This window comes from Haliotis rubra, unplaced genomic scaffold (genome assembly GCF_003918875.1).
Source record: "Haliotis rubra isolate DU_JTF1 unplaced genomic scaffold, ASM391887v1 Scf77, whole genome shotgun sequence".
In the NCBI taxonomy this organism is placed as follows: Eukaryota; Metazoa; Mollusca; class Gastropoda; order Lepetellida; family Haliotidae; genus Haliotis; species Haliotis rubra.
In genome coordinates, this window is record NW_025767490.1 from 2,223,754 (window position 1) to 2,512,111 (window position 288,358).

Consider the following 288,358-nt stretch of genomic DNA (forward strand, 5'->3'; position numbering starts at 1 on the left):
CAGAACCTTGGTCCAGGGAGAAGAGGCGGCATCACAGCGGTGCGCTACATCGACCAAGCTCTCAGACCTCACGTCATACCACATTTCGCACGTCACCGGAACAACATTTTCCAGCATGATAACGCCCGGGCCCATACTGCCAGAGCTACACGGGACTTCCTACAGCAGAACGGTGTCAACATTATGCAGTGGCCAGGCCTTAGTCCTGATTAAACCCAATTGAACATCTTTGGGATGAAATTCAGAGGAGAATGAATAATGTCATACCAAGGGCGAACACAGCAGATTTATTTCGACAGGCCTTCCTCAGAGTGTGGTTCCAGGTGCCAATGGCCTTCATCAATTGATTGGTGCACTCCATGCAAAGACGCTGTGCTGCAGTTATTGCCGCTCGTGGTGGTCACACTTGATACTGAAGTCAAGAGTCTGAAAGGACTGCAAACGTTCACGTAATGTTTTGAAATTCTTGAGTTATACATTGATGTGTCAAGATATTGTACACAAAAATGTTTTTGATCTGCATATTATGTCCATTTCCGTAATGATTTGATTACAGTGCCTATCTAATTTTGAATTCGTACTGACGTTTTTTTACTGCTGAGTATACTTCTAATCCAATGTTTAGACTAACTTTAAACACTCACTATATTTATATAAACAAGTGATTTCTGCAGGTGTATAAGAATAAATATATAAAATATGAGTCCAGATATTTCTTCTTGTCAAATCTCCTTTATATCTGCACATATAAAGGAGATTTGACAAGAAGAAATATCTGGACTCAAATTATGGGGTAACCAACTGCAAACCTTATTCAGATGAATTGCACGAGGATCATGCATCAAGTTGCTGAAAAGCATGTGCAAATATCGTGCATGTGCGTTCTGGTGTAAATTTCTGTTACGAATTCGCCAATTTTCACTGATTTTTATCATTTATTGAACTTATGACAATAATCTTTTCAACGTTACGAATTTGTTTTAAATCAGTTCATGTGTAAACAGTACCATTAAACAGAATGGGATATTTTGCAAAATGTAGTTTAGAACACCTGCCTGAAGTAAGTGGCTATATTTACTAGTGAGTCTAAACTTTTGATGGGAAGTATATATGGCCAGTGCGTTAACTGAGAGAGAGATCTGCCAACACAATTGATCAGTGATATAAGCGTATGGCTTGACTCTAATACCTAAAACATGTCCATTCATCTTTTGTACTGAATTTCTAAGCTACATAAAACTTTGTACAAAGACAGATACTATGAAGGAAGCACTTCCTCTATATTCAGAAAGTATTTGAGAAAAGCAGAATTAATGTCATCTTGATTCTCAAAACCTTAAAGAATTTACATGAATTTATTTTTTTCATCTCAAAACCGGATCAAGTTTAGTTCTTTTGATATTTCAACATTGCACACCAGTATCCCACATGGCAAACTTCATTTCTTGATCCATGTGGCATTTGTAAGTAAACGTGGTGAACAAAGATACACCTATATATCTATCTTCGAGGTTTCAGGAAAATTTGTCAAAATGAAAGTAAACTAATACTAAGTAAAATACTGAGAAACACAATGTGACATGCCGGACTTCCTCACTGATAACAACTTTGTAAAATGTGGGGTAAAACGTTTTGACAGGAAGTAGGCAAAGACGCCACTTGGGCTCCCCTCCTTGCGGATCTGTTTCTTTGTGTATATGAATCAAAATGGTGCCAGAAAGCAAACAAACCAACAACAAAAAAACGAGGTAATTCGGCCAAAAGTTTAATTTAAGCCTCAGATATATTGATGATCATTAACCATCAAATAGCCAATTGCCTTCCACTGATTTACACACCTGAATTTGAAAGTAAGGAGACAAGTGAGACAGCCTCGGCTGTATTGATCTGAATTGCAAAAGGGATGATTTCAACATTCCAACTTTCCTTTCATGTCGAGCAACAGCTCCAGCCTTTGGTGTTTGTATTTTCCAACTTTTGAGGAACAATCAAGCATGTTCTTTTTACCAAGACTTCAAAGAGCATCATATGACCAACGTTACACCATTCAAGGTCTCAGTAGAGCCTTCAAAAGTTTAATGGTAGACATGGGAAGGACATCAGTGATAAAACTGATTTCTGGTGCAAATCCATACTTTGACTTGTACAATACGTTTGCGATTTCTTTCAGGCGAACAGTTTACAAGCTTATGACGGCTGCCCTCGCGAACACCTGATATCATCACTATTTTATAGTGATTCACAACCACATGCTCTGTCATCATATCGCATGGCGACATTCACTGCATTGTCTAATCCACACTCGATTGTTTGCAAACAACATCTTTCAGCTGTAATACTGCTGAATCAAATGCGCACATGATATAGTCAGAATTGTACAATCGAGCAGAGATTTCTTATGGATGGTGAAAGGGTTTTATCACTTTTAATTAAATCTCTGCTCTCCATGGCGTATTTATGTGAATTCATTAATGTACATTATGAAATTTGTTTCCGTGAAACACACGCATTTTACAAAACTATCCCGTCATTTTTGTACATATAATTGTGCAAACGTTCATTCATTCACACCCTTGTTTTTCGCTGTATTTGGCAATGTTTCATTTCACTCAAACTCCACGAATATTGAATCAGTTGCTTCACTGCATCTTCTAACATGTCATTTTAAGTGCCTTTTAAGCACACAAATAGTTGCATTTACCCTAGGGTATAAATGACCTAACCACGTTTAAGTTTATATATGACTATCAAATCATAGGGTGTTCCCATACTTTTTGTTTGGAATATATATGCCGACTCAATCCCTTGAGGTTCCATTAAGTGATGGCAAATTCCAAGACTCAGAAATGGCGAGATTAACAAATTGTACTCACACGACCCATTGTACAACGAAAGGTATTATCTATCTGATGTGTTGTTCTGTTGATATTCATAGTTGGCAGCAAACTATCTCGCCGATGTAAGGTCACATTGCCCTCATGGGTTTAACAATGGGAGTTTTAGTACGTTGATGAGTCTTTTCAGCAGGAAATCAAGTGTAATATGACCCTCATGTGGTGGAGCATTGCAATAACAATAATTTCAATCTTTGTAAATACCATTGTGACATTAACATTCAAAGGACTTTAAATATTTCTTCGGGCACAGGTATATCCATTTTCAGACACTAAAGGGACAATAAAAAGCCATATAACTATCTAATATCCTGTGTGGCATATAGGATACGATGGGTGGTCATTAGCACTCAGACAAATAAGTTCGTAAATCCATTAAGGTTATCAAGTCAATTTGATACTAATAACGAAAAGGTGGATGAGTTTAATGGAGCAGTAAAACCGTTGATAAAGGAAAATAAGCGATTTCTTCTGTGTTTTATACAGGTGCGAGGTAAGGTTTCAGTCACGCTGCAGTATTTCAACCAAAACGTAACTAATACATGGTATACATTTATAAGAGTATCAACATCTGTCAAATATATCACGGTTATGTTTTTAAGTCTTGTAATAGGACATTAATGTTATAGAGGATGCTATTATATATGATACATAGGCTACAGATCGCTTGCACCCAAAGCTAGGCTCTGATGCAAGGGACAATTGGGACTTCCTGCTTCAGGATTTACATCAACCCTATAGTTTTTGGCAATTGATGGCAAATTAATCGAAATATCTAGAGAATAAATATTCCAGAATTAAAAACTCTTCAGTGATTAAGTGCACACATGGTCTTGTGTACGCTTTAAAAATACCAAACTAATTAAAAAAAGGAGAGATAAAATGTTTGAGAGAACAAAGGGTAAAATTGAGTAAAATGTTCAGGCAGTTGAAATGCCTGCTGTAGGACAAAGGTATATGGTGAAGTTAAACCAGCTCCACACATTCTGGGACATTCCGGGCCATATTCTGACCCAAATGAGCAAGTTGTGTAAGTAATATTCTGGTTGTAGTGATGTTATTTAAGTTTTTAACATTTGCCACTTTATAAAACCATGTCATTTTCTGGTTCGTGTATTTTTTTTCATGGGTTTCAGGAAACTGTTCAACGTAGAACACCTGCATTAATTTCTGCTTTACCTTCCTATTGAGGGAGGTCTAGCAACCTAGTGGTAACTGAAACATATTCGATCCTCCCCATGTAGAAAGGTCTAAAAGTGTCGTCCTTTGTGGTATGGCTGAAATATGTCGCAAAGTGGTGAAAAAACGCACATACTTGGAGTGACAAATAATCAGTTGCGAGAATTCTCCTTTCATTATGTTATAATGATATGAAGTCAACACTAAAAGAAGAACCCATTGTATGACTAGTGTACTTATGTGCTAGCGATAAGCTAACCAGCGACAATCACATGCAAAGGCAAGTCAAGTGGGTTTTTCTTTTGAAACTGCTGAGGTTTGTCACGCTAATAAAGGATCGTTACTGAAATATTTCTGATTGATACACATGATAGTTGCATAAGACGAGTATATGGATGACAATATCTTTTTATTGTATAACACGACGTTTCTGGGCTACTCCTTGCCCCTTCTTCAGGTGATCTTCGTCAGCTGAAGAATGATCTTCATCACCTGAAGAAGGGGCAAGAAGTAGCCCAGATGCGTCGTGTTATACAATAAAGAAGAAGTTGTCATCCATATACTCGTCTTATATATTCATCAACTTCTAAATGCCTCTCAAGAATCTCATGATAAGTGCAGTTACCTTTGCCATAAAATCCAAAGCACTTGGTGAACTGAAAGTGATGATAAATGTCTGTAACATTAATGTCTGGCATTTAGATCAATACATGCCATGTTCAACAATTGTGAGGCACGCTGGCCACGTTTGCTGATGCTTTATAAATGTATGTATATATGCTACGTATGACTTTGTAAAAAAAATCAAACTGATGAGTAATATTTCTAACACATACAATGCAACTGTACATAAGAATGCATTAAATGTTTATATAGTATGACCATAAATTATTGAGAATTTTAGGAATACGTTTAATTGGATTTCTAGTATAAACAACCTTGACCAGCTATCAAGTGCTTGGTTTCATTCAAGAGAGACAACTCCGTTAATCTTTTTTCATTAGTTTGTGAAGAGTTATCCCCTTTGTTTACTTGCTAGCAGACGACATTTTCAGTGATCCTCAGTATGTGTATAACAGATTTACAATAACTAGTATGGCAATATGCAATGAATATATCAATGATTGTAATCTGTTGTAATCATCTGTCCAGCAAACTGGAATGAGGTGAAGAGTAAATCTATTATCTCCCACTAATGATAACTAAAGTGCACGTGCGGTTATTGGCAATGAATAAGCCCCACCCATGCACGACTCAGTTGAACACCAACCACACTGCATATACCAATACGTATTTTAGTGATGCGTTACAGCTGTTTCATAAATACTGATACTATACTACTGTCAAGCAACGATACAAGAATCTGTATCGAAACGTCGCATCTATCGAATAAAGAAGATGTTTATCCATAAAGTTTGTCTGTATTTTACTCTCCAACTTCTAAACAATGCCACTCAAAAAGTTAGTAAGATGAACTGTCATTGCACACAACAACACGTGCACGAATTCTGCACGAGAAGTTGGAAATAGAAGATACACATATGGTACACTACAATCTGTTTTAAGCATCAGTGGATGTGTTATTTATTTGAACTGAGCATCAGTTTTAAATGGGACACACCTATGGGGGCTGGTTAAATATGTGCAAAGAAACATATAATGTAGTTTTATAAGAACACAAAGGGGTTCATCATTTTGACAATAACATCTCTGGGATATGGACATACAGGTTCTACAAAACCGTACAATATTACACACATTGCAGCTCGATTCCATTGCAAGAATGTTATTACATAGATTGATGTCAATTTGATTTATTTGCAAAATGCACAATATCAATCCTTTGCTATCTGAAAGCAAAGCTGAATATTGGAGAACTCTCAGACATGATCTAAGTTACCATGATCAAAGAACTTCAAACGAGAGAGTCAACAGATCGACAAGGGATTAGTTAGTAAAGTGAAACGGGATTTGGCTTTCACGATTTTCTTTGTCCAATCGGGATGAATGACAAGGAAATTAAAAGAACATGCACATGATTATTATACGTTTTTTTGAAAACTTTTTACGCGTCATTCTGAAACAATACCAAAGGACATGAGACACCCTATAGATGTCACACGTGACATATCAACATGAAAAGCAACACAATTAAAACACAACCATTTCCATCTGGGGATTTCCCAATGGGAGGAATGTCTACCTGGCTCGTTGTTTTTCCTAAATGAGAAATAATTTCAAAAATATAAAAAGGTCTTTGAGCATTGTTAACAGTCATGAAAGAAGAATGAAAAACGATTGGGAAACTAACAACTTCTGCAAAAGACATCTAGTCTTTATATAGATTATTTCATAGGTGTTCTTGTGTGAGGGTCCACTGAGTCCACTGAGTCAATACTCTTTTGATGCATGCACCGCAGACATGACGAGTGAGTGAGTGAGTGAGGTTCAACGCCAATAAAACAAGAGACGAGCAACACATATGGGCAATAGAACCTTGGACATACACTAGACGCCAAAAGAAACGTTACCCTCCTACCTTTATGAATTACTGAAAAACTATCAAAGATATTTTAGAAGGTTTTAGTTTACAAGAAAGCTTAACAACACAGCTTTATGCAAATCACGAAAAGAAATTCTCAAATGCATTCATATTTGGGTGAAATGCATCTTTTTCAGAAGAGTTAAATTGTCCTATATTCGTCCATGCCGAAATAAACCAATAATAGTGATTTTGATGTCCAAAAGAAAGGTTGAAATAAAATTCTGCTTTGGGACAATGATAAACCATTTAAAGTCACCATTTTTCAACTATTAAAACAAGAAACAACTGTTGTAGAGTGTGTAAAATTGTAAAATAATCATTGCTATGATTTCAGTCTTTTAAAACATTTTCTGCTGATTTGCATTAGTGAAAACAAGTAAAACGTGTCTTTGATATTGTGAAAAAATGTTTAGGAACATCTACAATTATCTTTGTTAACATTTTTGCTTGCAAAGTAACATTTTTCCATTTCCATTTTACACATAGCAATATCAATCGCCAAAACGCAGCAATATTCAAACAGTATTTGCATCCATTTCACATGCAGAATGATTCTATAGGGTATAAAGAGAGCCTAGAAGACATGATCTGATACACAAGTACGAGAAATATGCCACGATTAACAGCTGAAGGGAGAGAAAGAGCCATTGGGATGGTGCAGATGGGGTCGACATACAATGCTGTTGCCAACGCCCACGGATGCCACCGTATCACGGTTATAAGACTTATTCAGGGCTTCAGACAGACTGGGATCACCGTAGACAGACCAAGAAGTGGACGTCCACGCATCACAACGCCAGCTGAAGATAGGTACCTCCGTCATTAAGGAAGGAGGGTAACGTTTCTTTTGGCGTTTAGTGTATACGAAACGTTAACGTGAGATAGTTTGGTTTGGTTTGGTTAGTGTTTGCGCCGCACTCAGCAATATTCCAGCTATATGGTGGCTGTCTGTAAATAATCGAGTCTGGACCAGACAACCCACTGATCAGCAGCATGAGTATCGATCTATACAATTGGGATACGATGACATTGTCAACCAAGTCAGCGAGCCTGACCACTCGATCCCGTTAGTCGCCTCTTACGACAAGCATGGGTTGCTGAAGATCAATTCTAACCCGGATCTTCGCGGGTTCGTAAGATGGTTACCTCGATTATCTGCCGAAACGATTCCACTGGGCGTAAATAGGGCAAAAGAGGTAAAAATCATATGGATGGATCACAGATAAAATCAGTGAATATATAGAATTACAATAAAAATGGCGATACATTCTATAAGAAGGAAAGAAAGAGGTTTCTGTCATTTGACATGACAAAATCAATGAAGAATAAGATTTGCAAATGTAAACTTTATTCAAATAAGTAATGTTATTCCTTGCCAGTTGAAGGAATTGATTCAGAGATGTAGGACCAAGAAATGTAAAGCGTCTTTTTCTCTACAGTTTCTCATCTCAATGTTGTGTCAAAATTGTAACTGACCGTTTGCAAGAAATGCTTCAGTACAAAACAAGTTTTGCAAAGAATACACAATCACTTAAACTGTACACATGAATACGACTGGTAAAATGTCGTGGGAATACACAATATGTATTCAGAATATGGTGTTTTATCTTTATACTGTCATCAGCTATGGCTCTCCATCCTTTGTAAGGTCGTCTATTGTTTAACGACGTGTCCAGTAACATTCCCACTAAATGGCGGTGGTTTGTAACTAATCTTGTCTGGAATAGACAACCCAGTGATCAACAGCATGAGTAACGACGTAGTATACGATGCAGCTGTCCAACTGTATATGCGTGCGTCGATGCAGACAATCGTGTGGCATGCAATTTGAAATAAAAATAAACCAACTTAGCATTCAATCATTTATTGGCAATTGCAAGAAGCCGGCGAAATGTTGATTAACAAATCCGAATTGGAAAGATAAACTATAACAAATGTTACATATCCATCTACTAAAAGCTGCAAACGAATATTTACAGTAACATAAACAGTACTTGTCTGTGTTGTATTTACCACAATGTAATGACTGACATACTCTTCTGATAGTAACACGTTTGTTGATAAGCTCAGCAATATGCTTGGTACATTACGACGGTCTGTAAATAATCGAGTCTCTCCAGACAATGCAGTGGTTGCCATCATAAGCATCAATCCTAGCATAGATGACACGACATGCATGAGTACAGTCAGACAGCCTTGTCGCCTTTAACGACAAGCAGTGCTGATGAAGACCAATTCCAACCCGGATCTTCACGGATGACAGCTTGTGATGACATAATTTTTTTCTGTAACATGTAACCCTGTCTTTCAGGCGATGAATGAACTAATGGAACAAAACATGATGAAAATGTCAGACATAAGAATGTTTAGAAATAAACAAGTGTTTCAAATTAGAGGGATAATATTGAAACCTGGGAGATCATTTGAAAACATATCAGATATTTGCTGGACATGTCATTCAGCCGGACTAGTTAGGTGTCAAGATGAAATATGCGGTGGATGTTAAATTGGCATTGAATAAAATATGAAAGAGACAATGTGAGGTCTACAAAATATACAACTCCAATTTAACTGAGCGACATCATCGAGGTGAATCCTGGAGGTAGACAGAACGTAACATACATTTATTATACTAAAAAACTGGGAGAGGAGTTAAAATCTATTGTTACACTAACAACAACCTTAATATTTGTAGGTCGAGACCTTTTTGTCCAAAGTCTGGAGTGAGTGAGTTAATATTTAACGTCACATCGGCAAAATCTCAGCCATATCGTGAAGAAACCAAAGTCTGGAGGTGAAATACATAGGTACTGATGGTATATAGCCCTTACGGAAGTAAACCAAAATAATTTCTGAGTGATGTATTGTGCGCATCATATACTGTAACCAAATAATCTAGTCATCACCAACTGTCGTTTAGAATTTATTTGCTGTTTAACCATCACCTTAGTTGTGATCCCTCCACACGTGGACAGATGTTCGCACACCCAGTGGGATATTTGGTGCTCTTCAAAGCATCAGCAGGGATTATAGTGAAGAGCGTATGAATGTACATTGGTTATGCTGACGTCAACAGTATCCCAGAAGTCCTGAACGCATGACCGACCATGCACGCCAAAAAAATGGCAGTCAATGGCAGCTGATTCACAGAACTTGATCACATGAATCACACTATTTCATCATCGTGAACAAGTCTTCATTTCATTTTTTTCTGTCACAGAAATGATAATAATTAAAACATAATTATGCAAAAACCTGAAAGTACATTGAAATAAGAGAATATAGTTCACAATTTGGTTCAGATGAATATGTCGTTTAGAAAATCACGTAACGAAACGGTTTCGTTCATGGCAAGCATAAGTTACTCAAGGCAAAATCCGACCCGAAAACACCACGGGGTCCGACAACGCAAAAACCAATATGTTTTTGGTAGAATCATAGAAAAACACATTTGTATACGTCACAATCACGAGAACCGTTGCGCATCTGATAACAAATCAGTGTGCTTAGTAGCGAATAGTAAGTTCTGTTATCCGTAAACCAGACTTTAGGAATTATTGATGTGGGATGTACATCCTCCTGCTTTTGTGATTAATATACGGTTTGGATTCCAACTATTTTGGAGAACTTAGAGTAGTATGTTACATTGTAGTTGCCACTTTAAATATTACTGAAATACGTCGTGTTTGTTGGACAGCAAGAAACGTCGGGTACATGTGCATGTGTTCTTGAGTTTCGAGGTCACAGTTGCAGTAGTTTATAACATGATAATGAGACATATAAATTACATGAGTTAGACAGCATGAAAGAAGAATGTTAAAATTAGGCACAATTTCAACGAATGTTTGTGCCACTGAATTTGTTTGTTTTGATAATCACGTATATATGTGCCCTCAATCTCATCCACCAATTTCTTGCGCTTGGCTTCAAGTCGTAGTTTCGTCAATTCGGCATCCAGAACTTCACATTCGCTCTGTAAAGCGGTCGTATCGATAACAGGGGACCTACTAGCGTACGCGTTCCTCAACCCGTACGTTTAGTTTTCACCCCTTCGCTATCATCCGCCATGTTCAGTAACATGACAACTTTCTGTCGTTTTCATAAAACCTTGTGTGCGACAGCGGTCGCCATGCTAGCAGTAAGCGCGGTGTTACGTAACGCCCTCTAACACCAAGGAAGATAACTCTTCACATCACCGTCAAACACCTAAGTCCTGGGTTGGTCAACAGGAGGCAACTCTTTACGTACTGTTAAAATCAGTTTTACTCTAACTAAAACTATACTATATGTGATGACAAATTGGTCTGAACGTATTCATTCAATGCATGTACAAATGTTGATGTTGTTGTTCTTTTTACACTATAATTTTTTCTATGCAGTACACTGTCTCAATATTTTCATTGGCTTCATACACCTGTTTAACTTAACAATAACAAATTCAGAAAAAACCCACAAAATCAGAATATATGTAATACCGATGACGGTCAAGGGGTATTTTGAATAACTGAGATACAAACTAATCTAAAGAAAATCGACCGTGAAGGGTAGGTACCATAACTGTCAACCAAACGTCCATCCTTGGAGAATAAGGAACGTTTACGTTATAGACGGACGTCGACAGACGTGTTTTAAACATACCATGTGTTATGAAATATGCATGTTTAGTCTTTAAAGGTGTGAACCTCCTTTGCATGGAATGAATGCTACGAATGTGAAGAAGCTAACAATTAAAAGAATGTTAGTTATAAGAATATATCATTTAGGTAGTAAACATTGTGAGATTACATTTGACGGGTGATATCGAACATGTAACAGCGTAGATTTATTTGTTAAACAAGTGGAGTATTTACAAGCTGTGAGTAGCACAGATATTTACAGTGAATAGAAATCCTACTATACAATAACAAGGAGCCTAACCGCGGCTCATTATACAATCATCCTAACATATGAGGCAAAATGTATTTTTTTCAATCAGAATTCTTTTGGATTTCGTTCTTTCCCCATCATGCAATATTACAAATACAAATATGCTCTAAACAAGCATTCTGATGAAATAATTTACATTTGACTGTGGCAACCTTTCACTGTGGCAAGACCTTCAGATAACTGTCAAATCATGTCGGCGATATCACAGAAATTCTGCTGCATGAGCAGAAAATGTAGCAAGAAACCGATGCTTTTTTGCAACTTTTTTTTCCAAAATAACATCAAAGTGAATTATAACGAAATATGAATATGATTGTTTTTGTTCTGTCATTATCATAAATCAATTGAACCAAAAATTAGAATGTTTGTCTAATCGATTATATCACTTTGAATCGGTATGTGTAAAGTTTAACAAGATACACCCATTAATCAACATATAGCAATCAGTGTGGACAATGTACATCTTTCTATCTAGAATTGCAATATCTAGATGATATGTACTAAAACAGGACTGTAAGCTTAGATACCTTGATGCTCCATAGCTCAATCCCGATAGAATATACTGGTCAAATGACTATTTGTATAATAGACACTGTTTGTTTGTTTATCTGTTTGTTCGTTAGTTGCAGTTAATTATCAACAAATCACTGAAGGGTTTTTTGTTTGTGTGGATGGTCACATATGCCCGTTTTGATATGTACTATTACGCCACTGCGATCATGAGAATATTGAAAGTATGCTTGATTTCGATACTAAAATTGCGCAGTTTTAGAATGTGTGAGAAACAGATGGCTGTACAAATTTATGTCAGGTAAAACATCGTAAGATATGTCGTATCTATCTGTAGTAATCTCTGCTGCTTACGGGTACCCACGCGGTCTCATTTCTGTAACACATTCCCATTTCACTGCCTCCGTATCTACGAGACATATATTATATTCTCTACCTGAGAATGTAATTAGACTGCTCACTGACCAGGTGTCGTGACGTTTGGTCTCAAAGATGTGAAAATGTGATCAGCTTCAGTGCAACATTATTCCATTTGATCAGGTAGTAAACTCCACATCCGAAATTGAGAAACATAAAAGGAAACTGCCTCTTCAACATACTACTTGGGCTGATTGCACTACTGATTGACCAAATGGAGCTATCTTTCAATTATATTCTTTTTAAAATATGTAGTTTTTAAAATACTAACATTGTCGATTAAAAAACCCATTAACAATTCTTCATTTCAGAGAAAATGTTCAAACTAAGCGTTCCGATAATATTAAGTCAGCAATTTCGTGACACCGATATGTCATGGCCTACACAACTCATGGCAAATATCATGACACATATTCTCTTGGATGAAGTACACTTGATCACGATATGTATTAGAAATATAAAAAAAATACCGCAACCTTATTTCCTTCGGACTAAATCGATTGATACATTAGTTCTGAAAGGTCTGTATGCAGCAATGGATTCTGTAATAGGAATTTCTTCACAGTTAAAAAACTTCAAAGTTGTAAGGAATATGTAAAAAGACGCTCATTACAAAAGCATGACATTTCGATATGTGGACGGATTGATCCGTCATTTTCCAACATATCGAATGGCGTCTCTTAAAGGATGTTATTTTTCCCAAATGTTCTTGCGTTAGGCAGAATAATGATATATAGTCTTATATACTGAACAAAAAAAGTTAGGGATCTTATATTTTTAATTATAAAAGGAATATTCCCCAAACAATTAATGATCCCTAACATGTTTTGCTCAGTATATAATGTCGGATACATTGTATGATGAGTGTATACACGTAAAATGAACACTAGTACTGTTAATCCCAGCTTAACTATTAACAGTTTGGAATGAAAGTTTGTCTATCCCTACTTCTACTAATAATTTCTATTTACACGGTCTATTTACATATAGATATATACACTTGTTGATACGTATATATGGCACAATTAAAAAGCACATGAATAATCTTTAAAAATTCGAACAATTCAATAAAAGCATGAACGTACACGCTGTAAAAGAATTGCCAGGTCAGATTTTGTGTAAAATACGGCTCTTGTCATAGTTGAACTCTCACAAATACTCTTTCAATAAATTTTGCATTCTCGATAACCCAGTGCATTTTATTCTCCATTCTATTATATACCCTAGGCCCTTCGCCACCATAACAGATTCAAATTAAACGAAAATATATGTACGCCAATGTACTGGAGTAAGCGAAGGACATGCTAAGCTTGATCTATAGAGACGTCACTTTCGAACAGAGTGGGCGGTGGGGTAGCCTAATGGTTAAAGCGTTCGCTCGTCACGCCGAAGACCCGAGTTCGATTCCCCACATGGGTACAATGTCTGAAACCCATTTTCGTATTCCCCGCTGCGATATTGCTGGAATATTCTAAAAACGCAGTAAAACCATACTCACTCACTCACTCACTCCGAACCGTAGCTGTGGTCACGAGTTGCTCTAGGATGGTATCGTAAAGTCAATAGACATATAATGCACTGGGCTACAGGGGATATACATCTCAACAACTTGTCGCATTCATACAGCTCAATGAGATGTATAAAGAACTTTGACGACATTTAAAAATATACAACAGTAAATCTCTTGAAATTTAACATCGTACTGAATCTCATACAGGAAATTCCGACAACAAACTGTTCTTACAGTCACATGCAAGGGAACCGAAGACAATGAATGATCCCTACCCTTTGCAACGAACAGATGTTCCTCTTTAAAATGCTCACTCAGCACAATTGACTGATATCTATATCTGTCGATTACAGCATTACCTCGTTAATGTTCATTTTGACATGTGATCTTTTGTTGGACCATAATTTTCCAGTGAGGAGTCACAACATGTTTTCTGCTTCCTCCTCCATTCCACGCGAACTCTCGCTGTATCTCGTCCCTCGGCAGCCATTTTGTTTTCCGTTATTACACGTGCTCATTTGAAGGCTCTGGTTGTAGTTGCTGGTTGAGCGTGCCGGAGAGCCAACAAATGAGGTTTTCGTGTATCTCGTAACGATACTTCGACTCTCCTGGTAGTTGCTCAGCTTTTTACGAATGGCTGCTTGCACCTGCATGGAAAACAGACATTTTACTGACCAGTTTATCCTTGTTTCTCTGAGCGAATGAACGATGGTTTACGAAGCATTCAGCAAAATTCCAGCTACAGCAATGCGGTGCGCAGATGGTCGAGTCCAGGACCCCTTTCCACTAAACGTTCGTAGCACTCCGACATTCGTAAGCTTACACTATAGATGATATACTATAGAGTTACGACATGGCGTAAATGTACGAACGCTTTGTGGATCAGGACTCTGGTCATATTAATTATACAAAACACACAAGTCATACTGGGTGTTATAAATCACATAACAGTGGTTTCAGAGAAGCAAGGATGCCAGGGCCTATTTTGACCAGGAATCGTGATGATGGTTCCTCTTAACATAACTGAACTTTCTTGCGAATAAAAGTTCCATAAAACCTTCTCGAGCGTGTGGGTCGCACCACAATAGTAACAGTCTCTTTGGGCTTTCTTCCACCATTAACATACACAGCAAGCTACGACATTAAATCAAACTCACTTTCTCATAATATGTCACCATACGTCATAGTAGTTTATTGTAATACAACCTGAGCGATAATATATATTTTGTCGTCTCGTGAAAGTGCCCCAAAGAAAAAATTACTTTGCTACACATGCAAACAATTATTAAGTAAACAGTCAAACAGAAATATGATACCATCATATCATCGTCAATAAGCAATCATTCTCTGTATTGTTTTAGACACCATCAAACGTGTCCGTTTCCTGTTTCCTTTTGCCTGGAAGTTTTTATTGTTTATACCTGTGAGCGAACACAGCCGAAATGAGAACCAAGAATAGCTTCCAACAATGGCTTCCAAGAGCAACCCGTACACCCACGTCAATAACGTTTCACCCACTGAATTCGATGCTCCACAAGCCCAGAATAGCAAGAGCGATGACATATACATTGATATAATGTTACTAAGATCAATTCTAATGTACATCATTCAAAGTCGGTCTTGGTGATTAAAGCTATCACTCGTTACGCCGAGAATCTGAGTTCGATTCTCCACAAGTCTACAGTGTTTGAAAACCCATTCCCGGTATCTCCTGCTGGGATATTGCTTGAATATTGCTAAAAGAGGCGTACAAGCATGCTCATTCACTTGCCTACTATACCATTCCGTCTTGTTTGTCCATGACTTAATGATAAAAGAACAAACCTAATTTACTATGTCATTATTTCTTAATCACATGATAACGTTTCGCTAAACCACGATTCATCGTCCACTACCGGAACAAGTTAATCTCTCATATATCCCAAAGCAAAATATCTAAGACAGAAACAATATGAAAAACATCTCAGCATTCAGTTCCTCATATCATTGTTAACGCATTGCCGCTTCTTGTCCTTAGACATGTGATTTGCTTGCTCGTCTAGCACAGAAGTGCAAATGACTTTGAAAGCGTTTCCTATCAAACTGGGCAAGCCTGTCTTTCAAAGAGACGATAGCCAGACAGTTAGACTGAAATGCCTAATAAAAAGCAAATCAACTCCTACTGTACATGCTTCGATGCGTTAGTGTTGACATCTTTAAAGCAAGCAAAATGATTGAAGATATCTACCGTGCAATGGGAACATCGTAGATTAAAGAGCCAGGCTAATTTATACTCAAGTCACTTTCTTCTAATCTCTGCTCAACAGTCTGTCTCTCTTTCTGGTGAGCAATTTATTTGTAGGCGATGACGCTATAAAAAGATACGTTTACATGTTTCAAAAGAACCAATCGAAAGATCTAAACCGATCTCGTTGCAAGCATTCCGTCGCTTTTTGTAGCCAAAGGATCTTTGGTGGAGGTGGCGGATTACAGACATTATCTGTAGCAATGATGTAAAGAACTGCGTTGAAACTCGCGACGTAAACTATATTTGTACCCCATTTCTGCATAATTTGAGAGTAGATTTCATGTAAATAGTGCGGTGAAAATTGCCACGAAAAGAATCGTCATGTGGAAATATCATGCATTTAAGACGCTCGTCGCGAAAGACGCCATGTTTTGAAAAGACATTATTTGGATTTGGATGAAATTGAAAATATAAATCATATTTGAAAAGGATTGATATCTGATAAGGTTTTTGTGGAATATATTTGGGGTTTACATCAGCAAGGATAAATGTTGAGCTCACGAGTCTGCCCTTTTTCTCAAATGGCAATTCATATTTTCGCCATTATGGTGACGTTACCCAGTGAAGACATAATAGTTACACAGTGAAGATATAATAGTTACCCAGTAAAGACATAATAGTTACCCAGTGAAGACATAATAGTTACCCAGTAAAGACAGTTATACAGTAAAGACAAAAGTCACCCAGTAAAGACATAATAGTTACCCAGTAAAGACACAAAAGTTACCTTGTAAAGATATAATAGTTACCTAGTAAAGACATAATAGTTACCCAGTAAAGACATAATAGTTACCTAGTAAAGACATAATAGTAACCTAGTAAAGCGATAATAGTTACCAGTGAAGACATAATAGTTACCCAGTGAAGATATAATAGTTACCTAGTGAAGACATAATAGTTACCAAGTAAAGACATAATGGTTACCTAGTAAATACATAATAGTTACCCAGTAAAGACATAATAGTTACCCAGTGGGGATATAATAGTTACCCAGTGAAGACATAATAGTTACCAAGTAAAGACATAATAGTTACCCAGTGGGGATATAATAGTTACCCAGTGAAGACATAATAGTTACCAAGTAAAGACATAATGGTTACCTAGTAAATACATAATAGTTACCCAGTAAAGACATAATAGTTACCCAGTGGGGATATAATAGTTACCCAGTGAAGACATAATAGTTACCAAGTAAAGACATAATAGTTACCCAGTGGGGATATAATAGTTACCTAGTAAAGACATAATAGTTACCAAGTAAAGACATAATGGTTACCTAGTAAATACATAATAGTTACCCAGTAAAGACATAATAGTTACCCAGTGGGGATATAATAGTTACCCAGTGAAGACATAATAGTTACAAGTAAAGACATAATAGTTACACAGTAAATGATAAATGTTGAGCTCCCTTTTTCTCAAATGTCAATTCATATTTTCACCATTGTGGTGACGTTACCCAGTAAAGACATAACAGTTACATAGTAAAGACATAATAGTTGTCAAGTGAAGACATAATAGTTACCCAGTAACAACATAATAGTTACCTAGTAAAGACATCATAGTTTATCCACCAGTTAGCTAGTAAAGACATTATAGTTACCAAGTAAAGGCAGTAAGACATAATAGACCCACAAATAGTTACCATTAAAGACAGTTATCCAGCTAGTAAAGACATAATAGTTACCCAGTAAAGACAGTTATTCAGTGAAGACATAACAGTTAGCTAGTAAAGATATTAAGTAAAGTAGTAAAAGACATAATAGTTACCCCAAAGACAGAAAAGTTACTTACAGTTATATAGTAAAGACATAATAGTTAATCCCTGTGAAGACATAATAGTTACCTAGTAATAAAGTTGCCCAGTGAAGACATAATAGTTACCCAGCCAAGTTACCCAGTAAAGACAGTCATCCAATAAAGACACACCCAAATAGTTACAGTTACCCCAGTGAAGACACAATAATTACCCAGTGAAGACATAATAGTTACCCAGTGAAGACATAATAGTTACCCAGTAAAGACATAATAGTTACCCAGTAAAGACAGTTATCCAGTGAAGACATACTAGTTACCGTGTGAAGACATAATAGTTACCTAGTTAAGACATAATAGTTACCCAGTGAAGACATAATAGTTACCTAGTGAAGACAGTTATCCAGCGAAGACATAATAGTTAGCTAGTAAAGACATAATAGTTACCCAGTAAAGACAGTTATTCAGTGAAGACATAACAGTTAGCTAGTAAAGACATAATAGTTACCTAGGAGAGACATAATAGTTACCTAGTAAAGACATCATAGTTACCCAGTAAAGACATAATAGTTACCTAGTAAAGACATCATAGTTACCCGGTAAAGACATAATAGTTACCTAGTGAAGACAGTTATCCAGCGAAGACATAACAGTTAGCTAGTAAAGACATTATAGTTACCAAGTAAAGACAGTTATTCAGTGAAGACATAACAGTTAGCTAGTAAAGACATAATAGTCACCCAGTAAAGACATAATAGTTACCCAGTAAAGACATAATATTTACACATTAAAGACAGTTATCCAGCTAGTAAAGACATGATAGTTACCCAGTAAAGACAGTTATTCAGTGAAGACATAACAGTTAGCTAGTAAAGATATAATAGTTACCTAGTAAAGACATAATAGTTACCCAGTAAAGACATAATATTACACAGTAAAGACATAATAGTTACCCAGTAAAGACATAATAGTTACCTAGTAAAGACATAATGTTACCTAGTAAAGATATAATAGTAACCCAGTAAAGACATAATAGTTACCCTGTAAAGACAGAAAAGTTACTTAGTAAGGACATAACAGTTACCTAGTAAAGACATAATAGTTGCCAAGTGAAGACATAATAGTTACACAGTAAAGACATTTATCCAGTGAAGACACAAAAGTTACCCATTGAAGACATAATAGTTACCCAGTAAAAACATAATAGTTACCCAGTGAAGACATAATAGTTACCCAGTGAAGATATAATAGTTACCAAGTAAATATATAATAGTTACCTAGTAAAGACATAATAGTTACCCAGTGAAGACATAATAATTACCTAGTAAAGACATAATAGTTACCCAGTGAAGACATAATAGTTACCTAGTAAAGACATAATAGTTACCCAGTAAAGACAGTTATTCAGTGAAGACATAACAGTTAGCTAGTAAAGACATAATAGTTACCCAGTAAAGACATAATAGTTACCTAGTAAAGACATCATAGTTACCTAGTAAAGAGATAATAGTTACCCAGTAAAGACATAATAGTTACCCAGCAAAGACAGTTATTCAGTGAAGACATAATAGTTAGCTAGTAAAGACATAACAGTTAGCTAGTAAAGACATAATAGTTACCCAGTAAAGACATTACCCTAGTAAAGACATAATAGTTACTTAGTAAAGACATAATAGTTACCCAGTAAAGACATAATAGTTACCCAGTAAAGACATAATAGTTACCTAGTAAAGACATATTAGTTACCTAGTATGACATAATAGTTACCTAGTAAAGAGATAATAATTACCTAGTAAAGACATAATAGTTACCCAGTAAAGACATAATAGTTACCCAGTAAAGACATAATAGTTACCTAGTAAAGACATAATAGTTACCTAGTAAAGACATAATAGTTACCTAGTAAAGACATAATAGTTACCTAGTAAAGAGATAATAGTTACCTAGTAAAGACATAATAGTTACCCAGTAAAGACATAATAGTTACCTAGTAAAGACATAATGTTACCTAGTAAAGAGATAATAGTAACCCAGTAAAGACATAACAGTTACCTAGTAAAGACATAATAGTTGCCAAGTGAAGACATAATAGTTACTCAGTAAAGACAGTTATCCAGTGAAGACACAAAAGTTACCCATTGAAGACATAATAGTTACCCAGTAAAAACATAATAGTTACCCAGTGAAGACATAATAGTTACCCAGTAAAGACATAATAGTTAGTCAGTAAGATAGGACAGTCGTGGTCTAAGGTACACGTGTCTAGTGTTATTTAAAACCACATAACCATTTCCCCAATCGAAATACATATGTACTAAAAGCAGTGAACATTCCATGATATACTCCTTCAAACAAGTATGGGAACACCCAATATTTCCAGAATATCTTCCTAGTTTAAAAACAGCTCGGAAACTTTATATAATTGGAAATAGTACGATAGTTAATGATTTCATTTTCATTAACAGTTACAACCAAATCATCAAACAATATCCGTACAGCGATTTGCAAGTGAAGAGGGTCCTTTTAAAAGTCACAGGTCATAACACTCTGTTAATAATGAGTGTGCCCACCATGGTTTCGGATGCATTCGTCACAGAGAGATCTCATGGATCTGACAAGTGTCCGTAGTGTTGCCTGTGGTATTGGCTGCCATTCATGTTGAAGAAATGCAACCATCTGTTGGCGGTTAGCAGGAGGAGGGTGGTTTTCACGAACACGTCGGCCCAAAATGTCCCAGACATGTTCAATTGGGGCGAGATCAGGCGAATAAGCCGGCCATTGCATTCTCTGAACACCTCTTTGGTTTGAGAAAGTCAATAACACGTGCGCGATGAGGCCTGGCATTATCATCTTGAAGCACACTACCAGGTCCAATGGCGTTAAGAGCCGGAATCACAAGGGGTCCAACAATCTCGTCCCTGTATCGAATACCATTCAAATTGCCTTCAATGTGATAAAGGGGAGTCCTGTGGTGCAAGCTGAAGCCACCCCAAACCATCACCGACCCTCCGCCGAACCTGTCATGCTTCCAGACATTGGCATCCCGGAAGCGTTCACCGCGCCTTCTGAACACACGAACATCTTGGAACATTAAACTGAAGCGGGGTTCGTCAGTGAACAACACTCGACCCCATTCTTGGCGATTCCAACGCAAATGGGCACGACACCATGCACGCCGGGCTTGTCTGTGACGTTGAAGAAGAATTGGTCTAACAGCAGGACGTCTACTGTGGATACCAGCGACACGAAGACGGTTCCGAATGGTTTGTGTGCTGACGTTCACATGTGTTGCCTGTCGAAGACGTCGTCGTAGAGCATTGGCGGTGATGAACCTCTCACGCAGCAAAACGACATAGCGATCATCAGCCCTTGGATCTTGGTCTACCTCGGCGTGGTCGATCCTGGACTCTTCCAGTTGCCTGAAATCGTTCCCATAGACGATGAATTACAGATGGGGACCTCTGCAGGCGTCTTCCAATTTCTCTGAAGCTAACTCCATCTTGACGCCACCCAATAGCTCTTCCACGATCTTCTGTACTCAGAGGTCGACGCACCATACCGAATCAAAAAGGGAACACAGACCAAATTTCTGCAACGTCAGCTTTATACCCATGGGTGCAGTCTTATCCCCAAGTTCCCGAATGCACATGCATGCATGTTTTGCCATTGCAGAGACACTCCGTTGACAGTTCACCTGTTTGCATTTGAGCACATTCTCATTTGTTTTGGGCCACATTGACCGACGCCAAACACAACCAATATCCGATCATAAAGGGTTTTACCTGCATGTGTGGATACCTTACATCTGCATTGTTAAAATGACACCACTAGACAATGTATCAGTGTTATATTTATTAGTATTTGTTATATATAATCTGAGGTCTACCAAATATAGGGCGTTCCCATACTTGTTTGAAGGAGTATATGTCAACATTGGTAGAATATATTCATAACTGAGATCGTTATGGGCTACACTTTCGATTGAATTTTATATAGCATATAATAATCATCCCCGACTGGATGTGTCAGGCCATGAATTTCAAAGTATATTTACATCTACCTCAGTTTTAAAGCATAAAATATTTGTTGAGTTCACACTCTGACTAAACATGTGACACTCGCCAGGAAGAAATATAAGGAATGGGTGTCAATCCTGACGAGGAGCCACACAGGTAACAGAAGTGGATCCCCATGGTCCATAGTGTGGTGACCTTACCTTTGTTGCTGAAGATCTGTAGCCGCCTATTACATTGTATGTTGCCAATTAGTAGATTTATATCAGTCTGTGATATATTGGTAATTATTACACTGTCCTTTAATGGCGTTTCTGTATAAAAAAGTAGAACTATAGAACTTGATAAAGCCACGGTCCAGCAGAAATACTGCCGGTGTGACTACAAATCTTAACTCACTCACTCACTCACTCACCCACCCACACGTCTCATTTTCACATACGTCTGTACATCATAGTGGTAAATGTTTCCTAAAATTGGCTGCACTCACTCATATCACAATCCGTGTAAATGTTATACATACCTCGCCATTTAAAAAGCAATAGAACACCGCCACAAACAGACCCTGAAATCAACAAGATATTAACACTCATTCCAGTTCTAGCCGATGATTCATACACCGAACATATCGTATTCCAAATTGCCATCGCTGTAAAGAAACATATCATCACAGTCTATATTTAAAAATGCTGAAATGTTAAACGATCCCCAACCTACACACTAAATGACATAACATAGTATGTCAAGTGCGGTTATTTACGTCGACTGCATTGATGTTGGAACAAATAAACAAACAAAGAAAAAAAGACAAATCCAGAAATGTACAGTCTTGAAATGATTTTCAACAGAACATTTCGCAGTTTGCTTAGTTTTGAATGGTACTGCTTGCCGTATGACATCTGACTCTAAATGTGCTAGTGATGTTAGATGTTGGGTGCCACAGTAACATTAACCTCCATAATTAGATTGCAGTCAAGCCGCGCTAAATGTACGTCACACGGTCCTCGGGGCTGCTTTAATTTATAATTATTTATTTTATTTTATCTACTTATCTATTCATTTATGATTTTGAAGGGGGTCGGTATCGGAATCAACCACTCCCAGTAACCGATACAGCACATCAATATTCTCACTATAATAACGGCGTGTAAATGTATATGTCAACCCAGAAATAATGAAAATGAAATTCTCAGATGAAATTTCATAGCAGAATCTCGATGCCAATAAAACAAACGTAATATCGTCAAATTCAGAATCCAATAAGGGACATAACTCTGCATGACGTATACGCCTTATACCTGGCCCCATGCGTTCGTTTCATTCACAAAGTCCGCCATATTTTTATATGTAGCATGATCGTGGTATTGTTGTTTGTAAATATTCAAAAACAATGAATTTCCGATTTACATTACGTGGTATAACTGTACCAGTGTTTTCGATATGTTGCCTTGGTAACAAAGCTTTGTTGATACTGACAAAAGGCGTAGGCTTGTCTTGATATCGATTTCTTTTATAATGTAGCCTTCTCTAATATTTGAAAAACTTGTAAATATACACACTACCAGCCTATATATACAAAACAGTTGTAATACACTGTACAGGCCACTGTCAATTAAGGAAAGCATATTCCAAACCAAATTCTATAATAACGACTGTGGAACATAAGGACTATGTGTATTTTAGGTGTGAGAAATGAGATGATAAAAGGCTGTAGTTAGATCAGGCCATGCTGCTTACTTCAGTTAATAAAATCAATACCTTCAGTTAAAGAAATTCCGTACTTCTATTATCGTTACGATGCAGATGATGGCGATGATATGATGGACATTAACGTTATGTGTGCATCTGCTGTTCCATTCACAATGCCTATTATCATCATCATGATTATTAACAACGTTATTTGTGTATTTGCTGTTCCTCTGACAATGCTTATCATCATCATCATAATTATTAACAACGTTATTTGTACATTTGCTGTTCGTCAGACAATGCTTATCATCATTATTATAATTATTAACAACGTTATTTGAACATTTAGTGTTCGTCAGACAATGCCGGTTTCATAGAATCACATCAGCATGTGTAACATCTAGAGTGCACAATGTACAAATGTGTCTCTAATACACACATGAGCTTAAATGACAAAACTGAAAACCTCACAAGAAATGTTATAATCTAAATACCAGCTATTGCCATTACAATTAATTGCTGTAATACTCCGAAGAGCACAGTCAGACAGATAAATACATTCAGTTCCTCTATAACACTGACCACTCTGAAGATGGGGATGGCGATAGGGCGGATCAGGCACCTGAGTACACATTTCTCCTGATAATCACGTCTCGGAGAGGTATTATCTCTAGTTCAGTGGACAACGAAACCATTCATCAGACTAGGGACACTATAAAGATTGGGATAAGAAGGCAGGAGAATTCAGAATTAGAAGCAATTGGGTATTTAGGCTAACAATTAACAATTATGGATTGTGTTGGTGGCGGAATTGATATATAAATCAGGTGGTTAGTGGGCATCATTAGTTGTCGAGAATGATCACAGGGCTCTTGGTTTGTGGATGTTGTGTGTGGTATTCATGAACATGGATGCACTGCTCTATTTCATGACGGTCTGCTTACTGATTAATTGACTGTATTTGTTTCTTAGACTGACTGACTGACTGAGTTTGGTTTTACGCCGCTTTTAGCAATATTCCAGAAACATCACGGCGGGGGACGCCAGAAATGGGCTTCACACATTGTACCCATGTGGGGATTCAAACCCGGGTCTTCGGCGTGACGAGCCAACGCTTTAACCATTAGGCTACCCCACCGCCCTGTTTCTTAGAGGTTATGGTAGTCTTGTGGCTAAAGTTTTCACTGACGATCCCGGAAAACTGGGTTCGATTCTAAAGTCAAATTTTCTGAGGTCATTTGGGGTATTATGTATTGCTAGTACGTTTTATACATTGTTCAATTCGTTCAAACAGTTATAAGATACCATCACTACACTTAATAGGATCTACATTAGCACCGACAGAGAATATATACAGTAACCCATAAAGAAAGTTTGATGATCGGATACGTACAATGTGTGACCTGGCAGTCTGTTATATTTTGGAATATTGTTTTGAAGCGAGGTAAAACCTTTCATTGACCCCTGCAGACCACTGAGTTCAAGTGAGCGAATAAGGTTTTACGCCGCTTTTAGAAATAACCCAGCAACATCACGGGCTTCACACGTTGTACTCACGTAAGAAATTCATCCAGGGCTTTCGCCGTGACGAGCGAACAATTTAACTACTCGGCTATCCCAAAATCCCTCATAACAGATGGCAGGTGGTTGTGATGATGGCGTTCCATCCGTTCAGAATACAATTAATTATTGTAAGTACGTAGTGGAAGCAGCGGAGGATGAGTGGACTTTGTGTGCTGATGATTAGGTGCCTGGCTCTGAGAGTGTGTGTTAAGAAAAGTACTAGAATAGGCACTTTACTGAGAAAGTGTAATCCCAAATATAACATATGTTCCATTGGACCACTTGCTAAATGGCATTGCGTATCCATGGCATTGTGTATTCAAAGTACGTAGTTGTATTGCGAGACTGAGATAGAACATGACCTGATAATGAATACATGACACGTTTAATGGACAACAAGTCAACTTCTTTTATATTCTTTACACGACGTTTCATGACACCCAAACGTGTCATGTATTCATGTTCGTCCAACGTCTAAATGTCTTTCAAAAACTTCAAGACCTGATAAGTAAAGCTGTGTTTTGAGAGCTCTTATCAAAGACTGTGATATCAATTCGCTTGAATCTAACACCTCCCAACAAGAGGTGAATTTCCCATCACGTGGATGACAATGGACTAGGGAGGAAGCTGTCAGTCAGTCAGTCACGATTAACCATTATAATGTCGGTAAAGAAGTAGATTAATACCCCCGAGGGAGAATGCCATGATGACATTGTGTCTCACTGGTCAGCCATTAAGTAGTTTAATGGACACAGTGACAATTGTCATCTTGGGAACAGGCGAAGGCTACTGGCGAACATTAAAGTGTAAGGAGTACCCATTGTGTTCTGCACATAGATGTGTTTCCGAACACGTATACTGAATCAAGTTAATGTCCCTGAATGTGAACGTTATGTACCTACCCTTTTCGCGAACACTAGGCTTCATCTAAGGCTGACAGTGATCCATTGAGAGAATAATAACCGCAATGTTTGCCTTTTACGCTCAATGTAATCTGTCTCGGCAGATAATCGCGGCTTGTTTTCAGGGGTTGATGTTATATGTTTACATATTGGTTTGGTAATGCCAGCAAGTTTGAAAAAAGGAGAATTTTGAGTGTGTGTTCAAAAACGCTAGTAAAGGTACGGAAAATCGATTAAGTGTTCGTTTGTCAGCAGCACTGGTAAATGAGTTAATCTTTCACTCTGTATTTTATATCTTACACATAATTGTAAAGATACCAAATTAAATAATGTTATGTCGCTCTTGAGACATATAATACCATTACTGCCTGGTAAGAAGTTACCTAAAGTGAGTGCAAACTGCTGTTTTCCCATTAGTTCAAGGCATGTCAGTGACTTACATATTGTCAAACGGAACTGCGGATATTAAGTTTCTAGTAGCTAGAAACAATTTTAGTTACGTAATAAGATGCAAGAAACCTTTGTCTTAAGATCGTAAGTTGTAAGGTACCCTTGTCTGTAGGTCGTAAGTTGTAAGAGACCCTTGTCTGTAGGTCGTAAGTTGTAAGAGACCCTTGCCTGTAGGTCGTAAGTTGTAAGAGACCCTTAGCTTTGGGTCGTAAGTTGTAAGAGACCTTTGTCTGTAGGTTTGTAAGTTGTAAGAGACCCTTGCCTGTAGGTCTTAAGTTGTAAGAGACCCTTGTCTCTGTAGGTCGTAAGTTGTAAGGTACCCTTGTCTGTAGGTCGTAAGTTGTAAGAGACCCTTGTCTGTAGGTCGTAAGTTGTAAGAGGACTTCTTCTGTAGGTCATAAGTTGTAAGAGACCCTTGTCTGTAGGTCGTAAGTTGTAAGAGACCTTTGTCTTAAGATCGTCTTGTTGTCTGTAGGTCTTAAGTTGTAAGAGACCTTTGTCTTAAGATCGTAAGTTGTAAGAGACCCTTGTCTGTAGGTCGTAAGTTGTAAGAGACCTTTGTCTGTAGGTCGTAAGTTGTGTGAGACCTTTGTTTGTAGGTCGTCAGCTGTAACCCTTGTCTGTAGGTCGTAAGTTGTAAGAGACCCTTGTCTGTAGGTCGTAAGTTGTAAGAGACCTTTGTCTTAAGATCGCAAGTTGTAAGAGACCTTTGTCTGTAGGTCGTAAGTTGTAAGAGACCTTTGTCTGTAGGTCGTAAGTTGTAAGAGACCCTTGTCTGTAGGTCGTAAGTTGTAAGAGACCCTTTTCTGTAGGTCGTAAATTGTAAGAGACCTTTGTTTTAAGATCGTAAGTTGTAAGAGACCCTTGTCTGTAGGTCGTAAGTTGTAAGAGACCTTTGTCTGTTGGTCATTAGTTGCGAGGAACCTTTGTCTGTTGGTTGTTAGTTGTGAGAAAGCTTTGTAGGCCATTAGTTGCAAGGAACCTTTGTCTTTAGGTCATTATTTGCAAGGACCCTTTGTCTGTAGGTCGCTGGTTGCTAGGAACTTTTGACTGCAGGTCATTATTTGCAAGGAATCTTTGTCTGTAGGTCGCTGGTTGCTATGAACCTTTGTCTGCAGGTCGCTGGTTGCGAGGAATCTCTGTCTGTAGGTCGCTGGTTGCTATGAACCTTTGTCTGCAGGTTGCTGATTGCTATGAACCTTTGTCTGCAGGTCGCTGGTTGATAGGAACCTTTGTCTGCAGGTCGCTAGTTGCAAGGAGGCATTGTCAGTAGTTCATTAGTTATGATGAGGCATTTCATTAGTTGCGAAGAAACCTCTTATAGAGGTCTGAAGTTGCGAGGTACCAGTGTATGTCAGTCAATATTGCTATCAGGCATTGTCAGTAGGTCATTAGTTGCGTGAGATCTCGTCCAGTGGTCGTGAGATGTAAGGAACCGTTGTCATTACAGCGAGGATCGTTGACTATCGGTCAGTAGTTGCAAAGATCCATTAGCTGAGAGGAACCAATATTTGAACGCCATTAGCTGGAAGAACTTTTGTCTGTATATCATTATTTGCGAGACAAAATTTTCTTTAGACCCTTAGTTCCGAGGCAAGAGTGTATATTAGATCATTAGTTGTGAGGAAACAATGTGTGTAGGTCATTAATTTCGAGAGATCGTGTCTGGTGCATAAGTGTTCATGTTTGTTGCTACGTTTCCTGTACAAAGTCATTGATTGGTCGATATACATTTCTATTCCAGACACGTTCGACGTAATACGGAGATTTTCTAAATTAGCGATCACGTGGCCATCTTAGTTATTTTGGGAAAAGGGTATCTGATTGGAATGCAAAACACATTGGCAAAAGCTCAGGTTTTTTCCTCGAGCAAAGATTTGGAATATCAAAAACGAATTTGCATTTTCCAGTCGAGTGTTTGAGAGACCTGGCAGTGTTTTATAGAGAAAGGTTTTACCTGGAATGACTGAAGAAATGCGTTGGCGTACTGAAACACGTTCTGTACCACGGGGTCGTTGCTGGGTGGAATCAAGAAAAGCACGTAGGTGACCCCCAGCAAAGGAAAGAGAATGATGGTTGCCTTCACAGCCTTTCTGAAGAAACGATACACATAAAACTGTTTGGATTTCACAGTACAGTTTTATATTTCAATTTTACATTGTAAAACTAGGAAGAGAAACTTGATATGAGACTAACATCGCAGCTTGCAGTACGTTGGGATAAAGAATTAAATATACTATTCAAAAGAAGATAAGGATAAATCGATTCGCTCACATTAATACCATTAACTAGTAATATAAGGATATGGTGTTCTTTAACTTTTTTTTAATTGTATAAGATAAAAAACGATGAGATAAGATGATACTTTATTATCCCGAGGGAAATGTGCGAAGCATTGTGCTCTCTAAGTCATCATCTGTTACTAACTGAGTAGAGTTATACACCGATTTAACACATTAATAAATATTATTGCGGATAATATCAAAAAAAGGGCTTCACATACAAGCCTGAGTCGAACCAAGACTTTTTAGCATAATCGTCATCCGTGAATATTTATACACGTGCGCTCGCTCAGGCACACACATACACATATAGAAATAAACGAGCATATTTGCAGACACATGAATATGTACACATGGAAAAAAGTATCGCAACACCTACGATTTAAACCCTCATATAGACAGTTATATTGATAGTAACAGTTTGACCCTTTCACTTAATTTCGGCATGTACTTGCTACAGAACGGTGTGACGAAGTCGCCTAAAATCGGTCGCTTCTGTTGTTATCCCCAGAGCGCTAAGCGATACAGCTGGTTTGTTGTCAGCTCGCCGTCACTGGAATTTGACGTCATATGGAAGGGTCCTCTGGTCGGAAGAAAGCCGATTTCGTTTGCTCATGATTGATGATCAAGTTCATATTTAGCGCCGCAGAAACAATGCGTATACACAACGGAATATCTTGGAGCAAGTACCGAATAGCAGGGGTTCACTGGTGGTTTAGGGGTGCCTCTCACGTGACTGTAAACCTGACCTTGTGGCGATTACACAAAATCGGAATGGACAGCGGTGCATCACTGACATCCTATACAGGGTTGCTGTACCACAATTCGATAACCATCCTCTGAGCTCAAGGCCATTCTTCATGCAAGACAATGTTAGCTAACTCCGTCCACATGCCGTTGGGGATTTTCTTACGTCAAGAGGCGGACTTCCAGGAGTCCATTTCTCCATGCCAGAGGGCATGTGTGGGTCATTATGGGTCGTAGAATACGTCAGAGCTATCCACCAGTACAAAATCTTGATATGTTGGAGCAAGCCCTCCATCAAGAATAGAACGCAATACGTCAACGTCAAATGCAACGTCTGGTGCAGTCAATGAAGAAGATTATCATTGATGTTACTGCAGTTGGCGGAGGTTACATCAGATATTGACATCGCGCTCGTTATTGATGCATGTGTCATTTCTTGAGGATTGTATGCCAGAATCTTGATCATGTCAGCACTTCTAACGTCATACGATGATAGCTATTAGCACTTGTCAATTTTCCGCCATATTTGCTGTTTTTAACTACAGCTGTTCGTTCTTTTTGTGTTGAGATTTGTCATGTAACTATTCCTTGAGGGTCAATATATCCAGATAGAAAGTTAAATTGAGATTTCGACAAGTTCATTTTCTATGGTTAATGATATTGATGCTAATAAATATGGCGTGTTTCGATACATTTGTCCATGTTTACCAGATACAAATAAACAAACACATTCACACAAACACAATGTCACCATGCTCACGAACTGGCTATGTAAATGTGCGAAGTATGCGTGTACCTGTATTGGCGTGTCTCCAAATTGTGGGAGGCCTTGAGTTTGGTGATGAGGACCCAGATAATGGCAGACAGGAAGAGAATGTTACTCTGTAAAAGACACACAAACAGATAAATCAACAGAAGTCCACATGTCAGTATGTTCAATTTGTAAAATTAATCAGAATATTTTTGTATTTTAATTGGCAATGTTTTCGAATGCCAGTGTTGAACGGCGGCAAATGAAATCCCAAGGATTGATCTATCTTCCTGAAGACGCTAATGAACATATCAATGTACCAGGTGCATGGTGCATACGAAACTGAAGATGCTGGAATTATCTAATATAGAGTTGCGTTCCTCAACAGTGACCGGATCCTATGCACGCGGGTTCGAATCCCAATCATACAAATGATCCCTCCGTCAACAACATTTCAGCAAATTATTAAATGTCTTCGGTTTCCAATGTCACTACGACTTTCTCCAGAGAAGCTGTCTTAATGTGCAATACATGTATCTAATTGGGAAAAAAAGACAAAATCCTTTCCACATCCAAAAGAAATCTCTGCTAAAAGCTGAGTCGACTGTACAATTCTAGCTATTCCATGAGTATGTATTAGACGCCACATTCAGCAGTATTACAGCTGTATGACGCGGTATGTAAACATTCTAGCCTGGACCAGACAATCCAATGATTGACACCATAAGCTACATCTATTTAACGACAATCCCAAATGACAGCAGTTTAATAACCTAAATCCTCCAAACGTGTCTAAATACATATAGAAAATCATCACCAGAGATTAAGAAGTGTCGATTATCTAGTATTTATTGTCTCAGTTTGCTGATGATACGTCAATGACACTTGATGGATCTGAACAATGTTTATACGCCGTCTTAAAAACCCTGCAACTTTTCGCACGCTTTTCTGGTGTAAAGGTTAATGTAGAAAAAACAAGACTAACTTGGACAGGATCCAAGAAACGATCTCGTATCAAACTATGTAAGGCGTGGAACTTTGACTGGTCTCAGACCGATTTCAAACTGTTAGGAATAGACTTCGATACTTATATGGACAACATGAGCCAATTAAATCATGAAGAAAAGTTCCTACAAATAAAACACCTAATGAACATCAGGTTAGCAAGAAATCTAACACCTTATGGAAAAATCAGTTTTAAAATCTCTCCTCCTGCCCAAGTTAAACCATCTGTTTTCTGCCCTTCCCCGACCACCTGAAACTGTTATAGACAATTTCCAAAATATGCGAAACAAGCCAGATAAATGTACATGTAAAAGATATACTGTTGTTCTAAATCCGGAATATGGGGGACTTAAAGTTTCGAGGACTTAAAATGTTATATCTTCGCAAAACTTGAAATGTTTAGAGAGATTACAAAGTACCTCATCAAATTATTATTAATGCATAGATTACACAGCCAGAATGTATTGTGGATATCAGATAATACATATATCGAAATTAGAATGATTCCTGCCATTTCAAACCCATTTTGGATAGAAGTCTTTAAAGATTGGTCTAATATTGTTAGTAGATACAAAGGACATGAAAAAACTGAATGCGCCCTTCTCTCTCAAAGTATTTGGAATAATGATAACATAAAAGCTGAAAATAAGACTATTTCTTACAAAATCTGGGACAAACAAGGTATAATATTCACAAACGACTTATTGAATGAAAACGGGAGATATTATTCTAAGGAAGAATTTTGTGCCTTATACACCCTAGAAACACACTTTCTTAAATATGATGGCGTTAAACGAGCAGTTTTATGTTATGCAAATTCAACATTCATTACTTTATCCGGACGTAAATTATGTAATCGTGTGTATCCGTTTATAATGAAATGTACAAACACTCTCCTGGGATATCAGGAAGTATATGATATGTTAGTTGATTCACGCTTTGTTCAACTCCCCTGCTATATACGTAGGAACACGTCACTGGTTCACACTGTTCGGACTTGAAATGTTTCAACTCGATCGCAAATAAATGAACTACAAGCACCGAGTTAAGATGGTTGCAGTACAGAACCATTCACGGAATATTGCCAGTCAGACATTTCCTCTACAAAATCAACTATGTGTACCTTTTGCAACGACCATGACGAAACAATTTATCATATCTTCTGGGAGTGTGACATGGTGGACAGCATATGGTGTGAAATGAAAATATGGCTCAGAACTGTAGACGTAGAATTGAGTCTTACTAACTCCCAGGTAATGTTTGGGATTAAAGGAAAGCATAACTATACATTAAATGCGATAATTATTTTAGTCAAGAATATCATATACAACTGCAGTAAGAAAGGTTTCATTCCAAATGTTTCATACATCAAGAGACAAATCATACAATATTATAATACCACAAAATATGTACACATTAATCTTGACCAGGAACCCAACTTCCTAAAACTATGGTCAAGTTTACACATGCTATTCAGAACCGTTGAGTAAGTAAATTATCTCGTTGTACATGTAACGATGTTATTGACTCTGTACAATTATACTGAAGTATTATGAACCTTACACGTATGTATTGAACTGTATACTTTTACACATGTCAACCTGTGTACCTGGAAAAATATGCAATTTTTTTTTTAAATCTCGATTATCCAACGAAACAGATTCCACTGAGCTAAAAGGTTAAATCGTTTAATTGACCAATATACATAATTATCAAAACCTGTGTTGTATCTACTCTTTCGTCAGTTCTCTGAACAACTCGTATTCATGATACTGACAGTACAAGCACGTCATGAACTTACCACCAGGACCCAGAATATAGGGACGTGAAGTATGTAGTCATAATGTGTCTCTGATGGCAGCCAACACCTGGATAACAAAACAACAATCCTAATGGAGTCATTGCCATTCAAACATGTGAATATAGTGGTCTCGACAACGTGGCAACCAGAGTTACGTCCCTTAGTTTCCATATTAATTCGAAAACGGGAGGTTGATGATGATATTTATGGAGAAGCTTGTACAATTTGAATACCCCCATCAAATTTATGTACAGAGCTAGTGCCCCACCCACCCTACCCGGCATGCCACCCTACAAAAGCAATGACCCCTTCCCATATTTTTAAGCTTTTTTTTATATCCTCAGGTAATATTGCCACAAAACGGCTTAAAACTAAACTCACTCACTCACTCACTCATTTAATGATTAGACACCGAAACTGCGATGGTTTTCGTACAGGTAATAGAAGTATGGACACTTTAAGTATCCTTCAAAATCAAAGTAACCAGATTCTGATTTATCCTGAAACAAACGTACACATGTGAAGATGTTTAAGCCCAATTTGTTTCTTTGACCTACATAGCATCGTCATCCTATCTGAATGACAATGTCGCACATTTCACTTTAATGACAAACACTAATGCTGAATTTCGACATATCTTCTCTCAAATTTTCATCTTTCGTAAATGGCACTGTTAGGTCGAAACAGGTAGCGGAATTGAACCTCGAGTCCGTGCAATTCACTGCCACGAGTTCCATGAATAATATGAATGCACATGTCAGCATAGATCAAATTCTGATAGCGGCATTGATCAGCTTGCAGGCATATTTAGTTTATTTCAAAATGAAAATATCAACTGCATGGTGATTTTAAAGATATAAACGTGAATAGTCTTTTTGACCAAAACCAATAATTGGGTTCGTGACTGAGGGCTCTGGGGTCATCTTCATGATAATGAATCTTGGCAGCGTTCATTTCGCTGCTTTCAGACATTTTCTCTAATTTACACATCGTTATGTGTGGAGCAATGATATGCGTGCAATTGCTTGGAGCAGTCATATTGCTCCCAGCGTATTCTGAAATTCGATAAAGGCTTATACAATTCCTGTCTGAAATGAAACTTTGTTTTCTTCAAGAGTTTGAAAAGTAAAAGGATTGTCCTTGAATCTAAAATTGTTTACGTGCATAACCAGGTACGCATTTTTAAGTTTGGCTAACAGGCCGTGCTTTAAACTGTAAATAATCTTGTAACAGCCCATGTTCTAAACTGTGAATTATGCTGTAATACGTAAATGTGTATGTACAAATTGCTGTTAAAGGTGACTTTGTGATTGTGTTGTACATGTGTATATATGATCTAAGTGTCGTCGTTGCATCACTGGCATACTGCTGCGACGTTACTCACAACGTCAAGTTCTAAAATTGTTCTTTTCTGAAGCCAGTTGAGTAAGAGTATGACGATCACAACCGGAAGTTGCTTCAAACTTTTGGGCGATTCTGGATGTTATCTTATTGTGGGCAGAATCATGTTTACCGTAAACTCCACCTCAAAGACTCCATTAAGTCAGTCAGTGAGTTATGTTAAAGCCTACTTTGATCATGAATAGAGTGTCATTTAGAAAGCTGTCAAATGTAACACATGTTATATTTGGGATTACACTTTCTCTGTGAAGTACAGATTCTAGCACTTTAGTTGGGTTTAGTCTCATACGGGATTCCAACCCACACCCACAGAGTCAGGCATCTAATCGCCAGCACAGAAAGTGAGCCATCTAACCCACTCAACCACTCCACTTGTGTGAAGCCCATTCACGGTGTTCCCTGCCGTGATATTGCTGGAGTATTGCTGAAAGCGGCGTAAAACCATACTCACTCACTCCCAAGCCACGAAACATAATCGAAACGACCCGGGATTCGAACCCACAGTCAAGGTACGCAAGGGATGTAACTCTGCTATGTTTCGTGCTGGAGTACATGCACGTCTGGGTCCAGTTTCACAAAGCTGTCGTAGCGCTACGACTGTCGTAACCTGTACTATGGTATAGGAAGTACGACAGTTGTAGCGCTACGATAGCTTTGTGAAGGGGGACCCTGTTCTTTGAGCGGGGGCTTGGAGCTTACGAGATTTGTTACGATCGATGTTCTGTCACGGCCACAAGACCGATATAAAATGTATTTTAGTACCGTTATTCTTGGAACATGAAATAATGAATAAAAAATGAAGTGAGGAAGATGAAATCCAACTGAAGAGACACGAGATGTGGGACGACAAGATTACTACGCAGTTTACATGAAATTGTGATCATTTGTGATTTATTTGTGTCATTCCCGAACCAGCAGATTGGCGAATAGCACCCCTTTCGTTTGTAATGACTGGGCTCCGTCTCGGCGCTAGCGGTCATGGAAAAGTAAGTATGGTCAATTTACGACCGGCCCACGCAATTTTCATGCATGCATTTTGTTAACAAGCAATGTGACAGACCTGTAATATACCGCACGATTCAATCTTTAACATGTCACGAAACAGTGAATGGATAACATGTACATAAAAAAACCCGGGATTCTCGGGCGGAAGTACATGCGAGAAGACCGATTGGTTTGTCGTTTTAGTAGAACGTAAATAGCGTGGCGATTGCAATGGTGTATCGACCTATTAGAACCATATTTGAATGATGTGTTATTGTATTTGCTGAAATCACATCACTATCGCATCAGTTAGTTGTGTCAATATATAGGGATACTGAGAAAACGGACCCCAGCGAAAACGGACCCCCCAAAAATCGAGTAAACGGCCACCGCCCACGAGAAAACGGACCCTAAGCCTAGAGAAAACGGCCTCTTTGAAGAAATGTGAGAGACGGTGTTATCATTGTTATATTATTATAATATTGACTGAGAGATGAATAAAAGTAAAATAAACTACATGTAACTTTCTGTTATACATAATGGCCGTTTTTTCTAGGCTTATGTGCCGTTTTCTCTAGCAGCGGTGGCCGTTTTCTCGATTTTTTGGGCCTTTTTCGCTGGGGTCCGTTTTCACTAAAACCCAATATATATCTTACTACATACCTGATTACCCATAAACATTTTGCAATGTAAAGCATTTTACTGGATTTGACAAACAACCATTTTATTTGGTTGAAAACAACTACAGAAACACTGCAAACTGAAGGTCCATACAACGACATGATAATTTCAATATCTCCATCGTAAAATAATGTCTTGAGTGCTTGAGTGAGTGAGTGAGCTTTAGTTTGACACTCAGCAATATTCCAGCTATATGGCGGCGGTCTGTAAATAATCGGATCTGGACCTGACAATCCAGGGATCAACAGCATGAACATCGATCTACATAATTGGGATACGATGACATGTGTCAACCCAGTCAGCGAGCCTGACCAACCGATCCCGTTAGCCGCCTCTTACGGCAAGCATGGATTGCTGAAGTCCAATTATAACCCGGATCTTCGCGGGTCAATCGAGTACAGAAGACTTTTCGACCTTGCCATGGAGTTAGCGTGCTCTCATCTACAGATGTTGATTTATTTAATGCCAAAAGTGAGTGAGTTTGGTTTTACGCCGCTTTTAGCAATATTCCAGCAACAGCACAGCTGGGGACACCAGAAATGAGCTTCATACATTGTACCCATGTGAGGAATGGAACCCGGGCTTTCGGCGTGACGAGCGAACGCTTTAACCACAAGACTACACCACCTTCACCCAAAAGACGTAGAGGTATTATATATCATACAATACATGTCACCCCTCAGGGAAACAAACACCGGATTAATTCTAATACCCTGGTTTGAACTAAGAATAACAGTTGTGCATCACTCGAATTAAAACACATATTCTAGACTGAAACATAAGCAGAGTTATTTTGTAAAAAACATGTTTACCAAACATTGCATTTATGTGTTCAACAGTTCAATGTATGTTGGACGATATTCATTTTCGCAAAGGTAAATCGGTCAAAGTTTAATCCGTGAAGAATGCCACCAATCTCAAACTTTATTACGTCAATAAATGATAATCGTACTGTGAAGTCCGTTTTATATATTAAGTCAATGCAATTTAATCTTGGACTGAGTTATTCTCTCACAAATTACGAGTTTTCCAAGATTGGTTGTTACCACGTCGCATGGAGGGAATTAAATGTTTTGAAGTAAAATTTAGTCCAAAATACACTCATTTCTGTATGTATTTGGGTATGTGAACCTCAAACCAACGCTGAGATCAATCAGCAAGTAGGTGATCAGGAAAGCAATATCTCTTCTCATTCATTCTTTGATCTCGCAAGGGCGAAATCACCTGTCGGAGCAAGTATTGGATTATAAACAGGAATAGTCCCAAGTCCTATTACGAGTCCATGATGATAATTTATCATGGTAATTATGGTAATATATTGTTTGTAGGAATCCAACGAACTTCAAATTGAGACGGCTCGCTTTCTCGACCAACGGCAGGCAAATCACACTATTACATAGCAAGGAACTGACTACATGCACGTGTGTGCTGTTTTACGCTACCTTTAGCAATATTTAAGCTAAAACATCCAGGCAGGAGTAACAGAAACGGGCTTCACGCATTCTACCCGGAATCAAACCCGGACCTTGGCGTGCCCAGCGAACGCTGTAACCATTAGGCCACCCTGCCTCCCCTTTACACGTACAGGAAGCGGGTCGTTTATTCTCTGCAGTCGGTTTGAAACGGATCAGCCACAAATGTCTGACTGATCATCGTTATTGCTGCTTCATAGCGGGCGCGTAATCGAGTAGCTGGTACATTTGAAACCACACAATGTGATATTTATAATAATTGTAATTGTATACTATCATACCCGGCAGCTCCCTGCTTCGATTCAATGTATATAATATCGTTCAATCATATTACTTTTGTTTAAACGTATCTCATAGCTAATTCAGAGTTGAATTACACACAGACCACATATAGTGAAAAATGGAAACCCTAAATCTCATGTTTACAATATGAAAGATTTTTTTAGTTTCTTTTGGCTGGTTTACTGACCAACATAAAAAATATGAAAATGAAATTTAGTCTGTTGAGTAATTAATACCCTGATGAGTATCACGTTCATGAATCAGAAATTCTTTCCCTTCTTAAATGAGACACACGGTACACACTCAATGACACGTTATTGAACGCAAAAAATCTGTTTATAGCTTCACAGGTAGTCCAAAGCAAATCCAATCAGGAGAGGATAGGCAAGATGGACCTGGATCCATATGAACTCTACTATTTTTGCCTAAGGTGTGTAGATTCCCAGTGATTTGTATCGTTTTGTTCATTAATCTGGGTTGGTGCCTATGCGGGGCGGGGGCGAGGCGGGGCAGGGCAGGGCAGGGCAGGGCAGGGCAGGGCAGGGCAGGGCAGGGCAGGGCAGGGCAGGGCAGGGCAGGGCAGGGCAGGGCAGGGCAGGGCAGGTATAGGTAAAGAGGGTTTTAGAGTGGCATGAACTGTTGTTCAGGATGGCTGGAGGCTTTGACTGGGTGAGGGATCCTCCCATGCTTTTCCAACATTGGCAAACAAGGTATGTATGATTATTTGACTTAGTCAAGCATTAAGGCAACTTTCAAGGTGACAATCTGACAACGTTTCTGGTAGCCATCTGACAACGTTAAATGTGGTCTGCACTTACTGGAAGTCATCTAGCGTCGATCTGACCACGGCCCATACAATCGTGTATATGAAAGGTATCCCTGAAAACCAGAAAACAGTTGTAAACATCAAGGTAAGCAGTTGTGAATTATTTGTATTTACAGTTAAGCATTCACTATCTGCAAAAGAAACTCCTACAAATCTGCTGTGTTGTCAGCTCCATAAGCCCCCCCAATACATTCCCAAGTCTCTCACTCACTCACTCACTCACGCACTCATTGTCCCGGTGATGTCTCCAGCTGTCGGGACACAGTGGCCTATTAGCTTCACACAGTTGTGTCCCTTATCCAACAGTCCGGTCAATACCCTCTCAAAAGATCTCACAAAAGGTATTTATGGTTGATACATTAATCTGGCTAGACATGACAACCATATATTGCCCCTAAGCAGAGTTTGGCCCAAATCGATCATTCGTCCCTCCCTAATCTGTAGGATCTTGTATCATTATTGCCCCGTCTCAATAGATACAACATTCAAACACTGCTGTGGCAAACTTCTTCCATCGAGTTGTCTGAGGGTCGATACAACCGCATGGAGATGACTAAATTCAAAATGCAGAGGGAACAACTTTTACTTCGAGACATCCGAAATGTGGACACATCAGAGTTAACATAATGTTTTCAAGGTCGAAGTCGCCGGATGATGCGAACATAGGGAACGCGAAAATGTCCCCTACAGTATTCCGTACTTCATCGATATTCTGCCATACATTCCCAAGTCGGCCTCACAAAACCACTTAATCCTGTAATCAACAGTTATATCTGTGACATACCCCAACCGACTATCATGTAGTGCCACAGCTTGATCTTGTCTGCAGAGTAAGCCCACACGATGATGGTAAACAGGTATAACCCTTCCACAAACATCCAGAAGAAATTGGTTCCGTGGAAGTAGTTGTACAGGGTCACAATGATCTTGCATATCCACTGGAAAGACACAATATAATATCGTCATGAATACATATTTAGGTGTGGCGACAGTAAAACCTTGTAATGCGAACAGAAGCTTTATGGTGTCGTCCGGATAAATATGCTTCCGGGCTGAGATGTGTTCGGAATAATGTTCCTTTCTCCACATAAACATGTGGAGTTTTCAGAATAGTTAAAATGACTTATGAAAACATATCCTCAAAAGTAGTAGAAAAGAAACAGGGGAGGTAGATCTGAATATACCTGTTGAATCACATGTCCGCAATATGGAAAGTTACCTCTCGTTTCATTCACCCGCTACGTCAGAAGTGTGTTTTCAGAATACATGTTACGAAAACTCTAACAAGAACGACGGCAGATAAGATAAATAATCTTCAACAGTTTAATGGTAAAATTAGGCATATAATATTTCTTTTCAATTTCTGCTTATTCTTGTTCCTTCACTCTGTTGAACCGGAAGCTGGCAGGGGTAATGGAGGCGAAGAACGATTTGATGTGGCACGAGTGGCGCTTAAAATGTTGAATAAAATATATTTTACGTGAGTGATTATTAAATGTGAGGTTGGAAGTCTGAGAGCACAGCCCTGTGAGAAAATGCGTATCTGCGTTTTGTGGGGACGATATTTTGTTCTGATATTAAAAATATTTTTTGAACCGAAGCGAGGGAAGTATGTTGCCAACATTTGTTTGCTTCGCTCGCATGTTTGTGCCACAGTTTGCCTGTGTTCGAACTCATGATCATAGAATACTGTCACACCTACACGAAGGGAGTTTACACCACAGCTTGACCACCACTGGCTCCACGAACCCACAAAATACCCTTGCATAGATGACCATGAGCCCCGAACCTTGAACCCTTTATTTGCATGGACGAACAAACGCGTGTTCCAATGGTCCATGCCTATCATCCCCGTCCAGGAGGAAGTCTTTGAATTTGTAACCCTGCTACACAAGTGGCCGGCAAATTCTCCTACCTCCTGAACCTCAGATTGATCATCCGATTTTGGCACCCAACTGAACGCTGTGTGTGTGAGTCAGGGCTCTGCACCGCATACCTAACGGGAGGTTGATGGTCATGTACTTAACCATACAGTAGACTTATCATTCTTGTAATGTTTGACAAGTAGACAATACTCCACTTCTCTTGTTCACTAACTGAAATGGAACACCATTTATCCTTGAAGCGTATTTCAACTACTATGCAAGAGCGTACATTGAAATCTAAACACTGTATTCCTGTTCCTTCCTAACGCATATCCTGTAGTGACAGAATCCTTATAATTACCCGTCGAATTTACCCAGATTACATTTTTGGTTTGTCGGCCTCTAACCGTGTTGGTGGGTCTCAATTTGACAACGTCTAAGACTTTAATCACTTCAGAATTTCACCTTTGCTGATTCGTTGTTTCACTTAAGTTCAAGTCGTTTATCACTTGCTCAACCACACACTTAATACAACAACGAAGATGCTTCTCTAATACAACCCCAGAGACCGCTCCTTGAAGAAAGTTCCAAATACGTGTTATAAGCTCCACAAGCGTGAGGGGCCAGATATGCAAAATGATCACCTTGACTAATGGAACCTTACGATCATGCTCACAAGTATACAGAATGACGGTTTAGAGTGATTAGTAATATCTGTAACAACAGTGTGATATCATATTTTTCTCCGCCACGGTTTCATACGCCTGAAAGCCTTACTTAAAAAAAGGCAAATTTCATTTATTACTTTATATACTCATGCCAATAATGGTTGTCACCCCCTTCAATTTGTTTTATTGGAGAGGGTGTGGGCAGGGGGTGACAACCATGCATGAGTATATATAAAGTATTCCCGATGTGTTTGGGGTGTGTGTGGGGTTGGGGTGGGGAGGGGAAATGACAACCATTATTGGCATGAGTATATATGTCATCCTCCAACGTCACCTACCCCACCTTACAAAACCGATGTTTGTCGAGACGAAAGACCTTCAACGATGATTGTCAGAATCATATAAAATAGAACCCGTGAAGGTCCGGGTTAGAATGAACCTTCAGTAACCCATGCTTGTCGTAAGAGACGACTAACAGGATCGGGTGGTCAGGCCCGCTGACTTGGATGACACATGTCATCAGTTCCCACTTACGCAGATGGATGTTCATGCTGTTGATCACTGGATTGTCTGGACCAGACTCGATTATTTACAGACCGCCGCCATATAGATGGACTATTGCTGAGTGCGGCGTAAAACTAAACTCACTCACTCATCATATAAAATAGCAAAAGATATTCATCCAAAATAGCTCGAGGATGACATTTTTATCAACCATTCTATTTATCATCTTTTCAGTTTGGTAACAGCAGAAACACATGCCATGGGTATGAAGGGAACAACTAAGCAGCTATAATCAATTGCAAATGGAATGACATCGCGTAATTGTGACGTCAAGCAACAGTGACGTAACAATGTGACGTCAAGCAACAGTGGCGTAACAAACGTGTGGAAAACAATGTAATGCATTTTCATCCAAGCGATATCTCCCGTGGAAGCAGATGCTGAATCATTAATGATATTAATCGTATAACCGTTTCCAGATTCACATCCGCGGAGGACGTGTTCACGCATCTTCAGGGCCTCGCACCTATTGTTCAAGATAATAACACTATCAGCTATATCTGGGATTACCTCGTATTTCGACCTCCATAATTGCAGCAAGGTGTTGTGCATTAACACCCACATGACGTTTTGCAAGATGAATGTGACGATGAGGTGACAGTGAATCTTGTTTCGTAAACATCGTAAACTCCTGCAACGAGATGTTAATGCATATAAGCATATGTACAATATGTTATAATTTTATCAAAATTCATATACAAATTGCTTTGAAAATCATGTCGGTTATATCACGGTTAGGATAAGAACGCCAGATCTGATTTACCATGTTTACGTTTGTTTGATGTTTGCAGCCGAAATCAGTCATATTCCAACTATACTGGACAAAATAAGTTAGGGATACTGGTATTTTTATGATTTATATTTTATCAGTGTGTCAATGAATAAATAGATCATTGTTCATAATTTCAAAATTTACATATATCCCTAACTATTTGTGTCCAGTATATATAACGGCGACCTGTAAATAATCGAGTCAGTCCAGTGATCAACAGCGTGAGCACCGATCTACGCAAGGAACAAACATCAAACGTTATATAAAGTCAATGACGGATCAGGACACAGCTATTTGTAAAATGGCGTAAGTACGGACGAGGGCTGATTTCATTGATCGGTCTGTAAATAATCCAGTCTGGACCAGACAGCCCAGTGATTGACATCATGAGCATCGATTTAGGCAAATTTAGCGTTTCCAGCTCGTTAGACACCTGGGCCACAGGTGGCCTTCAAACTCATTTTAGAGGTCTATATCACACTCAGACTGATGACCAACAGACTGCTAGCCTATTTTTCGGTTCACAGGAATATAAACTCAAAACAGATATCGTATGCTTATCCAATCACTGGATTATATTTAAAACCACATATGTTCAATCAGCTGCTGTGCTGATACATGTTACATATTAAGCTTTGTTACTACTAATGATATTATGTCTCTATTTTATTATGCTTCGTCACAATACCATATGCACACATACATCTGAAAGAGACAGGTAGATGATGGTCCACGTATAGGTATGACCTATAGGCCCATGGTCCGACAATATATTGTCAGTCTACCTGTCTACTTGTCTGTCCGTCTGACTGACGGATTAAACTCAAGCTTCGAGATTACCAGCGTCAAGATTTATGTAAATTGAATGGTTCACTGGCAAGAAATGAACACTACAATTCGATTCGGACGACTTACCTGAAGTACAGAAATATTACAAGAGCTACTACCAAGGCCACTGTTGTTACGGTGAATCCGACGTTGTAGATGACCCTGACTCCGAGTTTGTCCGGTGTAAAGCCCTGGAAAGATAACGGCAATTCATTGTCGACATGTACTTTATCTGGCAGAGGTACTGACGTGATGCACTAGACAATAGACAAACACCGATTCATGCAAATCGTGGGACAGGCGGCAGCAACATGTGGGACGTGACACGCTTACCCTTATCGCCAACACCTGGTGTCTTAACTGATTTTTGTGAATCATTTACACAATTTTCACCCTGGTTTAGTATTTACACCCACTGGAATCTATATTGGCAGATAATCAGATAATCGGGTGGTTCTTAATTGGGTGTTTTGTTTTATATCGCTGTTCGACAATCTAATACTCCAGAGGGTGGAACGCCAGACATGGGTTTCAATGTACCTATATGAAGAACCCGGTACTTCCGCGTTACCGGACCAAGGCCAAATGGTATCAGGATTCTGTATCTGTGTGCCAGGAATTCAACAATCTCGAATCTCATGCCTTTAAAATACATGTATACCTTAACGGGATCGGATAGTTAAAATAACGGGATCGGTGGGATTAAAGCCTTAAAAGTATATTGACCCACATGGGGATTAAAGCCTTCACGGATGGCTAGTATATTGACAAACTCCCTAACGTGGGATTAAAGCCTTCATAACGGACCACAACTGTATGAATAGTAATGTACCGCTGTCGGGCCACACAAACCAGTGACTGATAGCGTGAAGCTCTGTAGAGCTAAAACCCGGATATTAAAGATAGTGATTAGATGCTAACCGCTAGTTTAAATTCAGTATGTGTGCATTAAACTACCTCTGTGGTCAGGTGTACAAACATTATCCCCGAAAAGGGGAAGGTTCGATCCGCGACTCGTCATACAAAGAGAGGTTAAAAGTTAGTACTTGTTGTACCCCTGTCTGGTGACCCGTGAAGATCCGAGTTAGAATTGATATTTTGTAGCCCATGCTTGTCGTAAGAGGAGGTGACTAACGGGATCGGATGGTCCGGCACACTGAATTGGTTGACACATGTCAGCGTATCCCAATTAGGTAGATCGATGCTCGTGACGTTGATCACTGGATTGTCTGGACCGGATTCGATTATTTACAGACCGCCGCCATATAGATGGATTTGTGCCAACCAACCAACCAACCAACCAACCAGCCAACCAACCAACCAACCAACTAACCAGCCAACCAACCAACCAACCAACCAACCAACCAACCCCTGTCTGGCGCGCAAGCGTATGTGTTCCCTATAACACTGAATAGTTTCAGTGGTTTTCACTGACTCTCATTAATTTTTATCTCAATATAACGAATATCCGACTTGCAATAATATGAAATTTGTTTCTATCTTAATGTTGTAGTTTAACGCCGCACTCATGAATATTTCAGCTACATGATAGCAGATAGTAAAGAATCGATATATGCTGTGAGCAACAGTTGACACTGGCGGGGCACGATGGCATGCAGTCAACCAGCTGGTCGAGGTCTTTGAATGGCTTTTAGAAGTGATACACATTAGGGGAAAGTTTTTATGGATGTCAACTTCTTTATTATGAGGAACACAACGTTTCGGAGTTTATCCTCACTCCTTCATCAGGTGAATTAATTTAACTGTTAAGTGTTGGCTTCCACTCAGGCTCGATCAGGTGAGGAAGAGAGTTTATATGGATGCCAACTTCTTTATTATGAGGAATGCAACGTGAAGGAATTTCACTGTTAAGTGCTGATTTATATTCAGCGCAAAGTAACTGTTAAGTGTTGTCTTCCACTCAGGCTCGATCAGGTGAGGAAGAGAGTTTATATGGATGCCAACTTCTTTATTATGAGGAATGCAACGTGAAGGAATTTCTCTGTTAAGTGCTCATTTATATTCAGCGCTAAGTAGCTGTTAAGTGTTGGCGTCCTTTCAGCGCTAATTAACTGTTAAGTGGTGGCTAACGTTTGTCCTTTGCCAATCATATATCAACGCCAGTTAACTGTTGGCTTCCATTGTTCAGCCTGCATCTTTGTTTTCTTATTAGTTTGGTTGTTCTTTTAAATGTACATATATATGCTCTCATACCATCCATTCACGTGAGTAGGCATATACTCCAAAACGTTGTGTTCCTCATAATAAAGAAGTTGACATACAAAAAACTCTTCCTCACCATAACTCTTCCTCGCCTGATCCAGCCTGATTAATTGAATATAGACCCCCCAACGACCAGCTTTGGTCACATGGGACAAATTGAAACAGCAATCAGCACGCATTATGAATTGATTGCTCCAATACAAACCCAGTAATATACCTTACTTAAACATTTCAATGACTATATATTTTTAGTTCCGACAAGGCGAGACAATGACGATGTCATTGATTAAAAGAGAAATGTCATGAGTGAATGAGTAAGTAAAGACTTAACGCTACTTAAACAGCATTTGAGGTATACCACTGGCGGTACTTAAACAGTATTTGAGGTATACCACTGACGCTACTTAAACAGTATTTGAGGTATACCACTGACGCTACAGTATTCCCCAGGTATACCAAACAGTATTTGAGGTATACCACTGACGCTACTTAAACAGTATTTGAGGTATACCACTGACGCTACTTTAAACAGTATTTGAGGTATACCACTGACGCTACTTAAACAGTATTTGAGGTATATCACTGACGCTACTTAAACAGTATTTGAGGTATACCACTGACACTACTTAACAGTATTCTAGGTATACCAGTGACTGTACTTAAACAGTATTTGAGGTATTTCAGTGACGCTACTTTAAACAGTATTTGAGGTATACCACTGACGCTACTTAAACAGTATTTGAGGTATACCACTGACGCTACTTAAACAGTATTTGAGGTATACCACTGACGCTACTTTAAACAGTATTTGAGGTATACCACTGACGCTACTTAAACAGTATTTGAGGTATACCACTGACGCTACTTAAACAGTATTTGAGGTATACCACTGACGCTACTTAAACAGTATTTGAGGTATACCACTGACGCTACTTAAACAGTATTTGAGGTATACCACTGACGCTACTTAAACAGTATTTGAGGTATACCACTGACGCTACTTAAACAGTATTTGAGGTATACCACTGACGCTACTTTATTTGAATACAGTATTTGAGGTATACCACTGACGCTACTTTAACAGTATTTGAGGTATACCACTGACGCTACTTAAACAGTATTTGAGGTATACGCTACTTAACAGTATTTGCTACTAACGCTACTTTAACAGTATTTGAGGTATACCACTAACGCTACTTTAACAGTATTTGAGGTATACTACTAACGCTACTTTAACAGTATTTGAGGTATACCACTGACGCTACTTTAACAGTATTTGAGGTATACCACTGACGCTACTTAAACAGTATTTGAGGTATACTACTAACGCTACTTTAAACAGTATTTGAGGTATACCACTGACGGTACTTAAACAGTATTTGAGATATACCAGAACGTATCTATTGAGCGAAAGTCCATTGTTATTCTGGACATTGGCGTTAGAGTGGTCGCATGGTGATGATAAACCACGGATCAGAATTAGGTAATCAGGGTAAATATGGGATTCGAACCCAACTGGGGCTAACTTTCCACAGTGACCGCCTACAGTTATTCAGACAACCTTGGCGTGCCCACGGTTTTCAATGGAAGCTCATCTATCTTAGGACTCGGAATGTGTGACATTTAACAAAATCGTTGGAAAACCTTCTTGCGAGGGCGTTTCTGAGAAACATTATAAAGTTTTTAAATCATTGACATTAGCAGTTAATTTGATAATACAGTTTTCAATAGTTTAAACTGTTCCAACGGCAACATTAGTGAAACTATTTGAAAAGTTAATGAGAGTCGATTTTCAAATCTCTTCTGTTAACAGACATTAGTATACATCTTTGATGAAGAAACCACATGATAACGTTAATGGTAGTGTTAGAATCGACACTCGGCGGACAGGATTTGAAACTGACGTATCCTACTCACTCCTAAAGTTTAACGGAGTGTCATAACGTATGTGAAGGCGTGAGGCCTTGTATTTTGAGCAATATTGTGTAGAATAGGTTTTGGATAAAAACTGTTAACACAGTAAAGTTGGGCTTTTGTGCTATGTAAATGGATCATTTATATGTCAGAGCGTGGGCTATGTACTTTGAGAAATATGACGATGAGAATAACAACACACTAAAAAAATGTTTTATATCAAAGGAACACACTTTGAAAGTATGATTTAAGTTTGCAACTGTTATCAACACACTAAAGTATCTTTATGCTTTTGTGCTAATCAAGGAACTTTTATATGTAGGGAGTGAGCTTTGTAGTTTGTAGTTTGAGCAACATGGCGACGAGAATATTTTTAAATATTAAAATCTGATATCTACGCACTAACGTTATGCATTTGTGGGCGTGAGCTTTATAGTTTGAAATAGATATACAAGAACAGGTAAGGCTTTCGTATCTATTTCTGAGTTTCTTATCTCCCACCCGCCCTGAATTTTCTTTCCGACTTGAAATAATATCTAGTTTTCTTATATCTGTAGGTGAGGTAGCCTAGTGGTTATTGCGTTCGCCCGCTACGTAGAAGACCCGGGTACGATTCCCCACATGGGCACAGTGTGTGAAGGCCATTTCTGGTGTCCTTCCACCGTGATATTGTTTAGAAATTGCTAAAAGCGGCGTACACTAAACTCCAATTCTGCAACTTTCCTGACAAATATTTTTATTCTGTTTATATTTATGCATGTATCGTTCAGACCTCCGAGCTGTTGTAAATTGAGATTGGAGATGATAAACACATACCAAATACCATGTTATAACACAAGATATTATGGATGTCAACTTCTTTATCATTCGCCTGACGAAGGGGCAAGGAATAGCTCAGAAACGTTGTGTATACAATAAAGAAGAAGTTGACATCCATAATATTTTGTCTTACACATGAATACCAACTTCTATATGCATATATAGAACCTCAAATGCCATTGTCTTATAGTAGTGACACCAGTATCTGAACACAACACTATGCTTTAAATTTGTATTTTTTTGTTGTTGCTTGATGCTGCAGTATCACGATGGTTTGTAAATAGTGGCGTCTGGACCAGACAATCCAGTGATGGAAAGCCATCCATGTAGTCAAATGCGGTAGGATGACATGCATAAAACCAAGACATCGAACAAGACAAACCGATTCCGTTAGCCGCCTCTCAGGACGAGCATGAGTTTCTGAAGTTCAAATCTAATTGCGTATTTACAGTTCATGGGCAAATGTGGTTTACAGAATGAATGCAACATACCGCCCACAAATTGTGATAAAATCTTCAGCCCCTGCTATAGTGTATTGTTAAACTGTGGACACTTTGATTTAACGATATTGTGCATCAAAACTTCACGTCCTGTTGTTAAAGTTGGGTAATAGACAGTAACTCGTCAAGCCGGAGGCATGGAGCTGATTTCTCGAAACAAACTTAAGTGTTTACTCATTTTCAAAATGAGTTTGATAATTTGAAACCGCTGAATATCTAACTCAGCTGCATTTCTAAAATCAAAACCCCAAACAACTCAAGTAACCTACCTACTAAACTCAAATTGTCTCCTATGTTTGAGTTAAATATCGATTTCAGTTAATTTTGGAAAATGCATTTTTATGCGTTTTCTTTAATTTGAGTAAAACTTTAACTTAAGTTTGTTTCAAGAAATCGGGGCCTGGGTTCGTGCTTCATGCTGCCAGTCACTGGTGTACAGGTATATGGCATTAATATCTAACGTTCAGTACCTTCTACCTTCAGCGTAAACAGGTCATTTAGTGAAACACACATGGCATGTGGTCAATGTTGAGAGCATTCATCCCAGGCTTACCTAAGGGAGTTTGTCATTAAGTTGTCCACATAGCCGGTGTTGTCCACATTCACTTGCCATTTTGATCACCCAATGTCCATTAAGTCTGCCTTAGTATAAACAGGGATTGTTGTATTCCCCTGGCATGATAAACAATTCTATTGAGAATGAATCCGCAGGGTGATTGTGGTGTTTCAAGCGTTCGCTCGAGATAATTCAAATCAAAGGCCTGGGTTCGATTCCCGGCGTAATATGCGAACTCCGTCATAGCCCCATACTGTACAGTTTTGTATTGGTGGAATTTTGCTAAAAGTGATTTAAACCTCCCCTCACTCTAACTTGCATCTGTCGATCTCTTCATGCGAACCCCATCATTCTTGGCTTGATATATACTTCTGTCTGATTAGGCTCTTTGAAAATAATGCCCCTCTACTAAACTCCAGCTTGAGGGAGAGCGGACAGGAGGGTATACTTACATCAACATGGTGGTGGTCTTCGTATACAGTCAAACAGTCGTTGTAATTTGATTTGTTCGCCCAAACTCCACCGACGTCACACAGCCGTGAGGCGTTTTCTGAAATAGAAGGTTTTGTAAAAGATTAATGAAGTACACTTGTAAAGTTCAACACAGGCAATAAAAAGTGTAATTGTTTTTGGTCCGATCTGGTAAAAATATCTTTGAGGCGACTTCTTTGCGGACACCTCTTTTCATTTTCTGACGAGACATAGCTGACTGTACCGCATGATTCTACAGACTGAGAAATGAATGTATATTGTGTCTCATGTTGTGGCTGAAGCCATGTGCTTGTTATTTTACGCCGCAGTCAGTAATATTCCAGAAGTGTGTCGTCCGTCAGTAATTGATCTAGTCATGACCTGTCTAGTCGAGTAGTTATTTCTTTTGTGAGCAATCAGCTCGGGCGCTCAGTGTCGGATGACATACCACCATGAAAGTCACTTAGCTTGTCCATCAAAGTCCCTGCTTCCTAAGACAGAAGACACGTAGGTAACCAGGAGTAATTCTACATTGTAATCCAGACTGCGGTGGAGGAGCGGGGTGTGTCAGTATGGTGTATTGGTAGTGTGAGAAGGGGGAGATGGGGTAGGGGTAGAATTGGGGAGAACGAAACGTACTTTCAGATATTGATTGAAGTTGGCATATGCATTCTCTGTTGCACATGGGGCCGGTGGGTAGCCTCGTAGTTAGAGCGTTCGATCTTCACGTCAAAACTCCTTGGTTCGATTCCTCATATGGGTACAAGTTTTCAATAACCCCAAGCGTCATACACCATAATATTGCTGGAATTTGCGGAGGAAAACTCGATTTCATATGAGAGCTCTAATGCATATGAGATGTGAATGGTTCGTTTGATGTGCTTAGTGTATGGTGTGTCTTAAGCACTGGGTTGTTTGAAGTGTGATTGTGATATGTCCCACCGGTGGGTAGGATATGCTTATCTTTCGGGAACACCCGGTGTCCTCACTATTGTGTTTGAGAAGTATATTTATGCTTTTGACATAGTGAGAATGGAACCTGATCCGCACGATCGTGGAACGGTTCCGAAGCCTTTATGTTGCTGTTGTTGTTGTTGCAATTCGTGTGCCCCTTCACTAGGTTGAAATGTGCCCCTTTCACTCTTAAGGGTTGAAATATTATGGTTACAACTTATGGTGATATCTGATAATGCTGCACGACGAATTGGGTTTGACTTTTTGCTCTTTTCTAGAGGATAACAACTTGTCGTCAGAAAAAAATATTCATTATTTTTCATTTTTGTTTTACAACTTATGGACTTTCTCTTAAGGGTTACAACTTGTGGTGAAATGGTGAAATCAATATTGGATAGTGTTGACTAAAATCTAAACAACAACAATTCGTTTTTTACTGCTATGTGACACCCCCTCCCCTAAAACAATAAAAAGATATAAATAAATAAGTAAATAAATATGTACATGAATGAATGATTGAATGAATGAATGAATAAATCTCTCATTTATTGTGTGAATTATCCTTGTGATATTATTCATATAGTCACCCATTACATCATCTCGTCACCTCTGGCCATTTTGCCGCTGTGGGCCCATCAAGATCAATATCTGCATAATTGTTATTTACTTTCAGTTGTCAGCAAATCTAAAGAATAACAACCATTCCTGTCTCTGAATTTAATTCCCTTTATAAATCAAGATAAGGTTAGAGGGATGTTATGATTAAAAACGAAAATGGACAGAAAGTCTCGTGTGGCCTTCAAACAGTGTTTCATATAATATCAGATTCACTGAAGCTTTGTCCCGTCTGATGATAAGGTCCTGTTCACACATCTTCGTGTAAAATTAATACGTGATGCATCGGCATTTATCATAACTATTCCCAGGTGCTGGAAACTGGGACCGGCGCCAGTATGAAGAACTACAGCTGCCATTTATTCCTGTTTTAAGATTCAGTGATGGGGAAATCTGTATTAGCATTATTACACCATGAAGTTGTGAGAAATAAAAACATTTTGTATTTCTTTTCAAGACACGTGTAGTACTGATCTTGTGTTGTGTGGAGACAGTGATATTGTAGTAGTGGCCGTTCAGGAGAGACATACGTGGTAGTAGAAGTGATCTAGTAGTGTTGTGAGGAGACAGTAATGATTGTAGTAGTGGTCGTGTGTTGTGAGGAGAGTGACATACGTGAAGTGGTGGTCGTGTGTTGTGAGGAGAGTGACATACGTGAAGTGGTGGTCGTGTGTTGTGAGGAGAGTGACATACGTGAAGTGGTGGTCGTGTGTTGTGAGGAGAGTGACATACGTGAAGTGGTGGTCGTGTGTTGTGAAGAGAGTGACATACGTGAAGTGGTGGTCGTGTGTGTGAGGAGAGTGACATACGAAGTGGTGGTCGTGTGTTGTGAAAAGAGTGACATATGTGAAGTGGTGGTCGTGTGTTGTGAAGAGAGTGACATACGTGAAGTGGTGGTCGTGTGTTGTGAGGAGAGTGACATACGTGAAGTGGTGGTCGTATGTAGTGAGGAGACAGTAATATGTGTAGTGGTGTTCGTATTTTGTGAGGAGACAGCGAGACGTGGAGAAGTAATCGTATGTAGCGAGAAGACTGAGATATTGTAGTTGTGATCGTATGTAATGAAGAGACAGTGAGTGAGTGAGTGAGTTTAGTTTTACGCCGCTTTTAGCAATATTCCAGCAATATCACGGCGGGTCACCAGAAATGGGCTTTACACATTGTACCCTTGTGGGGATTCGAACCCGGGTTTTCGGCGTGACGAGCCAACGCTTTAACCACTAGGCTACCCCACCGCCCGAAGAGACAGTGAAATATGTGTAGTAGTGATCGCATGTGGTGAGGAAACAGTGAGACGTTGAGAAGTGATCGTATGTAGTGAGAAGACAGTGGCAGTGGAAAATATTTGCTTTTGCCCTTAAGGGACCGTTCATAATTTATAACTAGGGGGTGATGATGATTTTAAGTGGGTGGGGGTTACCCACTTTGTTCTGGGGAGGTAGGGGGCCATCAATGTTGTACACATGAACTAGGGGTTGTTGTCATTGATATTGTACATGAGATGCAGGGGATGGTGTGGGTAGGGTTGGCTTTTACTTGGTACGTATATATTTGTTTGTTTTTTTGTTTGTTTGTTTGTTTGTTTGTTTTTTTTCTTTTTGTTTTTTTTTTTTTTTTTGGGGTCGGGGAGGGTAACATTGCTTCTCCATAAAATTCATCATCCAACCCCCCAGCCATAAATTACGAACGGTCCCTTATGGACCCTGTTTTCATCGGTACGATTTTCACCTGCTGAAGACATTACGGTATTTGACAGTAGTACCAAACCCGTGTTAGAACTGTTCCCTAACAGCCTACATGTATCTTGTTAGTAAGGTGCGACGTCGATTTCTATATTGGACTCATTTAGCTGACTGTTTCATACTGTACCCACACGGCGTTGATTGTTTCAGCAATCAATGTTTTTGTCTGATCCAATATTTTCTATACTGGATTATTGCGTTTCATAAAAAAAATTGCTGAGTGAGGAATTACATAACAGCAAAGGATTCAAACCCCGATCTTACCCCGACCAACAATCTTTAAGGTATATTCAGCAAATTCTAAGAAGGTAAACGTTCGCTCTTTACCATTACACCGCCGCCATATAGCTGGGATATTGCTGAGTGCGGCGTAAAACTAAACTCATTCACTCACTCTTTACCATTACAACATGGTAGGATATCATACATATACACAGTGTATCAAGGATAGACCTCGATGAGATTTAACATATTCAGGGGCGGTGGGGTAGTCTAGTGGTTAAAGCATTGGCCCGTCACGCCGAAGACCCGGGTTCGAATCCACACATGGGTACAATGAGTGAAGCCCATTTCTGGTGTCCCCCGCCGTGATATTGCTGGAATATTGCTAAAAGCGGCGTTAAACCAAAACTCAGTCAGTCAGTCAGTTTAACATATTCACAATCAAGTCTCAGGATACAGCCATGGGCAAACATCCTACCTATGATAGATGTTATAGACAACAATTAAATGTGTGTAAATTAGAAAACTGACTCTGATTGACGATCGATATCCCTCAAGAGATTTCAGTAGCAACAATAAAATTCATATGACAGGTTCTACATGTGACTCATGTCTGATAATGATGATTAAATCCTGTATTCTTCTTCGGGCATTCAGTAAGGTTCATTGATGTTTGATTAGTACGTAGTTATAAATAATGAAAACTCGAGGCAGCCACATATATATGAAATAAATGTTACACTCTACTTTACATGAACTGATTAGATTCTTAATTAAAGAAGTAGCATAGAATTCGTGATTTTGCTATCATGACACACCCGCCAAAGAAATGCTAAACTGTATTTGTCGGTGCTCAGCTGTGTTTAACCAAACTTGTCACCGTGTTTCTTTCATACTTCAGGACAACAAAATGATTGATTTCTGACATGATCGTATACTTTGTCATGACCCCTGTGTCATTTAAGGTTAGATAGCATGCTGTGGTACACAGGTTATACATATGCATTCTGTGGCACAACATGATATTTGTCACTTGTATCAATAACACAATAAGCACAATTCACATTACATCGCTTTGCTGTTGAGCAAAATATAAACTTCTGAAGCCACAGAGGTTCCGCGCGAATGACCTCTCAAGCAATCTCGGCAAGTAATGTGAACTGGTTATGAGTAGGGGATGGTACTAATAGTCTTTTCCATGCTAATATCTTTCCCGTAGGAATACAGAAATACAAACACACCAACAGACTTTGGCAACTTACACCAAGGCAATTACCCCAAATACACAAGGTCTCGTAGAACCCAGATTTTCTCCATTCTCAAGAGATCTCAAGCATCATTCTGTAATCAATACACCAAATGTCGATGATTAGAGAGCACCATGTCCTTCTAGGAGTTTAAACACTGAAGACTATGATATTCGACCAAGCGGGACATGATTGTCAGATGGTTGGCAAGAATCACTGGAGGTAGTGATGTTGACATCATGGGAAATGAACAGTTCGGTTCAGAACCGCGGAACGGGAGAGAGGAAGACTGGCTGAGAGAGGGGGAGGCGGGAAGAGCGAGGGATAGCCTCATTGATCTTTTCTCGGACACATCTGTGAGATGAAAACCTAATCATCCGTTTTTTAATTCTCCAAGGCTGCAGACATCTTGAAACTATCTTCTCCCTTGACCTTTCACACATACAATACGGTATGTGAAAGGTTGATTGGTTTGGTCTAGAGGGGTCAGACACGGTCAACTTGTAGGCTGACTAACACACGTCGGTAAAGTATATACGTTCAAATAGGGCAACATACATCACACTGAACCAGGTCGTGAGGTCGAGGATCGGTGGTTCAAACCCAAGATTGGCTCAGGTAGGAAACCTTGTCATCACTAGACTTGTCGAAAGTGTTGAAGGTTGAATACCTGCATCACATAAGCCTTTCCTCCGACATGAAGCTGAAAATCTGAATTAAGTATGTTTCAAAGAATCACTCACCTGACACTTTTCTGTAGTTGCGGATTGATTGGTTTTGGAAGAGGTGTTTCGGACTCGTTTAATTTTGGTGTGATGTTTATACGTTTTTGAAACATACAATACAGTAAATAATCCGGATCTAGGTATGGAGGATGACAACTAGCAACACATTCTTGTCTACATAGTGACATAACTCCGTCACTATTATTCCTTAATCTGAATTTCAGTTGGAACTGTTCTAACGTTGGTTCACTTTTTACTGTATGAGTGAATGAGTGAGTGAGTGAGTAAGTGAATGAGTGAAGTGAGAGGAGTGAGTGAGTGAGTGAAGTGAAGTGAGAGGAGTGAATGGAGTGAGTAGAGTGAGTGAGGAGTGAGTGAGTGAAGTGAGTGAGTGAAGAGAGAGGAGTCAGTGAGTAAGTGAGTGAGTAGAGTGAGTGAGTGAGTGAATGAGTAAAGTGAGAGGATTCAGTGAGTGATTGAATGAGGAGTGAGTGAGTGAAGTGAGAGGAGTAAGTGAGTAAGTAGAATGGGTGAATGAATGAGTGAAGTGAGAGGAGTAAGTGAGTGAGTAGAGTAAGTGAGTGAGTGAATGAGTAAAGTGAGAGGAGTCAGTCAGTGAGTAGAGTGAGTGAGTGAATGAGTGGAGTGAGAGGAGTCAGTGAGTAAAGTGAGTGAGTGAGTGAATGAGTGAAGTGAGAGGAGTGAGTGAGTAGAGTGAGTGAGTGAGTGAATGAGTAAAGTGAGAGGAGTCAGTGAGTGAGTAGAGTGAGTGAGTGAATGATTCAAGTGAGAGGAGTGAGTTAGTAGAGTGAGTGAGTGAATGAATAAAGTGAGAGGGGTCAGTGAGTGAGTAGAGTGAGTGAGTGAATGAATAAAGTGAGAGGAGTAAGTGAGTGAGTAGAGTGAGTGAGTGAGTGAATGAGTGAAGTGAGGAGGAGTCAGTGAGTAAAGTGAGTGAGTGAGTGAATGAGTGAAGTGAGAGGAGTAAGTGGAGTGAGTAGAGTGAGTAGAGTGAGTGGAGTGTGTGAGTGTGTGAGTGAGTGGACAGACACAGACATACACATACATACATACATACATACATACATACATACATACATACATACATACATACATACATACATACATACATACATACATACATACATACATACATACATACATACATACATACATACATACATACATATTTAACTGCATGTATTTACCCCTGATTGACTATTTATCGTGAAGCCACATCGATTCACCAAATTCTGCGAAAATGTATTGCAATGTGTCAAAATTCTGATAGAAACTGTCAGAGGAGTAGGATTTCTTCATTTCTATTACACAAAACGTCTCACTATTTATAGTTATATTGCAAACATTATTTATTGCGCGAGGTTTTAAAAAGATAAATAGGGAAATCTCCCCGTTTGTCAATATTTGTCTCACCGAAAACTTCATGTGCATCGACTCACTGATTCCGTTAATGGAGTCCACAGAAAACTAATTAGTATTGAATTTTATGTGGTAAGCAGTATTAGGGGCCCGTGTCAAAAGGCGATCCAGCGCTATCATCATGAACTAAACTGTTTGGCAAAGAAAGTATAGTCTTGAAATTGGATTTGACCAAAAAATTACAAAGGTTATCAAAACGCACCCTGGCTGAAACCAGTCGCCGAAACACAGCAGATCCAGATCCCGGTCCAGACACAGCTATGATACCCCTAGCACATAAATAATAAATAATAATAAGAGCATTTGTAATGCGTTGAATTCCGCACCGCGGAGGTACACGCTCAAAGAGCTACAATTTGATTATTATTACCCCGGATAACCGAATTTGCCATTGAGGCGTTAGAAGGTTATAGTCACATGACTTATCCCACCGGGTACCCATGTTCTGCTGTTGAACAGAGGCAGGTTTGAACAAACTCACTTGCCTTAGGTGAAACCACATGTATCACATTTGCTTTGTTGTGGGGCAGTACTGAAGTGTTAGAAACTCTCAGGAGTCAACCTATCACACACGGTCACCCATCCAAGGACTCTCTGAGCCCAACGTTGCTTAACTTCAACTGATTTCTGACATATACATTTTGAGTTTGTCTCATTTCAGACACCATGGAACACAGATGTATACTTTCATTTGTCCAGCAGTGTACGCGCTCAAGTGATAAAACAGTCGTAGCGCTATTATCTCCACGTGAACGATCGCCATACACGAGACTACCTGCTCTGTGGAGTTTCTCCACACCACAAATACTGCAGCTATAAATGGCATTGAATTACATTAATATATTAATTTGCATTTGAGCAATTTCAGGGATCCACGTTTGACTGGCGTTAAAGAAACCCCTTCAATCACCGTCCTCTCGTTTTGTGGCAGATTACCTGGTCTTGTTCTGTGGCGGAATGAAATTCAATGGCATAGATGTGCAGTAATCTTACCGACCTCTTTCCTTATTAAGTTAAGATACTTTCATCAAATCATGAGGCGATATCTTCCGCTGGGCACGGGTAATGGATTACCTTGTTGTTATATTGCTGAAGGTTTTAATTCGATTTAGTTTTTGCAGCTTTACGGATATTGGGATTTGGGTTGTTTCGACAATCAGCAGAGATGAGATTTCTTCACAGTTTTATTGCTCGGATTCATTCCAGATATCGACAAGCTACATCTTTTATTGTTGCAAAAACGATAGTGAATTAATCTCGTTTTCCCACACTCGGGAGAGTTCCATTCATAAATAGTCTCCCGGTCAAAAGTAACCAATAAGATCAATACCTCTCTTCTATTAAATCTCTAAAATAATATGATGTTTTTTATGACGAAGACTTTCCATGAGCAGATATAATTTGTATCCAATGCGCCACAATGATATTCCACTATAACGGGCTTAACTGTCGAAATGGTTTCTAGGGTAACGTTACCAAGCATGTCATTAGGTGAGTGTTGGGTCTCGCTCTCCTTTCAACATTAGGTCAGTCCAATGTGACGCAAGCGTAGAGATTGAGCACTTTGGTAAGTAAGCAAGCACTGATGTGGTGCTGGAAAACCACGGAGATTATTGGCTCGAACCACCGTTAGTAGTTCCTGGTACAGATAAGGGGCATAATTCTTACACCACAACCATCGACACCTGTCATAAAAGACATTCAGTGAATTAATAGACAGATATGATCGTTTGACATCACACTTCATTGAATACATGTATATAGTCAGTCATGTCAGTTGGAGACATCATACTTCGCAGAATTCGTAGTCAGACATAACACTTTGCTGAATAGCAGTTAAGACATGTAAATCTTAGATCTCATACTGAGTATAAAGCCAGACATGTCAATCATACATATTGCACTTTACTTAATTTATGGTCAAACATTATCAATCTGACTGACTGACTGAGTTTGGTTTTACGCCGCTTTTAGCAATATTCCAGCAACATCACGGCGGGGGACACCAGAAATGGGCTTCACACATTGTACCCATGTGGGTATTCGAACCCGGGTCTTCGGCGTGACGAGCCAACGCTTTAACCATTAGGCTACCCCACCGCCCCTTATCAATCTGAGATCTCATACGTCACTATATATAGTCTGACATATCAATATGATATGTCATCATATTTCACTTGATATGCAGACCCCCCCCTCCCCTTTACTGAAAATACACGTGAGCATGTAAATCTCCCACTCCACTTCGTATATAGTCGGACAAGTCAATCTGTTACTTCATATTTCACTTAATATACAGACCCCCACCCCCTTTACTGAATATAAATGTACACGCAGACTCAACACTGACATGCAGTTAGACATGCCAAGAACACTTGAAACGAAACCTAACGCTGCAAATCTATATCATTCAGACATCTCTCAGCCGAAGCCTCGACAGTGTATATTTTCAGCAATGACCAATCACAGAATCCCGTTATATTAAAGACAAATTCAAAGACGCCAGCTTGACTGCAGCAAGTCAACACACTTGACTACCAGTTGTGACAGTCATGTCTATTAAGATAGAATCCATTTGCTTCCTTGTCGAGCCGTGCGTTACAAGTCCTTTGAAGACCAATCATCTTCCATACAATTACGGCCAAGTCAGACATTTAACAGTGTTAGCTATTTCGGTCTTGTCACTCTTTGTGATACCAATCAACTTCTGTTTTTTTGTGCAAGACAAAATTTATTATAACATGTTTTTGGTACTGTTTCCGACAGAAAATCGATTTAGATGAGAAATTATGGAACTAGTTCCAATAGGCAGGTTGTTTGGTAAACATGCAAATAAACAATCTCTTCAAGGAATATTTGCTGTGCATACAAAGTGTATTTTGCAACGCTGGTTGGATTCAGAATAATATTTAGAAATAATTAGATACATATTAAGTAAATGTGCTGCCTGACTTTATTTTAGGTTCATTGTGAGGATGATGTCGCTACAGCAGTTGCGTGCAACAAAGATATAAAATCCAGACCTCAGTGCTACACATAGAGAGTCCCTACACAGAGAGAGTCCCACAGTCGAGATCTGAATCTTACACACACAGACACAATTGAGATCCGAGTCATAAACACAGACACAAGGTTTCGATCTGAGTCTTACAGAGACACAATCTAGATCCGAGTCTTACATGCAAAAAAGTCTAAATCCAAGTCTTACATCCAAAAACACACTCTAAATCCGAGTCTTAGACACATAGACAAGGGTTAGATCTGAGTCTTTGACACAGATACTAATCATAACAATGGATTGTATTTTGGTGGTCTTAACCCGTTATCTGCAGCACGTATCTGGGAGAGGGTAATCTTATCATGTGGCCTCTATGGATGTAACGTATGGGGTAAACTTCCTCTTAAAGAATATGAAATGCTTGAAGTTGTACAACGACAATTTTGCAAGAAGGTTCAGGGACTACACAAGCGCACTCACAGTATTGTTGTATTGGATTGTATCGGGATCATGCCACTACAGTATTACCTAGATAAAAGAGCACTCTACCTATTAGGAAAGTAATGTAATGCAAAGTATAACTGTGTTTTTAAAGTAATGTTTCTAGTTCGCCGGGGTCAATGTATGTGTACAGATAGTTCTACATGCAACGTATGTAGTAGAAAATCCCCGATATATAATATGCTGCAACTTGTACATAAGTATAACCTAAACGATATACTAGCTAACTATGTCAATAATGGTCAATTTATCAATAAGAAATACTGGTCCAATGCCGTAAATGATACTATTAAATCTAATCGAGACAATCTATTTTATGTTCATCTTAATTCAAGACTTAGTCTGTCAAGATATATCAATATAAGATCCAGTAATCTCTGGATGCTAGCCGCAGAGAAGAACGACCAGTTAACTGATATTGCAAGACTGTATCCTATGGATCAGCTGAAATTGTTTCAAGAGAATGTTTTTGTAAAACTGTCGCCAAATGATATTGTAAAGCACGTGTTTATGTCATGTACGATTAATATGAATGACAGAAATGAACCTTTTAACTCCATATGTGATATTCTGGATGTAGAAACTTTTGTTAAGATCTGGGATCAAGATGATGATGTTATTCTTGCATTTTTACTTGGTGGATGTCCAGTAGCGTGTATCATGGAACTAGAAAGAGATGTATGGGCAAAACTAATAATTAATGTAAGCCATTTTATAAGGAAATGGCGATACTTGCTAAAACACTTGTATGTATATGAACATTTGTGACTATATCACTAATCCATGTTAATCACTTGACGTAAAATATATCATCACTGCATATTGTCATCTTCATTCAGTTGGAGGAAATAAAGAATATCTATCTATCTATCAAGGTTGAGATCTGAGTCTTTGACACAGATACAAGGTTGAGATCTGAATTCTGAGTCTTTGACACAGATACAAGGTTGAGATCTGAGTCTTTGACACAGATACACGGTTGAGATCTGAATTCTGAGTCTTTGACACAGATACAAGGTTGAGATCTGAGTCTTTGACACAGATACAAGGTTGAGATCTGAATTCTGAGTCTTTGACACAGATACAAGGTTGAGATCTGAATTCTGAGTCTTTGACACAGATACAAGGTTGAGATCTGAGTCTTTGACACAGATACAAGGTTGAGATCTGAGTCTTTGACACAGATACAAGTTTGAGTTCTGAGTGTTTTACACCGAAACACAGTGTAGATCTGAATCCTTCTCACAGGCACAAGGTATTAGATTATTACCATCCGAGGTATCGGTGCTGCATGGAGTACATTTATCCAGCATTATATATTGTAATAACTATTACCTATTAGCTCTTTGTCAGCCTGCTGCTCAGCCAAGTCACCAGCGTTGTTTTCAGGCGTGCGAGAACCTGTATTCTTACACAGGAATTTGGCAGATCTGCAACCGCTGAAGGCGACCTTTCCAGACAACGTTGTCAGAACGCCGTGATAACGCTATTGAAAGCAGCGTTAAACCCAGGCAACTCACTCACTAATAATTAATATCGACCCTCAAGCGACCTCTTTGTCCATGTGTCAAGACATCAACGTGAGCAAGTTAAAAAGTGTCTAGTCCACAAAAAACATGTCTGGCAGCGAAACGTATATCTATGTTGACACAACATAATAACTGACTGTAACGCCAAGACTTGTTAGACTCAAGAATTGATTGTACACATCACGGGTTAGAAAATTCATCATCCTGTTCCGGACAGAGCCAAGTGTCAATACACTTGACCCTTCCTGTTTGAAGAAGGTTGCCAAAGTCAGGGTATTCTGTATGGAAATGGACAGCTCTGTTGATTGTGTCGTGCCTTGGGCACTGGGCAATTGCACCTACCTTCTTATCTAGCTACATCAAAAGGAGAAAGACAGTTGCCCATCAAGACAAACGGGCTGAACATTCTCCACCAGGGCAGAACGTGTAGACAGTGTAGCCCTTATTGAGGATTATCATCACTTTGGTCAGTAGATCTAATGATGATAAAGTAACAAAAAGGGGATACATGTGTGATTTGACATTCCACATAATTGATTGGAAGTGATAAAAGCTGAGGTATTAATATGATCAAAGTTTCTAGAAACGATAGTCATCTTAACATGAAGATAAAAAATACGAAGATTGTGTCTGTTATTTTCGAACTCGGACTGGATACATTATTCAGTATTTTTCTTTGTTTTCCAAAAATATCTCTATCCGGTGGGCATTTGTTCAACCTTGTATGACGTGATATTATATGCATGTGGTGTCTTGTCTTGTCATTATTTCGTTTAATATAAAAAACGTTTCGTGTGATATTCATCATCATCATCATCATCATCATCATCATCATCATCATCATCATCATCAATCAATCTCTGGTGATTCCATCACTTTCACCATATATACGTATATATACATCATATCATCGCTTGACACACTGACATTAGCATATGTGTAGCATAACATATAACGTTTAAGTAGTTACTTAAGTACGTTGTCCTACTGCTCAAATATATCTTAGACTTTTTTTCTATTCTGTTGACATGTATGAGGTATTGCTTGATGGCAGAAGTCAGGCAATCTAGTCAGTCAATGATAAAGTCGGGTTCGTAAAATAGACACAGCTCTTAACACGAGTTTCGTTTTCATTTAGGCCGAAACAATTCGGGAACTTTCATATCAGCAAAGTCACATCGATGCTACATTCTCGATAAGAGAGCAAAAAGTTCAGAGCAGCATACAAATGATTCTTATATCTCGTAAAGGAATCTAAACGGGATGTTCCGAATGGAGATAATTACGTCTGTACTATCATATATCTCTTTTATACACCGAGCGCATCGCAACTACACCAAAATGGAACTACCATGAAAGGAATATTTGTCTTCTGTGTACGTTTTCAGTTGTTGTTAAGATCTGAAAGTCGGTGGTGAAGATATGTGGAGCAGAATCGATTTAGAAAGCTGACATTCTGATTGGGTCCGATACGCTACGCATCCGTCAGAGGTCGATCAGGGTTCACCGGACGGAATGTTTGTCAAATCGTTACGCAGGGAGGTGTCATATCAGAGTGAAAGAGTTCATTAAAGTTATATTTATATCCATTTGTATTTTTGGTGAGGAGTCGAGTGTTTTGCATTCTTTTCCTGGGATATATAGAAATCTGTGATCAAGTTCACCATAACACATACCTGTGTGGCTTTAACAACAGCTGTGCGTGACTGACTGAATTGGGTTTAATGCCCTTTGAACAGTAGTTCCGATAAATCAGTGAATCAGTTTAACATGAGCGACAACCCCGCTATAGCTCAGGGGCGGTGGGGTAGCCAAGTGGGTAATGCGTTGGCTCGTCACGCCGAAGACCCGGGTTCGAATCCCAACATGGGTACAATGTGTGAAGCCCATTTCTGGTGTCCCCCGCCGTGATATTGCTGGAATATTGCTAAAAGCGGCGTAAAACCATACTCACTCACTCACTCTGGTGTCCCCCGCCGTGATGTTGCTGGAATAATGCTAAAAACGGGGCGTAAAACCAAAACTCAGTCAGTCAGTCAGTTTACTCGTCACGCCGAAGACCCGGGCACAATGTGTGAAGCCCATTTCTGGTGTTCCCTGCGGTGATATTGCTGGAATATTGCTACAGGCGGCGTAAAACTAAACTCACTCACACCCAATGTGGCTCAGGTGATTTACGTTTACCATAACTGTGAAATCGACTAACCAGACATCATAATCAGAGCAAATGTGACATTAGGTAAAACGAACAGTGATTCCTGGTACAGTTAAGGGACGCAACTCTGCATCCTAAATTCCCAGCTCTGCGGCCTATAAACGGTCATTTACACAGGTTCTATACCTCGAAAAAGGACGTGTTAGTGACAATTAGATGAGTTGTCCGTGTACCGAATTATAAGAGTGTGAGTGAGTAATTTTACGAGGTTTTTAGCAATATACCAGCAATATCACGTCGGGGGAAACCAGAAACGGGCTTCACACATTGTACCCATGTTGGGAATGGAACCGGGGTGTTCGGTGTGAGGACCGAAGGCTTTAACGACTAGGATATCTCATCGCCTACCTAATTATGAAGGTCTAAGATAGGGGCGCACGTGTACAAATTGACGTCAGACTTGAGAATGTTTTCCCCGAAGGTGACGTCAAAGCAGCGACATGCTTTGAAATTGAACTCTTGAAGCGGCATATCTCCAACAAGAACAGTGTAATTGGTTTTCCAGTTATTATTGCAAATATGTGAATAAGAAATAACCAATTCAAATTTACATTTTGAAAATATACGGGGAATTATGTACATGTTTTCCAATGGGCATTTACAAGTCACCATGGAATATAGTTCTGAATAACGTCTGAACAAAAACACTGACATATGTCAATATTTTTACAAAATAATAACACACGTCAGCGTTTTTGTTCAAGCGTTATTAAAAACTATATTCCCCGAAGAATGATAAATGCATATTAAAAATCAACTAGATGCTTCCTCACTTGAGATAATCAATATTTTTATGCTTTAACAGGTAGCTGACAGAAGGAGCGGGTTGTACAAATGATTATGTTGATTTAAGTTCCATCATTCAGGTCTGGTTTATGTTCAACAACAGATAGTTATCATGATACCGTGGTTAATATCGATTTATGTTTCTAAACAAGATCTAAAAACGTAGTAGTGTATACGAAAGAGGACGACATTGGGTTGTCGTGTCCAAGAAGTGCTGGAGCGCTGGGGTAGCATTGTGGTCAAAGCGTTCGCCAAAGACCCGGGTTCGATTCCCAACATGGGTACAATGTGTGAAGCCCATATCTGGTGTCCCCCGCCGTGATATTGCTGGAATATTGCTAAAAGCGGCGCAAAACTTAACTCACTTACTCGCTACCACGGCGAAGAAAAGAACTATGACTAACACCACTGTTGTCAGTTCCGTCTACACCACCAGTACTACTACTACTACTACTACTACTACTACTACTACTACTACTACTACTACTACTACTACTACTACTACTACTACTACTACTACTACTACTACTACTACTACTACTACTACTACTACTACTGCTACTACTACTACTACTATACTACTACTACTACCACCCACTACTACTACTACTACTACTACTACTACTACTACTACCACCACTACTACTGCTACTACTACTACTACTACTACTACTACTACTACTACTACTACTACTACTACTACTACTACTACTACCACTACTACTGCTACTACTACTACTACTACTACTACTACTGCTGCTACTACTACTACCACTACTACTACTACTACTACTACTACTACTACTACTACTACTACTACTACTGCTACTACTACTACACCACTGCTACTACCACCAGCACTACTACTACTACTATACTACTACTACTACTAATACTACCACTACTACTACTACTACTACTACTACTACTACCACTACTACTACTATACTACTACCACTACTACTACTACTACTACCACTACTGCTACTGCTACTACTACTACTACTACTATACTACTACTACTACTACTACCACTGCTACTACTACCACCAAGACCACAACTACGACTGCCTCAACTACTACCACTTCCACAAACACCTCTCCGCCACTATCATAGCTAACTCCACTCAGTCACACACACACACACACACACACACACACACACACACACACACACACACACACACACACACTGCGCCAACCACCTACACACACCCATTACCAAGCACTCTAATGACTCACAACAAAAACATCCACAGCACATGTATAGCGATTCCCTTACCGCAGCATAAATGTATACTAAATTGTTTTGCTCTCACATTCCTGAATAATGTAGGAGGATTCAGTATGCAGTGTCATTTAACCTCCTTGTATTACAGTATAAATAGTATACTAGTGATACAGTATGTAAAAGTCATGTATGAGGTTCACCGTTTCACAATAATGGTATGTGAGCCATTCTCCCAAACAACTCGGGAACCAAGGCATGGTTGCCCTTGTTGACAGAACAGTATGCAAGCTGAGTTGCAAAACAATAGAATTAACCCAGTTACAAAAATATCTGTGACAATGAAGGCCACCTAAATAAGATATGCATGCACTAGATACCCTTTCAGATAATATTAGAAATTGTTGTTCATTCCAAAGGGGCAGGTCACACATATGTTCACCTTGACCATCAGCTATTCAAATCTGGCCAGAATAAAAAATACCCTCATCAAGGACGGCATCATCTACGCCCCGTTAACGTTGATAACGTTACTGAGATATATTTAGATCGAGTTCATTACTAAACTGTGACAAGCGTGATTCAAGAGTAACCAAAGAGCATAGCTATAGACCTGTCCATGAAATGTAAACCTTTGTTCGTTCATCTTAAATGCCATTTCTATTTCCAAAGAACATTTTGTGATAATTACACAGTGAATGGATCCATATTTGAAATGTAGTTTAGCATATATGACATATTCTTGTTGACTATTCAGACTGCCATTATTCTTTATAACGTCAATGACATTTACGTAATCTGAAAACAACGGATATGAAGGAAATATCTGATGACTAATATGTGTTGATGTTCACACAGGGGCGACTAAGATCTGTATCAGTATCCTGGCACATAAATATGACGCGAGAATAATCAAATGATTTTCGAGTAGCGTTAAGGCGTGCACCATTCTCGTCAGAGGTTAGCTGTCCATTTCTCCACATTAAGGAATAGCAGGATCAAAAGAACCCTCGGTGACACAAGTGAGTGAGTCAGTTTAGTTCTACGCCGCGTTTAGCAATATTCCAGCAATGTCACGACGGGGGAAACCAGAAACACATATTGACCATGTGGGGAATCGAACACGGATCTTCGGCGTGCCGAGAGAACGCTTTAACCACGGGGCTACCCCACCGCACCTCGGTGACACAAACAATAAAGACAAGTTTAGTTAAGAACACAATCAACCTGTTCATAAGATATATCTGCAAATTACACTTTTGTTACTTTTGCTATTGGTTATAATGTTATTGGTATTGGCGTTTGAGATGGTCGGACCGATTTGAGTTCCCTGGTTATAAGGCCATAAATCTTCCTTGATAAATTGTGGCACTATGACAATGGTTGAATGTACTTGAAGAATTAAACGTTCTCCATTCGTGAACATACAATATCACTCAAAGGTTGCGGGTGTATCCACTCTTAGGGATAGCACACCGTGTGACGGAAAAACATGCATACACCACTGAGGTGTTTCCAGTCGTACATGTTGAATAACCCTGAGTCACATATACTTGTCACTCTCCTACCCAGAGTTCCATGCGGCAAGCCAGCATAGTACCTCTGCCACAGGCCAGAAAAATGTGACGACTCGTCACATCTTGCAATGTCCATTCAATATAATGTACAGATTTCTTTTACTCTTTTATTTTGACGAGTCTACACATCTAACTAAACATCCTTAATAGAATGGTTTAGTTTCACTGAGAAAATATCCAAAAACATGTAACACTATTTCGATTTGCGTAGCGATCCTTTGTTTACATAGGTTGTACGGCTCCACGTGCTGTCATCGAAGCCGACGGAGAGCAAACGATGCAGCCAGTTTGATATCTAAATATGTACTGTCATAGACCTTACTGTCGCAGTTGTGGAAGAATATATATGTAACAATGTAAAACATTATGAAGAGGGCGCCGAAAAGCTTTCGTGAGTCAAGTCTCTTCTTATTAATGAATATTCGCGTTTGATTACAAACAAGAGAAAAGTCCAGTCACGTGATATGCAAATTAGCCTGTGGCTGTGATGTTATGTTAAGTCATCGCTGTGCCGGAGTGTGATATACTTGTCTGAATTGAGTGAATATGTTTGTACGCCTCGTTTAGCAATACTCAAGCAATAGCACGATGGAGGACAGAAGAAATGGGCTACACACGTTATACCCACGTGGACAATTCGAATCCTGGGTTTTGGGCGAGACAGCGAGCGCTTTAACCACCAGACTACCCCACTGTCCCACTTGGGGACTTTATGAATGGATGCTTGCAGGATTGTAATCGGTTACAATTGTAATCATACTCTAATGGCGTGGTAGGTTGCAGTACCAAATCAACCACAGGTATGTCTGGACCAGAACCGGGGCGGTAGGCGAGTGGCTAAAGCGTAGACCCTGGTAGACCCTGGTTCGATTCCCCACACGGATACAATATAATGGATATAAGCCTATTGACAGTGTCTCCCGCCATGATTGATGTTTGATGGAATATTGCTAAAAGCGGCGTAAAACTGGTTTAAACACACACACACACACACACACACACATATATACATATATATATATATATATATATAGATATAGATATATAGATATATAGATATATATAGATAGATATTCAGACAAAACTTAAACCTGGATAGGCGAACAGGCCTAGTGGCTTATGTAAACGCCGCTCCAGTACATTATTCCAATAGCTGGATACATAAATGAAATAATGTAACAACAGGAGAATAATACTGAGAGATACTATTGTGAGAACATCATACATTATATCAGATATATGATTGAATATTGAATATGTTCCTTGTGGTGTTGGTTATGCCAAGCAACGAAATGAGCTGCAGCAGATGTCCAATTATATTAACTTTAAGGTACATTGAGTATATATGTCGTGGTGATAATCACTGGAAGCGGTTACTTTTAGAAATGAACTGGTGTAATGAGTTGAGAATTTTACTGTTATTCAAAGCGTCATTACCGTATAGAGTACGTTTAACACCGTATCCTTGAATAAAAAAATACATAGTTGTTCTTAAAAGTTGGTCGTTCTGATATGTGAAAAGGTAGTGAATAACGTCTTCATCATAATGGCCACATGAACACTTGGATTATGCCGATTATATCTGTTTGTGCTTAGATTACTACAGCCGAGTTTGAGGCAACAATGGATGATTTGGCAAAATCAAGTCCCATAATTTCAATATAAATTATAAAATCGCGGTAGAAATGATTGATTAATAGTTCGAATGGAAGTACTGTTTCTAAGATTATAGTTGCTTTGTTCAAATATTCTATCTGGAACACGATCGTTCAGATAATCAGGAGTCAAACGATGACACGTTTCATAGAAAGTTATGAGATTAGAGCGATATATCGTCTTTCTTTCAGTGTGCTGTAATTGGTTTCCCTGTATGTTTTTATCGTGATGGGTGCCAGGAACCGCACCGCATATAGTTCTTATTGCGTCTAAATGTAAATTTTCTAGTAAAATCGCCCGTTCAATAGTACGGTTATCCGATATATGACAGCAGTAATCAAAAAGTGGTAAGATAAAGGACTTATATAAAGTATTTAACGTTTTCCGTGATAAACCGTATTTCAAACTTCTCAGAAAATTGATCATTGGACTAATATTCTTTATCATGTCACCTATATGAACTTTCCAAGAACAATTGCTTTGAAGTGTTATACATAAGTGTTAATGGTTATCAACTTCTTTAATAGTTTCGCCATTCATTAATATGTTCGGTCTGACGTTTTTTGAGTGAAAGTTATACCTCAGTCTTATAACGAGGATTAAAACTTACTTGCCACTTTCTAGCCCAATCTGAATTTTTTGCCAAATCATTGTTTATAAAACTAAACTCACTCACTGGTCCAGACCCATACAATTTCCGTTGACTGTTGTAATATTGTTGCTTTGAACAACAAACAAATTGACATTTGTTAAGAACAACTAGGAAGATCACATTCACATTGTCAACCATCACTGCAAATAACTGCGCTTAAAACAATTAATTGTGTTTGAAAACATGCAGAATACAACAAGGCTTACTCAACTGAACTTATTGGACTAGTCGCTTTTCTATTTATACATTGGGTCAAAGTCAACTAGTCAGCGAGTCAACAATCAGTGGAAATGACTGGGCTTAATGCAATAGAAGAGTTTCAGCTGTCAGCTTACGGTGTAAACGTCTGGGCTTAAAGCAATAGAAGTTTTCAGTTGTCGAACATCACTGCAGTTGACCTGGCTTAAAGCAATAGAGCAATTTACAATTGTCAGCTATCAGCGTAAATGTTTAGGCTTAGTGCAATATATTGTGTGAACACATGCAGAATGGAATATAGCTTACTGACTTCAGTTAACTTACTGGAGGCATGGTCGCGGGTTCGAATCCAGGATAATCCTGGTTAAGTTAGATTTGTTCGAACCGTGGTCTTTGATGTCGCCGTGTTTGTAAACGTATAAGACCTGAATAATGTTTGACTTTCCTCATGAAACAAGCAGATACATGCATATGATTTAACAGAAACACATTCTTGCTAAACTTTACATAGTGTATGGGATGTATAGTTAGTTTAGGTAAATTATACTGACTGAAACTAAAAAACCGATTGACAACTTATCTGAACTAAAACTGATTGGCTGCTTATTTGAACTAAAACCGACTGACAGCTCATCTAAACTAAAATCGATTGACACTTACCTCAACTAAACCTGATTGACAAGTTATCTGAATTAAACTGACAGACAGCTCACTTGAACTAAAAACCGATTGACAACTTATATGAACTAAAACTAATTGGCAGCCTATCTGAACTAAACCTTGACTGATAGCTTGCGTTGAAATATATCAGTTCACCGTGTATGTGAACTAATACTGCTTGACAGTTTAGTGACTGATAGAATGATTATCTGATAAAATCGTATTTATAGTTTATCTGATCTAAACCTGACTGGCACTTAATCCAAACTGAAACGCACTGTCAGTTTGTCCGAACTATATAGTAGAATCAGCTACCACAATTGTGTGTTTGAGATCGACGGTTTTTCACACATTTAGGCCACATTCAAGTGTGAGATTGTTTTTGAAGCAAACTAAATCGAATATGAGACAGGGAAAAAGGACCCGATTTTAACACTCGCTTCATTTAACACATGTTCAAAGTGGCCTTAAAAATGTTATTCACACCCTATTAACATATCAAGGTCACCTAAAAAGTGTCATGTTGGCGAACATATAATCGATTATTCTGTGGTAGGATTGCCTGAATCTTCAACTCAATTTCCTTTTGCTATTTTTTCGAGCAGTAAACTCAACTACACGATATTTCGCTACGGGCTGACACGCTGTTTGAAGATTTACAATGACATCGAATGATATCAATACATTTATTATTTATTAGACTTGAGGAAATACAATCATATATCAACAGCTTTGTTTTACAATATACTTATTTCACTCATACACATATATACATCGAGGGAAATAAACTGAAGAAGAACAAAATACACCCAGCCGGTTTCATCACATATTTGATTTCAGCTGAAAATATTGTTTTGCGATTTTACATTCTTACAGAAACTGTACTGGCCTTTGGACCCCAATCCATAGTTCTGCATGCTTCTATTTCTTAAAATAAAACTTGATTTAAAACCAAAACAACAGCCAAATACACGTCTTATACTTGGAAATCAATAAACTTGTATTTTAGTCACAGAATTACAAATATGGTAGGGGGCATGTGGTTTCATTTCTTACCCAAGTCTTCATTGGAACACTTTACTGTGACACAAAACTACACAGCCACGGATGACATTTTACAAACTGTGGGAATTGGGTGATGATTAAATAGACATGATCAAACTTTACAGTTATTTCAATTGTCAACTGCACAACAAATCAGTATACTTTCTTTAGTCGCTCAGTTTATACGATGAGTCAAAATCTACAGCGTCTGGTATGATAACATTTGTCCAAGTATTGATGAATTAAATAGATTAACAGAATAGTTGAAATGAACGATATGTTGTAATTAAAGCGTCAAGATATTTTCCAAAATCCTAAATAATATCTACTAAAGGAAAGTCTATGGCATGATTCTGGTCTATATTAGACCTATATTATCTTGCTCAACAAGTACACATGCAAACGCATGTCAAACATACATCTGGACAAAGACAGAACATTTGATACAAGTGGAAATGTGGAATTGACTCTGACATTATTTTGATGATGATGGGTCTTTTCGGAAACGTTCTTCACAAATCTAACACAATACATTTTGAATGCTTCACTAAGGCAAAGAAAGATGTAACAAAGATACGACAAACGAAAGGGTCCTTCTTTGATAAAGTTTGCACAAGAGATCTTGAATGAGAAACTATCTAAAACGTTGTTAATATACCTTATACATAGGTACATTCTATACCAGCTGTCTTTATGGACATACCTCATTGCACTTGTAGCCATGTGGTTATAACGTTGGCTCGTCACGCTAAAGACCCAGGTTCAATTCCCCACATGGGTACAATGTGTGAAGCCCAAGCCTGATGTCCCCCGCCGTGATATTATGGAATATTGCTAAAAGCGGAGTAAAACCCAACTCACACACTCACTCACTTTTGGGCAAATGGCTAATATATTATCAGACACAGTTAAGAAATATTCCCTTAGCGATTCCGGACAAGAACAGGTACCCGGCATCAAAAGTTTTCGGGAGGAGACGACAATGTGTATCTGGTGGTAACACATAGTGAATCATTGCCATATTTGAACCAATCAATATTTGACCAGTGAAAATATATGCTGGGAAACAAAATTCCACTCATATAGCTAACCTCTTTCCGATGCATATGAATCACAAATTTACAACGATTCGTGTTAAAATATGCTTATATGAATTATGCCTAGTATTAAACAGGTTAATATGCATTTGGCAACATGCTGATATCGACATCTGTACACGGTTGCTAAAACCACATACAACAATACGCATTTAATTTCAGTGGCGGGTTCGACGCCCCACATGGGTACAAATGTGTATTCAACGTGCAGCCCTTTTCTGGTCTCCCGCGCCGTGATATTGATGGAATACTGCTGAAGCGGCTTAAACCTATATACTGTAAACTCTATTTCATACCGTAGCACAATAAATTCTATTTGTTGTTTTCTTTTTGCAGAACACAAGTACATAAGATTAACATTGATGATCTTATATTTCCAATGACCCTCAAATTAGCTATTGCCTTCCACCGATTTACCCAGGTGAAGTTTAAATTTCGTATAGTCATGACAACCTTCCATGTAAATAAGGCAATATGCCAGCATCTCCATCTGCACCGTAGACATTTGGAGGACACATCAGTGCCATAGAAGCGAGTATCAATTTTGTACTGTATCACAGGCGTGTGTTCCCATCTTTTTGTGGGTGCAAAATTGGCTTTCGGCTTTGTGACGGGTGTACCAGTGTGCAAGGATACGCTCGCAGTTTCGCGAACACTTGGGCCTTCTTTGTATTCAACACTATTTGACAGTTACCTATAAACAGATCCCCACGATATGGGACTCGATCAGTGGACCATGCTTTTAGGACACATTTCCTCTGAATATTTAAAAGGTTTTGTCGCTTATGTTTACACTAAACACCAGTTTGTAGTCAGGTATTTGTCTAACAATAAAGATCGCCTACGCTTTATCGGTATCCTTTGTTAAAATAATGAATACTTACAATTCCTATCATGGTTTAGGCAGCTGTTATATATTCTGGTCATTTTGGTATAAACATTGTTTATCATCATAGCAGCTTTAATGAAACGTGTGACCAGTGGGTAATGCTGGGTTCTTGTAATATTACGCATGATATGCGTACTGGTGAAAATCGGTGCCGTAACTGGCCCAGTGAAATGCTGTGCAGAGTTGCGTCCCTTGTGAAACCTATCGTGCGTTCGAATCCCGGTTCTCTCTTATGTGTCTAGGTTTGTCAGCATCATATTCGTGCTCGGTGACTTCAGCAAAGTCGTGAACGTCTTGAAATCTGCATCAATTTGATATGTCCACCGCATCAAGCTGACACCCGTAATAAAACTCACCAAATGTCTGTAGTAATACCAGACCGACAGACCGACAGAGACCGACAGACCGACAGACAGATTATTTATTTGAGTCTCACCTCACTTGTTAAATACAGGACATATATAGGCTGTAATACAGAATAAAAGTGAGCCACCCGATTAGGGTTATGAGAGACTATTGTAGACTTTAAGAGCAAACATAAATATACACCATGAGTGAGTGAGTGAGTGAGTTAAACTTTAAAGTCACATTGGCAATATTTCAGCCATATTTCTAAAACTAGCTTTTACCATGTATGAAAACAGAAACTATTGAATGAACGTCTATCCGGATTACCCACAACTCTATAATCTCCATTACAAAGAACATACGCCAGCTTAACCAGAGATTAGTCTGACCGCCATTGTCGTGCGGGTCTCGACGGTGATATTGGCGCCCAATGCAAAGTTGTGTGTAATAGTCCATATACAAATAATATACTATATATAGCAAATGTGATACAACAATAAAGCTGGCAAAGGAGATATTGTAATATCAATACTATGAGCACCAATTAAGAACTTTCTACGTTCTGCATGGACTCAGGATCAGCTCGAAATTAACCATTTAATGATGTAACGGGTGTCGACCTAGGGTTGGGGGGTGGGTGGAGCTCGGGGGTGGGATGGGTGGTGGTGTTTATTATATATATTTGGTTCTGCTCAGTAGTATTTAAGTACTACGTAACAATACGGATTGTTACCGTATCCCGACGTACATTCATAGACTGACATGTAGTCCCAGAAATAATGTCATCTTAATGTGAACTCACTGCATGCCAGGAGAAGAAATTATGCTTCATGATCAAAGGAATGAGTAATTAAACGGAACGTATTTTGAAGGGAGTTGATTAAAGCAAGAGATCCTTATGTAGCATGAGTCAGATGTGTCTATCAAAATATGAATCTTTAAAAAAGAAATCCAAATGTAGCCAAGAATAATTCATGTTTCCATGACCAGACTTGGATAATCTAGGCTTGCTCAACAGTTCAAGACCTGAGTTAGACGCCTGTTTAAATATATTCGGCATGTGAGCGAGTGAGTATGATTTTACGCCTGATTTAGCAATATTCCACTAGTATCAAGGTGAGGAACACAAGAAATTGGCTTTACACATCGTACCCATGTTGGGAATCGACCCCGGGGCATCGGCGTGATGAGTGAACGCTATTACCACTAGGCTACCCACGTCCTTGACAGTCAATGCCCATTACAGCTGGTGATTGGACTCCAGTCATATGGACTTGTTACTATGGTCAGCGGCATGGAACATGTGAAGCAACGACTTAAATGCGGAAGCACACATCATACCTTCGCCCAAACATCAATGCGTCGGCATGTCTTACATAGAGAGTACGAAATCGTTCGTTGATCAATTGATTATTTTTGTAAGCGTGTGATCACTGCTCGTGTACCCTCGGTGTGCTGTAATGCTTGAGAACTGAGTGCAGTGTGCCTGATGGAAGCCAACTGCACTTTCTTCTCGAATAAAACGCTTCGCCCCCTCAGACCAATAAATCGCGTAACATTGATAGAGTTATTGACATGTATCTTCAATAAGAGGCGGTTGTTAAATTCAAAGGAGTGTTAACTTTGCGCTGTGGTAATCTATATAGAACGTTGATTGAAAGTGAGATGTATTTCGTGATATAACAGCTGTACATTACTTCCCATGTATAAAAGGAAACCTCGTTAACCGAATTATTATTATCCCGAAGTGACGTTTACGTCAAAGACTTAAAATGGGACCCGTGAAGATCTGGGTTGGTATCGGTCTTAAGCAACTCTCGTTAGAATGTCAAGCTGCAATGTACAGCTTTCATAACGAAATGTGAAACCATTAAAATAAAGAGGACACCCGTTGATCAAGTCCACGTTGTTGTTCACCTTACACGTGGAGATCTGGGTTCGAATTGCTCTTCAGTAACCCATGCTTGTCGTAAGAGGCGACTAACTGGATCGGGTGGTCAGGCTTGCTGACTTGGTTGACACATGTCATCGTATCCCAATTGCGTAGATCGATGATCATGCTGTTGACCACTGGATTGTTTAGTCCAGACGCGATTGTTTGCTGACATATGGCTGGAATATTGGTGAGTGCGACGTTAAACAACAAAAGAACAAACAAACAAACAAATTCAGAAAGGTTTCGGATAACCTTTTCTGCTCTATAGTCAGATGTTTGTCTCGAACTACGTATGTATCGATATGTTTTCAAAGGACCCAAGGGTTTTACGTTGTTTTACTGTTTTATTCCGTTTCCGTTTTCCTGAAACCCAGTCGGACAAGAGAAGGTTGTCTAGTGAGAGTCATTAAAGGTTCAATTTAATCCCCATCTGGTTACAGTGACGAAGATATAATATCCAAATCCTTTCATGGGTGACCGATACGTACATTTGCGGTATATTGCTTTAAAGTAGCGAAACAATAACTTCAAGATCACTCACTGTCAGCGCAACCTGACACATCTCTACAACCTCGAGTAAAATTAGCAGCATCCTAAAAAGCTGACACATCATATTACATAAATTGAACATGTACTTTGTTCCTGAATAATACGATGGCAACATGTGTTTAGTGCTTTTGTTATCATCCACGACAAAATAACAGCTTTAATGTTGTTATGACACATTGTTATGGCATTATTTCGGCGATTATTCTCTTGCCTTGAGGTTTAACGTTTTACGCGTATCATGCGAAGAAGCACGGTGTATGAAGCTACATGGCGTTTATTTGAATGTGTGCAGGTGCGTGTCATTCAGGTGGAATTTGCTTTCATCCAGCCGTCTCATGTGCATATATGTGCCGTTGGGAAACTAGACTTAAACGTTTAAATGGAGGCGGTGGGGTAGCCTAGTGGTTAAAGCGTTCGCTCTTCAGACCCAGGTTCTATTCTCCACATGGGTACAATGTGTGAAGCCCATTTTTTGTGTCCCCTGTCATGATATTGATGGAATATCGCTAAACGCGGCGTAAAACTAGACTCACTTACTACTCCGCCTGAGAAAGAGTTCCCTTCCAGTAACATACTACCATGTTAAGGAGCACCCTTGGGTTTCATATTATTGTAGGTATTCTGTCATACCATGTCCACGATCCTTTTATACTCTTCATAACAAGTAGGGGAACTTCATTTTAATGTACGATTGAAAACATTGGGAGTTATATCGGAGTCAATCAATGTTGATATGAGTTATAGCTCTTGAAAGATGATTGGTGTATGGCGTGAAATTTGCATGTGTATGATTTTCATTTAAAAAACCCACAAAAAATGGTTAGAAACAGACACTAACAATTGTGTGGTTCATGGTGATTGTCACAATGAATGGTCTACAGTGATTTATCGACCTTCTTAAAACCGCCAAAATCAAGAATGACAACACATGCACGTGTATGGGGGCTACTGTTAAAGATAAATGGTGGTGCGTTTATAAGAAATGTGTTTGTAAAAAGGTTGTGAACGCTTATACTTCCTATCCAAATTGAAAGTTCAGGTTCTCCTACATGTTTTAAGAGTATATATTCAAATCTGTATCAAATCTATTTTGTAATTAAGTGTCATTGACAGGTAGGTGTTAATTTCTTAAATAAGTTTCTCTTGTAAGTTTATGGTCTTTTCGTATTATAGATACATTTATCATCCATACAGATGAACGTCTCGTATATCCAGGCGCAAGAAACGTAAGAATTTTTCGAATGATGTCTCAACCATTGACAAGATATCCGAATTGGTCACAAAAGCAAAGGTAGATTTAAGAAGAATATGTTCAAAATATGTAGTGGACGGGCTACCTAAGCACACCCAGCTTACCTACCCTCTATTATCACCTGACCGCCTCCGTGGCGTAGTGGTTAGAGCGTCCGCCCGGAGAGCGGAAGGTCGCGGGTTCGATCCCCGACCGCGTCATACCAAAAGACGTTAAAATATTGTACTTGTTGGTCCCTGCCTGGCGCTCGGCATTAATGGGTATAACAAGGACTGGTCGGCTCGGAGTCAGTATACTGTGTCTGAGTGGGGTATTCAAGCTTCACTGCGGCATGGTATCTCAGTGGGCTAGCACTATAAAACCAGCTTAAGTCTGGGCTAGTACAAGCAGCCGCACGTACACATACACACGCATGCACGTCGTCATATGAGCGAAATATTCTCAAGCACGACGTAAAACCCAATTTTACCTCACCTCTATTATCACCTACATTTCAAACCCCTTGCCCTGCCCGTAAACGGTCGCATCTCTCTAATTTCTATAATCGAGTTTGTATCGACGACATGTAAACTGATTCATTGCAAAATGCTATTTTCATCTGGCACGTGCTATATAAGAAAGGTTTTCTTTAATTAAATTCCCTACAAAAATCACAATACGTTTCTCTTTAATTACTCATTCCTTTGAGCATGGACTTCATCTCTTCTTGTGCCATGCAGTGAATTCACATTAAAACTGACTATCACTGTCTTGGTAAACAAACCTATCTCCAGAACCCTTTTCCTTACTTGTTAGCAACGGAATCTCTTAACCTCTCCAGATTTAGTCATAATTCAAATTTAACAGCTGCATTTGCTGGCTCATCGATCACTTGATTGTCTGGAGCGTGTACAGGCTACTGTGACATGACAAGAGTTGTTCTGTGTGGCGTCATATTGCAAATACTCATTTGTTATGTAAATGTAACGTCGATGTGGCCAACAGTACAGAACATACATATGCCCTTCATCAACACCTGGTGACATCAGTCATCAGTGGTCTAGTCTAATTATTTTCACATGTATTTTGTCCTTTATTCTAAAACGAATTTATTTCTGAAGATAATCAATTTCTGTTCCTTTGCACTGACAACATATATATATATTCTCATGCATTGTATCGTGTATCGTATCGAGTGATGGAGCTGGCATTTCATAAGAAACAAACGTCTTCCTAGAAGATGTTTGTAGAAAATTGCGTCAGACAGCATAACATGAAAATGATATATGTCTGTCTAAAAAATACATTGTTCAAGATGCTTTTCTCTCTTTTTCAAATTAGGCCATTTAATTAAAACATAATTGGCTCTCAGCATTCACAATTGTAAGTATGGGCTGCCCATATGACAGGTGCGTTTGCGCGATAGGTTCGAGAGATGGGACACGAACTGGTCATAAATAGCGCTCATTATGATCAATGCGAAGGAAACCGCCGAAAAGAAGAAAGAGTGCTTTGTTTAATGTGAGCAATCTACGTCATGCAAAATGTCAAGGTGAGGTGAGGTGAGGTAAAATTGGGTTTTACGTCGTGCTTGAGAATATTTCGCTCATATGACGACGTGCATGCGTATGTGTAGTTGGCTGTTACTGCCCAGACTAAAGCTGGTTTAATAGGCTAGCCCACTACCATGCTGCAGTGGGAATACCCCACCTGACACAGTATACTACTCCGAGCCGACCAGTCCTTGTTATACTCAGCGCCAGGCAGGGACCAACAAGTCCATATTTTAACGTCTTTGCATGACGCGGTCGGGGATCGAACCCGCGACCTTCCGCTCTCGGGCGGACGCTCTAACCACTACACGCAAAATGTCAAGCCACACGGTTAGTTCTTCATGGTGTACAGTCGGTTTGCCGAGGGTACTCTGGTGGGTTGAAATTACTATACATGCTCAATGTCGGAACAGGTCGTTGCCGGTAAATTAGGACCTTGCTAACTTTACGGCCATGATCTGTATTAGGACTCCAGTGTTAAGAGTTACATTGAAATTGAATGTATACGCATGGAAAAAAGTATCGCAACATCCCATGTGTTTTATGGTACCAGTATGGTATCATTTACCATAACAAAGGGGCTTATTATTATTGCTGTAATGCATCTAGAGATGTGCATAGTTTTACGCCGTGTCAAGCAATATACCAGCCGCTACAGGAGAACGACAGAAATGGACTTCAAACACTGTACCTTCATGTATCGTGTAAACCGGAGCAAAAACCAGATCACTGGTGTAAGTAAAACCCCGTCCTTAATTGTATTACACGCCTAACACGCTATCATTTGATAAATAATGTCATCAAGAGTAATCCTATTGGGATCCAGAAGAAGAATGGACCCCAAGTATCTCATGGCGTGAGTGTCACTTCAACAGGTCTGCGTGGTAAGGGGCGTTAAATTGTCTGATGTGTTTAATTGTGCTTCGAAACTGCTGAGTGAGTGAGTGAGTGAGTGAGTGAGTGGTGAGTGAGTGGGTGAGTGAGTGAGTGAGTGAGTGAGTGGTGAGTGGAGAGTGAGTGAGTGGGTGAGTGAGTGAGTGAGTGGGTGAGTGTTCGAGGTGAGTGAGAGTGTTTGGTGAGTGAGTGAGTGAGTGAGGGGTGGGTGGGTGGGTGAGTGAGTGTTTGGTGAGTGAGTGAGGTGAGGAGTGGGTGAGTGAGGGATGGGTGAGTGAGTGAGGAGTGAGGAGGGTGGGTGAGTGAGTGAGTGGTGAGTGAGTGAGTGAGTGAGTGAGTGAGTGAGTGAGTGAGTGAGTGAGTGGGTGGGTGAGTGAGTGAGGAGGAGAGGAGGAGCGAGGGAGGAGTGAGCGAGTGAGGGGTCTACGCTGTTTGTAACAATATTCCAGCAAAGGGAATGAGCGAGAGAGTTCAGGTTTTCTCGGCTTTTAGCAGCATGATATTGCAGCAAAACATTATAGTCGGGGGACACCAGCAATGGGCTTTACACATTGTACCAGGTGTGAAATCGAAACCGAGTCTTTGGCTTGACGAACGAACGCTTTAACCTCTAGGCTTCCCTACTACCCCTATATTTCAGCAAGATCATGGCAGGTACCCTGGAAATGAGCTTTACTCATTTTACTCATGAGGAGAATCGAACTCGGGTCAGAGAACGCCCTGACCAATTGGCCACGCCACCATCCACTCCGAAATTGTTGATGATTGTTCATGCTTTCAGTCTCTGGTTGAGTGGTAACTGAATAACTTGCAGAATGTCGTTCGGTAGCTTGGACATTGCTGACTTTGTCGGTGAAACATATTCACAAAATATATAACTTCAAAATAATAAATATAACATGAGCACAGAACAGATTCCGACGAGCAAGTGGCAAACGAGATGAAGCGATGAAAAGACTGTACTTTATGAATCGTGTAAACCGGAGCAGACATCAGATCACTGTTGACAGGATCACTGATACTCAGTGATGACATCCCGCTCTGTCACCTTGTGTTGTCTGTGGTGTACTTGTGCGTGCATGCACGTGTATGCGTGTGTGTGTGTGATCGTGATAATGTGTAAGCACGAGTTTGTTCACAGTAGTGGTCCAAAATATAACGAAATAGAAAATACTGTTATATTTAATTCTATCAAATCGCAAGGAATGCTTGATTCTGACTGGTCAGATTATGTTTAAAATATAGTATCCATTCGATAAAAGAAAAATAACTGTTTACTCAAAATCCGTGCGCCTAAAATCGCCTCCTCATCGATGGATACAAACAATCGGTGTCATTAATAATGCTATAATGTCATCTTCTCGATATCACAAGAACTGTGACCATATCCACAAAGTGTTCGTAGCTTTACGCAACTCGATTGCCCATCATTAAGTAGAGCGTTACGATAAGTACGCTACAAACGCTTTGTGGATGGGGACCCAGGTTAGTTACTTAACAGAAAGCCAATTCGGTAGTGTCCTCCGGCTTCGTGTACATGTAGTTTGTACATAGCACAGACACAGTCAGAGCCACAGTCATACTATTTTTGGCAGCCATCGACAGTGAACATTGCCGATGAAGGTAAAATGCATGTTGAAGGTCGGGCTGGAGAGACAGTCATTCTGAATAGACTGACTGACTGAGTTTGGTTTTACGCCGCTTTTAGCAATATTCAAGCAACATCACGGCGGGGGACACCAGAAATGGGCTTCACACATTGTACCCATGTGGGGATTCGAACCCGGGTCTTCGGCGGAACGAGCCACCGCTTTAACCATTAAGCTACCCCACCGCCCCCATTCTGAATAGAAATACCGGGGAGGTATTTCAAACAGCTAAAACACTTACACTGGGGAGTTACTTCAAACAGCTGCATAACAACTAAAACATTGATTTTAGTTGAGCGGTTTTTAAACTAATTCTACGTCCAGTCAACATACAAAGGGAGATATTATGATGATTATGTCACCAACAAAACAGTGTAATATACTGCAACAGGCTGCGACGCAATTATAATATGCATAATGATACACACGCGCAAGTAGGTATGGATGTATGCATGCATGAAGACTAACAACTAGTCTCTGAAATGAGCATATTTTACAGAAAAAAAATTCATAGTAAAAAAAATGGAACATAATGAAAAGGAGCCCTGAAACTTTCTTTGCCTCGTGATCTAGACTTGCGTGGGCTTTCTTGGATATATATTTGCTTCAGGGTCTGCATGACAGACTTGCATGCATGTATGTATTTTCATACGTAGGTAGGCATTTTGGTAGGTAGGTAGGACGGTACGGTACGTGTGTAGGTAAGTGTGCATGCAGGCATATACTAGAGCAAAATCGAAGTAACAAATATAAGGTATCTCTCTGTGATCCCTCCTCGGCGAGTTGTAACAAATGTGTAAGTGTCTGTTCCAAACGAGCTCCGTTTCTAAACGATCCTTTTTGTCATGGCAGACAAGATATACCTGGAGATAAACCTGCGTTTAGATACATCTCGTGCATACGCTGCGAATACCGCACTGAAGCTCTCAATTCCAATTATTATAAGTGGTATCTAATCTACCGTTAGACAATATCAAATTTCTAAACACAGTACATTTATGTCTATAGGCACGAACAAGGCCACAAGGGACGTTCTCAAATAGGGAAAAGGTAAAATACTCCTCGACTCGCCGTCCCTCATCGTACAATGTCCTTGAGCAACCACCTCAAGCGATCCTCTGCTAGAAAGCATATTGCACGCTACTTTAAGTATATTAAAAGCTATAACAGTGATGTGTTTTAATTGATTGGTCCTGATGTCTGTATGGGAATATCACACACAACTAAATGTGTTAAACAAGCCATCAGTTTACTTGTCGGCTGAATAAATGCGCCAACAATCAATGCATCATTTATATGCGTCCATTGCCCCACTTTCATCCTGCAGTCCATTGTACCAACAGTAAGTGGTCATCCAGATGTTCCTTTTAATATAATGATCATCTACTGAGCGGGTTTTCATTTGTCAGTACTGTTTCTAGCTATATACAGAAAAACGCAAACCTACGTTTTTAGTAATTATTTTGTAATGTCTGAATGTTGCCTAAAAAGTACCGACACATTATTACCTTACAAGGAACACATACATATATATGCATGCATGCGTGCTCGTGTGTGTGTGTGCACGTGCATGCGTGCGCGTGTGTGTTTGTGATAACCTATTTGTTAAATTTAAACTCATCTGATTTTTTTCTGATTTTTACTGGGGGATTTTACTAAAAACCTAAATATTTCAGTTTTTTCACACCTTGACTTTATCGTTTACCAATACGTTTTCGAATTGGAACGGAATTCAAATATATGAAAGTTTGAATTCATCATATAGTGACACAATATGATACAGCTTAGGATATGAAAGTCGGTGTGTGTAAAGAAAGTAACACTATTGATCTTTGCGGGAGGAATGTGGATAAACATATATAAAGGTTTTATAACCATCAATTTTCTTAATTTCAAGTGTGATAATGCATCTACTTATAAAATGGTTGCTAGACATTCCATTATGTATATTTCATGATGTACATTGACATTGATACTGAGGATGGAGCTTAAAAGGTTGACGATATACAGCCTGGTTGTGCGGTGCCTTCAGCCACATATCACCAGGTGTCGTATTTTCTGATGAAACAATATCTTATCTATTGCAGTGTTTTTCACTTCGTTGGAATAATTGACCTATATGTTGTACGTTTTCTGTAAAAGATCTAGCGTCGCATATCTGAAGAGTCCTTAAAGGTGTATGCAAAAAGGTAAGGCTGTTTCATTGTGGGTGTGGATATGGATGTGGATGTGGTTGTTGATGTGGATGTGGATGTGGATGTGGATGTGGATATGGATATGGATATGGGATATGGATGTGGATGTGGATGTGGATGTGGATGTGGATGTGGATGTTGGTGTGGGTTTGGGTGTGGGTGTGGGTGTGGATGTGGGTGTGGGTCTGGATGTGGATGTTGGTGTGGGTTTGGATGTGGGTGTGGGTCTGGATGTGGATGTGGGTGTGGGTGTGGATGTGGATGTGGGTGTGGGTGTGGATGTGGGTGTGGGTGTGGATGTGGATGTGGGTGTGGGTGTGGATGTGGATGTGGATGTGGGTGTGGGTGTGGGTGTGGATGTGGATGTGGGTGTGTGGATGTGGATGTGGGTGTGGGTGTGGATGTGGATGTGGGTGTGGTGTGGGTGTGGGTGTGGGTGTGGGTGTGGGTGTGGGTGTGGGTGTGGGTGTGGGTGTGGATGTGGGTGTGGGTGTGGATGTGGATGTGGGTGGATGTGGGTGTGGGTGTGGGTGTGGGTGTGGGTGTGGTGTGTGGGTGTGGGTGTGGGTGTGGGTGTGGTGTGGGTGTGGGTGTGGATGTTGATGTTGATGTGGATGTGGATGTGGGTGTTGTGGGTGTTGGTAGGTACCTGGATACGTCTGTGGGTATATGTGTGAATATGGCTGTAGATGCAGGTGTAGTGTACGTGTGGATTAGTGTGGCTGTAGTTATGGTTACGATGTAGGTACGGGTTCGGTTGCGGTTGTTCGTGTGGGTGTGGGTCCTTAAAGGTGTATGCAAAAGGGTAAGGCTGTTTCATTGTGGGTGTGGATATGGATGTGGATGTGGTTGTTAGTTGATGTGGATGTGGATGTGGATGTGGATATGGATATGGATATGGATATGGGTGTGGGATAAGGATATGGATGTGGATGTGGATGTGGATGTGGATGTGGATGTGGCTCTGGATGTTGGTGTGGGTTTGGGTGTGGGTGTGGGTGTGGATGTGGGATGAATGGGTGGGTGGATGTGATGTGGATGGGTTGGTGTGGGTGTGGATGTGGATGTGGGTCTGGATGTGGATGTGGATGTGGATGTGTGGGTGTGGATGTGGATGTGGATGTGGATGTGGGTGTGGGTGTGGGTGGGTGTGGGTGTGGATATTGATGTGGATGTTGGTGTGGGTGTGGGTGTGGATGTGGATGTGGGTGTGTGGGTGTGGTGTGGATGTGGGTGTGGGTGTGGGTGTGGGTGTGGATGTGGGTGTGGGTGTGGGTGTGGATGTGGATGTTGATGTGTGGGTGTGGATGTGGGTGTGGGTGTGGATGTGGATGGTGTGGTGTGGGTGTGGGTGTGGATGTGGATGGATGTGTGTGGATGTGGGTGTGGATGTGGGTGTGGATGGGTGGTGTGGGTGTGGATGTGGATGTTGGTGTGGGGTGTGGGTGTGGGTGTGGGTGTGGGTGTGGGTGTGGATGTGGATGTTGGTGTGGATGTGGATGTGGATGTGGGTGTGGATGTGGGTGTGGGTGTGGGTGTGGGTGTGGGTGTGGATGTTGATGTTGATGTGGATGTGGATGTGGGTGTTGTGGGTGTTGGTGGGTACCTGGATACGTCTGTGGGTATATGTGTGAATATGGCTGTAGATGCAGGTGTAGTGTACGTGTGGATTAGTGTGGCTGTAGTTATGGTTACGATGTAGGTACGGGTTCGGTTGCGGTTGTTCGTGTGGGTGTGGGTATGGGTGTGGGCGTGGGTGTGGATGAGAATCTGGATGTGGATCTGGATGCTGGTGTAGGTATCAGTGTGGGTGTGGGTGTGTCTGTAGATGTTGGAGTGTCTGTAGATGCTGGTGAATGTTTGGATGCGTGGGTGGATGTTTATGGATGTTGATGTGCATGCGAAGGTTTGTTCTGATGTGCATTTGGTTGTGGATGTATGTGGGTGTGGATTTGGATACATGTGTGGATGTCGTGATGAGTGTGTATGTGAGTCTTGTGGGTGTGCATGGGGATGTGGGTTAATTTGCGGGTGTGGACACAGGATTTTAAGGGTGTGGTAGTCGGGATGGCAGTAGTAGTGGACTGGTAATCGCGTGTTGGGGTAGATGTATGTGTGGATGTAGGCGTGGATTTGGATACAGATACGTGTGTAGATGTGGGTGTGTATATGGGCGTTGATACTGGCATGGATGTACATATGGGTGTTGTTGTGGATGTAGATTAATGTGGGTGTGTATATGGGCGTTGATACTGGCGTGGATGTACATATGGGTGTTGCTGTGGATGTAGATTAATGTGGGTGTGTATATGGGCGTTGATACTGGCATGGATGTACATATGGGTGTTGTTGTGGATGTAGATTAATGTGGGTGTGTATATGGGCGTTGTTACTGGCGTGGATGTACATATGGGTGTTGCTGTGGATGTAGATTAATGTGGGTGTGTATATGGGCGTTGATACTGACATGGATGTACATATGGGTGTTGTTGTGGATGTAGATTAATGTGGGTGTGTATATTGGCGTTGATACTGGCGTGGATGTACATATGGGTGTTGCTGTGGGTGTAGATGGATGTAGGTGTGTATTTGGACACGTGTGTGGATGTGGTTGTTTTGGTTTCAAGTTTTGCGAGTGTGATTATGGATGCAGTGTGGTAATTCGCGCAGCAGTAGAGGTGGGTTGATGATCGTGTGTTGGGGTAGATGTGGTGAGTATGGATGTAGACATAGGTGGGGATCTTGATGTTGCACAGGTGTGGAATGAGGGCGTGGTAGTTTGCGCGTTAGTAGGGGTGGGTTTTTGATCGTGCATTTCATCATATGTGGCTGAGGTATATGTATGCATATGTTAGCGAGAAAGGCAGTAATAATACACATTGCATTCTTCGATGACATACTCAACTAGGCCCGAGCATGTTTCCGATATTCCACGTACGGCGTTGTATTGTCAGTATGCACAAGTGTGAAGTAATGATACTAAACCAGGCACCTAGTTAATGGAAGCTATTATTGTGACCGTTCGTTCGCACCCCCATTAATTACAATTCCACCCTTCACTCCCCGTGAACAGCATCAGGTATCAAATCAGCCATGTTTTGAGTAGAGTCAATATTATGGAAAAACTCGGGATGAAGCAATTTCAATACTAATAGAAGGCCGCAAATGTGCCTGTTGTGTATTCTGTAATCTGCAACAATCTCCATTAATAAGTGTTGCATGGCATCAAGGGAATCCATCGATCTTAAGGAAGGAAACAGGACTCAACAATGTTGCATACAAGAAGCAAGGGGGAACGATATCGTTCCACGGACTGAGTATGAAAGACAGTAAATATTTAAGCATCTACTTACTTGTTGGATCAACCACACTCAGACCCTGGGGGCAGGGAATGACAGCAAGGATTCCCTCGGGGGTGGGAGGCCAACACGAGACAGTGTCGAAGGTAGAGTTACAATATACCACTCCTGAATCTGAAAGAGTGAAACGTTCATTTAGCATACGTCTCAAGCACGCGTCCTCTTCCATCGCCAACAGCAGACTAATCGCGTCGTCGGTCACCATTGTTAATCCGTTAATCCACACAGCGTTAATCCAAAGTATTTATATGTTAATCTCCTTTATTTGAAGTCTCTCGCCTATGTTGGCGGCCAGCCATTGATCAATGATTGATGTTAAGTCATATGTCAGTTTGTAGTGTCTTCATCAACCTTGCTGGTTCCGTCTAGATACCTTCATGTAACAACTCTTCCAATCCAGGAGACCGATGTGGGCTGTCCCTCGCTATTCTATTACCTGATGTTATTTCCGCTTGATTAGCTAATACGTTCAGATTAAGTGGATGATTAAGACTTGCAAGAAGTCAGTTCGTCAGGTTCTTCTACTATAAGTATAATAACAAGCTGGCATTATGTAATATCACCTTTGCGGAACACGTGTTAGGTAAGAGATTAGAGAAAGCACTCATAAGGAACAGTACATTTGTATGCCCAAATACACAAGCTATTGACCCAGTCACTATAATAAGAACCTCACAATCACTTTCGTAAACACTACCGACGATATCCTTTCTCAAAACACACAAAACATTAACGCCGATGATAATAGCTCATAATTCATGAAAATGTTCAATGTCAGCGCACAAAACTCCACATTGGCAGCACTGCCGAGTCCCCTCACATCTCCATCAGAAGTAGAAGAACTATGAGCAATGTCACCAAAGCACCCCGACTCTGGACAAGGCGCTCAAGGGTATTTCAGACAAATCAATGAATCCTTTCTCAAAAATATGCCCGATGCTTTGCCCAGATGCTTTCAGTAACTGGCGGGCGTCGCAGTGAGTCACAGGTAATATGTACCTAAGCTGGTATATGTATACAGATGTTCCCGACAGTAGCTGTGTCTATCGATCGCTTGTCGTTATGTTAAAAGTAGCCACCCAGTGATATCACACATAAAATATTAACATGAAAGATCTACACTGAAGAATCTGGTTCTTCTGTCACAGATTGACACAGGCGTATCTTCCTCTAACACAGATACAACCGTACACCACTGTAAGAATCCTCAGATTACACTCGTAGGGTTTGAAGTCTTCAGAAGAATGTCATAAAATATTATATCATAACATCCAGGTAACCAGTGAGTGGTGGAGTTGGACTATTCAATCCAACACATTGTGGAACCGTGTCCATTATGCATGAATACGATACGCTCCTGACAATGATGATGATTTGGAGATTTAACGTGGGCTTTCCGACATAATGCATACGCTCATGTATGCTTCGTGCTTAAATACTCCTTAGATGATTACAATACTTGCATCTACTTAAACAGTAAATTGTTATGAATGGTTCAGCGGAGACGTATAACCTTTCAGACAGTAAATCGTCACACAGTAAGTAAATCCAGCTCCATCTTTGTTCCCGAAGAAAGCACCATTCCCTGACATCAGCGAAAGTGATCTAGAATACCTCTTTTGCTTTACTCAATAAAGAGATCTTAACTATCCAAGCCATCGGTGACTTCTCTCCTCCGTGGAAGAAATACAAAGTTGTCTGTAGCGGTTTTGTCAGTAAGTTAATGGCAATTCACAAGGGATCGATACTTTCTCCGATGGGCTTCATAGTGACATGTGCATCTCCACCAACTTGTTAATAGCACATTGCGTTTAAAAACACCGACTCGGCTGTCCCAGTTCTTACTAAAGGAATAAAAACTCAATCACTATCAGGCAAAACAAGCTCCATCAGATTGACAAACCAGAGATACTTCATTAGGCATCCATAGCTGAAGAGAACCAGTGTTAAGAGTGGCTGCGAGTTGGGATTCCCCTAGCTTATCCATATATGTAGCGGTTACATGAGCAGATCCTCGCCTTCAGTACCTAAGCAGCTTAACCCAGGTGAGATCCAGATCTTGGTTTTCTGAGCCAATTGACACCGAACATGAAATCACATCAGATTCGCGGTCATCAATGTTAAGTCACTTTGTCACAAGCGGCTCAGGATTGAAAACATGCTTCCTAAATTGATTTATCACAGAAGCTGACACTGGGGAGCAACGTTAAGGAGACTAGTCCGTTTTCAATTGCAGTAAGCAAAAAGTGACAAGAAACTACCATATTTGGACCACGGATTGGAGCTGCTTCCAATAGTTATATCCTCATGTCATACAAGTGACATCAGTATGATTGCCGAACGTACATATGATCCAAATGAGCCATAATGTAAAGCTGGGAATATCAATATGATGAAAATACAGGCAACACGTCTCCCCAAAACATCAATCTACACGTTGTAAAGAGATGTCCATTGATTTGCTGCGAGAAGTGACGCGATTATTTAAGTTTTGTATACACTCCGTCGAGGTATGCGCTTCGTAATGCGGCTATCAATCCCAAAGAGCAGCGTTACGTTCAGTGTCAAGTATGTGCAGCGCTCCACATTTGGTTGGGATGAGGCACATGAATTCACCAGCTGCTTCACAGCCATCGGAAATATGTTATTCGCTGCCTGTAATTGATGTATTGTGTTTTCTCAGGACATTAAATAAAATATCATTTGTGGATTGAAATTATAATAAGGTCTACTAAACGTCACGTTGACAGTCACGTACGCCAATTGCGGCGTTTCAGTAACTTCTGAAAACATCCAAATTACCAACAATTCTGAATAATTCTCATCTTAACAATCCTGAATAATTCTCATCTTAAGAATTCTGAATAATTCTCAACATTGATAAAGGACCTTGCCCTACATTGATAATCAAATATCAATCTTAATAATTCCAATTCATGTTGAAATAATTTAGTTGGATCTGCCAGTTACAGATTAACCACTTCAGAAGTCAATGGGAATATTTATCTTGCTAACACGTTAAATGCGGCAGTACCATTCCATATTGTTAGCAGTAAATAAGCCACGTATGAGCTCTAACATTGACTTAGTTCTAGGACTAATATGAGCTGGTTGGGTAAACCGTCGTCAGGAGATACGCCTACAACGGTTATTGATCCATAAACAATAGATATAATACACCTCTACTGAAAGAACCATTCCATTATGAGTCTTCGGATATCCAGTTAGTGCTGTTGTATGCATAGCGGAGCTGATATTCCTTGAAAGAGTATCCTTGTATGGATACGTCTCCCGGCTGATTCATTTTGAGTTTCTGACTCATCCTTTAAAACGGTGATTATCAAGTCAGTTCAGAATAGCGACCTGTATTGTTGGTTGAATAATTCAGTAATCTTTCACTGTGACCATTCCTCCATTCAATTCAGACATTTGCGTTCAGACCAAACGGTTCTGCTCTGGTTGTCTATATTCCAACTGTTGTCCATCAGATGTGTTATTCCCGCATAACTTCAACACAAACAGCCCTGTTACTTTGCTGTAGATGCTTAAACATATTCCCGACACAACGTCTTGGTATTTTCTTTTATCCTGTTGTAATCTACAACTGAAGAACCTAGTCTTCATTCCCCGTTGCGGTCACTCAGGAAGACTTGAGTTCCGTTCTGATCGCTGATCGATGAGGAGCACGTATGCATTAATGATGAGAATGTTCTTCATTCAGTGTTGATCTATACTCCTCCCTCTCTCCCTGTATGGTTTATCCATTGCCGTTACATGAGGAGATCTGATGGTCGCTGATAGGCAGGGATGCCTACGGTTTTGTCTTTTTGCCACGTTCCGAGCCAAAATACACGATAAAGCTGTGGCTATCCTGATAAACGATCGATCACGTTAACTTCCAAACAACCCGTTAGTTTAAGACTTTATCACTCCGCCAACATGGCTGTCTGCACGGGGTCTATCCACTCGACAAGATTCCAGTGTATAATTACTGTGCATGTCTCGAAACAAATGAGAAACCATTGTGAAACAAAACCATGGACGATGGTGCGTTTTTGTTGCTCGGGAACGAATATGATAACTGAAGAAGTGGAGCTCATACGACATATGAATATGTTTGAACTGTTATCAGATGAAAAGCTGTTTACTTTAATTTAATACTGTCATTGGCTAATCGAATGACGTGTTATAAAATACAATTACGTTAGTGAATGAGTTAAGATCTATAGTCACATCTGGACTTTAAAAAGTTATAAATTCACAATAATGCAAATAAATTATAAAATTCTGTCGATCAAGGACGGTCAATGAAATAGATTATCTCAGAGAATTAAGCCTAGCATACAACTTTAAAATTAAACAAATATATTAGACTTTACAATATAACAATGGGCTGGAGATCACCAGCAACTGAACTTAGATCACCACACTAGGGACTTACAGTACTTTTGGTACCTGCATGGGTCCTAGCCGGATTTAAATCATTCCTTCAGATGTTGGTGATGTTTGCACGAATTCATACTACGATCAAAATCACGGACAATGAAATACCTTGAATGTAAAATATCATTACGTACGTCAATGACATTTGCACACAGTAGTGTGAAGACAATAATTATTTGTTCAGGGGAACCGCAAAATATGTCCGACGAATAATATACATTACTTAAAGAAAAAGAAAAAGAATCATAGACGGCAACAACAGAGAAGCGTCTTGGCCCAGCGGTATAAGGCGCTGCCATTCAGAGTAAAGAGTTGCGTCCCTTGCGTTTGCTGGATCAATGGATCTTTGGTCAGCTTTGCTTCAGGCACCATACCCACTATAGTGGGTTTACAGGATTGGTCGACGACTGAGTTTACTGTCCCTCTAAAATAGCTGTCATACAGTTAAAAATTAGACAAACCCGGAAACTTGTACGAAGTAAATCAGAAACTACATGCCCTTATTTTAAGGAATATACGGACACTATCTGTTGTGTCGACGTACTAAATACTTCGAGTTATCCGGTGTCCAATACAACCGCAGACTGATCTCTAAAAAGGAAATATAGAGGGACCAAGCTTTTACGTATTTCCGACGTAAACTACATTTCCCACGCATTTCAGTCTCCAGGCAGCAAGTGTTAAGGTGCCATATGAAATCCAGCTGTGATGTAGAGTGAATCTAATTCTGGCCGACTGCAAACCGGATCACATTTTTGACAGTCAAAATCAAACAGTCTGATTACAATATTGTTTTGTCACCACAAATCTATTGGTCGATTCCTCACAAAGTGGTTTATGTCTGATTGCACATCTTGTTCTTTGATAGTTTTCTTGATGACTTTGAAACATCCCATCAGTGTACGCGAGACATGCTACGTAAAGCTATATCATTTGTAGCTCAGCAGATGAAACAACCACCAGCGTCAGAACCTTAAACTTTGCGCTTGACTCAACAGATGCTGTACGGAAATGTTCCCTCATCAAGGCATTTGTGGAATTCCCATTCCATGGAGAGAAACTACATTACAATAGTGTACTGTATATGAACACATTTCCCCACAGAGCCTCAAGCATCTGGTCGGATTGCTCAGTTCTAAAATGTGGTATTCGTGATGGACTACCGCCGTCTTGACAGACCAAGGCTGCATTAAAACATAATCATTCTCATCGACCTGCCTTCACATTAAAAGCACACAATTACGAAATAGAAACATTTAAAGTGCCCTTTAACAACAGGCAATGTTAAAATGCTTTCTACTTTTAAGATACGATCTTTACATATGTGACTTTATCAGATCAGTGAATTGTTCAAATCCTATTGCATCGATGAAAATTGGCTGGTTCCCCTTCTGTGTGACGCGTTAAAGAGAATAAATAATTTCTTCGTTGGTCACTTTCTGGACCCTGAACTCTCAACCAGTCTCTATTAATCAGGTTACTATCTAGTGTAACACATTTATCAGATAGAAAAAGCTCCAAGAGTATGGCAATTCGTCTCCAGAGCATGAGCCAAATCAAGCAATATCGGCGTTAATAACTCTGATGCCTGAGGCTTTCATCAACACTGATAGTGGCGCTCCACAGCAAAGGACAGCCTCTATAGAAAACAGCTTCTTAAAATACCCTTCATCGTGAACAGGATGACATGATTTTGGCATCCTAAGATAGCGAATGAAATGACTTTTTATATAATATTTGCACCAGACATTCCAGAACCGGTTTTGGCTCTAAGGTTCAATATATCAGAGTTAATGATCCCCAATAGAACAAGTGTTGCTGCATGTACGGATGTATTATTGATGTTTATCACACGCACTCGGAACATGAGATCGTACAAATCTTGTGGCTTTGTTTGAAGTCTGATTGCACAGAGATACCAAGGTTAAGCAGGATGGGAGATGTCAAGTATTTTATAGAGTTAACCAGTTATGGAACGTTCGCCATGGCAATAAGACAGTTAATGTGGGATTTATCCAACTTTCTGTCTTATCAGAATCCTACATCATATCTTTATTCTCTTCTAGACCCAAGACTGAAGTAATGGCCGAATTTACACAAACGCTTGCCACAGATTTGTATTGAAAATTCATAAAAGTTGTCGTTTCAGCCAGCAAATAACATCCCGTCAATTCAGGGGCTATGTTTACAAACCAAATCCCATGTCATCAATAACCCATCTAGATCAAAATGGTCATTCATACAAATGATAAAATCACGAATAGTGGACAAGCTGTAAATAGCACATATAGCAAGGAAAGATTATTGCCCGATTTCTGAATAAACGCTTTGACATCGACCTGCCTCCTCTACAAATCTAACACACACAACAAACATGATCCCATCAAGAGAGGATGTGGAGGTGCTGCCCAGTTGAACACGCTATGGCTCCAGTGTGTATGACATGGAAAGATGGAGTGAAGACTTGTTATCGAGCTCATCTTCAATTTGATCAGAAATCCGTTAACTTTCTTCCCGCATGCTGAGGAGAGAATTAATTGATAGCTGTGCCCAGTGCTGAATGCTCGCGTGTTAAAGATCTTAGTATCCTGGCACGTGATCGGCCACACACCACCTACACCCGCAGTTAGGTGAGCTTAATTGCATGTTTATTATGCGCTTCTTCCTTTATCGTTTTCGTTTCTGTTGAATCTCATCTCGTTTATCGGTACTGGAATTGGTAGCATCTTGCCTATTGATTCCCTGTTATATAAACAATTATTTCAGTCATACTCACTCCAAGATATTCTTGACATCCCACTGTCTTGTAATTATATATGGTAACAAAGAATTAGTTTATGGATTTTTGTTTTCTTTTGACAGATTGAATTTTACCGTAAATTTTATTATACATAAATATAGTGGTCACTGCTGTTTTGAAAAAGGGTTATTTTTATTAACATGTCTTTGAATTGATGTACGGTCCGAGTGTTCAGGCACCTCAAATAGCTGTGTAGAGTTGGGTACCTTACGAGTGGCCGAAATCTTTCATCGTCTAATTTGGGTGGTGGGTAACTTATCTGATTACACGGCCCTCTCGTCACGCTGGAGATCCGGGTTCGATTCCCCACATGAGTGGAATGTGTAAATCCCATTTCTGGTTTCCCCCGCCGTGATATTGCTGACTTATTTCTAAAAGCACCGTAAAACCATATTCACGCATCGCCTATTTGCTTTGGTTTTGTTTCTGGGTCTTTCACTACCATATCATAATCTGCTTATGCTCACATGGTAAACGTCCAGTAGGTGCGTCACTTTGAATTGTTCTCGTACCACCGAAGAACTGTAGAATGCGGTGTTGATTAAATTCGCTCAATTACCATCACTGGATTGATTACTTACAGTGACTCACTGGATTGATTACTTGCAGTGACTCCTTGCCCACAGTGACATTAGTGAAAACTACGGATCCAAACACGAAACGAGTGAGAGTAAGACAGGAAAAATCCAGAAAAAAGGTGGGAAGGTATTGCCATGTTATCAAAAGTTAAAAGGAAAATGTAAGAGGGAAAACCATATTGGAAGAGATTAATGAGGGAAGATCGAGAGAAGAGGGAGGTTTTCAATGTAGAAAAGAGAAACAATGAGAAAGAGAATGATCAACAGAGATTATGACCAGATAAAGATATTAATACAAAATACGTTGAAAATTCAATAGAAGTGACAGTGAGGTAGAGATAAAGAGTTGGCATACAGAGATAGTGCTAAGAATTGTATAATAAATGCATACAGAAATAATCTCCCACATGACTTGTATTTACCTCGGAACGACAATGTGCGTTTACCTTCTCTCGGAGACCCGTGCATCCATTTACAATTGAGTAATACCTATTGAAACCGTGAACGAGTAATATCATCTTTACTAGGAATTATCCAAAGGTTCCCATACATGTTTCAAACATTTTTCTAATGGATTCCATTTAACGTCGGTTCCAGTGGGATTCAAGTCCCAAATAGAACGAAGAAACATTGATAACTTTCCAAGACAAATAAAAGGCTCACCAAGCCAGTGTCTTGTATGCTGACAAGTCGACTAAGAGTCATGTAATGGATCTTTTGAGCACACATTACAAATGTATTTGCTGCATAATTATAAAATCTTCGGATAACGAACGTTACAGACACAAAACTAATCAAATTTGTTTTCAGCGTAGACTGAACTTCACCAACAGGAGAATCCTATCAAACGCCTTTGTCGACGGAAATGTTTCCAGATTGTGGAGTCGGTAGACAAAGCCTGCCGCACGTATCAATGGTCAGGCCGTTATCAGAGGCATAGATCGATTTTCCAAGTATGTTACTCTCTGGTTACAGTTGTGCTGAATTAGCCAACATACATGTCAACTGCTTTGAGTCGGTGCTTGCTAAATGGTCAGTGGAATCCGCCCGAGCAGATCTCACAGAGCTTCATGTATGATCAATCGGAACATACTGAGACCCATGCTGTAACGATATACTCTTGGGAGAATCGGGACCCTTGATGGACGTTACGGAAGCACGCAAGAGCAACATGGCAGCGGAAACACCATCAAATTAGACATTCGTTAAGATTTCAAATTCCGTATTCCCGTGTTGACTTCGGAAGGATCTTTTTACCTCGACTTCTCTGCGAACAACTTCGAATCACGTTTCCTGCTTTTCTCAGATGTTGAATGTAACTTTAGCGAAGGAGAAATGTGCTGGGTTTATCGCCGCTGTGAACAGTATTACAGCTACACGGCGCAGCAGTTTAGTGAGAGCAGAAAGTATAGTCCAACTCGGAGTCCTTTATCGCTTTGGGGAAAGTAATTGGTTGAGGCACACTTTCACCCATCGTGCAATGTTTTGAAACAAAGGGTGGTGATCGCCAAATAAATGCGTTAATTACGTTACTGTAATATCAAGGGGATATGATCAGCTCCAGTCTGGGTATCAAACCTACGAACAACAGATCCTGATACGTCTAAGGGGTGTAACACTGTATAGAGAGGTCAGTTTAAAAGGCTTATAGTGGGTTTCCCTGTGAGGAAACGGAAATGTTCACACGCACTCTTTCCCATTATCGTCTTTGGAATACGTGAAGATCGAATTGGAATTGGTCTTCATCAACCCATGCTTGTAAAATGCAGGTCAGGTCACCTCGCTGACTTGGTTGATGAATGGCATCGTATCCCAACTGAGTAGATTGATGCTCATGATGTCAAACACTGCATTGCCTGTTCCAGACTTGGTTATTTACAGAACACCGTCACATGGCTGGCATATTGCTGTGTTCAGCGTTATAGTACTTATATCTATATTCTCTCTACAACCGTACACATTGGTCAATGTCAGTGGGAGTTCGGAATAACTCTTACGATCATGCAGCCTAACACTTAGTGCAATTGGCGTTACCCAGGCTATTTTCTTTTTTTTGAAAGGAAAAAGAGGCTGTGCGAATGCAATCAAACCGAAATCAGACAGCCAGACACATCTTGACGGGTTGACAGTGTATTTAGTAGACAAGGCCAGTATGGCAACATATAGAATTCAAGGAAACATCGATTTGTTATTCCATTACCTATTGAAGTAGAAAGCCTCCTCTCAAGTTAAAATAGATGCCAGAGCAAATGCTCAAAACTGAACTAGTTATGTCCATATTATGGATATTCATAAGATTGACTTTTAGTGTGGTAAAGAATCTAACTATACATTTACTGCTTAAGTACAAAGAATTGTCACCAATGAATACATAATGAATATTTTCATAAAGCCTGTTAGGCACGTTCGCTTTTTTCAAATTCAGATACGAGCAATGTTTCATAATAGATTATTCGTTATTCGTGCAGAAATAAACCTTTGTTCTGAAGAAATTGTTCTTTCATCCGGAGATAACATCAACCTTCTTGAGCATGAAACAATAGATGAAACCTTCTGTTTCTATAATAGTATTCCACACACATCTAACTGAAAGTAGTATGAATTACGTTCTATACTTTTGCTACTAAATACCGCAGTGCCACGTGGGCGTTACACAACATTCTCAAATAGATATATAGAGAATCTTACCCAAGTGTCTTCTGATATCAATTATATCAACACCAGTTGATAAAGTTACAAATATCCGAGGCTTGCCGAGTATATTTTACTTTTATCAATGAGTGTTGATAAAGTTGATATCAGAAAATGCGAGGGTGAGATTCTATCTATCATAGATAATTCACTCTTCATTAGTTTTCAATGAAAAATGTACATTTCAGATCACGGTACTGCCATTAGACTTTCAGTGCAGCGATGTCATAGCTGTCATCAAGTTCATGGAGTCATAGCATTGTCCAAAATCTACTGTCAAAACGATATCTCATAGGAGATATCGTTTGATCTCACACAAGCAATATCTCCAGTGGAACACAGTTTTGGATGATAAAAGAACATATTCAAGTGTATAACCTTTAAATACACAACTCGCAAGGCAGTCTGAACTAATCTTGAACTATACCGAATATGCTGGCTTTAGCTATTACATTGTCCCGTAAAGATCCGGGTTAGAATTGGTCTTCAGCAACCAGCGCTTGTCTTAAGAGGTGACAATCGCAATGGGGTGGTCAGGCTCACTGACTTGGGTGACACATGTCATCGTATTCCAATTGCTTAGATCGATGCTCATGATGTCAGTCACTGGATTGTCTGGTCCAGACTCGAATATGTACAGCCCGTCGTCATATAGCTGGAAAAGTGCGTTGAACAAAGAAATATACAAACAAACAAACAAACGAAAACCATTACGTTGAATAATGTTTGAATACCAATAGAAAGACTGATATCTGATTATCACAACACCATCACAATAGTCTTAGTGAATGTATAAAAACGTTTTGCCATAGCAGGCATTTTAATATTTGAAGATTCAGTGACAATAGCATGATGTCCGAACTAAGTCCCTGTTTTCACTTGCATTCATGTGAATATTCGGGTAAACAACTGACTGCCATTGAATGTATTCCTGACGTTGGCGCAGGATACGATCACTAGTTTGTAATCACTATTTGATGATGATTCATAAACAGATGGTGATATTGTTGAAATCGTACAATTGAATGCCCTTCAGCAGAGAACTGTTACGCGTATGAATAGGCTTTTGAAGCGCATATTAACCTACATGGATATTGCAACAGAACTGGATTCGTGACACTGTTGGAGTATTAAATTTCCTCCACAGTCTACTCTAGCGAAAGTGCACAGCTGGACAATGGAAATTGGAGTTACATGTACTATAACTTATTTCAGATCATCATATTTCCGGGCGATGCTTAGTGGATAATGAACACACGTGCATGACACAGTCTCAACGAAGATTTCGTAAGGTTATGAAAATAATTTTGTCTTTTTTAACGACTATTACATATTGCCATGACAACAATAGAGATTGGGAAGTTGATTGGTTTGTTGGAGTTTAATGGTTTATGAATTTCACAGATTAGTGTTCGATTTCATGTACGTATTATTTGTATCTATATTTAAGTTCAAATTTAACTTCAAATAATAGTCTATTAATTCATACATAGAATGATGCAATGCCATTCTGTTATTATCTAAATGTTAGTGTTCGATTCATGATCAGTCGATTATACATCTATTTTGTCTAAGGAGGACAGATCCTTGGTTGCCTTTCTTTGTGGTAGGTTCCGCATTGGGTTGTGATAACAGGTCAGGTCATTTGATTTCTCTTCTTTTCTTTTCTATCAAACATTCATATACCGCACGTGTTACATGGCGCTGTGATCAGATCCACAGTTGCCCTTGTTTGTGATAGGTTCCCCACTGGTTTGTGATAATGGTTCACTTATTTTCTATTACACACATTCATATACTGCACAAAAGCAGCTTCGATGCGGTCATATTTTTTTTTATCCGTATGCATTCACTTTACTAAATACACTTTAAGGAATATCGAGGGACCAAGCTTTTACTTCTTAACAACTGCACGTTCGACACATCAGAGTTCGACACAGCGGTGTTTGTATGTACATCCTGTAAAGATATCACCCAGCCTAACAGATAGAACCTAACCCAACCTAACAGATAGAACCTAACCCAACCTAACAGACCCAATTACACTTGTATTCGTCAGTTCCTGTACAAGGCAGACGGCTGTCATTGCCCCAAGCCGCCAATATATTTACAAGCCTGGATGAAAGAAACTCTAGCCTGTTATGTGTATTGCCTTCCTGTTGTCGGCCACCAATGTGAACGTATTTCCGACGTAAACTACATTTCCCACTCATTTCAGTCTCCAGGCAGGAAGTGTTAAGGTGCCATATGAAATCCAGCTGTGATGTAGAGTGAATCTAATTCTGGCCGACTGCAAACCGGATCCAACATATCACATGTTTGACAGTCAAAATCAAACAGTCTGATTACAATATTGTTTTGTCACCACAAATCTATTGGTCGATTCCTCACAAAGTGGTTTATGTCTGATTGCACATCTTGTTCTTTGATAGTTTTCTTGATGACTTTGAAACATCCCATCAGTGTACGCGAGACATGCTACATAAAGCTATATAATCATTTGTAGCTCAGGAGATGAAACACCCACCAGCGTCAGAACCTTAAACTTTGTGCTTGACTCTGCAGATGCTGTACGGAAATGTTCCCTCATCAAGGCATTTGTGGAATTCCCATTCCATGGAGAGAAACTATAGACAGACCTCTACAGACATCACTAGCTGATCACAGTATATTACAATAGTGTACTGTATTTGAACACATTTCTCCACAGAGTTTCAAGCATCTGGTCGGATTGCTCAGTTCTAAAATGAGGTATTCGTGATGGACTACCGCCGTCTTGACAGACCAAGGCTGCATTAAAACACAGTAATTCTCATCGACCTGCTTCACATTAAAAGCACACAATTACGAAATAGAACATTTAAAGTGCCCTTTAACAACAGGCAATGTTAAAATGCTTTCTACTTTTAAGATACGATCTTTACATATGTGACTTTATCCGATCAGTGAATTGTTCAAATCCTATTGCATCAATGAAAATTGGCTGGTTCCCCTTCGTGTGACTTCGCGTTAAAGATAATAAATAATTTCTTCGTTGGTCACTTTCTGGACCCTGAACTCTCAACCAGTCTCTATTAATCAGGTTACTATCTAGTGTAACACATTTATCAGATAGAAAAAGCTCCAAGAGTATGGCAATTCGTCTCCAGAGCATGAGCCAAATCAAGCAATATCGGCGTTAATAACTCTGATGCCTGAGGCTTTCATCAACACTGATAGTGGCGCTCCACAGCAAAGGACAGCCTCTATAGAAAACAGCTTCTTAAAATACCCTTCATCGTGAACAGGATGACATATTTTTGCCGTCCTAAAATAGCGAATGAAATGACTTTTTATATAATATTTGCACCAGACATTCCAGAACCGGTTTTGGCTCTAAGGTTCAATATGTCAGAGTTAATGATCCCCAATAGAACACGTGTTGCTGCATGTACGGATGTATTATTGATGTTTATCACACGCACTCGGAACATGAGATCGTACAAATCTTGTGGCTTTGTTTGAAGTCTGATTGCACAGAGATACCAAGGTTAAGCAGGATGGGAGATGTCAAGTATTTTATAGAGTTAACCAGTTATGGTACGTTCGCCATGGCAATAAGACAGTTAATGTGGGATTTATCCAACTTTCTGTCTTATCAGAATCCTACATCATATCTTCATTCTCTTCTAGACCCAAGGCTGAAGTAATGGCCGAATTTATACAAACGCCTGCCACAGATTTGTATTGAAAATTCATAAAACTTGACGTTTCAGCCAGCAAATAACATCCCATCAATTCAGGGGCTATGTTTACAAACCGAATCCCGTGTCATCAATAACCCATCTAGATCAAAATGGTCATTCATACAAATGATAAAATCATGAATAGTTGACAAGCTGTAAATAGCACATATAGCAAGGAAAGATTATTGCCCGATTTCTGAATAAATGCTTGACATCGACCTGCCTCCTCAAATCTAACACACACAACAAACATGATCCCATCAAGAGAGGATGTGGAGGTGCTGCCCAGTTGAACACGCTATGGCTCCAGTGTGTATGACATGGAAAGATGGAGTGAAGACTTGTTATCGAGCTCATCTTCAATTTGATCAGAAATCCGTTAACTTTCTTCCCTCATGCTGAGGAGAGAATTAATTGATAGCTGTGCCCAATGCTGAATGCTCGCGTGTTAAAGATCTGAGTATCCTGGCACGTGATCGGCCACACATCACCTACACCCGCAGTTAGGTGAGCTTAATTGCATGTTTATTATACGCTTCCCTTTATCGTTTTCGTTTATGTTGAATCTCATCTCGTTTATCGGTACTTGAATTGGTAGCATCTTGCCTATTGATTCCCTGTTATATAAACAATTATTTCAGTCATACTCACTCCAAGATATTCTTGACATCCCGCTGTCTTGTAATTATATATGGTAACAATGAATTAGTCGTTTTGTTTTGTTTTGGTGAACATTCATAAATATAGTGGTCACTGCTGTTTTGTTTTTATTTTATTAACATAATTTTTTATCATACATAAATAGCTAGTGGTTGGGTGCTGTTTTGAAAATCGTCTTAAGGTTATTTATCTGATTAACGGCCCCCTCTCGTCATGTCTTTGAATTAATGTAAATCCCATTTCTGGTCCCGAGATATTGTTTATTTCTAGGCACCGTCAAATATTCACGCATCGCCTATATGCTTTGGTTTTGTTTCTGGGTCTTTCACTACCATATCATAATCTGCTTATGCTCACATTGTAAACGTCCAGTAGGTGCGTCACTTTGAATTGTTCTCGTACCACCGAAGAACTGTAGAATGCGGTGTTGATTAAATTCGCTCATTTACCATCACTGGATTGATTACTTGCAGTGACTCCTTGCCCACAGTGACATTAGTGAAAACTACGGATCCAAACACGAAACGAGTGAGAGTAAGACAGGAAAAATCCAGAAAAAGGTGGGAAGGTATTGCCATGTTATCCAAAGTTAAAAAGGGAAAATGATATTGGAAAGAACATAGAGGGAACATGAAAAAAGAGACGAGGGGAAGATCGAGAGAAGAGGGAGAAGTAGAAAAGAGAAACAATGAGAAAGAGAATGATCAACAGAGATTATGACCAGATAAAGATATTAATACAAAATACGTTTGAAAATTCAATAGAAGTGACAGTGAGGTAGAGATAAAGAGTTGGCATACAGAGATAGTGCTAAAATTTGTATAATAAATGCATACAGAAATAATCTCCCACATGACTTGTATTTACCTCGGAACGACAGTGTGCGTTTACCTTCTCTCGGAGACCCGTGCATCCATTTCAATTGGAGTAATACCTATTGAAACCGTGAAACGAGTAATATCATCTTTACTAGGAATTGCCCAAAGGTTCCCATACATGTTTCAAACATTTTTCTAATGGATTCCATTTTACGTCGGTTCCAGTGGGATTTAAGTCCCAAATAGAACGGAGAAACATTGATAACTGCCCAAGACAAATAAAAGGCTCACCAAGTCAGTGTCTTGTATGCTGACAAGTCGACTAAGAGTCATGTAATGGATCTTTTGAGCACACATTACAAATGTATTTGCTGCATAATTATAAAATCTTCGGATAACGAACGTTACAGACACAAAACTAATCAAATTTGTTTTCAGCGTAGACTGAACTTCACCAACAGCAGAATCCTATCAAACGCCTTTGTCGACGGAAATGTTTCCAGATTGTGGAGTAGGGAGACAAAGCCTGCCGCACGTATCAATGGTCAGGCCGTTATCAGAGGCATAGATCGATTTTCCAAGTATGTTACTCTCTGGTTACGGTTGTGCTGAATTAGCCAACATACATGTCAACTGCTTTGAGTCCGTGCGTGCTAAATGGTCAGTGGAATTCGCCGTCACAGAGCTTCATGTATGATCAATCGGAACATACTGAGACCCATGCTGTAACGATATACTCTTGGGAGAATCGGGACCCTTGATGGACGTTACGGAAGCACGCAAGAGCAACATGGCAGCGGAAACACCATCAAATTAGACATTCGTTAAGATTTCAAATTTCGTATTCCTGTGTTGACTTCGGAAGGATCCTTTTGCCCATAATTATCAGCTGATATGGTCGAATCTCGTTTCCTGCTTTTCTCAGATGTTGAATGTAACTTTAGGGAAGGTGAAATGTGCTGGGTTTATCGCCGCTGTGAACAGTATTACAGCTACACGGCGCGGCGGTTTAGTGAGAGCAGAAATTATTGTCCAACTCGGTGTCCTTTATCGCTTTTGGGAAAGTAATAGGTTCAAGCACACTTTTACTTTCCGTGGAATGTTTTTTAAACAAAGGGTGATGATCGCAAAATAAATACGTTACTGTAATATCAAGGCTCCAATCTGGGTATCAACCCAACGAACAGCTGATCCTGATACGTCTGATAGGGGTGTAACTCTGTATGCAAAAGTCCGTTTAAAAGGCATATATTGTCGTTCCCTGTGAGGAAACAGAAATGTTCACACGCACCCATTCCCATTGGACCCGAATTGGAATTGGTCGTCAGCAACCCATGCTTGTAAAAGGCGACTAACGGGAGGTCAGGTCAGGCTCCCTGACTTGGTTGATGCATGTCATCGTATCCCAACTGAGTAGATTGATGCTTAGGAAGTCGACTAAGAGTCATGTAATTGACTGCCTGTTCCAGATTTGGTTATTTACAGAAAACCGTCATTTGGCTGGAATATTGCTGTGTTCCACGTTACAGTACTTGGTATCTATATTCTCTGTACAACCGTAAAATGAGCTCTGCAGGAACGGTACACATTGGTCAATGTCAGTGGGAGTTCGGAATAACCCCCTATGATCATGCAGCCTTACACGTAGTGCAGTTGGCGTTGCCCAGGCTATTTTCTTTTTTTGTGAAAGAAAAAGGCGACTGTGCGAATGCAATCAAACCGACATCAGACGGCCAGACACAGCTTGACAGACGGGTTGACAGTGTATTTAGTAGACAAGGCCAGTATGGCAACACATAGAATTCAAGGAAACATCGATTTGTTATTCCATTTCCTGCTGAAGTAGAAAGCGGTCTCTCAAGTTAAATAGATGCCACAGAAAATGCTCAAATCGACAGCAGTAATGTTCATATTATGGATATTCATAAGATTGATAGTTAGCGTGGTAAAGCGTCTAAGTATATATTTACTCCTTAAGTACAAATATTTGTCATCAATGAATGCAGAATGGATATTTACATAAAGCCTGCTAGACACATTCACATGTTTCAAATTCACTTTCTGGCAAAGCAGTTTCATAATAAATTAATCGTTAGACGGGTATCAATAAACCTATGTTCTGAAGAAAATGTTCCTTCATCCGGATATAAAACCACACGTCCTCATCATGAAATAACAGATGAAATCTTCTGTTTCTAGCAAAATATATGCAGTATCGACACATGTCTAACTACACATAAGATGAGTTAGGTTCCATTCTTTTGATACGAAATACTGCAGAGACACGTGGGCGTTATACACAACATCATCAAATAGATATAAGAAAATAGTCAGTTGTATAGCCTGTAAATAAACAACGGCGTCTAAGGCAGTCTGTCTAATCTTTAACTATATCGCTTGGCTCGCTCAGCCATTACGTACACTCGTGAAGATCCGGGTTAGAGTTGGTATTGAAGCAACAAACGCTTGTCGTAAGATGCGACTAACGGGATCGGGTGATCCGTCTCGCTGACCTGGTTGACACATGTTGTCGTATCCCAAATGCGTAGATCGATGCCCATGATGTCAGTCACTGGATTATCAGGTCCAGACTTGATTATATACAGACAAACGTCATATATCTGGAATATTGCTGACTGTGGCGTTAAACAACACTTAAACGAACAAAAAACTTCACGGTTGAACACCAATGGAGGGACAAGACTGATACGTTTGATGATCACAAGAGAATCGCAATGGTCTTAATAAACTTATCAAAACATTTTGAGGGCGAGGACATGTTCATACTTGAGGCATCAGTGACAAGAAATAAGTGTCTATTTTCACCTGCATTCCTATGGATGTATCCGTGACGGTTGCGCATGATACGATCACTATTTCGTGATGACTATTTGATGATGTGCTTTACATGCTGATATAGTTGAAATCGTAAAGTTTAATGTCCTTCTAGCTGAGAAATGTTATGACCATGAATAAGAATTTGTTGCGCTTATTACCCTGCATGTATATTGCAACAGAATTGGGTACGTGATACTGTTGGAGTATTCAAATCCTTCATAGTCTTCTCTAGTAGATGTGCTTAGTTATTAGTAACTAAGCATTGTACAATGCACTCTGCTTTTAGTTGAGATTTCGTAAGGATATGGAAAAGGATTTGTCGCTTAAATTACATGTATGTAAACTGCATTAAATGGTTAAGTAATCAGTGAGTGAGCTGGTTTTATCAACATTCCAGTTATGTCACGACATGTCAGCATATTTTGGTAGGGATTACTGAATGATGCTTGTCTCAGACATTTACCATTTCGGGGGAAACAAAGATAATGGGTATGGTACTGACAAATCTAGAGCCAATTGAAGGACGCTATACTGTTACAGTGCCATAGACGACCTAGCCGACCAAGTAAGAGATATGTCGACTAATATATACGTTATTAATGCGGCACGCATGGCATCAGAACACATCTCCGTCATCACACACTATGAGAGAAAAGAATAATCGTTGCATGTTATATGGTTTCAGGCACAAATGGTGAATAATTTCTGAAGGACCAATTATGTAAATGTCATGACACCAGTGAGCAGAGAACACATCAATAATTAATCCTGATGTCAACGTAGCAACACTTTAAAAAATCACTGAACCAATATCCGGATAGGAATGTTCATGATGCCAGAGCAGAACCCCTCGGGGCACTAATTGCTGTAGTCGTCTCGATTCTGCATGGTTTGATGGAACACGAACACAAGTTCAGATTGTGTCAGTTTTACTGTATGAAAGATTTGTCTCCACGTTTCATTTCAAATCCCATCTTCATCGACAAGACATTCCGACACGGCGGTATTGCTGGGAGACATTCCTCTTGCAAGACGATAGCCATCTATAAGACCACAGACTATTATATGAAAGGCCAATCTACTTCATGAATGATGGCATTGAATTCTTGGAAAGTTTCACGATATTTTGAATTGGGTATGCATGTGTTGGAATGTAATAATATATTATGTATATTCACGATGGTTTTAGAAACCTTTCCGGTTAAATTGAACCAGAGCGGACTAGTTCCTTTATGAATTCATATATATTATTGTCCACAATATATTGAGTATTATTATCATGGAAACGGTTTGCTAAATTATCGTGAAATGTTTGGCATTGCAGATAGGCTGAAATGGCCTATTCAGTTAATCATGCTAAGTTTCAAAATGTGCTCAAACAGCAAATACACTCTGTCTAGGGCCTTTACAAGTGTCAGTATCGTAATGTTTGGTACTTTAAGACCGAAATGAATAGCGTTCATCCGCCATCTTGTCGACACGATGCAAGATTCAAACACCAATAAAAATGCGTTCACGTGGAAAATGTCCAAATACATTTAAACTAAAAACCATACCACTTAACGAAACCAAACGTTCCTTTTATTTTAAAAATATATTTACAAATATAAAACACAAAAAGCTAAGCCGAAACATAACTGTATCTAAAGTTGTTTTAAGGTGCCGCCATCTTACTTTACCCCGTCGCCCTCCCACAGCGATTTCATACATGATACTTTACTTTCGCGCAAATATAATGGTTTGCATGTATTGCTTCATAGTGTATTACTAACCCTGACATTAGGCTGAAATCGTCCAGGTCTATGAATACAAAAGTACGCCCTGAAAACGACAAGATTAAGAGTTTCGTTCGACGTCAATATGCTTTAAGTGCTTTTAAGAGAAGAATACAAGAACAGACTGCATATAACCTCCAGATTTAACTTTATAAATAGGAATGATGATCCATCTTAGATGTACGTTTGACATTTTCGGAACAATTCTTGAAAGACAGTTCAACGTGATGCCGATGTATGTACTTAGCAACACTCTCATACTTTCCCTTCTGCAGGCCATCATCTTGTTCATCATCTTGTTCAACATCTGGTCCAGTTATGTGACGTTAAATAATAACTCACTCACTCACTCTGGTCCAGTTACTATGTTAACACAAACATGGCGGATTTAAAGTATGATATGTTGATTCTACTGAATGTGAATGGTTTAATTATTGCGATTTTATTGATGATATATACTTATGGAAATGGGTATCGCAACTTCCATGTTTTTCAACCCCAATATAGCCAGTTGTATTATTGTCATGATTATGTTTGCTTGTATGATTGTTCGATCCCTCTGGCAAATATCAAGAGTCAGCAATTCTTTTTAATAACTCAATTACTACGTACATCAATTGCTTTTGTCGTTGGTAAGCAAATATGCAGGCTCCTCAACTGCTCAAAGATGACACGGTATTGGTATGCAGAATGCTGGCATGTCATTAAGGGCTTTACCAAGAGTTGTCAATGGACTATTTGCCGATTGTCCAGAAAACACCAATAAATATGATAGGATATTTATATAGCGCACATATCCACGCAACTAATACATGCTCAAGGCGCTTGAGAGTTCCCTTTGTTCAACGGATGTCTTTTTTTCTGGCATTCGTTTAACCAATTCAACTCCCTGGGGAGTATTCAACTCATGCAGCCTGTGATGTTCACGTAGTTCCGTTCGTCCACGGGTGACAACTTCTTGGGAGGATACCACCCTCCTCAGAGAGAAGGATTTAGTAGCTGGACGAAAGTCGATGTCTCGTCTTCATGACATCATGGGTAGATTACGCCAAAAAGATCCTCCAGTACAAAATCTTGATGCATTGAAACCCTCCGTAGAGAATGAAACGCAATTCCGACGTAGTTGTCGGAGGTTACACCATGTTACAGAATACAACCGTGAGACTTCTTACTAAGACTAAGCCGAGAGAACACATCAGACCCGTTCTCAATGACTTTTTTGGTTACCAGTCTATTACGGAATACAATTTGAAGTAAAATACCTTAACTACCAATCAATCCACAAGTGGATCAATCAAACCTCCCTACAAGTTGAATACATTTGGTGCCAGATCTTTCAAACACTCAGCTACTGTTCTATGGAACTGTTCATTGACTGATTTCAAATCTGGTCTAAAGAGCCATCTGTTTCATAATCACTGGTGTTCATCTAGTAGTTATATGCACTTAGATCATGAGTGGTTTATCGTAACATATTAGTACTATAGAAAAATAGGTGGTGTTGCGATACTGTTTGCTTGGGTATGCAAGTTGGTGCGAGCGATAAACAGTTATATTTTGTTACCTATTTTACGTTAAACCCTCTTTAATCTGTACCTATTGTATTCCAGTTTTCGGACGATCCATTTGGAACGATGCCGCTTACTTAAGCAGTGTTTACTGGTGACTGAAACTAGGTACTTGCTTTGACAGCCATTACCTCCAGGTCAATAAATCCAATTTCGGACAATACAGAAAGTGAGAGTCTTTAACAAGGCCTCATTTTCGGACGAGCCGACCCAGCGTTTTGAGATTTCATTATCTTTGGTTCGACGTTGGAAAGTCATTGTTGTTTATGTTGGTCGTTTCTAGTTAATGAAATCCTGTTTGTGACATTATTGTTCGCCATACATCACGTATTTACACAGGAACCAGTAACCACGGCTACACCTTTACCAGAAAAGGTTGCAAACTTGTTGCCCTTCATTAAACACCATCAGAAATATGGGCAATAACAGGCAATGTTTCCGTCCAATTTTATGATTGACGGCTTAGGGGACCGTGCACCTGGCTTCAGATCGAATGCAAGGTCAAGGATGTGGCCATACTGCCGATTGAATCCGTGATTTGAACACACAGTGTTCAATCACAGGAAGCATCTACCGAGTATATTGTTATTTCACTCAGATAGCTTTGAAGTAATTAGATAGATAATGTTTTCATCAGTGAGCTTTGCGTGAAGTTCGTTTTGACAAAATGTAAAGGAAGTTTCAGCGTTTTAAGAATTCAGAGAGCCGGTTGAACGCTGTTTTAGAAGTTTTGCAGAAATGACTACATGTGGGTGAACGACCCGAGGAAAACCTTTCTAGATCATATGGAGGTCAAAATAAACACTGTAGGGGTGATTGTACAACTGACAGCTATAACACTAGCTGACCTTTAACTATGAATGAAAAGAAGAAAGTTATTTCCTTTGGTATAGTTGTCTACTGTAGAGATTTCTAGTTACATAAATATGTCAAAACATAGGTAGAACGAAACATCAAACTCATATTCAAACACTGTGTCATTTCTTTGATGGTGGTGGTGGAATTGGGTTTAACGTCGTTCTTGAGAATATTTCGCTCATATGACGACGTGCATGCGTGTGTATGTGTATGTGCATGTATGTGATACCATGCCACAGTGAAGCATGAATACCCCACTCAGACACATTATACTGACTACGAGCCGACCAGTCCTTGATGTACCCATTAATGCCGAGCGCCAGGCAGGGACCAACAAGTACCATATTTTAACGTCTTTTGGTATGACGCACTCCGGGCGGACGCTCTAACCACTACACTACGGAGGCGGTCGTCATTTCTTTGAGCACATGAAACAAACTCTGTATGTGGTAACAACTTTTGGGGTTTACTTATTTCTTCCTCATGTGTCTGCCAAGACATAACCTTAGTACGTAATCAGGTCGATTTATATTATTCAATAGAAAAACACATGTTCTAACATCTTCCGGATGCCAATCAAGGACTTAAGTTGTATTCAACATTAATAAGATCGACGTATTTGCACTATATTCCTTATGTTGGACTAGTGATGAAGAAAACCATATTTAGTGCGCAGTAAACACATCGTCGAACAGAGATACGGTTTGAACCAAAATAGCATGTATGTGCCTTCGTTTGTTATTACTCCCAAACCTAAACACGTAAATGATGTAAAATCCCTTGGGACACTTTCATAGCGTTGGGCATAGAGGTGATTGATAGGGGCCACGGCTTTATTATACTCATTATTTTGGTGGTTTTATATGGTGTTCATAGACAGAGGTCCATCAAATTACCATCTTTGTCACCACCTGCACAGAGGTTTGTTTCGGTAGAAGACAAGGTCTTTTCTTTTATACGACTTCCACGGATGTCAGTATTGGTAGAAGACAAAGACATATCCTAGTATATATCTTCATATATGTCTTTATTTGTAGAGGACAACGCAGCATCTTTGTCAACACTTTCACAAATCCCGGAGAGCGGAAGGTCGCGGGTTCCATCCCCGACCGCGTTATACCAAAAGACGTTAAAATATGGTACTTGTTGGTCCCTGTCTGGCGCTCGGAATTAATGGGTACAACAAGGACTGGTCGGCTCGGAGTCAGTATAATGTGTCTGAGTGGGGTATTCATGCTTAACTGCGGTATGGTATCTCAGTGGGCTAGCACTATAAAACCAGCTTCAGTCTGGGCTAGTACAAGCAGCCCCACATACACACGCATGCACGTCGTCATATGAGCGAAGTATTCGTTAAACCCAAGTTCACCTCACCTCACCTAACCTCACCTCACAAATGCCTGTACTGAGATAGTGCAAAGTGCCATTACTTTCAATACTGTTACAGTTACCAGCTTTGTCAACACTTGTAAACAGATATCTGTATTTGTAAAGGCATAATTCAATCTTTCACAACGTTCACAGTTGTCTTAATTTGAAAAGAACAAAGTACCATCCTTGTCGACACTGTCATAGTTACCAGATTTGTCAACACTTTCACAGGTATCTGTATTTGTGGACGACACAGGGACATCTTTCAAATTGGCAACACAATCAGAGATGTTTGTATTCGTAGAGGACAATGCACCTTCTTTGGCAACACTTTCAAACGTGTTTGTATTTGTAGGGGACAATGTTCTACCTTTGGAAACACTTTCACATATGTCTACATTTGTAGAGGACAATGTACCTTCTTAGTTTTCACCTTCACATATGTCTGTACTGATGGCAATTTTGTCAACACCCGCACAGATGTCTGCATTGGATAGGACAGGGTGTCATCTTTGTCATCACCTTTACAGGTGCCTGTATTAGTAGAAAACAAAGTACATCTTTCTCAACACCTTCGCAGATGTCTGTATCGGTACACGAAAGGCGAATAAGATTACATTTAACTTAATTTCACGTTCTCAATTTTAATGCCCTCGAAGTGCCCTGTCCGTGATGAGATAGGTATAAGAAGACGCCACCTGACACGTACATCAGGCAAGCATCTTCCCGAGGCCAATTACCCCTCTGATAAGAATGGTAATGATCTTCAGGAGACAGATTGAGGTACGAAAGACAGGAGTTAATCAATGTATAGTCAGGAAAGCTAACACGACAACCGTAATTACTAGCCCCATATTTGCACCTGACTCTGACAGTAATTATGCTAAATACAGAATGATTCCGTCGATTTGTGTCCAATTTGGTTGTTCCTCAGCAATACTTAATGTACCGTTGTAAGCAAGTTCTAAGGGTACTAATTTGTAGTACGTGGGTCGCAATAAATGCAGTATCTGGAAGCGTGTTCTGGAGTTGTGTGAGTAAACTGGGTTGAGTGAGTGAGTGAGTGAGGGAGGGAGGGACCCTTAAGTAACACATGCAGGATATGTTAACACTTTGGTGAAACTCTGGAACGTTGCACACTACGTTAGGTGACTTATATGTCTGGATCACCTTAGCCCCCAACATTGAATGAATCTAACGTCTGACACTATGTATGAATCACAAACCAGACAAAATTGTCGTACTGAATTCAAACGCAGGCTGCTAAGTTAAAAAGGATCAACAAAGACCAGGGAGCGGACTGTTTATTACCCCGAATTATACCAGTGTGCAGAGTTCGTATGTGGCATTGCATTGCATTATCTCGAAAACAGTATAAATCTTGAATAGGTCAGCAAAAAACATAATCCATTCAAAATAGCCAAACACCTACAGTGAAATCTGTCTATTACGGAAAGGCCAGGGACCGACTCGTTTGTCCGGATTATAGAGCAGTCCCGAATAGACAGCTTTTGTCCGTTACTGAAGACACTGATTATTTACCTGTATTTATGAGAAGTATATGTGTCTCTGTTTGATAGCAATATTCCAGATATATGGCGGTAAATAATCGAGTCTGGACCATACAATCCAGTGATTAACATCATGAGCATCGTTCTACGCAACTGGGATACAATGACAACCAGGTCAGCGAATCTGACCACCAGATCCCGTTAGTCGCTTCTTACGACAAGCATTTGTTACTGGAGACCAATTCTAACCTGGATCTTCACGTGTCTAACACACGAAGTTAGAAGTCAAACCTGACACAAACATCGACACATTGTCATCGAGTGTAAACTTGTAATTTTAATGGAGGTTCAGTTCAGAGTTGAGTCTGCACCAAACATAATTACTTGTGTTATAACCATATGGTCTGCTCTTTAATTAAATAGTTAATTAAAATGATCAAATTAAGAACGCGTAGATCGCATTAATGAAGGAGTCCCAAAGCCACCTGAGGCAAAATACCAGGCACTCCCGTTACTAGGCTGTATTTTAAGTTATGCTGATGCATGGCATTGACCACTAGTCAACAATAGCTTCCGTGTAGTGACCACTGACTGGACTTGCCAACTACTGCGATGATTAACTTCATATCCGGACCACCGGACGCGAAATCAGGAGAATAATTGAATTATTGTCAATTCCAGAGAACCACTGGTTGACCATGGTGGTTGGTAGAGCCGCTGTAAATAACGACTGTGGTTTGTGTGCCGAGCACGCAGTGGGCAGACATGTGTTCCCAATTGACATATTGAACCAAATGTCATGGCCAAATGTTTAACTACGTTAGAACATTGATTAGACCGTATCTGTATTTTATAGCGCTGATTCAAGGAGGATTGAGAGACGCTAGCATACATTCCAGGTTTGCTTTACGTGTTGTAACTCGTCCAAATGGCTTCTTGCGTTCTTGACGTCCGGATCATGTCATTGAGTGATTTCTGCTACTTGACTGAACTGATTTCAAGAGGTATTGAAAACATGGCTTGTCGTTGGAGCCAGTCAATGTTTAGACTCAACACAGCCATTTTGATAGATTTCAGAGTAAGACAACAATAGATGACATATATGTTTTAAATAGTATTAACACATTGAGTCATTAATACTACTTGACTGAACTGAAATAATAATTGCAGGGGAAATGAAAACTTGGCTTGTCGTTAGAGGTAGGCAGTGTTTTGTCTCAACACAGGCATGTTGGTAACTGTAAGGGTAAGACTGCAATGGGTGTTGTATGCTATTGGAATAGTGTTAACAGTATTACTACTTCATTTCATTAAGCCATATCTACTATTTCTGTAAACCAATTTAAATGATTTACAGGTGAATCGAAAGAGGGTATTTTGGACTCTGCACACTCATTTTAACTTCTTTGAGTGGCATTTTAGAAGTTGGGGAGTACAATATAGAACACACTTTATGGATAACAACTTCTTTTTATTCGTGAATGCGACGTTTCGATACAGATTCTTGTACCGTTGTCAAGCATAATGCTTGTACCGTTGTCAAGCATAATGGCATATTATGCTTGACAACGGTACAAGAATCTGTATCGAAACGTCGCACTCACTAATAAAAAGAAGTTGTTATCCATAAAGTGTGTTTTATATTACACTCATTTGAGTCACAGATAGTTTACAACAGACGACACATACTATTGAAATAGAAATATTAGTTATTTATGATATTTGAGTGAAGTAAACTGAATAACTTAAAGAGCTAGTCAAATAAAGGTTTCTGTAGAGGCAAACATTGTTTAGATTTAACACATGCATCTTCGTATGTTGTACTTGACAATCCATGATATATACTATTGTACTGGTTGGTTGGTTTGTTGTTTAACGCCGCGCTCAGCAATATTCCAGCTATATGGTGGCGGTCTGTAAATAATCGATTCTGGGCCAGTCAGTCCAGTGATCAACAGTATGAGCATCAATCTATGCAACTGGGATATGATGACATGTGTCAACCAAGTCAGGCACTCTGACCATCCGGTCCCGTTAGTCACCTCGTAAAACAAGCATGGGTTGCTGAAGACCAATTCTAACCCGGATCTTCAGGGGTCTTGTAATAGTAATAACATTATAGGTCAACAATTTGTAAAGTAACAGGTACAACAAGATATTGCAATAAGTTTGTACGTGTCCCCGCCCTCCAGTTGACATGATGACAAACTCAAGCAGGTAAACAAGTCCTGGATTCAGATAAAAGTGTAAGTTGTCTGCGAGTTTAGAGACGGAATATCATCATTTTCTAATGTAAACAAAAATGGTGTGAGATTAGATTGTAAGGTTTGACTTCGAACTCCAACATCGTTTCTGTGTTTAGGGTACCATCTCCAACATGCTGTAACAGCTGTGTTTAAGGTCTCTGTGTGTAGGTGGCTGTGTCTAGGGTCCCAACTTCACCATGTCGTATCCGGGTATAGGTCCCATCTAACCCATGGCTTAACTGTCATATCTCCACCTTGAAGTAACTGTGTTTAGGTGGCTGTGTTTAGGGTCCCAACTTCCCCACGTCGTATCCGGGTATAAGGTCCCATCTAACCCATGGCTTAACTGTCATATCTCCACCTTAAAGTAACTGTGTTTAGGTGGCTGTGTTTAGGGTCCCAACTCCACCATGTCGTATCCGGGTATAAGGTCTCATCTAACCCATCGCTTAACTGTCATATCTCCACCTTGAAGTAACTGTATTTAGGCGGCTGTGTCTAGGGTCCCAACTTCACCATGTCGTATCCTGGTATAAGGTCCCATCTAACCCATGGCTTAACTGTCATATCTCCACCTTAAAGTAACTGTGTTTTGGAATTCGATTTGGTGAACACCTTATTAACCTCATGTTTGTGTTGTGGTCGGAAACATACCACCGACAACTGTAAGTATTCGTTATTGATTCCTTTCTTTATCTATATAATCTGTGATTAATATACCCTGTCAGTCTCATTATTTATTAAAAGTCAATCACAGCCCGGAAGCTGTCACGGAGGTAGCTGCCATTTTAATAGAAGCGACAAAACCCTTTCCACATCCATAAGAAATCTCTGCAGACTGGAGTGTACAATTGTGACTATATCATATATCATATATTTCTTTCAGCAGTATTACAGCTATACGATGCAATAAAGTTGTGATTGTTTGTTTTATGTTTTGTAGCTGCATTTTCACCTTAAACCACCTTATCATGCTATCTCGTAAATTAAGTATCATATGACGTCACGAAGCGGTGCCTTTGATGTACACACACTGCCACGCCTCTCTGACATAAATGTTCCGAATCACTGCGCATTACACGTAAATACACTAAATAAAATTGTCCAGCACTGAGATAAATAGCTCAAGATCACAAATGCCACAAATACCAAATTTTATATTTACAAAATGTCAAGTAAAAAAGATACCGTCAGCACCAACCTTCATCTCTTCGTCTGCTTTCCTGTGTGCCAATACTTACTGCAATGGGCTTTCGTACATAGTGATATAATAGTAAAATTATTTTTCAGGTCATAAACGTGTCAGAAAATTAAACCAAGGGTGACTGTACCTCAGAAGTTGCAATATACTAACACCAGGGGTTGAAAATGCTGGAATATCACTCGTCGTAAAGAGAAAATGGCGATTGGACATTTGAAATCTCCATTCTTATCATATAGCGAATGGTTTGTATCACTGTGAGGGATCTTACCGGAACTCTCATGATCATCGTTTCAACCACTAGTTTGCATGGAGAAGATTCGAAGTTTTTTAGGTCTCTGTTAAACTATTTTGAAGGTCGCATCAACGTCCCTGTTGTATTTTGATCTTGCGCGCACTCAACGAACGGTACGCGTGTTGTAATCAAGGTGAAAACATACTAATAATCATTATGATTGAACTTGATGTCATCACTGATTTTCAGTGATCCAGTCATACTATTTAGCCTTTAGCACAACGGAATCCTTGTGGTTAAACAAACATCCGCGCGTCACTCTGAAAACCAGGATTCGACTCCTTCTAACGCGTGATCACGCCTGAGTAGAAATTGCCTCACTCGTTCTAGCTTGCAGAAGTCAATGAAATGAAACCATGCCAATGGGATTCTCTGCAGCGTTCACAGCAGCAGTAAGACTGTTCAGCGTTAGGGACATTAAGCCCCTGCCCTAAGGTTTGATTTTAATTGGCAGTCCACTGTATTTAATACAGACAAAATGGCAATCTCACGTCACACCTGGTCTCTCTTGGTCTTTTTAGGTGTTATTTGTGCCACCGGCAACATACATGGCTGTGCATAGGGAGTAAGAAGTATGAACTGTGTGAAGAAATAAAGTTACGTCAGAAAATCAAATCTCATTTCACTTGATATGAATCCCATAAATGTAATTGAAACGAAATTTTAATTAACTTCTTTCGCGGTCATTTTAACGTTTCTTACAAATTACGTAAGCTTGCCTCAGAGGCCCCTTCCATCATGTCATCAGACACAGCCCGTCTCACATCTCACGTCATTGTGTTTTGCCCATTCACCAACCCGTCGCCACAACTTTCCTAATTAGGTATACAGCTGAACTATCGTTTCCAAGTACTACTTTATCAAGAAAGATGTAGAAGAGCTGTTTCTAATGACACACAAGCGTAATATTTCTGTCTATTACCCCGACTCAGTTACCCACTCTGTGGACATGCTGAAACAAATTAGAGTCGATAGTTAGCGAGAATACAAGCAGCCTGTCCCTACGCTCAGACTCGTCTTAACGCGCTGATTGTGCAGTTGCTGGTGATAAGGGCGGAAGGTTGTTACTGTCGTTGGCGACGTGGGCTCCAGTAAGTTGATGGTCATGTAGGAGTAATGTGTTACATACATCTCGGCGCAAGGATCAATACATCTTCAACAACACTTCTCGTGTTTTCTCATTATTTCTTACGCCCAGATAATGGGAAGACCATGTAGAAGGTTTCTATAATTGCTAGTATCTCAAGGTTGGTTGACAGGATAACGACATCAAGGTCCTATTGTATGTGTGGGATTGATTGTTTCAATTTTATTTTTTATGGTTGATCATCGTTATCATTGATGGTCGTCTTTTTCAGTTTCCTTTGTATCTGAACTTCATGCACATACACGTAAAGCGCCTTATAGTGATGCACACGCATATCTTGCTTCAAGGCATCATTTGGTGGGAACTCAACTGAACGCCATGCAAATGTACATCTTCACATTAATCACCCAATCGTTATGTATCTCCCCATCTTGTTACTGAACGTGTTGACTATGCTCAATTTAATATCATGGGGACTCGCCATGCATCTGCGTGATAGAACAACATTGAACCCATCAGTCATGCATCCACTGGACACTACATTTAAACGTTAAGAGAGTGAATATGGTTTTACGACCCTTTTAGCAATATTCCAGCAGTGTAACGGTGGAGGAGACCAGAAATGGGTTTCACACATTGTCCCTATGTGGGGAATCGAACCCGAAACTTCGGCGTGACGAGCAAACGCGGTAACCACTAGGCTACCCCACTGTCCCCATTAAAACGAGAAAGGCATGCGTCTCAATGGCATATATATCAACTTGGTTCGGCTAGACGAACACTAATTCCGCCTGAATGTCACACACCTGCACATATTCAAATAAACGTCACAAATCGCTTTACAGGTTAAACATCAAGGCAAGAGAATAACAAGCCTTTATCATCCGCGGAAACAATTCCATTTGGCCTAAAGAGCAAAAATGCTGTCTAACGACAAGATGTTCGTTTGTGTACGTGCTATATGACGGCAGTCTGTAAATAAGCATGGACCAGACAACCCATTGATTGACATCACGACCATCGATCTACGCGATTGGGATACGATAATAAATCCATCAAGTCAGCGAGTCTGATCACCTGATCCCGTTAGTCGCCTCTTACGACAAGCATGGGCAGCTGAAGACCAAGTCTACCCCGGATCTTCAAGTGTGCATATAACATGAATGGACCACTGATGACATCAGGCTTTCTACACTATTACTTCTCTACACATCGCACAGTTACATCTGAACAACATGCTTCCACCCGTCATGCACATAACTATCTAGCATTACGTATTCAAAGTAGTCTTTAAAAATATCAAAAGGCCATTATTATAATAGATATAAGCAGCTGTACATATACCCACCATTCTTGAACATCATCCTATCAATAATGTTTGTATCTAAAGTACTCTCTTACTGACACCGTTGTTGGTATTTTTCAGGATGTTTCGTAATAGTGCCCTGGTTATTTGGCATTTCTAGACCTTCTTGTTACAAGGGAGGATTGTGTTTTGCAACGTAAGACCACGACTCCATTGTAAACTGATTAAATACCAGCAGAGACTCTTCACACGATAACAATGTCTTGCACTGCTATTTCTTAATGGATCGCGTGACATTCAGCCCTGACATACCACACAGAACTTTAAGAACAATATTTGCCCTTTCAAGATTTTTTCTCGATTAGATATTCGTTATCATGCGTTTACACATCATGAACAGAAAATCAGTGGGCACTTTCCGATGGTATCCATGGGTTGCAAATTGATGTGAACAGGCAAGCTTTCGCAGGACAATACAGAAAACTGTGAAACAGGTGCGAGCTGGCAAACCTCTGCAATCCTCAGAACACCTTGCTTCCCATGGGACCAATTGTTCCAGACTGGGGACCAGGGACAGGAGAGGCTGCACTTCCGTTGGGACTTTTTCCTGTCACGATTTCTAATCATCATTTTCCGGTATGAAAGGAAGAGCTGAACATAATATGTACATTTTCATATGTTTTATAGTTTTTAGGAAATGTCCTGATGCTACATTTTCTGATATTTTTGGAAAATCTATTTTGTAGATGCTAGGGGACGTTCATTTTCATACTGTTAAAGGACAGTGATAATCGCCATCTTCTTCACGTTTAGGCATTTAACCGCTGTCATATTCCTCCCTCCCCCTCAAATGGCAAACATGACATGTTGCGACAAATTGAGATTTCAGCGAATCTTGCATTCTCCTGCCTTGTGAATTGGTTTTGCGGTGGTAGAAGTCGCGATGAAGAGAGAAACGGGAGTATGTCCCTAACAATATTTCATGCAGGATAAAATAATGGTACACAGCACATTTTAGCAACCATTGCATACTACACAATACTGTCTTCATGCTCGAGCAAATTATAATCGGGTCTGGACCAGATAATCCAGTGATCAACAACATAAGCATGGATCTACGCAATTGGGAAGAGATGACCTGTGTCAACTAAGTCAGCGAACAAGACCACCCGATCCCGTTAGTCGCCTCTTACTAGCATGGGTTACTGAAGACCAATTCTAACCCGGATTGTCACGGGTGGGGTAACTACAAAACAGGATGAAACATGACACTCCAGCTCTTTTATCAGCGTTCGGTGATATATCAAGTTGTACCTCTTTCTTATTTTAATGAGAGTTTTAAACGCGAACAAAGTATCGACCATTGGACGAACCTGAATCCATCGTGATCCAAAGGTAAAACAGATACGAATGTTCTTCTGAATGTACTACTAGCTATTTATATGCTAAAAGACAACCATATCCAGAAATATTACCTCTACTGAAGGTATCACAGACTTAATAGTACACATCAAATCATGGTGAGCCGAAAGAGGTTAGTATATTACAATGAGAGTCAAAAGCAAGGCAGTAGTGAAAATGGCATGAAAGATCACTGGAAATAGGTGTTGGCACCCGAAGAGGGTGTATCTTTGTTCATGGGATTAATGATTTCCCTTTTGTAATTACTCTGCCCTCTTTAACGTATCATGTTATCAGAGGCAGCGGACTGTCGTCGTATTCTCATTTCATTGAAAGAGATTGGTGCCTTTTCCCGAAGAGATAGATAATGGTAAAGAAGTGTCGTCTTAATACGACTGACTCGTCCTAGTTTCAAAACGTCGGCATGCAACCAGGGCCTCTCTGTTCCTGAAAGCATTCTCTCAAAGACAACTGTCGATGGTGCTGTCATTTGCAATATGACCGGTAATTAACGACGGTGTCCCATGAGATGGCGCCTTGGCTGTTACTACAATCACTGCCCGGACTGCACCGGCAGTTGTTGGTTTGTCAGGGTCACGACGTGTTAGATGTACGTAGTAATTGGCTGCACCAGTGGAACAGCATTAGTGTTGTATACCATTATTATTGTCCTCGGCTATGCAGTACAATGGATTCTTATGATAGAATGAAACATAGTGCATGGGTAATGTAAACATTCAATGAGATGTCATTGGTTATATTCCCACAGCAATTACCGGATTGGTCAAATTTAGACGCAAATGTAAATCCAGAAATTGGTTCCCACAGTACTCAATTATCGATGACCGTATGACCCCAAATGGTCAATATATAGTCATTAGTTTCTTAGGTTTACAGTCACTTAAGCAAATGCAGTTGGTCGTATAAATGGCAGCATTAAAACATAAAACTATAAAACTGTAGAGATATTTGTCACTGTCGATTGTGTTGAAACAGGGTTGTCTCGATTATGGAATACAGATAAGTGAACGTTGCTGGTGTTAACAGGAACTATAGAGACTTGCAAATTAGATAAGACTTAATCCTTTGTGTCATTTGTACACTGGTACAAAGAGCCTGAACGCGTCCCATGCAGAAACGTCTCGAATGATGAAGCCTGATATGCTGGTAAACAACAACGGAATTCTGCAAATCAAGGAGTGTCTGTACCTCCCCATATAAAGGACACTAAAGTACAGTCGATGCAACACAGATCAGTGTAGAGCCTCTCAGAGCATATCCAAATGTTCGAACACATCCAACATATCGGTAGTTCTCAGTTTTTACTTTCACTGAACCTAATGGCTAGGTTGTCTGTATAGGAATGAAGTAATCTGAGGTGAGCAGAAATAGCGTTTTACATTCGCAAGCATGTTCATTTGCGTGACTGTTCAAATCCAGACTCATGCTGTTTTCAGTGCTAGTCTAATGAAATGAAATGCAAATGTACAATGCCGCTGTTTACCAAACTCCGATCCCACCCGTTCCTGGTTTAGCGTCATGAAGGAAAACATCAAGTACCAACGTTTTAATGGTTTTCTAGTGTGACCCAGTGATGAAGATGGAACCACTGACCCCTCTTGGGGCAGATGTCTGCTCGTCCACTGGAGTACAATATGTGGGTATTCTTGTACTACACGTGACTCCAGTGATGAATCCCTCCAGGAGCGGTTGCTACTGTTCTCACCCTTTGAATTTTAACATTAAAAGGCACCTCACATTGAGCTGATAAGGCCGTCAAATCAAGTATGATCAAAGTCAACGTATTTTCTGAAATTAGGCGTCAGACCGAAATATCCTTCAGGAACGATCTTCAGACAAATTAGATGAGAAAGAGTAAATGTATTCACCAGTAAACATATACCTAATGACTGAAGATATTCTTCCATTATCATGATTCTGCAACCATTTAGGTTCCGACGCTCTGTCTGTTCTGTTTGGGGTTGGTAAGAAGTCAGTGTTAGTTTCTTCTGAACGACAACGTTGTAAACACCCTCAACGTGTGTCGCTTGACACTTGATAAATCTGTAGATTGAAAACTGTGTTCAGATGTTTGAAATGTAAAAACGCCGTTTGTTATTTTTAATTTATTAATAAAAGCTATCTTTTTACTTTGTGGAACTTTCTCAAACAAGATCGTTTATTGCCTTGTTATTGTGCTTGCTGAGCGTGTCATGTTAAATCTGTACGACATTCAAAGCCTTAGTAAAACGAAAAAAAGTATTTTCGTAATACTTTTCGTAATAACTGATGCCCGACTCAATTCCGTACTTTGTTCCATGTGCGGTATCCGCTTTTCTTTTCCTTTTTGTCAGGGGGGTGGGGTGGGGGTAGGTAGGGGGCATTTTTCTGCAAGTTGTATATACTTAACGTTTCACAGTGGGACAGTGAGTGAGTGAGTGAGTTTTACGCCGCTTTTAGCAAAATTCCAGCAATATCACGGCGGGAGTCAGTGGGACAGTGTACGCCCACATTTGGCAAATACCCGTTATCATTACCTTTTGATACTGATTCATGTGACCCGTGAAGGTCCGGGTTAGAATATTGATCTTCAGTAACCCATGCTTGTCGGGTGGTCAGGTTCGCTGACTTGGTTGACACATGTCATCGATTTTCAAGTGCGTAGAACGATGCTCATGCTGTTGATCACTGGATTGTCTGGTCCAGACTCGATTATTTACAGACCGCCGCCATATAGCTGGAATATTGCTGAGTGCAGCGTAAAACTAAATTCACTCACTCATTGATTCATGTGCATGCATGTGCATGCATTACACTTTGTGTGATTATGGAAAGGTTGTGACTAGTCCGTGTTATATAGAGTTAATCAAGGTAGAAATACACCGAAAACAGCAGTGCACCAGCTACATAACATCAGTCGATACGTAATAGATATGTGCTTGTCAAACCAGTGACTGATGACAATCTCTACTTTTAAGGAACACTTGATTGACTTGCTTCATATTCTTGCTAGGGTTACAAGCACCTGTACACACATGTCTACAATTAAGGTGCCTACGTAAATAATTTGAGCTAACCGAGGTTCGACACACCCGCAAAATGATGACTAAACAAGAATTCTACCATGACTTAAGTAAATACTGGATTGTGAGTGGTTAATTAAAGTCATTCAGTGGTATATACCCACGTTCTATACCTCTGATTTCCAACACAGTATGTATCTTTTCATAATCTTAAAAAGCGGTTATGGTAGAATGGAGGTAAACATATTGTGTTGGAAAATAAGAGGTGTATAACGAAATTATAATAGCTCTAATTTTATATTCAAAACATCACGCTACGCGTTCGGTTTTAAGTCAAATTTAGAGCTATTATAATTTCGTTCGGTTTTAAATCAAATTTAGAGCTATTATAATTTCGTTCGGTTTTAAATCAAATTTAGAGCTATTATAATTTCGTTTTATACGACTGATGTTCCAACACAGTATGTTATCTCCTGAATATATAGGGACAAAACATTTTCTTCGAAACACCTGTACGTTCGACCCATCGATGTTCAACACAACAATATTTAACTGGAATGAAAAATCACATTGTGTTGTTGGAATATAAAGTTAAGAGAACTGTTGTGTTTTGTATGGAATCCGAGGAGGGACATTGTCGCGTTGTCGCATTGTCGCGCTTTGGTTAAGTTTGCCTCATTTTGCTTGTATTTGAGAGGGCGACAACGCGACAGTGCGACAACGCTATAATGTCCCTTCCAGGATTCCATAGATTTGGGAAGTTGAACACATCCGTGTCTAACAGTCTTACGTATAGATTCCATGTCACTCTTAATCTTTATGATTAGATCTGAACTGAAATTGAAAAGGCATTTTCACAAGTCACATGTGTGTCCAGTTCAGAGTGCAAACAATAGAAGAGAATAAATTATTTTGGACCAGCAATCATTAAAGTGCTAAAACCCTAGTGCAAGTGGATCCTGTGTTCAAGATCGCTCTTCTGTTCAATCTAACAATGAATGTCATCTCTGTCTACCAACTACATATAATCTAAGTACTCGAAAGATAAGCTCCAACTAGATTTGATCTATTTGACGTTATGAAAAATGCTCTTTTCCAAGGATTACTATTAAGAGGCCACCTTCAAGCTTTGTACTAGACGTCAGACAACGATAACCTACTGCTGTAAAACAAGTAATGATGTACGATGAGGTAGATCTTACACGTATCAATGGTTTAAGTCTGTTTAGCTCATCACCTTGAGTGAAGACCGCGCCAGACCGACACATATTAAGTGGACAATTCCTTTGAGAAACCAGCCCCACCGGTCAGGACGTAATCACCACCTTCCTCTAATGCACTAATCAATCTATATTGGGGGAGACAGACTTCACTGGGCGCCACATCAACAGATTAGCTGCCCCCGAAATAGATTTATCTTGATGTCGCATGTCTTTACAAGACAACCATAGACGGGCGTCCTCTTACTGACCAATACATGTTGAGATAAGGATTTTCAGATTTCAGGCACTTTTCATGCTCGATCGAATGTAATCCATTGGATAATAAATGAATTTTACATGCATGATTACTCTGGGTGATATTTTGTCCCATAACTTCAGTATAACCGTTAGACTCAATTACGTTGGGTTACGTGGAATACTGCAAATTTAATAAATTAATACAAATTTACAGTTATCGTGGATGCTATATTGGATGCTGTATTCAATAACTGAAGCTGAGGGAATTTACGAGGTATATGTGATTATTGTCTGATATGAGGCTTTACACGCATTCAAAGGGTAACATCTGCCTATATAAAAAGGCAAAGTGGTGAACAATCTCATAAAATATCTAATACATTACTTCTCTGCCTGATTTGAGATTACAGATCCCGATATTGGTGTTGTTATTGATACTGAGCAAGGGTTAATTCACTGGAACATGGATCGAACAAGTAACACTGATGTAACTGTACAGGTAACTGTTCACAATCATGGAGGAATTACAGATACACCATGACATGCTGTCTATCACTGAATTGTCTGATCCAGACGATTGTTTCCAGGCCACCTTGTCAGTTGTTGGCGACCTATAGCCCGTGTTTAATACTGTATTGTCCTCTTTAATTGAAATTGTTTAGCTTTGCTCGCTAGTTTTATTCATATCTGTGATTCTCTAGTATTTTTACTGTCCATCGTCGACAGGTTTTAATCTTCAAAATGTTTTCTCTTGATATTGTATAAATTGTTTTCGTCACGATATGGCTGAGATATTGCCGATGTGACGTTAAATAATAACTCACTCACTCATTCAAGGCCACTTTGTACATCTGTGATACCGGTGAATGCGACATCAAACAAACACGTGTATTCTCGTGATAGAGTCAGAATTGGACAATCGACTCTGATTTTAGCAGCGAGTTCTTACTGTCGTGGAAAGGGTTTGTCGTTTCTATTTTAGGTCATAGAGAACTCAGTCGAACCTGTTGATTGTGGGTGTAGAATAAAATGATTTTTATGAATTCTTCATTGCATTTCTAACACACGTTCCGGGGGTCTAATAACAACCAATCAGGTCGCTGTGCAGAGTTACGCCGCTTTAAGCAGACCAACATCGTATAGTGACTGATGTTACCTTATCATCATTGGTTTATCCACACTCCGGCACAGCGATGACTTAACATAACATCACTGCCACAGGCTAATTTGCATATCACGTGACCAGACTTTTCTCTTGTTTGTAATCAAACGCGCATATTCATACTAAGAAGAGACTGGACTCACGAAAGCTTTTCGGCGCGCTCTTCATAATGTTTTACATTGTTACATATATATTCTTCCACAACTGCGACAGTTAGGTCTATGACAGTACATATTTAGATAGCAAACTGGCTGCATCGTTTGCTCTCCGTCGGCTTCGATGACAGCACGTGGAGCCGTACAACCTATGTAAACAAAGGATCGCTACGCAAATCGAAATAGTGTTACATGTTTTTGGATATTTTCTCAGTGAAACTAAGCCATTCTATCAAAGATGTTTGATTAGATGTTTAGGCTCGTCAAAAATAAAAGAGTTAAGAAATATGTATATTATATTGAATGGACGGTGCAAGATGTGACGAATCGTCACATTTTTCTGGCCTGTGGCAGAGGTACTTTGCTGGCTGGCCGCATGGAACTCTGGGTAGGAGATTGTGGTTTATCAGCACCACAGCTCTGCTTGTGAGCCTTGGCACTTCTGTTTACAAAAGAATGGTTGAATTCTTTCGCGATGGCTGAACATGTTTCGCGAAAGTTTGTTGAAATTATCACTCGCACATGATGAGCTTACAGAAACAATTCGACAAACATTCTCTGCCCTAACGTAAAGTAATTAGTAAGGATGTATAGTATACACATATCTGTCATGCAGCAAATCTACGATACAAGACGTATATACAGACGAAAGAAGGACTTCCGCGTGTTCGCTCCGACCTAGAGTTCTGACAGACAGAAGGGGTTACAAACTGCAGCAAAATGTCACATGGTGATCTACAGCCAGTCTGATAAGATCCGCCATTGCTTCTGTTGCGTGATAAAAATCTTCGACTGCATGTCAGTACTGAATGAGATTTATAGAGTTCTTTTGGTTCCAAGTGCAGTGGCCAATATATCACGTCCTGTCAGCCTAATGTTGGACGGAAGTCCCTAAAAGTTGCCCCGGTTTTGACGTTTACCGCTTCTGTAAAACCTGTTCGACCGTCATAGGTGTCATAAAAGTCATAATCGTTGAAAATCTGGTGTTCATGACCAAAGTAATAACGTATGATTGAAGATGTTTATATGAATCTACAGATGGAAGACACCTGGTCGATTTTGAAAGATTTTGAAAGGATTGGTAAGCCGTAATATGAGAACATCGATTCTAGACAAGGTTGTCATTAATTGCAATAAAACAAAGTATAACAAGACGATTCGATTTGGAGAAGAATGCAATTAAAACATGCTGGATCTCCCGAAGTTGTTTGCGTTTTTGCATTTAGACCATTGCTGTAACATGACTTAAGATCCGACAATGAGGTGGACAGGTGCAGGTGCTGAGAATCTGGAGGCGAACGAACTACGTGCTGTTGATATGGCACCAGTTTTTCAGCGGGGTCTGGTCCTGGTCAGGAACATTGTCCGTGAACGTTGGATCTACAAGTTACATGGTTTGAAGGACCTTAAATCTTCACAATGTAGTCGGAGAAAGTTCCATTAACAGGAAACGTTATATTGACAACTCAAATCAACGGTTAATGCACAGATGGACTGGACTTTCTATTGTCCATTAACGTCGGCATGACATGCCTGGCCTACCATTCTTTTACTTGTTATCTAACGCAGCACCCAGCAATGTTCCATCTAATATGACGGCGAGTCTGAACGAGACACTCCAGTGATTGACATCGTAACCTCATTCTACGCAACTGGGACACAATGACACCGACCAAGTCAGTGAAACACCTCAAGGCCCGTCAACCCGATCCCGTTAGTCGCCTCTTAATGGAAACTCGGGTTGCTGAAGAGCAAATCTGACCCGGATCTTCACTGGTTTGAGGTGTATTGGTTTGTTGGTGAGGATCTAAGTCAAACAGGAAAAGACGAAGATGACTAATCGATAAATATCTGCACACGTTGTAGATGCGTAAACCACATTAACTCGATGTAGAGCTGGTCATTCCTTCCTGACAACTCCAACTGCAAAGGCTGTTATTGCTGAGGAAGCAGGACAGATGATGCTTGATTGAAATTTAGTATTCGTTTTCAAGTCGCTGAGACAACTCAAACAGGATCCCCTGAGCATTAGTAATGAGAGAGGGGCGGTGGGGTAGCCTAGTGGTTAAAGCGTTGGCTCGTCACGCCGAAGACCCGGGTTCGATTCCCCACATGGGCACAATGTGTGAAGCCCATTTCTGGTGTCCCCCGCCGTGATATTGCTGGAATATTGCTAAAAGCGGCGTAAAACTAAACTCAGTCAGTCAGTCAGTAATGAGAGAATTGCCTTGTCACTTGAATGTCACTTGATTGGAGGACGCGATGTGATATCGTCCAACACAACCAAATAAAACCATATCGGGAGAATACAGGACACTATCACGTGTCGTTCAGACCTTTCGAATGAAATTTACAACGTAGTGAGAATCGTTTTAAGCAGGCATATATGAAGTAGTTGTTCATGTTAAAGTAGGTCGACTCTGAATGGGTGCTGAATCAGCGATTTAAAGCACAGAAGTTGAAAACTAAATTAATGATAAACGGTAAGGGTGATATAGAGTGAGTGAGTGCGTGAGTGCGTAGGTGCGTGCTTGCTTGCGTGCGTGCGTGCGTGAGTGAGTGAGTGCCTTTCGCTAGCAATACAATTTTGGCATCCGTCGTAACGTTACGAATACTTTGTGGATCGGGACCCAGTTATAATACTACTACAACAGATGTTTGGCGTTATATAACAATATCATGTAAAATTCGTTTTGTGTCATTTTGAAAATTTCTACTTACATGTGCTACAGTACACAATGAGTGAGTGAGTGAGTGAGTGAGGATGGTTTTACACTGCTTTTAGCAATATTCAGCAATATCGCGGCGGGGGGACACCAGAAATGGACTTCACACAATGTACCCATGTGGGGAATCGAAACCGGGTCTTGAAGAGCGAACGCTTTAACCACTTGGCTACCCCACCGCCTCAGTACACAATGAAGTACACATAAGTAGTCCCATGTATTGTTGGGCGGTGGTGTAGCCTAGTGGTTATAGCGTTGGCTCGTCACGCCGAAGACCCGGGTTCGAATCCCCACATGGGTACAATGTGTGAAACCCATTTCTGGTGTTCCCCGCCGTGATGTTGCTGGACTATTTCTAAAAGCGTCGTAAAACCAATAGCATAGTTCCGATAGCATCTTTAATGGTTCCATTTCCACTTCCCGGTAATACAGATACATGATACCCTCTTAGATGACCTTCTCAACGTTCGGTATTTGTGAAATTGAAAAAACGGGTGTAATCCTGAAAGTTAAGACTCATTGCACCTGCATTAATCACTCTTAGGACCAAATCAAGGGAGTTTGACAGTAAGAGGGTTTGTTGAATTTTTCTTACTCCTGATCAGTTCATTTTGGTGCAAATGTTACGTCATTCCCAAATCTTAATATGGCCCTCGTGACGAAATTCACGTTGCAGTTCTGTAGGAGCTCACGACGCAAACACCCGACGACGTATCAACGACTATAGAATTGTATTGCAGTGTTAACGTGATTATACAACTGACACTCAACTGATGATGCGTGTGATGGAGCCGGGTGATGGACACATGGGATGGTGCAGTCAGATAAAGCCCATGTTATATGGTGCTGGACTCCTGATGCTGAGATCGAGATTACTACACGAGTGACTGTCAGATATCATTGATCTTACAACCAGTGGTTTCAGAACGTAACTAGCGAGCGAAAGCCTCAGAGTTGTGAGATATTGTACTCACAGTCGCGTCCAGCATTTTGGCATCGAGTCGAGATATGCTTTGCCTTCTCTAAATGCTGACGATACTACTACCACTACTACTACTACTACTACTACTACTACTACTACTACTACTACTGCTGCTGCTGCTGCTGCTGCTACTACTACTACTGCTGCTGCTGCTGCTGCTGCTCCTCACCCCAATCTTCCAAAAACCCTACTGCTACCACCACAACCAACATCACAACCAACACTATACCCACGATCACCACTAACATCACCTCCACCACTACTGTGGATCAGCGCATTCAGCCACCACCCTTACTACTACTACTACTACTACTTCTACTACTACTACTACTACTACTACTACTACTACTACTACGTCTACTACGTCTATACAAATACTATTACTACTACTTCTTCTGTTACTACTACTTTTACTACTACTACTGCTTCAACTACTACTGCTACTGCCACGTGTACTACTATGTGTACTACTTCTTCTACTTCTACGAGTACAACTACTTCTACTCCTACGTCTTCTACTTCTACGTCTACTGCAAATACTAGTACTACTACTTTTTCTGTTACTACTACTACAACATGTACAGCTATAAGACCACCGTTCAACATTAGTATTACTCTCGCTTTTGATACTTAAACTTAAATTCTCCGCCCCTTTGGGAATTCCCAAACATTCAAATTAGTCCGGTTTCTCAGTTTGCATCCAACTCGTACACCGTCCAGTAATAACAATCTAAGGAATCATAAATGTTTTCCGCTTCCTGTCAATGTCAGTTTTTTAGTCTCGAGTAGTCAACGTGAATACCCACTTCTGAAGGTGGCTTGGAAACAGCCGAACTGACGTGTACGAAGTATAACATAGTCTTTGCATGTTTATAATCCGATTTACAAGTATGAGCGAAGCGATAAAGAGGTAAAGTGCTATTTAATGAGCATTATGAAAAATTCATGTCATGCAGTATTCATCGACATGTTCAAGGAACAATAGAACCAACCTCACTGCTGCTTCAGTAGATTACACATTTAATTTGTTTTTCGAGTGATGTTTATTTAATGTTCAGAGAAGTTCATCACGCACTGTAGTTAATGGCAGTGATTCTTTGATGGACTTTCTCTGATGTGGCGTGAAGCAAAACTCGAAGACGTTTTATCAAATTTTCCGATTATTTACATCATCATTAAAACATTATTGCAAAGCGACATAAATACAAAATAACCCCAGCTACCGAGATGAAATGCAGACAAAGACAGCTCATCATTAGATTGGACTGATAGTGGAGACAGAGAGATGTTTCTGAAGAATCAACGTCAACTTACTTCAGCAATGATTTTCCACGTAATGAATAATGCCTAGTTTCAAAGAAAACTGCGTTGTATAATGATTTAAGAAAAGCAGATCTCCTGGATTGTTTTAGTATAACATATATTGATATGACGTCAAATTACGGGCAGTGAAAAACGTTCTGACGTGTTTTAGCGAACACCTGGTGTCATCTATTATGTAAATTTTACCGCTATTTTGTCCTTTACGGTAAATGAGACTCTGTCTGTTATTTCATGCATACTATGTAATATGTTTTCACTGGATGACATATAACGTCATCGTTCAAAAAGAATGTTTGGCACAATTTGAACAATATTGGGTACTGTCAGGTCGAAATCAGTGTTTGGATTGGGCATGCATATTAAACTGTGGCATGATTCCCAATTTGGCTAGCACTGTGACTAAATTCATTCAGCCAAATGCGCAAACATCCATGTTAATCTCATTTCACCTCCCTATCAACCAGTCCCAAAGATCATCAGAAACTGGATCAGGAGGATAAAACGTGCCCGATTCCAACGCCTGTAACCCCACCCTCCTTTTCATGCCCCGCATCAATTAGAAATTGGATGAGGTGGTTTCATTGTTGTGTTTTGTTGCATGGTTCGCCCGATCGCTGGTCTGCCTGTGTCAGAATTGATGACTTACAGACCGTCGTAAGATAGCTTCAAAGGGTGTCGAGTGCAGTGTGAAATATAAGACGTTCAATCACTCTAATCACTGTGAAGGAAATCCTTTTTGTTGCCGCCCTCGGAATCTCTACTCTCATATGGCAAACTAGATAACACATCTGCATCGTGAGCCTGTTGTGTTTATCTTGTTGGAAAGGGACGGTAGGGTAGATTTGTTAAAGTGCGTGGTTGCCACACATGTATAAACTACGTGCATGTGTCGTGTGTCCATACCGTTATATGAATGGAACAGTTTTACAGAACGCGTAAACCATTGCTCTCATCGCTCTCCCAAGACCAAAGTATATACTCTTTAAGAGGAAATTCTCAAACGTCAAATCTCATAAAGACGTCAACTATATCGATAAGGAACCATACGTTATTAGCATTGTTTGGAACAATATTGACTAGTATTTGAAATATATTCAACTAAATATGATAGGACCAACTCATTGTTGTCGCTGCTGCAAATGCAATCAGTTCGAAAGATGTGGTGAAGGTGCGAATACCAACGTCTACGTCAATGTTGATTACAAGATATCACGGCTAATAGCATAGGGTTGTCAGTTACAGTTCCGTGTGCATTCACACGTATGAAAGAAGCTGATATGTCTACACTTCTAAAAATCAACTCATCTTCTTCAATTAACCAAATTCTTAAAGGACAATAAACCAAATATTGTCGCTATCCACACCCTCACCATAAGTCCACTGAAGGTCGGGTGGCCAGGCGTCCTTACTTGGTTGACCCATGTCATCGTATCCCAATTGCGTAGATTGATGCTCATGATGTTGATCACTGGATCGTCTGGTCCGGATTCGATCATTCACAGACCGCCGCCATATAGCTGGAATATTGCTGAGTGCGCCGGTAAACAACAAACCACCACCAACAACTTCACCAAAAGGACGGGCGGTGGGGTAGCCTAATGGTTAAAGCGTTGGCTCGTCACGTCGAAGACCCGGGTTCGAATCCTTACATGGGCACAATGTGTGAAGCCCATTTCTGGTGTCCCCCGCCGTTTTGTTGCTGGAATATTGCTAAAAGTGGCGTAAAACCAAACTCAGTCAGTCAGTCAGTCACCATAAGAACTTGACCCATAGACGTGATCCCCAATTCTAACTGCAACTTCCAGGACGCATCTTGTTTGTCAGGTGTAAGCATTTAGATTGACATGCGAATACACAGGTGGAAGTTATATTCCTCCTTGTAATCACGAACAACTATAAAATGTCACCGCATCTAAATCGAGGGACAACATTAGTATTTCACCTATAAAACGTCAATTATCTCTTCTGAGCAAAACAAACCGTGCCCGTGATTGCAACCATGAACGTCTTTCTGCGCAGTTGAGATACGATGGCATGCGTTAACCTGGCCACTGAGGCTGACCGTCCGATCCCCAATGTCGTTTCTTACGACAAGCATGGGCTGCTGAAGACCAATCTAAGCCTATTTTCAACAGGTCGTAAGCACAGAGCGTTTGAAAGCCATGTTTTTCTGTATGGATGTGTGTTTCAGTCAAGTCAAGTCAGAGTCAAAAGAGTTTATTGTATTTAAGACCTCCGACCCACATACAAATAAACATTTAAAAATGATATACAATATACAGTCAAGAAATTGGTAATATAAATCTAAACCTGTTTTAGGAAACTAATCCAACTCTTCCCTCTAAAACTCTGGTTTACTGAAAAAACATTGTTCGTTAGATAGAACACAACACCTACTGTTAAGATGGCCAATGGATCCAATTTTGCTTACGTTTTTAGTATAAGAAGCTGGTGCACAAAGTAAAAACTGATCTTTTAGACATAACTGTACTTGGGCAAAAACAAATCACACAGATGCAATGTCTCAGAATCCACACTTTGAGGCTTGAACTGCTAGGTATATCTGCTGAACACTGTAACATCGCTTTGGAATTCAGTGGAAGAGGTATGGGCCTGTATTCGGGTTTTAGAGTCAAGCCAAAAGAGAATCGTATTGACGAGTTTGTTGTTTTTTAATTCACATGAACATGCTTCGTATGAAGCCTTATTTATATCACTTTATTTTAAAACATAAGTACTGTAGTGATGCTTATGAAGGGCATTGTATTTAAGAAGTTTCAGAATCTTGATGGCATGTGTGAAGTAACTGATAAAAATGATACTACATTTGGAGATTAAAACAATGAAAGGTACTGGCATGAAACATCTTTTTCTAGACTTCTAAAGGCACTCGCTCACACACGGTGACAGCATATTATACATTAACGCGATAATAGCTAAACGTGTTCCACATTGATCAAAACATTTATCAGGACAACACGCGAAAGCCTTAGACGAGAAATGGATGACACATCTATGGTATCAGGATTCAGTGGACATTGATCCTGCGTGCAAGGAAACGAGCAACTGACATTTTTTATAGACGAGATTTTTATAGGGCATATTACGTGGGCTGTCTTACCTGAATACAAAATTCCACGTGTCTTCAATATGTGGCGCAGTCATACGAATAGCTGAATGTATTTATAAATATCACTATTGATCTCACTTAATGATATATCTAAAGCAAAATATACTCTGCTTGCATATCAGGCAATTGTCTTCATAACAGTTTTTTGTCTGCATTCGTTTTCACTTTTGTCCCCTTGTGACGACAGAAAAATATCGGAGGACATGTGCCGCCATACACTATAATGCCACACACACAAATGGATATACTTGTCTACTTAACAGTACAGAGTTACGATACGGGCGTTCATGTTTCGCTGGTCGTTTGTGCTTGACAATATAGAAGCTCGACCATGAACAGATTTTATCTGAATTATCCATTCATCGCAGATAGAAAAAGACTATTATCCAAACACTTGCACTGATTCCTCGAGCCGCTAATGATATATATCAAGCCAATCCTTCATTATCAGTTTTATTTTGAATTGAAAATCGCTGGTTCAGCTCTCATGAAGGATTAATTCACGCACAACTTTTAAAAGTCTCCTTGGGAAAATTCCATGATATTTAAATTTTCATTTCGCTAACACATCTCATTTCATAAGCATTATACACCGAGTGATACCGAAAGAACGTCATCCAGTGATTACCAGTATTCCGGGAAACTCACGTGGCGATGTATGTGGTGTCATCTCAGCAGCTTGAAACAGAATGTTGTTTTGATGAGGTATCATATTGCTGTTTCCCGAAGAACAGCAACCTTAGGACTTTAATTATTAAGTCGTATGAGGAATCATAAATTATCGTGAATGTGTTATCTTTGGTTAAACGACTGTGCATTGTATGCAGGTATACTGTGTTCAACAATTTCACTCATTTTCACTAGAGTTTCAATGGTTATTTGCCTTCAACGTTCAGGGAAAAAATAATATGTGTGTGTGTGTGTGTGCACGCACGCACGCACGCACACACACAGTATCCGCCTATGTGCATCTCCATTCTACCATAACCGCATTATTTATATTTATATAAATACATACTGTGTTGGAAAATCAGAGGTATATAACGTGCTAATATACCTCTGAATGACTTTAAATACCAATCACAATCCAGAATTTACTGAAGTCATGGTAGAATTGCCGTTAATACTTTATTACCGTTCACAAACACTTTTGGAAATCGACGAATGGCAAGTCTTGTGATATGGGTTCCGATTCGCTCAGTATCTTGACCAGGTTCTGATCCTGCCCAAACACTGGTATCGTCACCAGGACTTGCATCTTCACACCACAACATCAGCAACATGTGTGATCTGCTCAGCGAGTGCTCATTGGTAGATACGCAGTGATGTCGCTTCAAAAAGAATTGTATCACTAAGATCAGGAACTACTCAATTTACAAAACGGATGCCATCAAGGAGCTCGGAATGCAACCGTCTTGTAACATTTGATATCATAAAATTCGATGTCTTTGAAGGCTGGACTCGAATTCAACATTCCAACAATGACTTGCTCATAACGGAAATAATATCTGTGTTAACATAAACCGGTTCAGGGGAAACACGGAATATCGTCATAGGAACTTAGAATATGATCGTCCTTTTAAAATTGATATGATTGTATTTGATGACTCCCGAGGTTGGAATCGAGTTTAACATTCCACAGTGACCTTCACGTTACGGATACAGTATCTATGTCACAGACTGCTTCAGGAGATCAACCATTATAAAACGTTGAATATCGTCATAGTATCTTGGAATATAATTGTCCCATAAAACTTGATACAACTGCACTCGATGACTACCAAGGTTGGAATCGAGTTTAACATTCCACAGTGACCTTCACGTTACGGATATGATATCTATGTCAGTAACAACTTCAGGAGATCCACCATTTACAACACACTGAATATCGTCATTGTAACTTGGAATATAATCGTCCTGCATTCGATGACTACCAAGATTGGAATCGAGTTCAGCAGTCTTCCATGTACCTACTGATTGCGGAAATAATATCTAGGTTAACAAATACTGCTTCTGGAGATCCATCATTTACATCGTCACAGGAACTAAAAATATAATCGTCCCGTAAAAAATGATATACAAGTATTCAATGACAACCAAGGTTGGAGTTCTGTCAGGGACATTCTTACTCAAACAGTATCTCGGTTAGCAAAATAACTCCTTCAGACAAATATTATTATCTCAATGATTCGTATAGAGGTATGAAGTTTGAACTAACATGGATGCATCGGAATAGTACTTGCCAAATATAACGATGACTAGTTAACATTGTAACCATTCTCGTGTATGTAATACCGACGATGTCAAAGGATAACAAGGAAATACTAATTGAATATTGTACAATTAAATGTATAAAGCAATGTTAGAAAGTACCTGTCCATTCAATCGATTCCATTCAAGTTTATCTCATTCATTCAAAATATGTTGAATGATTTTGCACGAGCCATTCATAATGAGATAGTCCTGCATTAGAAGATTGTTGAATAATGTGAGGAGCTCGATCAGGTACTTATCAAGATGAACCTCAATAGTAATAGCCTTTTTGCAATACAGTGTACATGGCAGAACTACGCATATATTCACCCATACATGTATCCATGGCTCTGAAGTTTCGAATACGGTGAGCACATTTTAAGACGGCTGTAACACCATAATTACAAATATCATCTCTCGAGGATGACAAGGTTCAGTCGAAATATCAACCATGAAAAATACGTCTTGCTCTGCTGCTCTTCAGTTGAATCTGGTATGATCGAAATTCACTTATTTTTAGGAAATAAGTGAGTTTATTTTACTCTGCTTTAACCACTAGGCTACCCCACGGCATCCATTCAGGTAATGAACACTTGGAGAAAACCAGACTCTAGCAAATACGATACTGTGTACGTATGTATTCCTGTGATAGCGATCGTGAAATTCGTTGATTTTGACCTGAACAATTCAGTTCAGCAAAGTTCCACAGTGAAGGATGCTATGGGCTAACATCATGCGGTGACGTGCTTGGAACTTCCTTAGATCACACAAACATTTCCCGATGGTTTTGACTTATTTCCCTGGTTATACTCTCAAGTTTGATTGCAATTAAGAATAACATTGTCTTAATTATAAGAACATGATTAGACATGACGTGATATTCGCTGAACGTCCGTGTCAACAAACTTGCTCAGAGTAGTAGGTGCTCTTTGTACCGCAGTCAGGACATAAGTAGTCGAGGTCATATGATTTCATTGGCATATTGTGTGTTGTTTGCCACTGACGTACTTTAGCGATTATTCATTGGAGTACAAGTAAAACGGTCTAGTTTCCACACCTCAACACATTTGCACGCAGTTCAAGACAGCTCTTTGGGGTAAGAAGCGTTATTAGTCCAGGAGAGTGGGGAGCATATTGTCTGGCCAACTTGAAGAGTGAAGTGTACAGGGGATCAGTAAACAAAGCAAGAACACCAAGAACAAGAACACCACGCTGGGGCCAGGCCGTAGCTGATACACAGAAAGAGGATAACTGTCCCAATAAACATCCAAACAAAGCAGACGGAAATTAAATGAACGGATGTAATGGAATCAGGTAACCTTGATGGGATACATCTGCCCACTGTGTAGAAGAGCCAGAATGCTGAGGCCACGGCGGACGTGGTGTTAAACCCTGTGTGAAGAACCCTATCCATGTCAAACGATGCTATGAGATTTCTGAAGCAGGCTGACACGTCAAGAACCAAGGTGCTGTGAAACAGCAGGTGGACAATAAAATATTCTATACCAAACTGATCTTTCGTAAAGTGAGATATCGGTCTGAAACTGTAAGGAAAAAATCACATGCCAGGTTAACTTAACAGCGTACCTTGTACGCATTGGGTTTGTGGCTCCGTGTCACCAAAACGACCTTCAAGAAGAAAAGTCCACATCCGAAATGTTTCGACCACCGTGATCAAGTCGAGATCATGAAAGCAACAGTTCACCAACTCCGTGGATTTGGGGGTTATGTAGAGCTTATATACTCCCCAACCTCAAACACACACACACGCACCCACCCCCTCCCCCTCCACACACACACAGAGTTCCACCCTCCGCTCCTACCCACCCCATATACACCACTGACACACAGATACACAGCCTCCCACACAGTTGACATGAAGGGATCGATAACCAGACTCCCATTACATGATATTTATTTGTTTAGGACAAATGTGTTCAATAAATAGTACAAGGCACCTAACAATACCACCAGCATCAGTCCTGGCAAGTTTAATTAGAGATGGCTTTTTTTCATATAACTTCCCAAAAAATAATTAATTTGAAATGTACACAATAACATTTTCAGCAACAAATGACTAACTCGAAAGTCGTGATCCCTAAGTAAACACCCAACTAGTCTAGTTTACAGTTCAAACAGACATAATCACCAAAGTTTACGTGGGGATGTCAAATTAGTTTCTCAGCTAACGAAATAACAGCAAAGGTTTTACTTATCCGTGTGTGTCCAAATTAACAAGCCATTGTAAGGGAATGCAATTACTTACTATCGTCCTTTGACCTTTCTTTCAGTTGGTAAGAATTGTTTTAGCACGACCTTCGGTCGTTGATAAAATTTAATTATAAAAACACCCTTAATCTGTGAATATTTTATAAGGTTGGAGGATAAAAAAACAAAAACAAAAAACCCAAAAAACCAATCCCACCAAAGCCCGACAACACTAACACTAAGGTTGGTAGGATATATATATATATGTATATATATATATATATATATAAATAAAATATGAGTCCAGATATTTCCTTCTTGTCAAATCTCCTTTATATCTGCAAAGGCTCTTCAGAGTTGTGACTAGCGGCGAAAGCTGAGTGTCATCATAGGCGACACATAACGGTAATATGCTATGTCGTCATCATGCGTGACGTTAAGCAGTTAACAATAGAGGGAGACGTCAAACGTAGTCATAACTGTCAGTGACATCATTTGTGACGTCATCGTGTTTTTGACGCCAGGTTAGAAACAATAGTTCTTGGACGTGTATGCATTATGGTTTTAGTGCACAAATACATACTGAGTTACATTGAGAAAGTTACAAAATTATACTTTTGTATTAAACTTAGGTTTAAACAGCCTTATGAACATTTGTTCTTTTCCATCCGTAATTGTTTATCATTGTTAAACAATTGATAAAACGGAAAGACAGTAAACTGGCCCTTCCCGCATTCATCAATGTGTTTGCTTACATTTATACATCGAACATTAGGATCTCGAATTTGTTGTCTGTGTACAGTGACTCGGTCCTTTAGTTGCATTCCAGTTTCTACAATATATACTCACCACATCCCGCACATGTTAAAACATACATAACATTTTTGCTGCGGCAGTTAATGTTGGTTTTGATAGTAAATAATTTGTCTTCACAAAATGTAAATTTACAGTCTAAATGATTGAACAAGTTCCATATCGAGGTGTGTCATTTATTTCCACATATTCATCTTTGAATATTTAGATGGACAAAGGCTTTGTTCCATTATTGCTGCCTAGTTAATTTATCTTGACCTTTTTGTATTTATGGGTCAAAACGCGATGACCATAAAAGTGTAACCTTACTGTCACCCATGACTACGGACGTCTCCCTCTATTGTCACTAACTGCTTAACGTCATACGCATGATGACGACATAGCTATTACCGTTATGTGTCGCCTATGACGACACTCAGCTTTCATTGTACACCTGAAGAGCCGTTGAACGGCGAAAGATCTTAATGATATAAAGGAGATTTGACAAGAAGAAATATCTGGACTCATATTTTATATATATATATATATAAGACAAAATCAGAATCTTAAAAGATACTAACAAAAGCCAAATTTATTTTAAAGAAACAGAATTTATCAAATCCTACTGTGTCTAGATGCAACAGAGGTAACTGTGGAACGTGTCGACATATTGTTGAAGGACACTCTGTAACTTTCACGAGGCACGGAGAATTCTATGTAAAACAGAATTTTGACTGCTCTTGCAAAAACATAATATATGTCATAACATGCACAGGCTGTAATGAACAGTATATTGGTAAATCAGAACATTTAAGAGCCCGGGTCCACAAACAACAAATAAAGTGTCCTGAAACCCGATGTATCCCACTGAGTGAACATCTAGATGTCTGTGCGAAAGGAAACGATGTTAAATTTACAATATTTCCTTTTTATCAAGTTCAAAATTCGGACAAAGTAAAAGGAATTTTAAAAGAACACTACTTCATAGACAAGTTCAAACCAATGTTAAACCATTGCAAGCTGTGACCTTGTCGCTCTAGAATGTTGTCCCTATTGTGACGTCACAATATATATGTAATGACGTCATACTGTAACCGCTACAATCTCCCTGAAGAGTAAGGAACGAAACATGTTGGAGAAAAAGGCATTCTGTTTTTATTTATCTATGTAATATATATATATATATTTCATAAAACCAAAACCAAAAACAAACAAAAACGTCAACACTTTTCTGCTTTTTAACTATCACCTTAGGAAATGTGGCAGGAGTGGTAGCGTTGAAGAACAGTTGAAAACTACCTCTCGGTGGGGCTTGTAATATTTCTTGAGTTAACATCCATACATGTATCACTCTTGCAGAAGAGAATTCTTAACACATATTAATTTTATATCTGTGATTAACGGGATCAATGACATATATTCCTGCCATTTTGGTTTTACGGAACCGTAGAAGTCCTAACCATAGAGAGAACTATGTGGGATGACATCGGGCAAGACTCACCAGAAAGCCGACAACCAAACAACACTTGTGGTACTTTTTCTGTAAGACTTGTATTGATGAGGCAAGTACCACGAGGGCACCCAACCAGCTTTTATCACTGCCTGTGAACAATCCGTGGACCATAAGCCGCTATCAATACTTATTTGCAGTGAGCAGCATTGGAAGGATCGTCGCTTCATCTTAGTTTAATGTGTCGCCGGTCAGTCGGTTGAAGATTGAAGAGGACTCTGTGATGAACAAACGGTGCTGACTGTCAATTATTGTTCCAAAGCGCACTTATCACGAACGGTAATTCCGGAGTAATTTAATATCTGCTGATATTTCTCACCTTACGTAATTTTTTCCTGTTGAATAAACTGCGCAACGATTTAGCAATAGCGATAGATTTGGTGATTCAGCCAACATGGGAATACAATATTGATGGTTGAGGAATATGTGGATATTCAGAATCCGGTGTTCGCAATGCTTGCCAGTAACAGGAGTGATATGAATGCTTTTGCACATTGTCAGAATTCTGTTTATGTCAATGAGCTGCCGATGCTTTTTCGTTGGAAACAAATTGACATGGAAGCCGAAAAAAACAACAATTAATGTTGAAAGTTGAATGCATGTACAAATAGAACGCCTTTCACTCGTGACGTACTCGAAGTTCGCAGACTAAGTTCGATTATCAGCCTTTAAGAGGGGCCCCTAGTCATTACCACTAAACATTGAAATGAACGTCATCTATTTAATATACCTTGACAAATGATTTTTTTCTGACAATGTGACAGCATTAGTGCTACTCGATCTTGGAAACCGCATTTTTATGTTTTCTTTGCGAAAGACAACGGATGATATGAAGAATGACCTAAACACGGTTTTCCCATTTATTGTTCAAGATTGGACGGATCCTTTTCTCCCGAAATATAAGGTTCTAGTTATTTGTGGTGGTTAGCTAGATTTCGAACGTTTGCATTTTTCGCGAGACTGTTCCCTTTCTAAGAGCGTCATGTCTGTACCGGTTCTGTGTCATGTGGTTCACAATGAATGGACAGTTGGTGTCTAAAACCGAAATAAAAAAATATATTCTTTATCTTTGTAGGCCATGATAGTCTAGCTAGAGTACACCCAGTCAAGTCAATAACTGCTCAATCGGTTGAAGAAACCCTGAACTCAAATATCAGCCGAATTTGTTGTATGCATGCATTCACGAGAAGCACGAAGCAGTTCAAAACAAATAGAGATTAAACGTCTCACTGTGACTTAATAACTTGCGTATATCCTTAAAGTTTAAAACCGCGAATTGCTGGAATGATGAGTGCCCACGTACTCTACGTTCTCCAAACCATTATGCAGAGTTGCCTCTCTTCGACGTATCAGGATCATCTGACTGTGTGTTCGAACCCCTAAAGTCACAGCCCAATATCTGTTCATGTTGTATTTAGTTTCAATTAATTGGTAAACATGACCCTGTTTCTCTTAAGGATTTAAGCCAGCCCTACGTGAATTAATTTATCAATTACGCTCTTCCCTGGAAATACAGTTCGCTCTTCCCTCATGTACAGTGCAATAACATACAATTTTGCAACTAGTATAGTTAAAGCACGAGGGCGTTATAGTGGGCCAGAGAACAAGTCCGAGTGCTTTAATGTTATAATACTTAAGGGCAAAACTACTTTATTACACTAAATATGGGGGTAGAGCGAGGTGTGTTTCTTTTCTGAGATGCCAAATTTAATACTTACCAATGATTTATCTAAAGCAGAAAATCGACCTAAATTTGGAATCCTGACTTGCTGCTCTATTGACGTGTCTACCACCCTAACGTTAAGGCGTACGTTACCACGAAGCTAATGGTAAACAGTTTGAAGACGGTTTACGTTCAGGTTAAAAGTTTTATGTTTATTATTTCAATTAAATCTGAGAATATCGTAAACCATATGGGGCAATATGAGACGTCGCATTTCTATTTCCAGAATAGGGTAGGTCAGTATATCCAGATGAGGCTGACCTTACACGGATGCATTGTGGGACAGTGGGCATAGGCTTCGTTCCTGTGTCGCTGTTTAATTGTGAGTCGGGAAGAGACATCTTTGTCCGCTCCGCCGAGAAAGTTAAACGTAATGTTTCCACCCACGATTGAAACAACGCTAAACCAAGAAACGGCGTGAGTCCAAATTAACTGCACTGTAGGAGACAGTAGGAGACATTGTACTAGGCAATGACAACCGCGTTGCATCTAGACGTCGGGTTGATTGCGTGGGGGCAGACGAGAATGGCGAAGGGACGTCAATACAGTGTGACGGAGTGCAAAAAGAAAAAGAATGATACAATGATAAAATATCATCGGTGCCTTTGATATTTTAGCGTAGCATCTTAGAATCCATCCTCAAATACAATACCTGGATATGAATACACTATTTCATTTAGACGATGGTCAAATGTAGGACATGTTCTGCTTGGGATTACACTTTCCCGGTAATGTCCTGACCGTACTACAATGTCCAGTGTTTAAATTGAGCCCCATCCAAGGTTCGAACCCACTCTCCCAGGGCCATGCACCTAATCCACAAAATGGTAGTCGGACATCTGGAAGTCTAGATGACGTAATTCGTGTACCTCTGACGCGTGTAACTTGGTATTCCCAAGAATACAGCATGCCATTTACGGGTAGCCTGGCAGATCTATCGCTGGGCCAAAGAAATGTACCCGCAGATCAACTGTGCGTTACTTACGTAGTGACAATACATATAGATACGATTCTTCATATCCAAAGGAGATGGACAATTTGTAATAAAAATATGAATGTCATCTGAAGTTGAGGTATACAACAAAATGTGAGGACCTTTGTTCTGAGCAATATTCCACCTGCTCCATCTTTTTATTTCACGTCCTTTGGGTACAGCTGGGCATGCTTGTTCCACGGATATTGTAAGGGCGTCAGAGGAATCTTGCTCAATTTTGTCCGGTTATGGCTACTTGTCTTGCTTGTGTTTTGAGACGTCGGCGTAGGAGACGCTCACCTCTTTGGTGCCATCATTAAGAAGGGGCGGTGGGGTAGCCTAGTGGTTAAAGCGTTCGCTGGTCCCGCCGAAGACCGGGCTCGAATCCCCACATGTGTACAATGTGTGAAGCCCATTTCTGGTGTCCCCTGCCGTACTGTTGCTGCAATATTGGTAAAAGCTAAAACTGAACTCACTCACTCACCCAAAGTTTGCTGCACCATCACTATTGGTAATATTTCTTATAACCATTGAATGCGGGTTATTTTTCACACCACAGTCTCGGCAGAATCCTGATCTTTATGAACTACGGATAACACGTTTGGTACCGAGGATGATTACCTGAAGACATATTCAGCACTATAAAAGCGACAAAAACCTTTCCCATGATGAGAAATATTCGCTTTGAGTCAGTGTTCATTGCATAGTAATTGACATGTGCTATGAATCACCACCAAAAGCTGACCATACCAAGCGTTCGCGAAAAGGTGACCGCATTATGCTTTACCGGATGCACCCGTCGGAAACACATGCAAAGAAAGAGTCGAGTGCTCAAAAGGAAAAACCCAACTCGGGCACGTTACAAAGAGAAGGACTTATAGACATAATTTGTGTCACTCATGTTTACAACATTTGAAACGTTCACTCCGGACACCTGTGACCCTGATCAAACAAGTGAACCAGTTCATCACGAGTGATATGACACTCTTTTTAGACACTTGCCATTTTACTGTAAATGACACTTTACAAGGGTTAAAATCCTTCAATTATAAAAGTTTTTAAAGCTTTCTATGCACATTGTGTGAATGGAGGCAGTTAGCGGTTTCTGGGTTCCCCGGGACACCTGTGGAATTAGCTAAAAGCGGCGTATCCAAACTTCATCAACGTTTTCATCAGTATTTGTTACTGTATCTGTTTCCCTTGAAGGTCGAGATTGCTGCTTTTATCACTGACGTTTTATATGTATTTGATTCAACCACACTTATTGTTTGTGATGCGATGGTGTATTTAATTTGTATTGTTGAAAACATTGAAAATGTCATGAAATGTAACTTTTAGGTTAGGATAGGTTTTTGTCAAACAAGAAACAAATACCCTTGTTATTAAATTCGGTCAAAAAAGTATGACTTATTAAAAATCGAATGAATTGTGGTGAGAAGCCCAATATTTGAAATGAGGATATAATGAAGAAATAATGCACCATATTCTGAAAATATAAAATATTAATGGTGGAAAATTCTGTGTCTCAGTATGAAAGTCAACTGGCGACCGATTCTGTTTAGATCAGCCACCATTCTGCAATCGGCAAAAAGTTCATGCCATTTAGAATCATATCTTCTGTTGGTATTGATGAGAGAAAGAAAGAAGCATTCTTGAAGAGATGATCTATAAATATTCTTCTCTTAAGTTGAATAACAAGTTAGCATTGAATTTCATCTATCTATGTATGCTATATTTACTGCTATGGACTGACAATGGTTTTTCACTCTCATTTCGTTGTCAGTTTAAATAGTGCACCGAAGATGTTTTTCCACACCATAAACCCATATATTCTATTTGATATCATTACAGGCAACTACATGCGACTACAGACAAATACAGGCAACTACAGGCAACATGCGTTGATAGTGAATGCAGTGTATAACATGAATCCATTGTGTTTATGCGCTCGTGTTCAATCACTATTGATTAGTGATGATGCCAGGTGTTCAAGAATTGGTAAGAGTATCCTGCCATGAGGGTGCCATCTGTCACAAACACGCATCAGGAAGTGCTTTGCACAACATCCTTGTGAAGGGAATGCATCAGTTAGTGTTTTGCACAACGTGCTTGTGAAGGGAATCTGTCGGTGGTGTTTTTGCACAACATGCTTGTGTAGAGAATGCATCAGGCAGTGCTTTGCACAACATGCTTGTGAAGTGAAGGGAATCTGTCTGTGGTGTTTTTGCACGACATGCTTGTGTAGAGAATGCATCAGGTAGTGCTTTGTACAACGTGCTTGTGAAGGGAATCTGTCGGTGGTGTTTTTGCACAACATGAATGTGTAGTGAACGCATCAGGTAGTGCTGTGCACAACATGCCTGTGAAGGGAAGCTGTCGGTGGTGTTTTTGCACAACATACTTGTGAAATGAATGCATCTGATTATGTTTTGCACCACAGCCTTTGTGCTGAATGCTTTGGGGTGTGTTTTGCAGAACATACTTGTGAAGGGGATGCATCGGGTGGTGCTTTGCACAACGTGCTTGTGTGCGGAATACATCAGGTAGAGCTTTGCACAACATGCTTGTGAAGGGAATGCATCAGGTAGTGCTTTGCACAACATGCTTGTGAAGGGAATCTGTCGTGGTGTTTTTGCACAACATGCTTGTGTAAAGATTCCATCAGGTGGTTCTTTGCACAACATATATACTTGTGAAGGGATGCGTTGGGTAGTGTTTTGCATAACATACTTGTGAAATGAATGCATCTGATTGTGTTTTGCACCACAGCCTTTTGTGGAGAATGCTTTGGAATGTGTTTTGCAGAACATACATGTGAAATGGATGCATCGGGTGGTGCTTTGCACAACGTGCTTGTGTCGGGTATACATCAGGTAGTGCTTTGTACAACATACCTGTGAAGGGAATGCAATGGGCTGTGTTGGGAATGCTTTGGGTAGTGTTTTACATAACATACTTGTGACTTGAATGCATCGGGTTGTCTTTTGCCGAATAGGGTTTTGTGGGGACTGCATTGGGTTGTGCTGTGAAGAACATGTTTGTGAAGGAATGCATCGGGTTGCGTTTTGCGCAACATGTTTTTGTAGGGAATGTGTCTAGCAGTGTTTAGCTAAGCATGCTTGTGTATGGAATGCATCGAGTAATGTAACACAATGATGTCATGTAACAGACCTTTAACAGACGGCCACACATAACTATTTGGGGAATCTAACCCACGTAGTTTCGCCAGAAACATAAAGCGGCCAAGCTACATGACTCATATAGTCTGTTTATATACGCATTATGACGCACTGATGTCTATGAAAAATCTGTCCAACTTTGTTTACACATGAACAAGCGCATCGGTCAACATAATATCTTTACAAGAGTCTTGACAGTATTTACAAGCATAACCTGAATGATTAAGTTTTAGTTCTTTCATAATACCATTTCGTGCAAACACAATTTTGATTAGACGATTTTTCAAACAATGCCTTAGAATGTCCTGACACGTTTGTCAATTATTACCACGTGTTATCAATATATCTGGCACCTGTCAGTAAGGTGTAGAAAATGAACGTGAAATTAGCTGCTTCCTCACAATTACCTTTTATCATGGTTTCGACTTGCTTCAGCTAAATAAAAGAATGATCTCGACGGGTCCTTGCCATAAATGGTTCAAGAAACAATAGCGTCTCGCAACGGATTTGCCTTGCTTGAATACAATATCAATAAATGAAAGAAAATGTAAATTATGTTGTATAAATGATGTGGGTGATGAGTTTCATAACATTCTTCAATACAAATATTTTAGAAAAGAAAGATCAATGTATATACCAGCTTCCTTTATAATCAGACCAAATATATTAAAATGTAAATCACTCTTCACATGTAACAAGATATATGTTATGAAAAATCATCTCAGTAAATTATGTAAATATATCATGCAAATTGTAAAATGTTCTGGCTAACTACTATTCCGACACAATATTCATTGGCATTTGTCCCTCATGTGCCGATGATATCGGCCTGAGTGTAATAAAGTTCTGTTCTGTTATATGTTTTATGGGTCATTCCTATTTCATTAAGAGGTAACAGGCAGGGGATTAGCTGTGCACTCAACCAGTTTGTTGTTTTAACCTGTCTGACAAATGGGAGGATACCCCTATAACATGTTCATACGTGCACCGAGACTCCGTAAGTTCATAATCTAGTACTCTACATGTCAGAGACCATTGTATTAAAACCCCTCTGATTGGCAAACATACCAACATACATGAAACATTAGTGTTACACAAGTGCGATTCTATCTATCCATCCATCCATCCCTCCCTTCATTTATCATCCATGCATCCATCCGTCCATCCATCCATCCACCCATCCTTCCCTCATTCCCTCCATCCATCCATTCATAATCCATGTATCCATCAATCCATCCATCCATTTATCATAAATGCATCCATCGAAACATGCATCCCTCCCTCCCTCTATGCATCCATTCACCCATCCATCCATCCATGTACCCCTTCCTCCATCCATCAATCCATCCATCCACCCATCAATCCAACTATCAAGCTATCCACATGCACACATCAATCTCAGATATTAAAATGCCCAAACATAAATGATTTTTAGCCACCATTGATCTTATACGAATCTAAGACACATTAAGAGTAATTCGAATCCTATTCTATGTTTATAATCAACTATAGTATATCTTTCTTCCACTTCGTTTCTGTTTTAAGAATCTATAGAACATATCGGGTAACATATGTTTAATGTTTTGAGGAACATAATACCACGTGTTGTGAGCATCATCCGACCATATTACGTATGTGGTATACAGTCGAACAGAAACCTACAACATCAACTCCAAGGTCGTTCCTAAAGGAATGTAAGCAAATGAGACTTATAGAAAGCGGCGCCATGGATACCACTGATTCTGCTACACTAGTCTAGTGATTGATATTATGAACCTCACTTGTCGCTGTCGGGGTAACGGCCATGCAGATTCAACCACGCTACAACCCAGGGGTTGTGTTCTGAAATATGTAAGAGTGTTGAACGAGAGGATAAGGAAACCTTCAAAACAACATGGTCACAGTGATACCATTTCGTGTAAGGAGGCCTAGAAGAAATTTATTGTAGAGACTCAGTTGACCCGATAATGCACGAACACTGGCTGTAAGAAAGCAAGGAAAGTGTCAGCCATTAAACATACACCTCTCTGGTGTGCATGAAAACATTAACCCCATATTGGTAATTAAAATATCGGGTTTTTGCACTTTAGACTGACAAATAGCTAAGCATTAAATTAAATCCCATCCTATTACGTTGTGGTATCACCGAGAGAATGATGGAAAAAGTGGAAAGAGATTTCTCCCAGTCAGCTGTCATACAAAGTGAGGCTGCCTTGGTAGTTTCCTCTGCAGTCAGTAGTGCTGATCATTACATGTAAGCATCACAACATTCATTCATCAAAGAGTTGGGGTAAGTGACGTATCAAATAATGCCATATATCAGACCAATATATTAATTGAGGCATAAAACTGCCAAACACATCCAGCTTTTGTACTGACAATATTTGACTGGACTCTAAGACCTTTAGACAAGTCCATTCCGCTTTTGGATAGGCTTCCAAAGCTCAAAGACAGATATATCGCTGGTCCTAAGAAATGTACCCGCAGATCAACTGTGCGTTACTTACGCAGTGACAATATCCAAAGGAGATGGACAATTTGTGGTAAAAACATGAATGTCATCTGAAGTTGAGGTATACAACAAAATGTGAGGACCTTTGTTCTGAGCAATATTCCACCTGATCCATCTTTATATTTCACGTCTACTGGGTACAGCTGGCATGCTTGTTCCACGGATATTGTAAGGGCGTCAGGGGAATCTTGCTCAATCTTGTCCGGTTATGGTTACAACATTCAAGGCCTCATAAAAGCTTTCAAAAGGTTATTTGATTGATATGTGATGGGAATTTCCAAACCCAGTAACCAAAACCTAGTCGGATGCCAGTCCCTATTTTTGCTAGTATCAATGTTCCAGGGTTTGTTTAGGTGGACTCTCTACTTGCTGTTGCTTGTGTTTTGATAAGTCGGCATCGGACGTCTTTCGAACGTCTGGTACCATCACTAAGAAGGGGCAGTGGGGTAGCCTAGTGGTTAAAGCGTTCGCTCGTCACGCGGACGACCCGGGTTCGATTCCGTACACGGGTACAATGTGTGAAGCCCATTTCTGTGTCCCCCCGCCGTGATATTGTTGGAATATTGCTAAAAGCGGCGTAAAACTATATTCACTCACTCACTCACTCATGACTTCGAAACTAATGGCAGTCTGTGTAGTACATCTTGAGTAATGATTTCATATGACGTTATCTGTTTCATGTTGCGAACATTCCTTAACTACCCACCAACCTACCGTTTCATACACCTCTCAGTAAATGTCAAGTTGAGACAAATGGCTGCATGCATTCTTTGAAATTTTACAGGTTCGGGTTTTTTTCACCTGCGATACTATGACATTCATTCGTTTTTATGACGCTTCTTGTCAAGCTATAACCCAAAGCCTCGTATAAAAAATGCAATACGTTTTATTAGAGAACAGAATTGAAAGTGACATTTGCGATAAGAAAATGGTAAAGGTACATGTAGGTTTAATATTGTTGTTTTCTCAACCAACATTTCTTCTTTTATACAAAACAATATTGAAATTGTATGTCTGAAATCGTTTTGTGATCGCCCCTCGTGAACACATAGGGGACACGTTAAGGGAGAGAACTGCATTGGAAACCATAGTGGTTTTGACAATGTTTCATAAATAATGTTTCAGTCAGGACAGGCTTAACCATACCGCACACACTCTGTGTCACCACTTTCAGTTATCCATTCATATAATTTTCACGGTCATTTGAGCTAAATGGAATCTGTTGTACAATCTAGACTTGTCGTTCAGTCACGATACTAATGGAAAATTGACATCTAACCAAATGTAATGGCGTGAATGAAGGTTTGCATGGGCATGTTCAGTCACTTGTTTCAATCTGAGACCCGTGAAGATAGAATTGGTCTTCAGTAGCCCATGCTTGTCGTGAGAGGTGACTAACGCCTCTCTGATTTGGTTGACACATGTCATCGTATCCCAGTTGCGTAGATTGATGCTCATGTTGTTGATCACTGGATTGTCTGGTCCAGGCTCGATTATTTACAGACCGCCACCATAAAGCTGGAATATTGCTGTGTGCAACGTTAGTAAAAAAACAACCAAACGAATGTTTCAATGTGAACAGACAAAAGTAGTTTTTATCTATCAGTAACTCATGTTTTGTTTGACCATAAATAACGGTTATAATGCTATGGATTGCTGACAATATTTGATTATGTGCTGTGTTTTCTCTGCACACAAGAACGACGAATAACGAAGGTGCCAAACATGACATTGTTGTCAGACCCTTCCCGGATAATACATGTCTGGGATGAGATGGATAGACACCTACTACAGGAACAGAACCTACCGGTAACGCCACCTGAGATGGCCAGTTGTTGGGCTTTCATCTCTGGTGTCTTCGATGCTTCGTCGTTACCTCACATATATCATGTTAACACAACAGGTTCTGTCTTTTCTGTTATCAGGTTTAAATTGTGTCCATGAATTTGTTATACATTAATTAAAATACTGATCAAACGAATGACTTAACATTTCGTTGCTTTTTTCAATAACATAATACAGTTACTATTTAACTGGTGTTTTGGCAACATGTACAGTATGTCTGTGACTTCTAAGTCCGAAATAAAACACTGTTCAAAATATCAACGCTGTATTTGGGAAAGCTATCCCAAATCCTCATATGTGTTGTTCCTTCTGTACCTCAGTTTATGTAGACGTAGTTTATGTATATAAAAAATAATACTTGTGTTGATAATTACATTACAGTAAGCTATGTCAAACCCAAGGTCTTCTAGAAGAGCCAGTTTGAAAGAACTACACACGCGAACCATTTCAGAGGGAAGATATATACCATATGATGATAGTTTCTTAATGCATTTGGGGCGGTGGGGTAGCCTAATGGTTAAAGCGTTGGCTCGTCACGCCGAAGACCCGGGTTCGAATCCCCACATGGGCACATGCGTGAAGCCCATTTCTGGTGTCCCCCGCCGTGATGTTGCTGGAATATTGCTAAAATCGGCGTAAAACCAAACTCAGTCAGTCTCAGTCTTAATGCAGTTATACCTATAGCGGTAAGGCATACTATCTCCTTCTCTTGATGCGACAATGGATGCATTTCCGGTTCTCAGATAGTGTGTAATGTTTTGTAATGAGCGTCACAGATGTTGTGAAGGCCTCACAGATTGTCTCAACGGACTGATCAAGAGCAATGTTGTCATCAATTTATGCAAGCTGTGACACTAACTTTCAAAGGCCTAAAGGTGTTTCATCCAGCCCAGACACGGACATTTTCAGATACTAACGACATTAATTTGATAACAGGGCTACATAAAAAGTAATATCACTTTCTAATAGCCTGTGTGACATATAGGATACAATCGCTAATTAGGAAGAAGACAGGTCATTTCGTAAAAGCAGATGATATCAAGTCACTTAGACAGAACTAATGAGTAGTTTGGTGGATTGAAGCATGAAGATTCGCAACTGAAACAAAAATGCTGGCGTCCTTTACACATTTATTGCCCTATTTTATGATGATTGCTTGGTACGCACTGACAGTTCTTTTGACAAATATAATATGACCCCTTTGGGTTAGTTTTATCTCATAAGAACTCAGTCTGTAAGAAACGGATTCAGTAACGACATTTTGAAAGGTAAAGTATTCATTGTGATGGCATGATTGGTTAATGATTGAAGTGGGTGGATGTTGACTCGGGTTATATCGAAACCATATGACAGCATCCAGTACAATAATCTAGTCTGGACCACGCAGACTATTGTGAACAACGATTGGGATCTGCGACAAACAACGACAAAGAGTGAAAAACGATTTCAATTGTCACCTGCGATAAGCATACGTGTTGTGCACTCGCGTCTACCCTCTGGGGCTTTGGGACAGATGGGCTAAACGCGTATATCACTGAACACGTTCTGTTGCAGTGGAGTCAAGAGCTCAAAAGTTCTGTTTAGTACAAGTGGGGGCTGAAGTCTGTGTATTGTACGTGAGTGGGTGGGTGAGTTTAGTTTTACGCCGCTTTTAGCAATATTCCAGCAATATCACGGCGGGGGACACCAGGAATGGCATGGGCTTCTGATATTGTGCTCATGTGGGGAATCGAACTCGGATCTTTGGCTACCCCACCGCCCTGTATTGTGCTTAAGACCGTTGGCCCATTCACAAGAACCAATAAATGTCATGTTGCACAGTAGATAACTGTATTTTAAGCCCTTTCTTTCAAAGAAACGATACGAGGTAATTATTTACTGCTATTAAACGATTAGTTTTATATTGTATATTCGATACAGGCAATGTAAGGCAATATTGTAAGAAAAATAATATTCTGGAAAAATGGCATCATAGAAATAGATAATTGTATTCACGTTCCAATCTGGTTTTACAAACTGTGCAAGCTGTAGATGATATTGCATGAACATTTTCTTGCTGTTATAGAGCCATAAGCTAGTTATAAAGACACCCTCAAGTGAAGATATTTCAACCGACTATACCGTCCGATGATAACTGAAAATACATGGGTTTCGTTCCACAAAGCGATCGTAGCGATACGACTGTCATAAGTCTATTTTACAGTATGGGAGCTCTGTCATAGCGCTGAGATCGATTACAGAACGCTGCCATGGAGTCTCTTCCGATCTTAAGACACCGGAATGCAGAAACCCTACCTGTTTCTTGGACGCATATGATGTGGAGCCCAGAGTTTAAAACATGAGCGTATGAGGTAGATATGTTTGTCGCATGACTGCACTAAAATAGAATATAGTTTCTTCCGACAGACTGAGTTGTCAAGTATCGTAGTCAAGTGTCAACAATGCTCCATTGCTTATCGCAAAACGTCATCAACGCGGAGTAAAATGGTTCATGCCTGCCCGCACTTATGTTTGAAGAACATGTGTTAAACTCCCTAATGATTTGAAATGGCCAATTTCGAGAAGTGTCGGTGCCACTGCGTCCCTAGGATAAACCAATTTTGCTCCAAACTGGTATACGAGAGTGATATGTGAGGATTGATTTTCCATGCATAGGTAACATGCACGAACCTTTGTCGTAAGAATCAATTCATCTTGTGTCTACAATCCGATTTGTATATGTCATCGTTATCCCTATAATCCTATTTAAGATGACAAACGATATACGTTGTGGTTATCATTCATTCCCAAATGGCGGCGATGAAACCCGCCGTGAAAAATGATAGCGTTCGATATTCTTCATTGCTGTCTGACGCGTTCATTATTATCAAATCTGACATATCAAGATGGCGTATTTCTTGAAATTTGCACTTTATCAGATTCAGGAAAAGCTGTGCAGACGGTGGACCTAACATGCTGACAACGTATGGATGTTCTACAAATGCTGCTTTCCCACGTACATACAATAAGATGTAAATGTTTAAGGGTGTAGGCCATATCTGGTGACTCTGACTCACCGTCCCCTGACGATGATGGAGAAAGGCGATTCTATACGCCTACAGCGTCTGTGCTACTTAAGTCTGCACATGCGTTGCGATACAAAACATTATCACCACCTGTTTTATAGATTATCACTGGTGTCATATTTTAACCACGCACAAAGTAGAAATACAGCTAGCCACTACTGTTAGGACTGACTGCTACTGTCTAATTCCCTGCCTCACCATCTTGTACTTGAATTCCAGACCTTATATTTATTTGCGCTCGGGCCGGAGGGTAACCTAGTGGTGAAAGTTTACGTTTGTTATGCCGAAGGACGGGTTCGATTCCTACAAGCGTATAAGATGTGATGCCCATTTCTAGTGTCCACCGCTATTATATTGGTAAAAAGGGCGTTAAACAATGCTCACGTACTCTTGTACGTAACGCTAAAGACATCCACCTTAGACCAGCGTTAAACAGGGTTGTTCTCAAAGGTGCTAGGTCTCGAGCTTAACATGTAATCAGGACCACGCGATAGTTCATATTGTTCTGCTTATGGGGTAACGATCAACTACTGACATTCTTAATAAACTTGAATTCTTTTGAAAATTGTGACGTTAAGCTCATGTTCACGCTATTGCCCTGTTTAAACAGTTTAACACATAGGGGGAAGGCACTGTATTAACCGATGAATTATCAATATGTTACACGTTCAGTAAATGTCAGCTACGTTCCGATTACAAAGCATTTGTTCTCATAGTAAGTTGATTGTCGGGACTGCTATTTTAGTCTGTAATCTGTAATTGAGAGAGTCCGGGTTATAAAGCAAGATTAATGATAAATTAAGATTCAGATTGTAGTCCGGATTATCGAGAAAACCGGTTTACAAAGAGTCCGGATTTGACAGATTCCTCTGTAGTATGTATTTGTCACAGACACGGCATATCATTGGGACATCCACCATAATGTACAAAAAGATAATACTAGTTCATGTAAAGGGGCTGACTTGGTTGACACATATCATCGGTTCCCAATTGCGCATATCGATGCTCATGCTGTTGATCACTGGATTGTCTTGCCCAGACTCGATTATTTACAGACCGCTGCCATATAGCTGGAATATTGCTGAGTGTGGCGTAAAACTAAACTCACTCACTCACTAAGTAATTGGGATGATTTTTTTTCAGAGTGCGGTCTTGTTGGCCATCGTTATAAACGAGATGTAACAGGTGATCGACCGACACACGGCAGACAGCAACAAAATCTCGTTACCATCCGGATTAACCGAGTTGCACTGTACCTGTCCATCTGTGTCAAGGATTGCAAGATATCGTACATTAACGTCATAATTTCCTCACGTAATCAACTAAAACAGCACCAGTGTCAGGGGTTAGTGAGGCAGTGTCTAGGCTGCGGGAGGCAGTTCTGGGCTGCTAACGTAAGTAATGTCTCAAACCAGAATGACGCTGTAAACCGGCAACATTGACAACTACGACTTCGCCGGTGACCTATGCACATCAGAATAAGCAACAGAGTAGAGAATGACGTGAGCTGTGTTTGGTGTAAGAGAACATGTATAGACTGAGCAACATCGACATCTAAGACGTCATATGCATTGATTACAGATTCAGCAAAACAGACAACTACGGCATCAGTGGTGCCAGCTGAATATTGCAACATGCCGGGTTCTTAGAGTTCAGACTCGGACGCTACGACATGAACTGCACTGGTGCATATGTTTGCGCATGCGACGCCAGCAGCATTCAGAGAATACACTCATCAACCGCAACAACCACGATGTGAGCTGTTATACCTGTCACAGAGTATCTAACAATGCAGAAATCTGATTCAAAGTCGAATCCTTGTTTATCTTAGGCTGAACACTTTGAGGGCATGCCAACGTACGGACGTGCGGGAAGTTGGGCTCCCAAGTGGTGGAGACTTGGTGTCAACAGGCAGAAAATCATCAATTGCTATAGCTACGTCAAGCAGCTGGAATATTGTCGAGCAAAGAAAGACAGCTGGTGCTGTCAGTTTGCTGTTTGACACCATCATCTGCAATATTCCGGTGTATGTAACGGCGACCAGTTGTAATTGGCCACATAAACCAGTGGCCGAGAGTTTGAGCAACGTTCCAACCACGCTATCAACCCTGACATGGATTCTGTCATTCCGTAACCCAGAATCTGCACAGGGGTTCTAGCGTTCTTTTTCAAAACGAATACTGTTATGCAGTAGTTACCTGTATACTTTCAAGTACCCTAACCTCAAGTCCAATTCACCAAATGTTTTCATTTAGTTTAAATGTATTTCCTTGAGTTCTTGTGGGTGTCATCCTTGAATGTTATTGGATGTATGGGCATACTGTAGTATTTGTTATCCAAAGAGCTAACTGTAAAAGGAGTCATTTTTTGGTTTACAAAAATCATATTTCCGAGTGAAAACGTAACAACTTGTAATTTGCAGAATTCCTCTCATGTCATTTGTTTCAGATACTTGTGATGACAGATATTCAGTGAGTGAGTGAGTTTAGTTTTACGCCGCACTCAACAATATTCCAGCTATATGGCGGCGGTCTGTAAATCATCGAGTCTGGACCAGACAATCCAGTGATCAACAGCATGAGCATGGATCTGCACATTTGGGAACCGATGACATGTGTCAACCAAGTCAGCGAGCATGACCACCCGATCCCGTTAGTCTCCTCTTACGACAAGCATAGCCGCCTTTTGTGGCAAGCATGGGTTGCTGAAGACCTATTCTACCACGGATCTACAGATATTCACCCCCGTCAGGCTAAAACATTTCGTTTCATTAAACATAACGATTATAACAACGAGAAGAGAATTTCTATGGAGCAGCATATGTATAAATAGATGTCTTTCTCCCACGTTAAGACAATGACCGCGAAACATATTTGTGGCACGTTACTTTAAGATCATGTAGGCATAAGAAAAGGTCAACTTTTAAATGGTTTATTTATATCCTGGGAACGTGAAGCAGAGTTGTCTGTATCAGTCTCTTCCAAGTACATTTAGCTCTGTTAAGCTCCGTTAGTACTGCGTTATATCGAGTAGGGATACTCAATGGAGGTTTGCCAAAGTAAAGCAAATGAAGCTTGTGATGCAAAGTGGTCATGTCTCTCTTATTATATTATATTATTTTGTTAAATGTGATTCGTTTTCACGTTCTTCCTAACATTCGTGCATTCAACCGAACTCAGGATTTGAGCTCGGGTCCTAAGCAGCGTTGGAAGTAGATAAAACTATTCAGACGTTAAAATGTCACAACGTTCGGCTGCACAACGAATATTTTAAAGAACGTCACGCAGCTCTTTCTGGAAAATTGTAAGATTAGAACATTCAAAAAGTTGCAACGTGCACAGCTATCACTTATTTTATGGAAGGCCTTTTCAAATTTCGCACATTGCTATTTTGACGCATACGTGTATCCTTCCTTTTCAGATGTTCACTTGCCTTTGCGTGTGTTTGTGACAGTTACCACCGGTGGGGCAAGAGGCTGTTATCTTTTCGCGAATGGGGTCGGTTGGGTAGCCTAGTGGTTAAAGCGTTCGTTCGTCGCACCGAAGATCCGGGTTCGATTCCCCACATGGGTACAATGTGTGAAGCCCATTTCTGGTGTCATCCACTGTGATATTGTTGGACTATTGCTAAACGCGGCGTAAACTAAACTCACTCACTCACTCATTATTCACGAATGCATGGTATCATCATACATACATACAAATATTTGTATAGCGCCGATATCCAGTACAACTGCTCAAAGGCGCTTTGTTTTCCCTCGATCACTGGATGTCCATCACAACGGCACATCGTATTTTCAATCTCAACTCCCTGGGGATCATACAACTCTTGCTGCCTGCTAGGCGCACCAAGTTAATGTGGCTTTCCCATCCTTACGAGGTACCCATTCACAGCTGGGTGGACTGGGACACATAGTCACAGTACTTTGTACAAGTTTACTGCACGTTGCTGTACCCGCAACTAGGTGTTTGCACGTATTCATGTGGCCACCATCTGGTCATCTACCAACGGATTCATGGGTTCTTTTAAGTGCACAGGGTTGTGTACTGTACACTAGAGGTTGTGACAACACTGAAAGAGCCTGCACACAAAGTTGACTCCAAGGTTTTTTTACACCCGGTCACAGGTGGGCTCGATCCCGGCCCCTCCAAGCTCGCTGGATTACTAGCCTGGCGCCTTAGACAGCTCGCCCACCGCACCCCAAGCATGGTTCGATACTGACCCATGAAGATAGTTTTATAATATAGTCACAATCGTAAAATGGAATAATAATACTCTTTCTTATGAATATGAAAACGGTTTGGTCGGTTTTATACTTATCGAGTGAATAATGAGTTACATTTAAAAAACCTTATGTGTTATCAATATTTTATATGTCATGGTTTCATGGCATTACAGTTATTCAATACTAGAGAAATGGTTATTACATGTCATCATATCGCACTTGAGTAGATCGATACTCATGATATATCTATTATCATGAAAAACATAAACCATTAGAACATAGTCGATACTATAATATGAATATGATACAAGTTTGTTAGCGATAATTGTTGACACGGAGTTACATTGAAAACCAGTAAACATCACCCAGATCAATAGAGAACACACGTGGGGAACGGACGTCTATTTGAAGGCGAAATGAGAGCAAACAGCCAGTGCGACCTGACTGCCATCTCGTGCTGAGCTAATAGACAACTGATCATATATCTGCGCAGCGTAAAGTATCCTCTGTTTCTTCTTAAACGAGGGGCAGAACGAGTATCAACAGCTACAATGCGGTCGCACATCACGAATAGGACATGGTTATAAAGGTTATACAGGCCATTTCTGGTGTCCCTTGCTGTATAATCGCTGACATATTGATAGCACGTTGGTCTGTTGTTTAACGCGCACTCAGCAATATTCCAGCTTTATGGTCTGTAAATAATCGAGTCTCTACCAGACATTCAACACCATGAGCATCGTTCTACGCAATTGGGATACGATGACATGTATCAACCATGTCAGCACGCTTGACAACACAATCCCGTTAGTCGCCTCTTACGACAAGCATAGGTTACTGAAGACTAGGGGTGGGTATTGCACAGAATTTTCATATTGCGATATATTGCGATGCCATAACATATACTAGTATTGCGATATGTATTGCAATATACTGCAAGAATTATTTTTGTCAAAAACTACTTATAATCGAGTTAATGCTTGATTTATATAACAAAAACACAACAAATCACTATGCTTGATTTAAGCTTTAATAAAAACTTTTAATCATGACAAAATAAATAATATTTGGCACAAATGAAACAAGGAAAAGAACAATCAACACAGTGGTTACTAGTTTGAACTAGTTTTTCCACTCTCCAAAAAAGCCCTGAGATTTTAGACAGCACCTTAACCTGGTCAGGACATATCAGAGATCACAGGTCATTAATGAGTAAATATTTAAAACATTCAGATCCAGAACATTGGGAACAAAACTTAAGAACACAACTTCAAACCAAACTTAACCTGGCTTCCGGTGTGAAAAACGGAAATATCCGAAGACTTCCGAGTGTTACGAAGTTTCCCGAATGCATGTCGAAATACCGGTTTTCGATCAGCGTATCGCAATACGTATCGATTTCATGTTAAAACCGGTAAATACCGGTAAACCGGTTATATTACGCAGCCCTACTGAAGACCAATTCTAACGCGGAGCTTCACGGGTCAAATACGTGTATTGATAAAAGCGGTATACAATTATACTCAATCAGCAGAGATGGTATACGTTACAAAAAGCACCCAACTTTTATTCGCTTCTCAAAATAGGTCCAACGTGTGAAACTCTTTTAGATGTGATATTGCTAGAATATGGTGCGTTGACTGAAACCATGTTCGGCTCAGATTCATTCCCCAAAAATGAAACACACGTATATAAGTTTGTAAAAGAATTTAATTACAACATATATCCAATCACCTGACTAGTGTTAGGAATTGGTTAAAATCTCATAATTGATGATTGGTTCATTACCACCGATCAATCATCGAAAATAATTGGTTAGCGTCATTTATGGAATTTGTTAATGCACAAAAAAATAAGGAAAAAATACATGTAGTTATTTTGGGGGATTTGGGCAAAATTTCACATCTCTAAAGGATGACTAGTATGTTAGGAACATAAATGTCTTGGTGTCTTTAAGATAAATCCAATCATGACTTGGAACGAGCTTATAATGCTTATGAAATGTAACAGACAAAACCAACCTTGTGAAAAATATTGTTGATGAAAAAAAAGGGTTCCAGAATTGTTCGTATTCGATTATGAGAAAACGTGATCGACTGCTTGGTCGTTTAGTCACTGCGACCAATCTTCGATTATTTCAATTAATCGGATCACCTCTACACCTGACAGTTGGAACATAGGAAGTACATCATTAAAAATGTAAACGTGAAAGGGAAGGTATTACACATGAGTGAGTGAGGATTGTTTTACGCCGCTTTTAGCAACATTCTAGCAATATCACGGCTGAGGACACCAGAAACAAGCTTCACACATTGCCCCCAATGTAGGGAAACGAACCCGGACCCCTGCGTGACGTGTGAACCTTTTAACCACTTGACTATCCCACTTCCCTCAATGGACTGGAGGTGAGGTGAAATTGGGTTTAACGTCGTGCTTGAGAATATTTCGCTCATATGACGACGTGCATGCGTGTGTATGTGTATGTGCGGCTGCTTGTACTAGCCCAGACTGAAGCTGTTTTTTATAGTGCTAGCCCACTGAGATACCATGCCGCAGAGAAGCATGAATACCCCACTCAGACACATTATACTGACTCCGAGCCGACCAGTCCTTGTTGTACCCATTAATGCCGAGCGCCAGGCAGGGACCAACAAGTACCATATTTTAACGTCTTTTGGTATGACGCGGTCGGGGATCGAACCCGCGACCTCCCGCTCTCCGGGCGGACGCTCTAACCACTACACCACGGAGGCGGCCTAATGGACTGGAAGCTTCACACTCGTGGAAGTCCAAAAGTGGCCCTGAGTAGAGTGTAATGACCACCTGCTGGTGTGATATAGCCAAGTGAACAATGCAGGCTACAATTGGCTTCATTACTGCTTTGTGACTATATTCATTCAATTCAAAGATAAACGAAAACAATTCTACGGGTCCAAGATAAACGAGATCCTTAGACGCCAAACGGAACTTTTCATCATTCAACGAAGTAATAAGTGTTAAAGCCTCTGCAATGATGAATATGTTTAGGTTGTGTTTAGCCCTCAGTGGAGTCATGTTGAATATTCAGATAGTCAGACTGTATCAACGTGAACGTCATACGTGTCTGACCCATCGATACAGCTGCACGTTCTTATTCATGGAATGTTTTGGTTCCTGGCAGAAACATCCCAAGGAAATTACGCTGTCCGCTGGGGTCAGTTACGTTTGGGTAAAAATGCTGATGAAAATTATCGGGTCGACACTGCTTTCAGTATTTTCAAACCAGCATGGCGCGCCCTTTACTATTACTGATGCAGAAAGTCACGTCAGGTCGTGTGTTTAAAACCAATGTCAAGTCCTAAGCTAGAATTTCTTAAAGCTTGCACTGTTTGGGTGTCATATTTGACCGAAGAAATTCTAAGGTTGACATTATAGATGAAGATTATCATGCGTTTGAGTTAAGGGATGGTAAATATAGGGAATCATCAATCAGTCAATCGAGTAATCGATCAGTTTATCAACTAATCATGTAGAAAGTTTACAGTTTCACAAAATTGTGGAGTTGCAACAATAGTTCACATCAATTATAAGTAAGTGTTACTTAAGTATAAGTCATATTTTATGTAATTAGTGTAAGCTTTTAAATGGGAGATATTACTGTTTTGAAACAAAACCCCAAAACAATTAAGTTGTTAGTATTGACGTAGAAAATGGCATGTTTTTGAAATATGTTCAGCGATTTGTATAGTAAACTGGTGTTATGAGGATATGTTTTTTTTAACTGTAATGTCATATTGATTACCTTTTAGTTATTATGGGTCACACAAGTCTCAGGCCCTGAGTGTGGATTTGAACTCGCATCTTGAACTCAGGCTATTTGAAAAATAATGAATAATTTTTCTCTGATGATACATCTATGTATCCGAAATGGGATCCCTATCTTTGGACTCTAGAAAACGTTAGCAAAACCCACTCAAACCCATCTATTCCTCGTGCAAATGACGTTAGTGCCAAATCAGGTTTTGCACGTGCAGTCGATCACGTGATCTTCGCATCGAAGTTTTATTCATATGCACGTGTTTGCATTGGCCTCAAGAATTGAAAAAAACACTTTTAAACCACAGTTCTAACGGTACTTGAAATGCCACGATTGTCAAATGTGCAACGTGAACGTGCCGTTGGCATGTTGCAAGCGGGAAGATCAGTTATTGACGTCGCAAGAGCAATGGGATGCAGCCGTCGTACTGTGTATGACTTGCGAGGTCGTCTAACACAAACTGGCACCACTTCTGATCGCCCAAGGTCGGGTCGTCCACGTGTGACGTCACGAGCAGAAGACCGTCAAATCGTCCTACGTCACCTACGTGACAGATTTCTGCCGGCTACACGAACCAGAGCTGAGATGTTTAGAGGTCGACTGTCCTCACAGACCATTCGGAATCGGTTGCGAGCTGCCAATCTCCATTCTCGACGTCCATATCGTGGGCCAATATTGACGCCGTTTCATCAACGTCAACGTCTGCTGTGGGCCCAACGTCACCTCCGATGGACCCAGAGAGACTGGAATCGAGTCGTCTTTAGCGGTGAACCCAGGTTTACCCTCAGATTCGCGGACGGCAGGCATAGAGTCTGGAGACGACGTCGTGAACCGTATGCCCTATGTTGTGTACAGGAAGTCGACAGATTCGGGGGCGGAAGTTGCATGGTGTGGGGTGCTTTCTGTGGGAACAACCGTTCCCGACTTCTGGTCATCCGTGGAAACCTCACAGCTGCTGCTTACCGCGACCAGGTGCTCACCCCTGAACTCGTTCCTTTCATGGCGGCTCATGGCCCAGGTCTGCAGTTCCAGCATGATAATGCTCGGCCGCATACCGCGATGTTGACACGAAATTTCCTTCAAAACGCTGGAATCAACGTCATGGACTGGCCATCGAGGTCCCCTGACCTTAATCCAATAGAGCACGTTTGGGATGCACTTGGGAGAAGGCTTCGTGGTCTTAGGAACCAACCTCAGAATTTGCAGGAACTTGGCGCTGCCTTGCAAGAGCAATGGCGCAGAATCCCCAACCACGTGTTCACAAGCATCAGGCAGTCGATGAGGAGACGGTGTTTGGCAGTGGTGAATGCGCGGGGCGGCCATACACGATATTGAACTGAGAAATTTCGCATTTTTTATTCTTGTAACGTGACATTCTGTATACCCATGTTTTGGAACGGCGGTGTAGCCTAATGGAACTGATTATGGCACTGTCAGTGTATCGTGTACATCACACAGATCTCAGCAATGAACTAATAACAATTTAACCATCTTACCATCTCTTGTTCTTTTATTGTGCCCTGAAGAAAGAATGTGAAGTTTCTTTTTTTGACTCAGTATAGTATTCCAGCTATATAACGGCGATTTGTAAGCACTCGTGTCTGAACCAGACAATCCAGTGACTGAAACGTGATCAAAGATCCACGCAAGCAGGATAACTGACATGCAGCCCCCAAGTCATTGAGCCTGACCACCTGTACCCTTTTGTCGCCACTGACGTCAAACAAAGGTTGCAGGGGTACTTATTACATCCAGAAAACCAAGAGTTTGACGGGAACAGGCAACATGCGCATAATGAACTTGAATGTAAAGGTCAGTAAAAGTATAGTAACCAATTTGCCTCCCTTGGAAGCCAACCTTGCCTGATGTCAGACAATTGCGCAATCACGGACATATGTACTCTGTCTGTTTGATAATGCACGCCCCGCGCTCCAAATGTTATCAATCATATTGGATTAAATCTACAACAAAGCGAAATAATATGCAGTTCTTTACAACAAAGAGTTCAAGAACGTGTCGTGCTGCCATCTATTACCCACACCAGTCACATGTCACCCGCAGATCCTACAATTCTAACCTTATGTCATTGCCCTCTGATCCCAGACAAACCAACGAATCCAGTTCATTCTCTTACTCTTACTATCAGTCAAGGGATTTCCAATTGATATTTCCTTTACGACCAAGATAAAGGAACCCCACGTCTTTTATCACCTTTATTAAGCCTTCACGTGACAGAAACACAATAACACTGCCAATAAATATAACTAAGAAGTTCTTCAGGCACCGAGGAGAGCTTTGTTTGAAAATTATCTGTCGTCTGAATAGCCCCGAGCTCGACAAGCCAGTTCTGCCGCAGATGTAGTGATCGTTTAGCTTTGGGGGTTGTGTCCTTTGGAAGATAAACGCCAGAAAGTTGGATTCTTGTCTCCAAATCAATGTTTTATAGGAGTTAGACAATGAGGTTTCAACTACGTGTAGCATTTATAATGTTTGTTTTTTTGTGACTGTGCGCACAGAATGTCTGCTCTAATTATCCTTAACACCGCAATGAATGAATTATGAACAGGTGCTTTTGTCAAGTTCGTTACACACGTGCATATGCACACGCGGAGGAACACGTGTACGAATTCAAAGACGATCTCATTCTCTTTCATATAAATTTAAAGCTATTCGTAAGTGGACAGACTTTACAGACTGGCTCTTAAGGTTTTATATGTTCACGTAAATATATCGTAAAACCCAGAGTACAACCAGTTCCGATTCTCAATCGTCACAGATTCCACTTGGCGTAAAAGGCAAAACATCGATGAAAGCCATATGAATGAACATCTGAGTGAACGTCTGATGACAACAGATGTTAGCGAAAAAGACATAGCGAAATGACAATGCATATACAGAAGTAATTCTGTTGTACTAAAACTATTTGTCCACATTAGTTATTACGCTACATCAAAACGAGTCATCTAGATTAAAATGTAGCACTTTACAATTTAAAACGGAGAGGAGAAACGATCCTATGAGTTCCTCCCACCATTATTCACTGGTATAGTCTATCAGATGCTCCGTTTGGAAAAAAGCACTCATTTTTTAACGGTAATCAACTAGGGAATCCTTCTCCAGACAATGGCGTGTAATGTAAAACCACATAAGTGACTTTTAATGTATTTTGGTGTGAAGAGTCTGAATCTCGGTCATGGTTCTTGTAATGTAGCCATTCTTTATTGCAGTGATGGACGTGACTCATATAGAGGTTGAACAGTGCTGACGTACGGGGACGCCATCAGTAGAATCAGGGACAGAGACAGGGGAAAATTTCATGTCTCAACCTGCTTACGGGAAATAGTAAATGTGTTTCAGATGCAAACAGATTTTATAATTAATTAATGCATCTTTCAAGACATGTCCATGAAGACATTTCATAGACTTTACGGTTGTGATTCTCAATTTGCATGAGTATGTTAATGCAAGTTCTAAGATGCCTAGCGGTTAGAACAATCGGAAAAAAATACATTATCAGACAATAAAGATAGTTTTTTGATGACGTAACAATTGAATGACGTTATCCCGTCACTGCGCCATTCTAGTGTGCCCCCTCGTAATCGAACCATTTTACATTACGTCTCAATGTAAGCGACGTCACGATGCATGTCAGTTGTCATCGCCTCGTACGGCCTCCTACAGTAAACTACTCCGTTGCATCCCGTTTCTTGGTTTGCAGTTGCTTCACGCAGCTAACATCACTGGTGGAAACATTACGTTTATGTTTTACGACGGTTAAAATGTGTCAATTCGACTCAAAAGTTTTCAGCGACACGGTAACGTTCGTAATGTTTACATTCCCACAATGCAATCGTGGAATGTCGCTTGACTACTCAGCTTCATCTGGATGTACTGATCTAAACTTACGTTGGTAGTCGAAATGCGACGTTCATATTGCCCCATATGGTTTACGTTAATGACAGATGTAATTAAAATAATTCAGAGAAGATATTTAATCCGAACGTAAACCGTCATCAAACTGTTATCATTTGTTTTTTTCTGGTAACGTTCGTCTTAACGTAGGGGGGGGGGGGGCAGACACATTAATAGAACAGCGCCAGTTAGCCCTGTGCGAGGATTCTTAATTTAGGTCACCGACACCGTCGTTTGTTTTCTGCCTTAAATTAATCCTAATTATCCTTAGAAAGTATTAAATTTGGCATCTTAGAAAAGAAATACAGTTCGCAAGCGTCCTCGTACTTTAACTATAATAGTTCAGGGCGAAAGTGTCTTTTATTACACTATACATGGTGGTAGAGCGAACTGTATTTCTTAAGTGCACACTATGGTTTGTTGATGGGAGCATGGTACACAGTTGACTTTTGGAGGTTAATAACATATAATGTTTGTTTTATCCAGGCACTCTGAAAAATATTTTTGTTTAACGGTAAATAACAGTCTTATTGCCATTGGTTGCTGAAAATCAACATCTGTGCGCCTTGGGTTTGCTTCAAACGGGGACGGGTGAGATATCGGGTGATATTATTGAATATTGCTAAAAGCAGCTTAAAAACCTACTCACTCACCCCAGACTTCTCCCCCAGAGAACATATATGGGATGCGATGGATCGACGCCAACGACAATATCAGAACCACCCCGTAATGTTAGCTCAAATGGGCTAATGTTCGGCTGACATCTGGAAAAACAAACCCTAAGCGGTTTTCAATCAGCTGCCTCGCCTGTATAAAGCTATACGACGGTCGCACGCGATATTGACCGTGCTATCTGAATTCATACATCGACAGTCCTTTAGGCCGTGTAGCCTTGCTTTCTGTTACCAGGTATGGGTTTTGTTGATGATTTTGTTATGACAATACATTGACGAATGACCACATATTTCAAAATGCATGAAGCACAGTTATAGTCCGTTAATATAATTCAAGATTTAGAATTATTTAATTTTTTTATTGACTAGTTACCAAATTTTGTTCAGCCCACGAACTCCATTGCATCAGATATTGTCGCATGTATTATTAATAATTTTCAGTTTTAAAAGAATTGTCCCTTCTTTTTAAGGAATAAGGCGAAAACATTTATATGCTAATTTCGACTACTAGTGCGTTATCGCAATATACCTATTACCCTTTTACATGAATTATATTGCAAATTAGTCGTCAGCATGACTTCAAAGCAAGAGAGGAAATTTATCATCGGAAGCGAGTAGTTGCTTTACAGGCAATTGAATTTCGTTAACCTCCTAAAGAGATTCAGTTACTGGAATTAATCATGGCTGAGACGTAATTCCTGCATATTGACTACATTTATGAAAAAAACATGTTTTGTTAAATAAGGCGTATGAATAAAGGTTTGATCACTCTGTAGAAAATAACCCGGTTACCGTTTTTTCTGTTCAAATGTGGTAACCTGATATAACATTACCGCGACTTAGAGAAAATGATTAGTTACACTTTCCTTCAACGTTACATGTGCATTATGCATGTACTGGAATAACATGTCGTTATTACATTTCCCAATACTAAACAGGAGATCGACCAGTACTTGTCGGTTTTCCATTTCCATTTTGAAGTTTAGTTATTTTACGCATCCATTTTGGGGAGTAAGGAGAACTCGTGTTTGCAGAAAAAGTAAAAGTTAAAGTATGTACATATATTTGCATAACGCCAACAGATTCTGGTTTAGAATAAGCGCCCATCTATCTAAGCTTGTTAAGAGGAGGCCTACATGAGCATGTTATTCCGTAATGGTCCGGGTCAGAAATGATAGTATTAGTATAGTGTCCGTATAAGTTATTGTAGCATTATCAGTGAACATAATTACTTATCCAGACTCATCCAAAACCCATCTGTGGCCCTGGGGTAGCCTAGAGGTTAAAACGTTCGCTAGTGACACAGAAGACCCGGGTTCGATTCCCCACATGGGTACAATGTGTGAAGCCCATTTCTGGTCTTCCCTGCTGTGATAATGCTGGAAGATTGTTAAAAGCGGCGTAAAACCATGCTCACTCACTCACTCAAAAACATATCTCAGTTGGCGCCATTTCTAAACGAAAATGTCATAATATAAGGTGGTTTTGCGAAGAATGACCGACCAATGAAATGACAAACGACAAGTAGACATTAGCCAACCAGAAAGCAGATATACCTGGCGGTACGAAACTAGTTTCAAATTGGCGTCTTCGATTCCAGAATATAATTTGGTAAACATTTCAGCAAAGTTCTCAATTAAAATTTTGAAAACGGAACAAAGAACATCCTGCAATGTCTAACAGATGGCAGGCTAACTTCTGTGGGTTATGCAGAGTCATTTTTGTTCACATGCTCACAAACCATTAAAGCGACAGACAATGATCTTTTATATTATGTATTACGCCATACAGCCTGTAACTGTCATTCGGAACACTCATCGTCATGTTAATTGTTCAGAGTTCAATTGATAAGAAAACACACTACCATTGTGACTATCTTGATCTCGCATTCGACGCTCCGATCGATTGGTCGAATGGAAGGTCGTTCTGACGTCACCAGGATATGAATGTCCTCAGATCTTTGTTAGCGGTAGTGTGAAGTAAGATCTGACTTCAATGAGATTATGTGCAATCTAAAACACCTCATCACTGTAACGTGGGGCATTTCAACTGTATACGTGATAAACACGTGATACCGAGTATTCGAGGTCAGGAAATCAAATTATCAAGTGGAACTTTTACCGATGTTAATTTGTACTTCTACGACGTCATGATTCCAAGGATGACGTCATAATCAACCACATCGCAGCTCAACAGGACTACCAAAATTGGTTAACCGGATACATATTGGTGGATCATTAAGGGCAGATCAGTAAGCAAAGCCTAACGAAATGTACCGGTATGCTTCAAATTTGGATTTAGAAGAAAACTGATCAAGAAAAGTATGTATACCCTGTGCTAAGTGAAAAAATGTAAAAACATTAATTATGTTAACATTTATTTAACTTATATTTTGCAACGGATAGACATCTAAACCTACTTGGATGTTCTATATATATTGACAGACACGAAAATTACACACTTGATAAAACACAGACGCAAAATTATAATCGTTAAAAGTCAACACAACGTTTCAAAAGATAGGTTTTGGTTTTCAAACTTCTCCTTGCTAAATTACCCAGAGTGGGTCCCTCTTCAGACGAACGATATGGGTCTGTAACTGATGCGCGTAGATGGAAATCAACAAATTCCATGATTCATCTTTTGTCAGATAAGGAAATGTTCCAGACATATCATTATCTTCAATTTTCGAAAGAAATATATATGCCTATAAGGTTGGTACTATTATTTTACATGGATGCCCACACCCATGCAATTTTATCTATCTAATATAGAAGCCTATCAATATTACTTACTTACCAAAGCTTTTTGCGCCCACGCTTGCACAATGGCAATAGTTAGTATTACATTTAACTGTGCAGTGACCAGTATTTCTTATTACAGAAAATGAACGGGTCTGCTTGCATCTAATTAAAAGATATGAATACATCCATTACCGGATCGATTAGTATTCTAATCATAGAATGGTTCGTTAATGAATATTTTGCTTCCAGTGCATGAGAACAAAACCACTCATAAATTGGTCTTTTAATTATAAATCTGAGAGTATTGGTTTGAATAGTGTTGGAAACGTTTTATCTCGGAAGTAATCAAAGTCACCGGCTTGCACTGTTGCATCAAGCCTCCATATCAAATATGTACCACAGCGAGTACAGTTTCCAGAATCTGATGCAGAAGTTGGCGCATCATCAATACCGGAACGAAAGCCAATACCTTCTGATCCATTATACACACGGTCTATTGATCGAGTATCGATCACTGGCAACCGGATCTCCTTAATGTCATCTGTGTTTATATAGCTGAACGTTTCCAGATGAAGAGGCCGAATTCTTCAGTAAAGAAGCACCAATCCTGCCATAGAGACTTCCACGGATCTGTTGGGGAAACATTCTGATTAAGACTGTAAAATTGAGTCGCAGATAAACCTTAGAAATAGTTTTTTTGTTTTAATACTTGACATGATAGTGTTGAAGTTACAGAGTTAGGATATGAGGAAGACAAATTTGTTTTCGGGTTGCGTTTGAAATCAATCTTCGGTCGTGGTGCCAGGAAGGATGTAGGTGAGTGCTTTTTTCTGGCAGTGGTAGCGTTAAGGTCAAGCAGTCTCTCTCGCATACCTTAAGGGATGATTGTTCGTGGGCGAAGACGCTTCCTCTAAACGGCCAGCCGGGAATAACCAAATGTTGGAAATTGCGCCCCTTTTAAAACAGCATTGTCAGGAATCGGTAATGGATAGTCTGGCACGGTACATTATGCCAAATAATGGATATTCTGAAAATATATGCCTTGAAAGCAAATACACTAAAAAGGGGTTTGGATCGGAAATATTCTAGACCTGAATACTTGGCACATGTATATTGATTTCTGTCCAAAAAGGTTCCAGTCGGTTTGGTGAAAGAGATGCTGTCATTATATTGACCAATATTTGAGTTTAGTTGTTTTGTCAACAATAAATTTTCATCAATTGTTTCGGGTCGGTGGGGTATCCTAGTAGTTAAAGCGTTCGCTCGTCACGCCTAAGACCTTGGTTCGAGTCCCCACGTGGGCACAACGTGTGAAGCACATTTCTGGTGTCTCCAGCCATGATGTTCCTGGAATATTGCTAAAAGTGGCATAAAACGAAACTCACTCATCAAATGTATCAAAATGTTGTAGCATTTCTGAGCGACGTCATCTTTGTCTCTGAGGTGAGAGTTCATGTTCAGAGTTCAAAACCTACACATAATACCCGTTTTTTTACAATGCCGATGTCATTTGACGATGTGACTTGCAGTTGATGTACGGTTGATTCCAATTGAAGTACTTTTGATTTAAATGGACTTGGCAACAATTGACTCAATCACGCAGAGCGATGTCATTTGACGATGTGACTTGCAGTTGATGTACGGTTGATTCCAATTGAAGTACATTTGATTTAAATGGACTAGGCAACAATTGACTCAGTCACGCAGGTCTTTCCTCCCACATGGGGTTGAAACGACGTGATGTAAGTGGGACATGTTCAAAGCGGTGTTAAACCAAACTCATTTACTCCAACTGGACGTGAACAAATACCCACCCATGCATATACACTTCGCTTGTTGTGACATAAACTTGAAATTTACGTTAAACTCCATTTCCCCTAAAGCCAGCTCCGGGGTCTTTCTTACGTCTCTAGCGTTTATCTTTCTTTAACGCGTCACTCATAAAGACTTTAGTGTAGATTTTATTAAATTAATCTTGAGGAAATCATTGTCTGTGAATCTAGATGTTCAAATTTCCCTTAGAAACACAATGCGCGTCATCATAGATTGCGTTATCTCAAAATATTTCAGTCACACGGGTCAATTCCACTTCGTTTACTACTTCTCCAATGCTGGTAGTTCAATATTACCCGGAAGATGTCACCTTGCGCCACGCACATCCCATTCATCCTCTTGTGCAGGTAATTCCAACCACTGTGTGAATGTTTGACAGAGATCCGTGCGACTATCTAATCTACCGACTATCTTACTGACCCACCAACATTACCAGGTAGCCATCGAGGTAGCCATTACATCGACTGCTGGATTTTGAGTAGCAAAAACATTTGTTAAAATCATTTGCGTTGCAGATACAGAAAACCCAAAATTGTTTGCTGCTGGGGTGTGCAGAAAGAAAATAATATTTAGTCGTATAAAAGCCACGTGGTGATTTAGGTCTATCTTGGTCGTACCATGGATGATCACCTGAGGCAAAACAACAAGCATGGCAAAGACGGTAATGATAGCATGGAACCACTCCATTATGTGACAAGGCTGGGCATATACTGACAAGGTGTTGGATAGTCCTCATTACATTCATTACATAATCTCCATTTCATATTTACATTTTGATGCAACGCCACTGGCAGTATCAAATGGGTCCTTGGCAGCAAATGGAAGGCCTGTTTCACTTTTCAGTCGGGACGGCTTCATCCAAGGAAGGACAGGGGCGGATACAGCTTTTTGAGAAAGGAGGGGATGCACACAATTGAGAAAGGTGGGGTGCACACTTCATTTTCACGAGAGTTTCAATGGTCATTTAATAAAATTTCAGGACAAAGGGGTGCGCACCCCTGCACCCCGCCTCTGGATCGCCTATGAAGGTCTCTACCGAGTTGCAATCATTCTCAACACGAGCCTTGTGATAACAGTATTATTTGCTAGACTATGTGGACGTTTCAAGTGCATATGATCCACATTGTCAAGCAGTAAACATGAAGTGTTTTTTCAACCTTGAAAACTGGCATTGTTTACAAATTACTTGAAAGAAATTGGTTTGTATCATAAACTGTAACTATATATGTGCATACATAATTTCTTGTTTTTGAAGTTCGTCTTATAGCCGGTGTTTTGATTGTGAATAATATTGGTATAAATACTTACTTAAATTGTAAATGTTATTGTTACAGCCAATGTATCAAATTGAAATTAATACTGAATTCTTAACATGTAATACATTAGAATATAATAAATTGCTTTTGAGTGTTGGTAACGGATTTGTGTATGGGTGTAAACTTGTTCTTGTCGCTGTTTGGCTGAAATAATGCCAATGCTACGTTCTATTTTAACTCACTCACTCACACCCTGCACTTCATCTCGATGTATTGGTCTTTGAGAACTCCTTCTGTGGAAAGACTGACGCTGTGCCGATTTCATAAGGGACTTCGTCTGTACCGTCAAGCAGCAGAGAGCCATCAACAAAATGCATTGGCACTGACATCCTCGCCTCGTTTAAAGAAACCGTTGAAGGTGACCCTTGCTTCCACCATGAGCTTTGACATGCTTCACACGAAGATCGTAAGACAAAGAAATGTGTGAAAATATAGTTCTATTCGAGGAGCCTCCACGTAAATCAAGCCACGCCCTCCGATTATAATTGGCAAATATAATTGATAAAGGAGCGAGGATGACGGGGCCTATTGTTCGAAATGATTCTTTGTGTGAGGGTGCTAATACCTCATCCCATAAACAACTTCAACAGAATAAGAAAAGACGAGTTAAGCATATGTATTTATGCCTTTTAATTTACTGCGAGGGTTCATCTTTGAACTGCATACTTTCTAAGTCTACATTTGTATTCAGCCCGATACCTTTCCTTTATATGAGAATTCTGGAGTCTGTTTCTGACCTGCATCCCAAAGTACGTATAGGCCTAACCTTCCACGAGATGGTCAATAATTCCCCCTGCAAGTAGACTGAATGATCTTCCCTCTTTTAACTTGCCACATTTCAGATGAGGACTGTTGCCTTTGGAGGGTCACAAGGGCATGCCAGTATCATTGAAAAATATAATAATCTTATTTTTTCAGTAAAGATTCTCCCATGGCAAGAAGTTCAAGGTCTTCCATATACAATATTCATGTCGTTTTTTCTAAACATTTTGTATGCTGGAGTATGAGCGAGTTGCTATTTGATAGCAGAGACACGACATAAAAACGACAATGCAAATCACTGATCCAACTGAAATATGAATTTTGTTAGGAAGTTATCAAAGTAATATCGGATTCCTGATGGAATGAATTGATAAATGAACAGTCAAAGCATTTCTGACCATTTATTAAACAGCGAGATAACGCATTGTTGGCTAAAAGCTATTGGAAAAATACATCATTTAAATACATTCTGTAGGTAATACTAATTGTGTGACACATAAATCTTTGAAGACCTCAGTAATCAATCAATTAATCATTTGGTACTTCTTAAACATCACTTTGATCCCTCTCAGCTGAATACAACAGTGTGGTTCACATCACGTAGACTTTATAGACCATAGCACTAAGGCATGATGCTGTAACAAAATACTGTTAATGCCAGGTCGATTCCAGTTGTGCGGAGTGTTCTACGATACTAATGCACGTATCTGGCCGTGTAACCATACTGTGTATTTCAGGACTACTCTTTTTGTGACGAGTCGTGACGGGAATAACTCCATCATAATCAGCAGCTGCTTTGGAAACAAACTGTCCATCACAAATTGCATTTGCGGGCTTTGTATTTCCCGACCTGCAGGGAGCCTCTGCAATGGAAGTCGAGTCACCTTTTGGAGTCAATCCCATTCTCAACTCGTCACTGCTGTACCATGCTTAACCACATTGCTAAACTCTACGCAATGAAATCTGGTAGCCTTGGCAAGACAACTGTCTTCTATTTTCAGAGTATTGGCATAAAGACGTGAGCTACATACACGTGTTCTGAAAAGAAGATTTGGTTTATTGTTCTGAGAGTGACTGCTCATTGTGCTCTCGACGTCTCGGGACGGGAAGATAACAATGTTATGCAGTTAACGTTATCCCTTGTGTAGCAAGTTAAATCACTTGGAAAGCCAAGACATGTTTAAGAGATGATTTGCATCCCGCAAGGCTATTGTAGTTTTTGCATTTTATTTTGCTGATGTGTATTTGATAGACATTTGGGAGACATTTTAATGTGATATGTCTGAGGGCAACACTTGTATGTGCAGTGACTTCACAAGAGGGCCATTAGACATATTGTGATGCCCATAGTTTACCATAACACTTCAAGTTTAAATAATGTAAGAAATATTAAACTTCATATGATGTGAAAGGCATTTTGCGACCTACAGAAGCCACTTTAAGACACACACAGGCTGCTGACTATGTAAAAGAGTCCAACAAACACCATTTCTATAGTCATAAGAATAACAGCTACAGGCAGAAACCATTCAATTTGTATGATTCCAATCATATCACGATCATGTGCAGATGAAGCGCTGGCAAATAGTGAATCTATAATACTCACACATATTTTTAAAGCATTATCCAAACACATCAGTTCTATCTAAGCAGGTCATTCTTGACATAATTGACAATCCTAAATTCAAACTTAATGATCATTGTCTTTCTCGATATCCACATCTCTGCAATTTCTTATGAATATTGCAAAACGTTGATTTCGCAAAAGTGAAAGTTATCTGAGTGAGTGAGATTTATTTCCACACCACTTTAATTTAAAATTCAAACAATATTACGACGGGGGGACATCAGAAATGGGTTTCACACATTGTACCCATGTAGGGAATCGAACCAGGGTCTTCGGTGTGACGAGCGAACACTTTAACCACTTGTCTACCCCACCGCCCCGAAAGTTACCTGAAGCGCGGACACACAATTTCATAAGTACTGGAGAGTGTACATTACATGGGAAGATGTTTGCGTTGATGTCAATGTCATTTCTAGGGATGATTTGTGAATGCCCACTCTTAACATGTCCGCTTAACGTCAGATTTATTTTGATGTTTTTGTCTACACTACCTCAATATCAGTTAAAAGTTACTCCAACGTTTATGCACATTTTGTGAATGGCAGGCGTTACCTGTAGGGAAGGCTATACCTACCATTATCATGAACACCTGGAGACATTATTGATTTTCGCTGTTCCATTCATAGAATTTCCACAGCAAGTGTTCCTTTTACACCCTTTGTTTCTTAGGATGTCAAGACTGGGTATTCTTTTGCGTTAACGTTCTGTAATAAAATATATATTGGAAAATGAATTCCACGATGAGTGACTCTAGGAAAAAACTTGTATTGAGCCTTGCTAGTGGGAAAAATAAGAATATGGGGTTCATGAAAATACACCTGTCAAATGCTCCTTTGTAGAGAACGGTACATCAGAAGATTAGATGTACTGTCCCAATAATGGCAGGAATCGGTAGGTGTTATTGTTCATCGAATCGCCTACAGCTTCAGTACTGGGTGTAATAACAATATCTCTCATCATTGGTCATTACATTATCAAGGAACTGGTATTTATACCAGGAGATGACGCTAATCTGCATAGCATGTGCCACTGTCGATGGGATTTGAACGTTTTTGTCGTAGTGGGATATCACATCAACTGGACAAGGGTGAGATAACGAGTTTGGTTGTACTTCGCTTTTACCAAGTTTCCTGGGATGTCACAGCGGGGACGCTTGAAATAACATTCACACATTTTAACCATACGGGGAATGAACAGCGAGGCTTCCACGTGACTAGCGAGGGCTTAAACAACAAGGCCCCTACAACTCGAACGTGGTCAACTGGGATTAATCTTCACTGGTACCTAATACAATCAGTATCAGGATTGACTCTCGGGAGCATGTTCAATATCATTACGAAAGCTCTCTTCTTACAATAGTGTTATTACAATTGGAAAGTTTTGCAATAGGCTTTCTCTAATTATCCGTCATTATTTAGAAGTAGAATTCAGAGAGTCAGATCTTAGTATGGTTTCAGATATACTTACAGAAAGCAGTTTCTCTAATCCATTATAATCAAAATAATTGTGTTCTTAGATTATATATTGCACATTTGAAACAGGTATAACAAGTGCATGTTCACGAAAAGTGGATACAAGTGGGATGTTTGGGTGTTTGTTGGGAGCATGATTTGGATTTTGAATGATTGTCATACTATCAGATGCTCATATAATTACTTACACGGCTAAGCCTCGTCGTGTTTTCAGTATAGAGGAATAGCTGAGAACTAATTTGCCTGACACGTTCATGTTCAACAACACACAATATGTCCTCTTCGGAGACAATATCTACAGTCGCAACACATATTAAGTTGATTTTGATATTTGACCTGTTGCTTACGCGTGACGTCACGTCAGCAAGACAACCATATTCTGCTAGTGTATCTATGGGATCGATATCAAACTGCCGCACGAACAGTTTGAATCTGCTTAGAGAGACATTTGTGTCAGAACAAGGCGCGACCGGTTGAGGAAGCTCAGCATCTGGGCCCGACATGCACTGGCACTTCTATTCTGCATCCTCGTTATCTCAAGACACGACCATGTTGATGTAAACAGCACCTGGGGTTGAAAACACAGGACTGGGGCTGAATTATGTATATATTTGAGCAGTCATGTGTCTAGGACGAAGGATTTAGCGACGCTTGTACTACCTAACAGAGTAGAAGAGAAATTATATTAAAGGCATCACTACTCCCGGGAGGATACAATCGTCGTTAATGTGAATGTCGTACTCTACCGTGAAATCATTCCAGATGACATTCTTCTTGTTTTCTTCTGTTATATTAACGCCACGTTGCAGTTTGTCGATGCCTGTCTACACTTTGCGCGTCTTATAAATGACTATCTGAGGCAGCACAATGTTGCTGTGTTGTCATAGCCAGACATTTCTCTAGATCTGTCCGCAACAAAACGTGTATGTGATGAGATGGAACGACGCCTACGACAGAATCTGAACGCGTCGTTAACGCCAGCTCAGCTTGTCCAATGATTGTTTGCCATTTAGAACAACTTTCCCTCTGCTGTTGTCAATTGTCTGGCGACTCAGTGCAACGCTGCTTTCGTTCCTGCCACATCCCAAATCAAACTGCAAACAGTAGTAAGTTTATCAATCGAAAACTGGAAAATGGATACCCCTAATGACAACGGTAAAGAAATGCACACATGGAACTTTTACCTTCTTAATTTTTAGACACTGAAGCCAGTTTTTGACTCCAATGACCACGTTGTATTCTTAATGTATCTCGAAAAAAAACACAGGAAAAAATAAAATGTAAAATGATACCTGTAAAAAAATACTTCTCGTTTGCCTGTCCTTGTTGTTTGTAGCAGCTGAGTGAGTGAATTTAGTTTTATGCCGCTTTGAGCAGTATTCAGCAATATGACCGATGGGCAACCAGAAATGGGTTTCACACACTGTGCCCACGTGGGGAATCGAACCCGGGTCTTCGGCGAACGCTTTAACTACCCGGCTACCCCATCGGCCTTTAGCTGCTGAACTGAATGAATGTAATACTGTTATTGACTTACAGTGCGTGACATATCGTAGTTTAGGTCAATTTGTAACTAAATTTGAAGGTTTTGCCAAACTGCTACTACTTTAACTACTACTGTTACATATACTTATGCTACTATTGTGATTATATATTCACTTAAGGTAGCTATAAACGATTGGAAACAATTCAATTACAATGCTATCAATAGCAAAGCTCAGCATTGACTTGAACTATTCATATTTGAACTTGGTCATACACTGCCATCGGGTCATGCAAAATATTGCTGCATCGACAGTTCGAGCTGTCGTAACATCCAGTATCGATATTTGCTTCCTGTATAACTCGTGGTGTCTCGTTATCTAACCGTCAACAAGGACAAGCATCTCCTGGAGCAGAACAACGGCTGTAATATCATCATTCAACATCACCTTCCACACGATTTTCCATTGACATCCCAGCCAAATCAATTAGTGCAGGTGGCTCAACAATATGTTTTATGAAACGAGTTTTTCATTTTAAAGCGTTCTTTTTAATGGACGTTATTAATCTGATAAATTGGGTGTTGACATTATTGGGCACGTGATTAATATTGACCAATAACTTAGATCAGTTGAAGTGATGCATGTTTTAAGGCCGTGGTTGAGTACGTTTATATTGCACTTTCATTATGGAAACTAGGGCAGTATCGATCAGTTAAATCATCACAAAATTCCGATTCTTTTGCTTCAATGTCTTTAGTTAATTAAGTAAAAAATAATGTGCATAAAGTCAATATCATTTACCAGATTTAATCATTGCATTCAAACATCGTGAATATCACATGGAACGCGATACAAAATTTCCATATCAAGGCTAATGAAATCTCCGGATTTCGTCACGAGTGTTGTTTCTTGTTCAAGTTCAGGCTTGTTAGGTGAGCTCGACAAACAGTTAGAATTCGTGACTCGAAACAAACTGTGTGTAATTTTAAAGAAACTAAGTCGTTACGACCTGGTAACAAAATACTTCAAAAACAGTTAATTCAATACTAATTGAAACCCTACGTCAGCGTAGTTTGTTGTTATTTGCTCATCACCCCCACATGCATTTGCGTCGAAAGCGCTACATATGCGGCCTTGTGAACTGGATTTAGCAGCTTGAGTAAGAGAAAATGACATGCGTGAAATTGCCGTTATCAAATTCCCATCTTCCACAGATCGAAAGTAATAGCAATGTTCAGGAAGAAAATTAAATTCTATTTGTGTGTTCTGTCCAATAACGGTCTGAGGTCTGTTGGCTATCTTTTCTCAATTTTTCCTGAAAGAGGATTTATTGCACAGTCAAGTGGATGTGTAAAGTGGAATTAATTTGTGGTGGAAACACGTTTCCTTCAACAGTTTGTTTAATCAATAGATCAACTTGAGTGCCGTCTATCTTTAGATCAATACCAAGGTAGACATGTATGTCATGCAGGTTTAATCCACTTACGAATGTTGATTCATCACACACAAACTGGTCATGAATACCTCGAAGCTAAAGAAGATTACGTCTTAAAGGTCATGACTTGAAGGACGTGGTTCAGCCTTTGCATCTCAAACATGGTGATTGACCGGGGTTGGCGAGAGACGTACAGATTCCCACTGAGTGTCTTTTGACTTCAAATGTATCAAGACGCGACGAAAATTGAGCTCCAGGGCTTGCCAGGTGTTCTTAACGACGAGTAGTGATATATCTAACATCTCTCAATATACGAAGGTGACTTTATATTCATCAACCAAAATCATTCTCCAACTTTCTTAGAAGAAAAGCCAGTGCTGTGAGTGTCAAAGCTGAGGGGACCAGCTCCAGTGATGACATGGTGATAAGGCATATGTTTCGGAGAAGTCGAAAATGAGTTTCTCACAACATAACTTTTCATGACGCCCAGCAAACATAACTAAGTATTTGTAAAGCACGAGCTTAATATATTTTTCATAATCATAGGTGTTTGTGAAAAGGTGCGCGTCAAATGCATGTCTTTAGCTCACACAGGACCAGAGGCTGTGCGGTAGCCTGGTGGTTAAAGCGTTTGCTCGTCGCGCGAAAACCCGGGTTCGATTCCCCACATGGGGGAAATGTGTGATGCCCATTTCTGGTGTCAACTGCCGTGATATTGTTGGAATATCGCTAAAAACGACGTAAGACTAAACTCACTCACTCGTTACAATTGTTCACATCTCAAACTTATCCTGATTGATTTACAATCTTTGTGTTGCAAACGTTTAAGACCTGCATCGCTATAGCCTCTCATCAGAAACTAAAAGCTGAAATACTCAAAGAGGCTTAAAAATAAACTGACTCACAAATTTAAAACACTCGAGATTCTAGGTTTTTTCTGTTATATTGGCTGACCTGGATTTTGTTTAGTCAATTAAAGTCATCTTACAAAACAAATATGATTATTGCCCAATCATCGTGATACTACAGTTTTAGATGCTGGTGTATTTGTATAGAAATCAATTGCAGCACTTTATATGTTTTACGACATCTTAAGGTTTAATAGATCTGCACTAGAAATGTCAGAGCTGCACAAACATAAAAGAAACGATCGACACGAAACATAGAAGTACAAAAATGAGGGCAAATGAATAAAATACAAATAATTGGGGATAATGGCATAATTTTATATGAGATCAACGTTTAATTGAATGTTTGAACACACTGTCATCTTGAAGGATGTCAATCATTACTAAAAGCCAATCGTCTGGGCATAAGAGTGAGTGAGTGGGTTAAATTTAGGAATATTCAAACAATATTACGCCAGGGGACACCAGACATAGGCTTCACACATTTGTCCATGTCGGGATTCGAATCCGGGTCATTGGCGAGACGAGCGAACGCTTTAACCACTAGACTAGCCGACCGTCCTTTGAACAAAATATTACCCTATTCAGGCCCAGATTGTTGAGAACAGTGGCAAAACCATCCAACCGCCATAGAGCAACATTCCCCCAATTACAAGTGGTGCAACAAGATGTTTCAGCCCTTAGTCTGGATACACAATATTGAATTCAACTGGTGCATGCGTCTTTGTCAACAATATTAATGACAAGGAGACAAATTATTGCAATATACGTTCCTTCTGAAAATATTTTGCCCGAAATAATTGATCAGATGAACTATGCTTGTCACGTGAATTTGTATAATATTCCGTATCATCCATTATTTTCGACACTGCGTTGGTATAAACAGACAATAACATTGGAACCATTGAATGGATGGTGTTGATAGCAATATGTCAGCTATTTCAGAATCCTGTCAGGCAAACCATTGCTTCATGTGTTATAGAACGTACTGCTCTCTGGGGATACGATGGTTCGTGAGTCACCCAGAATGACCACTAGATCCTTTGTCGCCTAATGGCGCAGAATTCGTATTAATCAAAGGTCCTTCCTCGTCAATAACAAACAAACAAACAAACACATATGCATGACTTGAAGGGACAAAAAGAATTCAGAAAGTATATAGAATGTCATTGAACTATTTTGATTGTGTGATGACCACTTGGTGATACAAGGTGTTTGTGAAAAGGTGCGCGTCAAATGCACGTTTTTAGCTCGCACAAGACCAGGGGCTGTGGGATAGCCTAGTGGTTAAAGCATTCGCTCGTCACGCCAAAGACCCCGGTTCGATTTCCCACATGGGTACAATGTGCGAAGCCCATATTTTGGTGTCCCCCGCCGTGATATTGCTGGTGTATTGCTAAAAGCGGCGTCAAACTAAACTCACTCACTTACTCACACAGGACCATACATATGACCCCAAATTATGATGCTATGTATACACTGTATTGAACCGAAGCGGAGATACAAGCGCATGTATTCATTTGCACGCAGCTGTGTCGGTTCGTTGATCCGCTTTTCTATTCAAGGCTTTAGCATCGATCACTCTCAGACATATCCTTCATCGCCAGATAGACACTATATCAGGATTAACCTACCTGTTCAATTACACGAATGTGCGTGAATTGTCTTTGTGAATGTACAAGCAGTATTTAGCATTATTCAAGCGAACCAAACCTTGTCCTCACTAGAGGAACAGGCACACCAACGTAATATTTTCTCAGAACTTGCTGACTCCTTTTGCGATAACTTGGTGTAATCATTCAATTTCAGTGACCTTTTTCATATAATTTTCACTACTACTTTGCTTTTAAACTCAATGCAGTCTGTTCAAGAACATTATACATATTCTTGGCTTGACGTTCTATATTTATTTATTGTAATCGAAACAACACTTTAAGACGTGACGTACTCATAGTAAAACAAATGTAAAGGGGACGCCAGAGAGCACCCAGATCGATCACCCAACGGAACAAAGTACACACGGTTAAAAAGGCAAAACTTCGGTGAAACCTTTGCGACAGGATAACTGAAAATCAGTGATGACACCAGGAGTAAGGTAAGGTATCTGTCAACTGCCGCCACTTAAAGATTAAAATGTTGATCGTGGATAGGCCTGATTGTAACAGCTTGCAATAGTTGCACTTCAGAATGGAAAAAATTCCCTGTCAAGTTATGAAATGCATGAAGCTAGTGAAAATGACTAAACTCAACCAACGTGAGCACCATCTCTGGTGAAACGTGAGTTACGGTATCTCAATTCCGAAGCAAGAAAGGGCTTCACTTTAACGTTCGTGTCCTTGGACAGAGGTAGACCGATCATCTCCAAATGTATAAGTCTCCAAAGTGGTCTAAATTTCCATTCCAAACGGAATGATCGTATGTCTAACAACTGACCCATAAGTTCAGAAACTCAAAAAGCAAACAATGCATGTCTGGGACAAGTCAGCTCATTATTCTAAAAGAGTACCCTGATTGTATTTTTCTAAATACATTCGTCTTCATCAATACGGGCATCATTTCATGAAAGAGGACAACAATGAACCATGACGTCCAAAGAATTGACCCTTGCTTCTTTCCTGATATACGCCCCTCCTCGATCCAAGCAAGTTTTGCTCCAGGCAATAGACTCAACGGATGGCCAGCCATGAACTGGGCTCGGCGACTGCTCGTTCAATTTCTCTGCTAACTCTCACTTTATTGACATGAGATAGTTACTTCATCATAACAGTCTCCACCATGTAACGATTTCAGTCAGGCTAATCATACACCGTGATTTGGATAATGGTGTTATTATGCATAGAAAGTCACCAATGCATGGTAATATCCTATAAGCTTTTGCTCACCAGACATCAATATCCTGACTGAGAACATATCTGTGGTTATAGATTTGTGTAACACGGCTCCAGATCTATTTGTCACTACCACGAATTACTGAGCCGGGAGGGTTCTTGTATAACTACAGCATTAGGGAGGGTTTAAGTGGAGGGGCAAGGACTTCTGTCTGCATGGCTGTTATATGGGCATTCAAAGGCCGATCCACCGGTCGCCCCACGAAGGTCAATAGACGTTAACTCGGTAGCATGAGGGTTAGTCATTTGCTGCCAGGCGCTATAAATGAGGTTTTATTACACACAGTCCAACTACTGCTTCCATGTAGGAGTGACAGGAGGAATTAGCTGTAATTCCAAGGTTGGCAATAATTTGATAGAGGAAGGTTCTGGAGTGCTCTCTGGAGTTTTCCAGATTGCTTCCGTGATCTTGATGTTGACCTTCCGGAGAGCATTAATGTTGTATTCTCCAATCTTATTCCGTCTATACCCAATATAACATCTCTCACGTCACTTGCCACCTACCCATCCACCTCTAAACAACACATTTTCCTTCACACACACAAGAGAAAGGTCTCCTTCAAGGTTGCAGCGGATATATTGTTTAACCCCAAGTCCCACATTTTACATCAGAGTCAGATAACATTAAAGACATTAATCTCCATTTACAATCTCAACTTACAGTCTCTGTGGCTTGGAAGTCTAAGAGATCTAAGAAAGTTCGAAAAAGTTATTTCCCCATGCTAGACCAACGTTTGAACGCGTCTGATGATACAACATACAAACACACCCTTCGTGTTTCTTTAGATCCTTGAACACAGAACTTCAAACCACATCATTCCGTACCTAACAAGACTATACTATTACATGAAGATCTTGATAGACGCGGAAGCCTCCTTACACTTCCAATCTAGCCCTACTTAATACAGAAAATCGTCTGGTATATATGCATCACAACTGTGGCATCTGAACGCTATCATATACACAGTATTGACGGTTGTCTGTTACCCGGGGCTCTGGACCACTTGACTCGAATAGCGATGGCTTTACACAAAAAACCCTCAGTACAATTTTTCAATACCTTCCAATTAAACCACTTTAGGTGTTATACGTAGACTGGTGGATCAGTTGAAATGACTTTTGGTGAAAGTTTGGCATGTTTTGAATGTGCTAGTTTGGAATGGAAGTCTGCAGGAACTTTCTTAATGACAGCCGTGCAACATGAAGAGCACTGACGGTCTGAAAGGGCCCTTCTCTGAGTATTGCAAATATTGCAGCAGCAATCGTATTGCAAAGTAAACAAGCTCTTCATGGTCGCATGCAAGGAAGATATCTATTTACCGTTTTTGAATGTGGTTTCCAACGTCACAATAAAATAGCTTCATTGAACTACTTTGGAATATATTTGAAAATAATGGCTGATATACCCAGTTTGTCTTCCTTATTTTTTGTTGTTGATCGAGCAGTGACATTCACTCGTTTGGCAAGGAAGCTGTGGTAAAGTGACCTGCACGGCTCCAATAATTAGCTTTTTTTCTTTCTTCTTTTTTTGCCACACGTTTCATGCCTCACGCTGAACTTGTAATATTGGCATTCGTGCCACAAAATCCCAAGGAAAATATCCTGTGTATGGATGAGCATAGATAATTGATCCCAAACATCCCATAAGATCGAACAATGCACAATACGACCGTGACCCTTGCCTTGGAAGTCTGAGTAAACTGGGGCGGTGCTAAAGCGTTGTCTCGTTACGCCGAATGCATTTCGCTACATGAATACAATGCGTAAAGCCCATTCTTGTGTCCCCGTGATATTTCTGAAATACTGTTAAAAGCGGCCTAAAACCATATTTACTCTGTCAGAGTAAACTGCGCTGGTCGAAAACTAGTCATACTTACTCCTGGAGATGGGAATATATTTTTATTGGCGCGTACCTTAATGTGCTGAGAGTAAATTGTGTTTGTTTCACGAACTCTGACTTTGGCTTGCTTGATGACAGAATTCTTTCCCATCTTCGATAAAGGTTCATAAGCACTTGTAGAACCATATCGTAGCAAAATGCACAATCAAATCACTGGTTAGATGATTCATACCGTTTGATTTTACTGCCATGTTCAGGTTTAATTGGGGCGGTAGGGTAGCCTAGTGGTTAAAGCGTTCGCTCGTCACGCCGAAGACCCGGGTTCGATTCCCCACATGGGTACAATGTGTGAAGCCCATTTCTGGTGTCTCCCGCCGTGATATTGCTGGAATATTGCTAAAAGCGGCGTAAAATCATACTCACTCATTCACTCACTCACTCACTCAGGTTTAATTAACACTTATACAATGATCCATACTTCATCTATATCAATATTGGTTCTATATAAATTCTAATAGGGATGAAATATGTCTCCATTCATACACATCCTTCTAAACATGTTGTCGATAAATACATATTTATTTAAGTAACTTCATAATACAACTGCCACTTTGCTTCCTGGCCATGCGTGAATTCATTTGGCCAACATGTGGTGTGGCGGTGAGGTGAGGTGTGCCTCGCCTAATTAATGTAAGGAAGCCGCGTATGACCCACGGAAGTCGAATTTGCTCTACTCTGTGCGAACCCTACCCTTGCCTGACAGTGAAGAAGTGTGTGGAGCACGGGGTCAAACTGCATGATGTAAAGTGATCACTGATTGGTCTTAGTACACGCTGGTTCCGCTCTCGAAAATTGCCCGGGATGTAAAGTGATCACTGATTGGTCTGAATACACGTCGGTTCCTCTCAGGCAGGAACCAGCCTGTCGCTTGCTTCGTCAGACAATACGTCACCTTACAAAATGTTTTATGTGGAACACAATTCCAAATTCGACGCATCAGTGACAAAATTATGTCCAGTGCTTTTCTCAACTGTGACTGGTACCAAATGTACCCTTTTTCTCCTCAACTGCCCCACAGACCTGTCTTTGGATATATTGGTGACAGCTGCCACGTTGGTGCAGGACACCGACACCGAACACCTGGTATCACAGTGATCACTCACAGTGGTATCTCACATGGACTCTTTGTTTAACCGAAATGTCCTATGAATATGGAAATCATGTTGTCACTTTTAATAACAAATGGCGTATTCACTTGTAATAGAGAAACATAATTACAAACTTGCGAGGCACTGACGAAGGTCTATATAATGCTTATCATTAGTATAGTCGACCAGATGTTTACAAAATGAAGTATTCAATATACGCTTGAAACGTCATTTGCAGTGTATCACAATATCATGTATTGGAAGAGTTGATTAAGGGAAATCTCATTTAGATAACGCATGAATGAGGTTTATCCTTCAGTTTGTTGGGCATAATTTCCCAATTAAATAAACGACCGCTTGTTGGGCATAATTTCCCAATTAAATAAACGACCACTCTTCCCGCTAAGAGGATAAATACCACGTTATCAGACTTGTCCATGTTGACTTCGAAAATTGTCTTTGGAAATGAAATAAGTGTTTTCAGTGTGGCGTCACTATTATTTATCCTCTACGTTGCCGCATGCCGAATTAACTGCAGTTGTGTAAACATTGAATACAAACCTGCTTTTACATTATTACATTATAATGTAAAATCATCACACTGAATTGCAACATCAATTGCAAATTATTTTCAAATAATATAAAATCAAAAGCTGCAGCTTTTTCATTGCTGAAGCCTACTTTGGAGGCACTGGTACCGTATGTTGTAAGGTATACAACACCCTCCATGGTAACAAGAAATCAGTTATTAAGCAGATGGTACAATTCCGAAAACCCCATGAACAGGTGCTTGTGAATCACCATAGAAAAATACTGATACCACATGTCAGAGGACAGGTGAGAGTTTTCTGCCCCCTTCCTCCCAAACACATGCAAAGGCGAGCAAACTGACCACCTAAAAACAAACGTATGGAACATATGGTACAGGTCAAAGTAGGAAATTTGCATCATATATAATTCGTACCACTCTCTACAGCTTGTTCAGCTTGACCTGATCAAGTGAATACTAATGCATTGCGTGACCGTGTCACAACTGGTTGGGTCTATTATAGTGAAGGGGTGCACCTTTGTCAGTTCATTGTCAACAGCCGAGACAAGGTCGCCGTTTGACATCTCAGTGTCGAGAAATCGTCAGCAATGTCCTTACTTTCTTTAAAAAGGAAGCTAGAGATGGTTTAATGTTTCCGATTCGGGCTTTTAGGCATTAATAACCTTCTCTGCTCCCTTTTTAATGAAGTTAACTTGACCTGCCTTTTGACCTTCCGGGTCATGCATATGTAGAGTAGCTCAGGTCAAGCTGAACAAGCTGTACCTTATCCACATGTTCGCATTGTCATTGATTCTGGACATCACAATGCCATCAACGATGAATTGAGATAATATTCCAGGTTACCGAAGTTATGCAGTCAATTACCCTCCAATTCAGTTCAAACATTGTAACCGAAGGCTGCAGCTGGTTATTAATTGAATTTAACAGTGTTATAGAAGGTTGTTATTTCATGATTGTAACAGCTGGCTCACTCAGACTCATCAAAAATGCATCGAATATCATTTATAATGTCCTACTGTGAGCACGGAACATCGGAAGTGAGATCTAGTCTATATAATCAACAAAACACCCATCCACTCCTCACAACATTAATGTTTAATTAACTATTTATTGATAACGAAATGCAAACTAACACTGGCCGATCGCTTGGCGAAATAACGAGGATATTGGAGAAATATGCCATCGCAGCCGTATTGCGACAATACGTGGGGTTGGTGTTAACCGCAAATGAGCTATGCCAATTGCTGATTGAGTGCACGAGATTTAAGGCTCATGACTCTCCTGTACCTTTCACGAAGAATGAATAATTGTCTCCGTAAATGCCACTTTTTTCTCAATCACAAAAATAGTATGGTCGCATGGATATACGCATCCTATTCATCATTTAATCAATTTGATGAATACGACACTTTGTATTAATTAGTTGATTTCTTCATGTGCACGGGTTGCGCGGGAAACTTTATGACGTCAATCATTGACGTCCGGACTGACGTCATATGTGTTCATTACTTTTACACCGAATACATTACCGATAACACGTATACAATAACCATCGCATGTGTTATAGCGTACTGGATGAGAAGTGTTGAATGAACATCATTCTTCATGAACATTTCCAATCTGAACACAAACAATACCTAATGTCTATCCAAGGGAAAAACGTTGAATGTTATCAACACTGGAACTTGAAGACGCCATAGGTAGAAAGTTAAACGGATATTGTGACGGTCAATATTCATTTTTGTGATAAAACTTGCCTGGTCCAGAACAATTGTCCAACAACCTGTTCTTGTTCAACTACATCGGCAGCTGGCCAAATGAATCTGGTTAGAAAGAAAGTACAGCAGTGGATCGTGCTTTCTTGTTTTGTCATCGTCAACGACACCTCGACATCATTTATCAGGGGTCTAAACTCTTTGATTGCCTTAAGGCCTTATCCCATCCCCGCACACACACACCGCCGAAGACCTGGGTTCGAATTCCCATATGGATACATGTACAATGTATGAAGCCAATGTCCGCTGCAGAGGTACATGTAGAATATTGCTAATAGCTGCCCGTAAGGTTTGAACAGTATTGCAGTAACACTTATGATGTACAGAGTGCTAACTATGAGACAGCACGTAAACATTTTACTCTTTGGTGAAGCCAACGATCAAGTGTAGGTCTGATAAACCTGGGTTTTATTCAGTAAACATAGATCTGTGTTTCAAACCCCTGTATCAGCAGATCCTGGCACGACTATGCGACACAAACACGGCACATTAGACCACAGAGCCAACGGCGACTCCAAGTTATTCCTTAAACGTTACCAGATATAGAATTTGTGACATCTAGTTGAAACCACTACAGGTCAAAGGTATTGTTACACATATGACAGGACAGAAGCGAGAAACGAAATCCTAGTAGTGAGTCACGCAAATCAGAACCTCTTTTATACAAATGAGTAACAGACTATATCGTCAGAACGTGTACATATGTAAGTGTTTGTTCATGAAACAGTGTCATTGTCCTGCAGTTTTGATGATAATCCAGGCGTGTACAACACACCCTTCTCAGAATTTACTTATTCAATTCACAATAAATAATTAGGCTTTATTTATACATGTAGCCATATACAACATTCCTATGTTGCTTTTAACACAACATTATATTAAAATAATATTCTTAAAACAATATGGCAGTATGCTCTGCTACACTCGCATATGTACATTGGCAATTGTGGTGATCGATTATCTATCTACAAAAGCGATCATATGTATGGAATAGGACACACATGCCATCTGTGAACTGGTAATTGGCAATTTATTCATAAAAACATAATTTAAGTATATTTTGTTTTGATAAGCAATATTTATTATTGCAACTATTAATAATGCATTCATGCATGCTCAACACTTACAAGACAACAACTGAGAATTGCCGTATGTAGCCAGTATTATTCGTGTTTATAGATATGTTCCTAAACGAACAACAATGCATGGGATATATGTTTCAGAATGTTTATGAAAATGGCAGGTAAGCACAGACCGCCTTATAAGAACAGGTTCTTGAAAATATAGCTAGGAATCCGAGGTTTGGAACGAGTAAAGGTTGAAAATTTGCTTATAGGGGAAAAGACTCACCTTTCTTTATGGGTCCCATCAAAGCTAGCAAATAGTCTCTACAGTATTCCATGCTCATGTTGTGGTACATTGTAGAATTCCCAACGTTTGTGGTTGTAACAGCCATAGTAAATGATCCAGAGAAATGCATACGCTTGTTTAGCAGGCCTGGATACGTCTCTTCATTCACCCAGTCTTCTCGCCGTTGTGCCAGTCATAAATATAAGTCGATGCATTTATCTTGAAGGTATCGTGTCCCGTTTTAAAGGCGCAATCAAGGGAGTGGCGGTTATTGGTCGATTGGAGTTCAGCATATTAAATGAAATGCTACTTCATTGTCCTCGATCCATATGTTGGCAGAGAATGTAAGGTCGCGTCAAGCATTTGCCCTTAATCCCTTGCCATAATCAGTGACTGTCGTTAGAGGTACTTCCCCTGTGATCACGGCTTGTGTTCAGCCATCAGTAGCTGAAGCACGTACGGTGTATCCGGGACTGTTATGTGTGATAGAACGCCGTGTGTCATTTATAGTCGTTACATGCATATTAAAATCAGCTCGACGCTTGTTCTTTTACTAATTATAAACACCTGAAAGAGTTTGGAAAATACGAAAATAGAGATATCAGAAATCTTGAATATTGTTTTCAGATTATTCCTTTTGTGTGTTTTTTTAGATTATTTTTTCGGATTCGATATTTATATTTACGAATTCTAATATGTATATATTTTCTACTTACAGTGGTCTGGGGCTTTCATATATAATTGTATGGTTTGTTTCTATTGGACGTTTTTCTTGAATTTGTAGAAAATAGCGAAAATAGAAGTTGATATTAAATCGAATGTATTCGTGGTGTGCTACTTTTGCATACGCCTGATTTGCTATTTTGTTAAAAGGCCAGTTTGGGAGGAAATGTGTCGGTAAAACAGATAACGAAACTTGAAACTGAATTAGCCTCAAAAGGATTCCCAGCAGTGTGCTGTTATTCTGTGCACTCAGCTATCGCAGCGACATGTACGCGTCCAATAAACCAATATGAAGCACAACACGGACGGACAAAGACCTTGCCATGGAACTAAAGCCCCTTTCCAATCTTCCAAAGAACATGTAATGAACGCTAGTTCCAAGATGTCCATGTGACGAGAGATCGTTAATTCAGCCATTTCACTGAGCTTTACTAGTAATTCAATATCTCGATTGAATGTGATTAGTTTTAGGATTAGTTTTGTTCAGAGGTATATGTATGTAGGTATTCTAAATGTTTTTGGCTTGGAACGAATGTGCTTTTGAAAATAATTGGATGAACGTCAAAACCCTTTCGCCTGGAATGACATTTCACATCAGGAAAATGCTTTCAATGGTTAATTTAGTTTCAAACTGAGTAATCTTTTCTTTACTGCCAAATGATGCTTTATCTCAAACCAGCCTGGCAGTGAAATATGAACATAACTTTATCATAGTTGGTTTTGAATATTCTGGATAGTAAATATTCAATGTAACGGGCCTATTTTGTCCGAACAAAAACCTCAATATAATCTTATCCCAGTATAAATGTTTTGCAATGATATTTTATTCTTTGCCTATTCTGGCGATGGGGTAACTTAAAGCGTTTGCCCGTCACGCCGAAGACCCGAGTTCGATTCCCGACATGGGTACAATATGTGAAGCCCATTTCCGGTGTCCCCACCGTGATATTGCTATCATATAGCTAAAATAATTTTGGGTAATACTAAACTCATTCACTCATTCTTTGCCTGTTCAGATTATGAAACTAATTTGGTTTATGTATGCCATTGACCCATTTGTGTACATCGCTGCTGATGTTGTCAATCACTGGATTGTCTGCTCCTGTATGCTCGGTTACAGGCAGACGTCGGTCACATTGGTTCAATAAGGCTGAGCTTGACGTTATGCACAAAAACAAACGACACGTATTTGCCAAACATATTTCGAAAATGTATCTATTTCTTGTTATCGTACTGCCCAGCAGCAAAATGTCGATGGTGTTTAAGCCTGCTTCCTCCCAACCTTATCTTAAGGCGGTGAGTGCACGTAGCAAACAATCCTTTGAACTTAAATCACCAAACAGCTTGTCTAAAATTGATGCACCGGATCACATCATTGCGGGGCAGTGGGGTAACCTAATGGTTAAAGCGTTGGCTCGTCACGCCGAAGACCCGTGTTCGAATCCCCACATGGGTACAATGTGTGAAGCCCATTTCTAGTGTCCCCCGCCGTGATGTTGCTGGAATATTGCTAAAAGCGGCGTAAAACCAAACTTTTTTAATTTTATCCAGGGAGTTCTCGCTTGTTTTTATCTCCAAACATATAAGCCCGAACATATTCGCGTCTAGACCGGACAAACCAGTGATTAATAGCATGCATAACAATTTACCAATTCGACAAACCACCCAATCATTTGAGTCCCCTTTGAAGACAGACATAACTTGGGGGCTGAATCTAATCCAGTAAAGATTCCACGTTAAGGGACGACTGACTGACTGACTGACTGAGTTTGGTTTTACGCCGCTTTTAGCAATATTCCAGCAACAACACGCCGGGGGACACCAGAAATGGGCTTCACACATTGTACCCATGTGGGGATTCGAACCCGGGTCTTCGGCGTGACGAGCTAACGCTTTAACCATTAGGCTACCCGACCGCCCCGTTAAGGGACGAAGGACAACGCCACATTCCAGCTTTGTCACGGCTGCCTGTGAATAATCGAGACGGAGACCGACAGCTCAGCAGAAACGCTCCATGCCGCCGTGGTGCGATGGTACAAAGTTAATTAAGTAACAAATACGCCAGGCATGAGATACACACAATGTGATCATTGTCATCAAAATTCACTTTAAAAAAACCTAATTGAATGGGATTAACAGACATTTCCCTTTGGGAAATTCCAAACTGATTCCGCTGCGTCAGTGCAGTGCAGTATGGACCTTAGATTTCCATGAATAATGTGAAATAAACATAGTTTTTGCATCATTTACGTAATTCGCTAAACAAAAAGGCTTCCAGGAATGTAATTACTAATTACAAAGTATTTGGCAGACTCAGCGTTGCTTGTAATGCTGCTGTATAACTATGTATAACATTGTAACAGCTGGGTCATCGGCATTGGCATAGTCTTGCGTCAGTCATGAAGATGGTTCAGAAGACCAAGGGTGCAGTTTTAGATTTGACAACACACATATGCATCATATGTTTCGGTAGTGTTCTTACGGGTGTGATAGGAAGTTTTCGGAAGTAATTGTTATATTGCACTCACTAGACAAAGGTGATGGCTCTAAACAAAGTGGGTGTCTGAGTGACTTAAACAGTGAGTGAGTGAGTGAGTTTAGTTTTACGCCGCACTCAGCAATATTCCAGCCATATGGCGGCGGTCTGTAAATAATCAAGTCTGGACCAGACAATCCAGTGATCAACAGCATGAGCATCGATCTGCGCAATTGGGAACCGATGACACGTGTCAACCAGGCCAGCGAGCCTGACCACCCGAACCCGTTAGTCACCTCTTACGACAAGCATGGGTTACTGAAGGCCAATATTTTAATCCGGACCTTCACGGGTCACTTGAAGAGCATTTGTGGCATCATGGCGCGTTAGTGTTAGGGAAAGACTCAAATGAAGGATGTCGTGAACAACTGTTTGTGAAACCCATGATTTATGACATTGTGACGGGGAAAGACTTACGTGACAATATCGTGGACAACTTTTGTGAAACCCATGAATAATGACAATCTGACGGGGACAGTCTTACGTAACGAATGTTGGGTACATCCTTTTTAAATGAATGACTATTGGCATTCTGGAAACTAGTGTCCCTTCGTCAAAGCAAGGACGTACGTAATGTAAGTATGATTCTACGTCACTGAACCGTAAAGAAAGAAGCCTTGAGCCGAAAGGTAATAAGTTCTAGTTTTCTGTCAAATCTGAATCTAACCAATAACAGTTGAGTTGTGTTGATTAGGAATATCAAATGATATCAAGAAACGATCAGTAGAAATTATCCATGTTTGAAACCAAACCACCTTTGAACTGAAACTGCTACGATAGAATTTTGCTTGAATGAAAGATGTTTTGCGCTAGTTCATTGTCTTTATTGGTCCAGCTGTAGTTACCGTTTAAGTGTCTGATGGTCGCTGAATCCTGGTTTGTCAGAACCCTTCCATGCATGTCGTCTAAGGAAATAGTTAGAGATCTTACATCCTGAAATAAGATACAATCACTCTACCACGCTTTGAACAAGCGACTGCCTTTCAGCTGACATTGCTCAACTACAGGGAAAGCGGCTACTTGGACATTCGAGACTGGTACTAGACATGCTATTTACTTCTGAATCATTCACATCAGCTTCAGATGCAGACCCATCTTTAAGGTAGATAGATATACCAGTACTATTTTGGATGGCTATATTGTTCCCTGAAATAAGTCGTAGCCCAAAGCAAGACGCAACTTTTCTTTAGGACAGAATGCATGGATGACTTATTGGATGATTGGTCGGAACAGTGAGGAGATGGAAGAAGTATCATATTACTAGACATGTGGCTTCGATTAGTATATTTAGAATTGTGAATCTTACAAAGAAGAGTCTTGGGTCTGATCGCAGATGTGTATCGATGTACAAATAAGTAAATCCTTCCACGGAACTCAGATTGATTTCTTTTGGTGCGTTTCTGAAAAAAATGCTTGATTAATTGGAAGTGAGCCCAGCTTTTTCAATGCATGTTTATCTCGAGGCGAAGTGACAAATGGAAACAAAAGTTTCCATTTCGACTGTTGCAGTCGAGAGTCAATGAGATTGAAACAATAATAACATTATTTTTTTCACGGCCACCTTCGAATTAAATTCACTTGACATCGAATATTTTATTTAGAGTTTCAAGACGTGCCTATTTTGTCTCAGACGTTGAGGGAAATTGGTTTTTAGGAACACATAACACATTATTTTCTGGCCATCTGGCTTTCCTTTGCACGATTTGATATTTCTTTCTTTTACGAGGACGCATTTTTTTGTCAATCATCATAGGGACCAGATTGTGTTTGTTCTTGTGCAGAGCATGGTGTGATCTGGTAATCATTGAATACAAACATTCACCTTTGTTTGTTAGCACGTTCTCTTTGGCTTAGTAATCTAATAAACGTTGACTGATATGGTCACCTCCGACACAACAGAAAGGCTGTTTGAAGGGATCCATTTCGCAAAGTCCCTCAATTGGTTACTCGTCGGTCTAGTTCGTGAACAATCCTCAGCGATGATCAAGGTAAATTCAATACTTATTCTTTGGCTTCACCTAACTAGTGAACGTACCCACACATACTCACAGACAACACAGATAACAGAAATGATGGGATTCCATATCCAACTCGCCACGAACAAGTACATTTGTGTTGACTTCAAAACTCTGAGCAAGGTAAACTTCTATATCTAATTTAAAAGTCGATAAAATTATGGTTGTGAAGATTAAGTTAAACCGAAATCGTAAGCAGCATAAGACAAGTTGCATGTTTGGAACATGAACCCTGACGGATGACACGATTAGAATATTCATGTTAAAATACCCAGCAAATTATTTAACAGTTGAAATCCAAACAGCATTTGACCTCTTATATTTGCAGCTGATTTCGCTTGATGAGATCCAATTAGTAGTGAGTGATCGAGTTTAGTTTTACTCCGCTCCAATTAGTAGGGGCGGTGGGGTAGCCTAGTGGTTAAAGCGTTTGCTCGTTACGCCTATGTTCCGGGTTCGATTCCTCACATTAGTACAATGTGTTAAGCCCATTTCCAGTGTCCCCCGCCGTGACATTGCTGGAATATTGCTAAAAACTGCGTAAAACCATACTCACTCACTCCAGTTATTACATGACTGTTTACGCCACAAAGAGCCATTGTAGTAAGATCATATTTATTCATCTGGAACGATTAGGACCATCTACTTCAACACAAAGCATCCTTCTAAGTGATGAGTCTTTTCGGAAACATCACTGATAACGACACAAAACGGATTAACACGGTCAAAGTCTACATGTATATAATGCATCCAGTTCTACTTCATTACAAAACAGCTGTTATGGTGATTCTTGAAATGTTTAATGCAGGGGCAGTATTCTGCTATAGAACAGAATGATGAGGTATAAAACACGGCTGAGTATCGTACACTGGCAGAGCATGAACAGGCACTAGTTTCGACCGAAACCAAGTAACTCAATATAAAAAATTACTCGAAATCACAACAGCTTGTTAACCAGATTGTTAACTTTATAAAACTAAAGTATGACCTTGTTAATGCAATATCCTTCTCCCAAAAGGATTAATTCCAAACCCTCCATGCTGATCTTAGTTTCACTTAGAGGTCTTTCGCTACATTTTTAAGGAATCAAATCGCTTTCTTAATCATTTGAAAGACATTTACATCGAACGCGAGGATACGTCTTATCACAACACAACGGATTACGGAAAGTCTCAGGGGGAATATTGATATTGAAGCCATTTAATGTCAACATTTGTTTTGCAAGTTGCCAGTCCCAGCGTTTCAGTCTTCACAAAACCACAGCAACGGATGAAGGTCACATTGCTAATATATGACACGAAGAAGTGCATGAATGATAATAAAGGAACTTATAGGATCGAGCTTGATGTATGTTTAGCTTGAGGTTAAAGTTCTTGCATTCTATTGACTCGACGACTGGAAACGCGTTGTTCAAGCAATACGTACGTATGTACGTAGTAATAATAGTACCCAGATAAGGTAAATGTTAAGTAACTTGCATAGTCAGTCACTCCGTCATTAACCTGCAAAAACAAAATATGCTGTTGAAATACAAGCTTCGACATTATTTGTCATACAAACACAAACATAAATTCTTTTTTTTCTTAATTTGGAAACTAGAAGGGCCCTCGTTAGAGAACATGCCTCCGCCTTGCACAGCAATTTACTTTCACGATTACATTTTAAAGTACTGCTGTGTACTTGTACTTTAATGTACTTTCACCAAACCGTACGTAGATAGCCCCTGTGTCATACCTAACATAACCACCAAGATTCATTCAAATCCATCCATAACGTTTTTAGATATTATTCATATTCTCCATTTATTTAACATTGCGAACTTTTCAAAGTACCTCTGGGTACATGTAGTTGAACATGCACTCTTAAAAAAAAATAGATGAAACGCAAAATAAAATGTGAAAAAATTAAAGTTTGTACGCAAATGTCAAATTAAGCATGTTTTGAGGGTTGAATATTGTTGTGGTATGGTTTAGAAGAACATGACTGAGCGAATACAGCCATAAACGATTTTGAATGGTTTTATCGATCATGATTGTCATGATGAGCTTGACTGGTATGGAACACAACCAAAAGCCGCAATTATTGCTTTTCGCGTGCAACCGCCTATGACTATAAAAGACCCAAATGCATCTCGCAAATTCATCTAAGACCCTTGTAAATACTGGATAAGAAAATGGGACGTCTCAACGGTGCCCACCGAAATATTGCCATTTGACGATTACAAGCTGGCGAATCCAAGAGTGTCGTGGCGAAGACCTTCAGCATTCATCCCAGCACAGTAACTCGTTTGTGGGATCGTTTTGTGCATTCCATTTCGACAAATGACCATCCAAGACCAGGAAGACTTTGAGTCACCACACAGCTCAAGATCGCTACATCCGGAAAACCAACCTACGTGACTGCCATCGTTCCGCCCGGGCACAACACAAGAACGGTTTGGAGCCCGGAGAATGTCCGACCAGACAATCAGGAACCGTCTCCGAGAGGTAGGTATGCGTGCCAGACGTTCAGAATTTGCCCCCTCTCTGACACGATTACATCAACGTCCGTGAGTCAGGTGGTGTAACGCGGTGCAGCCATGGGACCTTGGAAACTGAGGCACATATGGTTCAATGATAAATCGCGGTATCCCCTCAAACGACGTGACGGAAGACAACGTGTCTACAGACCACGCAATGAACGTTTTGCATCAAACTGCATCAGGCAAGTGGACAGATTTGGTGGAGATGGTGTGATGATGTGGGGAGCCATCTCATATACCTGCAGATCTGAATTGTGCTCGTCCAAGACAATCTTACTGCCGCAAGATCTCTGTCCTCACGTGCATCTGCCAAAGGGAGCTGTACCAACAGGACTACGCCAGACCTCACACAGCACGTGCTACAGTGGACTACCTGAATCAGATAGATAAACGTGTACGTCAACGTCGTAATCCGCCATTGAGGCGTTAACAGTAACTGTTGTTCAACATGCTGCAGAAGGAATGGAGAAGGATTCCACAACGAAACATCCGACAACTGATTCAATCTGTGTCAAGGAGGTGTGGTGCAGTTCTAGCAGTAAGAGGTAGCCATACAAGGCAGTAACGTCAACGTCACCTCGTAGGCAGCATTAATGACTATGATAACTACCATTCTTGCGAAATGTGTACGAGATAGCAATGTATTGCTCTACGTCATTTCAATGCTCTACCGTTTATTTTCGTTGATTTACATAATTGAAAAGACCAAACTTTTCAATGATATTTTGCGTTTGCGTTTCTTTTTTTGAAGAGTGTACTTTTTCAACATCTAATTGATTTGTCCTGGGGACATACTCAAGAGATTCAGAAACTTTCATTGAAATCCATCAAGTAGTATTTGAGTAAAGATGGTAACACATAAATACCCACACACACGCGCACACAAACAGGGTTGAATGCATACCCCCTGCGGCAAACCTTCGGTTTTAGCAGAAGCAATTATGATCATAGTGATTATTATGCATACATATATTATCAAGATTCATGATATATGATGGTAGTTGTAAAACACACATCACAAGGTACATTTTGACATACTACATACCTATGTTGTGATAGGTTTATAAGAATATGTTTTTTTCACATTGGTGTTGCAGCTCGATTATAGGTACCAATGTTCAGTTACACCAGAATGACACTTATAATCATCAGAAAAAATAGAACCATGTTTTTCCTGAATCCATATGCAATACTAATCACAATTATCAGTGGTTCCAAAAATTAACATGCACTTTCCACAGAAAGCATTTTTGCTGCATAAGCCCCTGCACTAGATCGGGTGGTCAGGCTCTCTGATTTGGTTGACACATGGAATCGGTTCCCAATTGCGCAGATCGATGCTCGTGCTGTTTATCACTGGATTGTCTGATCCAAACTCGCTGGAATGTTGCTGAGTGCGGCGTAAAACTAAACTCACTCACTCACTAATTATCACCTCTTCTTGATTGGGACTGAGGGTATCATTCACTCACTCACTCACATGTCTCTGACACGAACAATCTCCTGACATCCTGTATGCTGAAATATACGACATTCTTTCTGCCACGCTTTGAACCAACGACCCCTTTTAAGATGGCATTGCTCAATTATAGGGAAAGCGGCTACTTGGAAATTCGACACTGGTACTACGCATGGTATTTACTTATAAATCGTTCACATCAGACTCTGATGCAGACCCATTTTAACGTGGACAGATGTACCAGTTCTATTTTTGAAAGGCGATATTTTCTCTGGAACTAAGTCGTAGCTTAAAGCAAGATGCAACCTTTCTGTAGGACAGAATGCATGGGTGACTTATTGCAAGATTGGAGCAGTGAGAGCCTGTAAGAAATATCAAATTACTTGACATGTGGAGCGATGTAGATATTAAGAAATGTGAATCTTACAAAGAGCCACTGTTCTGGCTTTTAGACGTGAATCTATGTGAAAGAATATATCAATAATTTTGTTTGTTTTTCATTAAAAGCTGACCTTAGAATATGACACTGGGTCAATTTCTTCAAAGCACGTTATCTCGAGGCGAAATAACCCTGTACATGGAAAGTGAAGGCTGTCGGTCTTCGCGGATGCTGTAGTCGTCGAACTGTCCAGGTATGGCCTGATGTCTGGTACTTGCATGAATGATGCGTGGTTCGAACCCATCAGCCTTGACGTGCAGTCGTACTGGTTTGGTCATTACTTGAATGTTTTGATGTTCCTAAGGACGTTGAATCGACGAGCAACGTCACGCTATGAGGTACCAGTCTGAAGCATATCTCTCCATCTGTTATTTTTCATGAACGAAGAATAGAGGTGTTTTTAAAATCTGACTTCTAACATAAGCGTCTGGCTGTTTAGCCTTTTAAGGTGACCATTGCTGGCCATGTTTTTTAAATATTTCACTCTTCTTGCAACTTTCGTGCAATTCAAACAACAAATGTTTAGCTGCGTTTCCCTGGTTAACATTCAAAAGTTCATTCTCAATACACCTGTGAAAATCTTTCCATGTCACAATATTGTTTGACTCTAGTCACAGTGTTGTTTAGTCAAACGTATAAAACTTCAACAGATTGTAAAAGAGGTTGAGTGAGTGAGTATGGTTTTACGCCGCTTTCAGCAATATTCCAGCAATATCTCGGCGGGGGACACCAGAAATGGGCTCCACACATTGTACAAGAGTGGGGAATCGAACCCGGGACTTCAGCGTGATGAGCGGACGCTTTAACCATTAAGCTACCCCGCAAGGGACATACATGTTTTTCCCTGGCCATCAGACTTGCCAGTCGGATGAGTTATATACAATAAGGATGATTTCCCCCCGTCCGCTAACCAGATTTTGTCCAGTCCTGGATTCGCTTTGGTTTGTTAGGAATACACCCTTTCTCTGGGGCTTTATATGAGTAGTGAACGTACACACAGACGCTTACAATGCAGATATCAAAAACATTGGTGGTGGGGATGACATATCCAAATCACACAATCACACATTCTGTTCATCTAAATTTGTGAACATGAACAGTTGTGTTGAACCTTGAGCTGTCATCAGTGCTTAATTCAAAAGTTCATGAAATGACATCTTGTTTGGGAAGATTACTACAATTAAAATTCCAAACTACAATAAAAAACAACAGACTCTAGTTATAAACATAAACCTTTGCGGATGACGAAATTGCAATAAATATGTTATACTCAACTAAATACATAATAGCACTTTTCTTATAATTACATTTGATTGCTTCATGAGATCCAATTGGTAAATGAATGTTTGTTTTATATGTCACCGATAACTAAGAACATAAATACACCACATTAGATGATTGATGGTATACAACATGGCATTATAGTATAGTCTGTTTGCAGTGAAAACGTACCGGTGAATTGCACTTTAAACAAAAATGTAAATCGAATAAAGTGAAATTAAGATTGCGAATCCTCATAATTCTACCTTGCCAATTGAACATTTAAATCTAAGATTTTTATTCAACTTATGAAAAAAGTTGTTTAACAAACGATCATAGTTTCAAATCGCTTATATTGGTTTGTATTACAATGAGGTTAGCGCAGTAGTTGGAACAGTGAAACAAATGCACGTGCGGTACGTGAGGAGCGTTAACTTAGACCAACCCTACTTGATCTCGGTGTTTCATTTTATGTGCATACCCCCTTGAAATACAAACCAATAATACCGGTTTGAAACTATGACCGTTTGTTAAACAACTTTCATCCCAAGTTGAATAAAATTCTGAGATTTAAATTTTCAAATGGCAAGGTAAAAATAGGAGGATTCGCAATCTTAATTTCACTTTATTTGATTTACTTTTTTGTTTAAAGTGAAATTCATCATTACGTTTTCACCGCAAACAGACTATAGTGTGGAACTGCACTCACTTGACATAATTCATTGTTCCGAAAACATCACTGGGAACGGCATAGTACAGTTTAACACGGTAAAGTATACATGTATATGCTTTCTGTTTAAATGTTATAAATACAGTAGCTGGCTATAGATTCTTGAATTATTGACTTAACGCTACAAGTAACAGTACACTCAGATACAGTACAATATTTTGGGAGTAGATATCTGATGAATCATTGAACACATGTTCGATAACCACAAACAGTGTATGGGTGTTGTCACAACCCCTAGTGGGCAGTACACAACCCTGTGCAGTTAAAAGAACCCACGAATCCGTTGGTATATGACCAGATGGTGGCAACATGAAGACGTGCAAACACCCAGTTGCGGATACAGCAACGTGGAGTAAACTTGGACAAACTACTGTGACTATGTGTCCCAGTCCACCCAGCTGTGAATGGGTACCTCGTAAAGATGGGAATGCCACAATAACTCGGTGCGCCTAGTGGCTGCAAGACTTGTATGCTCCCCAGGGAGTTGAGATTGACAATACGATGTGCCGTTGAGATTGACATCCAGTGAACGAGGGAAAAACAAAGCGCCTTTGAGCAGCTGAGCTGAGCTGGATATCGGCGATATACAAATGTATGTATGTATGTATGTATGTATGTATGTATGTATGTATGTATGTATGTATGTATGTATGTATGTATGTATGTATGTATGTATGTATGTATGTATGTATGTATGTATGTATGTATGTATGTATGTATGTATGTATGTATGTATGTATGTATGTATGTATGTATGTATGTATGTATGTATGTATGTATGTATGTATGTATGTATGTATGTATGTATGTATGTATGTATGTATGTATGTATGTATGTATGTATGTATGTATGTACGTACGTACGTACGTATGTATGTATGTAAGACACTTACCACAACTAAATAATCTTTGATGATATGTACATACGAATGTCTTGTCAAACTGTTTTAAAAAATGCGGTTCCGATGACTTACAAGAAGTGTTTTGTAAACAAAACTAGCATTTAAGACATGAAATCAATAGTACAATTTCTTGAATGGGAGTCAACTGTTAACATTACAAAAACTAAAGTAGGATCACTCTTTTTTATTTAATGTCTCTTTTTTCAAGTGGGTTTCGAAAGCATCATATTTGCCAGTTTCACTTAGAGATCTTTCATTACATTTTAAAGAAATCAATTCGCGTTGTTGATGACATTTCAAGATATTTACATCGAACTCGAGGATACCTCTTATCAAAACACAACGAAGTACGGCAAGTTTCCGTGGTATATTGATATTGAAGCCAGTCATTTTTTACCAAGATGGCAGCTTTTCAACCGTCACGACATCACAACGACCGTGGAAAGTCATAGAGGCTGCACACATAACAGTTTAGTCCTCATATGACATGAAGGAAGACATGCAGGAATGTATTATGAAATCACAAAGGTTCAAGCATTAGCTTTTTAACTAAGGAATGTATAGAATGATAGTTCATTATAATATACGCTTTACAAAGTGCTAATTAATTGCAGCTTAAGCATTCCCTTGATTAAGATTATATTCAGTCTACTGTCCATAGGGTTACCCAAAATGTCTATTGCTTCAAGTGTGTTCAATGTTTCATTCGAACACTGTACTTCATTATGTCAGCACACGAGAGCATCTTATTATCTTTAAGTGTCCTTCACAAAAGGTCAATATGATCCTTGGTTTAAACTGAAAAGTCAGAAGGGACGAAATATTAGTTAAGTGTTGATATGTCCCTCTGATGCCATTTAACCTCTCCAATGTACAACAAGATGAATTTGTTATTTCGATGTTTGACTCTTATTTTATGACATGTAACAATATTAGATATCACATCAAGGATAAACACGTTCTATACAGGGATTGCGGCATTAGAGAACTCTATGACCGAGAAGCTGGTGAATATAGATCTTAAATAAATAGCAGTGGTGTGGTATATTTACACATGTGCTAGATTTAGACAGAAAATTCTTGAAAGTGCTACAGAGAGCGTATTCCAGAATCATCTACTCTTTTGTTGAATGGTCTTTCCTTAGGTACAACGGAGAGTTAAATCTTATCTCTCTTCTTACAATGCACCTGAAGAAGAAGACAAATATATTGTATGTGATGGCAATCCAGGATTACTGTTGCTAAGAGGTATTGATCATTGACTGTATTGCTACATTCGCTGCTGTGGTATCATATTACCCCTTCGCTTTTACAGGCACCCCGATTTTGTACCGCCAAAGTTATACCTTTGTGTTGATATGTGAACGTAGCAGATTTAAGAATATGAGTGCGACTTACATCAAACAGCTATGTTATTTGTTTCTTTAAGGAACGATTCCTATAATCAACATTTAACAATATCTAACCCATCCTCAGTCTGTCAAAGTAGTTGCATTGGAAACTCTAACAATGCACTCTTAAAAATCCAAAGTTAAAATATCTTTCTACCAAGTTTGTAAAAAAGAAATGTATTGATTCAAAGATTTGCCCCAGAAATTACATATTGCTCTGACTGTCAAGAGCATGGCGATTTCGCTTAATGCCTCAAGCAACACGCGTCACCTTCAGTCTGTCATGGCTTTTTCATCCCGTTTATATTTAAATGATGCATGTGGTTTTGATTCCGGAATCAGCAACCAGGTCAATATGTTCCCGCCTGTCTGTGACCCTCAAGAATCCCTGCTGAGTGAGACAATCTCTTGCATGAGACGTCCTGATATTGTTTTTCACATTCCAAGATAAAAGTCTAACGAACGGTATGATATTCATGGAAGTAGGAAGGTGGGTTTATGTGTTATCAAGCACTCATTAATACGCACACATGTCTATCGAATGTGAAATTTGATATTCTTGGTGAGTGAGTGAGTATGGTTTTATGCCGTTTTTTTAGCAATATTCCAGCAATATCACGGCGGGGGACACAAGAAATCGGCTCCACACATTGTGCCCATGTGGGGAATCGAACCCGGGTCTTCGGCGTGACGAGCAAACGCTTTAACCACTATGCTACCCCGCCGCCCCGATATTCTTGTTGTGTTTATTTAATCCATTGTGGTAAGTATTTAACTGTAAAACCAATGTTTTTTCGAAATATTCCAGCTATATGGCGGCGGTCTGTATATAATCGAATCTCGACCCAGACAATTCCGTGATCAACATCATGAACATCGATGTACACGATTGGGAACCAATGGCATGTGTCAACCAGGTCAGCGGGTCTGAACACTCGACCCCGTTAGTCGACTCATATGACTGACATGGGTTACTGAAGACCAATTCTAACCCGGATCTTCACGGGTCTTCCTGATTCAAACACATTCGGGGCTGTTGAAATATGAAACCTTATAGGGCACTTGGAAGTGATACACATCAGCGTGAGAATTTTTGGATGTCAACTACTCCTTCATCTCCATAATTTCATCTTTTACATTCACCCTTGTACTAAATATACTTTTGTGTAATGTTATCGAGTTTTACGTTCCCCGACTGGCGTTTGAACACCTCCGGTTGAACAAGAACATCTTCTTGACTATACAACGTGAAGACGTACATAACGTCACGTTCAAATACTGTATAGACCGCCTCCGTGGCGTAGTGGTTAGAGCGTCCGCCCGGAGAGCGGAAGGTCGCGGGTTCGATCCCCGACCACGTCATACCAAAAGACGTTAAAATATGGTACTTGTTGGTCCCTGCCTGGCGCTCGGCATTAATCGGTACAACAAGGACTGGTCGTCTCGGAGTCAGTATAATGTGTCTGAGTGGGGTATTCATGCTTCACTGCGGCGTGGTATCTCAGTGGGCTAGCACTATAAAACCAGCTTCAGTCTGGGCTAGTACAAGCAGCCACACATACACATACACGCATCGTCATATGAGCGAAATATTCTCAAGCACGACGTTAAACCCAATTTCACCTCACCTCACCTCAAATACTGTATAATGAATATACTCAACCTCGTGAAATTGCTGATATAGTGCAGCGCGACCACATGCCTATTGACCCTCACACAACTGGTTTTGAGCAGGTTGTGTCTAGCATGGTTTGGTTTGCAACTTTTGTTATCCCAATCATAAACTTCTGTATGGAGATTTGATTTCCTGCAATACTCCTGACAAGAACCGGTTCAAGGGGAAGCCATGCTCCCAGAAATAAGCTCCTTACCACACGCTCTGTTTGATGTAAGATATAATGTGCTGGAAAGGTGCACAGTTTTCTTTACTTGGAGTAAGCTCTTCAGGAACAAATCAATAACACATGTGACTCCGAGTGTACAGATCTGCATGCTTTCCCAGTGGTGTAAGGGCTAGTATTGTTCGATTTAATACATAGATGTCTGTTTGTTATACAAAGTTTGTTTTGTCTGTTTTTATTTGGCGTAATAAAAAGCCATTGTGCTTTGGGTTATAACCGTGAAGGAAATTGAATTGTGTTGTGATAGGTACTGCCCTTGTTTGTTACACCAAAATGATACACGTGTATAAGATGTGATGATACCTTGGAATATGCTCTTTTCGAAAGATGCATGGACTGGATACGTGTTTTTGTTGCTTTAAAACAAATAGATTAAGATATATTTGTATGCGCCACTGAATGATATTCATGAGCATAAGATATTTTCATTATCTGACATAACTGTAGTTTAATTTAACACATTTAGGCGGATTGTTAATATTTACGTAGAACATAAGCACAAACGATTAAACTGTTCACATGACTCACCGAAACTCCTGGCCAGTGACGGGGGTGCGTCCTCAGGGATTGTTGGTTGATGTGAATTATTAAGAGCAAACCTTTTGGAGTGTTTATGGCCACTAAACATGTTATACTAGGTGTGTACAACAAAGGTGAACTTATTCTGTACGAACGGTGTTGCTCATTACAAACTCATATACAGTCTGTAAATAATCCAGTGATCAACAACATGAGCATCGATGTACGCAATTGGGATACGATGTCACGTGTCAACCAAGTCAACCAGCCTGACCACACGATTCCGTCAGTCGCTTCTAGCGACAAGCATGGGTTGCTGAAGCTGACGACCAATTCTAACTCGGATCTTCACGGGTTCTGTGATAGGATAGTGTAGTAGGCATTAACACGGCAATCCACAAGGGGAGGGTCACTTTCAATAACCATTGGTCGAATGTTTCAGTGGGATACGATGGTATGTGGACACCAAGTCAACGAGCCTGACCATCCGATCCCGTTAGTTGCCTCTTACGACAAGCATGGGTTGCTGAAGACCAGGTCTCTTCAATAAGGTATTAAATACTGTAACAATGATCAGATATGAATACACAATGCCATTTAGAAAGTGGTCAAATGTAACATATGTTATATTTGGGATTACACTTTCTTAGTTAGGCGGCTGACTTTGTATGCGGGCGATTAGGTGTCTGACTCTGAGGGTGTGGGTTCGAATCCCACATGGATGGGATTCAACTCTACAAAAGTACTAGAATATGTACTTTACTAAGAAAATGTAATCCCAAACATAACCTATGTTACAATGATCAGATAATATGTACTTCATTTTCACCTGACCGTTTAGAGATGGAGATGTTCCTGTATCTAGAGCCACCTTTGTGACATATGCGCCATTAATCACTGAAAATAGGTCCCATTTGGGATTGTAGTGCACAAAGCTGAAAGGCAAATATTTTGAAGCAACTGAATCTGGTTCTTAATTGAACTTGTATGTTCACGGGCCTTCGTCAATTATCACTAAACCGAATGTATACTATGGCACAATGACATGTTGGGTGAAAGGATTACGTCCAGCTTTAACCATAACATATAAAAGTGTCCAAATCTTACCTGTAACATACTGGAAATATTAATTACATGCATCATTTTCAACATAACATACAAAATTAATATTCAATACAAAATAAAACAAGAATGAGATTCCTTGTTTGCATTTGGTTAGGTTGCAGTTATTGTATGGCTAGTTGAGTAGAACCACACTGATAACTCGCTCTTGATACGTAAGTAGATCTGAAGATTGCAATCCTTCAGAGTGAAATTATTGTTTTGGTGCTACTGTTTGCCGCTTTAGGTTAAGGATAGTTGTATTAGATCAGTGACAAATTTATACTCGTCATGTATCTGTCAAAAGCATCTGGTATGGCTGTCCATTAACATCAATAGTTGTCAATCAGCGCGTTTAAATATTCATGTTGCCATAAACACAGATAATCCATGTCTATGATGTACCCCACTGTACATCCCAAACTCCCCGTGAATGTGATTTCTATATGCACTTGGTTGTGGGGTTTACTTAAGTAGTAGGGGCGGTGGGGTAGCCTAGTGGTTAAAGCGTTCACTCGTCACGCCGAAAACCCGGGTTCGAGTTCCCTTATATGTGAAGCCTATTTCCGGTGTCCCCCGCCGTGATATTGCTGGGATAATGCTGGCGTAAAACTTAACTCACTCACTCACTACTTAAGTTGTGTCCGTATACAGTGATTCATCGTTAATACGTACTGGATCATCCCCGATAAAAAACGTCCAGATCGACAAAAAGTCGATATTAAGAAAACGTCCCTATTAATACAAGTGAGTGAGTGAGTGAGTTATTATTTAACGTCACATCGGCAATATTTCAGCCATATCGTGACGAGAACACTTGACATTGAAATAGAATATATATAGATAGTACAAAAACCTGCCGACAAAGGACAGTACTAGCGTATCACAGATATACATGTAAAACTAGTAATTGTATCTAAAACATTTTAACTATAGGGGACAACACAATATAAAAATAGGCTATAGATCACCAACAACTGAAGTTAGATCACCATACTAGGGACCATGGTAGTACAAGTAGGTTTGGTTGTCTATGTCTAAATGGTGTCACCATGATCAGCGGATATTAAGAGGTCCAGACTGATGAGGTGTGACTGTTTGAACTGCCGTTGTATGACCAAACGTTAACCCACACAAGACCATTAACCTTGTCATAAGTGCTTTCAGTGGTCCATTCACAGCTGTATTGCCCATCACACCTAATCGCATATTTTTCTCTGGATGGTCAAGTCTGGGTATTCATTTGGACTGACAGTTTACATGTATCCCCTTTTCGGCAGGTAATAAGACATCGATGTGAATGTCGTTATAAATATTCACCCCACAGCGTACATTTAGGTTTTGTTAGTAAATCCACTGTCTCACTTATAAACAGTGTTGAACATATTACTATTCCATGTGCAAAACTCACTGAGCTTTGAGCTGGTTCCGGCTTAGCATTGCGTGGTCTTGCCATCGAGTCGCAATTACCGCGACCAGCCTCTGCAATGTCGTAAGTATCAGCTCGTGGTATTCTTGTTCTTTTGAGTTTCTGAAAAGTGTGAGTGTTAATTGAGCTAGCCAAGGACATGTTTAGTCTCACGCTGTCACCTCATTAGCACAACGAGATGAATGATTTCATGTCTATATTCATCAAGAACGTCCTCAATAATATCCAAATGAGTATAATATTAAAACACCAAGAGCATCACCGCCACATCTAATATGAAATATGCAATGAAATGCTACAACATGTAAGCTTAAAAATACCCATGTTTCTCTAGTTGATTAACAAATATTTGACAACAAAACCGTTTCATTTCACGCACATATCAATCTATAGTCAAAGCGGCCATTGTGTACAAACATTAAATTCATTATTGAGCACATGTATCACACAATACTTGAAGCATGTGACGAGCAACGGCTTGACAGCTGGTGCATGTATATGGATTAGTACTAGTCATATATATGCAAATGTTGTGTAGTGTGACTGATAGCGGTGTTCCTGAACATGCACGGTATGAATATATATTGCCTTAGCCCAAAGTTGCGGAAAGACCATCATGGAATCAGCTGTATTGGGAGGCCGTTGGAGATTGTTATTTTAGCATAAACAAACAATTTTGAGGAAAGGTGATAGTCAATAATTAGGCGCGACCAAAATGCGGTTACAGCGCCGAATATATCCCACTGAAACATTCGACCAATGGTTGTTGAAAGGGAACCTCCCTTCGTAGATTGCCGTGTTAATGCCTACTACACTATCCTATCACAGAACCCGTGAAGATCCGAGTTAGAATTGGTCTTCAGCTTCAGCAACCCATGCTTCTCAAGAAGCGACTGACGGGATCGGGTGGTCAGGCTGGTTGACTTGGTTGACACGTGACATCGTATCCCAGTTACGTACATCGATGCTCATGCTGTTGATCACTGGATTGTCTGGTCCAGACGCGATTATTTACAGACCGCCGCCATATAGCTGGAATATTGCTGAGTATGGCGTTAAACAAGGAAGGAAGGGACTCCGATGCCAAATGTATGTATTATGGGCCTTGTGCCTAAATTACCGAATTATCTCTGTCTGCCGAAAAAATCTGCATATCACAGATATACATATTTAAGTTTGCATATGCAGTAGATCTCATTGTTTGATTTACGCAGCCCTAACCAGAAATTATTGTGAATTTAAAGATTGAAATTTTTTATATTTTTTTCACTCATTACTAACGCATTAAATGTGAAGATTAGCAGAACATAACTCCAGATTCAAAGACAGGTGAACAGTGAGTATTTTGTCAAGTCACCATGGGCAGCAATGCAGGCTTCAATGCGGCGGGGCATACTACTGATCAAAGAAGTTAGAAAGTCGTGGTCCATGCTGTCCCAATATCGGACCAACTCTTCTTTCATTTCAGCAATATTTGTCAGATTTGTCTTATTGACACTTTCCTTCATAAGTCCCCAAACAATTTCTATTGGATTTAGGTCAGGGCTATAGCTTATTTGGGTCCGAAACCAGGCCTGTGAATGCTTTGAACGATGTTTTGGTTCGTTGTCCTGCTCGAAAATCCAAAAATTTCCATAGAACACGTGAGCAGATGGAAGTAAATATCCATCGAGAATATCTTTGTACCGCTCACTGTTCATATTCCCTTCAAATACACAGAGGGGCGTTGCCCCTAACACAGATATGCCACCCCACACGTTAAATTTCGGACTGTACTTTGGGCGCTGATACAAAGGTTTTTCGGTTTGTTTGGTCCAGAATTTCAGTGTATTAGGAAACAGCCACACAGAACTTTTATCTGAGAAAATCACACTGTCCCAGTTAAAATTTCTATGCTGTAAGCACCAGTTCAACCTTCGCTCCTTTTGTTCAGGTTTCATGATCTGTGATGGAATTCCTCGACTTTTCTTCAAACCCATTGCATGCAGCTCAGTTCTAATTGTCTCCTTACAGACAGCCACAGTTCCTCTATCAATCATATCCAGCCTTAAGTTTTCTAAACTCCTTCGTTTGTTTTTGGAAACAAGAATACCAAGCCGCCTCCTGTCACCGACAGTCAATTTTCTGGCCTACATGCGCCTCCCTGGTGCTCAATGCCATATCCATTTGCAATATTTTTCAAAACACAATAAACAGTGGACAAAGAGATGCCTGTTCTACTTCAAATCACTTTAGCTGATCTGATGTCCTTGTAATAATACTCTAAAATCAACTTCCTCTTCTCTAAATCATCCATACTGAGGATCACTGAAAATGTCGTCTGCTAGCAAGTAAACAAAGGGGGATAACTCTTCACAAACTAATGAAAAAGGATAAACGGAGTTGTCTCTCTTGAATGAAACCAAGCACTTGATAGCTGGTCAAGGTTGTTTATACTAGAAATCCAATTAAACCTTTTCCTAATATTCTCAATAATTTCCTGGTCATACTATATTTGCTTATAACACAACACACAATTGTAATCAATATCATCGCAAGAAACAGATGTCTCATTGCACACAGAATTTATTTAAGAAAAATAACTCAAGGTGTCTGATGTAGAACACAACAGACTAACATTCCCCCGAGTTTGTGCTCGGAATTTTTTGAATAGTTTCATATTTACAAGGATATGTATCAAATTTTGTTTGTTGTATGTGCAATATTGTGCCATAAATATACAGCAGCTCACCATTTATCTATGGTGAGTACACTACGAATGAAATATTTGTTCCGAGACATTTAAACTGACTTTCACTGTGTTTCTAAAATGAATGTGTGTTCAAAACGTTTTTCTGTACACAGAAGCAGCGAAACCTTTGAACTTATACACAATTGTCGTACTTCACTATTTGATTTTCTGGTTCATCCATCAAGGGTTTGTCTCGTATGTGATCAGGCTGCCGTCACATGACAGGAGTACTGTGCAGAGTCGGGCCGTAGATTCTTGCTGTTTCAGGCAAATTGTGTGAATGCCGAGTGCGTTTGGAAGGGCAGCTTACCCTTATTGCAAATACCTGCTTCCAAAACTCATTTACAGTCCTCAATTCAAATAAATTTCACCTATTCCTGGAATCACCAAATGTTTGGTTGTGTCGATATTCAAGACTGGATATTCCTTTGCACTGACCTTTCGAATACATGCATTTGTTTTTCGCTGCTTTCTTTGTGTCATCATACAATTTATAAATAGGTTTCGTATTAATAATTCAGTAAGATAATCAACTTGTCCCTAGGCTTAGCAGTACATCTGCCTATATCAGTAGTTTTACTACACAAGAAACATATAGCAGCTATCCCTTCAAACATTTAGACACGTGATATTCAACGTCGACACTAACAACCCTTTTCCAGCAGTGTTTGCAGTAATGTTGGTGAGAATAATACGAACGTGTGGGGCTATTGATGCAGAGTACAGAAGTTAAAAGCTGAATGAAGAGACGTTGATGTTTGAATACCGGAAGCTCAGAATGTATGGGCAACCTGTGAGGTAAAAAAAAATAGTTATAGCACTTTCGCTCAACACTTGGTGGTTTACTATCGCAAACGCCTTTATAACAACCATAAAGACACAACACAATATTCATTTTTTCTTGTGCGCATATATTTGCAATGCAGCATATCACAGGGAAAACGTGTTGAATTGTGGAGTAAGCTTGTCTAAAGACTCCTCCTGTTTTGCTGACAATGTTGTTTCCTGGCGCCATTTCCGTTGACACGTTTAGATAGATGTATACACTTCACAAATAAGTTCTTTATGCCTTGCTTTTCAGCAGCATTACACGTAGGACATATAATCCTTCCTCCCACAGGACTGGAACTGTCAAGTGAAAAGAATTGATTAAAAAGCATCGTAAAAGTGGCAATGTGTAGACTTTGGAGTATTCCGTAAATGCATTAGGAATGTGATCAAACTGTATTTGCAACACTTCAATACTCTAATAACAATAAAACCCGGTCCTCTCATCAATATACCTGCAAGTTGGAGCGAGTTAAAGACAAGACGTCAAAATGAAAGCAAAACCAAACATTACCTCGGACACTATTGGAAAAGGAAATGCACTTTACTCAAACTGTGAGTAATAGTATTGGAGTAGTATTAACAGGAGATGTATAGTATTCAATAAACATGCGGATATGTACATTGTAACAGTAGCCGGATGGACAGGATACGTTCATCTTTTAGCGATCATTTAGTATCAACACAATTTGATAGTTATTCATAAGCGCAAGCTCATGATGTATTCGGAGTCGTAAAATCGGCTCTCCATGGGCGATGATTGCTTACGAATATGGAACTTGGCTTTGCAGCTTTTATTCAGTCGTTCATCGTTCTTTTCTCTTGTTTATGTTTGTATGATTTATGTCGTTTTGATCCTGGATTCGACAACCATGTCAACATGCCCTGGTCTGTTAATGACCTCCAAAAGACCTTTGAAGAGTGAGATAAATCTTTGCACTACAGAAATGACTTGGTTCCCTGAAACCATCCGTATAGTGGGTAATTGGGGAATCCAGTTTCCAATTGCTTACGGCGCGACGATATTTCATTTGTTTAATTACAAGATAAAAGAGTACCGCTTGGTTAGATATTCATAGAAGTAGAAGTGTGGCTTCCCGTGTCTCGTTATCAGAGAAGACACAACTCACACATTTATCCTTTCTACATAAAGTGAAATGTATTATTCTTTCATGCCTTTAATCCATCGGGTTTCACCATCAACTGTGAAGCTAATGTTCTTCCACTTCTGTACAAAAGCTGGTTGTGCTAAACGGCATAAAGTGTTAATCTTCTCTGGCTTGCAAAAAGAAGACACTTCTTTTGATATCACCATCATCTGTAAGTCTGCAAAAACAGTTCATCCTGTTCCATGGTGATTGGATTAAGAAGCAATAACACTCGTCATCTAATCATATTGACTTTCAAGTGTTGTCAGAGACAAACACTGTGCCATGTGTCGCTATCGGTGTTCATCATAACAAATGTCAGGAAACACTATATCATATCATGAAGATTTCAGATGACGTCATTTTAAAGTAATCTGATCTGGGTTACATAATTAGAGGCTTCAGCAATGCTTTTAAAATGTTTGGAGGTAGAAATATTGTGGACGGTGACCAAAGTGTCGACAGATGCCGTTCCCTATTTTCACTTGTACCAATGATTCATGAAGACGGGTTTATGGTACAATTAAAAATCAGGTTATTCATTGGTGAATAATATACGCGTATAAACCTTTTCAAGATTTTATGTTCCCAACATATTCATGTCATGTTCGTTATGTTTACGGTTTTTGCTTCCAATGTGATGATATCCTTTGGACGATTCATTAAAAAACACTTTAATTTACTTCATGTTTGGAGGCACACTAAATGTTCAGGAAATGGTTCTAAAATATCTTGGTGGTGGACTATTTTACTGTTGAGCCCGTCAAGCCTCCCACTGAGATCTGTTACCAACATTTTAGTGTCCTCTGTAATGACTGTTTCTGACAACTACTTTCTCTGACAATTGCGTTTCAGGAAGTGTGTTTGGGTAGGTCTGAAACTTTTTTAAATATCTTCTTTCCGAAACTTTTATGTCAATCAATATTTGTGCAACTCAACGCCCATGCCGCGTTGTGCCAATATTTTATAGATCGTCATACGACTCGTCAACAGGCTTCAAGAAACGTTTCCTGCATTCTCCTGGAATGAGATCAGAAACATTAAACAGAAACAGCATATTGACATTGTGCTACACAGCGGGTTGTGTGTTTGTATCATTTGCGTGTATCAATTCAAAAGGATGTTATTTTTATATATTTTTAACGACGGCGAAAAATATGTTGAATAATCATCCCTTATGGATGTGGATTGTGTGTGTGTGTGTGCATGCATGCATGCGTGCGTGCGTGTGTGTATGCTCAGGTTCTGGTAAACGTATGTGGTATGTGCGTGGTTCGTTTTACCAAGGAAGATGACAACAATTAGGCGGTCATTGTAGAATTGTTAAACAATATGTGACTGTTGGATTTGCTCTATGCATTCAGTTCATAATTTTTCAATCAGTTTTGCTATGCTTCTCCATTAAGCATTTAAGAAGATGGCATTTGGTTTGATGTTCCCTCCGCTGGTAAATTACTATGAACAGTTGATGCTAATGTATCTGTGTTTCATTCAAACACTGTATTTGTCTATGTCTGATGTCACTATGGCAGACAATTAAATGTCTGCATACGAAAGCGTCTTATTATCGTTATTTTCTTGGTTTGCAAGGAATGATCTAAATATAAAGTATTTATCGAGATGTGTGATCCATCTTAATTTTCTTTCTGTTTAGTGCTCATGCAATAACTGGACAGCTTGTGTGTGTATACAGACCATAAGTTGCCATAAGTACAAGGATACTGCAAATGGATGGTTGACTGTGTTCCATCACGTGCACCCTATGTATATCTAATACATCAGTGAGATTGTGGTATGGGACGTGTGTGATATTCTTGCGATCCTGGAATTTTGTAGAACAGGTACTTTTTTCCAGCTACATCTGCAAAACCAGACATATACTTAACTTAAGTGAATGAGTGAAAATTGCATAATGCTGTATCAACAAGTTTTCATATTGCTGCTCCTGATCATAACTATGATGTATGTTTTAATATTATTTTGTTTGTTTCTGGCTGACAATACCTTTATTTTTAAAAATTCTGAAGAACAGTTACCTTTTTCATGCAATTACTGTAGTCTATATGGGAGAAGGGTGTATTTGTATAACAATTAGTGAACCAAATTCATAAATTATTTTCAAAACTTTGAGATCGATACATAATCAGTAGCCGAGAACAAAATCGCTGACATCGTATTGTCTTCAACTGATTCTTTCCTTTTAAGCATGCTCGATTTATTTGTGCATGTTGCGCAGCTCTGTCAATAGTAATATGTGTTATGTGTATAATGTATAATCCGCAATAAATACAACCAACAGGCCTCAATTAGAATACATAAGCAGCTACTTACTTTGTGACTGACTGGACATAACCATCCCAAACATAACCATCTCTTAATGACCTGTAATAATTCTGTAATCAATCGCACGGGAATGGCCTTTAAACTTCTACATCTAAGTTGTTTTTTCTGAATGCAGCAAATTACACTTTAGCCAAAACATACCTTCAATGTTGAATCGCTCTTTCATCCCGTTTACATTTAAATTATTTATGTGTTTTTAGTTCTGGAATCGACAACCGGGTCAACATGATCCGCTTGTCGGTAACCTTCAAAGGACAAGAGAGAGACACAGTTTTGTTTTTGTCTTGATATATTGTTTGTTACAAGGTAGAAACCTACCCCATAGTTAGATATTCATTGAAATGGGAAGGTAGCGTCTCATGTCTCTCGTTACCAAAGCAGACATTAACACACACATGGAAAACTGTCGAACTAATGGTCCTCCTCCCTTGTACTGAAGATGTTTGGCCTATCACTATGTATAGTATTAATCTGTCTTGGCTCACAAAAGGAAGAGCCTTCTGTTGAAATCTATGTCTCACAGACTCGTGTGGGTGTTTCTATTTACCTACGTCGATTTGACTGGGAAAAAGCTGTACTTGGTACGTAATGTTTTTACCTCTATTGTGTTTTCAGAGATAACCAAGGTGTCATTACAGGCGAATTTCTCCCCATCATCATCAAAGATTTTACGAGGCATTATTATCTCATGTACTTTATTTGCAAAGTCCAAGGTCTTTAGCTTTTTACTAGGATATTTGTTGTTCGTTTTCTATCTAAACTGTCAAAGCAAACGGCTCATGTATCTCAAAGTCACAATTTTTATTCAGAGGAAATAGCCAATTCTGTCATTTACGCTGTGAAAACGTGATATATGGAAAGTGAATAAGTTCATAACGTAACATTTGAATCCTTATCGGAGAGAAAGTAAGCATTTATTAAGGAATTACTTTCATTGTAAAGCATTATACTGTGTTTGTGCAGAACCAAAGAATAGGGTGAGTGAGCGACTTTGGTTTTCCGCCGTTTTGAAGCAATATCACCACTTGGGACAAACGCACTCACTCACTCTCTCACAGAGATGGTTTGAAGTAAATGTACGATCTGATAACTAAATGCGTTCGAGAAACTCTTAAATTAATTAATTATACTTAAAAAAATGTTTTCCATGAATGTACAAGGCTGTTGAATCAAACAGAACCGATATGCATATACATTTGAAAGAAGTGAATGAGAATATACAGCGTGGCACTCTATGCTTTTCCGGCAGCGACGTTTACAAACCGAATTTATATACAAGACGAGGGTACTATTTTTCATCGCTGTATTCTCAGCAGATGTGTAGGTGATATTTCACGAACTGATTCATATCACTTTGAACTGCTATTGTTTGACCAATATATCAACCAACAATATATTTAACCAGACCCTTGCCATTGCATTTCAATTCCCTGGACATAACACATCAATATGAATACGTAACAATTCATCGTAAAGCTTACATTCAGCGTTATATACTCTCCAAAAAAACGAAACGTTACATATTCTAAAATTTGATTTATTAAAATGAGTGTGTATATAAAACATGTTCCTTATTAAATATCTGTAGAAGCAGACAAGACGAAACTGTTTTGTAACCCAAAATGAACCGACGTCACACAAGGACAACGGAGAGAACGTCAAAGGTTAAAAACATGTCGCACAAACGCAGCAAAACTCATGAAGCACGGGATGTTTGTGTTGTGCATGTATTGAGATTTTAACATTGGCTATAAAACACAGGGGTTCTCGAATACTGAAGTGTGAAACAATGCTAAGACTATCCAACGGTCAGCGTAACAACGCTATTGACAGGAATGCAGTCTGGTTCCAGTCAAGCTGAGGTTACAGGCAGTTCAACGTGTCTAGGCCAACCATAAACAGGTTATGGATGCGACTCACAGCCATTAGAAATGTTTCCGATGGACCAATGTCAGGGAGACCAAGAGTTACCACCCTGCTCAAGAACGATACATCAGAGTTCAACACCACCGTGATCGGTTTCGTTCAGCCACCACAACAGCAGCAAGCATCCCTGGTTTGAGGAACTTCTCCAGTCAAACTGTCCGTAACCGTCTTCGGGAACAGGGATTCCGCCCCAGACGCCCGGCAAGACGTAACGTCCTGACACAACGCCTTGGCAGAGAACGTCTTCAATGGTGCATGCGATATCGAGTTAGACCAATGCAATGGTGGAGAACCGTCTTGTTCACAGGTGAGTCCAGATTTCTTTTGAGGAGAGCTGATGGCAGAGCACATGTCTATCGTCGATGTAATGATCGTTATCAACGTAACTGTTGTGCAGGAGTCTGATCGCCTTGGACTTCGAAGTGTCATGGTTTGGACAGGGATAAACCATAACTTCAGGACAAAGTTGGTGAACATTCCTGGGAATCTGAATGCGGTGCAATACAGAGATAACGTCTTGCAGCCCACCGTCGTGCAATTTCTAAAACGTCATGGAATCGTGTTCCCGCAACACAACGTCAGACCTCATGTTGCACGTGTTTCTATGGACTTCCTGCATGTCAACAATGTCAGTATCTTACCATGGCCTGCCAGATCACCGGACCTATCTCCCATTGAGCATCTTTGGGATGTTCTTTACCGACGGTTATGTCAACGTCGCCCACAACCCAACAGTCATCAGGAACTCCTTCAGGCTCTCCAAGAGGAATGGAGGAACATTCCCTGACTAACTGTTCGCAACCTGATTGCTTCCATTGGACGTCGATGTCAGGCAGTGATAGACGCTAGAGGAGGGCACATTCGTTACTGATGGCGTGGTTCCTTTCTGGTGACGTCTACAGCGAAGGACACTGTGTTTTCTGACAGACAAAAGACTTGTGGACTATAAAATTGTTTAGTTGCAAACATACACTTTTTGTCAAAATGAGTGATTGCAAAAATATATAATTGTATCATTTTTAATGTGTAACGTTTCTCTTTTGGGAGAGTATATTAGCAAACTCGCTGTTGCCTTCTCCTAAACATGTCTGTTATGTTATCATTGCCTGTTCAAATCTCAGTAGACTTTCAGGGAGTTCCGCCTCCGCCCTGTATGGTCTTGTCAGTCAGTTAATGCATACTGCGACCAACTTCTATGATGCCATAAGTGTCGGCTGTTTTGTTTCCGAAATGCAAGTCACCAAGCTGTGAGTGATGATTGAGCTAGCCAAGGACACGTTCTGTCTCAAAGTGTGACCTTATTAGCACAATAACAAGAACGATTTCATACTTATCCCGGGGACATGTTCGGTTACGTTCAGTAACATTTAAATATTCATTTTCTAGAAGGAAAACAATGGAGAAAATAGTCACCACTTCTGATACCTGTGTGCAATGAAGTACTTCAAGAATGTAAATGGTAAAACCAGTCATTAGTAACGTACCTAAATTGACATTATGATAGAATCATCGTAGCATGTGATATTACATGACTGAACAGACTGAATATGAAATACGTGTATTTTGCAAAACTGATGTCTGTAGATTCGCAACATGGTAATCAAAGGCCGAATTGCCAGGTTAGCATATACCATATGGGGTCAGATATTTCATTTGATAATAATGAAGCAACAGCAGCAACAATAATAACATCGACATATATCACACTAAAATACAGACTCTCCTGTTGCACTCTATTGTCAATAATACTTCTAAATAACGTTTGCCTAAGCTGTTACTTCAATATTATTATTGGATATTTATATAGCGCACATATCCACGCACTAGTGCATGCTCAAGGCGCTGGTATTTTCCCCTCGATCAATGGATGTCAATCTCAACGGCACGTCTTCTTATCAATCTCAACTCCCTGTGGAGTATACAACTCTTGCAGCCACTAGGCGCACCGAGGTATTGTGGCGTTGTCATCCTTACGAGGTACCCATTCACAGCTGGGTGGACTGGGACACATTGTCACTGTACTTTGTCCAAGTTTACTGCACGTTGCTGTACCCGCAACTAGGTGTTTGCGCGTATTCATGTGGCCACCATCTGGTCATATACCAACGGATTCGTGGGTTCTTTTAAGTGCACAGGGTTGTGTACTGTACACTTGGGGTTGTGACAACACTGTTCGACATCCCCTATGTGTGAAGCCCATTCTGGTGTCCCCCGCCGTGATATTGCTGGGATAATGCTGGCGTAAAACTTCACTCACTCACTATTTAAGTTGTGTCCGTATACAGTGATTCATCGTTAATCCGTACTGGACCATCCCCGATAAAAAACGTCCAGATCGACAAAAAGTCGATATTAAGAAAACGTCCCTATTAATACAAGTAGGTTTCGTTGTCTATGTCTAAATGGTGTCACCATGATCCGCGGATAGTAAGGGGTCCAGACTGATGAGGTGTGACTGTTTGAACTGCCGTTGTATTATTTATTATTATAGGATATTTATATAGCGCACATATCCTCGCACTAGTGCGTGCTCAAGGCGCTGGTATTTTTTTCCCTTGATCACTGGATGTCAATCTCAACGGCACATCGCTTTATCAATCTCAACTCCCTGTGGAGTATACAACTCTTGCAGCCACTAGGCGCACCGAGTTATTGTGGCTTTCTCATCCTAACGAGGTACCCATTCACAGCTGGGTGGACTGGGACACATAGTCACAGTACTTTGTCCATGTTCACTGCACGTTGCTGTACCCGCAACTAGGTGTTTGCACGTATTCATGTGGCCACCATCTGGTCAAATACCAACGGATTCGTGGGTTCTTTTAAGTGCACAGGGTTGTGTTTTACACCCGGTCACAGGTGGGCTCGATCCCGTCATCTCATGGTCGCTGGATCACTAACCTGGCGCCTTAGCCAGCTCGCCCACCACGCCCATTAAAACTAATGTTTATTGTTCGGTTCAAAAGGTACAAAGAGAACTGTTCGATTTTTTTTTAACTCGGCTTTGTGTTTGTGGTGTGGGACACTCATGCACATGTTATTTTATGCCTTGAAAATAAAATGTTTCTGAAATGGTCTTTCAATTTGGCTCATCGCTTCTGATGTCAAGGGCAATTTCGGCTGCCCCATGTGTCACATCTCTCTCTCTCTCAGGGACTTCCGTAGTATTTTTTTTCCTAGCTACCAAGATGACATTCATTCACACTTAACGTTAGGGAGTGTGTGCGTCTGTCTGTAATTAAGTATTCTATACCTTGCGTACATGTACATGCAATTGTCGATGTGTTCATAATGGTAGCACTGGCACTAGATGCCATGCTCATGTTCTTGTCACCAGCATGGCAAAAGAATGGTAAGACCTGCTTTGTTTCTAGTTGTCCTGACACATTATGGCGAACATCATTTTGGTCACTTGTGCGTCGAAAATGGACATGTTTTCGACATGCCTTCATTAACACTTTCTGAAAGCTTTAGAAGTTGTTTCCATAATAAAATAACTGGTATGCATGAGTCGTATGCCGATCTGTGAATCTTCAAAGGAAGCGTATATTCAAATGTGACGCGAAAGTCGCGACATGTAGCGAGTGCTACTGGAATATTGCTCAACATAAAAGGGAATGTTGACTGTTTCAGGTCTGTAGGTTTATCCAAACTCAGCTAGCACGCAAGCCTGATGGGGCAAGTCCAGAGATCCTATATCCTGAAATATATTACAACCTTTGTGCCACGCTTTGAAACAGCGACTGTTTCTTTGTTGGCAATGCTCAGTTAGAGAGAACGTCTCCTTTGGAATTCCAGACAGGTTATAGACATGCTACTTAATTCTGAAGTATTCACATTAGCTTCTGATTAATACACATCTTCAAGGATGACAGACCTACCAGTAGGCATTTTGGTATGGCACGATCGCTGACCCAAGAAGATACTTTCTTGAAGTTAAGAAGGATAATGCGTAACGAACTTATTTGGATGCCGTTGGTTGAAGCAGAGAGGGTCTGGAAGAGTTATTGTTTTACTTGTCTTTGACCTGTGATAAGTATATTGAGAAACATCAAATATGACCAGCAGATGACAATCGACGTAAAAATAAGTAAATCCTCCCACGTTACTAAGAGTAAACATTTGACAGGTATGTTGTTATCAAACAAAAAATCCACAAAAAAGAAAAAAGAAGAAGAAGAAAACACACTGATTTGATAATTGAAACCAATCACTCTTCCTCTGTATACTATACAAATATTTTATAAATGTCATCTCGCATACAGTAGTCGCTATGGCAACGGTGTTCACTATCGCAGACGTCCATAAATGAATTTGAGACAATAACCAATTACTTTGAAACAAGAAATGAAATCATGTTCATGTTAGGAGTGATTTTGGTTGGATACAAGTACCACTAGCAATGTACAGCAATTCCGACCGCCTCCGTGGTGTAGTGGTTAGAGCGTCCGCCCGGAGAGCGGAAGGTCGTGGGTTCGATCCCCGAACGCGTCATACCAAAAGACGTTAAAATATGGTACTTGTTGGTCCCTGCCTGGCGCTCGGCATTAATGGGTACAACAAGGACTGGTCGTCTCGGAGTCAGAATAATGTGTCTGAGTGGGGTATTCATGCTTCACTGCGGCATGATATCTCAGTTGGCTGGCACTATAAAATCAGCTTAAGTCTGGGCTAGTACAAGCAGCCACACATATACATACACACGCATGCACGTCGTCATGTGAGCGAAATATTCTCACGCACGACGTAAAACCCAATTTCACCTCACCTCACCTTTCCGCTCCGTTGGGGAAGGTTGCGCTGGTGACTAATGTGTCATAATTCCACTAATCAGAGGCAAATTCGAAGGTTCTTCAGACAGACAGACAGACAGACAAACAGACAGATTTATTTCGTAGAGTGGCCATGAGGCCAAAAGTACAGTGACATTTTTACATCATGTTCTTTGGAGCGCTGGCATGTGAAGTACACTGGCATTTATAAGTATCATAAAACGTTTTGTTTACAAATATGGCTAGGCGTAAAATAACATTTGAATTTTGGGTATTAAGTAAATTTACAAACTTCTGTATGTTGGGATTTACACAATAATATTGGGGTATATACCTGATGCGTAAATCAGAATAAACAGGGCATTGTAATAGAACATGGTACTCGTCCTGGACAATATTGACGCAATGGGCGCACATGGCAGAACTGATATCATCATCTTTGGATCGTCTATAGGTTTGTACATTCAGTTTACTGATGCCACATCTAACATTTGTAAGAAATCTGCGGAGTTTCATAGATGATAATACTTTAAAATATGTTTCACGGACAATATAGGTTATTCTTTGACTATTGTCATCTACATACTTCCTTTCATTGGTTAAACAAATTGTATATATAAACTTTGACTTTCCTCCCCCATTAGACACAGTTACCGAACTATAGTTGAAGACGGAGGTGAACTATACTCACTCAATATCTCACTTAAAGATCTTAGTTCATGTAACACAACACGACGAAGTCAAGTTTAAATCTGATAACTACCTGAATTTTTTAGTTTCAAAGTACTTAACTTTAACCTCAAAGGATGACTATAAGGAACAGGATCTACATGCAACGAAAGTAAATGTTTGCTTACTTCTTCAATGTTGGAATGCTGTATAGACTTTCCTTATATTTCCACTTGACTGGTATGGATGACATCCAACTATTGTATTTGATTCAAACACCTCGAGCTCTGACAAAATGAAATATTCACGTCCATCACTAATTACAAAAGCATATGCAGTGAACTCTCGTTAGATTGGTACTATAAGGACCATACGGAAGGGTATTATTCACTACCCAGGATTTACTCTTAATCTTTGGGTACGCCTCATTATCTGGCCACGTCACAGTTTGTTTTGAAGGAGGCTAAGGCTTTGTTAATATCTAGTTCATAACTAAAGTATGGTTCTCGAAATATAAACTTTACAAGCAAAAGTAAGTTGTTTTCAGTATACATAATTTTATCAGCTATAAATGAATAAAATTCGATATTTGAAAAGATATAAGTCACTTTGAACATTCTATTGCCAGTGCATGTATGGCATGGTCTAAAGTAATCTTAACAAAACAACGTTCTTAATCTTTGAAGAAAGTTAAATAGGACTTGCTTGTTAAGCCATGTATTCAACTGTCTGGCTACATGTTTTAATCAATATATGTACATCAACAATGAATGTCAGGTATGAATGTGTACAAAGAGTCTTATGAACCATCCAGTCCCTCACACACATCCATAATACAAAAACCTTGTCTTCTATAAACAACGAAATCAGTTAATAATGGAAATCAATATCCCAGAACTTCAGTGAGAGTAGCTGTTCAATGTCACAAAAATTAACGTTTTGTCCCTCTTGTGTACATATATTTCAAACACATAGACAAGGAGCTTAAACGCGTTTTAAGCTATCGATTCCGGGTATACAACCTCTTAGATGCCTTCAGATACATGTTTTCAGAATTGATTCATGCTGGTATCAACATTTTAAGATATTTACTTTGGACTCCAGAGTAACACTTATCAAAACAGAGAGGATTACGGTATGTATATACAAGTAGTAAGGCAAGGAATACTGATATTAATACCAAACAATGTCAACATTTGTAAACACAATGACAGTCCCTTCCTGTAGGCTGTAAATGTATGGAACACAGCATAAAAGGTCATGCTGCCATATCCATACTTTAAAGTTTGCATATGACAGAATAGAGGAAAACTTTAACAAATACTTTATCGCAAAAGGTCGCATGTTCAACAAAAAGGTTGGGAAGGTTCACTGGAAAAGGTTTACATCTTCAGCTGAAGTAACACACATATATATAATAAAGAGGCAAAATTCAGCTAGGCGCAGTCGAGCATATACAGAGAAATTCACTAAATAATGAAACATCACGTATTTCGGCACTGCTTGCTGCAATATGTTGTTATCTCTGAATATAATACCTCGACATATTTAGACTTAATATCAATTCCAGGTTGATGGAACAGTAGGAGAAATATCGCGTGATTATTTTTCTGAAAGTGTCGCGTTTAAAGGGAACACTTTTAATTACAACATTTACATCAAGAATGTATCTATTTTGACAAACAGTGATCTGAAAATTAAATCGGACGTGTCTCAGTATATATAAACAGCATTTTGTATGTACATCATTCTGAGAAGCTCAATATTTTATTACTTAGACAAAGAGATCTATTAGCATTAGTTCATAGTAAGAGATATATTAAGATACAGGTACAAGATGGTCGGTCTGATCATTTGTATTTTGATTTTAGGAACTAGGTATCTCTTGCGATAACGCAGTCAAATATTGTTCATAGTGGAGCACAGAAAACTCAAAAGTATCAACCGACAACCAGTAAGGAAAGAGTCCATATATAAGTGAATGAAACAATATTTTATGTTATCACTATAACTAAGTATGGCATCTAAGCGCACCAACTGCTTTCTTTCAAATATTTCTGTTAACATCAGGGTCAACCAACCACGGAAGTTAGTGGTACCCGTTTCGTCACATCATGTACGATACCAGGATCTGTCAGAGAAGCAGCTTTGAGATCAGACAACTACCTTTACCACTAGCGATGGTTTGTTCTACAATATGAAGTGTTATGTGGCATTGCTATTCATTGTGTAACAATATTCCAAGTGTTATACCTTCTTTACATTGGTAGTCAGTGAGGGATATTGGTGTGCTATACAACTGGTACTTTACACTACGGACTTTGTGTAGCCCTGTGATAAGTGTAAATTGGCACGGCTCCAAATATAACACATGTTACATTTGACCACTTTCTAAATGGCATAGCGTAATTACACTTTTCGGCCGTGGGAGCCGTGCCAATTTACATTTATCAGAGGGCTACACACAGTCCGTAGTCTAGACAACCATTTGTCCATATTTGTGGACGTCGCGGTGGCTGAGTTCGTTAGGCGGCTGACTTTGTGTGCTGGCGATTAGGTGCCTGACTTTCAGGGTGTGGGTTCGAATCCCGCATGTGACTCAACTCAACAAAAAGTACTAGAATCTGTACTTTACTAAGAAAGTGTGATCCCAAATATAACATATGTTACATTTAACCACTTTCTAAAATGGCATTGTGTAATCGTATGTAGACCATGACATTCTAAAGGTCAAACACATCTCTCCCACACACTGTCTAATTAATGACATTAAAGTAGATGCTTTTGTGTTACATTCCAAATTATTCGAAATGAAGCAATTGATATTGTTTCCCAGACACAAGAAGACAAATTCATCGATGTCCTTGTAATGGCACATCCTCTGTTAAAATGCCAACTGGATATAATGATAGCTTATTGTTATAAGGCAGTGTTATAGGTTGTGAAACAAAGTTTAAGTAGTTATACATTGTACGTGTAGATTCCGCATGGGGCAGTAGTGTGGTGTACTTAGAATTGTGTTATGTTTTCAGAGAAAGATGTGGAAAGTGCTACAAGGAGCTTTTTTCAATATCCTCCGATATAGAGCTCGATATTTTTTAGCATCTCTTTCGTAGGTATTAAAAGGGAATTAACTCTTGCCTCTCATCTCACCTTGCAGCTCGAGCCACAAGATGACGAGTATTGTATGTGATGACTATCCAAGTTGGATTACTACTCTTGAGTGGTGAATATTACCATCGTTTTTTTTTATTACTTTAATCAATGCTCTTGTATCATGGTCTCTGAAAACTTTTAGAATACAAATGTTTACATCACACAGCTTTGTTTTCCGGTGGTAATTTTTCTACAGATTCCCGGTTAACCTTTTAGTTTTTGACTTGTGTCAAATGTGTTGTCTTGAAATTTCATAAAATGTATTTTCAGAGTAAATTCTTAGGAAAGCCATGCCAGACCCTTCTTTGTACTAAATATGCAAAGAAAAAGTGTATCCCCTAAGATGTCCCCTAAAACGACATATTGCTCGGACGATCGAAACCACGGCATATTTTTCAATTAAAGACTCAAGCCAAACGAGTCTATTTCAGTCTGTCATGTTTCTTTATGCCGTTTATATTTAAATGATGCATGTGGTTTTGATTCTCGTAATCGACAATCAGGTCAATATCCTCCCGCCCGTCTGTGACCTTAAAGAATCCCTGGTGTGTGAGACAGTCGCTTGTTTGATACATCATGATATGTATATTTTCACGTTCCAAGATAATAGTCCATCGAATGGTTTCATATTCATGGAAGTAGGAATGTGGGTTTCCATGTCTCGCCGTCATCAAAGCAGTCATAAAGACGCACACATGTCTACAGAAAATGCAATTTGAAATTCTTGTGACGTGTATTAAAGCATCGTAATAAGTAATCAACTGTGAAACAAATATTCTTATCCCCTGTACAAAATGCGTTTGAGCTCATTTATAAAATTGGTATTTATGTTTCCTAACTCGCAAAAAGGCGAGAATTCTTTAGGAAATCTCATCACCTCCAGGTTTGTTAACATAGTCATTAATCTAATGATTCTGTCTTTAGTGTGTGGGGGCGTTGGGGTAGCCTAGTGGTTAAAGCGTTCGCTCGTCACGTTGAAGACCCGGTTTCGATTCCCTACATGGGCACAATGTGTGAAGCCCATTCGTGATGTTCCGCCGTCGTGATATTGCTGGAATATTGCTAAAAGCGGCGTCAAACTAAACTCACTCAAGCACTCACTCACCCTTTCGTGTGTGAGTCCTTTTCAGAGACACACACGGTGTCATGTTTCACAGTCGTTTTTCGTCCTATCATTGAAACAAATACCTAGGAAACATACAACAGTTGAACGTCTCATATTATGACGATTTCAGCTGTCATTGAAAGTTTGTCCGATCACAATTACAGTCTTCAGCAAAACCTTTCAATATTTGATGTTATAAATAATTGGAACATTTCAATATATGACGTTTCAATGACCAGAATACTGTCTAATACAATGCCCTATTTTGATCGAAAATAGGAAGCGGTATTTCACATGCTCGGTTCGATTAACATTTTTTATTTCTTAACCGAAGATGTACATTGTTTCTTTTCACAGGCAATCGGCAATTCTGTCCATTGAGCTGTCAACAAGTTTATATAATCTAGAATTTCCAGGCATTAATTGTCTGTAAATGGTGTTCTCTTGTTTATATGTAGATGTGTTGATGTGGGTGATTACGTTCATGTTTCAACACATCTGGACATTCAGGACCTTCGGGCTGCAGGTATGGTACCTTGCAATAAGCTCTTTTCGAAGGCTGTATGGACGTGTTATTGTTGCTTTAAAACAAATAGATTCACGTACTAGTATATCTGTATGTGTCACTGAATGACATGAATATATGGAAATATAATATGCATTATTTGAATACATCTATAGTTTAAATTGGATGTATTAAGGCTTATTTATAATAATTACGAAAATAAGAAAAAACCCGATAAATACCGTTCACAAAACACACCGAAACCCATGGCCAGTCGGTCCTTGAGCATCGTAGGTTGATGTGAATGAACAAACGACCCTTTCTGAGCGTTTATGACCATCGTTTCTCACATTAAAAGAAACTGGGTTAGATCAGCTACATGTAGGTTAAATATCGGTTGTGCTTTTAGATAAGTGACAATGTTTTATCCGCACAGAATGATATACCTTATTGTGCATCCTTAACTCCCCTTGAATGTTGTTTCTATATGTACTTGGTCGTTGGTTTCACTAAAGTTGTTTCCGTATACAATAAAGGAGCGTTAGTCGGTACTGGACGATTCCTGATCAAACTGATGAGGTGTGGCTGTATATCAGTGTAAACTGTCGTCGTATGACAAGACTTTAAACCGCATTTGACTATTTACATGTGTTACATACTTACCCTTTCTGTGAACACCTGGTGTCATCGGTGATTTCAGTGGTCCACTCATATACGTTTCACAGCTGTTTTGCCCATTACATCTTATATTTTTCTGAGGGTAGTCCAGTCTGGGCATTCTGACTGACTGACTGAGTTTGGTTTTACGCCGTTTTTAGCAATATTCCAGCAATATCACGGCGGGGGACACTAGAAATGGGCTTCACTCATTATACCCATGCGGTGATTCGAACCCGGGTCTTCGGCGTGACGAGCCAACGCTTTAACCACTAGACTACCCCACCGCCCCTCTGGGCATTCATTTGTCCTGACATTTTATAGATATACCACTGTTCTCCCGGTAATAAGACATCGATGTGAATGTCGTAATAGATACTAGTATTCACCCCACAGCGTACTTTCTGGTTTTAATAGTAAACCCACTGTCTCATTCCTAAACATGTTTGACATATTACTAGTCCATGTGCAAAACTCTGAGTTGGGTCAGGCTTAGCTCTGCGTGGTCTTGCTAGCAAGTCAGCAATTACCGTGACAAACCTCTGCAATGTCGTAAGTGTCAGCTCGAGGTGTTCCTGTTCTTTTGAGTTTCTTAAAGGTGTGAGTGTTAATTGAGCTAGCCACGGACACGTTCAGTCTCGTGCTGTCAGATCATTAGCAAATTGAGAGGAATGATTTCATGATTATGATTATTAAGAATGTCTTCAGTTACGTTCCAATGAGTATGATATTCATATTAAAAAACAATCGCCACATATAATGCCAAATTTGCAATGACATGCTACAACATGGAAACAGACATATTTCTATTTGTTAATTAACATTTATTTGAGTTAACAACAAAAGCGTTTCATTTCAGTCGCATATCAAGCCGTAGTCAAACGGCCAACATTTAAATTTATTTTTGAGCACATGTATCACACAATACTTGAAGCATGTGGCGAGCAACGGCTTGACAGCTGGTGCATGTATATGGATCAGTACATACTAGTCATATACAGTAACGAGCAGAAAAAATGCGACTTTTAACAGACGTAGTTTCAAAATTATTTACTGATAAAATCAGTTATATTTTTCATACATCCATTCTGGATACTGAAGTTTACATTTATGCAAGTCAATAGTCTGTTAGTCCACCGTTTCTCTCGATGCACTGATACGGCGTTCATTGCTGTCAATCAAATTGTCTATGTAGTCCTGGGGTAGGCCCACCCATATTTGACTGATGAGATTAGACCACTCAACGACACTCTTTGGTTCCAACTTTTCTAATTTGTCGTTCATAATCTGCCACACATTTTCAATTTGGTTCAGGTCTGTAAGGTCACGTGATTCGTTTCAAACCAGTTACAGGTGTGTCTTGACTTGTGTACATGTGCATTGTCCTGTAAAAAGTTTGAAAGGTATTCCACTCTGTCCTATATTGGATTCCACTATGCCTTCTTGTATAAGTTGACAGTACTTGCGTGAATCCATCCTTCCTGTAATAGTTAGCAGCGGCATTACCCCGAGTTTGCCTGTACCACCCCAAACCATGACACTGGGTGAGAACTTCGGAACCATTTTGCAGCTACGTCCACCTCTTAACCACCTCTTTCTTGTGATCCTATAAAACTGAAACTTTGATTTGTCCGTAAAAATCACATTCGAAAAGTCTGTACCCTGCATTTCCCTGCACCACTCGAGCCTTTTCTCCATATGTGCTGTTGTCATCAATGGAACTTTCTTCGGCACTCGCTTGACATATCCAGATTGCTTTAAAGATCTTCTGATTGTCCATTCTGGAACCTTAGGGGTTCCTTGACTTGACGCCTTCACGGCAAGCTGTTTTGCAGACCAGTTTGGGGACGCCGCCGCGAGACGCGCGATACGTCGTCTGTCATTTGCCCCAAGAGTAGTACGACGTTCCGATCCAGCCTGTCGCTCTGTCCCTAACCCTGCGTAAAATTTCTTCAACTTTTTGTAAACAGAGCCATGATGCAGTCCCGTCAGTTTCACAAGTCTAGTTACGGATGTAATACCTGCTTCATATTATGCCAAGAGTCGATTTCTGTTGTTTTGTAACGTCATGGCAAAGCTTCGGTATCGTCTGCTAGCAACGAGGTCACGTGATCAAACCATCCCGAACCCAAGGGAGATAATTCCATACCAGCGAGGCAAGCTACTGGCGGCTAGAAACAATGTATTTCGGCTATTTTGATACTAGGATCGAAGTTATTGTCGCATCTTTTCTGCTCTTTACTATATATATAAATGTTTTGTTCTGTGAAATGATGATGGTGTTCTTAAACATGCACGATAGGATGAGAAAGCCACAAAAACTCGGTGCGCCTAGTGACAGCAAGAGTTGTATACTCCCCAGGGAGTTGAGATAGCTAATACGATGTGCAGTTGATATTGACATCCAATGATCGAGGGAAAAAATACCAGCGCCTTGAGCATGCACTAGTGCGTGGATATGTGCGCTATATAAATATCCTATAATAAAAAATAAATACATAAATAATAATAAAAAATATTGCCTTAGCCCAAAATTGCTGAAAGGCCATCATAGAATCAGCTGTATTGGGAGGTCGTTGTGTTTGGAGAATTGTTAATCTAGCTTATACAAATAATTATGTGAAAAATATTAGGAATTCTCCTAAATATATTAAATTTAAACCATAGTTAGATCCAATGTATACATGTTTCGTATGTTCATTTATTACTCACCCGTTGTAGATATCACTGTTTGATATTTTACATTGTGTAATAACACCGAGTGATGCCGTACGTATTACGTCATAGCGGTTTACAGTTACGACGTCACAATGCCTCTGCCACAATGGTATTAGACCTTTCTGAACTCAAGGAAAGAACTCATCACACTGTAGGCAGTTTCTATCAATTTATGTTTGAGAGTAATAAACAGAATACTGAACTCTCTTTCGTGAAATACCATTTTTAAAAAACTCGTGAAAAAATTAGTATCAAACTCACTTTTGCTGGTTTGATACCAAGTCATTAACTCGTTTATCGAAAATGGTATTACACGGAAGGTATACAGATCAGCATGTACTGTGTAGTCAGTACAAATGTACTGTGAAATGATAGCGGTTTCCACCACATGCACGATATTGTATATACTGTACATGTTGCCTTAGCCAATGGTCGCAGTATTACCTTCATGGAATCAGCTGCTCTGTAAGGTCGTCGTATATGGATAATTTCTTTTCAGCCTAAACAATCAATTTGAGGAATTATTATGGATAATGATTTGACGAGAACAAAATTTGTTTACGAATCTCACTAAAATATTCGACCACTGATGGGTTATATGTAATCTTTCTTCGGTCTTTGTGGATTGCTCTGTGAATGGCCATTGCACTCTCCAATTACAGTCCGCCCGGAGAGCGGGAGGTCGCGGGTTCGATCCCCGACCGCGTCATACCAAAAGACGTTAAAATATGGTACTTGTTGATACCTGCCTGGCGCTCGGCATTACTGGGTACAACAAGGACTGGTTGGCTCGGAGTCAGTATAATGTGTCTGAGTTGGGTATTCATGCTTCACTGTGGCATGGTATCTCAGTGGGTTAGCACTATAAAACCAGCTTAAGTCTGGGCTAGTACAAGCAGCCGCACATACACATACACACGCATGCACGTCGTCATATGAGCGAAATATTCTCAAGTACGACGTTAAACCCAATTTCACCTCACTTCACCTCAAATTACAGATATACCGATTTATGTTTACATATGCAGAAGATCTCATAAAATATTGCTTGAATTACATAGTCCTAGACACCATATACCACTTAATTGCTGATATACAATTTTATTCAGTATTGACGTCACTGGCCTACGTCAGTTATTTCATTGCGCATAAAATGTATTTAAGAAAATATAGAACTTCAGGTGTCTGATGTATTAGAAGCACAGACAGATTCCCTGAGTTTGTACACAGAATTGATTGATTAGTTACATGTTTACAAGAATATGTATCACGTTTTATTGTATGCTTTATGAACATATTGTGCCATAAAGCATACTCAAGCTCAGTAGCGTATATCTATGCTAGGTCAACTACAAAAGAAAAGTTTCCTCCGAGACGTTTAAACACACCCTCACTGTGCTGTAAAAGTTGGTTGATTGGTTAGTTGTTTAACGCCGCAGTTGTTTAATGCTTTTACTTTCTTTATTTCATTATCCAGTTCACAAATGCGTCTCGATTTTATAAGATACTGAGATAACTTACGTGTACCTAGGCTTGGCTATGCACCTACCTACATCAGTAGTTAATTGCAAAGGAAATATCCAAGAAAATTGTGCCAGCTAGCTCCAGATTATTAAGACATGTGCATTATAAACGGTGACACTAACACGCACACCTTTTTCAAGCTGAGTTTGTAGAATTGTGTCCAGCTTGTTCGTGTAAATAATACGAACGTATGGAGCGTAAGATGGAGGACAGAAGTTAAAAGCTGAAGGAAGACATGTTGACGGCATATCGGATATAAACTTAGGATGCATGGGGAACCTACGACGTAATACAATAATTATGTCTAAGTTATAACAAATGTAAGTTGTAACAAATGTACTTTAAACGTGCTTGAAGACGAATATCACTTGTTGCCAATATGTCCATTTTATAACCGATGCAGATCCCAATGTATGCCAGCCTATTTCTAGCCCACCTTCAATTGTCAAATTCCGAGCCCTTATGAAGATACACAGTGTCACTGTTCTTAAAGGAATATGTATATTCCTGAAGCAAAACTTAAAATAATTGTATTATGAATTATATTTCAACTCTACACACCATGACAATGCTGTATTACCCGTTGTACTCTTGGCCACATGGCCTCCAATTCTGAATAAAGTGATCATGATCTAAGTTATAGCAGATCCTTTCAAAACTTTATTTACTCAGAGAGAAAACAAGGCCAGATGTGGAGTATGCTGGTCTAAAAGCCTTCTGTTTTGCTGACGATGTTGTTTCCTGGTGCCGTTTCCGAAGAAGTGTGTACGCTTCACAAAGAAGTTGTTTGTGTCTTGCTTCTCAGCAACCTTAGACAAAGAACATATAATCCTTCCTCCCACAGGACTTGAACTGTCAAGTGAAACGAAGTGATTAAAAAGCATGCACTGGGTAGGCTTTGATTTATATAGTAACAACATTAGCAGTGTGATCCAACTGTATTTTATGACCTCTCGTCGACATGCCTGCAAAGTTGGGGCGAGTGAAATACAAGGCGTCAAAATGAAAACAAAACAAACACTATATTTTGGACAATTTTATAAAAGGAAATGCACTTTACCCAAACCTTGAGTTATAGTACTGGTGTAGCGTTAACTCGATTAGTGTGTTTGAGATTTCTTTTCATTAAGAATGCAGACATGTACATTGTTACAGAAACCGATAGGAACAGAATACGGTCACCTTTTATCGATCATCTAGTTTCAACACCATTTGATAGTTATTCATAAACACATGCTCGTGACACATTCGGAGTCGTACAATCGGCTCTGCTGTGGGTCCTGATTGCTTACGAATATGGAACAGGTTTTGTAGCGTTTATTCAGTCATTGATCCTTCTTTCTTCGTGTTTATGTTTAAATGATTTATGTGATTTTGAACCTGGATTCGACAACCAGGTCAACATGCCCTGGTCTGTTAGTGACCTCTATTAGACCTTGAAGTGTGAGATAAAGTTTTGTTTAAGGCGCGCTGATATTTTATTTGTTTAATTACAAGATAAAAGACTACCGCTTGGTTAGATATTCATTGAAGTAGAAGTGTGGCTTCTCGTGTCTTGTCGTTATCAAAGTAGACATTAACACACAGACATTTATCTTTTCTACAAAATTTGAAATGTGATATTCTTACAGGCATTTAATCAATCGTGTTTCACCATCAACTGTCAAACTAATGTTCTTCCTCTTCTGTACAGAAGATGGTTGGGCTCAGCGACATAAAGTGTTAATCGTCTCTGGCTCGCAAAATAAAGTGACTTCTTTTGATATCACCATCATCTATAAATCTGCAAAAACGGTTCATCCTGTTCCATGGCGATTGGATTAAGAAGGAATATCACTCAACATCTAATCATATTGACTTTCCAGTGTTGTCAGAGACAAACACTGTGCCATGTGTCGCTATCGGTGTTTGCCTACCATCACAACACATGTTTGGAATCTGCTCTGGATTACATACTTAGAGGCCTGACCAATCTGTATAAACACAGTTTAAATACTGATCAAGGAGCTGGTAACGATGTATTAAGGCGAATGAATGAGAACAGTTTTAACGTGGTATTTATCCAAGCTTATATTTCTCACATTATGACATATAATGACGAGGTGCTGTCATCTGCAATCCTCTTTAAACTTTGATTATTCCTTCCAACAGAAGTGGGTTGCTTCTAACTTAATTATAAGTGATAAATGTCATGTTTACTTATAACGTATGTTATATTTGGGATTACACTTTCTTAGTGAAGTACAGATTCTACACAAAGTCAGACGCCTAGACCGCTCAGCCACCGCGGCTTCCACTGGTGGCTGAGCGGTCTAGGCGTTTGACTTTGTGTGCTGGCGATTAGGGGCCTGACTCTGAAGGTGTGGGTTCGAATCCCGGATGGGACTCAACCCCAAAAGTACTAGAATCTGTACTTTACTAAGAAAGTGTAATCCCAAATATAACATACGTTACATTTGACCACTTTCTAAAATGGCATTGTGTATTTCACGTCAGGTTTACTTGTCGGTAAATACATTCGTGATGTGCACTGGGATACGATGTCAGCCCGTCTGACCTGTCAGTTAAGTTATCCACCTCTTACGAGAAGCACGGGTAGCTGAAAACCAATTGTTAGTCCATCGGAATCTTACCCTGTCTGATATTCGCCGAGCGAACTTCAACCTGTGTGTGAACTGGGGCTTGTTATTAAGTTAGATAACACTTCACAAAATATGTAGTTTTTTCAACACCTCAAAGAGAGACACTATTTCTATGAATAGCAAACTATTTACCTATAATACGGTGAAGCTTCCCTCTAAAGTGTTCTAAAGTTACGCCCAGGGCTCAACTAAAACCACCAACGTGAATTTGAATAGAAATGAAACTGGTAGCATAGACTTGTATAAGAGAACTTGAGATAATTCTTGGAACGTATAGCCCTGGCATCGGGACGCATTCAACGAATGTGCCTGTTATAAGTTACGCCAGGGTCGTTATCATTCCAGTCAGGTCTGTGATCGTACCTTCCAACGCGAGGATATTTATTGGACGATTCATTAAATAACATATATTCATCTAATTCAGGTCATGTTTTGGAGACACGCTAACTGTTCAAGAAATCATTCTAGAATTGCTTGGTGGTCGAGTATCACACTGTTTAGCTCGTCAAGTCAATCTTTGAGATTTGTTTACCGACATTTTTCATTGACCATCTTTAATGACTGGTTTTGACAAATTACATTTTATAACAATAACGTTTTGTTGAGTGAATGGGAGTTCTGTCTGAAACCATTTGAAACTATTTTCTTCCAGAAAGATTTATGTCGATCAATATTTGTGCAACTCCACGTCCATTCCACAAGCAATCACGAATGCGCAGTAATCAACACTCTATAAAGTGTTCTAAAAGGTGTTCTATAAAGTGTCATCTGACTCTTAACATACAAGGATTGGCGAAAGCTTCAAAAATGTTTTATGGGAGATATGTGGTTGTCATTTCCAAACTTGACAACACATTTGTCCCTTGTAATTTGTTATTTTGAGTTGCAATTTGCCATCTGTTCCCTTGCTATGTTTGAGGAGAACACTTGACTTGCCTTTGCGTGTATTTGTGATGAGTGTTACCGGTGAGACAGAATACGTTCACGTTCTCGCGAACACCTGGTGACATCAATTTTGTCTACATGGTAGTGATCGGTAAATGCATGCTGATGATACAGTCATACTCATAACCTGAGCTTGACTCGTCAATGTATGTTTATCTCGGGGAACAATCTCACGCATGGAAACTTTGTTCAATATCGCAGACGAAAGTAAATATGTTCGAAACAATGCAAGCATTGTTTTCAAGTGTATACATCTGTCAACATATTTTCGATTACATTTTGCAAATAAAGAATTCCGTAAACACTGTTTTGCGATATGTAGACAACATAGTCCTTTGACATCTAAGGAAAAGTAAATATGGCATGCTTGTGTAGCTGTTTTCATAAATGTTGGCCTACAGGGAGCAATGAACAAAGATAAGAGATCAATAGCGAGCAAGTGTGTGTGTTCACAAACCCTTCTGATGAACCATCCAGTATCTATGCAGTATCTCCGTAATACATGCAACACTGTGTATTTTATCAACAAGACTAGGAGATAATACTAGATATCAACAACATTGTATCGAACTAAATGGTTACCATTCCAGAACCTAAAGAATTATCTCCCTTGTTTACATAATATCCGAGGCGGTAGGGTACCTTGGTGGATAAAGCATGCACGAAGGTCAGTCCCCACATGGGTATAGTATGTAAATGCGTGTGTGTGCGTGTGTGTGTGTGAGGTCAGATATGTGGTATGTCTAGCATGGGACATTAGTGTATGCGTTGTTGGTTATACCAAGTAAAATGGCGACTGACAACATGGCAACTCTTGTAGAATTGTTAACAATATGTGATTCAATTCAATTCAATTCTTTATTACAGAAGTGTAGGCCATCGGCCCATAACTACATAGGTTACATTTACATGGCAAAATATGGTGTGCACAGTATAGATTGATAATTTTTAACATCTTAGATACATTGCATGATAGATAAAGCTAGCTAAGTTATTTATAAGTTTACAATCTGATGATGACATGAGGAGTTTGAAATTGGCTTTACTTGGGTTGATACAATAGGTTTTAGGTAAATGGTTCAAGCGGAGCTGTTGGAATTTGGAACACACGAGGAGAAGATGGTATTCATCCTCAATATAACCTTCATCGCACTGTAAACATAATCTATGTGATTGTTAGATTATACTGCTCCATTAATGCTTCAATGAGATGAGTAATTTAATTCAAACACACAGACATACACACATATTTATATATATATAAGGTATTAATCGGGACATCTGATTCCCCAACAACTTCTCTCTGTTTGATGCTTATTCTTAACTCATAACAATCTCACATGTCACATAAACGCAAGACATATTTACCACAGAATGGTAGCCTTAAATAACTGCACAGCTGATGCCTACATACGGACGAGTATTTGTCATACATATAAGTATCAGGAATTGTGAATAGATAGTTGACTGTGTTCCAACAGGTGCACGATATGTATATTTAATGCTTTAAAGTGAGTGAGTTATTATTTAACGTCACATCGGCAATATTTCAGCCATATCGTGACGAGAACATATGTGACATTGAAATGGAATAGATGTATATTATACAAACCTGTCGACGAAGGACAGTAAAACAGCTAGAATATCACAATTACAACTAAAACTAGTGTGGAAAATTAAAACTAATAGCACTATTTGGACAATACAATATAAAAACTGGCTATAGATCGCCAACAACTGAAGCTAGATCACCAAACTAGGGACCATGGGGACTTACAGTACTTTGGCTACCTGCATGGACCCTAGTTGGATTTATATCATCCCTTCAGCCGCTGGCGATTTAAGTCAAATTTAGCCAAAATTAAAATGACAAGAATACTACATTTTAAACAGCTGGTAATATTAAATTTCCTTTGAATGTTTCGGGACTTACGTACCCTCGCAGGAGGACAATAATTTTACGCTACTTCAACCCCCTTTGAGGGTACAGCCACTAACAATCTCAGTTACTAATCTAAACTACCAATAATAAAATATGTATTTATTTACAAATCAGTTAACAAGTCTAATTCTTTTAAAAATGCAATAATTAAATGAGAACTTATATTACTAAAAAGATCCTTCATAGTTCGTGATTTGAAATAGATATCCCTTGTGATGGAATATTCAACACAGTCAAGCAGGACATGCTTGACCGTGATTCTTTCATCACAAGGGATACAAAATGGAGGATCCTCACCTTTTAACAAGTATTCATGAGTATATCTTGTATGGCCAATACGACATCGGCGCATGATGACCTCTTCAAATCTGGACTGACAACCAAAGTAAGTGTAGCCAATATAGGGTTTTATTTCATGTAATTTATTAATACCTACTTGAGTGTCCCACTTCTTCTGCATCAGATCACGGATGTAAGTTCTAATGCTGGCTTTGTAATCAGAGTATGGAATAAGAAGTGGTGTCACAGATTTGTTGAGTGCTGCCTTGGCAGCAAGATTGGCCAAAGTATTCCCAGAAATACCAACGTGGCTGGGTAACCAACAGAGGACGATGTCGCATTGGCCAGTGGCAAGATCATTATATAATTCTATAATTTCTAATAAAAGAGAATGTTTACAAGAAAGATTTTTAATAGCCTGAAGGCAAGAGAGAGAGTCGGAAAATATTATATATTGTTTATATTTAGGATGTTTATGAATATATTTAAGAGCTGTAAGTATTGTGCTTGCTTCTGCAGTGAAAATTGAACTGTCATTGGGTAATCTGGAAGATATTGTTTTGAACCCAATGACAGTGGCACAAGCCCCTGCGTCACCATCCCTGGACCCATCTGTAAATAAGGATTTATATGTATTATATTTACTTATCAATTGATTATATTCTTGTTTATATTGTAATTCATTTGTTTCCGATTTTTGTTGTAAGTGTTAAGTCAACTTCTGGTCTAACTAACTGCCAAGGAGGAGAAGAAAGAAGACGGGAAGGAGCTATATTGTCCAGCTCAATGCCGGCAGCAGAAATGAATGGTTTAATTCTCAAACCAAGAGGCGGAACAAGAGAAGGCTTTTTGTTGTACAGATCCTCATAAAAAGGATTAAAAACACAGTTAAATGCAGGATTTGACTCATTAGAATATAGTTTTGTTACATGCTGCAAGGATAATTTTATACGGCGTTGTGTAAGAGATGGCTCATCGGCCTCAACGTAGAGACTGTCAACAGGAGAGGTTCCAAGGGAACCAAGACAAAGTCTTAAATATTGGTGGTGGACAGAATCTAATAGTTTTAGGTTGCTTTTGCAGGCTCCACCATAAACGATGGAACCATAATCAAGTTTGGAACGTACCAGTGATCGATGTAGATGTAGGAGGGTAGTTTGATCCCCTCCCCACTTAGAATTGGAAACGACTTTCAACAAGTCAAGTGCCTTCAGGCATTTAGTTTTAAGGGATTTGATATGCGGCAGAAACATTAAATGAGAGTCAAAAATTAAACAAAAGAACTTGGCCTCCTTAACAACGTTGATGGGAGTGCCATTGAGAAACAATTCAGGGTCTTTATGCGGCTTATATTTTCTACAAAAACGTACACAATTAGTTTTGGATTTAGAAAATTTAAAGCCATTTTCAAGACACCATTTATTTATTTTGTTTAAACACAACTGCAGTTGCCGTTCAATAGTATGCATATTTTCACCACGACAAGATATATTAAAAACATCCACAAAAAGTGAGCCATCTATTGAATCATTTAAAACCTTTGATAAACTGTTGCTCTTAATTCTAAACAATGTGGCAGACAAAATACTGCCTTGTGGGACACCTTGATCCTGATTATAATGGTCAGACAGGGTTGAACCCACTCGGACTTGAAACTGCCTGCCGGTTAAAAACTGTGATTTATTACCCATACGGGTGAGGAGATCCCGTGTAATATCTTTTTGATATTTGCACAGTGTGCAATTTAGTGATTCTCGACGTTGATTGGTTGATCGTATATTTGTACATTTTCATTGGATGCCGGAACTACTTTCACACACTACGTTCATTCATAAAGTTTCATCGATTCATTAATAAATTGACATTATGTAATGTAATCACACATTCCGAGATCTAAAAAAGAAAACATTAAGGTAAAAGAATATGAATATTCTTTTTATTAGACGTTATTATTTTGGAATAAAACTGCGTTATAAATAGTAGTATTTTTAAATTATATAATCTTTAAAAAACACACCAAAACAATCGTTTGCATTGTTTGTAAACAAACATGGCCGCCGTGAGGCTAACCCCGATCAAGGTCACTCACCTAGTTAAAGTTGACGTTGACCAAATAGGAAGAGTGATATGAATTTTACAGCCCTTGAATTCCCAAAACCTGTTTGTTGTTGAAACTGAATTCGGAGAAATAGAAACAGGAAGATACCGACTAAAGATGTTATCTGAAAGTGTAACAAGTAAGTCGGACACGGCGTCCATGCCATGGAACCCGAAAACAGCTCCTTTCTTACCGGAATCAGTGCTAAATGTTCTTTTTCAATATGACTTTTTATATCCATGCATTCATAATCAATCTGAGACGTTGGTCCCAGTAGCCGATGCAGAGTTTGACACATTTCATAGACTCCGATTCCGACTAGAGTTATCTTTCTTGGAACTGCTGTACTCTACTAAGACGAGAGTGTAAAACGCCTTCCACAGAACAAAATGTTGTTTAATCTTCAAACTTGTTGAGTTTCTTGACAGAAAACTTTTTCTAGATGTATTCGTGGGATGGTTGTCTTTTACATTTCCCAACTTTTAACCGTTGACTTTCCCAACAGGTTTTTGCCAGAGTGTGTTTCAACGCTACACCGTCACACGTCACTAGAAAACACGTCAGTCGTGAATGAACGATGTTCCGTCGCACTGACTTGATCGAATAAATGTTTAGCTCTTATTAAGTTCAATGATATATTTAAAAGATCATTTTTATCATATTAACAAATGTTAATTAATTATTCCAGGCATAATAATGTTGTTGTATTTTAAAGCGATTTTATGATGTACTATTTCCATAGCGTAGTTATGTTATTACCGCTGGAGAAGTTAGGTTTAATACGCGCATGAATACGAATCAGCTGTTTAAGGTCACAAGTCCTGTCTCCGGGTGGTTTTTATTTCGTGGTTCTTCCTTTTAAATTACATTATGGGTAATAAATAGAATAACCAACTCGGTACGAGTGATTACGGGAAATATGCCCTCGTTAAAATAATGTTCAGTGCCTCGCCAAGGCTCGGCACTGTGAACATTATTTCAACTCGGGCATATTTCCCGTAATCACTCGTACCTCGTTGGTTATTCTCTAAATAACCTCAAACCAAAATCATGTAAATCCTTCAAAATGCCATGCTTCCAGGTGGTATCGTATGCTTTCTCGAGATCAAAGAATATCGATACTGCATGTTGTTTATTTACTATTGACTTTTTAACAAAGGATTGTAAACGTACCAAATGATCAATGGTACTACGATTTTTCCTGAAACCACATTGAATATTTGAAGTAAGGTTATTGGTTTCAAGATACCATGTTAATCTATTGTTTACCATTCGTTCCATGGTTTTACATATGCAGCTGGTTAGAGATATGGGTCTGTAATTAGATGGATCAGTGTGATCCCGACCATGTTTTGGAATAGGGACTACAATGGCATAAAGCCACGAAGGTGGGAATTTCCCTGAAGTCCATATTTGATCCAAAATTTCTAAAAGGATTTCTTGACATGAAAATGCTTCAAAAGTTGATAGTGAATATTGTCAGCTCCTGTTGCTGTATCATGAGCTTGCTCAAGGGCAGAATGGAAAGAAAATAATTCGTTATAATCTTCGCCATTATCCGATTTAAAATTTATTCTTTTCTTCTCCTCTTGTTTCTGATACTTTTGAAACTCGGGTACATAATTTGACGAAGAAGAATGCTTCGCAAGTGTTTCACCTTGTTTATTCACAATGTCAACTTGATCAGTTAATAATTGTCACCATCTTTAAGATGGTGAACAGTAGACTTTGAGCCTTTGCCTTTTATTCTTTGAACCATGTTCCACACCTTTGAAATTGGTGTACGGGCATTTATTTTGGAACTATAGTTCCTCCAAGACTGACGCTTAGTCTGTTTAAATGTGCGTCGAGCCTTGGCATTTAAAATGTTTACTTTATCTAAATTATGGACCGTAGGATGTCGTCGAAAATACTTCTCCGCTTTCTTCCTACTCTTTCTGGCCTGTTTACAGTCATTAGTAAACCATGGTTTATGAATATGTGGAATTGCAGAGGATGTGGGTATAGTTTGGTCAGCAATGTTGTTAAGACTATCTGAAAACAACCGTATCGGGTCTTTGCTGTTGGTGAAAAAGTCATGTTTTAAGTGATCAGTACAGAGAGTCTTATATAATGACCAATCAGCCCTGGCGAAGTTCCTTCTTGATAAAAGTTGATCATCATCAGGGCTGATTGTTTTGAGAATGGTGGGAAGTGGTCACTCCAACATAGGTCATCATGGACCATCCACTCAAATTCATTATATATATTGGAGTCAGCAAGTGATAGATCCAGGGAAGAATATGTTCCCGTAGCTGGATGTAGATAAGTGGCTGAATCGGTATTGAAAATACATAAATTATTATGAGAAATGAATTCCTCGATGACTTTACCTTTATTATTTGTGTTGGCACTTCCCAAAAGCGGGTTGTGTCCGTTGAGGTCACCCATGATGACACCCATCATATAGATTGTGAAGGTCCGATTGACGAATGTCAGAAGAAGGAGGGATATATAAGCTGCAGAGAGTCAAGGCAAAATGCAGCGTCAGACGAACAGCTACGGTTTGCAGATTTGTGTTGAGAGATACAGGGCTATGTAAGATGCCCTGCCGAAGTAAAATAGAAGCACCTCCAGTTGCTCTATCTCCCAGAGGAGAAAAGGAATGATAATCGGTGTATTGTCTTAAGTTAAAGGTGTCAGTGTTTTTTAAGTATGTCTCTTGAAGACAAAATGCTGACGGTTGAAGATCTTGAATTAGTAATTGGATTTCACTGAAGTTATTCTTCAGTCCTCTGCAATTCCACTGAATTATATTGGCCATTTGCGTCATGGTGGCGCCTCAATTGGCGATCGCTCTCGTGAGTGTGAGGAAGAGCTAGTCCCCCTCCTCTCTTGTGAGGACAGGGTAACTTCCATGTCAAGAAGTCCAAATGAGTTCTCTAGGGGAACCTCTGAAGGTGAAGGGACAATAGTTGGCAGTTTCCTATTTAATTTCTTCCCTTTCTTTTTTAACAAATGAACGGTGTCGGGTTGTTTCTTATAAGGTTGAGATGGTGTCTTTGGAGGATTTTTGTGTGGGTACCAGGTACTGGCTGAGCATCTGAGTAAGCTTCTGTCTGGCTGGATGTTCCCGTAGCCTATTCAGAAATGTTATAGAGAATAGTCTGCTTTTCTGAGACCCAGGAGATGGCCGTCTGGAACTCATGGTCAACCTTCGGACGGGAAGTAGATACTGCAGCAGAGTACTTTTTTTTGTTGAGAGATTTGAAAAGTGCTTGGTATCAATTTCTTTCCTTCAGCAAAAGATATATTATTTGTGTGTTTAATTTTCAGAATTTGGGCTTGTCTTTCAAAGGCTGGACATGATCTGGAGGAGGACATATGTTCACCATGACAATTTGCACACTTGATGTCATTTGTGCAGTCGGCATTGTCATGTTTTCCAGAACAACGAGAACAAATTTGAGAGTTGTTACATGCGGTAGCACCGTGTCGAAACTGCTGACACTTAAAACACCGAAGGGGATTCGGGCTGTAGACTTCCACCCCGATGTTAAAATATCCGGCTTTAATTGTTGTTGGTATGGTTGAAAGACAAAATGTAAAGAGATATGTATTGGTTTTGATAATCTTATCCCCATCTTTTCTTGTGAATCTTTTCACAGAGGTGACACCTTGTGACTGAAGTTCTGATGCAATGTCGACTTCTGTCATATCAGAAAGACATTTCGCCCTATCGCGGACAATGCCTCGACAAGAATTCAGGGTTCAGACATCAATCCTGGTATTTGCAAAGTGACGTGCTTTGAGCAAATTGATTGACTGTTGCTTCCTGGCACATTCCACCAGCAAGGCACCTGTTCTGAGACGAGTAACGGTTTTGACATCGCCACATATTCCAGCAATAGCTTTAGATATTGAAAAAGGGTTGAGCTTTAGTGGTTGTCCTTCAATTCCCTGTACAACCAGGAAACGGGGACAAGAATCCAAATCAGTTGTCCCTGATTCGTCATCAGAAGACGATACAAAGTCTAAATGTATATGTTTTCTCTTTGGTTGAGAACGAGAACCAGAAGGTTGTTGGGTAGCCATAATGAATAAATGTAGGTTCAACATCCCCGCTCCCCGACCACCATGGAGTGTCAACAAGGACGGTGTTGAAGTGGGAACCGACTACAGAACACCAGGGTTACAGGGATGTTATACTCGAGCAAGACAGACACAGGAAGCTAATATTGTCAAACAGAAGAAAAGTCAGGCTGGTCACGCCCTTGACAGTTTTCTGAAGACGATTAGAACCCGGAGGTCAGTAATGCCAGTTTGGCCCATGAGCCACCGCCTTCTGGCATAGGACTCTAGGCAATACAATATCATGAATAATTTAAATTTAGAGTAGCAAAGACCAAAATAATATATCAAATATGTGCAATAATACTCACTATGCACAGGGCCTGGCGTGACCAGCCGATTGATAGAACCGGGCCCATTCTACCACCCGTCTAGGTGAAGTAAGGGTCAAAGTGGTGTGTTGGGCAACAGGAACACGGTTCCAGGCTCCTATTGCCCTCAACCACCAGAATCCCGTCCTCCACCGACACAGGGCGCAACCCACGGCAAACAGCTTGGTGGACCAAATATACCCCCGGGTCCACAACGGGGGGTTGAAGAGCGCTTACGAGGAGGTGGCTCTTCACGGGTGCCATTTTTTCATGAGACATCTTTCTGTTGTCTAACCCTATAGAGGTAAAGGTGTTTCGGTGTAAGAACTATTGAACCAAATTTGTATATTACTTTCAAAATCCTGAGGTTGATACATAGTAACTAGTCGAGAACAAAATCGTTTAACGGCGTTGACAATGTATAGTTGTCAAGAAAGTCCCTCCTCTTGGGCATTATTTGGTCAAAGTCAAAGTAAAAATATGTTTATTTGTATGTAAGGCCATCGGCCCATATACAGCGGTTACAAAGAAGTTTCTCATTTAGGAGGATAACAATTGTTTTCTTAACATAATAGCATGATGGATATACAGTGATAATCTTTTCAAAACGGAGACATCGCATGAGGAAACAATTTTGTAAAATGATGCATTATTACTTCTGATTGTAATACAGTTACGGAGATAATCAGAACGGATGTTTTCATAGGCTGGACATTCAACAAGAAAATGTAATTCGTCTTCAATGCCTTTTTTACAAATTGGACATGATCTATAATTTCTATCAATGGATAGTCTTCTTCCTTCATTTACTTTTAAATCTAATAGCCCCAATCTAAATTTACAAGTAGCAGTCTCAGATTCTTTGTAGTCACGAGGGCTAAATATCTTTCTGGTTCTAAAAGGGTCTTAAACTGTCTGTAACAATCAAAACGGGAGCTTTCTTCTAACCTCGAGTGCCATTCTTGTTGAAAAATACATATACAGCGATCTCTAAACTGGTTCAGGAAAACATTGACATTACCTACGGATTGGTTTAACCAGACGATACCAAAACCTTTAGAACAAAGAAGGTTCCTTATCTGGGACGCCCAAGTTTCTTTGCCGTTACTGTCTAAATGTAGAAGCATATTGTAGGATATTTTCGGGAGACGGTGATCATGCATTTGTACTATCTTTAGCCAGTATTTTAAGCATCTAATTTGAGCATTAATGAAAATTAGAAATCTCCAACATTATCCATATACCATGTCGTTAGAGGTAGATTGTGTAACGCCTAAAGATTTCTTGCAGGCCAGTAAGTGTATCTTTTCAAGCGCTTGGAAAGGTTGGAAGCCCCATATTTCGGAACCGTACAAAAGAATAGGCTGAATTTGTGGGTAAGGAAACCAACGTTGTTATAAACGGACATGAGGTATAACAGTGCTTTCCTAGCTCTGAGAGCTAAATCTGCAGCACAATGTGTCCAGTTCATAGTAAAGAACAGCTTTACACCGAGGTATTTATAATGATTTACGACATTAACGGGTTTGGTAGTGCGTGCATGTTGTGCACCTTTATTAATAGTAATATATGTTTGCTCTATTCATTAAATTCAATACACTTATAAAATAGCCTCAGTGAGAACATTTCCACTTCTTGACTGATTAAATGCAAGAGGAGAAAACCATCCCAAACACAATCCCTTGGTGACCTGTAATATTTCTGTAATCAATGTAATTGAAATGACCTTTAAAGAGCTCTTCATGTATGTCTCACATTTCATTTTATTTCGAAACCTAAACAGGCCTTGAAAGTTCCAGGTCAACATGATCCGCTTGTCAGTGACCTTCAAAAGACAAGAGGGAGACAAGGTTTTGTTTGGTGCGTCTTGATATAGTATTTGCTTTAAGATAGACGCCTACCCCACGGTTAGATATTCATTGAAGTTTTAGAGTAGCTTCTCATGTCTCTCGTTACAAAGCAGACATTAACACACACATCTGAAACTGTTGTACTAATGGTCCTCCTTCTGTCCACTGAAGACGTGTTGGCTCAGACATGTATAGTCTTAATCTTTCTTGGCTCGCAAAGAGAAGAGCCTTCTTTTGAAATCTATGACACATTGACTCATGTGGGTGTCCACAAAACCTTTTCATTTTTCTCAAGTCGATTTGATTTGGAAATAGCAGCACTTGGTATGTGATGCTTTTACCTTTCCTGTGTTGTGAGAGATACGTACTACAAGCTGTTTACGCCTCCTCATCATCAAAGATTTTACGAGGCATTTGAATCTCATGTATTATGTATCCAGCGTTGAAGGCCTTTAGATTTTTACAAGGATATTTGTTGTTCGTTTTCGATCTACGTTATCAAAGCGAACGGCTCACGTATCTCAAAGACGCATGTCGATTCAGAGGAAGGCAATTCTGTTATTTGAGCTGTCAAAGCGTAATTAACATTCTTGCATGACGAGACATTAATTTGCAAGTATATATGTAGGATTGGCCTTTGAACGTTACATGAAATATCGAAAGTGAATATGTAATTGTAATTTATAGGAGAATTGTGAGATTGTGAGACAATATACCATGTTTGAGAAGATGTTTCCATCTTTCCTAATTATCAAAAATGTTTAGTGAAACGTTTATATACATTTGCCTTCAGCTAAGTGTTTTATGAATCATCTCATAACTCTCGCGAAAGATTCTTTATCATCTTCACAAAATGCTGTCCTAGTCGACAAACGACTTATAACAGGATGCAGCATAGTATTCTCTCACAGGGGTGTCTGGTGCAGTCCCTGTATTATTGATCAGTCGCTTCTTAGACACGAGTGAGCAATAACTATGTACAATCACCATGGTATAACGATGAATGTCTCTGGTGAAAACATGTACGGTGTCATTATTTAAACCCGTTCTGGAAACGCGTACCTTTTTAAGTATGAAACAGTTTTCCATGAATATACATGACTGTTCAAATAAACAGAACTATATACAAAGTTGAAACGAGGGACTGAGAATATCCTGAGGGGAACTCTATACGGTTCTAGCACATGATGAATCGTGTGTCTGGACGTTCACAAATCCTATTGATTTACTACTGTCACTGTTTCTGATACCTTACATTGAAACACCAGACATGGTTCTTTTTTTTTTGAAAAATCAACAAATAAAGAGGTAAAAGCGAAAGTGTTTCATTTGACCCACAAATACAAAAACAATTGTTGCAGTCAACGTGGCACCTGACGATATTGATGCATTTTATATGGCATTTTGATACAAAAACTTCTGCTTTATTTTAAAACATATATACATGTATCATGCAATTATCGTAGCATGTCGTATCACATGAATAAACAGCTGGTGCATGTACACAGATGAGTACAAGTCATCGTGAACTGTGAAATACTCTTATGTTCTACAATGTTCGTGTGTATCTGCCCAAACAGATGCCTGCAGATAGGCCAAATTGGAATCAGCTGTATTCGAAGGCCTGCGGAGATTTCACATTTTAGGCTTTAACAAGTAGATTCAGTTATATCCTTTGATAATAATTAGTCGAGAATAACATACATTACAGAGTCAACATGCATCAAGCTAAAATGAAGTCTAGACGGGGGTCTCTCCAGTTGCACTCTGGTATCAATAAAACTACTGAATAACGTTTGCATATGCTGTAACTTCTACATTAAAAACAGATAGTATTGTTCGGTTCGAAAGGCAGAAAGAGAACTGATCTAAATCTTTAAAGGTTGCTTTGATTTTGGGGTATGGACGTCATTTTATGCCTTGATAATGTTTCAGAAATTGTTCTTCAAATGGGCGGTGATGTTACGTATATAGTAATATAGCCTCTTTGAATAATATACCCTGACGAAACAACTTTTGGGCAAGAGTCGTGTGACGCTTTTTTTAATCTTCATAGTCGGGGAATTCTCGGTGGTATCTCGAAATGCGCGATATGTAGCAAGATTTATTATCATTATAGGATATTTATATAGCGCACATATCCAGGCAACTAGTGCATGCTCAAGGCGCTGGTAATTTTCCCTCGATCACTGGATGTCAATCTCAACGGCACATCGTATTATCAATCTCAACTCCCTGCGGAGTATACAACTCTTGCAGCCACTAGGCGCACCGAGGTATTGTGGCGTTTTCATCCTTACGAGGTACCCATTCACAGCTGGGTGGACTTGGACACATTGTCACAGTACTTTGTCCAAGTTTTACTGCACGTTGCTGTACCCGCAACTAGGTGTTTGCACGTATTCATGTGGCCACCATCTGGTCATATACCAACGGATTCGTGGGTTGTGTACTGTACACTAGGGGTTGTGACAACACTGAAAGATCTGCTGACATAGTGCGCAACATAGAAGGGGAGTTAAGTGAGTGAGTTAATATTTAACGTCACCTCGGCAATATTTCAGCCATGTAGTGATCAACATAAAAGGGAATGTTGACTGTTGGAAGGGCTCTCGGAATATCCCAACACAGTAAGCACGCAAGACGGATGTCTACTTTGAATTTTCAGACAGGCTATAGGCATGCTATTTAATTCTGAATTATTCACATTAGCTTCTGATTTATGCATTCTTCAAGGATGACAGAACTACAAATAGGTATTTTGGTATTGCAAAGATGTCTCACTGACTCAAGAAGATACTTTATATAAAGAGGCAACTTTCCTGAAGTTAAGGATGATGATGCATGACGAACTTATTAGATGCGATTGGTCGAAGTAAAGCTATGGAAGGGCTATGTTACTTGAAATGGGCCTCTGATGAGTGTATTGAGAATCGTCAGTCTCAACAAAAGATGCCCGGGGCGGATCATCAAATGAAAATCGATGTAAAAATAAGTAAATCCTGGCACGCAACGCAGAGTGATCATTTGCTGTTTTTCTCAACAAACAACGACACTGATTTGATTAATTGAAACCGATCGCTCCTCCTCTAAAAACATCTTATCGCGCTTACAGTAGTCACTCTGGCACTATGTTTTCCGTATATGTGTTTGAAACAATAATGTAATTATTATGGATACATTGTAAATAAAGTCATGCTCATGTTAGGAGTCTTTTGGGTTGGATACCGTTATCTCAAACAATCTATGGCAAATCCTACTCGTTTCCCTATGGGAAGGTTTGCGCTGGTGACTGAAGAGACAGAATTCCACTAACCAGAAGCCGTTGTTATCAACATACATGTTGTACTTCTGTTCATTGGTAAAACAAAGTTTCAGACGTAATGACATAAACTTTGACTTTCCCCTAACATAGTCAACCCGTGAAGATCCGGGTTAGAATTGGTCTTCAGCAACACATGCTTGTCGTAAGAGGCCACTAACGGGACAGGGTGGTCAGGCTCGCTGACGTGGTTGACACATGTAACTGTATCCCAACTGCATAGAACGATGCTCATGATGTTGATGACTGGATTGTCTGGTCCACACACGATTATTTACAGGTCGCCGCCATATAGCTGGAATATTGCTGAGTGCGGTGTTAAGGAACAAAGCAAGCAAGCAACCTATAGTCACAGTAGTAATATTGTCTGAGGCAGGGATAATTGATACTCTCTCAATCACTCACTTACTGATCTTGGCTCATATAAGAAAGTCAAACTCAAACCATTACATGTACGATGCCTAATAACAACCTGATTGTTTGGAGTCAAAATGTTTTACTCTTACCCCAACGGATGATTACATGGAACATCAATTACGTCTAATGGCAGCTTACTTCTTTAACGTTGTAATGCGATATAGAATGTAATTGGATTTGCACTTGATTCGCATGGATGACATCAAACTATTGTATAACCGGTTGATTCAACCATCCCTGACAAAAAGGACTACAACATCACAACTTACGACATCGTTGGCAGTGAACGGACGTCAGTTGTGAAAGATTAGGAGTGTGTACTGACACACAAAGGAGTATTCTCACTACCCAGGATTCACAAATCTTAGAAATTTCACGTCTTAATCTACGGGCAAGTCTCAATATGTGGCCACGTTGCGGTGCATATTAAAGGGGCTTAAGGCGCTGTTGTTATCAATTCCATAACTAAAGGATGGCTCTTGAAATATCCTGTTTACTTTTCAAGTACAATGTTTTAGTGTACATATTCACTGAACTCAAAAATGGCTGGATACTTATAGTCTGGTATTTGATATTTAGAGAACATAAATTCCTTTGAAAATTCCGTTCGAAATGCATGTATGACATGATCAAAATAGTCTTAACAAAACACCGTTCTTAATCTTTAAAGAACGCTAAATATGACTCGCTTGTTAAGCCCTGTATATACATCAACAGGCAAAGTATGACAGGTATGGATGTCCACAAAGCGTCTTGTGGACCATCCAGTTCCAAACACACATCGATCCGTAATACAACAAACTTGTTTTCCATAAACAACAAAATCAGTTAATACTGGAAATCAATATCTCGATCTTGAGTGAGAGTGGATGTTCTACGTCCCTAAAATGAACGTATTGTCCCTCTTGTGTACATATATTTCAAACACATGGACTAGGAGCTTACACGCGTTTTAAGCTATCGATGTCGGGCCCACAACCTCTTAGATGCCTTCAGATACATATTTTAAGAATTGATTCACGTTGGTATCAACATTTTAAGATATTTACGTAGGACTCCAGGATAGCACTTATCAAAACACAGAGGATTAAGGCATGTATATGTATATAGTAAAGCAGCAAGGGATATTGATATTAACACCAAACAAATGTCAACATTTGTAAACACATTGACAATCCCTTCCTGTAGGCTGCCAATATATTCAACACAACACGAAGGTCATGCTCGCCATTTTCATACTCGTAAAGTTTGCAAATGACAGTACAGACGAAATACACTTGCCGTCATCGATTACATCAGTGATAGTGATACCTGCTGTAAAGTAAATCCTTAAGTTCAAGTACAGACTCCAACATTATACCCCACAACTGAGCCATGTGAACATATAGAATGTGCTTAGAATTGCTACAGTTGGAAACTTCCACAAATCAGATGCTAGAAAGAAATGAATTGTTGCAACTTGTAATAATTTCTCCAAATGTGCAAAAACTACATCTTTTAACCATTTTCTTCTACTGACCAAACAGCTGCCTTTCTTCCCCGACACTAACGCAGATATTGTCTCAACATTAGATACTTTTAACCTACCAAGTCAGCCACAAATGACTCAAACCAAAACTGATGGGAACTGTTCCGTCAGAAGAATAGCGAATGCTGTCGGTGTAGGATTCCTTGTCATATTCCTTGTCACATGCCAGGAGATAAGTGGTAAGTCGTGGTGGATCGGACTGTGCCTTTGGACGGCACAAGAAATTTTGCTGATAGGCTTCCCGGTTGAACATGGGGCCCAACCACGTAAACGTTTGCAGCGGACGCATTGCCAAATCGCAAAACCAAAGCTCTTGGGAATGCTCTTTGGAACGCAATGAACACGTCTCTACAACCGCAGGTCGTCGACACCCGAAAACACCCCTCTACCCTACAACGGTTTACAGAAGCCAAACTAAGGCATGTTGTAAGCAAAACTGTAATGTGTAAGCCACGATTCCAAGCCATAAAATAAGCCTGATCTTAAGGTATTTTGAACAAACGTACCCCTACTTATTTGAGATGGGTAACATACTAGTGTACACACATTTTGCGAAAACTCCAGATTTGTTAAATCCAGGTAAATCCTTACAACTTAGAAGATGGTTTAAGTGTGTGCGTGCTTAAACAGGCGCCTTTGAGTATGTTTGTGCAGGGTAGGTTGGTTCCTTTTCAAAGTAGAATCGATCGTAATGCGGCGGCTCATCATGCAGGACTGTAAGATGGTCGCAGATGGCCATTAGGCTGCACCTTAAAGTTTGAAGATTCCAGCGGTGAAGTGACACATTCAAACACTAGATTTGTCTTCGTGGAGCTAGTAAATCTGATTTTATGTTTATGTTTCTGAACGTCTAACACCAGAACGTTTTCGTCTATGTCTGATACTGATTCCTCATTTTAATTCAATAAAAAAAACCCTGTATGTATAAACTATTAATGTCTGAAGTACTTGCCCAACATGTATGTTTACGTTCAACACTAGTGACAACTCTATAAAATGTTTTGACAACCAATTCCTTCTTCAAAAGTTAAAATTGTTTAGTATTTTCTGTAACGTGATTGTACTTGTATAAATTTTTATTTTAATATTTTTTCTACTGGCATCAAAGAGATGTAATACCATAGAAGGTTACTTGTCTTTATTAACGACTCTGTCATGTAGATATTGATGCATGCATTGCGGAGAACGTAATCTAGAACCTTAAACCTTAAGATGCACTGCCCACTTTTATCATTCACCTGCGGTGCAACTATGTCAATACCATTCTGGTCCTTTTAAGACCCAACAGCGAAAGATGTTACATAATTGTAATTGCACATTAAAAGCATATTAACTGTGGTAATTTGAATCTCTTCTGTGCTCCATTTACATCATCGATCCATCTGAGTAAAGGGATTCAGAAGTAATAACCCTTAATTGTGGGATGTGTTTTGCTTGTAGAGAGTACCGAAGTGGCCGTAACAAAGAGTTTACAAACGACCAGACACTGGATGTTTTTTGAAAAGCCATTGAAGCCCAAAGCAAGTATTTGTTTGATGTTATGCTTCACAGTCAGTAATAAAACGACGATACATGACAGCGGCGTGTGGACAATAGTTTGGGACCAGGCAGATCAGTGACTGAGTATGGACGTACGCTTTTTATAGCAAAGTTCCATCAGTGTCACGACAAGGGATAGCAGAAATGTTATCACACATTGCACCGTTGCTGGGGAATAGAACCAGGGTCTCAAGCGTGATGTGCAAACCCTTCAACCACTAGGCCACCTGACCTTTTCAGTAGGTAGTTTATTCATAATATATACCATATATACAGATTATTACACGAGCAAGTGTGTCATACGACTTATAAGGAACGAGTGTGAAATTGTTTCACATAATTTTGCACGAGTGTCGTATAAGTCGTATGACAAACTAACTCGAGTGTAATGGTTTCTTTATTATCCATTTTATTCATGACTGTACATTTGTGCAGTAAAGCACGATAAACAAGTGTGACGGCCCTCTTCATTGACGTTGCGTTCAATTGTTTAATGACGTCACAGATGACGAAATACAGAAACAATGGTTGTTAGGCAAAAGCGATATGTGCACATATGATATAATATGACACTGGTTGTTGTTCACCATATGGGTAATAAAGCCATGGGATAAACTAATTCATTACGCTTTTAATAATCAACAATGATACTTGATCCTACACTTGATTTCAAGGTAGCGAGATTGCAATTTAAGACAGAGAAGTTTAGATCTCGGGAATGTAAATGGTCTGAAGCTATAAATATTCGGCTGTCGGCTGTCCCATAAAGTAAGTGACAAATAGAAATCTCTACAATAAATGTTTGGCTGTACAGTAGGCTCACGTATTTCAGTTGATTCCAAAGTATTAAGATAAATCAAAGTGACAAACCCTTTCTATAAAGCAATGTAACCATAGAGGACATTTGCTTTCATTATTGACAAACTGCTCTCAATCTTGGTCATAGAGATGCAACTATACATACGATCCCACGTTTAGTAACAAATGCCCCAAGGATCACAGAATAAAGTCCTTCCTCAAATGTATCGCGTGGGAAGGTAGTGTTCAAAGGTATAAAATACATAATTGAACTTGGTTCTGTTCTGACATTCCAAACATTCAAGCAAATCCTTGGAGCTTTTGCGGATCTTGGTATTTATTCATCTTGCCTCAAATACTTTCTGCGAATATAAGGAAAAGCTCTCCTTGGTTGTGTTAAGGATTAAGTTGAACCTTTGACACTGGGACTTGATGGTGCATTTGTTATAGTCAGCAATACATTGCTCTTTGTGCGGATTTTATGAAGCTTTGGGGTTCAGGACAAAAGGGAAATGGACATGTGTTCGGATAAGCTTGGATAAAATAGTTTTTGGACAGAAAAATGAAATTAAGTGAATCGTTGAAATTTGAAATACTGTGGGGTTTCTAGGGATGTTAACATGAAGAAAACGTCATCGTGTATTCAATTGTGAATGGACGATTCACCTCAATAGGATGCATGCGAAACAAACGTGTTGTAATCGTTTATGACATTGAGAGTAACATCATACTCTTTGCAACCGCAAAACAATTAACATCTAAGGCTTCAACGCTTTTGGTGATCTGTGGGTAAGTTCCTCTGGTTATATATGAACGTTGCCATGAGTCGCTAACTTAGATATTTTATTCATATTTCTAATACATTGAAGCGTGACACATTTTGTACATATAATGAATACTTTTTTGTGTGTGTTTTTTTATTGGTTCCCAAGATTACAATATTGCAGATATACCAAGCCGTGATACGTACGGCTTAAAGTAATATGGCTACATGATGTACAGGTGAGATATTTTTGTATTAATATATTTAGAAACATGCATAATTCATTAAACAGATAATGTACAGATGTACAGGTGAGATACTTTTGTATTAATATATTTATAAACATGCACAATTCATTAAATAGATAATGTACAGATAATGTCAGGTACGAGTCAATACAGTTTGAGTCATCTAATTACTGGGGAGAGAAGGCTCCATTTATGATGGAAATTATTTATTGTATTATTTTTTGTTGATATATGTTTTTCCACAAAGAATATTTCTTTTAGAGTATTTATATAGAAAGTTAGATTTGGAAGCATATTTTTAATACTGCATAAGTGAATATGTCCCTTTGCAGCAATGATGATGTGATTTAGTAATCTATTTTCATGTTGAGTACCAAACCAAATCATGTTTTTTGATAATTTCAATGGATGTGGATAATAATTGTTAAGCCAAATGTGTAGGTTTATCCAAAATGTTTGAGTCTCCTGACATTCCCAGTACACATGACACACACTCTCATTTACATCTTTGCAAAAACAACACAAACTGTTGTCAATTTTTTTCATTTTGACCAATTCCAAATTGTGTAAATAATACCTTGTAGAAATCTATATTGAAAGTCTATTAGCTTTGTATCTTGCAATCCCTTTCTATATACTGTAAATATATTTTTCCAATCAAAGTCAGTTTCAGGAAATAAAAGCTGCAATGTATTACAAATGTTTGGATATTTATCATTACAAATAAGTTTATCATAAAAAGTTCTGCAGCCTTTGGATGCTTTTACTAAATGTATCTGGCATTAGTTAACATTCAAATTACTGACTGGAATAGAGAGACAGTGCTTTAAAGTATATTTCCAAGATTCAGGTAATATGTTCAGTAAATATCTTAAATCTAAAAAAGTGCCTTTGATATGATAATTTTCTTTTAAAGATTCTATTGATAGTAATCCATTCTCATCACATATATCCCTAATATTCATAATCCCTTTCTCTGCCCAATTCTTTATAAAATATGTAGAATTTTTGAAGTTGTGATTGAACCATAGTGGTTGGGATAGAATTTCATTAATGTTATTTGGGTCAACATAATGTTGTTTGTGAAAAGGTTTCCATGCTTTTAGCACATCATGCCTAAAAGGGTTTTCAATCTCAAGAAAAGTTTCAGAATTAGCTCCAAAGTTAAATATGTCTTGAAAGGTATATTGCATGGATTTTTATTTTCACTTTTTTAAAAATATAATCTTAAGCTTGATAATTTCAAAGCATCAATAAATCTTTATTACACTCCTCTTTATTTTATCATTTTTATCATTCCAAATGAATTTAAAAAATAGTTTTTCAAGCGAAGTAATAATGAATAATAATAATAATAATAATGAATACTTTGCATATGGAATACTGTCCCATTTAATTCACACCCCAGAATTATGTACAGTCCTTTGAAAGACAGTCCATGCAGTGCCTTCAATAATCTGTGTTGATAGAACAGTTACACCAAATATTAAATACAAACAATTAGTTATACAAGTTTTCCTATCTACAATATATAATTATGATACAGGTACATTTCTTTCCAGTACTTTCTTTGTGACATTCCTCAACGGGTAAACAGATTCCCTAGGTTAACGTGTAGCAAAGTCACTACAGATATGCTTGATGGTGAAGCAGTTTGTCCTCATCTGTTTTATTCATATATTCGTGAGTCGGCAGTGGCAAAATACCTTGTCACAAAATGACCTTATCTTGTGTTGACTGACAGCCCAAGCAGGTATGACCGATTGTTGGTTTATTTTAGATTCATGACGTTTATTGATTCCTTACCTTTTATTAGATCTTCCTTCACAATAACATGACTGCAGTAGTAAATACACGACGTGCAACGCATAACCAGGGTTTATTAGTAAACTCGCTGTCGCATTCCTAATCATGTTTGACATATTATCATTCCATTTACCTCAGGAGGCTTTGAGCTGTTTCCGGCTTTGCCCTGCTTGGTCTTGCCAGCCAGTAATTACCGCCACCCATCTCTGCGATGTCATAAGTGTCGACTCTCGGCGCTCTTGTTCTTCAGGATTTCTGACATCCGAGTCACGAAGCTGTGAGTGTTAATTGAGCTAACCAAGGACAAGTTAAGTCTCAAGCTGTGACCTCATTAGCACAATATCCGGTACGACTTCATATTGATTCTGGAAACGTCTTCAGTTGCTTCAAAAACTGTTGTCATATTCATATTCCGGAACAAAAAGATGAAGAAATGGGTCGCCATTCACGACAACATTTCGGCCTTTGATACAAAACGAATGTAAATTGCACATAGATCATAACGTGATCGTATCCTCCGGCTGAGCCGCTGATGCATGGTTATCTCTACAACCATTCGTTTATACACCTACTGTGTTATGTGATGGATGATTGTTTTTTACCCTGTGCGTACTTGGATCCTAGGCTGCAGAAACAACACCTTGGAGTTCGAAGGGCGTATTGGACCGCCTCCGTGGTATAGTGGTTGGAGCGTCCACCCGGAGAGCTGAAGGTCGCGGGTTCGATGCCCAGCCGCGTCATAATTACAGACGTTAAAATATGGTACTTGTTGGTCCCTGCCTGGCGCTCGGAATTAATGGGTACAACAAGGACTGGCCGGCTCGGAGTCAGTATAATGTGTCTGAGTGGGGTATTCATGCTTCACTGCGGCATGGTATCTCAGTAGGCTAGCACTATAAAAGCAGCTTAAGTCTGGGCTAGTACAAGCAGCCGCACAACACATACACACGCATGCACGTAGGCATATGAGCGAAATATTCTCAAGCACGACGTTAAACCCAATTTCACCTCACCTCACCTCGAAGGGCGTATTAATCATTGTTATTGCAGTGTTAAAACAAACGTGTTCAGATATCTTTCATTCGAATGACAAATATACGGGAAAATACTTGAGCATTTTTTTACATAATGATTAAACCTGGTATGGCGGATCAATAATAACATGTCGACATGGCGCACTGCAGTTTAGGTCAGTTAAGGGAGGTCATCCCTAGTTAAGGGAGTCCTTCTTGGGGCATTATTTATTGGTGTGGATTTATAGCAAAACAATATTTCTTTTCTAAGCAGAGGTTTCTGCAAGATTCCAGATGCATTTTAAACATGGCTTTAAGGAATCACTGTCAAATAGTGATGATATTGGTTGTTCACGTGAATGTGAGCAGAACCTGCTCTACCGGTGCACAAACAGATGTAATTATATATTGCTTTTCACTTCCGTAAAGACCCGGTCCTAATATTCATCAATTTTTGCAAATTGTGTGTTCAACGTTATAATATTAGCCATATGTCGCATTTCGATTCAATTTCGAATTCACCTATTGACACTTTGTACGGAAACAAGCCTTCAGACTTTTGTTGTCATCCTGGAATAATCAGCCAGGTTAACACGCCCTCGTCTGTCGAGTGACCTTTACATGTCCTTGACAAACCAGACGAAGACGCTCTGATATGTTTTGCTTTTTAAAAACACACATGTCGCTTTATATATATAGTTATAGACGTGGTCGGGGGTAGTGTATCATAGCATTAGACATTAACACATTGAGTCTTTGAAACTTGATATTGTTGTGTGCATATTAATCTATCGCCTTAAAATAACGTTTGACATATAGTTAAAGAGTTCTCTCGTCACGCCGAAGATCCAGGCCGCCAATTGTGTCAACTCAGCTGTCTGAGTTGCGTTGGGCTTTACGTCACATCGGCATTATTCCAGCCATATAGTGATGAGATCAAGTCTGCATTCATACACAATTTAAGTACAAATGAGTTTTATGTTAAAAACATATGTATTCATTACATTTTTATTCAATAACGTGAGTGTTTATATTCTGTCAGTTATTCTGATTACATTACAAAATGGTTTCACGTCGTGCTTGAGTATATTTCGCTCATATGCCTACGTGCGTGCGTGTGTATGTGTATGTGTGGCTGCTTGTACTAGCCAAGACTGAAGCTGGTTTTATAGTGCTAGCCCACTGAGATACCATGCCGCAGTGAAGCATGAATACCCCACTCAGACACATTATACTGACTCCGAGCCGACCAGTCCTTGATGTACCCATTAATGCCGAGCGCCAGGCAGGGACCAACAAACACCATATTTTAACGTCTTTTTGGTATGACGCGTTCGGGGATCGAACCTACGACCTTCCGCTCTCCGGGCGGACGCTCTCACCACTACACCACGGAGGCGGTCCCGATCCTACAGGAATATCTTTAGAATTCATTTATACAATGACTGTGCCTTCACATAGCCAAGTAGACATTGCATAAATCAAGTGGTTTCTTGGGCATATTTAGGCCACGGTTCAAATCCTATCCTATCCTACCATATTTTAACGTCTGTTATTATGACGCGGCTGGGCATCGAACCCGCGACCTTCCGCTCTCCGGGCGGACGCGCTAATCACTACACCACGGAGACGGTCATACAGCTAACAAACACTGTATGATTCCGACGATAGCGCTAGCATACGTTTAAAAGAAATGAAAGTATATAACGAAATGGTGATGATACCAGGTGTTCCCGAAGAGGTAGGTGTCCTGCCCCATTGGCGGCATAAGACATCTCTGCTACAATCGGAATCAACTGTGTTCCGACTAGCAAGATCATCAGCTTGTGAAACACATAACATAGTCATGTTCTAAGGTTTATAGCTGAAACTCATTTTTATGTCATCAAATCTGATATTGGTGGAATATCCGTGTTGACAGCAATACATGTTTTCTGCATGTTGCATTTGACAAGGTTTGAACCATTTTCATCTTTGTTTTGTTTCTTATTCTCGACTTTCAACAGCTGGCTGGAGTTACATTGTCTGCAATGAGACAAGGTTCGTGATGCAGCAGTACAATGTACGCTCTCAGACATACGCCACGAGCCAGGTGCTGCTTTATTACGTTTAACGTACTAGAAACATGTCACGATCTTTTACGTAAGGTCAACCGTCGACAAGGAGTAGTACTTAACGCTGGAAAATATCACAGAAATCACTACATTGTGGCGGAATGCATATTCTGTACATGTATAACTTAACTATGGAACTGAGATGTGGGAGCACACACGTGTATCAGGTTTGCGTTTACGGTATTACGGCTTGAATTTGGTTCAGATCTACCAAGAAACAAAGCAGGAACCAAGACCAGTGCTGGTTCCGTCTGGAGATAAATACGCTAGGTCGAAGCTTGGATGGTATGACAGGGCTTTCATAAATATATCTTATTTACTTTTGAATATTGAAACTTTAATCACACACTTACAGTTGTAGCGACTTTACGAATGGGGTCATTTTTCGTTGTTTAAGTTAACATCACACAATGACGATAGTCTGTTAATGGCTAGACTAAATCAGGCAACAGTACCAAGGTGAGACTATATCATAAATGATCAACACACTCCGGATAACAGGGAAGGGAGACCGTTAACTCTTTATCAGTGTCTCATATCTGGCCTCATCCAGCAAGACGATGCACGGATGGATGAAGAAATGATTAATATTAGATTTTAAATGTTTTCAGTTAGTGTGATTTATTAAATGACAGTTTTAAAATTGAGATCATTTGGTATTATTTTTTCTTAATTTATTTATGATGTAGATCGAGTAACTGTGCTTCCAAAATAATTATTAAAATCAATGTAGATTAAGAAAGATCAAACTGACCTGGGTTATTTCACGAAAATGCAAAGAAGAATATTTTTTAAACGCACCAGGGCAGTAAGTTCGTCATTGGTGGAGAAAATCGGAATAAATGTGTCTCTAGTGTTTCAGGTCAGAAAATATATTCAGGGCGGGGGAAAAGGGGAAAAAAACAAAAATACGAATGCAGCAAACGAAGCGAGTCGCTGACCAGGACCATCGTAAGAAGCTCTTGTTCCCGGGGACGAATTTCTACATCTGAATCAACTCCGACAGCTGGAGACTGCCTCCGTGGTGTAGTGGTTCGAACGTCCGTCCGGAGACCGGAAGGTCGCGGGTTCGATCCCCGACCGCGTCATACCAAAAGACGTTTAAATATGGTACTTGTTGGTCCCTGCCAGGCGCTCGGCATTAATGGGTACATCAAGGACTAGTCGGCTCGGAGTCAGTATAATGTGTCTGAGTGGGGTACTCATGCTTCACTGCGGCATGGTATCTCAGTGGGCTAGCACTATAAAACCAGCTTCAGTCTGGGCTAGTACAAGCAGCCACACATACACATACACACGCATGCACGTAGGCATATGAGCGAAATATACTCAAGCACGACGTGAAACCATTTTGTAATGTAATCAGAATAACTGACAGAATATAAACACTCACGTTATTGAATAATAATGTAATGAATACATATGTTTTTAACATAAAACTCATTTGTACTTAAATTGTGTATGAATGCAGACCTGATCTCATTACTATATGGCTGGAATAATGCCGATGTGACGTAAAGCCCAACGCAACTCAGACAGCTGAGTTGACACAATTGCCAGCCTGGATCTTCGGCGTAACGAGAGAACTCTTTAACTATATGTCAAACGTTATTTTAAGGCGATAGATTAATATGCACACCACAATATCAAGTTTCAAAGACTAAATGTGTTAATGTCTAATGCTATGACACACTACCCCAACCACGTCTATATATATATATATATATATATATATATATATATATATATATATATAAAGCGGCATGTGTTTTTTTACAAACAAAACAGAGCGTCTTTGTCTGGTTTGTCAAGGACATGTAAAGGTCACTCGACAGACGAGGGCGTGCTAACCTGGCTGATTATTCCAGGATGACAACCACAAAAGTCTGAAGGCTTGTTTCCGTACAAAGTGTCAATGGGTGAATTCGAAATTGAATCGAAATGTAACATATGGACTTATTTTATGACGTTGAACACACAATTTGCAAAAATTGATGAATATTAGGACCGGGTCTTTACGGAAGTGAAAAGCAATATATATTTACATCTGTTAATATTGCAGCATTATCACGGCGGGGGACACCAAAATGGACTTCACACATTGTACCCATGTGGGGAATCGAACCCGGGTCCTCGGCGTGACGAGCGAACTTTTTAACCACTAGGCCACCCCACCGCCCCTTTTAAGGTTGATGCATGAGTGTTTCCAAAACTGGTTTAATCCTGCATCGAAGTTTTGAACCTTTGCCTGAGATCTCTAGCGTCGACACTGAAAAATGTCTTGCCTTGACATATACATCTTATCTGAGGCAGTTGTCATGGTATGTAAGAGAATAATAGGCACAAATACATTTCGTGTATATAAATGGAATCTAGATGTCTCGGACATTCCATTTAGTAAAGAAATAAAATAACGATCCTCCGATCTCGCCAAAACTTTTTTGTCCACAGCCCCAAAAGAAATAATAGGCACAAATACATTTCGTGTATATAAATGGAATCTAGATGTCTCGGACATTCCATTTAGTAAAGAAATAAAATAACGATCCTCCGATCTCGCCAAAACTTTTTTGTCCACAGCCCCAAAAGGATGTACATGTGTAAGACCTTATCTGTCGGAATTCATTTTGTTCACAAATATAAGTGACCTGTCCATATTCATGAGAAATATCTGCTGAAACCCGATTCGAGGAACCAAGTCCGACTATATCAAAAGCATGTGGATATGAGTCTCTGTCAGATGTTGATGATATCGCGGAACAAAAACCCGGTGTGAGTGACCAGGCAACAGATGCCCATGTCCTTCTGAAGTTTTTTATTCATATATTCATACATGAATAAAGAGGGATATTGACTCCACAAGCATATGATGGACATGTCAAATACACATGCCAGAATAACTAAATAATTTTTCAGCCTTTATTAGTAACCGTTATCAGTATAGCTGAATGAATGTGAATGTGTTCGAAGGAATCATGCAGACATGTACCAGCTTGAAATCACTTGAAATGTAAGGTATCAAATCCCGTTTATCACATCCTTCAAACAGCACTCACCTTTGAGTACCTATTCCAAGAATATATAGATGATTAACGCTGATTCCCTAGTATGGTGATCTACCGTCAGTTGCAGGCGATACACGTAGCCTGTTTTTTGAGTATTCTCCTAAATATTAATAAGTTACTGGCTTAGTTTATATCTCTATAACTGTGATATTCCGGTTGCTTTGCTGTCCTTTTTCGCAAAATTGTATAGTATAATATTATCTATTATTACCGTATGACCTGTTTTAGTCAGGATATGCCTGAATTGTTGCTGATGTGACTATACAATTTAACTCACTCACTCACACTGAATCATGGTCTATCGTACAGAATTGGTCATCGTCAATTAATTTCAGGTCTATCAACATCATAATATTCCTTTGGGTTCATAAACGTGGTAAACGACATGTGCCTTTCTGAGTGTGCATGTTACCTCATAAAAACAAATGCATAAACAGGAACAGTCGTGAATTTGGCGCGGTGGGGTAGCCTAGAGGGTAGAGCGTTCGCTCATCACGCTAAAGATCCAGATTCGATTCCCCACATGGATACAGTGTGTGAAGCCCATTTCTGGTGTCACCCGCCGCGATACTGCTGGAATATTGCTAAAGGCGGCGTAACATCATACTCACTCCTGCAATTAAACATAAGGAACAGGAAACACATAAGTCACAGCACTTAAACATGCAACAAACGTCTGTGACTTTGGGACACGAATACCTGTCTCCATCACTATTTGAGAGTAATTCATTCACACATGCTCATCGATCGTAAGACAGACTTTCCATGGAACAGATACATATTACGGGAAAGGTTTATTTATAAAGAGATACTAGAATATGTATCATACAAAAGTATCCCCCTAATATCACGAATACAAACCCTCGAAGTCTCACTTTTTGCGCCTGTATTCCGAACTCGACAAATTTCAGTATCATTTAGGCCCTCATTACACAGGACGGCGACCGCTCTGCCTTCTCTCTGCGTTCTAAAAATTACCAGCACGCACAGCGGTCGCCAAACCTATGTTTCAGTGTAACTGCTCCGGCGTCCCTTGTGCCTTCCTTGTACGACCTAAGCAGCCAATTTTTGACATTTCATTGGCGTTCTTTGAACGTCCTAGGCGTCCTCTCTGCCTTCCCTCTGCCTTCTCTGTACCATCATATCCAAATAACGGCGTTGCTTCTGCCTTCTCGCCGACCGTTGTTCCTTCCTTGTGCATTCATTGGCGTTCGCTCTGCCTTCTCTCTGCGTTCTGTGGCGACTGTTCGGCAACCTGCATGCTCTAGCTATATAAGTACCTGGCTACGACAATTTTTCATTAGTTCTATACGAGCATGCTAAGTGAAATCATCGTATAACGACTTTAGTAAGCATGAACAATGAACTGCGTTTGCAAATAGCTTTTTTGCAAGGTCAACAAGCATTGTTTTTCAACCAGATAGCCATTGCCATCTTAAATAGAAGGATGAATAGACGTAGAAGAAGAAGACTGAGAACCCTGTGGGTCCACCCATGGTTGATGCAACACACAGACGGTTGCAATTGGGGACTACAACCAACTAATGCAAGAACTGCGTCTAGAAGATGAAGGGTCATTCTACAATTATCTGAGAATGAAGCTAGCCTTTTTTGACGAACTCCAACGGGTTGACCTAAGAATCGCCAAAAAGAACACGAATTGGTTTAGAGCCAGGTTTGAAACTTGCCGTAACCCTCAGGGTCCTTGCAACTGGGGACAAATACCCAAGCCTCCAGTACCAGTATCGTGTGTCACGCAGCACGATCTCTATTTTTGTGCCTGAAGTTTGTAGAGCTATCAGAGATGGATATAAGGAAAAAAGTTGTCAAATGCCAAAGAAACTCCAAAGAGTGTAAAGCTGTTGCAGATGACTTTCCGAGACGTTGGAACTTACCCCATGCATGCGGAGCCATTGATGGGAAACATATAGCCGTGCATTGTCCACCAAACACAGGTTGTCTCTACCACAACTATAAGGGATTTTTCTTTTGTTCTTCTTGCATTAGTGGATGCAAATTATACACATTTATGGTGTGATGTTGGTGGTGTTGGAACGATGTCAGCCGGCCAGATTTTCAATGAATCTGAACTGAAGACCTGCCTCGAAGATGGCACAATAAACTTTCCAACTCCTGAGCCATTGCCGAATGTTGACCGTGACATACCATTCTTCCTACTCAGGAATGATGCATTTGCCCTCAGAACCTACATGATGAAGCCATATTCAATCAGGGCACTCACCAGGGAGCAACGGATCTTCAACTATCGTATCTCTCGTGGAAGAATAGTTGAAAATGGGTTTGACATTTTGGCTCAGCGATTTCAAGTTCTACTTTCAACGATGCAGCTGATGCCTAATTCAGTCCAGGATGTGATTGAAGCATGCATTTGTCTTCACAATACAATGCAAGACCGATATCCAACGCTACAGGATGTTGCACTTTACACTGGAGACGATAACCACGACGCCATACCTGGAGAATAGAGACAACAAGCAAATATGCATGATGTTGCACAAGTAGTTGGACCAAAACCGAGACACACGAGCAGGAAAACAGTTGCGAGAGTATCTGAAGTTGTACTTCAACAATGCAGCTGGATCAGTTGCATGGCAGGCCCATATGATTTGAAGTGTTGTGTATGGAACTGAATTTCTATGCGGATGGAATTGTTTGATGATGTTCATGTTGCTATCATTACTCTACATTAGTCTTATGAGTTCATTATGGATATCTGGATTTCCAAATAAAGTATCAATGCGTGCATATTGCTTGTTTTCAATTTTGTTCATATCTTAAAAAACATTGTCAGCAGTAACATTTTCCTGTTGACCAATGTTTTCGGTAATTTATGAGGCACTCTTTAGGGGTTTGGCCTTTCGTATAGTAGCATACCTTCCTGTGAGACGTCTGATCGCAAGCTCCTCAGTTCTCAAATAACGTGGAAATCGGCAGTACAAGACCTATTTATATGTAATCTGGAACGGTAGAGGGGAGGCAGAGTAAAAGGCAGAGCGAACGCTGTAGTTGTTCAAAGGGATGCGCTAGTCGCTGAATGAAGGCAGAGTGAATGCTCAACGAACGCCAATGGATGCTCGACGGACGCACAATGAAGGCAGAGAGAAGGCAGTTTTAATGTGGCGTCCTTTCGCCGACCGTTGTGCCTTCACTCTGCGACCTCGGCGATGGCGCTGCCTTCGCTCTGCCTTCGGTCTGCCTTCCCTCCTCCTTCATGTGATCAATCCACCATGACGGCGACCGCTCTGCGTTTGCTTTGAGCATGTTCAATACAGTCGCCACTACAGTGTCCTGAGCCGTTCTGTGAGTGTTCTATTGATTGTACGTGACTTAAGTATATGACTAAGTTTGATCTAGTCTCAATATTGAAATAAAGCTCATGCGAGGTTAACTTTAAACTCGCTCATTCGAGACCCAAGTACCATCGGGGTTGGCAGCCTCCCAAATCATATTATGAATAGTTACGACAATGTGCACAATTGCTGTTGAACAACTTTTAAAATGTATTTCGACATTTTCATTCCGAAATTTCACTTTTTAAACATTTATAATAGAATGTGATTATCACCATAATCAGAAGCGACAAAACCCTTTCCACGTCCATAAGGCATTTCTGCTAAAATCTAGATGTACATTTCCAGGACGGCGGTAACCTGACGGAAAACATCGTGGTCCGTGCCAAGGTCCATGACATCCCAGGGGACACTGAAAAGTCTTTCTCCGCCTGCGTACATCACTACCGTGAGACTTTCTTCCGCTTGCTTTCTCTCATAGATGAACGGAAATCGCCAGCTAATTACATCCATATTAAGGACGAGTAATTACTCACTAACGGCTAACGTAGAAGCCTGCGGAAACGAACGAATCTCCGGCAACAATAAAACGCGAATTATCGGTTCAATGAAAGACATTCCTACCTCGACGGCTTTAGCTCCCTCCCATTATAGTACCACGTGTAATTGTAAGGGGCATTGAACCTCGTCTCGAGAGGCTACTGATGGCAATCTGCTCAACGTTGTGGAGAAGCCTTTTACTTTATTCATATTGTATGGTTCAGTTACACATATGTGTAGCCGTAGGTTCCTATTTGACATTATTTGTTCCCGAACGAAGAGCACGCCCTGTTTTGGATTATTCCGCAGATTCGTTGTGTATGAGACATAATAAGTGGCTTATTCTCTTTTAGAATCATGGACCTTTCTTTCTAAAGGAGTTTATTCTGTTCTTGTGGTGTTGGTAGAGTAGTAGTGGCTGTGGTGTGGTGGCAGAGGGAATTATATCTATTGGCTGACACGAATGGCTAGCCATGTTCGGTTGGGCGGGGCATGCTTACCCTCTATACAAATACCCGGTGTCGTGACCGTTTTCAGTGACCATACGTATCTGATATCGCCATCACCCAATTGGTGAATACTTTTTATTATCTGGTGTTGACGTTTCATCTGTAAATGGAGAAAATATCAATCTCCAGGGTCTGTGATGTCATAATACGAAGGGGTCGCTGCAGAAGTTAGACGTTATTTCAAGCCACCAGGTTCTTATACAACGGGGGGCAGAGGGGTAACCTAATGGTTAAAGCGTTCCCTCGTCACGTCGAAGACCTGGGTTCGATTTCCCACAACGCCACAATGAGTGAAGCCCATCTGTGGTGTCCCCGCCGTGATATTGCTAGAATATTGCTAAAAGCGGCGTAAAACGAAACTCACTCACTCCCATACAACGGTGACGCTGTCACTACCTAGGCGTCTATACATTGTGTATGGCTGAGCATGAGTGCGTGATATGGTGAATGTTTATGGTGCGACATACTTCGGCTCTCTTCTCCCCTGTAATCGAGTTTCGTATTACCAGTTTGCTTATGTTCTTGCAGCTGAAATGATACAGTATTTCCAACCTTTGGTTCCACATGTTGTTGGCATAGATATGGGTAGTTTTAATATACTCGCACCAAAAGTTTAGACTCACTGGTGTAAATGTAGCCACTTACTTCAATCAACTGATCTAAACTAGATTTTGCAAAATATTCTGTACAGTTTAATGGTACTGTTTACACATGAACTGATGTATTGTAAAACATTGTCATGAGTTGAATAAATGATGAAAATCAGTAAAAATTGGCGATTTCTTAACAAAACTCTACACCAAAACGCAGCTGTTCACATGCACGATATTTGCACATACCTTTCAGCAAGTTGAAGCAAGATCCTCGTGCAATTCATCTGCAGAAGGTTTGCAGTTGGTTCCCCTAAGTTAGTGGAGAAATTCATCTTCGATGTAACCACATGTATATAGAGCCAGGGACAGCCAGGTGTTCGAGAAGCACGTTCACAGACAAAGTTATTTATTCATTAACCTGTGCTGTGCCGTCTCCATCCGTTCTCGCACACCTGGCTGTCCCTTTCTCTGCACTCCTCCCTCGTAACAAATAGTGAACTGAGTCAATATTTTAATGATAGTATGTTAAACAACTTTTTTATTTTTAGGACAAAAATTCTGCAAAAACCTCACAGAGTGGGTATGATGTTTTGATTATGATCAGCGTTTCATTGAGTATTTTATGTTTATTAGTTTTCGAGTTCGATTGCAATTCATCGGTCCGATTTGGAGCCAAACGTACTATAGTGACACACAGGTTTGTCCAACATCAAGGTTGGTGTGACGACTCTCATCATCGCCACGAGATATTAACATCGTGCCGTCGACGACTGTCAGTCTCCTGCCTGGTGGACAGCCATAGCAAACTCTTTGACAGTATCTTGAGCTGTTCACGTACTAAAACAAATTGGTCGCAGTTGATCAGTTAAAACGCTAAAAAGTATTTGGGGTGGGAGGTCTGTTTACCTTTCGGTGACAAGTTGTTCCCTTCTCACAAGCATATCCGAGCTGGTCGTGGTTCTTGGGGCGTATTCCGCTTCCGAATATCAATCATGAAGGACAGGGCGGAGTCCTACATTACACTATGGACTTCAAACGCCACAACAGGGCACACTTACATCGCACGAATTGGACGACGTTGGTTGGACTTTTTGAGCAACACAAATCGGGAATATTCCCTTGAGATAAAGTGTTGAAGGTACAGTGACAATTCCATATAAACCTGGGGCCCGATTGCTCGAAACAAACTTAAGTCTGAGTTTTGACTTAAGTTAGAGTTTTTACTCAAATTTGAGAAAATGCATTTCCCACATTGAACTGAAATCGATATTAAACTCAAACGTAGTAGACAAACGTAGTAGTTTGAGTTTAGTGGATAGATTACTTCAGTTGTTTTGGCTATTTTATTTTTAAAATGCAGTCAATCTGTTGAGATAAACCTTCATCTATTTCAAATTGTCAAACTCAGTTTGAAATTTGAGTAAAAACTTAAGTTTGCTTCGAGAAATCGGGGCAGGTCTTCACTTTCCCCCAGACACAGTTTCTATTTGGTTTAAACGGCAAAATAACTGTACAAAATGTAGGACTGGACCACTTAAAATCAGCGAACAGTGGTTCTGAACATTGGTTTTCAGACAAATGAATACAATGGGTATGTTCTTCATTTGACATATGTGATTATAAGCATATAAAGTTGCTGTCGTATTTGGTTTATTAAGTATGATTTTTTTACGCCACTGGTTTAGACATGGTTCACGATGTCGCGTTGCGGGACACCAGATGTAGTTTTCAATCATTGCAGTTATGTTGGTAATAGCACTCGAGTCTTGGACGCTTATTAACCCAACCGAACCCGTGAAGATCCGACATAGAATTGATCTTCAGTAACCCATGCTTGTCGTAAGAGGCGACTGACAGGATGGGTGGTCAGGCTCGCTGACTTGGTTGACACATGTCATCGTATCCTAATTACGTAGATCGATGCTCATGATGTTGATCACTGGATTGTCTTGTCCAGACGCGATTATTTACAGACCACCGCCATATATAGGCAGAAAAGTCGAGGAATTCCATCACAGATCATGAAACCTGAACAAAAGGAGCGAATGTTGAACTGGTGCTTACAGCAGAGAAATTTTAACTGGGACAATGTGATTTTCTCAGATGAAAGTTCTGTGTGGCTGTTTCCTAATACACTGAAATTCTGGACCAAACAAACTGAAAAAACCTTTGTATCAGAGCCCAAAGTACAGTCCGAAATTTAACGTGTGGGGTGGCATATCTGTGTTAGGGGCAGCGCCCCTCTGTGTACTTCAAGGAAATATGAACACTGAGCGGTACACAGATATTCTCGAGGGACATTTACTTCCATCTGCTCACGTGTTCTATGGAAATGTTTGGATTTTCCAACAGGACAACGACCCAAAACATCGTTCAAAGCATTCACAGGCCTGGTTTCGGACCCAAAATATGACATTATTAGATTGGCCAAGCTATAGCCCTGACCTAAATCCAATAGAATATGTTTGGGGACTTATGAAGGAAAGTGTCAAAATGCTGGAATATTGCTGAGTGCGGCGTAAAACTAAACCCCCTCACTATTAACCCAACCGAACATACTGATTGAAATAGGAATAACAAACGATTGTGACCCTACTAAAACCGATTCTGACTTGATTAGATGGGACATAATATCACATTTAACTAAATTGGAAGTCATATACTCCCGTTTTATCTGGAACATTACTTTAATCACAATACATCTTTTAATACATACATTTGTATCATGAAAATTGAAGAAAATGTGTACAGTGAAGACTGAGTGTCATTTCGTTGGGTCATGTTTTGTTCATCTGACGGTTTACTGTTCATGTTTCGGTCTGCAAGGTTTCCTGCATGTAGTATATCGTGTAATATTTCCTACTTAAGATAAGTAATACGGAAAAAAATATGATGTTCTTTAATTTCTTTAGGTATTGTTTCAGTGGGAATAACCATCAGTGTAATTCTATTCATTTGTGCACCTTGCGTACGAGAATCAGCTTTGTGTATCAAGGAAATAAATAAATAATAACTATCAAAAGAGGTGAAGTGGGTTAAGTTCTGAGTTGAATTATATGTGGGAAGTGAATACATGCGTGTGAAACAGGCATTGTGTATTTAAATGTTCTGCTGTGTTGGGATCCGTTCCTTTTATTGTTGATGGGACTTCCGTGGGATTTCTGGGTTCGAACTGGTCGCTGACGACATATGATGGCCATAGTAATCGACTCAGTGAGTGAGACGAGAAAATTAATAATTATATTATAGATCAATGAAAATAGAAATTGAAACTCTGTTGACGATGAACATTAAAACAACTAGTGTATCACAGATAGAGATGTAACTAAAAACTTAGATTATAATGCAAGACAATACATTATAAAAACGGCTATAAATCACCAGCGCCTGAAGGTGGATCACCATACGAGGGACCATGAGGACTTACAGTGCCTTTGCTTTCCAACCCTAGTTGGATTTATACCATCCCTTCAGCCGCTGGCGATTGTAGGAAATATTTAGCTGAACTTTAAAACAACAAAAATACTACGTTTTAAAAATGTGGTAAGTTTTAAATTTAAATAAGTTTTGGACTTACGTATCCTCTCAGGAGGACAATAATTTTACGATACTTTAACCCCCTTTGAGGATACAGCCAGTAACAATCGCAGTTGCTAATTTATACTACCATGTTTAAAATACCATATATCTATTTACAAAATATATTATTCAGAATTTATCTAATAATTCTATTAACTTTACAAATTCTTTTTACCTATTACCAATTATTAAATGATAAGTTTTATTATAAAAAGATCCTTAGCTGTTTTGACATCGAAATATTTATCCCCTGTGATGGAAAAATCAATACAATCAAGCAGGACATGTTTGACCGTGATTCTCTCATCACAAAGGATACAAAACGGAGGATCCTCACCTTCTAACAGGTATTCATCTAGTATGGCCAATACGACATCGTCGTATAATGACCTCCTCAAATCTGGACTGACAACCCAAGTAGGTGTAGCCGATATACGTTTTTTTTTCATGTAATTTATTTATACCTACTTGGGCGTCCGACGTCTTCTGCATCAGATCACGGATGTAAGTTCTAATGCTAGCTTTGTAATCAGAGTATGGAATAAGAAGTGGTGTCACAGATTTGTTGAGTGGAATCGACTCAGAGGCACGAGGGGTCAGCTCAGTTATTTATTTTATAAGCTGACATACCAGATATTTAATAAAAAAACATACGGTTGTTGGACCGCGCTCCCTGGGCGTCGGTTTGCTCGATATTTCAGCGTCGCTATATGGCTGAAATTGAGCTGATGCGACACTAGATTTAACTCCACTATTTTAAAGTTTGCCATGTCACCTTTTGGCAGCTTAGGTAGGTTTGGAGGTGGGTAGCAGTAAGGAATATCGTAATTTTCTTGTAGCCAGTATTCGTAAATGGCTGCCTATGAATGATGCCGCTGGTGTAGCTGGCGTTTACAAAGTGTACTAGTCCTGACCGTCTCCTCAATGGTTAGTCTTTGGTATTCCTCTCTGGGACAAGGTTGAATACTGCATTTCCATCACTGAATACAATATTCACTCACATGCATATTCTTGTTTGTGGTAATGAAACAGACAATTAAGCTGTATTTTTCGTGTTACCCGTCTTTCGGGTACGAAATGAAACAAACTAGTCTTATCTCCCTTTCCTCGTTGCTGTGGACATTTATGCCCCGCTGTGATAACAGGGGCGTAGCTATCATTATGAAAAAACGCCCGGGCTTACACATGCATGATTGTTGCTAAAAAGGTTGGGCAAGCTCTCAATACTATCTAAATATAAAGCTTTGCAACCAACTGGGCTTACACGAAGAAATTGACTTGCTACGCGTCTGGATAACATATACACTCTCATCTATATTAAAACATGTTTCCGAAGCAAGATGACTTGACATACATAGATAACGTTAAGGACTTTTACCAAGATGTCTACGTTTCATAATTTCATGAAATAAGTTACACAGTTAGTGAAACATGTTTTAAATTTCTTATTTCCGCCCGCCCGCCGCTCTTTTGCTGCTCGAGTTTGGAGATGAGAAACATATTTCAAGAATATGGATGGCCTTAAGGTGAAATTAAGTCGTGTCGATCTATGTCATCATTCATTTTCAGTGATCAAATCATAAATTTCTTACCCCTGTTCTGCCTTAAGCCCAAATGGAATACGTTCCGGCTGATAATCTATGCAAGATGTTCATGACTCTTGCGTGATATATGAAAGGATGACCCGTGAAGATCCGAGGTAAAATTAGTCTTCAACAACCCAGGCTTGTCGGATGGTCAGGTCCTTTCTCCAAATACGAACTAAATCTATCTTGACATGTACCAGGCCATCACTGATAAAGTCATACAATTACTGGTGAAACCAGAGACTATTCACCCTGGTGAAGTATTGTTGTTTATTACCCACTTCAGGAAGAGATGAAGGTGCTTAATTCGTACGTGCTAAACCGGACTGATCTCCGCCTATTTGTTTTGATTAACTTGCAGTGCTAGCTAGAGGTCACTCATAACGGTCATACCGGACCCTGTTTTCATTCATACAAAATCACAGAATGTCATCAACAACAACCACAATAAGCCCGTTACACACGTAATGGAATGGCTGAAAACAAATCCCACTAAGCATTCCAGATTGGTTAACCTCTACAGAAGTGTCTTGCACACACGAAATTGACGATCACGAGCTATATATCATTTTTCCAGTAACACAGATACTGTTGATTGGATCGATAGGATTTGAACCGTGGCCTAAATATGCCCAAGAAACCACTTGATTTATGCAATGTCTACTTGGCTATGTGAAGGCACAGTCATGGTATAAATGAATTCTAAAGATATTCCTGTAGGATCGGGACCGCCTCCGTGGTGTAGTGGTTAGAGCGTCCGCCCGGAGAGCGGAAGGTCGTGGGTTCGATCCCCGAACGCGTCATACCAAAAAGACGTTAAAATATGGTGTTTGTTGGTCCCTGCCTGGCGCTCGGCATTAATGGGTACAACAAGGACTGGTCGGCTCGGAGTCAGTATAATGTGTCTGAGTGGGGTATTCATGCTTCACTGCGGCATGGTATCTCAGTGGGCTAGCACTATAAAACCAGCTTAAGTCTGGGCTAGTACAAGCAGCCGTACATACACATACACCCGCATGCACGTCGTCATATGAGCGAAATATTCTCAAGTACGGCGTAAAACCCAATTTCACCTCACCTCACCCTGTAGGATCGGACGGCTCCGTCGTCCAGTGGAAAGAGAGTCTTTCTGATACCATCCCATGGCCGCGAGATACACAAAGTCGCCGAGCAATGGCATAATCATATATAGCTTAAAGAAGATATAATAAGTACACAATGCTGACGGTCTTCAGAAGAAAATACGTGAAATACATACACACCAAAGTGAGTTAACCGTGTTAGAAGTTTTTATAGAATGTAGTACGGAAAATAGCTCCGTAAATGTTTTACGCTGGCGCCCGGCACAAAGAGATAAACCACGAACAGACCAAATTTCCTGGACAACATCATTCAGAGTATGTTTATCATTGCCATGGCCTTAGTCATTGAAATTGTGTTATCTTAAGTTTGGCTAAATTTGCTGATAATCGTCAGTTGCTAGAGGGATGATGTAAATCATGCTGGGGCCCATGCAGGTAGCAAAGGTACTGTAAATCCCCATGGTCCCTGGTATGGTGATCTCCCTTTAGCTGCTGGGGATCTATAGCCCTCTTGTCTATTGTAGTCTTTTCCACTGCTTTGGAAGCATACCTTATAAGCAAACTCTGTAAAAAACAACAACCAAAAACCAAACCAAACAAAACAAGAAAAATCATCACAATGACTGAGTTTTTAAACAAATGAATATCACCAATTATGAATTTCTCATGTCTGTATCTTGCATCTGGGGTGGTTTGTGCAGGTAGAATACAGCACCGCTAATAAAGTACCGCGATAAACGAAAACGAAACATTCAACATGGAAAGAACATGCAGAGTGAACTGTTGGGCTATGAAAATGATGTGTTTTCATTTGTCTGTCATCACCATTGTACCGCAAGTGAAAAGGGAAACATGCCACGATTTACTGACAGTCCTAACGGAAAACGCCATCGGCCGACTGTAGACACGAGACTTCGGTATTAGCCAGATTTGTCCACTTTCAAGCACCATGACCCCTGACATCTCAATCAAAAATTCCAAGGAATCTATTGTTTTCAAAGTTAGTATCACGGTAGAAACTAACGTGTGTTGAAGTGCGATACATCCCAGCTAACACTCAACGTTTTGGCCACGTTGAGGAAACGTTATGCTTTGGGCTCCTCACAACGTTATAACAACGTTTCTTATAACTTGGTGTCACGAGAGAGCTTTTGTACAATATTTCACTCTGAGATTCTTTTTTCACTATTCAGCTACAACTTCAGAAGACACACGACCAAAAACAACATGCAAATTGACGAATAGACATTGATATCAATTTCTGTTTTGTTTTTTATGTACTGTTCACTACTGGGAAAACGTAAAATAGAAGACAACGTAAAAGAAAGCATCAAATAACTGTAAGCCTGTGGCGACGTAAAATGACGTATCACAACGTCAGCCCAAACGTTGTGACAGCATAACTGGGAGTCCACAAAATAACGTTGTAACAAGGAAAGCATAACGTTGTGACAACGTGAAAGTGTTAGCTGGGATTGTATACCGTCAACGAATTATGGCACTGCTGTGCATCCATCAATGTACAAGTCAGTGTACAAGTTATTAACTTTATTGCCTTCAGTTCACAGTTCAGCTTCATATCGGTCTGATGTGGCGCCAGGTTGTCTTTTAAGATTTGTGTCGCAGCATAAAACATCCAAGGGGTGTATCGTCAGATTTGCTTGAGATGTTTTAGCAAGAGATTTTACTTTTACAACAACTCTGTCAAAATTGCTTGAAAGTATTTTCGGATTATGGTGCAAAAGGAGACTTATTGTTTCCAAAATTCTAAATGATACGTTTTCGAAAGCCTTCCCTGTCAGTGTGCTAAATTGATATCATACTAACATAGAGGGTCTCCAGGTTAAAGGGACGGTGGCTTAGTGCTTAAAGCGTTCACTCGTCGCCCTGAAGATCCGGGTTGTATTCACTTCATGGGTACAGTGTGTGAAGCCAATTTCTGGTCTCCCTCGCCGTGATGTTGTTGGAATATTGCTATAAGCAGCGTAAAACCATACTCACTCACTGCAGGTTAGAATTTAATATACTTCAACTAAAACAAATGGACCCCTAGCTTCTCATCAAACTCATTAAACTTCATTCATGGATTCGTGGCGATTCCGGATTAGAGGTGAGGTGAGGTGAAATTGGGTTTAACGTCGTGCTTGAGAATATTTCGCTCATATGACGACGTGCATGCGTGTGTATTATATGTGCGGCTGCATGTACTAGCCCAGACTTAAGCTGGTTTTATAGTGCTAGCCCACTGAAATACCATGCCGCAGTGAAGCATGAATACCCCACTCAGACACATTATACTGACTCCGAGCCGACCAGTCCTTGTTGTACCCATTAATGCCGAGCGCCAGGCAGGGACCAACAAGTACCATATTTTAACATCTTTTGGTATGACGCGGTCGGGGATCGAACCCGCGACCTTTCGCTCTCCGGGCGGACGCTCTAACCACTACACCACGGAGGCCCGATCCTATAGGGATTTCTTCTATAGGGATTAGAAGAAGAATTAATGCAACCTATTCTTATAAGAGGCGACTAAATGGATCATCATTTCAGACTCGGCTGATTTCATGCCATGTCCCAATCGTGTAATTGTCAATTACTGGATTGTCTGGTCTCGATTCGATAATTTACAGACCAGACTGCGGTGATATATATAGCTGGAATATGTGGCGTTAATATATTTCTAATTGCATTGGATCTCTTACAAGATTTAAGTTCAAAGACAAGTCACAAACATCGCAAATTAACTTAACTTCGTTTGACAGAAAAAGCATGAGAACCTTTATCGGGTATGCTGTAACAAAGAAATAATCGAGTCTGGTCCAGAATAAACAGTGATATAGCGACAAACATCCCATCACGTCGACGTACGACTGACCACGCTATCCAGAAGTCGCTTCCCATGATCAGTATAGGTTGCTTTGGACCTTTTATGACCCGAAATCACCACGGGATTGACAATGCCTGAACTCGGTTCTTCGGTTGTCCCCAAAACAGACAAAATAGTGCGATTAAGACTGTGATAGTAATAACATTATTTGAGCGAATAGTCTTACGGTATCCTCTTTAGTACTACATTGTATATACTGTAGTACTTCAAACCCCCTGGAGGGTACTACCATTTCAGTTACTTGTTATACCAATATTAGAATTTTTCAAAAAGTTCAATTTCCTTTAAAAATCATTGATTAAATGAGAACTAGTAGTATAAAGAATGGAAATATGGATCTTTTGTGATGGAAAATCAATACAATTACGCAGTACATTCTTGACGGTGATTCCTTCATCGCAAGGGATTCAAAACTGACGATCCTCAACTTTCAGTAAATGTTAATAGGTGTATCTGGAGTGGCTGATACAACATGATGCGATCTTCAAAATCTGGACTCACAGTCCAAGTAGGTTTAACCAACAGTTGGCTTTATTGCAAGTAATTTATTCATACCAACGTGGATGTTCCACCTATTTAACATTAGATCCTAAATGTCATTCTGTTAGATCAAGATCATTATGTTATTCGAGAATTTCAATTCAAAGTGGATGTTTATTTGATATATTTGTAATGGCCTAAAGGTATGGAAGACAATCGGAAAATATCATGTAAAGTTTCTATTTTCACTGTTTAATGATATACTTAAGAGCAGTTAAAGTGGCGTTTCATTCGTCTCAGGAAATGGAGCTGTTGTTGGGTAATCTTAAAGAAATTGTTCTGTATTCAAAATAGATTTGTAATAATCATAAGTGTTTTTTAATTGGTTGTATTCTTGTTTGTAGATCAATCGTTTGCTTTCAGATTTCTTCAGATTTCTTTGTATGTGATTTGTGAACGTAATTAGTTTTAGCGTACAAGTGTTAACAACACATTTCTTCATTTGTTGGTTTCACACGAAGTTCCTTTGCCGACTGATACCCGGTAAACCTTTGGGAATCAAAGGGTGACAAACTCCACGAAGTTTAACTTCGCAAGCAATGTCAACTCATCTGATGTGTAGTGGCTTGTACAATTGTTAATAACACACATTTCTTCATTCGTTGGTTTCACACAAAGTTCTTTTACGGACTGATACCCATGGCCAGTAATCCGTTTGGAATCAAAGGGTGACAAAGGCAATGCCAACTCATCTGATGTGTAGTGGCTTTGTCTGTTTCTCTTGGAAACACTGACAGAAGCTTGCGTGTTACTAGTCTTCTACATATGTGTGATGAACAAAATGATTTACAAAGCTGTCTCTCACAAAATATATTTACCTCAATTCCAATTTTCGCTACATGTCCTTACGACTTGTGGTTGTTCTTTTAAACGAGCGTAACGAACTACTAACTTTACTTGACCTCTAACCTTTCGAGGAAGCGTTTGCCATCATCTTCTGTACCCCATGCAGAAGGAATAACTGTTACTTCGTTTCCCCTCTGAAAATAACGACAAAAGAAGTTTCAACTCCCATACCAGATTACTCAATATTACTGAAAAACCTGCATGTAAGTAACCTTTAAGGCTATGCGTAAGTCCCCATGGACCCTAGAGTATGGTGATCTGCCTTCAGTTGTTGGTGATCTATAGCCTATTTTTATATTGAGTTGTCCCCTGTAGTTAAAATATTTTAGATTCAATTACTAGTTTTCCATGTATATCTGTGATACCCTAGTTGCTTTACTGTCCTTTGTCGGCAGGTTTTTATAATCTCTATATATATTCTATTTCAATGTCAAGTGTTCTCGTCACGATATGGCTGAAATATTGCCGATGTGACGTTAAATAATAACTCACTCACTCACTTTAAGGCTATGCGACATCTTTCCACTGATCATCTTCCTTATACATAAAACAATTTCAGAAACAGAATTCACAAATTGTGCCATTTGATCGCCATTTTATCTTCATGTTTCCGAGGGTCTTTTCGTGTAGAAAACCTGAGAGGTTGTCAAGTGCTCCATGCTTTTGGACACAGCAAATATGATATCCTACACAATGACATTATTGCTGAATGTGTGAAAGGAAAGTTTCCTGTGAACACTTTGTTACAGTTTACTAACAGAATCACAATACCTCGTACATTCAAACAGAACAGAGATAGAAACTGACAGTAGCAATACATTGAGATGCACGCGATGAAACTGCGATAGAGTGCAACACAGATTACCGACATTTTAGGACTTTCTAGAAATCTTTGCTTCTTCACAAGTTCTCTTGGAGGGTGTTGCCTAAAACGATTTCAAACATAAGTGATGAAACAAAAGTGTCTGTACTTCGTGCATTTGTAAAAACTAGGACGTCCATCGGTAATGGACATAAAACAATTTGATCAAGGCATTTCCTATCACAGTGTCTTGAACAGCCCTGTATCATTTACTATTGTGATAAAAGCCCTCCTTGGACATTTGGCCCCGGGAAGCTCACCATTCCTGTACCAATGCACTCATATTGCACAATTTACTCACGGACATAATCACTAAAGGGACTGGGACCATTCATTTATTCAAAATACGTTTCTCGAAAGTAACTGTTTATAGGTTGTCTTCTTTTCTTTTACAAAATCACTGAACTAATTTCTAGGGGAGGAAGTTTTACACTCATCATACTCCTGGAAATTTGGCCTCCCGATTCCATTTATGGCACACAGCTTCGCCATGCTCAATTGTCAACTAGTTGTTGCCAAACATCGAATTTTGCCATCTTATTTGCCACAATTTTGTAACTGGCATCCGCCATAAAGCGACAAAGGTGAAAGAACCGACAATTCAAAGGGAGGTTACTCTGTACGGAGTAATATACAGCTAAAATTACTACAAGTGGTATCCAACAAGTCGCACCGTAAAAGTGTTCCGTCAATGTATAACGTTTTCTTTTTAGGGTGAGTATGGTTTAACGTCGCATTTGGCAATAGTTCAGCAATGTCATTGTGTGGACACAATAAATTAGCTTCACACATCGTTCCCATCGCTGAGTCTTCGGGAAGGCGTGACCCACTAGGCTACCCCATCGTCCCTCCTCCTGATTGTCGGTAATATTTGTTAAGACGCTAACAAAACACAGCTGACAAAATCTAGTTGCCTCATCTAGCTCAGTCAAAACCCACTGTGGAGCCATTGGCTAGAAATAGGTAACGTCACTTCACACTATCTCAGATTGTTTGGCTTTCGATTTGAATGGTCATCATGTGTCGTTTTTACCTGCTTTGTTAGAAAACACACTTGTTCATTTTCCCGAATGTAATCACACTTTGACATTGTAATCCGATTGTCCTTTTCATCATACCATCATTCCAATAAAAATGTAACAGGAAAGTTCAATGCTAATGATGATAATGAGTCCTGTTGGATCTTAACTCACATCGAGGAGGAGGAAAAAGGATCGACTTGCAGTGTCGACGATGGGAGCTATATACAATTAAAAAAATGTCACACCGTCATGCGGCCTTAAGCAATAATCACTTACAGTCCCGTGCTCACCCTAGGGAAGAACGCAGGACAGGAGTCAGTGACAAGGTATGTATTTACAGGGACGTGTCTGTGCTTCAGGAAGCACTCGCCATGAAAAGGTGAGGTATATTCTAGGGTATAATCCAGTTTCAGCAAAATACCAGTAACAACACAGCGAAAGACCACATAATGGGCTTCACACATTGTACCAACATGAGGAATCAATCACAGATCATCGGCGTTACGAACACACGATTTCACACCCAGACTAACTCACCGACCGTTTGTATTACATGAAAGACAAATTACCATTGCCATCCTCATCCTAACAGGGTCATCCTCATACACTGTAAATATGTTTTTGTGCAACAAATTGCTTAAATTCTTAATTTGATGTGATGGGTATTGAACGGAGATGATTGAAGGCTCTGTTCAGGAGGTTGAAGTACCGTAAAGTGCCTTAACGGTCGATCCTCACATGTGGTTCCTATCGAAATCAATGTAAGTGTCATCATCTAGTGTTTTAAGAAAAATCTTTGTTTAAAGTTTTCAAATAGTGGCGTACAACCTCCAATAGCTAAATTAAATGATGCCGTAAAACCTTCAGGAGTATTGTGGAGGAAGCAAAGGCACCTTCAGTCCTCATGGTCTCCGCCTGTATCTTGAACAGTTACAACTAGTTTTGTAATATTAAAATGTGTATGGCGAATTCGTCTTTATATATATTCATTTGTGTATATACATTAACTTGTTCTCGTCGCTATACAGGTGAAAAATCCGATTCGAACTTAGATATTAATTCGCTCATTTCCAAATTTCACAGGTAATAGAAATGGTCGTGAAATTAAACAAAATATCTTTATTGTAACTAACAATAAAACCTTTATATGTTATGTTTGAAAATCGAAGAAATGGAAATATATTCAAAGAGCACCCGATTCCGTAACAATAATATAATTCATCTTAATATAGTAATGAGAGAGAGGGTGGTCTTACAACTTGTATTGAGTAATATATGCTACGAAGAAGGGTGCTGACATGCCGTCCATTCTCTGAGCGTTGTGTTTTTAATACAACTGTCACAGTCATTTTCTAAATGTATTCTGAAGTGAGTGAGTAAGTGAGTTAACTTCTACGTGGCATCGGCTTTCCTTTATCCATGTAGCGACGAGGCAAGTTCAAACTTATGCAAAAGCTCACTATACAAAACAAACACATTCGGAAGCAATTCTCTACAAATGCACATTAGAGCGTTATAATAGCATTTAAAATTTAGAACACGGGCGATTGGTAAATCGTTGAAATTTAACACGCGAGTTAAGAGCGCACATATTAAAAGAAGCATCTAGATATACACTAATATATATAACTTTGTGACACAGTGCAATTTCCTTTCAGGTAATGCATTATAAGGCGGCAGCTCACCCGGGTAAACAGATCATTCAAGTTTACTGCATGATAACATGAATCCCTTGCAAATGCAAAATGAACAAACTCAAGAATGATATGCTTAACGGTAAGCTATTCATCACAAGGGACATTTCTCGGGAGCTCGTTCCAGATATGCGTGAGCAAACCGACAGATGCCAATGCCACGTCTCCAAATGACATCGTCTTGCCCTGTCTGACAACCCAATGTATGACCGATTGTTGATTTAATATTTATGAAGGTTATTAATTCCTACCTGGGTTCACACCATTCCAAATATAACTTTTGACAGTGGCGACAACGGTTTGTTGAGAGTCGCCCTTTTGTGTTACCTGCTAAGCCTATTTTGCCAGCAAAAGGTGATGGCACACGTGCACACGTGGCGAAAATGATTTGAGGGATCACTTTGATATTCCCGAAGGTAAGACAATGATTCTGAAAAAGGTGATGACATTTTTCGAATGGTTTTGTTGTTTAATACAGGTCAAAGCTGTATTAAAAATAGGTTTGGCCTCAGCATTGAAGATTTGAACTATTGTCGGGGATTCTTGAGGAGATCTTGGATCCAGTGATAGTAGCAGAGCTGGAGGTACCACTGTCTGGAGCCATCTGTACAATGGATCTGTTGGTGTTACAGTTTAAGCGTAATGGGTTTATTCCTTTTGAAATACCAAGGGATTCTTGAGGACAAGGTCTCTCTCCGGCTTCACGTATTTAGACGTACTCTTGAAGATCTATTTTAGCGCTTATAAACAAACACTCCTACTTTTGTCAAGCGAAAAATCATTTCGATCTCCCTTAACAATGGATGAATGTGGTCAAGATCGGAAGAAATAACACTTTCTTCCGGAGTGTGTGGTGCTCAATCAGCATTATCCTTGAAGAGCTTAAGTCAAGTGTGTTGCGTCTAAACGTAATTGCATCCCTTTGGCTCCTCATCAAAGATGTGTGGTGGCGCCATGTTCAGCAGACTGGTAACAGGTAATTTGGAACAGAGTCAGCTTGTGATCATATATGCTTTTAGTAAGCGTGATTGAACAAGAAGATAATTTTAGAATCGTAGGACCGTCTTGACATGTGATAATACCCTTAGGCATATTCAGCTGACATGACGTAATAAACGCTGAAGACCAGATTATAATAAAGGCATTGCCGCATTAGAGCCCTTCGGAATACGCGTGATCGTTTAGGAAAGGCGGTGCTTATGTTTTGATTAGAATCTGTGTAGATGTAGACAGTCTGTAAGGTTGTTGTACCAAACCAATAATTGGCGATACCGATAAGACCAACTGAAACCAGACTATTTGACTGACAGTAAACGCAGTGGTTATATCAGGACGTAGAGAACTATTAGCTGAGATTTCTTACTAAACTCAGACGTTGCTCCACATGGGTCCAGACGTTGTAACAGGAGTCTATGGGAGTAACTAATGTTCAAGTTATATCATGGATTCTATAAAATAAATCAACTCTGGGTCTGTCGTCGGTTGATGGCAATGGTAACTGTAGAATGGCTGGGAGTATGTGCTGGAGGAAATCTGATTAGCTATTGGAATTGGATTCTGGTAATCGTACGAAGTTACACCTTGTATGGATACTTTCTTGGTGATGGCAGTAACTTAGCCATCAATTCCAAATTTGACAAAAGTTCCATTTAATTTGATGGAGATAGATACCACTAAATTAAATATTTAGTTTTGATCAATATTTATCATAACCGCGGTGAATAGGTTTGTTATTTCCACATGGAATAGCCAGGCGACTATCGGTTGTTGGAATATCTGTGTAATTCTAATATTCCCAAGATGATCAATGTTTTTGAGTTCCAACTTTCATCAAGTATGTTTCGTGTAATTGAAAGGAAAGCTTGAAGTGTCTGTGTATAAAAATACCCACTTTTCACTATACTCAGAAGCAAATTCCATTTGGTATAAGGGTCATTCTCAAAACTTTTGGTCAGTAGCACATTGCTCTGAAAATATTGTTTCATTTATTTTTTTTTAATCATATTATCAAAAACAAAAGTATTTTGTTCCTCATAATGATGTAAAATGGTGTACCTGTTTGTTCTTATAGGGACAAAATTGCTTTTTTATCGTCATTTTGAAAGAAAAAAAACTGTCAGTGGACAACGACATTACTTTGCAGTACCATAAATTTTAAATCCAAGGCCATTTATATAAATTTTTTAAAGATTTATAATGAAATACCAATATTAAAAACACACTCCTGCATGAAATATTGAAGAAAAAAAATTAAAATCCCATAATTACGATGAAAACAATGGATGTCCAAAATGTCACAGTCAGTGGTGTAACGAATATAAACTTGTGACATTATTAATTATCTCCCTTGAGTAAAATATGAATTACTAACTGGTCCCTTTGCTGATGACTTCCTCCTGATGGCAGAAGTTTTCTGGAGAGAAAATTTCATTTTGAAGTTGAAGGCTGATGCAGTTGGTGAGTCTACTTTGTATCATAACTTTTTATCAAGTCAGTTGTGTAACGCTGATTACTCATTCATATGTAATTTTTCATAACATTGCTTATTTAAAGTAAATCAGAGTTAATGAAACATCAACATTTATGCCATGAAGTCAGTGGTTAGGGAGCATTAATTGTTATAAATTTCATAATTTATGGGAATGGGTCAGTGGTGTAACTGTCAGTGGTATAACATGGGAAAATGTTACACTATTGACAGTTTTTGTTACACCATTGACAAAATGTTCATTTAAGTCACTTGTTCACAGAACTCAACTGCTTTGCATTGTATTTATCTAGTATATTTTATAAAAAAATATGTTTATAACAAATTTTGTTAAAGAAAAACACCATGAAAGTAATATTGCTACATTTTGTATGCTATGGTTTGTTCAATTTGTTATGCCACTGACAAATCTGTAACACCACTGACATTTTCACTTCTTTGATTATAAATCTTATAAATGATGATCTCAAATACTATATTTTTTTCCCCAGGTGTGTTTAAATAGTGGTCTGGATTAGAACAGAATTGTCTGTTTTTCACATTTTGTGTTTCAAAGGTAAGATTTTCAAATGAGAATAAAGAACATGCAATTTTTCAGTGGCAGTGGACTTAAATGATTATAATTGATCAATATATGAGAAATAAAATAATGAATAACTTGTTATTCCATTTATTACTGAAAGAAAAAATCTGAAATTTCCCATTTTCTATAGATACGGCACCATCAAGCTGTCATACTCCAGTGACTAAAATTTGTTACACCAATGATATTTAGAAAGTTGTTCTTATAATGTAAACAAGCAATATCTTGCATTTGGTATTGTTTTGTTGTTTTAAAATTATACTGATATATTCAAAAACTTCAAAAGCTGTTGACACATACAAACACTTCAAAAGCTGTGTTTACGCAGCATCCTTATGTTATGTTATGTTATGTCACTGACATTGGTATTTTGGTTTTGTAGAAACATCTATCATCATGCTGGGTAAGAAGGCCATGACAAATGCTGACCGCCAAAGAAAGTTTAGACAAAAGCGAGATCAAGATCCTGACAGGCGTGCAGCTTACCTAGAACAGAAAAGGGAAAAGTATAAGCAGGACCTCAAAGTTGGACAACGCAAGAAAGCAGGACAACTTTCTGAAAGAGGACTGCGAGCTGTCAGGAAACAATGGAGGAATCATCAAAGACAGCACAGAAAAAGACAGAAAAGCCTTGAAAATATTGAAGAAATTACACCACCCTAGTCTCCCACAGATGCAATCCAACCGGGTGTCTCCTATCAACAGTCATCAGGACAGAAGCGGAAGAAAAGATCACAAGCCAAATGCTATAGAGATAATGAAATTTTGAAAAAGCAAATCGAAGCAGAGAAAAAGAAAACTAATATGTACATGTAAAGGTGGATAAGAGAGAAAACAAAAAACTGATCAAACTGACACAGAAACACCTCGGAAGAAGACAAGAAAGCTATTACAAGGCCTGGGACTTTCCAAAATACAGCTAATGAGGAGAAGAAAAGAAGAAATCAACTCAAAAGGTTAAAAGAACCCTGCTATTTCATTTTGCACTAAGTGATGCTCTGCAAGATAAATACAGAAATGAAAAAAGACAGAAAAAGAAAACTTTGTCAGAAATAGCAACAATGAAGGTTATGCAGAAATACCGGTTGGTAACAAAGACAAAGAAAGCAATGGGGCTTAATCACAAACTGTCAAGGAAGCGTCACACAAAAGGGTCACTAACAGGAAGACTGTTCAGAAAGATCCAAGATTTCTATGAGAGAGATGAAAATAGTCAAATCCAATCGGGCATAAAGGAAACAGTAACAAAAAGCAAAGTGAAGAAACAAAAGCGAATCCTAACCAGAGATCTCCAGCAGCTGCATGAGAGCTTTTTAACAGAGTTTCCAGATATTAACATAAGTTATTCAAGTTTCGGTAGACTCAGGCCATTTTGGGTACAAGTGAGAAAGACAGGGACACCTGTGCTTGTAAACAGCATGAGAACATGCAGTTATTTGTAGATACTCTCTCAAAGGAAGGCATACTCTCTACAGACAGTTTACACGAGATTGTGAAGCAATCTTCATGCTCAATAGAAAGCTACAACTGCATGTATGGACTTTGTGAGTTTTGCAGTGACCCGCATGTGTTGACTGAAAAAACACAGTATGGTGTAAATGAAGGAGTCACCTACAAGCAGTGGAGAACTAAAAAGGAACAGAGAACCATCAAGTCAGAGGTGAAAGAAGTAACAATTACTGTGAAGGAAGAGTGTTATGACACTGTTGGAAATGTTATTGATGCTTTCTACAGAGAACTGAAAAGATTCAAAATTCATAGC

The 288,358-nt window shown here is 39.6% G+C and overlaps 1 protein-coding gene and 1 long non-coding RNA gene across 2 annotated transcripts; both read right to left on the bottom strand.

The window, feature by feature from the left end:
- Positions 1 to 13,910: 13,910 nt before the first annotated feature.
- On the bottom strand, positions 13,911 to 191,134 carry LOC124260619 (corticotropin-releasing factor receptor 2-like). The gene is made up of 12 exons (XM_046694940.1): positions 190,674 to 191,134; positions 87,736 to 87,855; positions 50,034 to 50,131; positions 43,657 to 43,760; positions 42,480 to 42,600; positions 39,657 to 39,810; positions 38,865 to 38,925; positions 33,227 to 33,293; positions 30,466 to 30,551; positions 28,598 to 28,733; positions 22,560 to 22,601; positions 13,911 to 14,628 (listed from the first exon to the last, which is right to left on the bottom strand). The coding sequence occupies exons 1-12, from the start codon at positions 190,801 to 190,803 to the stop codon at positions 14,401 to 14,403; spliced, it is 1,347 nt and encodes a 448-aa protein (XP_046550896.1). The 5' UTR covers positions 190,804 to 191,134; the 3' UTR covers positions 13,911 to 14,400.
- A 79,664-nt stretch (positions 191,135 to 270,798) lies between these two features.
- Positions 270,799 to 282,776, bottom strand: LOC124260623. Its single transcript, XR_006894136.1, has 3 exons — positions 282,766 to 282,776; positions 276,531 to 276,536; positions 270,799 to 270,882 (listed from the first exon to the last, which is right to left on the bottom strand). It is a non-coding gene; the product is annotated as an uncharacterized LOC124260623 (long non-coding RNA).
- Between the last annotated feature and the right edge of the window lie 5,582 nt (positions 282,777 to 288,358).

What these genes read in the sequence shown, in the direction of transcription:
- LOC124260619 (XM_046694940.1), bottom strand. Translation starts at nt 190,803, where the DNA reads ATGCATTTCTCTGGATCATTTACTATGGCTGTTACAACCACAAACGTT. An exon ending in GAGTGTGGTTGATCCAACAA is followed by an intron (nt 50,132 to 87,735) that starts GTAAGTAGATGC and finishes CTTCTATTTCAG; the next exon opens with AAAACGCCTCACGGCTGTGT. An exon ending in TATGGAGGTCGAAATACGAG is followed by an intron (nt 39,811 to 42,479) that starts GTAATCCCAGAT and finishes GTGTCTTTCCAG; the next exon opens with TGGATATGCAAGATCATTGT.